Below are 253,934 nucleotides of genomic sequence, written 5' to 3'. Positions count from 1 at the left end.
GCTCAAGTTAAACAGATAAAGCATTGTTTTATTGACAACACATACTATGGCTTGGGCCACAGCTCATTTTCTGCTTCTCCTGCGCTTTTTCCCTCTGACCTGCCTGCCGACAGGAGCTCCAAGGTTGCAGCACAGCGTAGCCTCAGCTGCCACCCTCCCCGTGCCCGCTTCTCTCCCTGGGTGTTGTGGACCTGCGCTGTGCCTTTGGCTCGTACCTGATCCTGTCTGCAGTATCCAGCTGACACCATTTTTGGAAATTATTTTCTCTTTTTAGAGTCTGCTAGGATATGAAAGCTCGATCCACTAAATAAGTCTTTTACAACTCCTATTGGGAGCAGAATTTTTCTGCCATTTAAAGCTTTTGAGATAGGCGAGAAATCTAAAATCAGTGTTTCTAATTTGGTCTATTCATTGACAGTGAATGGAAATGCTTCTCACTCCAAATCGCCGGTAGAGGTGTGAAAGGCTTGTCTCACAATCATGTCCTTCTCATTTCGCTCCACTAGATACTGAAGTAGAGGGTTGTTTTTGATAGTGTTTTGATATTTGAACTCTAGGCCCATTGCATAGAGTTTTAATATTTTAATGTGTGTTTAATAAAGTCTCTTCTATGCATTTTGTTACCATATACAGATATAAATCAAACTAGGTAATTAAAAAATTCAGCTATTTTAATTCAGCTAAATTTTAAAATTTTAATTCAGCTAAAACATGGACATCTTGCTGTGTGGATTTTAAAGTTTGCTAAAACTCCTGCGTTTCAAGGAGTGAGTCTGAGATCAAAGTGTAAGGGATCAGCCTTTGTACTCCTCTTAGGAGGAGGAAAGTACTTTCTGTGAGAAAATACTTACAATGAGCAGAGCAAATGTAGCCACCTGAGTGTCTCTTGTTTGACTCACGCATTTCTTTATCTGTTTTCCCACTCTCTTTCCCCTTTGTGTTAATGTTTGTGTTGCATCAGCTTCTTTTGCTCCCCCAAATGACCAAAATCATATACATTCTCCACCCATGCATGTTTCCCAGAATTGGATTGCTTGCCCTTGTGCAGCAAGCCTGAAGAATCACAGCAATAAGCCTTTAAGGGAATAAACTCTGGTCCTCGAAAGGCAACTAAAATGTACTAACCAGATCTCGGTGAACGGCTCCCATCAGAGACCTGGGCAACACTCTCAACCTGAGTGATTAGAGTGCTGCTGGTGGGACTGAATTACAGCGGTCCCCAGGACTGCCCTCAAGTAGTCAGGCAGCTCCTTGCGTGGCTCTGATCCTGCTGCCCGTTTAGGGCATGGCCGATGCTCTGGCTCCTTGCTGATCCTTGCCAGCCCTGCTCTCACTGACAGCTCTCTGGCTGGCTCCTCAGCACTTCTCTGAAAGTCTGTCAGCTCCCTGGCGAGTTTGCAAAGGGCATTGTGCAGGGCTGGCTACTTCTCTGCCAGCCAGTGTAGGCTCCCCATGTAACAGGCAACTCAGGAGAGCAATTTATCTCAAATTAAAACAGATGCCTCGGGTAGGCCAGATGCCTGAAGTGATTTGAGACTACGCCCAGGGCTGTGTGTCTTTGGTATCTTCATCTCTTGCCCCATGGCTGAGGCTTAGACCATACGTGGATAGGAGCTGGATTCAGCCCTGACTCATACCAGTTCAGCGGCAGGGCTGGGTGAACATCTCATACACAACTGCTGTGAAACCTTCTGACGGCTTTTTTGCACGTTCCTCCTTCCCTTACAGGTTTTCTGGTTTTTTTTTTCCTCTCACCAGATCTGAACAAAATCAGGACACTAAGCAAACCCAGAACTTCCTTGGGAGTGGGAGTGAAAGTCTAAGCTGCAAAACCCCCTTCCCTCACTAACACCTATGCGTTTCTTTCACCTTTTCCTCTCGGGGAATCTGTAGAAAATGGGATAGTAATGATGTGCCAATTACCCACAAAGTCCAACAGGGAGAGGCTGACTTGGGAAGTGAACTGGAATGCTCAGCAGTTTTCTTCTTCATCAGCAAAAGTTTGCTTGATGATGAGTGAAACCCAGCCAGATTAATTACTTTTCTTACAATTAAGCCTCAGAGGCAAATTCATTAGCTTTGCAGCTTCCAGGTTTGTTATCTTGGGCAGTGGACTCCTTGCATAGGACATTGCAGGTTGATTGCCCATGGCCCAGGGTTCGTAGAGGCTAACGGGTGGTCAAGAAAGGTTTGTGCTTGGCTGTAACGCGTGGCAGAGCCACAATATGTACATTGCAATCTGGAGCAGTCAACACTGCTGACAATGGTAGCATGCAAGATTATATTTATTATGGAAACACAGATACACATGCATTTTCAGTCTACACACCACAGTAAAGAGAGCAATGCAAAAGTATTTTTTACAGGCTACAGCCACCTCTGGGAATGATTTATAACAAAATAATATTTCAGCATCAAATACTTGATGCTGTTTACATTGTCTGTAAACATTTACATTACAGAAACTGTCTACAGTTTCTAGAGGACCAGTGCAGTCTTGCAGTGCAGGGACAGAGAGAGGATGTTTTGTACAGGTGATGTTAAGCACAAGTATTGCTGGGGAGAAAAGAAGGCAGGGCGTGCTCTGGGGCTTCGCAGCTATATTCACTAGTGGATATTCTCCCAAGGAAAGGGAGAAAAAGAGTATTTGCAAATAATGAATGTGAAGGGGGACAGATGTTACATGAGGCAGTTAATAAAGTGTCCAGCACTTTTCAGTGTAAGGAGCATTGCATTGCACTTTCCATCAGAGCAACTGATTTTAAAGCAGATGTAGGGGAAGGTAGGGGGTGCCACCATACCCCTGTGATGGACGTGGCCATTCAATAGCACAGACAAAGCACTGAACTGATGATGACTTTTGGAGGAGAAGATGAAGATAATAAAGAGGTGTTACTCTGAAACCCAATGGCAAAGGCATGGCAGTCCTCCATTTCAGTCTCTGCTTCTGAGATAGATGGAGGCCTAACTTCAAACTGCTGTACGGAGCAGTCTTCTGTCATTTCGTAGCCTCTCAGGACCAGCTAAAACTGCTTACTCATCAGGATAAGGACAAAACCCTATAGGTTTAGTATCTGCCACAGAGAACAAGATTCAGTGGACTCCCTGAGCACTTTATTACAGAAGTAGGTCTAAATTCACAGTTAACTCAGAACAAAGTAACCAAAAATAGAAATGGTTTTTCAACATCATCCCACTTAAAGTTAATGAACTGCAGCTCAGGTCTGCCCTCACTGCTCTTGGACATTCATCATTGCTAAAAGTAATAAATCTTTCTGGCCAAATACAGGCTTTACAAGCAGGCAGATTGCATGCTCAATTAGTCCAAGGAAATTGGTCACTTTGCTTAACCCCTGCCGTTTGAAATATGGAGCCCCGCTGCCACACCATCCTGCTGGAGCAGTATCACGTTTCTTCTGCTGACGGAGGAGCCGGGGAGGGGAAATCCTCCGTCCGAGCCAGGGACACAGCCATTCCCCACCATGCTTCACCTTGTGTGGAGCAGAGGAGCTTCCCCGGCTCGCAGGCTGGCGCAGCAGGATTTGCCTGCTCTGGCTGGTGTAGCAATTAATTTCTGAGCCCTGAATGTTTCTGGTTATATTCACTGCTAAATAACAGCCTGTTTCTGAATTCTCAGATATCTTCCCCCCAGGAGCAGGAGCACAGGAACAGATGAGCACAAGCAGCTTTTCAACGCTTTGACAATGTGCTGTGTTTTCTAAGCATAGCCAGTAAAATACATCTTCTGGCTCCCCGAGCACGCTGCAGCAAGCCCAGCCTAGCCCACCGTCTGAACAACTCCTGTGCAGACTAGGGAAAAGTCTAGGCTTTTCCTTCAGTTGATGAAAAATGCCTCTTGAAAGTCATTGTTTTCTTGCCACTATAGGTTCACTTTTCTTTGTCTTCCTCATTAAGCTGAATTTCTTCACTTTGCTTGACCCCTACTTAATCTCTGCTTAACCATTTCTATTTTTGGTTACTTTGTTCTGAGTTAACTGTGAATTTAGACCAAATTCTTCACACGGTGTCTTCTCATTGCAGAGACATCCTGGCTCACGTAGTCCCAGTGGCTTCTGGGGGGTCCCACTCTTTATCCAAAGATAAATGGTGAATTATGTTCCTACTTAACCCCCTTCCTGCCAGGCTGCCTCCTTTGCCCCTGTCTTGGTCCCCTCCATGACTTAGCGAAGGTGTGACTTTGCCTGGGAGCTGCAGTGCAAGCTCAGGTACGGCCTTTCGGCCTCCCTCCTTCTCTGTGCTGCTTTTCCTGCCTTGGGATCGCCAGATGACAGCCCTGCAGAAGCTTGGTTATTGTTGTTATTTCATCTTATGGCAAGTCCCTCGTGTGCCAGATGTCAGCAAAACTGCTTTGGGCTGAACCTCTAAAGGTCACATAAGCTTTGAAGAGCATCTTGTGTTTTCACGTGACAGACTGTCACACAGAAGGAATAACTAAAATGAATTGCTGACCAGGAGGGGCTTAAACATGCTATAAATACCTGTTTATGCTCCAAACAATGCTGACTTTTTTTCTTGTCTGTTAAGCCCTTTTATCACATACTTCACGGCTTGTGGGCCTAGTATACTCAAAAACTTTCTGTTGCTTTAAGAGCTAGAAAAAAGGATGACTGATATTATCATAAAGTACCAGGCATGGCAAATATCAAATATCAAAGTACCAGGCATGGCAAATATAATGTGAATAGGATACTGACCTGGCATAGATAGGCGCTGCGGGTGCAGCCAGGACCCTGCATGCCGTGAAGCACTTGCTGTCATGAGGCTACATCGGCCCTACGCATGAGGGAGAAGGAGTCTGGGCTTCCCAGTAACTCACTGGTTGGAAAGCTTTTCCTTTTGAATGGGAATGGGATTTCATCTGTTGCAGGTGGAGGAAAAAGCTGTTGGATGAGGCCCAGTGGAAGTCAAAGCTGAAACGAAAAACTGAACCAAACCCAGTAACTGCTGTCAGAGTGAACTGGGGAGGAGGAGGGGAAATTGCTAAGGAACAATTCTTGGAAATACCCTCAGCTTTGGCCCTGAGTGCCCACATTTTAGCTTAAAGGCGGCTGCGGAGGGTGGTATATTCTACATTGCTCTGCTGGTAAATACCCATTTCTATCAGCACAGCCTGCTGGTTTTGAGTCAATTCCTATCATATAGAAAATATTATTTAGACTGACTTTCACACTTTGAAAAAATAAATCGTACACCTCCCTAGCTGCCTTTCCTCCATGCGAGAAGCTAGCCAACACTGATCTGGTGAATAATTTTGGTGGTGGCAGAAAGAGGGGAGCCTGCAGTGGTGCTTGGTTTCAGGATCTCTATCTCACTGTCTTGGTTTAACAAATGTCTATGTATGTTGAACAGCTCCAATTTTTAGCATGTCCATTTACTGTAAAGTCAGGTTGCAGGAGTTGTGGGAAGGAGGGGGAGGTTGTTCAGAAGAGAAAAAACAGTGGAAACACTTAAAAGTAGTGCAGGTCGACCTGAAGCAAAATGCAGGCAAAAAAGAGGGTGGGTGGAAGAGAGGAATGATTACCATTAACCTTCTTCAGTTTCCATCGCAGGCGTGTGCTATCTATTACTAATTTAGCTGCATGAGGGAGCCACAATTTCTTTAAAACATGCCAGGACTCCGGTCTGTCTCTCAGCCTGTAATATCCAAACAACAAATTGGGTCCCAGCTGGGCTGTGTTTATCAGCTTAAAAGGAACTGATTTTCTCTTCCACAGTCAGGCTGAAAGCGTTGTCTGACAAGAGGAACCGAGATCACACTCTCTCTCAAACTCCCTGCAAATGGTCAATTTCAGCCATTTGGTTGCCCAGGTACTGATTTTGGCTCTGCAGGCTTTAACTGTGCCCTGTAACTGGTGGCGGTGGCACATCCACATCCACATCCACATCCACATCCACATCCACATCCACATCCACATCCACATCCACATCCACATCCACATCCACATCCACATCCACATCCACATCCACATCCCATCATCCATCCTGCCAGCACTGCCCGTCATCACCTTTTATCCACCACCACCACCACCTTCTGCACAACTAATTAGTCTTTGGCCTCTCTGCCCAGATGCACTGGCTTAAGTGAAAATGACTCTAAGCTGATTTGAATCACACTTAAACAGGCAAGCAGGAAGCCTTGGTTCAAATAACTACGTTTAGCCTTTTTTTGTGCTTGTTCTTGCCTATTGTCTTTCAGGTCGATTTTCATGGACTGCTAACTATTAAAGCATGGTGATTTGTACAATACTTCCACTAGCCTTGCTATTATGTGTAGGTAAGAATGAGATACTGTATCTAATCACAAGTATTTATTTATCCAATTATATAACATATTTACTTGTGTGGCTATATAACAGATAACTTAATTTGTTCTATGAAAATAGTGAGCCTTCTTTACTAGATTTGTGTCAAACCATCTGAACATAAATTGGAATTCAAATAAAAAATCACATTACTTTATAGTATTCTTATTTAACTATTGATAAAATAGCTCAGATGGGCACAGTGTAAATGACAGTAAAATTGGCGTTTACAACAGAACTATTAGACAGAAGGGAATTGGACTGAGAAAAACAAATCGATTTTTTTCTACACCATGCTTGAAGTAAAAACTGTGCGTAGAGAAGGGATCTACTCATTTAAAGAGTCTTGGTCAGTTGACTGGGGGACAAATGTTTGCTTTCTCCCTGTGTCTCTCCCCCTGGGTCTGATCTCTGGGGGGGTAGGTGAGGGCTGCGGTGGGAAGTGTCCTCCAGCCCTCCCCAGGGCCCCTGTCTGACCTGGTGTCCCCCCCATTGGGACGATGGCCCTCAGTCCCACTGAAGTGACCCCCACATGCCACTGCTGGGAACATGCTCAGCAGCATTTTCAGTGTTGCCCGTGGGCTCCTGAGGCTGCAACGTGCCACCTGCCCTGTCGGCTGCTCCCAGTGAGCCCCAGTGAGCCGCTGCTGAGCGCCGGGGAAGCAGCCCCAGGACCATCTGCATGAAAATCTGCACGAGAAAGTACTGTCTGAAGAGCAGCTCCTCACCTGTGGCTTAAATACAAAGCATCCTTTTTTTTGGAAAGCCTCTGTTCTTACAGCTGTGGAAGTGCACGCTCCCCTGCCTGCTCGCTCTGCTGCTCGCCCTAACCCCGAGGGCTGCAAACGTTTCGTGTTTCCAACCCACAGCCACGACCAACAGCCCCGAGCTGCTCACGGTTCCCGGAGAGCCGCAAGGCAGCAGCTGACTGCAAAGCGCTCTGCAGGCGGCTGGCTGGCCCGCGCACCCACTCCGGGGATTTGTATCATCTCCTTCGGGTTGCAGAGCAGCGAGCTTCACGGCACGCTCACCACGGCCGGGCAGCAGGCAGCCTGCGCCCGCACGAGCTGTCACGCCGGCCCTGCCGCGGGAAAAGGGGAGGCTATTGACCTCAGGTCTCTTTGGCAAGATAACTATTGATTGCCCCCTTTTCCCCCCTTCCTTAACCGGTAAGATTTGATATAAATGAGTTGCCACGCAGAGCTGTGTACAAAAGGATATTATAGAATAGGGAAAAGCCAAAGCCAAGCAGTTGGCTGAGTTTAGGCTGTTCTGTGCCTTTCCAAGCACAATAAAATTAACAGTATTATCTCTGTGTGTGTGCTAGCACTTTCAGAAGGCTAATGGTGTCAAAACGGCAAAAGAAAATGAGAACAGGTTTGGGAAGACAGCAGAGTGTTATCCCTAGAAGAGAAGATTTGTGGTTTAATTTGAATAGCGTCATGTTGGAAAGACTCTGCCCTGGATGGAGAGTAAGTTATTCTGAGAGAGGAACTCTCTTGCCCATTTCTATCTGTAGGAAGAGATTAAAGAGGACAGTGGCAAGGATGCTGCCAGAGAGCAGCACGTGGGGACCTGAGGTTGCTTAGCGGAGAATATTTCTTCACTTTTATTTAACTCCGGGTCATGGGTGATCTCTAGCCCTCTGCCCACCACACCTCTCTCAATCTGCCAAATACATTTAGCTCTTCTGGGAGCATAAGCAAACAAAGAAAACAAGTAAAGATCCATGGCAACAGTTTGGTTTCATTCATGGATGCTTTTAGCAGAGAAGGAACAAACTGGACACTGTCTATCCAGGTTTCTCACTGAAATTTAGAGTTTCTGGTGAACAGCATATGGATGTATCTTGATTTCTGCAAAATGGAAAGGCAGTGGAAAGCTTGGGATTTGCAAAGCCATAGCCAGGTCTGACCTCCCTCCTGATGTCTCCCAGTGCAGATTCCCATGGCTGACGCAAGAAAGACCCCTCCGAGTTACAGCAGTTTTTGTGCTCCTGAGCACTGAATTTCATCCTCCTCTCATTCTCAGGGCTTGCCTTCACTGCCACTTCCATCAAGGCTACAACATCAACTACGACATGTCAAACAAGAAGGTGGGATAAATATCCCAAAGCTGCTCTTGGCTTCAAGGCTTGGCAGCCCTTACGATTACTGTGATTTGTGAGGAAGGGGAGGGATCATGAGCTATACAGTGAGAAAACAATGCAGCACGGTACCATTTCAGTGCCAAATTTTCATGGCTTGGCTGACACAAACATCTCAGCAAGACAGAAGCGTGAGAGCCACAGAAACCTGAAAATGCAAGGGAAAGCACAATGCTACAGCACTTACTCCTGGGAAATGCTGTTTCTGTAAGCACAGCACCGGAGCTCTATTAGGGCACGCTGACCCCAGTCCAAGAGGAATAACCTCGCGTTAAACAGCTATGAAGTCTAGGTAACCTGGGATTAGCTTTGTCTGCGGAGGGTGCTGGGCTGGGTGCTGGTTACTTAACCAAGTTAAAATCCAGGTGATGGTGTCTGCTCTGTTAGGCTAGCTCACATGAACTACCCCAGGTCAGCCGTCTTGGGGAGAAGCCTTTTTTTTCTCAGCACTGATTTCTTTGCGCTGGATCCATGCTTGCTAAGGACACTTCACCTCGCATGGGCTGCTACGCAGCCACGAGCCCGTTGGTGCTTCGGAGCAGTGACTGCCGTGCCTACATTTGGAATCATAGCTCAGCTGCCAAAAATCCTGATAATAACATTCTTTGATCATTTCTTTCCCCATCGTTCCTCTCATGTCATCTCTGTGGGGAGGTATCTCAAGTGATTAAAGGTTTGCAGGGAGAGGTGATATTTCTGATCTGAACAAAGGATGCAGTTGGGAAAACCAGGCGGACTTTGGGCCAAGCCCTTCTCCGTGCTGCCGTGCAGCGTGGGGCAGGGGCGGCTGCCAAGGGGCCTGCGGGAGGCCAGCAGTCCCAAAGCTCAACCATCTACTTTTACTGCAGCAGCAGGTCCAATGAAGAGTATCACCTTTCCCTGCAGACCTGGTCTTGCTTTTGGGAGGGCAGGAGTGGGGTCGAAAGACAGAGCCCAGGCAGAGGCAGGACCCGGCTTCCCCCACCCTTCCCGCAGCCACCCTCAGTGCCGGGGCTGGAGGAGCCTGGTCCTGCCGGGGCTCTGCACGGGGGCACGCCGCCCTGCTCCCCTTGCACCGCCTCGGAGAACAGCATGCCCAGCGCTGAGCGGGATGGGGCTGCTACCCTGCTGGGGCACCTGCACCATCTCCCTCCCCAGCACTGCGAGACAAAGATGGTTATTTTTTTTTTTTCTCCTTTTAAATCTTCCAAACGAGAACTTATGTGCAGCCTAAGCAAAAAGTCCTGAGGCTGCAACTAGCAGAGAAAAGAGCTATAATGACTGTATATGCTTAACGGCAGATCGTAAATGACTGGTGATGTGTCAGCTGGAGGTCTTCAGCAGAGCAAGACTTGATCTCGAAATGGTAGCTGCCGCCCGTTATCTGCAATGAAACAAATGGAAATACTTTTGTGTCTTTGCTTGATGCCTTTTTTATGTTCCAGGTTTGGAGATGTTCCTTGTTCCTGTGAAGCAGACTGTGCTGACAAAAAGGAAAAGCGCTTGCAGCTGGCTTCTCTGAGGTGACTCGTGCTGCAGCCTGAACGCTCCCAGGCTGCTTTCTAGGGCTTGCTCTCAGCTCAGCGTCTGCTGCCCTGCTTTCACGGCAGTCAGGAAAGGTGAGGGCCTAAAGACAGCGGCAAGCTCCTTCACCTCTTGCTCCTTGCTAACTCCTTGCGCGGACAGTACAGTCCCGAGGGGATAGCGCTGGCCGACAGTCTACTTCAACCAAACACGGGTACGGGCAGTGGCATCCGCTGTAACCTCGGTCAGACCAGGTTATCTCTGTTCCCTTTAGTTGCCTTCCTACCTTTGACCTTATCCACCTAGATTTGCGCTCATAAAGGAAAGAGTGATTTCTTACTGTGTGTTGTCTCATATGCAGTCTGTGGACTCATACAAACAGTGTATTTTCTGACCAAGTCAGGGAAAAAGATGTAGTTCAGATCAGTCCAGATTGTTTTGGCTGGGACAGCCCCTCGTGGCTTGGAGTTATTTCACCTTTTCTAAAAGAAATCCATCTATACCCAATGCAACAACAGCAACAGATTTGTTTTGAAGAAAAATCAAAATATTTTGATGCTTTCCCATTTGCTTTGTCACTCTGAATGCTCTATAAGAGTCAGAGAAACATCTTGGGGCTTTAGGCACTTATTTCTTGGGTGCTGATTTTGGGGTGGTGTCTGTCCGGCCCAGGTCCCTGGCTCGGCAGCCAGCGCCCGCTCCCGGCACAGCGTGGGGTGCAGCCAGGATGGGATCTGCCTGCGGGAGGCTGTGGGGGTGTGGGTTACCCCAGCACGGCTGGCCCCACGCAGCCCCACTGCACATGCATTATCGGGGCAGAGCTGAAGATGGCAGCAGGAATTTGGTTTCCCTTTCCGCATTTTGTCTCCTTGGGAAGCAGAGCTGTGCGAGGGGCTGCTGCGGAGTGCAAATGGGGCTGCGATATGGGTTTAATTACATCGCTCCTGGGGTCACTGCAGAGAAAGGTGAACTTTTCTCTCCTTGCCTTTAGCCCTATTTCATGCGCAAAGAACACTGAAGAAACCCAGAAATCTCCATGTGGGTCTTGAACTGAGGTGATAATCTTTTCTAGGGATCCCCCAGCTGGTGCGGGGACCACGGGCTGCACCCCCAGGCCCACGAGCTGCCTGCTCGCCCGCGCTCCCAGGCGGAGTGACATCTCCGTGCTACCTCCGATGGCTTTCAGGAACGGGCACCACATGGGTTTGCAGTGCGCAGCTAGAAAAAGAAAAAGAATTTCAAACTAAATATGCATTTTGCACGCCGGACGCCTTGCTCACAGGGGCTGATTGCCGAGGGGCTGGCTGTGGGTGGCTGTGGAGGGGACACTGCCAAGAGCCCTGGGTGCTGGCGTTTTGCTGCTTTACCGAAGGGGAATCGTGGCATGAGATCTGCCCATTTTATAGCAGTAGGCAAGGGAGGGATGCCTGGTGCTCTGCCAAGTACGCAGTCGTGAGTGCTTGACTCTTGAGCCAACGAGAGAGAGGCCAAGGAAGACAGCAGGAACTTTATTCTGCATCTTAATTTATAGATGTTTCCTTAATCCTCTCACGGACCTCATCTGTTTGAGAAATCAGGTTCATATGTCATCTGTAATGTCTCCTTCCAGACAAATAGCACCACAGCATCTGCAATTTCCATAAGTGTGTTGCACTTTGAAGACAGAGATACATGGGACACTTCAGCATAGCTTGCTTTTAAGTGCTGCAGGATTTGCCTCATCAACATGAAGGTTTATTCGCCGCACAGTGCATGCCAGTATTAGTTTCAAGTTGCTCAGATGCATCAAGAGCAGAAGAGCCTGTTGCTCCAGGAAGGCACTGTCAGCTGATGCATTGCCCAGATCCTCGTCTAAATGAGGCAGAAATTGAGAGGAGGCCTCAAAAAAGGAAAAAAAAAGGGGGGGGGGGGAAGCAACCCCATAAACTTTACATAATTTCCTGCGTTTCATTCATTTTGCTGTAATTTTACACATGTCTTCACATTAAGTGCTTATATTGTCAGAGGAGCACTCAGGATAAGTAATGTCACTCAGCAAGTCACAAATGGAAGCCATGTCGGCTGGCATTGCAAAATGGATCTATAACTGGCTTTTTGTCCCTCAATTTGAGATGATCTAATTCGATTTCTGTGATTTACGGCGAGGAGGAGGACGCTCATGGTCCTCCCACTCCCTCCGTGCTCCTGGGCTTGATGTCTTCCCCTCTGAATATCCCGGGTTTTGGAGGTAATTTGTCTCTGAAAGGGGAGTGCACAGATTTCCTGCCTAAACTGATTTGTATACCAGTGACCGGAAAAGGGAATTTTTTTACCTGTCCTTGCTGACAGCCCAGGATAGCACGTGTCACTCACGCCAGCCCTGAATTTGGAGATCATGGTGAAACTGTATGTGTAAGAAAAATGAGCGAGGCGTTTGGGCTGAGTTATGGAGACCTGCAAGAATTTACCGCCGCAACACGGAGCTGCCTGTGACGGCGGCAGTGCCCGGTGCCAGCCCAGGCTGCTGCTTGAGAGCCTCCTCTCCGAGTTTATTTACTCGCCGTAGCTCTGACACAAAACCTCCCGCGTCTGTGGGTTTCCGTGGGCTTCAGTGGGTTTTGGATCAAAGCTGTGACATATAAAAATAAACTGTCTGCAAAATCTCACAAGCTACTACTCGGGCAAAGAAAGAATCGGCGCTTAATGTACTATGTCTGATTTAGCAAAAGAGGTGTTGCATCTCAGTATCAAGTACGATTAATATTGAGATAACCATGCACGTATGGCAGAGGGCCAACACATTCATCTTTGTGGATGTAGCGTGTTAAGGTCCCCGCAGCCCAGCGAGGTGCTCCCGCTCTTGCTGGCGGTGGAGAGGTGGCAGCCGCTGATAAACCCTGCAGCCCTGAAAGCTGGGGCTCTTCCCAGCTCACCCCGACAAGAAGCCAGAGCATCAACGTGTGAAACTCATTTGCTTTAACAGCGCTTCCTCCCCGTGCCGGTCACTGCACCTTCCCATCCCCTGAGCGCGGCAGCGAGCCCCCAGCTTGCAGGCTGTGCGTGGGTCTGGTGTGCGGGGCCGGGGGTAGCGGGGGGCACGCAGGGGCTCTGCGCTCGCCTGGGTGCTGCTGTAAATCACGCATGCCTACACGTGTGCACGCTCGTGCATGCACTGCTCCGCCAGACTGACCCCCACTGATGGCACTGTGGGGGTAAATCCACTCTGCCAACCTAAAGCCTCTCTTAATATTTGCAGTATGCAGTGTTCTCCCTCTCTGGCGTTGATCTGCTACAGGGTGTGGGTACGAGCTGCTGACCAGCCACGGGGTCCCAGCGACGGTGGGTTCGGCATGCAAGGAGCTCCCAGAGCCTCCAGGGTGGAGGGTGCCCTATGAAAGGGGAGATGGTCACCCCTCATCTTGCTCATCCCACAGACACTCACATCGCTAGCTGCGTGAACAGCCCTAGATAAGCTCCGTCCTGACCTCGTGAGCCAGGATTTTGGAAAGAAAAGGCAGCAGAGCTGCCTTTGTGCACCCTGTGCCCTGGCCACTCACTAGGCCCCCATGCTACGCTCCCCTAAAATTTGGGTAAAATTTACTGCTGGCTATCGGCAGTGGCAGGACAGACAGAGTCCTGCCACGACCCTGGCAGGTCTCTCGTGGCGTCCTGGCACCCTCTTCCCTTGCTGCGTCGTGCTCAAGTCATGAATATATGTATTAACTACAGAATAGTCTTAAGCAAACATTTATCTTGCAGAGCAATGGCCGTTGTTAAAGACTCCGGGGACGGATGTTTAGGAAAACAAGCCTATTCGAGCGCAGCGCTGGAAATGAGGATGTTCTCACAATAATTTTTTCCTCGGGTTAACAGTTTCCAAATAAGCAGGTGAAATGGTCTGAAGTGATTAAAGCAATAGAGAAGATTAGTTTTGTTATATATAATCACCTTTGCTTCTCTTTTATGTGTGGAGTGATTTTCTCAGCAGGATGTGTTATCTATTTTAGGGAACGCTAGACTTTTTTTTTTTCCTTTTTTTTTAAAATGTAAATCAGGTTTTTAATCTTTTTGTGTCAATTTGATAGACTGTAATAGCAATTCTGTTTGGTAGTAGTTTCCCCCTTCCCCAAGCACTTCTTTGCCTTTAATTGCCTTAATTGTTCTAATTTGAATAAATCTGGGATCACACCTTGGCTTGTGGAAATTTGCTGAGGATCTGCGGTGTTCTGCGTGGAGCCGCTCCTTCAGACCTCTCTGTCAGCTCTCACGGGTGGGCTGTGGGGTGTGGGGGGCAGGTGGGAAACCCAGGCGGTGCCTGACCTCGGCAACAAGAGGGTACGCACGCTGGACCTCCTCTAGGATGGATTACGGCTTCATCTCAACTCTATTTCACTCCTGCTGCAACAGGGAGCGGACACCTCCTCCTCCCCCCCACCTTCTCAAAGACAGGAAGTTTTGGGTTAAATGAGGCAACTCTCAAAATACGCATGCGCTTTTTTTGACCATTGCAACTTTTTCTAGCAGTAGATGCAGTGCTGGGGCACTCGCTTCTGCAGGATTTCCTCTCCCTGTGCCTCAGATGAAGGCACTGATTTTAAATGCTGATTTTAAGTGGTGCAAAGCAGCAGCAGCCTTCTTCAACAGAGTTCGGCTCTGCTGCCCTCAGCCCTCTCCTCACTTTGCGGGGAGGACGCGGCTGCCTGTAAGGGGATGGATGTTCCCGTCTGAACCCCTGCGCTGCTTGCTGCTTGCTGCCTCGGGGAGCTGCAGACCCTCAGCTGCCGCTCCACTTTGGATTACAGCCAGAAAGAAGGGAAAGGTGTAATTTGGCATCCTCATGCATTTTATTGGTGAGCTGAGATAATTTCACCCTTGTAAAATAAATGTCTCCATCAATCCTGGGGCCTCGGTGGGGCATCCTCGCCGAAAGACGCAACGTGGAGAAATGCCTCCATCAATACAGGATGTGTTCATGATGGCGCATGAGCCGATACAGCCTGTCAGGTACACGACGGGGCGCAGAAGAGCCTGAGAAATGGTTTCATATAGACCACTTGGAAAACAGTCTCCAGAGCAGCCCGGATGAGAAGGGCTCCTTTGGGAGAGCTGGGGAATGAGCGTTCATCTGGCAGGAACATCTTCAGGAGAAGGTGGAGACGGCCGTGGGCTGCCTCCTGCGCTCCCCGGCCCTGACGGGGGGACCTGCGGACGGGGACAGGTCCCTGCATTTGGGATGCTGCCCACAACGGGAAGATCTGAAATCAAGGAGGAGGTAGAGAGGGGATTTATTTCCAAGGAAATTGTGTCCAGAAGGCACAGGGCAGCCTGCAGAGTCAGCCCTTCTCGCTCAGCCCCTCTCCCCAAGCCCCCCAACCCAAAAGCTGCCAAGATGGGGGGGGGGTTGCTCTTTTGATTAAGCTGCCACAGGGGCACTTGCCAGCTCTGGGGTCACTGCCTGCTTTTATAGAAAAGTTAAGCATTATTGGGAAGTAAAGAAGGAAAACACTAGATGATTATCATGGAGGAAAAAAGGTTACAGTAAAAAAAGGAATTAAGAGAAAAATAACAAGTTGACCATTATTAGGGAGGGAGATGCAAAGAGATAAGGGGCGGGGGGGGGGAACAAACATCTCGTACAGTATATTAGACTTCGGTGCGGATGTAAGTATAAAATGCTCCACAAGTCCTGTAATTGAGAAAATCCATCAAATGTCCTGACAGCTGTTCCAGCATTTCCAGAAGCGATAAAACGTGAATTTATTTCACTTCTGGAAAGGGGGCAGTATCACCTTCTGGCGGCTTTAATGAAATGCCATAAAATTTGAGGAAAAACTGTGCTGTGAAGTAATAAAAAAGGGCAGTCAGCAGCGGGTTGTTTGCTGAAACACTGTCGGAGGGGACGAGGTGGGGCGGACCCGCTCCCAATGGCCACGGCACCCAACCCACAGGCCCTGGGGGGATGCTCCGTGCCCTGGCCCCGCTCCCTGCAGCCAGCGTGCCTGCCAGTGGCCAGAGCGGAGGCGAGCACGGCTGGGTCTTGGCCCTGGCCGGGAGGCACGGGGGTCTCGGAATAACCAGCGTGTGCCAAGACTCGGGCAGGGCTGCAGAGGACCTGGGAGAGGTTTGTGTGGCTTCCACCTGCTGCTGGCTGGCCCCCGCACCTGGGCCAGCTCAGAGCAGAGGAGGGCTGCAAAGTGTGGCCACCGAGGAAATTGTTTTAATTTGGGTTTTTTTTTTAAATGTGTCATTTGGTGACGGGAGAAAAGGTCGTCGCTGCAAAATGCCTCCCCTCGTGCAGTAGCTGCTAGGCAGTGAGCTTGTTTTCCTATTTAATCTGTTAATTGAAACTAAATTTGTAATACAACATTTAACTTATTTGAAGACTCCCGGACTCCGTAATTTAGCCCTAATTTGTTGGCAGGAGAGCACACCTTTTGCATACATTTTTCTTTTTGGCTCACCATCATCTCTCATATAATTGCTGAGACAGTTTCCTTCCATTGCCTAATTTTGTGTAAATGCCGCAGGCACCTTGGGAGCCAGCATTACTACCCCCAGCTGGCAAATATTATGGATCTAGGTAATATGTTTAAACAAGAGTGGGAGGAGACATCTAAAATTAGAAGAGAGGGAAGGAGCGGTGCTGGCCGTGTGGAGGGAGCCCTCTCCTCCTCCCCACCGCTGCAGGGGTCGGGAGCAGGGGTTACCGGTCACACCGTGCCTTCCCCGGGTGACACCAGGGGAAAGTGGCCAGGAAAGCGAGCAAGAGCCACCGATTTGCTCCCAATTAGGGCTTAGTAATGTAAAATCCTCCATGCCAAACAAAAAGCTCGGGGTGAGGCCATAAGAGCGATCCGGCTAGCACACGCTCCAGTCGTTACGAGCGGTAAAACACCCTGTGTAATGCTGGTTTCTGCTCCGTGACCCCCCGTGCCACTGGCAGCGTGGCCACTGCTGTGCTTCTGCCAGCGTGTCTCGCTCTCGGACACCTCCTGTGGTTGATAAACCTCTGGGGAGTAACTGGGACACCTGCATGGGATGAGAAGTCTGCACGTTGGTCAGGCTGTGTTTCCAGTAGCTGGGACGGAGGATAAATTACAGGAGTCGCGTGGGAGCGGGACTCTGCTGGAGGGGGCTCAAATCGAGGGAAGCATCTCATTGCCCGCGTGCATGAGGTGGGGCTGCTCGTGCTCCGCAGCACGCCGAGTGCTTTCCACCACAAACCAGAAAATGAAGACAGACAAAAAAGGTGGTCTGTGAAAGGACTATGAAATTGCTAAGTGGGCTTGTCTTTTCACACGCACCGGTGTATATCGACCAAATCCGAGAGGCTGAGCCCTGCTGATAACCTGTGCTTTGTTCTGTGTTCCCAGCCCGAGTCCCTGCTGCTCCCAGAGGTGTTGAAACGAGCAAGGGAATGATCGCCTTCAACCCGCGATGAGAATTCAGAGCCCTTTTCCCCGGACAGGCGAAAGGCAGCTCATGGCCTCGGCTCCCTCGCTGCGTGCTGAAAGCCCGGCGGTGTGTGCAGGGGGAGCCAGGGCCGGCCCGTGGCCTCCGGCCGGGCGTCACAGCCGTTTCCTAGACTGCTCGTGGAAAAGAGCTTTTTCCACAGTAAGTACTCCAAGGCAGCCCACGACTTCCAGTAGGAATTATTTGAGTGTTAGGGAGGGGATTTCCCAAGACTTTGGTGACAGCGTGTTAGGGGCTGATACTAAAATACCCTGGGGCATGAGCGGGGCAGAGCTAACCCCTTCAGCAAGGGGCAGCGCTGTGCGGGCACCGCACAGGGGAAAAGCCAGCTCCTGCCCAGCCATGGGAAGGATCCTTCTGATTAACCCAAAGTCCAGATTTTCGCGTGAAGGTTCCCATGGCAACCGGGCTGCAAAGATTAAATATTTAAAAATATGGAAGCAATGCTGGCGTGCGAGGCGAATGCAAGAACTTTGGGGCAAGCGGTGTCTCCCTGCTCCATCCATGTGGTCGGGCCATGGTCAGCACTGGTGTCCTGCAGCCCTGCCGCTGCCACCTCCCCTGCAGAGCCTTCCTCAGGCTGGGAGCAGCCCCCTGCCCATCGCCCTGCCCATCACCCACCATCACTGCCCATCACCCTGCCCATCGCCCTGCCCATCGCCGTGCCCATCACCCTGCCCATCACCCTGCCCATCACCCTTGCACATCACCCTGCCCATCACCCTGCCCATCAGCATCACTCCCCATCGCCCTGCCCATCGCCCTGCCCATCAGCATCACTGCCCACAGCCTCGTGGGACATCTCCCCCTTCTCCACACAATTTTCCGCAACAGAAACTGCAGGGCACAAGGCTGGCCCCTTTTGGCAATTGCTCCAAGTGAGCAATTTTAAGTGAAGACCAAACCTTCCTCAGGCCTCTGCCCGGTGAAGCGGCATTTGTGGAGAACCTCAAAGTTGTTCCCAATAATTTGGGGTGGGGGGAGCAGACCAAAGAGCACTGCTGATTTGCCTTCATTTTACAGCGCTGCTGTTGGAAAGCGCTGTTTAGTGAAAAGCAAATGCTCTGTGGGAAGTGATCAGTTTAATGATATTTTGATGGAAAGTTTCTAATCCACTAGAAAGTAGTAATTTGTTTTGACCTCCTTGTTTTGTTTCTGACATACTGCTTTACCTGCAGTGCATCGCTCGGGTGGGACTGGCACTGCTCGCTGTGGTAAGATCATTCTTCCACCTTGAACGGTACCCATCCTACAGTAAACCAAAAAATACCACTTACAGCAATGCAGGATCTTCACTGGGAGTTGCATATTTCAAGCTTAAGGTAGTCACCTCTTTTCCCCCCAGTCAACATTAATTTATTGATACAGGAATTGAGTAATAGTGGTAATACTAAAGGAAGGCGGTCCCAGCATCTGGGCATCCGCAGAGAGGTACAGATGGCCTCTCCAGACACGGCGGAGCTTTAACAGCACCACAATTTCAGCTCCTGTCTCTGGGAAAGAAATACGTCATTTCTGAAATCACTGGAAAGTTAGGGAAGTTGAGTTTTTAATGGTACCCACCACACCTATATCCATGTTTAACATTTCAGCCTTGTCTCTAAGGTAAAGAAAAGTGAGGCTCATTAGAGCCCTTTTTCTAATTAGCTGCTACAAACAGATTTTCTTTTATAAATGCCTGAATGTAAAGTTATTTGTGTACCTAATTTCTTTTTTATGTTACATTTATTTTTAAGTGTAATTCACTAAGGCTTAACATTTGTAATTCTTGCAGGGGCATTACAACCAACGATGCACATTTATTACAACCCCTTAAATTGCCACATTTTATTTCCATATGCTTTTGAATTGCTATTGAGCTTGTTTTGTGCTCTTCCCATCGTTAAAGTGTATTTTTTTATTGTACATAAATGGTAAATAATTGATACCTGCCATCTGGTGCCAGCCCTATGTCTCCACCCTGTCCTTTTATTGCTTGCTAGCTCTCCCCCATCAGCTCTTCCCCTTTCTTCCCTAGTTTTCTCCGCGTCTTCACCCCTTGCTCCCTGGACGTGCTTGCAGCAATGTCGTGCTGAGAAATGCGCTGCCCTTCGCCTCTGCTTAGCCCAAAGCCTCCTCCTCCTCCCCGACACCCTTCAGGGGAGGTGACTCCCCTGGGGATGCTCATGCCACCCTCCCTGCCCAAGCTCCCCTCATCCCCACGGGCTGGCCGGTCCCATCATGCAGGGACCACTGGGGTCCCCCCGGCCAGGGCCGCTCTGCCCCGACGCAGCGAGGCTTTGCTGCGCCGCGCCTACGGCCCCCGTCTGCCTCGTTATTCTTACAGAGGCGGCATCCTTGCCAGCACTTTCTCTTGCGTTAGCAGCCGTGCGTACAGACCCATGTGAGATACCCACACCCAGCTGCAGCACTGGTTTTCTCTCAGTATAGATTGTGCTGGAAAAAAGCAGCCAGACATTACGGTAGTTAATGGCAGCAAACCTCAAGTGCTGGTGGCTTCAGAGAGAAGCAATGAGCCCGAAGCCACGGTGACATGATGCTGCGACTGCCTCCTGCCCCGTCAGGGAACAACAAGAAGCCCCTCCGACCCCTGAGGTTGCTCAGCAGTGAGTTACATGGGCTACAGACGCTAAAAAACACATTTGCAAAGCATCCAGTTGCCAAAGCCAAAGCAGGGAAAGCCCAGAGCTGCCTGCAACCAGAGTGCACTTTCCATGAGCAAAGCAATTTCTTTCTCTTAGCTTGAATTAAATCTTTCCAGGCATAAAAAACCCTGTTGGAGGCAGATGCTTGCGATGGAGAATTTCTGTCTAAATGGTTAGAAATTCGGCAACGCTGTGAGTGACCAAAAGCAAGGTTTTATAATGGGAAATGCTGGGGAAAATTAGTAGCCGATATTACCAGCCCAGCCGATAGTAACAGCTTGCACTGTGCAGAAATGTGACCATCCGTGCTGAGCTAATTGTTGATAAAATCCTGGGAGTTATAATTAGCCCCGGTGGGACTCCTCGTGATGCTAAACCGAAGCGCGTGCCTCCTCGTTTGTGGGGGGGCTGCAGGGCAGGGCCCTGGCCCAGCGCCCCGAGGGTGCAGGCTGCGACCCAGTGGTGCAGACCCCGCTGGGCAGCGCCGGCCCCGAGGAGGGGAGGACGGAGGCGCTTGGGGGGTTGGGATAAAAGAGCCAGTGCTTCACCCCGTCCCCTCTTTCCCACCTTTCTATGCGATGGTTGAATTGGGCTGATATACGACGATTTTGCCGTTCTGCCCTTGCCAGAGCACGAGCCCTCCCACTGCCTTTACTGCCTGTGGGACTAGGAGGTTTCAGGATGCTGTACCCGTCCATCCGTCCATCTGTCCATCCTGAGCTCTGTATGCCAGGCACAGATGCGCAACTGCTCTGGGCAGCATCGCGGGTGCAGGTGCGTAGCTGTCTGTACGTGGTGCCCGACCCCTCCGGCAGCCCCGGGACAGCCCTGGCAGTGTCCCCGGGGACGGGGCAGAGATGGCCCCGGTCCCCCCGGCAGGGCGGGTACCAATGGTGTCTCTGCAGGTGACGGGCTTTTTGCCTCTCCCGCAGCTCGTACGCGTGGGCGAGCCAGGCTGATCCCCCTGCGAAACCCCAGAGCCTCTGCGTGGCCACAGCGGGTGCCAGCCTGTGGGGACTGCCGGGGGACGGGCCTTCGTGGCGGCAAAGAGGGGCAGCAAAGGGGCCGAGGGTGGGAGGAAGGAGCTGTGCGGAGAGCGGCGGGAGGCGGCAGAAGAAGGGGAGAGAGGTGGGGACGTTCTGTGTGCCAGTGCCGGTGCTCTACGCGAGCCCTGCGAAGGGGAGATCGCTGCCGGCCGTGGGTCAGAGGCGGCAGTCTTTGCCTCTGAATATTGATGACCAGCGGTCCTAGGAGATGGGAAATGCGCTGAAGGCTAAAGGCATCCCTCCTGATGGACTGACGCCTGCAGTATGTTTAGTAATGAACCGAGGTCCTTTCCATACTGCCTGTATTTTAGTGCACAAGGAACAGCCCTACCGAATGTGCCTTGAGCAACTAACTCCTGGAGAGATGCAGATGGGCTTTACTCTGTCCTGAAACCCCCTTTTTGGCAATCTTGCTTCACTGGGGGACCAATCGATCAATAATTAAAACACAGGATAATGAAAATCCCATCAAAACCTTCTCGGAGTCCTCAAAGTGAAATATATCAGCTACTCCACTAGCTACATCGCTCGTCCCGATTTTGCGTCGTCCCCCAATTACAGTGATCCGACCACGGCGTCTTGCTGCTGCAGAGAGCTGGAGACGACAGCCTCTGGGAGCACCAGTCGCCAGCAGCTCCCTCCGGGACCCTGATGCATTTCCAGCATCGGTTGCATCATTTGCAGCACGGGTGCATGCGGGGATATGGGCACGTGTGTGCGTGCCGGCTTTTGTTTGGAAAACAGGGCAGTTTTATGTGCTTACAGCCACCAGAAACGGGAGGCCCCAGGTTCCCTCGTGGCTGAGCAAATGCACCCACCAGATATGAGCAAGAGTCACTGTGAGAGTCCAAAGCCCAGTGAAACCCCACCACGACGTGGGAAGACTAAAGGCATTTTACCTGTTTGCTGCCAGGTAAAAGGTGAGCATTGGAAGAGCTGAACCTGTAAGCTGGGCCCTTTTTTGTGTGTTCATAAATCTAGTGATGACAATAAAATGGCATTTTTCCTCCAGAAAACACAGACTTTTTCTGGGCATCTAAATGTTAAAACGTATCCAGCAGCCTTTGTAGCCAGAGTGTCCCCGCTCCCTCTGGCAGAGCAGAGCCCCTCTGCCCAGGGACGCTTTCCTGGGCACATTCAGGCCTTTGAAACACTCTAGTTAAACAGCATTAGTTCGGGGGAATTTCTTTAGAGAAAAAAAGCCCTGTACTGGAGCCAGGCACCACCAACGTGTGATTAATAGCAAGTGGTGGGGTCTGCACTCGCCAGCGGGGGAGCAGAAATGCTCTTTCACTCCCAAATGTCTTTGGCACAAGCCTCGGCAACTCTTTCTAAGCTTCTCCTGAAAACTAGCTGTCTTGCGGGATTAAAAAAATGCTACTGCGTCAACAGCTGTGTTTACGGCAGCAGGTGAAACGCAGCCCTGACACGTCCAGGTTGTCCAAGCAAGACAGTTCCTGACTGTAGCTTTGCTTGGATGCTAATTTTGGCTGCCGAACCACATCCTCCGCATCCCCCAGGCATGCAGGGGAGCAAGCTGCAGGGCGGGGGGCTGCCACCCGCCTCCAACTGCCCGGCCACAAGCCTGCCCCTGCGGGTCCCCCCCTCCGGAGCCCGGGTCCCCGGGGGCACATCTGCGCCGCCCTGCAGCCTCCGCATCCCTGCGGGCCACGAGCATCCGAAGAAACGGCTGCCGCTGCCAAGGCTGCTGGTGCCCAGAGCTGGCGCTGAGGCCGCGAGCGCGTCCAAATCCTCCCACGCCCTCGGCGAGGCTCCGAGTCTGGCAGCGGTACCCGCCGCCTTCGCAGCGTGCCACGGCGGTGCTCGCGTGGGGGGGCGGTGCGGCGGCTCCCAGGCCTGAATTTTCTCGCTCGTGTCTGACGGGCTAATTATTATTGATTGACATTTTTGGAGTTTTCGGGGCACTTTGAGGGAAGAGCAGAGTGTGGGAAGAGGAATATGTTGACAACTTTTTCACATAATCCTTTCCAGCCCCCTCATTTTTCAGTCAGCCATGGAACACATCCAAATATCTGGGATTTTAATGAAATTAAAAGCAAATGGACCCCAAACTCCTTGAAAAACACAAGGAAAGCCACAAATGGCTGTTTCCCTCCTCTCCAGCCCCGGTGCTGCATGGCTGGGATGGGTGTCCAGGGGGGTCTGGTGGTGATGCGGGGAGGCTGCTCTGGCCCTTATTCCTGGCCCCACAGCGGGGCAGCAGCCCCGGCCCCGTGGCACCACGTGGCCACCCTGCTTGGGTGCTTGGGTGGCGTTTGGCGTGAGCATCTTCCCTCCCTCCGCGGCCTGCCACCAGGTCCTGCGATAAGGGGTACGTATACGTCTGTCCTCTGCCCGCACCAAGAGCCGCATGGCATCCTCAGTTGTTTTACAAGGGAGGGAGCCGGTGGTTTTGGTCCAGCACCCCTGCGCGCTGAGCTGTCTTAAGCAACGTTTCGAGAGCCGTAGCTGCCGGTGTGTATTTATCCGAAGCCCCGAGTGAAACCCCACTGGGAGCTGCACCTCAGCACACGCTGTTCAGGATCCCCAAAGGGCTTCAAGCAGGTTTGTCTCAGGAAAAAAAAAGCTCTTTGTATTAATAAGTAACAATCTACTTTAGCTTAACTGAACTGAAGCAAACAATTTGTATTGCACGTGCTATAAAGATGCAGTTAAAGGTGGTTACAAGGGACAAACGATTGTGTACTGGATACACGAGCATCGACACATGCAACATCTACCTCAGCTGCTTTAAATGCATTTGCACGAGTTTAACCACCGCTGCTGGAGGTAACTCTTGTACGATGCAAACTGGTGTACAGTAAATACCTAACCAGCAAGCTGGATTTTAAACTGGCATCAAATTTTCCTTGCAAATGGCAGCCCGAACTGCCTGTGTGGCTGGGAGGCATCACTGCATCCCCACTGCCACAGCTGCTGGCGCCGGGCAGAGCCGGCACAGTGACATGTCCGAAAGAAGCTCCTGTTCCGTGCTAATACTGCAAAGGTACAATCCAGACACAGCTGGAGCTCTGGCTCCTACGAGATATCCAAATCTCAGCCTGCAAACACATACTCTTTGTATTTTCCCCGGGCAGCCTGCTTAGCCTTTAAGGCTTCCTGGGTTTTGAATTCACTCTGCCTTTTGAGTGGGAGTTTTAAGAAAAAACACCCAGCAGGTTGAAAGCAAAGGAGCTGGCTGTGCTGACTAACCATTTTGTTTTAAGGCAAATGTGGGAAATACCGAGGGGAGAAGGCAAAGCCTCTGCTTTGTGAGCAGCACATCGGCAATCAGCAGCAGCACGCGCTTAAAATGGATCCCGATACCTGCCACCCTCAGTTTAAGATTATGAACGTTACTTAGCCTAGACAAGACTGGACAGGAGGATTTTCCCCCAGCATAGATTAGTGAGTCAGGAGAAAACCGAAATTCAGCAGCAATCTTCTTAGTCATTTTTATTGGGATTCGATTTTCACATCTGAATCTCAGCTGCAAATTTGCATGGATAATCTCAGATTAGCTTTAGTCTGCGGTTTATTTTTTGTTTCCCCCCTCCTCAATAAGCGCACTTTTGCAGCGACAAAGGAGACGAACAATTCTTTAGGAGAATGGCTGTGACATCTAAATAACAATGATAAAAAGTCCATCTAAAAATGAGCAGCTCGGTGCTTTTGCCTCCCCCCCCTTCACTATGCATTATTCATAGTAGACAACAGGACCAAATGTGTACGCTCCCTGTGCAATTACCAGGAGAACATATTCAAAGACATATGCTAGTGCCTTTTAGTGAAAGGAGATGTGCAAGTACCCATTATTTACTAGGCACTGTTATAAAATCTGCAAGTTTGACTCCAAGGTTGCAGCTTAATTGACTCCCCCTGGTAGCTCTTGTCATCCATCTAATTCAAGCCATGCGAAAGCGTGGTTGTTGCTTTGTGTGCATACAATACACTGGCTGCTTTGGCACATGCTGGTGGAAAAAATGTGGTTTACATCGATTAGCCTTTTTTATGGCAAGAAGAGTGGCTGAATGACAGGGCATCTGAGAAGTATGTAAAACTTCAGCGCTTCACTCAAAGCAAATCATCACCGAGGTTGTCCGTGTTATCACGGCTGCCTTTGGCCCCGCTCCTCCCGAGCACACAAGCCTCGATAAGAATCATCTTCTCAGTTTATTGCCTTCTTGATCAAATAAATGTATATGCTGTGAGAAAACCCTTCTGAGGGATTTATTTAAATCAGCCTCCCCAAATTAATCCCTGCAAACTTCCTTCCTCTTCCTCCCACACTGGTTCTCTCTGCGTGCTGTAAGCTGCAAGGATCTCTGCACTGATTCCTTTCCATATCCCCTTCCCAGGCAGGCAGTAACCTCTCTGCACATGGAAATAATTCACCTCCAGTCACCTAGACCAGTCCAGCTATTTTTCTCCCCAAAGCACATCCCCTGGAGATGCATGCCCCTTTAGAAATGATGTACTGAGGGGTGGTGGCATAGAGGCACCACCAGAAGCACCAGAGCAGGGTGCTTTCCTCCATCCCCTTTCACAGTCGAGATGAAGAAATCTGCGGTTATTTATTTTCAATAGAGGCGTTTGACATGGGTGGTACAACCACCGCCAGAATAGAGCCATGCGAGGGACGGGGAGGCTGGTGGATAACTAACAGGGGTAAAAGCCACCACCTCTCCCAGTGCCGCAAAGCTTCAGTTCGCAGGCTCTGAACGTCCCCAGGAAGCTGCCCCACGTCCCAGGGCTGCCGCAGGCAGGGGGTAAGGGCTGCACCCCACAGGGCACCGAAACCCTCCCGCCCAGGCTGGCGACGGGGGCCATGGGTCAGTGATCCCCAGTGCAGGCGGGGAGCCTGCCCCGGCGAGCACTGCTTTGACGCTGACCCATCGGGTGGGCAGGAGGCGGATCTATCCCAGTGCGGAGCTGGGCAGGGGGGGTTGCTTGAAGTTGATAAATAGGGATGACAAAACTTCCCCGGGCAGGGGATTGATGCTGACAGGCATGACTGAAACGAAAGCAAGCAGCAAAGTCCTTGTTGCACCGCCTGCGCCGGGCACTGGCGTGCTGTAGGCAGCTGCCCCGGCCGGCAAAGGGCTCTGCAACTGCGCCAGGGTCAGACCTGAGCAGGAGGAGCCTTCCCATGTGCCGCTGAGGGATGTGCCGGGGCGGCTTCGAGGCCGGGAGCTGCAGCGGGGCCAGCAGCAATGCACACCCTGTGTCATTGCTGCACCTCGTCGTAATTTATCCGCGGCTCCTCTCCCCTTTGCCCTCCTGTTCAGTCTCGCACCAAAGGGTGTTTCCCCCAGGCTGCCGTCTGTCGGGGGAGCCGTCCTCTGGCCAGGCCGGCACGGCAGAGGCCAGGGAGCCCACAGCCCACGGGTGTGGAAATGTGGCACCTCTTTCCTCTTAAATGCCCTAAAAAAGGAAGGTCAACAGTTAAACCAAGTTTTGGGATGACAGTATCGTACTGTTCCTTAACCGGTCAAATAAACATAAGAATCTGTACAGAAGTGCTCATCCTAATTTTGAATAAGAACAAATTCAATTAAATAGGCACATTTTGGAGAATTTGTGTGAAATATGGACACTTTTTTTTAAGCAGCCCTGCTCTCTGCAGTGCTTTGGGAGGTAAAGCATCACTTCCAGCTTGCCTAGACTGGGAGGAGCGACAGAAGCGGCAATCTGGTGTGCTTTCCACGCGAATCCTTAATGTAGACATGCTGCAGCACCGCAAAAGGGAATTGACTTCCCTGCAAATGAAGCAAGGCCTTAAGTGCTTTGTTGAACAGCAGCCGAGCTCTTTGGTAATGAACAACAGTGACAAAACAAATAAAGAAGCAAGCCGCGATAGCCTGATGTGGTTGCAGTGGAGTAGCTGTTCCGATGGTTGCTGGTGTCTGAGATGACATGTGAACACAAGCTATCTCCGCACGTTGCTGCAGTCTTTCACCAGAGGCTAGTTTAAACACCTTGAAGACTTGGCAATTAAGAGGACCTCTAATTGAAACAGAACAACGGTAGCATTTTAATTGCCATGCAGCTCCCCTCTGGAGCATTGTGGTCTAGCAGAAATCCAAGGTTTCTACAAGCAGGTTTAAAAGCAGGTTTTTGAAATAATACAGAAACAATGTCATGCGTGTGCTTGACCCAAGAGCGGTTCGCATCAGTGGGGAAAGGATTAGTTACTCCACAACACCAGGGCCACACGTAGGGGTAGAAATACACAGTGCTTCAATGGGAGACACTTACCCTGGAAACCATCGTGTTGGAGGAGAGGGAAACCAGATTCTGTAAGCACCGGGCGGTTTAAAATGCATTAAACCATGCTCCGGAGCCCAGAGTTGAGCCTCCTTAAAACAAAGCATTGGCTGCTACTGATTAGCAGGTGGACAGAGACAAGGACAACCGGCTCTGCAGCCCCTGGGATGGTGTTGGTGTGATGTGTCCTGTGGCGGTGCTGCAGAAGTTCAAGTCGCATCAAAGAAACAGACAAACAAAACCGGAGGTCAGGATCTTCTTTCCTATTACTTGGGTTATCCTTCCGTTTGGCGGCACTGACACGGAGCTCTTCAAGGAAGGGGTGTTCCTTCCTCCTATAGCTGGGAAGAGAAACACTACAGGTAATGCTTACAGCGATAATAAATGGGATTAGAGCAGCAGTCTCACCCCAGCACAGAGTAACTGTAATGCTCGGTGGACATGGGCCCTTTGGGGAAGGAGGGAGATGCTGGAGGTGCTGGGAGCGGTGCCAGCATCCCCTGTGGTGGGTGCCAGGGCCCGCGCTGGGCAGGAGCCGCTGGCAAATATATGTTGTAATATATTAATACACTTTTTAATTCCTTTCATTTCCGAGAGCCCCAAGACATGCCGCAGCAGATAATCCTGCTGATTAGCCGAATCGAGGCTTTGCGAGCAAAACCTGCAGACTATTTAGGGAGCTGTGCAATGCGAAATCGATGTATCGAAAGCGCAGGCTCGACAGCGAGCGCTGCTGATCCACAGCCCCGTGGTGCCGGGAGGAGCAGCACCCCGCAGGACCCCCGACACAGCTCCCCCTTCGCAGCACCCACGGGGGCACCGGCAGCACCCTTGTCTTCATCCCCCCGGCCCAGCGGCACTGCGGCAGCCTGTCGCTCTGCCGCGGGAAGGACCTATTAGATAATGGACTGTATCCTCTGCCAAGGCAGGAGGTAGTCTCCTGACAGAGGCTGTAACAGATATTAAGCATACTGCTCTTGATCTCAGCAAAAAAAGGCCACTGGAGTAATTTTTTTTTTAACCCGCTAAGTAAAAGCTTTCTAGCTGATATTAATAGGTTTTATCTGATGAAAACGGTACATTCATCAGGGAAGGGCTTTTCTTTTTTTCTCCCCCATTAAACTTTCGAAGAAATGTTTTAATTTTTTTAAGCTGTCATTGATTTTTTTTGTAAGCAAAAATGGACATGTTCAAGCAGAAAAAAAATCCATTTCACTGTAAACCAATTTTCATTTAGGAAAACATTTCAACATACAATTTCCAGTTTGGTCTCGTCGCATCCTCCTTGTCCCACTGTTAACACGGGTCAAAACGTTACTGGGGATTGATAAAAGTGCAAAAAAGTGAGCTTGTTTAAGCAGTAATTGGAACTTTTATATTTGTTTCCAGACAGTTTTGTCTTGCTGCTTTCCTCTTTTTCCATCAGCCCAAGAGGCTAATGCCCTCCGGTAGCCGCACGTTGGTGCCAAGCCCATCACGGGGAGGTTTGCCGCTCTCCCTCTTCCCATTTCTAAACGACCGCCTCGACCAGACAGGGAGTAAGACCCACGCTCGGGTGAGCAGGCACCAGCACCACCACCGCGGGCGATGACCAGCGAGTAATTCCCCTGTCAAAACCAACCCCCTTGCTGAAACGCTGCCTGTCCCACGCTCCCAAAAGCCTTGGTGCCCTCAGCCTTGCCCTGCTCCCGCCTGCCCGGCCAGGGAGGTGCAGGATGAGGAGTGGGGCGGGGGGTGGCGGGGGGCAGACCCCCGGCAGGGTCCTGCTCCCTCCAGCTCGGAAACGCGGGGTCACCAGCACGGTAAGCTGCTCCGTTCGCCTGGATAACATCACCCGCCGGGCTTTCGGATATTGCAACGGCCCCTTGGTGCCGGTAAATACCGGCACTGCTGGCGGTGCCAGTGCTGCACGGCGCTGTGCCACCGCCTCCCTTTTGGCCCCGTGTGCCTTGTGGCCTCAGTAGCCCCAAATTATGTCCAGCCAGGGCCACATACGAGCCAGTCTCCAGCAGCCAGGGCTTCCCGCTGCCAGCTCGGTGCCTCTGCCTGCAGCCTCGGACCTGTTTTGCAGTTGTTTCCGTGTGGTACCAACAGAAGGAAAAGAGGGAAAAGGTGAAAAGCAAGGAAACGGGCTCCCGCATTGTTCGTCTCCAAAGGAGGGAGGGAAGCTGCTGCTACAGCCCGCAGGGGCACCGTCTGCCGTGAGTCAGCAACCAGCCAGATTTACTGCCGATTGATTAAATTAACATTTGTTATAAGCCACGGAAGGGAGGAAGGGGGGGAGAAATCCTCTTCACGGCTCTTGAATTATTTATGCCCTGGAAGCCTCCACGCCGTGCTCGGGGCAGGCGGCAGCGACGCAGGCTGCAAGGCCCTGCGCACGGGGACAGGCTGGGCTCCTGCAGGACCTCCTGTCCCCTGACAAACTATAGCAACACGGGGTGGTATGGGCTGGGCAAGATGTGCCGCTCCAGAGGGCATTTTGCTCCCGTTATTTTGGTTACGAGCTCTGTTCTCCCAATAACAGCATGACGGATGGAAGCAAAACGCCACTGTATTTTTAATGCCCTCCACTAAGTCTTCACTGACTGGCACAAAAGCCGAGGGCAGGTTTGTGTGGGCAGGGGCAGGCAGGGCTGGCTTCGCTCCGCTCCCCTGGCAGGGAGCCAGGAACAGGGAAAAAACCAAGCTGAATTCCCAACAATTTGATGTGATATTTTTTTCCTAGATGCCGATAATCAATCTGGATGGAGTCAGCTGGATGCTCTTAGATCTCAGCGAAACCTGCCTCCATGTGCAGCGTGTGCGACACAAAGCGCTGAATTCGGGACTGGGCTCGTGTCCTTCCGTGGGGGCTGTCTGGGCTCGGTGTGTGCCTGGCGGGGAGGGGGAGAAAATGTGGCGGCACTGCTGAGAGCCGTGTTACACGGGCAACACCTGAGCAGGCTGGACCTGCTGGGAGAAAACATCCGTGCAAATCTGGGTGCACAAGCCGCCGAACCAGCGGGCAGCGGGGACTGCGGGTCTTCTGTTCTCGTGGCTCATGTGGTTTCAGAGCCAGCCAGCTCCGACACAAGACCATAGCCCTGACCACAGTGGCCATCTATTTGCAGAGCTGGCAGCCAGTCTGAGTGAGAAATAAGGTAACTCTTCCCTTTCCCGTACAGACTAATGTCCTCCACACAAACGCCGTCAGGATGCGTTTCCTTTCCGCCGGCTGACCTGCTGTATGGGGACGATGCCCTGAGCCCCTCGTCCCCTCACAGGGTGACAGGCAAGGAGTGCACTCCCCGCAGGGATGGGGACACATCGGGGGACAAGAGAGCGGAGGAAGGAAAGGAAGAGCCACCGAGGTGCGCAGGCAGCAGCGGGGGTGACCCTGGGAGCAGTGCCACCTCCTGTCCCCACCAAGCCTTCCCGAAGCCCAGCCACCGGCTGCGCCTTTGCAGGGTCTCACCCCACAGCCCACGCGGGCACGTGGTGGTTCCCTGGCCCCTGTAGCCCCGCGCAGCCTCCCCAGCCCTCCCGAACCCGGGCTGCTGCACAGCTCCCCGGCATCAGCAGGGCAGCCACTGTGCCTGCACCAGAGAATAAATTTAGGTATTTAAACTCCTCATTACAGTCAACCATCAAATATTCATAGTAACAGATAAACGAGGAGAGGAGGGGCAAGCCTATTGCACAAGGGCTGAAAAGGGAAATAACTTTTTACAACCAGCCAATTAAGTTATAAATCTGGATAAGTCCAGGATTTATTTAACGTGCTCTCTGGATGTAAGCACGCCGCAGTCGCCCGGGGAAGCTGCAGCTGTGAGGGCAGGAGGCGTGCGGTTTGTCCAGCCCTGGGATGAGAGTTGGAGCGGGCGGTAAGAGGAGGGAGGGTGAAGAAGGAGAGGAGCCCGGTGTTGGGGCTACGGACAGAAGTCAGCGAGGAAATCGAGGAGAGGCCCCCCTGCACAGCCTGCAGGGGGATAGGGGAGTGCATGGTGGTGGGGCTGGCAGCAGGGCTGATGCCCAGTGAGCCAGGGCACCAGGCAGCTCTCTCCCCTCACTGCCCAGCTTCATCCAACCTGCAGGACGCTGTAATCCTACCTGCTGGGGTTTAAGCTGGGGGCTCTGGTTGCTACTGCAGCACAAGATGAAGAAGGTAGCAAAAGCTGAGAGGTGGGCTCAGGCCACCGAGCCCCTTCCCACAGGTGCCCAAAGGGCCATTGCCCAAGGATCGTTTCCCAGGACCCTCAGCTGGGAGGCAAAAGCCCTCTCTCCCCAACTCCTGCTGCAAGCAACAGCCCCGCTGTCCTGGTTTGCAATGCTGTGGCTTGAAATATTGCAGGGAAAAAGCCACGTCCTTGACGTGAAGGGATAAGACGTGGCACCAGGGGGGGACCGCATCTGCTGGCACCAGCCAGAAGATGCCCGGGCAGCCCCTCCGGCCCTGACTGCACTGTGAGGGTGGTTTGGGTTTCTCTTCCTCTCCGAGCGGCTGCTCAGCCTGAGCACAACCTCGGGCACATGGAGAGACACCGGCACGGAGCTGTTTCAGCAGATTCTCAGTTACCGGAGAGAGGCAGTGCACAGAAGGAGCTGCCTGCTGCCCTGCTCGCTGAACCGCTGGCAGGCAGAGCCGCCCGGCAGGCACACGGCAGCCCCAGACGTGGTCAGCAGATTTTCCCCCATCACTGATAGGAAAAGGTGTCGGTGGGGCGGGAAGGCTGTTCTCTCGCTGCACACCCCTTCCCCAGAGCCCTCTCCCCATCCCCGTTTCCCCCGGTGGCTGTGCCCGCTGCGGGGGCAGCACCCGGTGCAGGAGCCCTGCAGCGAGGGGGGGCCTGTGCAAAGCTTATTTCTGCGCAAGGATTTTCCCTCAGTCAGGCCAGGACTTTCCTAACCCCCAAGGCCCGGCATTGTAAAGGTCAGGGCGTATCTCAGCAGCACAGCGCATCCGGCACGACGAGCGGATGCCTGGACCCTCTCCCAGCGGCCGGCGCAGATTCCCGGACAATATTGTGTCGTGAATCTCCAGGTTTTCCGCGTCCCAGGGAGCAGAGCCGGCAGGGAGGGTCAGAGGCATGCCAAGGGGAGTTCAGTTGCTGATGAAGTTTCCAGTCATATTCTATTTTAATGTTGAGATCCTCCATTTGTTCAGTTCTTAAAGGTGACCCACAAAGGAAAGTACAATTTGGGCTCATGCCCAGTGTTCCCTTCCCTGTGCTGAATAAAAAGACCTGGAAGTAGGTATTTTTATAAAGCTACTTTTTGGCATTAGAAATGTGGGCCCTTGCTTTACCTCAGGACTCTGGGGAGGCAAAAGGACTCGCAAACGGTGTGGTTACAAAAATGATAACGATGTGAACTGAGCTGCTGAGAGGTGACTGGAGCAGGCTGTTTGCTGTTCGGTGTTTCTGTTTGTTTTGTTTTTAACATCACTTAATTTCAATGACCAACTGACATTTTGGATAAAAAGCCTTTGTTAAAGCCTCGGCATCCTTCCCCCTGCTACGGTACGCTTTCCATGGCCTCATCCTCCATCTGCTTCAGCAAAACATACCGACTATCACTTCCATCAGCTAAAACAGCAAACAGGAAAAATCTTTAATAGCTTTTCCCCTCCAGGACTTCCATCATACAGAAAAGATACCTACGAGACAGCAACCCAAATAAGAAAAACCCAGTCCCAGCCCCCAGGTGCCCCCAGGGCTGCCCCGGCTGCGCGGGGCTCTTTGCTCTTCCGTGAGCTGCGGGCGAAGGCGAGTGCTGTCGTCCCGTGAACACAGCCCTTCCCCAGCACAGCCCCCCCCGCATCCCGTTCCGGGGCAGGACTCATGGCTGACCTCCCGTTGGAGGCCACCGGTGTGAAGCCTGGACATCTTTGTGCAGGCTTTTGTCTTGGTCTGCGTGCACGTCCTTGGAGCCGTATCCCTGTCACCCCTGCACGGACACCCCCACCCCTCTCCTCTCACCCTTCTCTTATTTCCAGAGCCACTGTTAAGAGCTGGGGTAATTTCTGACCCCGGGTGTATGCCTGTACAGTTGACAGTAAAAACACTCAGGGAATTTAATTACTAATAGAAACCCACTCCCCATGGGGCTGACACTGCTCTTCGGTGCACTGAGGTTTTCCTTGTGATGCCCCCACCTCTTCCAGTCCTTGCTGTCGGGCCAAGGCTACTGCCAGCCCTGACGTGCTTGCCCCTGGGTGGAGCGTGCCAGGCGTGCTGGCAGGCAGGAGGAGGGCAGTGGCGCAGGGCTGGGGACGCTGCTGCAGCTCTGCCTGTGCTGAGTCACGCCCGACGGACGCTCCTGCAAATCCCTCTCTTTCCTACGCCGCTGGAAAGGCACCAAGAGCATTAGCATTGCGAGCCCAATCTCTGCAAAATAAGACAGCCTGATTCTTGCAGTAGCTCCTGTTACAGCCCACGGCTCCCTTCCCTGTGTCCTCCAGTCACCCGTCTCACCTGGGTCAGGCAGCCTCCCTTTGGTATGTGCTGCGTGCCCGATGTTCAAAGCAACATCCTTGGGCCTTCTCCAAAAAAAGCCTCCAGACCCGGTAAGCTGCTGCCATAGCTTGTTTACAGCCTGTTGTTCCCCCTCCCGTGCTCCTGTCCTCCAGCAAGTACAGTGATGGCTCCCGCCTGTTTGTCCCATCCCGTGGCACCGCCCGGCTGTGGGCATCACTACGTCCATGCAAGGACCAGACAGACGCCAAAGTGGCCTTCAGCAACACTCGGATGTTGGCCTTTTGTTGACGCTTGCAAGCATGGGGGAGGTGAAGGCTGGGAGGACTGGCCTGCCCTGCTCCCTGGGAGGCTCACATCCCACGAGCTCCCCTTCCCCGCAGCCGCAGGCAAGTGATTTATGGCCTCTGTGCCTCTGTTTCCCTGCCCGGGACCCAGACACGCATCCCTCCCTCTCCAGGCTGCTCTGAAGATGGCCGTGTTTAAAGCCTGAGGCTCCTGGACACTATGGCAACGGGGCCATACAAACACTTAGGGCTAAGCCACCCTTTGTCTGGGGTTTCTGGAGCTCTGTTGTGACTGATGAGCTCTCACCAGCCCAAAACCATCTCAAGCAGGCTCTGCTGGGGCCAGGCTCCTCTTGACGTCAGTAGGATTTGGACCACGGCCCATCTTTCAGAGGAGGCGAAGCCAAAGCTGCTTTTAAATCACGCTGCTTCTGCTGACGGCGGTAAGGACAGAGCGGGGTGCAGGTCCACAGTGGCCCCGGCGGGGTCCTCCAGGGATGGAGCTCGAACAAATCCACTCGCTTTAGCTGGCTGGCCCCGTCCAGCATGACGGGCGGCTGCTGGAGCCGCCACCTTGCCCCTGAGACCCCAGGGCTCCTGGTGTGGGCAGCGGACCCGGCACGCTCCCTGGCCTGAGAGACCCAACTGTTGCTTGGGAAGGCAGGGCTTCCTCTGCCCCGCTCCTCAAGCATCACCCATCATCCCTCCACATCCTCCTTTCCAGCAAGGCTTCCTGAGGGGACAAGGTCACTGCCACCAGGCTCTGCTGACATCTGGGGACTGAGGGGGACTGAGAGGCTACAGGACCAGCTCTCTGGTTGGCATTTGTGCTGTGGGAAACAGCCGAGAGACCACCCGCAAGACCCCATGATCCCGACGAGGTCTCTGAGGCAATACTGCAAATGCCAAATAACCAGCAGTTCAGGCGGTGCAGGGGCCTCCCCTTCCTGTTGGGCACCCAAGCGTCTCCCTCCCAGTCTCGGTCCTTAGTGCAGTGTCAGAGCCAAGGTGAAGGTCTGTGGGCAGAAAGCAATTCCTTCATCGCCCATCGTGTCTCCTCCCCAGCCCGCCCTCCCCGTGCCCCGGGGCTGAGCTGCTCCTGGCTCTGGCTCCTGCTCTCCAGTTTTCGGTTTATACGGGGGCCTCTCCGGGCTCTCCCTCACCCAGCGGCTCCTGGGGCCGCCGGGCCACCAGCCCGTTTGCCCGTTTGCCGGGCTGCCAGAGGGGCAGCGGATGTCCGGGAAGGGCCCTGACCTGCAGCGGGGAGCCCAGCATCAGTGCTCCAGGGGCAGGGAGCACTCCTCTCCCAGCAAGGCAGCGTCCCCCAAGAGGCACGTGTCCATATGCCTGGTGCTCGCTTTTGCTGTCCCCCAGCAGCTGGACCGCCTGTCACTCCATTCCTGGAGGCGCTGGGGGCCAGTGCACCCCGGCCCCCCACCGCCTGGGCACAGACCAAGCCAGCCGCGGAGTGCAGGGGCCCGTACCGTCCCTCTGCCCGGGCTGTCTTCCCTGGGAAGGAGGGCACAAAGGGAGGGGAAGGGGCCGGGGGGCACGAAACGCCCGTCCGGCAGTCAGGATGCAGCCAGGACAGGTGCTCAGAGCCAGGCCTCAGGCACACCCCTGTGCCCTGAGACGGGCAGAGCCTTTGCTGATGCTGCAGCCCTGCTGCTCCCACCGCTCTGCACGAGCCGGCGTGGCTCGTCCGGGCACGGCTTCCCAGCACCCACTGCCCAGGCTGCTGGCCTTGGCTCTGGGCTTGCCATGTGCCTGGGGTTCTGCTGCAGGCTGGAGGTTCCTGGGCAGGACGGCACCGTAATTAACTGCTCATCTTCCTCCTCCCTGGATTCGTTCAGCTCCACTAGGTCTCCCTGCCGCTGCTTCCGGGCATTTCATTGTCTCCTGGCTCCTTCCCGCTGACCCTCTTGTGTCCCAGGGCTGCTCTCCGTATCCACCAGGGCTGCTTCTTGGGCCTTACACTAATTTTAACAAAGGCTCTTCCTTACCCTGGGGATTTTGCTAGTGTCTGTCAAAGCTGCCTTTGAAAGCTTTGCTACTCATGCTCACTAATAATTTAGTGTTTGCCTTCTGCATGGCTTCCTACTGTTCTCCTGGCTCCACCAGTCTCCCTCCTGCTTCACTCGTCTTCTTCCTCACGCAGGTTGGGAGCAGCAACCAGTTAATATTTGATTTCCCCCTGACTGCTGTGTCTGGGAGGCATCGGGGCATCAGCCACAGCCGCCCAAGGAGGGAGCACAAGCCCCCCTAGAGCAATTCGCAGCCCTCCCAGATGTCTCACTTTGCCGCCTTTGTGCCTCGTGATGCCCCATCCCCTTGTCCCTCCCCACACCCACTCCCTGAAGGTCTGTTCTCCCTGTTGATAATCCATTATCTACATTTAATGCCTCGCTGACGTCCTCCCCTTTGTCTGACAGTGAAACCCCGACCAGATGTGACGCTTCTTCTGTTACTAATGGCAAATCCTTTTGCAATAGCTGGTTGGAAAATGGGGAAACTGTTTTCACAAAATAAAAATTGAAACACTGGACTCATTTTCATTCTGCGGGCCTCACAAAGGAACAGGTTTTGTTTGGCATTATTTCTGTCTTTTTACAGAAAATCACTCTTTGGAACTGTGGCTCAGAAGATGGGTTTGTGTTGTCAGTAGTCGTGCTGCTAAACGTTTCCTTTGCTGTCCCAGTCCAGTTACTATTGCTTTCATGGTCCACTTTGCCTCTGAAAAAAAAAAAGGGGAGCTAGAGAGGGAAGAAAAAAATGCAAATGCTCTGTTATGTGTTCAGACCTCAAGAAAACTGAGGTCACCGGTAACGTTGCCAGAATAAGTGGCAATGAGCACGTTGCTGAGCACGCCCAGGGTGGATGCATAGATGGGCTCCAGGAAGGGGGTGAAGTGCGGCTCAGAGCAAGGACTCCAGTTAACCCTCAAACTGTGTTTTTATGATTTGGCATCATTTCCAGAGTGCTTCTGCAAACTTCCTTGCTGCTACAATAAGGTGTTAGGTTGTCCCATAGTGCCACCCCTACTCAAAGTCGCCCTCAGCCAAATTATCATTAAAATACAGCAGCGCCGGCTGCTACTCAGCGGCAGAGCTTAACAGCAGCAGCAGAGCTGTGGTACCCAGGCAAAGCCCTCGAGAGCCTGCAGACAGAGCCGTGCCACACCGGGCCAGCATCTGAATGGAGACCCCCAAGCTGGAGGGATGCAGATAAGGCATCCGCACATGCCCCTTTCTGGTGAGCCAGCAATAGCACAGCACTTTGGTCTTGCATTTGGGCCGTGGGTGCTGGGATCTGCACCATCTTTTTTGCTGAGACAGGTGCTAAGAGGAGATCCTGGACTGCAGGAACCCTGAGCACTGCCAGCAAGCTGGGAGAGAACTGTCCTCCCCACCAAATGCTTATTCCCATCACTACAGATGTGCCTATCTATGTTTTACCTTCAGATGCAAGCATTCATTTTTGCAGCTAGTCAGAAATTCACTGACAAATGCCAGCCTGAAATGTTTCATCTCCTGTTCAATGAACTGTCACTGAACCAAAAAAAAAAGATCTGCAAGGACATGCCTGGGCTCCTGGTGGGTCTGCCCAGAGCCAGGATTTGAGGAGCCTCCCAGACTACTCGTGACATTCTGCCAGTTGAGGGGAAATCTAGCTCGTTTTTAAGTTTCAGTCTAATTCAGAAGGATTTTTGCTTTTAATTTCTGGATACGACAGCATATCCTGTGAACTGGAAAGCCTGTGCACTGGCAAAGGTGTGCGTTAGACCCGTGGAGGTTCTTCTGTCCTGTCACTTGGGATGAAGAAGTCGAGGAATTTATTTGATACCACAAAGAGTTGAAACAATAAACAGAATATGCAAACCGCAGCCACACAAGGCAGCATGGACACCTACGCTGCCCGAGAGATTCAATGGGCGCTGGTGCAGCAAAGGCGCTGGGTTACGACCATGAGATGGCCTGGGGTGGGAAGAGCAGGAGACAGAAAAGCTGCAAGGGACGGCTGCGGGGAAGTGCGAGAGCAAGCGGCTGACGGGGACTGAGGAAAAGAGAAGAGAGGGAGAGGTGCAGGACCACTCACCAGCAAAACCAGCCCTGGAGTCACGAGCAAAGACATTTTTCCCCACGCAATTTTTCCCAGGTGCAAGGAAACGTTTCTTTGTGAAGGCAGAGGTCGGCAGCAGAGGTGCTTCCCCTTGCCCTCGCTTTCTCTTTCCAAGGCCCGGAGCCTGCCGGGCACTGCCTTTTCTGCTCCCCACTGCCACCCAGGAGAGGCAGCCATACGAGGAGCGACTGACCTCGGTCCAATGAAGCCATGGTTCATTGGACCACCCAGCTCAAGACTTTTGACCTGGGAGAAAAAAAGCCCTGGAAAATGGTGACAGCATCTTTACCTAGCTTTTACTCTGAAGCTGAAGGCAACAGCAACGAACGCAGTGATGGGAACAACCAGGGCAGCCCCTCCTGGGCCTGTCATCCTTCAGTCCCCCCGCCTTGGTTCACAGCTGTATTTGGCCCTTAAGAGCAGGGCTGGTGGGTCTCGCAGGGTGAGACGGGCACTGCTGAGTGCACAGTGGCAGCAGGAGATGCTCTCTGCTCCCCTCTTTTTTTCCTTCCCATGTTTTCTTTTCCTGAAAGCTTTTGCTGCTGAGGTGCCATCCCAGTCGGCAGGGGCAGAGCTGTCCTGCGTGCAGAGGTGCCGCCGGCACAGGACGTGTGCCAGGCGTTGCTCCACCGCTGTGGGGTGAAATAAAAGCAGGTGAGGAAACCAGGTTCGGCAGAGCTGAGGACTGGACTGTCACCTCACTTGCCATCGGTGCGGGAACCACACGCTGCCAGCGCCAGCCAGCAAGCGGGCAGAGCGCCGGGCAGAGCGGACAGCCCCTGCCCTCCCGAAGCCACGGCACCGTACACGGCCCTGCTGCTGCACCCGCTTCCAGCAAAGGCTAAAGATCTCCACAGGGATGCTTCGGGTCTTGCAGGTTCCCCAGCCACCAGCTGCACTTGCCTGACTGGCAACTGAAGCAAACTCCCAAGCCCAGGGTGAAGGCACTAATTGCAAATACCCGCTGCCTCCTCCACGGGAGCGGCAGGACAGCGCTCCACCAGCCAGCACGATGCTCCTCCTCGCCGGAGGGCTCTGCCACTGCTCACGGATAGGGGAACAGAAATCACCGCGTGGGGCCCCCAAATACTTGACTTTGCCCCATTAGCGAGCCAGAAAATCACCTACGACGCTGTTGCCTCTGGCAGCAGAAGCAGTGCTCCTTTGTTGAAGACACTTTCTAGTGGATGCACTGCAGAGCCACCACGTGCGCTTCTGTGATGCCCACTCCAAAAGTCGCCTGAATATTTGGGGACCCCAGTATGCTGGGCTCTGGGATGGGACAAGGCTTTGTGGGTCCAGGCAGCAGAGAGGATTTCTAACTGCTGAGGATTTTCATCCGGGGTCTGCAGGCAGAAGGGCTGGTGTTGGCACACGGTGACTTTCTGGGAAGAGAAGTTACCTGTGATAAAGCCCATGTAACGGAGGGAAGATTCAGGCCTTGTGACCTGCAAAGCAACTCAACCCATGGAGACCATGGCTGTATTTTGGCAAGCAGGGCCCTTCTGTGTCAGGTGGGGGTGGCAGCGGCTGGGGCTGGGCGGGGAGGAGCAGGACAAAGCCCCCGCTCCCCGCAGCAGCTGGGGCAGGCAGCCAGAGAAACACGGACACTGTCGGTGCCTATTGAAACCCGTGTCCCCGGCTGCCCCCGCCCCGCGGCTCCCCCTGCGCAGCCACCCGTGCAACTTTTTGGGGGCTAAAACCGGTGCCGCTCCCTCCTCGCTCCCGGCTAATTGCTTTAATGCATCCTGAGGCACCCGCCCTGCCTCCCTCCCACCAGCGGCTCATCATTTATTCACAGGGCTGAAACCCCCTGAGCAGCATCCCGCTGGCCGTCACGCTGCGGGGGGCTGATGCGGGGCGGCTGGCCGGCCATGGAGAAGGATGACATCATTTTCGTGCCGGGAGCGAGGCGCGCGGGGCCGGGGGAAAGGCTTAGCCCACTTATCTTCCGATATACACCTACAATTTTCCCTTTCAATCTCCTTCCAATCTGGCTACTCCCACGTGAGTTACTAATATAGGACACGCAACGGGGCTTCTCCCCGCCTGGCCTATCCTCATCTATTCGACTAATTAGCTCAGTTTCGCTTGGGGGGGTGTGGGGGTAGAGAGGGGGAGAGGGGAAGAAAGGGGAGGGGGGGATCTTGTCCAAAATCCTCCCTTCTGCTCCATCTTCCCTAAGCCCGGGCTGGTCGAGCTGAGCACGGCTCTGCTGATGCCAGCCAGCAGGACCCGCTGTGGGGCTGGTGCTCAGTGGCTCTAATGCCATATCCAATGCCCTGCAAAACTGGGGGGCACATTGGCCCCTTCCCACCCGCCCTGCCAAAACACCTGCCCACAGCAGCAGCCCTGCAGGCGCTGGGGCAATATTGCCTCTCCCCTGGGGAAATTACAGACCCCGGCCAGCCAGCGAGGCAGGGCGGGAGGGGAGCAAACAGCAGAGGGGTACTAATTTGTTGTCCTCCTGCCCCCACCTGCAGCCTGTCCCCATGGTGGGTCAGGGACAGACAGGGGACTTGGGGGGATGGGGGATGTCCCCCCCCCGGGATGGAGTCCCTGACCTCCCGGCGCCGGGACCCACCAGCACCAAAACTACCTGCAGTCGGACCCGTGGCACGTGAGAAGCTTTACGAGTTGTTCGGCGGGGAACGAGTGGTTAATTACCATGTGCCACTGCTGTTAACCTCTGCAAATAAGTCTAATTATCACAGATTAATGAACAGAGCGCAGGCACATCCGAGGAGCCGTCGCTGAGGGTCTTTCCGGGGCCACATTTCATTATCTTTCCGAGCGCTGCCGTCCTGCCTCCCCCGCTGTCCCCCGCCCAGCCATGCGCCCTACTGATGCTCCAGCGGGTCCCTGAGAAATGTGGCCCCGTGGCCCCCGCGCTGCCGCAGCAGTGGAGAAACCTTGGGGGGTGCGCCGGGGAAGGCACGAAATCAGGGTCCCCGACGGCTCCCAGAGCTGGTCCCACAGGCATCAGTGTGGACCTACAAGGATGCTCGCCGATCGGGGCCATCTCCTCTCATGGTGTTAGGGGGAGCCCCGTGATGTTTGGGTTGTGCCTACCCCAGAGGCCCTAGCTCTTGCAGGTAAATAATCAGATGAGATCCTTCCGTCTCATCTGGGAAAGAAAAAAAAAAACCAAAAACCTGAAGCATGTCATTAGCTCTCATGGTCGCAGGGAAAACCTCAAGCGAATCTCACAGGCTGAGAAAGCAAACAAAGGAAAAAGAGACCATGGATATTGATTTTTTTTTTTTAAAGCCCACTCCTTCCCCAGCACCACCTTATGAGAGCCCGTGGCTGGGCAGGGGGAAGTCCTGGCACCCACCACGGGACGGGCAGCGGAGCGGGCAGCCACCTCGCAGGGCAAAGCGGCAGGACCGGGCTCGAGACAGCAGGAATGGCAAAAGGCTGGGGATGGTACGGGATGCAGCCTCAAAGCGAGGAGCATTAATAAATGATAAGATTTTACGATCATGTCAGGAAAGCTTACACTTGCAGCATTAAAATAAATAATGAAACATTTTTTTTTAGCTATTCTGGCTTATTTTCAGCACTTGCTGAATGGCTGATGCTTTGTTATGGTTGCTTACCCAGCACTCAAGAGCATCCTTTCAGATTTGAACCAATTAGCCCATGCTCACCTTGACGAGCACTGCTACAACACACGCACACGACTGCCGTACTGAGGCTCCTGTGCCAGCAAATCGATGAGGCCTTTTTTCATTACCCTGCCTGAATTTAAGAAGTTGCTAGCCCCATCTTCATGTGGTCTGACGCCGGGAGGGGTTTGCCAGCAGAGAAAGGAAATCTGCACGTGGGGACGTGCTGCCTTTGCAACCAGCGTCTTATGACCCCCACAGAAGAGCCCTGCCGGCCTCGGCCGCATCGGGATTGAACGTGCCCCGTTGCCTCCCTCGTGGTGGTTTTGCTGCCGAGCAGCACAAACGCGTCCCCGGCTTCAACACGCTGTCGCAGGGAGGAAACCAGCAGATGCAGAGGAAGCTGAATAGGCAAATGAATGTTAAAATAATTGGAGCCACCATTTCAGGCGATGAATATGTTGCTCAAATTACAGCTCTGCCTTGAAAACAAAACAAAACAAAAGCCCCAATGAATGTAACATTAATTTAATAATAGCAAAACTTGTAAATAATGTAACACTCATTTAAATGGTTGCTCATGCAAGATCTCTTGAGAGGAGAGTAAGGGACTTTATAATTTTGGGGCTGGGATGACACATGTTCTGTAAAACGTGATGCTTTATTCATCAGCTCTCCCAAGAGCTGGGGGGCCGGGGCCGGGGCCGAGGCGCTCGCAGGCAGCCCCCAGCCCTGCCACCGGCCGCACATGCCCCCTCCTCCTCAGCAGCCCCTTGGGTTTCCCCAGCACTGTCCCTCCTCGTGCCTGGGCGCTGGCGGCTCCTCTGGGGCTCCCCCAGCCCGGGGCCCGTCTCCCCCATCCCGCGGACATCCGCGACATCCACACATCTCAGACGTCTCTCCTCCCTTCGCTGCGGCATTTATTTAAATGTTTCTCTTATCCTTCACCCTCCACCACGAGGTGGAATTAAATTCACAGAAAAAGAAGAAATGCAGTCCAGGGCCAAGCTGGTAATTACCATAAAACCCAGAGAAAACCAGAGCAGAGATACGCAATTCGACTTTTTGTCCCTTCCATTTTTTTAAGTTGCCCTTTTTTTTCCCTCTTTTTACTGCTATAAGAGCTTATTACCAGCTTCTACAACTTCCTTTCACCAAGGACCTCTGGGTTTTTCCCTGCCTGCTTCCTCTGCTTTATTTATTGACATATTCAATAATTCAGAGAAATCTTATTTTAAATGCACAGGGCAGAACTTGCCCCCAGGTTTAAAAAACAAATCCTGTCACGTTTGGCAAACAGCTGCACACAGAAGGCAGACATCAAACATATATATCCAAATACGTAAATTCAAAGAATCAATAGATACGGCATATTCTTTATTTTCGTTTTTCATCTGGAAATAAAAGCTCGTGCGTAACATTATCATAATATTGCCGTATTGATTTCCTTGCGGTAAGGAGCATCCTACGAGACGTGCCCCAGGAATAAGCTTTCCTCCCGGAGCGAAGGTCAGCCCACTGCCACGGGGACTATTCTTAAATGACCAAAAATGCTTGATGGAGAGCTGATTTGCAGAGCTGGGCTCTAACCTAGTGTGACCGGTCTTCCTTCTCCGCCTCAACCCAGGAGGCACCTAAGTGCCAGCTAAGGGAAGCCCTTACCTTTCAGAGTGAGCCCCATGGCACCTAAGTGCTCCCCCAGAGAAGACCTGGGGTCTGAGCTGGTGACATGGGGGCTGAAGCCTGCAGATCGGCACCTGCCATTCATTTGCCCCCAGTCTATATTGATCCTGTGCACTGAGTTTATTCTGCTCCAAGATGCTATTCGGAAGGTTCTCTCTCCTCTTTTATAGCCCATAGTATACTTATTTTTCACTTCTCTGGTGCCCACCACGTTACACAACCTCACAGTTGACCAGCGCTCTCCAGCCATCACCTGCCATGTAACTGCCCAGGTTTGTTTGTAGATAATTGAAAATGAAATGTAAACATGCCAAGATGATTAAGATATACACAGCTGGTGTCACCAGAAATGGGGGAAAAGGAGCGAGCACTGAGTACGTATGAGAGAGCATCCCATGCTGTTTCATACTGTCTCACCCAGGACCGTTAGCCTCCAGATGATGCCAAAGGCAAAAAGGCTGCATTGCAAAACCGCCAGGCTGTGCCTCTGGGATTTCTTCATGCATTATCATTTTCATCTCGCTGCTGTCAGTTATAAAATAAATGTGTACATCGATACAGTAGTGGCAAGCAAGCGTCTGTTTTGAAGAGACGTTGGCATTGTCTTATAAATGTCAGCAGCTGAATAGCAGCGGGCTCCGTCACCTGCTACCATTTCTATCGCTTCCCTTTTATTAAAAACACATATTGACAATAAAAGCGCCAGCTAAAAAAAAAAAGCCCCTCCCTCCCCAGAAGAAAGACCTTGCTCTGCTCTTCTTGGAAAATCTTTAAACATGTGCCCTGCGAAATGACCTTACACATCTTCTCCCCTCCTGTGAATGCCATTGAAGTACTCTTTTAAAACCAGGCAGTAAAAAGTCAGGCTCCTGTAAGCGGTTTAATAGCGGTGCTTCTCGCAGCCGCTGCAGCAGGAAATGTTTGAGCTTTCTAAAATACCGCATTTAGTCCAACCGGTCCCGCTCCCGGCCAGGTGGTGCCGTGCCGAGCCACGCAGTGCTGTGCCGTGCATGTCCATGCAGTCGGTGCACGCAGCTGCATGGCACACGGCCCCCTGCCCCGTCCTGGCAAGTGCTGCAGTGGCACTGGGCACGCATGGGGCTTGTGCCACAGGCGGCAGGGATGGACGTGGCCCGACACCAACGCCTGATGCTTCTTGCCGAAATCCAGGGGCGCTGAGCGTGGAGGGCTTTGCTACCCCTGGCAGATGGGAGCCGGGCTGGAGCTGCTCCTGCAAGGCTCTCGCTCACTTCTCTGGGTGCGGGTGGTAAGGAGAGGTCGGAAGCTGGGCAGATCTGGAGGGGGTTTATCACAGCTGACCAAAGCACTGCAGACGGCACTGGTATAGTTCTACTATGATACCAGTTTAAATTATTTTTTCCTTTTTGGTAGGTGGATTAATTTTTAATTGAAAATTATTTTTAAAAGTGGGAACCCCTTTCCTTTCTAAGTAATACAGGAGAGAGAATTTAGAAAAGCATCCCATGAAAGCAAATCGGCTTTATTTCAACAGTCCCTGCCTAAAACCTCACTATTTGAGTTTCTGTCTCTTTTTCACTGCTTTCCTTCAGCAGGCGTCTTGAGGAAAGAAGGCCAGCGATGTTTTAGGAGGGCGGCTTAGTGTACACAGCCCACTGGGCGCTTCAGACTCTCACGCGTACCTCGGGTTTGCAGTGGAGATGCTGTTAAACAGACAATGGTCATGCCTGCAGTTTCCATCCCTTTACACCTCTGTACCAGGGAACCAGAAAGCTGCAAGTCCCGACACCTTCACAGAAACCCCAAAGAAAGTAAGTTGTTTAGGAACACAAGTACATGAACACTGCCACATTAAATGTCAATCACTGTGAATCCTAAACATCGGCCATTTGTAAACTATGCGACTGCAAGTCAAATTGTTTTACGGTTAGAGGAGCATTTAATATACTATGAACAGTTTAAAGTTAGCATTTCATATTCAGAGTGATTAATGGCACCATATTGTATTTCAATTACTATGAGATACTTCCCCGTAATAAACGATGGCAATAATATTCACATTACGTCAATAAAAAGCATCTTCAAAGTGTGATGTATAAGTGCCATTATCACAGCCTAATGTGAAAGCATCACACAACAAGTTAGCAACACTGATAACAGAAACCCCAGCACCCAAAGGTAGATGTTTGTGCGAGACAGAGGTATTGCCCTCTAGCTCGGGAAGCCATACCAGGTTCCGCGCTGCTTCTAGGTACAACTTCGTAAACTCCAGCCTGGGAGCTGATGAGATGGGGACTGTGAGCACAGACATCCTACAGTCATTTCCTAGGCACTACGGCTGATAAAAGCTACCCAACAGGTCACACCAAAGCCTTTCATCCTCTCTTTCTTCTTCCATGTGAAACCTCATTAACTGAAAAGGGAAATAATTCTTGCTCAGACTGTTTTAACCTGCTTGCTTGCTTTTTAATTGCTAGCACTGATTTAACTTGAGTGCCCAAGAGCATACCGACTGGAAACAGCTGCTTTCCACAGCCTCACACCTAGAATATAGTCGCATTCCCCATCAAGAAGTGGAAAACTGGAAAAAAAAATAATTCAAAACCAAGAAAACATTTAATTTCAATAAACAGTGATTGTTTTGTCTTGGCATCTTAATTTAATTTTGTTTCATTTGACTCAAATAAAAAGACACTTGGCTTAGATTTCGAAACACAACAGCATACATAAAAAATTAGATACAGTATTAAATATAATCTAGAAAAAGAAAATGATAAATTAATAACTGCTATGAACAGTGTATTTATAGCTAGCAGAAAATGTAGGAAAACGAGAAGGTGGAAGTAAAACATTTTTACATCATAGAAACGATAATTCTGTCTCTGTCAAAACAAGACATTTCACCATTATCAAAACAAAACAGAAAAGTCCAAATGATTCACTTTGACTTTCCTGCTGAAAATTATGTCCAGATTGGCACATTCTCACGAAATGCCTCAATTTCAAAAAAAGCTGCATGTTCTTTGGATGAAAATTCACTTCTGCTGGAGACCTTTGCAGCTGGTCCTGCTGAAGGGCTTGGGAGAGCAGATGCCTCTGGTCACGCCTGGCACCTCTGTCCCTCCAGTTAAGGATCCAGACACCCTGCCCGAGACCCACACACTCCCTCCGCTCAGTGGAGGCTGGACTCAACAGTCCCCCTGCTCCTAAGGTAAAAAATAAGCAAGTTTGTCTCCCCACTCCACAAAAAGCAAGGCTCACCCTTTGGGCTACCACTAAGAAGCAATGAGCAATGCACCAATAACAGTGGTATTTCATAAAACTCTACAAGGACTTTCTCTAAAAAAAAGGAAAGAAGAAGAGAGAGAGAAAAAATAAAACATTTTTCTTTGCAGGTCAGCTTTAACGCACCTTGTGTGGGGATTGCAGGAGAGCATGGAAATCTCGGAGGGAGCCATTATCTGTAGATCACTGCCCGGGCAGACCATAACGGCCTCTCCCGAGCTATTAGAGGCAATTGTTTCAATAAGCATTCATCCTGCAATCAATGGCAAGACAAATGGCGATGCCCCTCTGGACTCCACTGGCCTAGCAGGGAGGACACGGCCCTCGGGTGGCGGGTCCTGAGGGGACGGGAGCCCCTGGCCTCGCCGTGGGGGCCTGGCCGGTGAGGACCATGCCAGAGCTTGCCGCGCAGGCAGGGCTCGCCTAGCAGTGCTGCCCCACGCAGCTGGACCCGCGGGGGCTGGTGCTCTTCTGAGGCCGGGCGGCTGTAGCTGCCCGCCACGGCCATGGCGCATTGCTTCTGCAGTCCTGCATGGAGATGCCTCCACCAACATGCTCTGGAAAGCACTGCTGAGCTACCCGGTACCCCGCACCGCGACCACACAGCTGCAGCCCTGCACTACAGACTGCCTCTGCACTGTTTTATAAATCCACAACATTAGGACCAGTGGCTTTTATTAGAACACTTAGACAACTTAGACCTGGCTAGAGACCCCAGCACTGCCTCCTGGTGCAGCAGCAACCAAGGTCTGCGGTGGTCCTGCGCCGACACACGGGGTGACCACGTGGGCTAAGCTGAGTACCACGCTGTACCGAAACCCTCCCACGGTGCCTGCCCATTTGGGGGCTTGGGGGATCTCCACCCCGCTTCCTGCAGCCAGCAAGCACTGTGCGCGGGGACGTGCACCATGTCAGCCATAAGGATCAACCCACCGCGATAACATCAATGTAATTTTATTAACTGGCTACTCTGCTCTGAAGGAGAAAACACCAGCTTCTTCAACAAGCCTGTATTTAAGGTTTTCTTTCCAAAGACCGCTTCGTTTTGTGTTCCTAGACTTTTCTACCAGCTTGTCCAGAGCAGGAACAAAACATGCATGACAAATACAGGGGCTGTGTGCTCTGACACACAATCTGTCCAAGCCCAATTTAAAGTGGAAATTACCGGTAGAAAACAAAGAAACCTCCATAGTTTATCAGTCCTAATCCAATTAATGCTAATAATGTAGGTTACTAATAATAGTACGTGGCTTTCTTCAACACAAATCAAACTTGTACCGCTTACTCTATGGCTGAGAGATGGAGGCAGACATAGCAGTAAAACACAAGTTGAGTCTCCAGGTCAAACCAGGCCATGCCCTGACCATACTGCTCCTCACTTCTCAAGTTTCATATTATTCATTTCTTGAAACACATGTTCCTACTTAAGCCAATGGGAAATTTGCCATTGACTTCAAAGGGATCTGGAACGAGCTCCTGCAGCAGTCGCTCTCCTTAAGGAGAAGGACTGTGCATCCCCGGTTTTGGCACAGCAGGAGCAATCCTGCCGGCTTATAAAGTCACAGTCACACTTAACACCACAAGTGCTGGGTGAAAGTTTTTGCAGGAATACTCTGCTAACCTTCATCATGGCAACTTACCAAAAACACATCCAAATTTGTGCAGAATTCAGTGAACAGGTTCATGAAAATGATTAAAAATAAATGCATGCTGTAGTGGCTCTGCCCAGAATGGGATGAGTCATGGTTTCCCAGGGCACTCTCTGCAGCAGGACTACACACTTGAAAAATGCAAGAGGGCAGAGGTTCAGCCCCCACATGCAGTTTCCCCAGGCAGCCCCTACTGAACCCGGGTCTGCCCAGGGCGGAGGAGCTGAAGGGTGGGGAGTTTGGGGCTGGGGCTTTTCCTTCTCATCCGAACAGGGGAGGGCTCATTCCCCAGAAGAGCTGTACCAACAGCAAGGGCAAGGCAGCGTTGTACATCACCTGTCCAGACCACACAAGCCCTTGTGACTCCCCTGTCAAAAACCCAGTGATGTCTTTGTGCGTTGCCATGGAGAAAAAGTGATGTCAGAGTGAGGCGGCCGCTGAGCCGCTCGCCTGCTTCCAAGAATCTGCAAGAGTTTCTGGTGAGATATGCGTCTCCCTCTTCCTTTGCTCCTCCAAGGCTCTGCCTCTCTGTCTCTCAGCTCCTGGCTTCAGAAATCAGCATGGAACCACCAGGCACGGCGGGCACCTGCCTTCTGCTTGGCAAAGCTCTGGCAGGAATGATGACACCCGCATCTCTACCCTTGGCCACCCACAAACCAGGTCTCAAGGCCGGGGGTTCAGAACAAGACTCAGACCTCCTCACCTACCACTTACCACCTGTATGACCTCTTCATTTCTTTCCTTGGAAAGAACAACCTCCCAGCTTGCCTTCTGCAGGTGTGTACTTCCCGTTAAAGAGGAGAAGGGAGGCTGTGTTGGTGACCTCCACTTTATAAAATGATTTCCCCCACCCCTTATAAAATAATCTCGTAACATTCCCCATGGGTTTAATAGTAACAGCAAATTACTCACTGGGGGCAGGAATTGCTACGGGTAGAAAGGGCAGGGATGACAAACTGCTGGCTGCCCTGCCGAGCACTGTCCCAGAGGAAAGGACAGCTCAGCCGAGCTCCCTCAAGTCCCAAATTGAGGTGGGCAGCCAGGAGTCTTCTCCAGCCATGGAAGGCTCTGAGGGAGCAGGTAACGGGTTCAGGCCAGTCCCTGTGCATTAATTTGCAATTTGAGAGGATACGGGGTTTATTCTGGGTTCTGACTTGCTTTGTGACTTTGGGCTAAGCTTTGTCTCTCTCGCATTTAACCCGTGAGCTCTTGTGTTGTGCAACCAACACCCCCAGATGAATGGAGCGCTCTTGGTGCTACTGCCTTTCTACCAGCAGCCAGGTATCCATCTGACCCAGAGCTGCAGCGTGCAACACGGGCTGAACGGGTATGAGATGCTCCACCAAGTGCTGCTGACGCTATAGACAGAGCCATGTAGACCCTCAATGAAAATCAAAACCAAGGAACAAAGACTGTGGTGGGAGAGAGGCCCAAAGATCAACTCTCCTGCTCGAACAACATCCATTTTCCTTTCAGCAGTCCAGACTTGCCCAGCAGACGAGGGCTGAGCCCCCAGGAGAGCTCAGTTGTGAGCAATTTTTTTTTACAGACTATGTCTGCAGTGCCTTGTTCAAAGGTCTGTCTTCAAGCAGGGTGAAGGCTGAGAGAGGGAGAAACCCTGGAGGTGCAGCTGGTGTTGGGATGGGAAGGGGCTGCCCAAGGGAAAAGCTGTTTCCATCTTTTTTTGTACAACAGCAGTCTCCGAAGAGATGCTCTTTAGAGGGGGAAATGCTGTGGTACCCAGCTGATGCCCCTGTGTCACACCAGCAGAGCCCAACTGCTAAACTGGAGCAGGGACTCTGGCCTGGGGTTGAGCTTGGCTCCAGTCTCTTTGTATGAAGCCTGGCCACTGGTGTGGGGTATGCGTGTGCTTGTGCAAGCCAGGTTATTTTATTCTTCATGCACCTCTGTCTGGGAACATGAAAAGCAGCAGGCAAGCACCGTCGGGACACCCAGCACAAGTCACTCTGGCAGGCGAGCTCAGAGCCTCAGCTTGCCTCCCTGCACTCCAGCATTTCCTTATTAATTTGCACATCCGTGCTTGACTGCGAGAGCCACGTTTTCAGCAGCTTCTCATAAGGAACAGGACTAAGAGGGAAACCCCAAGAGGATGTGAAAACAGCACAGTCAGAATCTTGCAGCTTCCAGCTGAACACAGGCTTTGCTTTCAATGCACTGCATTTCCTTCATCTGCGAAAAGTCTAGGGAACAAAACCCAGCAATGCTGCTCTAACCCCTGCTTTCTGGAGAGCCCCCTCCTTCCTGCAGGCACCAAGCACTGCAGGTGCTTGCTGCGGTGCTGCAGAAGAGCTGTGCACAGCAAGCCCCCCTTGCTGCGTGTGCTACCTGTGCTGCGATGCCAGCTCTTCTTAAAATGGTTCTTGCCAGCTAAAGCCAAGACAAACCAACGCTTTGTCCAGACTCCTGTGTGTAATAACACAAGCCAGTCCCCAGTTACCATCTGCTGAACCATGCCAATATTCTCCTATTTTATTGCAAGTTTTCCTATAAATTACCCAAGTGCAAGCCAACTCAGTCATTAAAAGGCCACCAACCCAGAGACGCAGCACACAAGTGTGTATTTCTCATGTCTGCTGACAGCCACACAGCATCTCTCAAGGCTGCTTGGACCCCCTTCCCAGGCCACTCTCCAGCAGCATTGCTGCACTGCTAGCAACAGCAGCCCAGAAAAGTCTACAAAGCGGACACCTCGTGTGGAAGCCGTAAGAGTCCAGCCTGAGCCCGAGGCTCAGAGGTCTTCCTTGCAGCTCATTATTATTTATTATTTGTAGTGTAGAAGTACCTGAGAGCCTACTAATATGATCAGAGACTGTTTATATCAGATGCTGAACACCAACAGAATAGCAATGATAACTGCCCTTGCCAAGAGGTTCAGAAACATACAGATCACTTTGGGCAGAAGGGAGGACTCAAAGAACAGCAGAGGGAGCAGTTAGATCCAGATGGGTTCAGAGCTCTCGGTGGGACCCAAAGGAAATAGTGTTTCCCACTGGTAACACCAGGGTTGTACCTATCTGCCTCCGGAAGCTTTGACCCATCACCATACTGCTCTGAGCGTAACTGCAGTGCTCTCCTGGACGGCACTGCTTTGTGTTCTGGCTTTGAAAACTGGGAGACAGAGACCGATCCTAATGCGAACAGCCACAGCCGTAAAGAAAAAATGATTACAAGAAATACAAAAACCCTAGAGCACGTGAACAAATGACAGCAGATGAAGAGTCCTTCCCCAAAGTGGAAACTCAGTCCTGTTACATGCTGAGTGTGCTCAGTGCCTTTTCAGGATGGCAGGTCAAAAGCCTCCAGGCCAGAGCCAGATCAGGCCCATCCAGCTGAGATTTCTAACCTTCCCTTGAAGCATCGGGCTTTGTTTTTTGTCTCAGCCCAGAGAATTCAGCTGGATAATGTTTCCATTTCGGGATGGCACATCCTGCTTTCCCACCAAACATCTTCTGCGCCTGGCTGGTGATCAACTTGCACAGTCCACTGAGACTTTTGGATGCCTTAAGCTATGATTATGGGTTAAACCCATTCATCTTTAATCCTGGAGGGCGCTCGTTAGCTGCCCTGCAATTAAACCCATTGCAATGTCCGCAGGGCACTGATTTGAAAGGGAAGGAGAGCCAAATGGTGTCTGCTTTTAGGAAGGAGGGGAGGCACGGGAACCTGCTGTGCCACACTCTGGTGTCCTTTTCTGTCACTGCAGATCTGGGGAGCAGCTTATGGCTCACTGGAGGCCAGGAGGCACCTCCATCCACGCAGGCCCTGTATGGAGATGCCACCACCCTGCTTCACAGCATGTCACATCCAGGCAGAGCCAAGCACCAGTGAGGATGATGGCTGCGACCTACAGCCATGCTGCTCCCCAGGATGGAGACTGGAAGGGAAACCACCTCCGTCCCCTGTGCCCTTGGGATGCTGTTTCTGGGCTGCACCTGCCAGAAGGAAGTGTGAAATACTGAACTACCCTCCAGGTCACTGAAATGTTGCTGTGCAGGGATGGGAGAAGGACGTGGGGCGAACAGGAGAGGCCTTTCTCCAGGAAGCTGAGGTCTGAGGAGGAGGCGAGAGGTTGGGAGGGTGGGAGGTATCCAGCTGGAGGGGAAACAGGGGATGTCTGGGGCCTGCAGAGATGCTTCATGCTGGGAAAGGAAGTTGTCCTCCTTTTGGCTGCTTGATGTTTGTTGGGATTTTGGTTCTCATCAGATGTGGACATGGACACAGATGCACAGACACATTCGGGTATTGGGAAGTGGAAACTCTGGACAGCAGGGTGGCTTTTGAGCTCTCCTGCTGTGCCTCTGGCAGCCTTTTCCAGCCATGCCACCTGGCCGTAAACCACCACCACCACGAGACCTCCACTCTCTGGCAATAGCTTTCTGCATCCACTCCTGGAGAGGGTGCAGCTGCAAATCCAAGCACGCTCCAGCAAGCTTCTCAGTGCTCTTCCTCCCCTTTGCTCTTTGCAAGGCTTTACAACCAGTGGCAACCTCAACCCTACCAACCTGCAGGCACAGCCTCTTCCTCTCCAGGAGGGACACTGACTGAAGAACCAACACCTCCGAACGTTCCCTGTCACAGGTTGTAAGCACAGAAAAACTGTATTAACTCTCGATCTGAGATGGGGGAGAGGAAGAGATGCAGCTGGCAGCCTAACATGCAGACATGATGGTAGAAGAAACTGGTAGCCTGGACACCTGGACCAACTAGCCCCTGCAGGAGAAAGTACTTAGCAATTCTGTCAACTACAAAGACCATGGGGTTTAAAACTGCATCATGAGCTGTGTACAGGGGATCTCAGTGTAGCTGTTTCATTGGTACCAAAGGAGGTGTATCCAGTGAAATGCTTAAACTACAAATTGATACACTACCTGATGGCTTTATGGCACCTTGTCACTGCCCAAACCAGAGCAATGAAACACAAACCCAACACCCCAAAGTCCCCTGCAAATCAGCGTTCCCTGTTGGGTCCTCACTATGCACCCCTCGCCATTGCTCCTGGGGGCAGTGAGGCTGGAAATAACACAAAGGAAAGCAACTAGAGCAACCAAAATTGTGATTCTGTGCACACCAGTGGCTTGTAGGGACCCAGCCAAGTGCAGGGGGTAATACTGCACTCCCAACTTGGAGAAGGTAGAACAGATTGTTGCCAGAGGTCCTGTGGCAGGCAATGAGAAATTAAAGCGCTTCCCAGAAAACAGTGAAGTCACCTTTCCTCTTTCTCTGGAAGAGCAGAAGGAACAAAGAAATGTCTTCTTTCCTTTCACTAGGACTAACCACTCCCATTGCCCCTTGATGCCAAAAATACAACCCCTTCCCTTTTCCCAGGTGCCAAGACCCATCAGCGCTATTGCATAAACAGCTGTACCACCTCCCTGCATCTTCCCGACATTTCAGCAAGTCACAGAAATGATGAAGTTTGGGGCTGGCCTAAAAAATCTTCCCCTGCTCCAGGCTATTCTCTTTACCCATTACAGGACAAATCTGTGCTATGGCTGAAATGCCCGTCCTTACTCCCTGCAGGTCCAGCCTGCACCCTTTGCCTGCATTTTTGTGTAGTCCTCTGTGCCCTTGAGCCCAGCTGTGTAGCAGTGGGGAGGTATTGCTCCTCCTCCACGTCTGATTGCGTTTCTCTCCGTGATGGGTGGTGTGGTTGGGCCAGCGCAGGGAGAGTGGCTATCTGCCAAGAGTAAGGTCAGTACAGCCTGGGCAACAAAAGAGAGCTGGGTAGAAATTGCCTTCCATTACCTCTGGGTTAGCACAGGTAGATGCTACCTCAGGTGCTGGCCCAACAGCATTTTACCCAGGGTATTACCACGTTCATTTTTTGTCTCAACTTTTCTACTTCTGCCAAGTGACAACCCCATCCTGCTTTCTCGACTGACCTCCAAAGCAGAATATCCAAGACAATAAAAATGCAATGTCTGCCTGGAAACCACCCAGGCAAGCAGCCAGATCTGTAGCCCAGCTCTTCACCTCAAGGCTCACAGCCAAACTCCTGCCCTCAGACACAATTCCTCCTGAAGCCAGCCAGAGCAGCAGACCAGCATCTGCTCACTGGATCTGGCCATCAGTTACAGTGCAACCTGGGCACAGGCTGGGCTCTTCGCTGGTGTAAAGCAGCTGAGCTCCACAACTGAGAACAACCTTTCCACCCTGAGGAAAGTGGCTGTTCCTACAGGACATGTCCTGTAGCAGAAAGTTCAAGAGAGACAAGTAGAAAGATTTTAATTGATTCAAATGAGAGCTACTCAGTAGCAAGCAGAGGTGACTATCATGGCAGAGCGGACTCCTGGGCTGCCTGTATACACCAAGCTTTGCAATAAACCAAAGCACAAGCAACCCACAGCTTGCACAGGCCAGGTCTCCTCTCATGCCAGTGTTAAGAGGGGAGCTTGGACATCAGAGCACTAAACTTTCTACATATTAAAACGGTAGTTATGCAAAACAAGGCCAGAAGTATAGCACCAAAATGTTTTTCACACACAGGAGTTACAGAATTTGAAGACAAAAATGTATGTCTAAATCGCTCATACCATAAACCTTCGCTGCTTCTGTCCTCTATTTCCTTGCCTAGGTCAGAAAAAGCCTCTGCATATGCATACGGCCTTGTTCTGACAAGCTCTTAAGGATAAATGCTTATTGAAACCTTTTCTGAAACAGGTATTTTTTGCAAAACCCTTTCAATACGGGAGCTGTGTTACGATACCCAAGTGCTGCTTCTTTCCAGAGCTGACCACCTTAGTCCAGCTCTCTCCTCTCCTGTCTTTAAGTTTTCCCTTCCCAAGGTGCCCAGGAAAGGTGTCGCTTTGCCAGATTGAGGCATGCTTGGAATCGGTAACGACGGTCTGCAAGACCTCTACAGCAGTGCTTGCTGCGCTAACCTTCCCTCTCATCTTCCCGCTAATGCATACATTTACACATTTATAGGTATATTTATGAGAAAGAGCAGTTTATTATTCACATCCAGCCTCACACCTAGCTTTTCTGCTAAGCTAAAGGTGCCGGAAATGGTCCTGTTTGAGATAACCTACAGCTCCCTAGGTGAAGGCTGGGAAGCAGGCATTGTTTTCACAAGCAGCTCACAGGAGACAGCCATCTTTAAGTGAGCTGCCCCTGGACCATCCAGACCTGCAGCCTCAGGGTCAAAGCCTGAGCAACAGCTCCCACAAGCTACTCCGCTGCTTCTACAATGCAAGCACCCAAACACAAAGTGTTTTTGCAGAGGAGAGACCATTTATTTGAGAAAACTGCCTATGTCCAGTCTCTTCCGATACTGCAGTTCCTTCAGCAACAGCTTCATTTCCCCCCTTCCCTCTAGATTTTGACTCCTCAAACTAGAGTGCAGTGCTTACTCTGCTTTATTCTAAACTTACAGCAGTGATGCTTGCCAGCACCTACAAGAATTTGGGGTTGGTGCAGCCTTTATCTGGGCTTTCTTTAGAGGTTTATTCTGAGCAGCTTTCTTCAAACATGGCTTTCAAAATTGTTAACATGGACCCAGTTTTGGAAAAGACAATTTGTCTTCATCACCAAGAAAGAAAACATACCATGAACTAATTAGCACTGATGAGTTTTGCTGCCTCATCCTTTCACATCAATCTGAGTGGGACACCTGGGATGAGACATGTGTGTACTAGTGGCATTGCACCAATTTATACCAGCTGAGGCCTGGCCCAGGCACTCTCATCTGGTTGCAGAAGGAAGACAGTAGCAAGTAGAGACATCTTAGTCGCTTAAGGCAAGAAAAGCGTGATGCAACTACTCTTAAAACCAGATAGTTTTACAACCCCTGGCAGCATCTGCTTGCCCTGATACCCAGTCCAACTCACACAGCTGACAACCCACCATAAAATGGCACTGGGGGATGTTTGTCCAGCAGCCTGGTGGCTAGATATACGGCCCTGGCAATGCAACTGATGGGACTAGAGGGCCCTCTGAATTTAAGGGTAACAAAGAGAACATACTTCTTCTATTACTGTAACCCCCCCATCATCCTTAAATGAGCACACTCAGTTCTGCAACCCTTCCAAAAGCAGAAATACAACCATGCCCAGTGCCAGAGCAATTTTGGGGAAGCTCTGCATCACACTAACCATTTAAGGTCAAACAACTCATTAGCCAACCAAAACTAGTACTCAAAGACTGCTCAGCTCACAGCTAAGACTGGTTAAATGCCACAGTAGATGGCTTAATAAGCACACACACATTTCTGGAGATAGGCTGGCTGGATTAACACTCAGCACTGCCTGTGCCTCAGAAGCTAGGTTGCTGTGGCCTCCACACACTGGCACCAAGCACGTGCTCCTTACACTGGCTGCTCCTGCTCAGGGTATATTCCCACTCTATCTCCTCCCAGCACCCTCATCAGCTGCACATCTTTTCCCAGCCATCTGTGACTGAGGAAAAAGTGCTTTTCTCGGTCTGGCCACCCTCAGCCCCTGGGGACTCGAGCGCTAGCGGCTGGAGGGAAGTACACGGCTGCACACAGCAGAGGAAGGGCAGGCTGCTCGGTAGGCACCAAGTGCGCAGCCCCTGCCCCTTCCCCTCCAGCTCCCACGCCTCGGCGGGACAGCCCCGCGGCCGGGAGAAGTACAGCCGCCCCGCTCAGCGCCCCCAGCCTCTCAAGAGCAGCGGTTTTCCGCCGAAACCGGTAACTGCGGCTGGGCCAGAGCACGAAACCTCCGCACCGCCCCTCAGCGCACCGCACTCTGCCACTGTTGCGCACCCCGCCGCCCCCTTATATAGCGCCCTAAAAATAGCTCGCCGCGCACCGCCTCGCGGGCCGCGGGGAGGAGGCGGGAGCCGCGCTGCCGGCCAATCGGCGCCGCCGGCGGCGGCCCGGCACCGCCCCCCGCTCCCTGAGCGGCGTCGCCATTGGGCGGCAGTGACTTCAGGCGCGCCGCGGGCCCTCCCCTCCCGCCCCGCCGTTTACCCTACATGGTCACGGGCTGCCTGAGTGGGCCGCGCGGCTGCGCGCGGAGGGGGGGGCCGGGGGCGGGGCGGCCGTGAGGCGGCGGCGGTGGCGGCGGCGGCGGTGGCGGCGGGGGGGCCGGGCCGGGTTTGCCGAGGGAGGGTGAGAGGAAAACGGGGGGGGGTGGGGGATGTGGTTCCCGAAAATAAAGAGGGGAGGGGGCGGGAAGGGCGGGCACGAGCGCGCATGGCCGCGGCGCGGGGCTGCGCGGTGCGCGGCGGCGGCGGGGACGTGCCCCGGTGTGGCGGCCGCGGGGTGGTCGGTGCGCGCCGGCGCCTCTCGCCCTCCTCGGCCCGGCCCCCGGCCCTCGCCGTCCCTCCGCGCTGATTCTCTCTCTCTCTCTCTCTCTCTCTCTTTTTTTTTTGAAGTGTGACTGAAACAAAACAAAGCCAAAGGGACGCTGGATCTATCATTGGTTGATTTTCCTCCTTCTTTTTTTTTTTATGATCAAAAACAACCCCCCACCCGAGCAAACAAACACACACAAAAGCAGAAAGAAAGGGTCTTGCTCAGCAGCAGCATGGATGTCTTGGCTAGTTATAGTATATTCCAGGAACTCCAGCTTGTCCACGACACCGGCTACTTCTCAGCTTTGCCATCCTTGGAGGAAAACTGGCAGCAGGTGAATCATTTAAATTACTCCTGTAAATCTCTTAAGCGCAGACAGTCGATGCATTGGGGCTGCATTTCTGACTTTGTTTTATTTTTGTTCTTTAATTCAGGGTTGGTTTTTTTGGTGGTTCTTTTTTTTCCGCGTGGGTAGACCTTTAAATCTCTGTATTTTTTGCCATAACAAACTGAGCAGTCCATTCAAATCTGTCTGCCTTCAGTCCTTTCTGAGCACGCCTGGCAGCACCTGAGATCCGGTGGCATTCTTTAGGGTTTTGTTTTTATGATGACTACTATTTTTATTTTATTTTTGAGCTTAGATTTTTCTTTTTCTTTTTGTTCTTTTAAACAAGCCTGATCACTTCCAGCCAGTGCTGACAACTGGCAGCTGGTGGAAATGGAATAGATCGTTCTTATTTTCAGGTAATTAGTATATGTCAACAAAAATCGTAGCTTAAATCAGAGATGGGGGGGCAGGTGTGCGGAAGCACTAGCAAAAGCTTTTAGGCTAAATTCTGTAACTAGGGAGGTGACTTATTTTTCAGTCTTTTTTTTTCTTTTTTTTTTAGAAGGTGGGGAGAAACACACACTTCTTGCTGTATCTTAAAACAATGACGCCTTAGGCTGGTTCCAGTAAACCACTGTGTTTTGAGGCACCGTAGGGTTAATATGCAGACAGAATTAGGATACTTTAAAGATGGAAATCAAGTATTATGAATGCATTAAAATGATGACTGGTGGCATGAATAAATAAGACCAAGGAGAAGAGTAGGTTACAGAGAAAAGAGTTGTATAAAATGAACTATGAGCCCAAATGCGTAGATCTATAAATAGTTATCAGCTGGAATACAGAGGGAAAAGGAAAGACAGGATTCCTTGTTACAGCAGGACATTGTGAGACAATCCTGTTTCTTGATGTGGTTTTCTGGCAGGGGTGATACGCCAGGCAAAATTCTGGAAACTAGTGTCTCTTTAAAAGAAAAAAAAAATCGGCTGGTGGGTAGGAATAGTGGAGTGTGGCTGGGATGACATGTGGTGCTAATGCAGCGCACGGACCCGTGGCACTATAAGAATAACGAGCCACTGGATTTCATCTTGCCAGCATTCACTTTAGTCTTGGCTAGCGTAAGGGTAGCATGTGTTAGGTCTCCAATAAGTGATAGTTTGGGATGTTCATTTAATTTTTCCTTAGAAGTGTGTGTCGGGAGAAATGTGGACGGTAGGGCTTCAGGGGAGCACTCGGGCTGTAGCATTGTCATCCAGCTGGACCGGGGCTGGATCTTTAAAGGTTTACCCTAGTAAAATTGTTTTGGCTTCAGCTTTGTGTGCATATATGCACACACACGGGAGGTTTATTGACAGCTACAGTGCGAACACGTTCAGCATTTAATTTGCAAAATGACCGATCCAACTTTGCTTTATCCTCTGAGGGGGAGGGGATGCTTTTTGTTATTAATATTCAGCTCGCACATCCATGATGGTCACATCTGCTTTCCTTCTGTATTTTTAACATGCTAATTAAACTGAAGAGGTTAATATAACTTCATTAAAAAAATTAATTTCATAGCATCGTTGTTGTTGGATCAGTTGCATATTCAGTTGCATATTAGTAACAGTCCAGACAGTCCAAAGCGAGATAATCTGTTGACATAGCCAGCATGCTTTAGGCAGTACTGTGTGTGATACTCTGTCTCCTGCTGCCTTCTTTTATGCATGGAAGAGCAGCAGTTTGTTTTATACAGTACAATGTACCTACCCAAGCCCACTGTTACTATTGTGAAATTGAAACTCACACTCTCCTGGTTAAACCCCAATGATTCTCCACATATGTTTGAAAAGAGCAGTTGAAAATAATTTATTACATTTTCCCTTATTTCCCCTCAAATCCTCCAACCAGTGCCTGATGTTTCATAATACATCCTGTATCTACAGTTTGTTTTTATTCCCCTGTTGCTGCCTGGACTCTCCTTGCAAACAACAGGGAGCAAAACTGATGTATCAGTGGTGGGAGCAGCTGAAGCTGGCTGTACAGAGCATGCTGTCACGCAGGCTTGGCAGACCCACTGACACAGAGACCCCAATTTCATTCTTCTGAATCACTTGCAAATGTAGCCAGGTCTGGGGATTTATTTATTTTAAGCAAACCGTAGCAGCTTTGGGACAAGGGATGTGTGTGCACGTGTGTGTGTTTCTGAAGGTATCCCTTAAAACTGTCAGGCTGCAGTTGAGAGAGCTGACAGGGCAGTGACTGATCCCTGCGGGAAGCATCAGGATTGGGAAGCAGAAGCTTGAATTTTGAGTGAAAACACTTGAATGGGTCTTGCTTCTGCTCCCATGAAGAGCTCTGGTGCCATACCCGAGCTCCACAGAGGCTCCAGAGCAGTGCTTCTCCCAGCAGCAAAGCAGCACCCCGGGACATTACTTCAGTCTCTTAAAAAGGGGGAAGTAGTTGTGTGGGTCAAGAGCAGGCTTCCTTATCACATTGTGAGCTCCAGTTGTTTTTTGATTAGCAGCTACGAGTGCTTGATGTGGAGAGGTGGAGAGCTTAATCTGTGCCAGTTCCTGCTCCTAGAAATGGTGTCTACTGTGATACCATAAAAGATGCACTTGTCCTGCTGAAAATCAGAGCATGCCTTGGGATGAAAGTGTTGACACAGTCCTGTCTTCCTTTTCTCCTGAGTCTGGACCACACTTTTGTAGCTGCTGGCTGAGCACTACACAGCTGGGGCAGTTGCTCATATTTCCGATTGTGAAACACCCATCGCTCACGGAGGACACTGACAGCACAGGCAGGTTGCTAAATGCTTGCACACAGTCAGCTGATCTCCCCTTTTTTCCTTGCCAGTGCAAGAGAAATGTGAGCAAGTTTGGTATCTGCTTTTGACGATTAGCATTGGAATTGAATGAGAGCAACCCAGCAATATGTACAAAACAAACAGATTTTGTGTAGGAAGAGATTGTCATCTCTTGTGTAGGTTTCTTTTTTAGGAGGAAAAAATACAAACAAAAAACCTCACTCCGCCCTGGACATAGTTTACATTGTAAAAGTGGAAATACCTGAAGTGGAAGCCTTAACTGAATCCATGATGTGTTTCATGTTATTTTAAAATATGTTGGGAAGGGAAGCCTTGGTTTTTAGGCAGCAAAAGCTTAGCTTCGCTATGTCAGCTTTGGGTGTACTCCTTCAGGCAAAACACTTCTGAGATCAGGAGGGGTTTTTCTTGGAGTGGAGAGGTCAAGATCTAATGAGTAATTCATAGCACAACTTCATCAGGAGAGAGAGAACTTTGTTTAGTCTTTGTTTAGCTTTCCCAGCAGCGTTGCGCTGCCACGGCACTGAGAGAGATTAAAGGAAGAGGTGGGCTCTATGCGTTGGAAAATGAGGCGTTCGCTGTATGTCAGCTGGCTGGTATCTCAGCATCTGTGTGTTTCTGCCTGGCACTTCATCCTGGCTCTGATTGAACTGTCCTAGTTGCTCTCTGTCCCTGCGAGCTGACTCTGCAGTTCAGGACCAGGGCGGGGGGAGATTTCAGCACCTGCGTGGCTGCTGCGGTGCAGCGGGAGGACCTCTGGCCACATATGTTGTTGCTCGGGGGTAGCTGTCTGATGTGGCATCCCCGAGATTGGAACCAGACTGCTGGGAGAGACAGCACGAGGCTGAAGAGCGCCTCGTTACTCTGCAGAGGAAGGAAGTGGGTAGGAGCTGTTTTTGAGGGAGGCGACTGTGAGGAGTGTAGCCCGTGCAGCTGCACGTGGTCCCACTCTCAGTGTGCCAGGCTGCAAAGAGGGGGAGAGTAGTGCTGAGAATTGGGAAGGGCTGGACATGGGGCTTCAGTCTGTTCTTCCTGCTGGGCCTTCAGTCATTTGTCATTTGAGGGGTCATTAAAAGATCAGTGTGCAGAAGGCATCTTTTGTAGTCAGATATGTCTCTTTCTAGGGGTAACATTTCAAACCACCTCTATTATCCTTCTCCGTAGGCCCGTTGGAGGACTCTGGACTCACCATCCTTGTGTGGAGAAGGGGTCTGATCAGGAGACATTTTGGGACTCTTCATATTCTGTGTGGGCCACAGGGCAGCTTCTAGTATGGCAATTCCCATAATGTCAGAGCACGGGAGCACAAAGAGCAGGTAGATGCACAGGGTCACTGTGTGTGTAGCTGGTGCAGGTGTATAAAATCAGCAGGACTTAGGTGCCAAACCCTGGCTTATTCTAAAAGACCCAGCCTTTCCCACATGTGTCATCGGGCAGAACAGGTGTAATTGGCTGGCAGAAGTGGAAATAGCATTATATCGTTTGCCTGATAACCATTGCCCAACAACATTTCCTCTTGCCTTGGCTGACCCAGTTGCTCTCAGCTGCAATAAACAATGATCCTTCCAAGGGAGATGCACGTTTCCTGTAAAGCATAGGATCAAGGAAGCCTTTGTTTCACTCTTGACTCTGTCATAGAGCTGCCTTTGCATGTTTTTAATCAAGTCTTCAAGTCTCAGTTTCCCCCTTTCTGAAGTGACTGACAACAATGATGCTAAGGCATGGTCTTTGCGGGGCTGGGAGGCTGAGTTTTGACCTGTTCTGGCAAAGTGCTTTGAGATCCCTGTGCTGTGTGAGAGCAGAGTATCCCGAGGTGATTAATCTAACAGAACTCTTACATCTTAATGCTGACTTCTATTTGGCAGACAGGGTCATTTTCAGGCCTATAGGAAAAATTTCCACTGCTACTGGAAAGGAATAAATCACACTGGAGAACATTCCTGCCTCCCCATCATCTCCATTGTTCTAGTTTAATGGCATAGTTGGCCACTACATAAACTAAACCATCTCTTTTAATATTGCTATTTCATCTTGGTTCCAGTCACAGTGTAACACATTTCTTAAGTGCTTATAGTACATTGTGCCTCTTGAGAATAACTTGCAGAAATGGTTGACTTCCAAGAACAGCCACATGTGTAAGCAGTGTATTTCAGACTCTGAGTGCTGGTCCATTTATACATGCAGGCTCTCTGCTTGCTCCACTTGCTGAAAGCATGCTCCTATCACCTTACAGAAAGAGATGGAGAAAGAGAGGAAAGACAAACTTGAAACTGCTGTCTCTGTTGTTTCATGATTCCTTAATTACAGTATCTGTTGTTATAAGTGATTATTTCTTGGCATTATGAAAGCAGAGAGCCCCGCAATCCACGTTACAGGTCTTAAATAGCTGATTATGTGTGTGACTTGTGTCAAGTGATTTTGAAATGGGGTAAATACCTTTAAGCAATGCACAATCATGATGTGGGTTACTCAACTAGAAAATATTTAGTCTTATTTGTTTGGGATGCTTTAACCTCCCCTCCCCCAAGTCCACACTTTTCTGTATGTCCTGTTGAATAGGCAATGCACAGATTAGAGTAGGCTACATAAAAATAGTGATATATAGCTAGTCTGCATCGTGATACTTCCATGTGAAAATGGCAGAAGTTCTTCAGTTCCACACAGTAATTTCACACTTAAGCTCTCCAGGGCGGAGGCAAATGGTATCTTCTGGATATTGTTGTATTTTTTGAGGCCTTGTCAAATGACTCTCCACTGAGAAAGATCCAGGATGTTGCTTCTCCATTCTGCATTGGGGAACACATTATAGGGAAGTGAGAAGGAAGCTGCTTCTGTTTGACTCTGTAGCTGCATATGAACAACCTTGATTGCAATTGTCCTTATAAAACAAAGGGATTTTGCTCACTGGCTAAGCAGCATTGGTGTTCAGTACATTAAGCAATGGGGTAATAGTACACTTCATCTCCTATCAAATTTGTCACATTCTGCAGAGGGGGAGAAAAATTGTAGGCTTTTGATCACCACACTCAAAACCTCATAAAGAGTTATTCACAGGTAATGTAATTGGTGGCAGTTTTCCTTTTTGATGGTAAACTTGAATTCTGGAGAGTTAATAAAGATGTTTTCAAGAATGGTGCTGAGTCCCTCTTACTTTCCTTTCTGTTTCCCTGGACTCTCAAGTGCCTCCTGCCCAGTCCCTTACGTATTCATCTACAATGCCCCCACCACTTCCAAACTCACAGCAACACTCAGGAGCTGGGAGTGCCATTTTTGTGGTGTCTTTCAGGCTCAAGTTGCAGGAATCACCCACCCGAATTGCTGAATTTCTTCTCCCCACAGGTCCTCTTCGTACTATGGGTGCTTCTGCCTTGTTCCAAATGAATCTGGATTCACCTGAACTGCAGGGTTCAGCTGATTCTGTAGCAAACAAACAAAACCTGTCAGGGAAAGAGCCTCACCTCCTCACAAATTTTCCTGGGTAGAGAACAGGTTTGGAGTACAGATGTTACACAGGTACATTCTCCAGCTTGATGCTGTTGTATTTGAGACTGTCCCAGTTTTCTTCCATTGGCTTCAGTCTTGATAGGCACTACATGTTTTGAGTGTCTGAGTTTAGTACTCTCTTGGCTCTGTCTCCTTCCCAGCATTGCCACTTTGAGTTAAAACATCATGTGCCAGGTTCCCATGACACTGAGATTGTCTTTAAAGTCACAAACTTTTAATTTTTTAATTTGATGTTCTTTTTACTTTTCTTGCTTCTGAGCCACTGAAGATTTGTTTTATTGTCTTTTATTCTCAAAAATAAAAAAGCTGGGATTTCCAACAGTTACTGGATTCCAGCAGCATTAAGAAAATGCCACTATTGTGGCATTTTGAGAGCTGGCAGTACAGAGGTAGGTGCGTATGTCAGAAAAAGCTTGTGTATCGCTGTATTCACCAGGCTGTGTTTGCCATCCCTGCTCTGGCAGCAGTTGGTGAGGAAGGCTGTTCAGGTTGTTAGGCTGCCTGTGAGAGCAGGGTTCATGTCTCATTTCCCTTCTTAGAAGAAATCGTTTCAGCCTTTATGCTCAAAGATAGACATTTTGGATTTCATCAGGACACCAAACCTTTGCTTCTCAGTTCTTCAGTTGCAAGATTAGTTGGCAGTTCTTCCATTCTCATAGGGCTGCGCTGAGGATTAATATTATGGGTTTGCAGTGCTTGGGTGCAGCGGCTGGGGCAGGAGAGGGTTGCACTAGGCTACGGGGAGATGGGCAGCCAGCCCGTCTGAAACCGCCGGCCCAAATCCTGCCACGCCAGCCGGCAGGTGCTGAAAGTGCAGGACAGCTCCTGCACAGGGAGCCCTTGGCAGGGTGTGGCATTGCCTCTCCAAAAAAAAAGAAAATAAGGATCTGAAAGGGAAGCTTAAATCTTCCTTCCCAGACATCTGTGTTGTCTTTGAGACAACCTGTGCATAGCACTAATTTGACCCCTTCTCTAGGTTTTTAAAAGGTGTTGGAGTTGGATGTAGGAAGCTTGGGCAGGAAGGCATGGATTTCTTTTTGTTTAAAAGGTTTAATATATCAGCTCTGATATATTAAGCTGCTCTGATGCTCTTAATCCTTTTAAAGCAGGTACCCATCCTCTCTGTGTTCTTACACGTGAAGGATCCCTTCCAATCTAGAGCATTTCCGCTCAGTGCAACTGTCTATTCATTACATGTGTTATTGTTTGGAGAACTATTAAGATGCATGTGGTATATTTACATCGTACACTGAAGAGTCTGAGTCATTTATGCACAGACTGCGTGTTAATGCTTGCCGAAGGTCCAGCAGACATACTTATTTAAGTGTCGTAATGGTTCTGAACATGGTGCTTATAGACCATGTCTCACATGTCCTAATCCTCTTGGTTATTTCCCAGCGTTGTGAACCCAAGTGCAAAGCTGGGGTTTAAATCATACGTGGGGGTCAACAGCTCCTACTCTGCAAGTGATAGAGAAGTAGGCAGTGACACAGGCGAGACAGTGTGATTGATGGGGAGGGATGCAAAGGAGAAGGACACTGGCTTGTGAGAGGCTCTTCTGAGACATTCCAATTAGACTCCTGATTTACAAATCCTGCCCTTAAACCTGCAGCCTCCCAAGGTCAGTTTTAAAGGGACGCTGGCATAGTGTTGACATTTGACCATGATGGGCCTTTGTAAACCAACATGTTCTGACAGAAACTGCAATCAATGGAAGTATCTCCATCTATATAATTAAAAAAGCCCTGGAAGAGGGTTTGTGTTTTTTGGACGGGATCATCTTGCCCACCTGCTTGCTGCCTTTGCAGCTCTTCCCTGAACGCTGCAGCGTTCTTCCCATGCAACTGAAGTGAAGTGACTGGAAATCAAAGTGTGAACAACTGTTTGTTTGGATTGTGCGGTGAGGAAAAATGCATGCGACATGACAAGTAAATTAGATTTTAAAAATGCTTTCACTACTAATAGGCTACTATGCTGTTAGGCATTTGGTTTTAATCCTGACTCTCAAGTGGGCAAAGTTCATTTTCAAGCATAAGGAAAGTTCTTGGGTTTGTAAACATTTGCAATTTCTGCTGAGTTGTCTTCACTCCAGCCCAGGAGGGGAATCAGCATTGCACTCAATTGCTTTGTGCTGGTGGGGGTGAAGTAGGGGACTGCCTTTAATTGCCTGCCTTTATTCTCCACCAGGGCTGGAGGGAAAACAAAGGTTCCAGCGAGCAAAGGCCACGGTGAAAAATGTTCAGTGGGTGGGAGAGTAGAAGGGGTGAGAGGTGCTCTTGTCTGCTTGCTTTTTACACCCAAAATGGACATTGGCCACATCACAGCACTTAGGTGTGATGTTAGAGACCCAGAATCGCATCGCTGCTCTGCTTGATTCAGGTCTGCCCTTCCAGATTACATCTTGGATGTGTGAAATTTCAGTGCATGACGTGGTGGCTCCAAAACCAATATATTCCAATAAAACACTTCAGATTGAACAAAAATGTAAATTTTTTTGAGAATGTTTGGTAGAAATGTTTCAACCAGTTCTACTTTCTAGAAGTTTTCCTGAGGGCCTGGCCCTATTTTTGGTGTGAGAGACTTGGTTTGGCTAACATCTTTGGCTTTGTTGTCAATTTTAGCCTTCTGTTTCAGGGCTTGTGCCCCTAAAACTTAATTCATTTTTCCCCAGCTATTAGCAATTTTGCTAGTAAAAGGTATCCAGACTCTGTGTATCCTGTGATTCTCTTGCCTCTTTTGAGAACTGCAGCCACAACCCTATGTGATGCTGTAAGCAATGTCTGGTTACTTCTGGTCTCTAACCTGGGGGCCTGCTCTCCCTCCCTCTGGGTGAGATGAACAAGAGCGGTGCAGTCACACATTTTCCTTGGATCCTCGCAACTGCTGGTCACTCTTCTCTCTCCTCTGCTCAGCTGCTGCTGGTGAGGTGCTGTGCCCGTTTGTTGGCAAGGAATCAGTTCACTCACCCTCCCTTGGCACCTCTGGCTTACCTCTGGGTCTGAGGTGCCCCACATCCCAGGGTGCAGGGCGAGGTGAGCGGCTCAGGGGCTTTGTTGTTTTCCTGTGGCTGCACAGCAGTTTGAAGGGTGCCAGCCCTGCAGAGCTTGCTGACTGCTTCAAGCTGGTGAAAAGTACTAAATAATCCTGGTTTGGGGGTTGTTTTTTTCTTTTCTTTCTTTTGGCCTCTCCTGTCAGCCTAGAAAATTTATGCTGCTCCGAAGAAAACATTCCACTCATCTGCAAGCTACTACAGCTGCCGTGTGAGTAATAAAGTATGGAAAGGAGGAAGGGAGAAGGAAGAAGAAAGATGGGAGCTGGTGTTTCATATGGAAAGCATCAGCCCAGAAGTGGCTTTGTTTCTGACACGTGGACAGTGGAGAGGCTGCATTTGCTGCTCAATGGAAAATCTGTGCCAGTGAAAAGAAACCTCCCTCATTAGTGACTAGATCAGACAGGGAGGGACTTTGGTGTCTCTTGCTTTTATTTTTAAATTTGTCCGCGTTTTAAAATAATAAGGGAGAAGCAAAGGGCACTGGATGGACTTAATTTGAGAATACAGCCAGTTTGGGCAAAATAGCTCTTTTATGTCTCAATCTGACGCTGCTGTCCCAGTTCACTCTGGTGGTGTCACAGCCCTCCCCCAGCTGTTCATAAGCTGTGCCAGCACCTCAGAGTGGTTGTGAACATCTGAAGGTTGCTGTACATCAGGTTCTTAGCAAGGTGCATGTGCCTTCTGTTTGTTTTTGGTTTCTGATCTTTCGGGATAGTGTAAAGTCATGTTTGTAGGCTTTCCTGCACAACTGAGGAAACCAGGAGCTTGGTTTTGATGCTGAGAAAGGTGGTTCTGATGTAACCAGAAGCCTCTGAGAGCTGAGGCTTTAAGAAACATGTGGGGGTTGCAGTCAAATAGTGAGAATAAGGGGTGTTTCTGTCTGGTTGACCAGAGGAAGGAAGCACTTACACTTTCGGAGGTCTCCCATATCTTGGAAGAAGAGGCAGACTGCTGTAAGTGCCGATGTGACCCAGTGAAGGAGCTTGTAAGGTGCTTCTCTTGCAGGTTTGAGAATTTCAGGGTAAGTGGATGTCACCTGGGGTAGTTTCCTACTGTCTACCACAGGAAAACAACGTAGACTTCTTTTATTGGCACATCCCTTAGCTCTTCTGTGTTTTTAAAGTGAAAAGAAAGATTGTTGTATACAACGTTTGAAAACAGAAGGGCCTGGTTTCATCTGTGAGTTTTTTTCTAGAGGGAATGAGTCTTCTGGTGTTTGATTGTACAGTTAAGGTCAGGACGAGGTTTGCTGTTTCTTCCGTTGATTACAGGATGAAACCTTCCAGACACAGGCTGAAATCTCTGTCTCCAGTGCTTCCCTGGATGAAGATGTTTGCTTGAATCAGTGCCTCAGGAGCTAGGGTGATTTGGGGGTTAAAGAAGGTAATGTGGGGGCCTTGCTCTGCTCAGTTTGCTTGCCTCCAGGACAGCCTGGTCCCACGGCACCACGCTGTACTTCTGAGTTGGCTGCAAAGCTCATGCTCTCTCTTGCAGGCAGCCCTGATTTTCTGCTCACTCAAGACAGTTTTGTGTTTTCCGAGAGTGATTCCTTTATTAATCTTTCTTGGATGCTGGCAAATGAGTTTCATGGTACCCAGTTTAAAGACACTTTACTGAGTGTGCCTGGCTTGTCTTGGACTTTCTGAACTTTGGTGGTTTGTTTAAAACATGAATAAGCCCCAGTTGTTTGAGGGAGAACAGAAGGCGGCCAGTGCAGAGTTACTTTCTGGTGTGAAGGACTTGGTAAACAGGTGACTTCCCAGTATAGTTTCTCAGTGCTGAGAAGAATACCAGGAGGTGCAGAGACCTGCAAAGGCTGCACTGGGATTTCTTTTTCTGACATGATAAATTCATGTTACATTTCTTTGAAGAACACATTTGAGGGAGAGCAAGGGAAGCAAGGCATGGGTGGTTTCTTACTCCCAAATACCTCCAGTGCATGTGACTTTTAGAAAATGCTGAATACTTATCTTCCAAGTCTTGAGTGCCTGTTGAGCTGGACACTGAGTGGATGCCCTAGGTTGAAGACTCCTCCTCACTGGGACTGTCTTGCATGGATTATCTTTGTGCAGTGAGAGCTATACCAGCTGCAAGGCCTTGTAATTCAGTCAGTGTTTTGTTTGAGCAAGCTGCATCTCTGGTCAGATGTTGTTGCACTGTGGTATAAGATGGGAATTTCTGTCTCCTTTCCATTTCTTTATGTTTAAGTCAAAAAGGTCAAGGAAACCTTTGACATTCAGTTCTGAGTGCTTTTTCTCTTTGTAAATGGGAAGAATAGTACCCACATCACGTTGAGGATTTCAGATCAGTCAGTGAGTCAGATCCTGGGCTGATGCAAACTGATGCAGATCTGCCAAAGTCACAGTGGTGATACACAGATTTACACTGGCCCAGTGTCCACGAAGTCACTTGACACCTTGCAGGAGAATGGTCTATACAAACCCCAGGTCTTGTCAGGATGTGGAATAAATATCAGGATGTGGGCAGAAAACAGCACACCCATTTTAATGATTTGATTAAAACAATATTGCTACTCTATGGCTCTCATAAATGTATTTCCACTGGTGTCGGGGGGAGGAGATATTCTCAAGTGCCATAATGAGAGAGTACATTTTTTAAAATGTTGCACAATAGGCCACTAAGTTGTGCTCTAGCTATATTGGCTTATTTCTGTTTTATAGTGAGCGTGGCCTTAGGCATCCTATAAATACCATTTCTCCCCCCACCTCCAGCTAACAAATAATAGAAACTGTACTGAAAAGAAATTTTCTTTCCATGAAAGAGTGGGAGGTCCTGAGTTGCCCTCTATAAAACAAAGGATGTAGCATGATTTGTTTTCTTTGGTTTTTCAAGTGAAGAAAATGTGGGGGTGGGAAGGAAAGAGAAGGTGTTTCTAAGCACTAAATGTGCTCTCCCCAACACTGCAAGGTAGGATGATGTCTGGTGTGGGCATTGCTTCCCCCAGGACAGTAATACCCATTTGTGAAATGAAGACAGATGAGAGAGGTTTCTGAACAGTCAGTGCATGGGAAGAAGGAAGAATCCCATTCTGATTTACCCTCGGGCTTTCATATCCAGCAGTGGAAACCAACCTGAAAGTAGGTGTAAATGAGCATCTGAAGGAGCCCTTTGTGTAACTCAGCGGGCTGTGTTGTCCAGCAGTCAGACTACATTATCAGAATGGCCCTTTTTGACCTTAAAATCCGCTTCTGTAAGTAAGTCCACTTCACGACCTTTTTGCTCCGTTTTAATGATGTCAAAAAGCTGTAGTACAAATGTGAGTCGTGAAGGGTCCCTGTGTGTGCACATGGGAGGGCCAGACACGTTTCATTTCAAGAATCCATCACACTCATACTGTGTGTCATGTTGGAAATGTGTCTCAGAGGAGAGACAAGGTTTGTGGAGGTGAGGGCTTCCTCCTGCACCGATTAGAATCAAAAGCAAGTCCATGTCATGTCATGTCATGTCATGTCATGTCATGTCATGTCATGTCATGTCCCAGGGAGGGTGTGAGGCCACATTCTGACTGCAGCTTGGCCTCTAAGGTTAGAGAAGGGTCAGGGAAGACCTTGTGTTCAGCAAGGGGGTCTTACTTTGGCTAATTTTGAGGGCAAATGAGGTTGAAGAGCAGGGTGCACATGATGAAAAGGCATTTTTGGTCACTGCCTTCATCCAGCAACAATAAACTGTGTATATAAGCAGATCTGGTCCAGAAACAAATAAGCTCGGAAATTAGCACTGTTAGATCATGAAATTCTTCTGCCCAGGTACCATTTCTTATTGTATGCTTCGGTGGTGCTTTCCAGTCTCATTTGAAATCCACCTAGTGTGAGGCCCTGCCTTCCTTGGAAGCATGTGCTAAAACCTAATTTAGGGGAGGAATATCTAACAAGCTATTCTGTCTCCTGCCTGAGTCTAATTCCTCCCCCTTCCATATTCTCTCTCTTCTCCATGAGCAAGTCCATTGCTTTGTTTGGGTTCACCCTGTCCATAGCTGCACGGTCTGTGATGCTTTTTCCCATGTTTATCTATATTAACTCTTTCAAGGATTTTTATCTAAATGTGAAATGAGGCCCCTGCTCATTGACTGGAGATTATAATACTGACTGTGGAACAGACATGATAAATAGTAATAAATGTGCGTGTCCCTTTCAATTTTGTCATACTTTCCACCTCCTTGTGTCTTCCAATTTTCCTGTATATCAGATGCTAAGAATGTGTCCTCGAAGCTATATTGGTCTTCTCTGTGTCTTATCTGTTCTAGGTCTCTTTTCAGCCTTACTGGATCTCTGCTTTGTATTGAGCATGCATGTTGTTTTGCTGTTTCTTCCATAAATGCATTAATTTGTCTTTTTCCAAATTCAATCTCAAGGATTTATTTCCTGCCCCTGTGTGGTTTTCTTTATATACTGCCTCTCTCTGCTGGTATAAAAAAATTTAGCATTTCCTCCCTAAGCCCGTTTCCTTGCTTTTCTTCACAATGAAAGCTTTTTATCAGTTTCCTTAGTTTTCTGATTTGTTTTTATTAAGCATGTTTTTATAGTGAGGGCTGCGATCCATCAGAATAAACAGAAACAAAGAAATTGATGCCAAGTTTTTGTTTGTTTGCTTGATGAAACAGATCAGACTTTAAATGGGATGAAGTCAAATTGGTGCTGATGACTTGACTTGATGATAGCTGGTTCTGAGTGGTGGCTGTTGACAGCAAGTCATGGAAGATCTCAGCATTTTGAAGAGCCTAAAAACACAAATACAACCATGGGGCTGAAAATCACGTGGTGGTATTAGTATTGGGAACAGCAGGGTTGCTGTGAGTTGCTGCCCTTTGTTCGGGAAACAGTATCTGTCTGCTGGTTAGTTAGTTAGTTGAAGACCACTGGCTTTGTGGTTGATGGATGTGAGGTGGGTGTTTAAGCTGGATCATGGTTAAAGGGTAAAGGCCCCTTGAATTTTGGTGACCACCCAGCATACCTCTGCCCTTCTCTGCAGTAGAGGGAGCTGCTCTGACGCGGGCAGGGAGTAGGCCTGCCCAAAATGCTGCAGGGTCAGCGGCAGGGTCCCACCACCATCCCTCTGGAGTGTCACCCTCCGCTGCCACCACCCAGCAGGGTGGGTGGCTGTGGTGGCCTTGAGCAGGGTGGCTCCCTGCCACCCTGGCCCTGCCACCTTAAAGGAGGATTTGCCAAAGCCGCCAGCGTAAGGCAACGGAGCCTGCCTGAGCTGGGAGGAGCATTAGCTGCTCTGGACTGCAAGGAGCACTTAGTTCGCTTGACAGGTCACCCGGGGCTCTGGACCTTCCTGCTGTGTTTGTCTGCTGTGCTGCTTTTAACCGTCTCCGCTCCTTTGAGTCAGCTTGGGCTGCTCACATGGCAAAGAAATATTTTCCTGATGTTTCAGAAGATGGGTGATTCCCTTTCCTTCCTGTGCAGGAGGAAAGCTGCTTGCCCCATACAGAATCTGCCGGGGTTATAACAAAACAGTGGGGCCTCACCAAATAGCAATGAGGTGCACAGCTGGCTGTGGGCAGCAGGGCTCTGCTGGGTTTTGCTTGGTTCTGCCTCTGTGAAAAGTTCTCACAGGAACTGTCATCTTTCTCCCCTTTATTCAGCAAGCTCTTAAGCTGTGGGTGTCCATGAGGGGTTTTTATGTGGAATGCGAGGACTGTAAAGAAACAGGTCCTAAGCCATGTGCTGTTGCTAATGATCCTGCAGACCAGCATGTAAAAATGTTTTAACAGAAATTAAGGAGTGAAAACGAAGAAAGGGTCTGCTACAATGAGGCACCACGTGGCACCATCCTTATGACTTGATGGTGTGATTGCACTGGTCTACATCCTGGGTGTATTCTTCCATCTAATGACCTCCTGGAAGAGTTGAAAACAGAGGGGTATGCAGAAAATCCACTGCCCATCCAGATGTTAATCAGTACAAAAGTTCAAGTTCAGAAATAAAATATGAATGAGAAAATTGTGGGAAAGCAGTACTCTCTGTGCCTACCTCTATTTCAGTACCAGGGACTGTGCCGACAAATTTGTGCAGTCTGGAGCAGCAAAAACCCTCAGCAGTACCCTGATAAGTCAGAGGACTTGACACCTACAGTCTTGGAAGCAAAACTTGCAAGTTACCTTTTTGAGGCTCAAATTCTCCAAGAGCAATGACAGAGCTGTTTCAGCAGAGAAAAATACATACCCTTTCATCCAAGACCCAGAGGTTTAGAGCATTTGGATGTCTGTTTCATTTGATGGTTGGGCTTTGAACAGATAGGATGCTTCACAGCCACTGCCCTTACAGAGCAGGGAAGCTGTAGCATGCCCATTTTACAGGCTGGGAAATTGGGACACCCAAGCGCTAAGTTGGAGAGAGGAAGTCGAGAGCAGAGTTTGAAAAGGATACCAGCTCCCTGATCTCCATTTTAATTAAATTCTTTCTGCAGTTGTCTTCCCTGGCAGTTTAACTGGTGGAATGTGGTCTAGCAGAGGAATTTTTGGCTGCAGACTTGACAGGAATATTTTTCTGGCCCAGATCCTTGCTTAGTGTAAATTAAGATTACTCCACTAGCTACGATCACGGCACTAGCGATTTACTTCTCCCTCTGAGAAGCTGGCCCTGGTTTGCAGACAGTGGGCAGTGTCATATAATTTGTTCTTTTTAATTTTAGTCTGTCTAGACACTTTTGCAGTACCCCTTTCTGGGAGGACTTTGTGCCAGCAGCTCTGGAGCAGCACCACACTTCGCTGGTGAGAAATGCTGAGCAGACGCAGCATGGAGGTGGCCTGGTGTGCTCAAACTCAGCATTTCACCTCCCTGGTACAGGGTTTGGCTTTGAGTCTCGGTGTTTTTTGGTGGAGAGGTGGCAGAGGGGATTCATGGCGAGATTTCTTCCCTGTGAAGGGGGAGCGAGTCTGTCATTTTCCCTGTTTTTGACGATGTGTTGTCCCATCTGAGTGCTGGAGAAAGATGGCTGCTACCAAGGCAGTGTTTCTGTGGTAGTTTTTCTTTCCAGCAGTGGATGACACACCTCTCTTTGTGGGTAAGAAGGTCTTTCTCCTGGTTTTAAAGGCCATTTGCTGGTCTTGTGTTTATTATTAGTCAGTCCTTCCTCCCATGCCGTCAGTATTTACCACTCAGCCTTTAGCTTCTCTGCTATGTTTTCTCCCACACCAAGTCAGCTGAATAGGGGTGGTACCTCTCTAGCCTTCTTCAAACTCGTCACAAGGCACACACAGGACCTAGTTTTTACAAAATCCTCAGATTTGCTGGCCATGGTTAAGCAGGTGATTAGCTAGGACTGTTTTTCTTCCCCTTCCATTCTCTTGCCAATTCCCGAGTTATTCACCAGGATTGTCTGTGACTGTGTTTGTCAAGAGCCAAGCACAGAAAGACCATGACTCTGGCTGGGGCTCAGGAGTGGCAGTGATGTATACCCTTTTACTACCATTACTTCTGCCTGAATCCAAATGCACTGAACTCAACCCCTAATCCTCATAATCATTTTACAAAATTTGCTAATTATGAAGTCCTACGTTCTGTTGTTAACCACCTACAGTTATGTGTCTGTACCCAGCCCCCAAAAGGAAGGGTCTTCATGGCTGCAGAAAAAAAGCCTGAAGACAGGGTTCCTAAAGTCGTTAAAAACAAGATTTCTTTTTGAGAAAAACATAAAGCACACACTATTTCTGGGATTCCACCTGAGCTTGATCAATACTAATGAAGCAGAGCTCTCCCAAAAAAGCAGCTTGCATGGAAATGGGTAAGAGATTCTTTGTGCAATCTTAATGATTTTGAGAGAGATGTTTCCCCTGTGAATTGCTATAGGAGTTTGCCCCCCTTCCCCCATGCTCAGCAGGGGCAAGAACATATGACTATCCTCATGTAGGGTAGCGCAGTGTTAATAATGCTGCTGTATTGATCAAATTGGGCTGCTTTGTCATTAGGGACATCTGGGAGGATTTATTCTGACTCCTAAGGCTGTGCCTCCTAAAGTGCATTTTCCAGTCCTTTCACTAGGCAAAGGGTGTGTTGTGCTTTTTGTCTTAGCCTGCAGGAGCAACGCTTTCAAAAGATTTCATGGTGTCCCACCATCCGCTGCCTCTATCATTTCTGCTCTCAGGGCTCCCACCTCACTCCCACTCAGAGCTGGACGTGTCTCAAGTTCAAAAATGCGTTGCGGCAAGATCCAGTTGTTTGCCCTTGGAGAGTGCCTGGAGGAGCAGCCGCTGGCTGCTGGAATGTGGATAAACACAGGGTGACGGGAACAGGAGAGGCTTCCTCTTTGCTTAGAAAGTGAGCAAAACATTGGTAAGAAAGCAGCGTAGAAGGAAAAACATGTGCAGGGTGGTTTGGCCCCCCTCTCCCCCCCCGGCTGATATTCATGACCTTGTTAAAAAGACCAGTCTGCTTCAGAGACTGCACGTGGTCATTTTTAAGTGTAGGGAGAAACCAAATGTGGCTTTTATTTTTCCATCTGATAAATTGCCAATTGCAGGTTTTACTTACAGAACACTCTGAGTAGTCTGAGAAGAACACGATCACCTTGATATTATATTTATGAGTAAAAATGGTATGAGGCAAAGAAAGCTCTTAGCTCGCATGTAAAGAAGACTTTTAATGCAGTTTTTGCTTCCAGGAATGCACCATTACTCGTGGTGGGGAAGGGACACATTAGCAGGCTTGACAGGAGGACTGAAATGCCTCGGGGCATTCAGGGGCTTGCAGGGGCAATTTGACATCATGGATCTTTGACAGGTGTTGCGAGCTCAGTGCTGGGTAGTGATGGGACATCTGCAGAGTGGGGAACGGTTAGAGACATTTGAAATGGAGGAAAACCCCTGAACCTTGCTCTGGTGATGGTGGGAGCACCTCTGGGGCGCTCTGAGCAGAGCCCACGTGTTCAGAAGTGCTGCAGTGTATTCTGCAGGGGCTCAGGGTGGCAACTGAGTCACAAGTCATGCCTGGAAAATTGTGTCCTGAATGCGTAGGCTGCCAATAGTGCCGGCTGTAGCTAAAGAAGCGAGCTTTGAGTGCATTTCTCTCCCTTTCTGAGTCCCAGTTCCTGGACTGCTGGGTCTGAAGCAGATCCCTCCAGCAATCCCGGCCACCACAAGGCATTTTGGCTTTCACTTCAGCTCTGATATCATGCAACCGCTTGGGAAGCACAACTGCTTGGGAGGCGCAACCACTTGGAAAGCAGAGCCGGCTGGAGGCGAAGCAGCAAAGTGCTCCCAGGAATGTTCCTTGCAAAGCAGAACTCTTGCACGGCTCCTCCTCTCCCAGCATAAAGGTTACCTTTGTATGTTTATAACCAAAATAAAATTGCAGCTCCTGAAAGCTATAATTTGTACTTGGGGGAACATAATGTTTGCGTTTAGCTATTGCAGGGATTATACCAAAGCACAGTGACAGAGGTCTGGAAGTGTTTGGGATGACGATAGCTGGCAACAGACTCCGCCTTTGGGGGCTACTAAAAACAGCTTTAGTTAAGCCGTATCGATGATAAACAAAATGCCAGGGAGGATTGGTTGTACCATGAGGAAGAGGACCCCACTCCTGCAGCGGGAGAGGCTGTCCTTCCTCAGTTCCTGCTCTTTGCCTTCCCACAAACCGAGCCAAGAGAGCCTGGCTGCGGTCTTCCAAGCCGTGACATTGGAGACTTCCATCCCATCTCAGAAAGACAATAGAGGGAAGGAGTGGTATACAGCCAACCCACAAAGGCAGGCTTATCTCAGGAGATGCTATATAGGCTTAAATAGATATGGAAAAGGGAAATTGGGGGAAATAGGACACTTAAGGTAAACTAACTACATTTTTAAACATCTGACTTGGAAATATGCCAGATAACATGTCCACTGTTGGGATTATTACTACAATACGCTTCCTCTTTTCCTTGTTGGTAAGTGGGTTTTGTTTGTTTGCTTTCTGGGGAGTGGTGAGGGACCGCAGTTCCCTGCAGTGCATGTTCGGTAGTGAGCTGGAGCCGTCTATGCCGGTTTAATGGGTAAGGCTGCAGTGCTGTGAACGTGACATCGTCTGATTACTGGCATCATCATTTGGGCCTTTTCTTCTCAGGGAAAGATGCAGTATGGAGTTTAATTCAGTTTACTCAAAGAGGATACTTAGAGATGGGGCCGGAAAGCCGAAGCCCTCACAGAGAGCCTCTCAGCAACATGGGTGCGGGCAGACGGGATGCTAAAAGCCTTACTAGCAGAGAGATGCCTTTGTCTGGTATCCTCTCTGCAAGGTGGTGCAGAGTGTTGTATTCGGTGATGTACCTGGAATTAATTTGGGAACCCTCCCAATTAATTTTAGAGGGAAAGGTGCCAACATAAACTTGAGGCAGGGTCTGGCAATTTTGCACAGTATTCTCCAATACATTTCCAGGGATATTTTGCCAGGAGAAACAGAAGGTTTAAGAGAGAGCATGAAAAGGGACACTGACTTGCCTTGACTGCAAGGCTCCTGCCCAAGTAAAGAGTGTTGCTGAGGAGATGCAGCGTCAAGAAACAAGGGAAGGAGAGGGTGCTTGTAGGGAAGAGAGGCTGAAAAGAAGAGCCTCTCTGAGGTCCTGGAGTCAGACAAGTTTCTGAGCAGGGCTCAAACAGGTCCCATCCCTTCCTGCGTCTTCAGGAGAGTAGAGCGTCTCCTGGCCTCTGTTTCTGCTGATGCCCCATTACAGCACCCAGCCTCTGCTTTTCACCCGCCTGCTTAGAGTAATAAAATGCCACTCTTAGGGCCTTTCTGCATTGTAGTCTCTGCAGACTTGGGAGTCTGCAGGTACCCATACAGGGCATTTTTATGAAGGCATGTCATGATGGCTTATCATATCGTTAGCTCCTCTAACAAAAGACAGTCTTGTGCACAGAAACATCTTGAATTAACCATGGTGGCTGCTTGGATGCTGGGAAGTCGTCGTATCTTCCAGGAATACCAAGACATTGCATTCCTTCTAGGCTATTTTCTGGCTGCTCTGCTATTAATAACTTTGTCCTGAAATAGCACTTTCATATTGCAGCATATTAAAATCCATAACAACTGGGTGGGTGTCCACAGTCAACAGACCGAAGAAAGTGAGCCAGCACGAGAGCCGTGGTTGTGTAAATTGGCTCACAGAGGCGTGCTGACTCTGAGCAGCTGGTGATCTGACCTGCCGAGCTTTCTCAAGTCAATAAATGGCAGGGCTCTTAATGGGATCTCTCAGCTTCCCATGCCGTGCTGCAGCCGGTAGCCGTACAGCCTGCTGGAAACTGCACTGACACGAGACTGATCTCGTGATCCTTTCATGAGGAGTGAGCAGTGCCTCGTCCAGTTCTGACAGCACACCTGAAGTTACTAATGATATCCAGAAAAGGCCCTGCCAGGTCTCCTTTTTGTTTGATCGAATGCATTCTGGGGATACAGGTCTCCTCAGATGCCTGTGGGCAGCTGCCTGGGTTGCTGCTGAGTGGTTGGGCCAATACTGGCAGGTGCTTTACCAATGTGCTCTAGTAAATTGCTTTTAAAGAGGACCGTGCTGCTTTTATCAGGGTGCGTGGCAGCCCAGGTGCACTGCCTGTGAGATTTGAGGCTGATCAAAATCCCTGGTGGCCAGAGTTTTGGAACAAGCGCCTTGGCAGAGCAGTGTAGAAAAGAAAAGCAATGGAAAAACACCCTTGGCTGTAAGGGAGCATCCTTTGGAGGGCACCTGGCTTTTGAGTGAGAGGCAAGTTTACCTGCAGTGGGATGTTCAAGTGCGAAGGCTGTTGTTTCTGTGCATAGATGATGCAAACTCTGGCCTAGAAGTGGCAGAAACCAGTTTGTGAATACCTCCATATAGACTGCCCAAATTTAAAAAAAAAAAAAAGAAGAGGAAAAAGAAACAAATCCAAGTATCAGGATGTCTGAAGTTAGTGTTGTTTTTAAATTCTTCCCATTTTTCCATTTGGGATACATTGTTCCTAATAAAGTAGACAAGATGTGTAATATAAAATAACCATCTCCAGCTGTCAAAGAACATGTCAAATTCAGCTTCACGTAAGCCACAGAGTTAAATGGTGCTAATCAAGAGCAGAATTCCATGGCGTTTGAGTGTTGGCAAGGTCCTCAGCTGATATAAACAGGAACCATGAAATCAGGGCTGTTCTGTGCTGATTTACCCCAGCTGAGAATCCGTTGTGCTTCCCACCGCTTTGTTTCTAGTCAGAGTTGTTTTTCCTTGGTGCAACAGTGAAACTCAAGTCTGTTGTCTTCTCTTTTCCTTGCCCAGACTGGCATATATATCACAGTAGCACATGCATCTTCTTGCTCCTGTAAGATAACAAATTGCCCACATGATTAAAAAAAATAAAGAAAAAAGCAGCAAATGGCTTTTTGTAAATGTGTTTGGACAGTTGCTGTGCTCACGTTAAAGTTTAAAATTCAGCCAGAGAGCCCACCGCTCCCTGCGTGGCTGAAGGCAGGCTTTGGTCCTATATGTTTATTATCATTTAGAAATTGTATAAATGCTCTTTTATTCTTTTTTGTTCTGACCTTATTCTACAACACATTCCCCTCCTTCCTCCTGCTTCCTGTTTCCCAGACAGGTCCCCACCTCTTCCTCCCCACAGCCAAAAATAATACAAAAGGGAACGTACAAAAGGTTTTTTGAGCCATGAGATATGATAATGAATGGGCATCATGTACAGGGTAGATACAGTAGACCCAGTGCAAAAATGCTGAACACGCAAAGTCTGGATGAGGAATTGCACGTTTTTGGGTTAGGAATTCAGTGTTATGCATCCTCTTGTTTAACATGTTTTTAGGTCAGAGCAGAAGAGATGACTCGCAACCCAGGCGTCTTATGAAATGTAGCATATATTGAGTGTATTGATCAGATCTCCAGGTTTGATTTAATAAGCTAATTGTGAAGAATTGTGCTTACGAATATGCTGTTGCCTGAGAGTGGGAGAACACAACTGGTCTATATGTTTGTGTCAGCTGCTGAAGAAGAAATGTTAAGCTATCTCTGGATGTTAATGAAACATCTCTAAAGAGTACATTTTTTCATTCATGGTCCTATCCAGAGTCATTACAAGGAATCCAATTCTGCTGTGTAACCCCACTGCAATACTTTGTAAGGATGAATCTTAATTGAGGATCGAGACCTGAAATACTGCTCTGCTTTGTACATTCCGTAGCTGTCAGGATTTGCTCTTGCATATCCATTTCCTGTGAGAAGTTTACCTCACTCTGGGGCATGCTTTGAACCTGATCCTTTGATTTCAGGGAGCTAGGACTGGCAATTCAAGGAGCTAATTGTGCCTTTTTGCTATTTATAATGCTAAATTAAATCTCCTTCCAAACCGGATGGCAACGGGTTAAATACACACTTGAAGTTTGGGGAAAAGTTTGCGGTGAGGGCCACTAGCCAGCTCAAAGCCATCCAAGGTTGTTATATAAATAAATGATCTCTTCAGAAAGATTCTGAAACACACGTAAGTTACATATAGGTAATTTCTCAAATGGCCATTGTATGGCTACTTGCCGTCTGGATTGCATGGCAGCATGCAGGGCATGTACTGGTCTACAAGCACACATGGGTTTTATTATATTTTGATGCTAGCACAATGGGCTGCCTGCACTTTTGAATTCTTCATTTGACTATGCTTAAACCTTTGCTGACATTGATGCTGTTTTTTGTTGTTGTGACTGGTTGCAGATGTTTTTTCTATCTTTATTAAACAGGCAAAAAACAACAAAAGCCCTCCAAAGCCTTGGTTCAGTGTTTGCAGATTTCTTTAATCCTTTTTTTTTATCTAGATGCCTATCAAATTCAGCCACGCTTAGCTGCAGTCCTTTGTTCAATATCTCACAACAAGTGCACTGAAATTCTCTATGCTTAGAGCCCAAATACCACAGATTTTTAGTGAACAACTTGGCTTGCCCATGTAAAAGAATATTTGTTAGATCAGATACATTTCATTATCACCAAGTTTGGGAACAAATCTTGATTTTGACTCCTTGGTTAGAGTTATGGGTTCAGACTTTTCTTCTGTTTGAGACATTTGTTTTACCACCCATTTCTGCTGGCGAAAATTGCTAGTTTATGGCAAAATTGGTTTTGATCCTTTGAGCTTTAAAGGCTGATCAAAGTCTTTGATAACCCTGGTTACATCATGCTCCAGAGCAACAGGAAAATGGCTTGTATTTACATGAAGGTAGTGATTCTGTCCTTTAAGTAAATTCGCAGGACTTTTTACATTAAAATGTATCTTTGCTAAATGTGGCTGAGGCTTCTGATTTCGGCATCTTTTATGCTCTGAAGAAAAATGCTGTGGAGACCATCCAGGGAGAAAGCCGTCTGGGTTGTGGTAGGAGAGCATTCGTTTAGAGTGCTGTTGTGCATGAGTAACTGTGAATGGGCTGGTTTGGCTAAATACATTTCCTTAAAGGTTCATTCTTTGGGCTGAGACCAAGGGGGAAAATGGGCACAGGCCGTTATTATATTGAAGAAATTTGCAAACAGAGGCTTGAGTCCTGTGTAGCATAGTCAAGAGTTAATAGACTTGTCAATTGCAGACTCTGGTGGCTGGTGAGACCTATTCATCTGGTGTTAGAGAGGACTAGCCTGATGGCTCAGGCATATGGTGAAGTTACCACAGGGAAACCAGTCTTTGCATATCAAATGATCTTTGCTGACTACGTGTGTGCTTGCTTTTTGCTCTTGGCAAAAGCCTGTTTCTTGACCATACAGTTAACTGCATTTGCTTCATATATACAAGGGATTAAGAACATGCATGCAGATATTTACCACGAGTTAGCTGTCATTAAGTGTCTTATTGTTGTACCTGAAAAGTGGTTTTAGCTGTCTATTTTTTCAATGAACTATGTAATACGTAGGCAAGATGTGCTGGCACATGACTAGGAGTTTTGTCTTAAATCCTTTGCAGTAGAAATTATTTGCTACACCTGAAACTTTTTCTTACTACTAATTCATTTCAGGCTGCAGTTTTTCCATTTTCCCAAATGTATTTTGCAAAACTACTTATTTTAATACTAAAATTCTGTTTATTTTACGCTGTCCCAAATGTTAAGCTTCTGATGTGCTGCAGCTTTTTGACAACTAGCAACTGCCCAGTAGAGGTTGCCAAGAGGAAAAGCTGGAGGTTTTGGCAGCTGGGTGGGAACAGATGACCATCTTGGAATAGATGGGCAAGAGTATTGGGTTTTGTTGTCATTCAGGAAATAATGAAGGTTTTTGGCAGTAGGAAGAAGATGCATCTTTCAAACCTTGTTTTAGGGTTAAGAACAAAAATAGCATGGTGTTTCAGGGAAGGCAGGTGAGTTTTGAATCTCTTATTCCTCTTAACCTCAGGGCTGCCCCCACAACATCCAGTTCAATATCTGCCTCTGGCATCAGCAATGCAAGTGCCACCATAGCTCAAAGCTTTCGCTGTTCTGCTGAAGAATGAAATGCTGACACCAGGCACTGGACCTGGTGTGGATGTTTGCTCTGAGCTTGAGTGAACTGCGATGGCACTGACCTTAGAATTATTGTTTTGGGTTGCCTTCAAGTTGAGGATGCTTTCTCTTCCTTCGCAGTCTTGAGACTTTAACAATTATTTAAAGTTAGAGATGAGGCCCCTTTTTTACGTGCCGGTGGAAAAAAATGGGGCCATGATGGAGGTTGGAATTTGACCTTCAGTATTGCATGTATAATTCTGCTTTGCTCATATAAATTATGCTGCAAAGAGAATCCTTTCAAGTATTGTAAACAGAGCTGGTAGATCAGACCTGCTTGTCAACCGCATTTGATATTTTCATTCTCTGTCACAACCTGATCTAAGTATCCAACTTCTTAATTAGGTTTTGGATAGCTTCCAAGATCGGTGCTTGATGTCCAATTATATCTGCAGTAAAATGGCACTTAGAAGTAACCAGCACTTCCAGATAAGAACTTCCCATGATCTGCTAGAAAAATTCAAAATCAAGATGTTATAAAAGTACTTCAGCATCAATAAAAGAGGAACCCAGTGAACATGTTGATAACGTGTCTTCCCTGACTTTCTGTCCTCAAATCATTGTAAGTGTTTGGGCTTTGTTTTACCCTTGACAGAACTTTACCGTTGCCACATAGTTCTGTCTAGTTGTGCAAAATGCCCAGGAGTTTGAGTACTGTAAAGACTTCACAGCAATAGGCAGGTGCTTCTGAAGTGACCTGTGATTTTTCAAGAGCCTGTATGTATGGATCAAATTCTGATACACAACATGGCTGCCAATCGAGACCAGTTCTTTGCAATTCATTGGAGCAAGTTTAGATTTATACCCTGGGAACTGAGAGTTCATTTTGGGTCATCAGTTGGAATTAGGTTTTCCAGAGCTGTCTGGACCTGAACCCAGGTGCCAAACTTGTGTCCCTGCAGAGGCCCCTGGCCTACGGGCATGTCTTTCCCCCATCATTCTCTAAAGGGGAGACAGAGACATCGGGTACCTCCACTGCCTTGAGGCTTGGCACATTGATGATGGTGATGGTCCCAGCTCGAGCCTTCCTGCTGGTTGCTCTCTGGGGGAGAGTGATGAAGTCAAATGTGTGGTGACATGAGTGGTGACTCCAGCTCCTTCATATCTGGATTTTGAATGCTCTGGGTTTCCCTTTAACCTGGACAGCTGACAAGCACCCTAAAACTTAGGCTGTCTGAGCCAAACTGAGTACCTGCAAGTCTGGGAGGGATTGGAAAGTCCAGGGTTTGTCTTGTTGTTGTTGAAGTTAGTAGCAAAACTGTCTTGATTTCTGCTGGCTGCAGAATTCAGTGAGCTCTGCTGAAAATGGTACACATGTATCACATCTCTACTATAAGAGGCACACGGTGGGTTTCTCTTGCATTGTATTTCATAGTGGTGAGCATAGTCAATGTGTTTGATAAATAATCTTTACTTTCAGTAGATGAGCTTTACATGAACTCCAGAGGTAAGAATACTGGCAGATTAGAGGTCATACCTTTCTGAATTGACAGACGTACTGAACACTGAATTTCCTTGGATCAGTGCTACTGCAAACACTAAAAGGACTAGCAAGTAAGAAGTAGGTCCTTACCAGGCATAGGACAGCACTACAGTGGCTGTTTTGTACTGTCTGAAGGATCTGGTGGTGCATGTGGAAGTGTCATGGTGTGCACTTTACATGTATTCTGCTGCTATACGTGCCCCAGAGGACTGAGATGATAGTACAGTGTGGGGAGCAAAGAGATGTTACGAGTTACCGGTGTGTAGGCAGGAAACACACAGTGTTTCTTGCAGGTGATGGAAATGTGCCTCTGCTGGGAAAGTGAGCCTTTTTGCAATTGTATCCAAAATTGAAAAATCAGACTGAGGCCTTGTTGGGAATGTCCACATGCCAGGCTGCCATCCTTTGCTATCTGGCTTTCTGCAAGTACGTGGGGTCTTGCAAAGTCACAACCTATTACTTGTCAGCCATGAATCATAATTTCTTTTAACTGGCTAAATTGAGGAGCAAGGTGCAAGGAGAATGACCCTTGTTAATCAGGGCAGATGGGTTGAAGTAGTGGGTCACTTTTTATCCCTCGCCTGTGAAAACAGCTTGACAGCAATCAGCAATCTTATGGATCTTCTTCTTGTGTTCCTGAAGGGAGCCATCTTCCTCTTCCCATTGCAATTTTCAAAGTCTTTACTGCTGTAAATCCTACAGGCACTGGGTAAGAAAGTTTAATACCCACCAAGTTGCCTGCAACGTAGCAACCAAAGGATAGTCAGACTTAATGTCGCATGTGATGTGTATTACATCCATTACACAAAGCTCCCCCTCTCTTGCATGAGTGGTTAAGGAGAAGCTGGACATCCAACGGAACTATGACAAGAGCATGACAAGCGCAGCTCGCTCCTGTCTTAGGTGTCCTTGGACCATTTTCCTACCCGGTTGGTAGTGGAAATAGGAGATCTACAGGAGTTCACCAGCATCTGAATCCAGCAGTTTGAGTTCATATCTCTGTGGATAGTGGTCAATATCCTGCTGCTCCCACAAAAAATTGGTTGTTTTTGATGTGCTTGCTGGCAAATTACTTCATGGGAATGGAGACCAAAGAACTTCCCTGCCCCTCCTGATGGTCCACCGGGCAGGAGTGGGGACCTTGGTGCTGTCAGCCTGACTGGTTTCTCCAGGTCAGCGCTCAAGATGAGGGGGTGGGCTTAGTTGGCCTAGAAATTACAAGTCTTGCCAGGGCAGGAATGAAGAAAGCAGGCTGGTTTCAAAGCCCTGCCTCACCACTCCCTGGGTGATTTGGGCCAGGAGGAGGGAAGGTCGCATAAGGTACTTGGCAAAAGCTGGGAAGTGCATATGGGGAAAGATGCTTTGTTTCTGCCGGCAATTGCCTGCCCTGGCAATGCAGCAGCAGGTAGGGCCCTGGCGGGAGGGTAAAGGAAGGGCTGTGGCCGTAACCCCGCCAGGCTTTGTCTGCCATGCAGATGAGGTGGAGGGCTTTTCTGGCTCAGCGTTGCTAGGCTTTTCCCCCCTATTGACTTGGTGGAGAGGCTGAGGGGGGTGGGAGGGAGGGACTGCGTTATATTGTTTCTTTGAGTTGTTTTTTTCCCCCCTCTATGGGGAGATGGGCTTGATCCACTGGTTTTGGATTTCAGAGGCAGAAGGCAAGACATGACCAGCTGGTGTCTTGAAATGGCACAGGTGCAATGGCTGCGGGAGGGGGGAGCCAGGAATAATTACAGGTTTCTGAAGCATCAGGCTTTGCCTGAAAAGGGCTCATCGAGAAACTGCTCTTTATGGAAAATTAATGGTGAAGCTGGAAAAAACTGTCAGGCCCACTATTGTTGTCGTGGGGTAGCGATGCCTTAAAGGAGCAGCACCTCCCGCTTGCCTCCCCTCCACGGGCAGCCCGGAGCCGGCGCGCAGCTTTCTGATCCCGCAGCAATTGAAATTTCATGTCACTGTCATCAGATTTAATGGCCTTGAGTCCCTGTCTCTTTCTTTTTTTTTTCCCCTTTCCATCCCTAATTTGTGATTACACTTGCTCTTTCCCTTGGAAGCCTTTTATTTATTCAGCCCCTAAACCTGTTTCTGCCCCACTGGGTGAAGGCTAAGTGGGCCAGAAGGCCCCAATTACATGATGTGGGGAATTCAAAAGCATCACCTCTTTTGGTGAGGGGGGTTATTCCTGAAAGACTGCACAGCACATTTGGAAAGCAGCCCCCAAAACCTGTTAGGATTCATCTGGGGAGAGATCAGATCCTCAGCTAAAGCCATTCCTCACGGTCCCAGAAATGCACTTTAAAAAGCAAATGGAAAGGTTGCTTAAGGCAAGAGTACTAACTGGTAAGTGTCCCACCTCCAGGCCTGTGTGCAGACACATCGTATGTACAGAGTCATGCCTCTGAAAATAACCTACATGCTGAAGTATAGCATGTCTCTGTTGCCATTTTATTGCTTTTTGTCCCAAGTCCTTCTCTACAGCTCAGGTCTATAATCAGCTGTTATTTTAAAAAGAAACCACAGCTAACTGTCTGACAAATTCAGTTCTGACCTCTGAAAGTCATCCCAGCAAATCATATCTGCAACCAGCAGTGCTGCTTCCTGGGTACATTGAAAGTAATATCTTGAGTTACCTGATGGCTCCTAGAGAGCTGTGAGTGGGGCCTCTTTGCACTGCTGTTGGCGGGACCTTTGTTCCCAGGAGGCAGGAGTCTCTGTCTCTCCTCCGGCCATACGAATCTTTTGTTTCTTGATCAGATGCTGGACTCTCCAGGTTGAGACGTAGTTGGGTCTCCAGCTCCCAGAGGCTGAAAATTTTTGCCTAAAATCCCTTCCTTAATGTCTCTAGAAGTGTTGTCTGAGGAGTAGTTCTTAGAGGTTTCTAAAAAGTATTAGTTAGACTGTCTGTTTCTCCAAGTCCTGTAAAATCGCAGCAGCAGTGTTAAACCAGCTAGCCTTTCAGGCAGTGAGAAATGAAAAATAGCACTAATAAACTCCATTAAAAGCTCCTGAAACTACAGGAAACGGTTTTCTATAAACAATAAAAGTTTATAATGTTGGTTGTGGAGAACACTGGGCAGTGTGATGGTGCCTGGAGGCTTTATTGGGGCTAGCTCAGAGCACCTCATATAAGCACCCCATCCTCGTGCTGATGATCACTGCTGTGGAGATGCAGGAACAGGAACACATTTTTATGTGGCAGCCTCTTTGACTGCATCTTCACCTACTTTTTAATAAGGGGGCTGTGTGTGTTTGTGTGCAAGCCTGGTGTCCTGTACACAGGAAGCCCCATTTGACCAGATGTGTCTAAAACTGACAGGAGGTCCCTTTTTTCTGTCACATCTTTCCTTCTCTCGGGCCCTTTAAATAAGCTGTGGTGTCACTGGAAGTTTTTCCCTGTCTCCTATCTTAAAATGCTACGCTTCAGAATTGTGCTGTTTTAGGAACAGATTGGGCCCCAGCCAACTATGCCGAGTTAAATTTGGAGTGAAAGTTAATGTTTGTGAAGGAAGAGGAAGTTCTTTGGTGAGGTGACTTTTTGTTTGTACGTGGCCAGGCAATGGGGCCATCAGGATAGTTTCATATGGAGGTGACTGTTGGCCAGATTACACTTAAAATTGGGAAGGGCCTGGTATCCATGGGACAATGTACAGACTCATGAAAATGTAGCAGATGCTTTCTGGTTGTTGTAGCTTCACTTCTACCATTAATATCCACTACCATATGCGGATATTCCCACACTCTGTCTCAGAGCAGCCTCAAACAAGTGCCAAATCCTCATGTCTCCCCAAATGTGACCGTCTTGTGAGAAGGTGCTGGTGTGCATGAATGCTGTCTCTGAATGGCACTGGACCATGTTGTTCTCCTGCCCTAGGTGGGAGCTACACTGTAATCTCTCTCTAACAGTGGTTTCTCTCCCTCCCCTCTCCTTTCCCCTCTGCAGACATGCCTGGAGTTGGAGCGATACCTTCAGACTGAACCACGGAAGATCTCTGAGACCTTTAGTGAGGATTTGGACTGCTTCCTTCATGCCTCCTCAGCCCCAGATGCAGAGGACAATATCCGACGGCTGGACCCCATCCTTTTACCAGTGGAGACGAGTACGTGCGACAAAAGCGCCAACATGGACATTATCCTCTCACGGGACAAGCTGCTGTCTGAGACATGCCTCAGCTTGCAGTCCACCAGCTCTTCCACAGAAGGCTACACAGCCGTCAACCAGGCCCAACTCAATGCAGTAACCTCATTAACACCCCCTTCCTCTCCGGAGCTCAGCCGCCACCTTGTAAAAACCTCACAAACTCTCTCAGCGGTGGATGGTACGGTGACGTTGAAATTGGTAGCCAAGAAAACTTCACTCAGCTCCGTGAAAGTGGGTGTAGCAACGGCGACCGCGGGGACAATAAAAAGCGGGCAAAGTGACAGTGAACAAGGAGGTACGGGGGCAGAAGCATCCCCAGAAAACAAGAAGAGGGTTCATCGCTGTCAATTTAATGGGTGCCGGAAGGTTTATACAAAGAGCTCTCACTTAAAGGCTCACCAGAGGACTCATACAGGTACTTGTGTAGGATGCTTCTCTCATCTTGTCCTCCCGCCACCTAACCGTAACCATCTCCTTTTATTCTCATTTAGAAAATAAAAAAAAATCTCTTCTGAAAGTCCAAGCTTCTATCTGTGAAATAGGGCAGTGGAAAAATACGATAGGCCAGCAAAGGTACCCATTTTTCAATAGAACAGAGGAGTTCACCATCTACCATTAACCTGTTTCATATGTCTTATGGGGCTTGATGCAGAGTAATTTTAGAATACCTAAGGGATGTAGATGTATCATTCATGCTAAAACTGTGGGCATGCCAGTTTGGGTTTTCGGCAGTCACTTCCCCAAGACAACTTTAAAAATGTTAATTTTAGTCAAGTGTTAATTGCTTCAAATAGAAAATAGCGTGGGTAGGTTTTTGTTGCCTTTGGTATGGGGGAAAGAGAAAAATGTATTTCAGATCTGAGATACGTGGTTTAGGAATAATGTGTGCGTGAGAGAACATGTGTGTAGATGCAGATGTGTAGGTACGCAGATGCACGTACCGTTGAGATACTCATGATCTTGGACTTCTCTGGTGATAAAATACAGTGAGAACAAATGAAAGAATGACATGGAGTTTGAATGGAATACTTTAGGTAGAGAGGGAATAGGATGTATGGAAAGATGTCAGGCTGTTATTTTGGGTAATATTTACTAATGTTGCATATAAGCTCCACTGTGTAAGCTTCTTGAAGCATACCGAATTGACTTAGGTTTGGCTATTCAGGATGCCCACTCTCCTGTCATTTGTTCGTAGTCCCCAGTAGCTTTTTGGCTGGTATTCATTGGCAGTAATAGCTGTGCAGTTCGCGTGCGTTGCTGCTTTGTTCTAAGCTTCATATGTGATGAGAGATGATAAATTCCCATTAGCACTGTCTTATCATGTGATTATTCTTGTTTCCAGAGGGACTGCTGTAATCAGTTTTCTCAATTTTACTGTAAAATGTGTGGTCTCTTACGATAACTGCACATTTAATTCACGATCTTATCATGCAGGCAGGTTCCTAGAAGCGAAGTTGTTCTTGCAAGGTAGAAAATAACATGTTGGACCAGTGCAGTAAATCAAACAAATGTGTGGGTTGTTAAGAGAGCTGCATCCATCAAATACGAGGCAGCCCCGTAAAAGTTACATGGTCTGAAGTGTAAATCACATTAAGACATAAAAGGCATTGGTTTTGATCTTTTTATATGGGCTTTCTAGTGCTTTTACTGGGGATAGCCACCTTGCCAGGAGTGACCTCACTTGTGATGCAGTGATTTGAAAGCCAGTGAAAGTAGTGCAGTAATTTTAAAATCTGCATCAACGTGGTCAGGAGGCTCCTCGTAGCGCCAGTGCCGCTGTGAGGCTGGCCCCTGCCGGGGCTGTCTGGGGGGACGTCCCAGCCAAGGTCTTCCAGCAGGCAACGGAGCTCCTGTGAAGGCACAAATGCAGAGCATGAGAGCTGTTGATGTGGTGGTGTTGTCTGTTCAGATGTGACCCCTGCCTTCCTCCTCAAGCGGGAAGTGATGGGTCTTACACAGCTCTTTCTGAAGTTAGTCAGGGATGTGACACGATCACCTACAAAGGGTGAACTTGTGGAGTTTTTCTGGTTTTGTCACCTAGTAGGTGGGGATGTGGGCAAGGAGTCCTGAGAGAGCACTTGGAAGAACCACTACTCTTTCAACACCTCCACCCTTTGGAGTCAAAAATCTTGCAAGATTTGCATGTTTTTGAACCCGGCCTTAGGTCTGATTGAATTTTGTATCTGAGGTCAAAACCTTTCCCCTCAGTAACATCAGCATATGAAATCTTGTGTTTTACAATTAATTCATGACAAGAAACATTTCTCACTGGCCCTGTGATACTTCTGTTGAATAGCCATAGTGCCATTGACATGTATGTGTCTGCCCACCCACAGCAGTGCTCAACATGGTGAGAAAGGCAAGTCCACCTTTGCTCGCAGATGGGGAAGACCTGTATCAGATGATGAGACTGCAGCTGCCTGGGTGCGGTGCCCACAGCTCCCGCTCCCAGCACCTCACCTAGTGGGTTCAGCTGCCCCTCTGATCTTGCCAGTTAAACCATCAGTGGTTTAACCAGCCCCTAAACCATTTACTAGTTTATGGGAGTGTTCTTGTTTCCATCCACCAAGTCCTAAGCAGATAGCATAGGGAGTTAGGAAAGCAGGAAGGCAAAAGATAAGAGGGAATACAAACCTGGATGAGGAGCTCTCCTGTCTTTGCAGCCACATAACCACCCTGCACCTGACCACATCCTAGGTGTGCATAGCTGTGTAGAAAGCATGGTTTCATTTTGCAATGAGGACTGGATGCAGCCTTGTTGTTAAAATACATCTTTGATGCAGAACCTGGGAGCAGGTAGGCACCTGGCTCCCATTTTTCTCTGTGGAAAACAGATTGTCTAAATACCTTTGAACATTCACATCTTGGGAGCAATCTGAGTGAATCGAGGGGAGGGGTGTGATAGGCTTATCTAACTAGCTTATTTGAGTCCAAAGGACAAAGTCATTCAGACCCCTTCATCCTGCTTAAGTGCTCTGTTCCCTTAAAAAACACTGACTGTTGGATGCCTTAAATCAGAGCTGGTACAATCAAGACATTAAATCTGTTCGCGCTGACCTCTGCAGTGGGGTTTCCCTGCAGGGACCTCCTGCCTTCGGTAAAAGAGAGGGACAGAGAGGAATAGCTATGGAAATTTGGGACTGAATTATAAATGGCAGGGCTGCCTCCTTTCCCGTGCACGCCTTCAGGGCTAGGGACAAGGAGCCCTTTTCTCTGTCAGTGCTTTGTTTTTTTCACGCCGTGAACTGAGTGTGCTGTGGGTTGCAAATGCACCCAGCAGTGCCAATGGCTAGTAGCCACTTGGCTTAGTCAGTGGCTGAGCCAGAGGGTCTGAAATGATTGCGAGATATTTTCCTTTGGCTGGTATTTTGTTAGTATGTCATGCAAGAGCAGTCTGCCAGCTCGGGCTCTGTGTAAAAGGGTGTGAGTGCCCTGACAGACAAAGAGCTCTCAGTGTGGGGTTCACAGGCGGGGAGACAGATGCGGGCTGGTCACCCAACTTGCACGTGTGAAGTCCGCTTGCTGGATCAAAGGGATTTACTGCAGTGCATCAAAACAAGAAAACCACGGGCTGGGGAGCTGGGGGGGTGGAAGGCAGCGGAAGGAGGTTGCATTCCTTTCGTTCGTATGTAAGGCTGACCAGACAGACGCTGGCTGGCGTTCCTCACTGCTGCGTGATGAGCCAGGCTGAGCTGGAGGCAATACAGACTGATAGCAGCTTGCTAGATTGGAAGCGATCTTCTCTTAGGGCTTTACTTTGATGGGGAGCCCAGAGACAGTCAGACCCCACATTGCACTTGGTGCATCCCCCACATTACTCTCCCGCATCTCATCTGTAAGAGAATCAGGACAGTGCTGTAAGGCCCATCAATGGTTGAACTGGTTATGAAACCACCTTCTGGATGACCTTTGGAGAGGGAAAAACAATCATCTGTGTGGGAGAGAATTTAATCTAGAAGGGAAAGGGAAAAACATTGTCTGGATAGAAAGGGAAATGAAAATATTTGACTGAATTAAAAGTAAGCTGGGGCATCTAAAGCGAAGGGTGTGTAAAGGAGCTAAGAGCAGCGGTGGGACTATCAGAGGGCAGCAAAGAAGCCACTCCGGAGAAATAGTGGCTGGGCCTGTAAACAAGGGGAAAAGGTGAGCTGTAGGTTTGGAAAGACCATGCTGCCAATGTGAGGGTGAGGTAAAAACATCTAAAGAAGGAGCCACCAGGACTGGCACGGTAATCCAACCCTAGTATATTCTCTCACAGTTATTCATGGAGCAGACATCAGTGCAAACAATGACATTTTGTCTCTTTTGAGAGACAGAAATTTTCGTCCAGCCTTCACACATGCATGGAGATGAATTGCCAATGTAATGGAGAGTGCAGAGGGAACGAATTAGAATGAGCCAAAAACCACGTATAGTCATCAGTACTTCCTAAATTAGAAAACAGGATATTGCTGGTGAGTGTCTGCATGCAAATAAGTCTAAGGGTAAGCTGGCCTGTGACCTATGGAAAGATTAGTCATGGGACATTGCTGTGTCTCCCAGATCAAAGACCTCTGGAGGAGACTTCTATCTCCTGACAAAACCATTCATATCAGCCTTCCTTGCAGTAATGTACAGCAGAAGGTATGAGATGCTTTATGGCCAGAGATAAAGCATCACATATAAACTGACGAGGAAATCCTTAAGATTGGGATAGTGATAAAAAATGACACTTAGGGGGTTCTGCTGGGGTTTGCATTTTATGAGTATCAGAAGGCTTTGGGTTTTTTTCGTTATCCATCTAAAACCAGGATCTGATGCAACCTAAGCTTAAGTCTGAGAAACAGCAGTTGGGCACCTCACATCTGTATTTAAGTTTCTAAAGCCTAAAACAAGTGGGAAATACCCATGTAAATAGATGTTACGAGTCTACATGCAATCTTAAGATAGCACTTATTTAAGTGGAGTTTGTTTCACATTGTCAGGACGTCTTATTTTAAATTATATAGTTCTTTGATCCAAAGTGCTGGGTGAGAGTAACTAAAACAAACAAATCCACCCTGCAGGAAAACAAATTACTACATTTGCAAGAAAAAGATGAGAGACATAAGAGTATTAGAAAGAGCATTAACGAACAGGAAGGTTTTTGAGATGGGATTTAAAAAAACAGAGAATAGCTTTCCCAAAGTGTTGGAGATAGAAGAGGAAACATCCAGAATTTGGAAATTATCAGAAAAGACCAAATTGAGGAGAGTAAGCTGGATGATAGATGAAGAAGATTAATACAAAGTAAAGGAATAATAGAGAAAATAAGACTATCTGTGTCAGTGATACCACATGAACGGGAAGCTGCATTGCTGTATTGTGTTAGTGTGGTAGCACCCGTGAACAGAAAGCCAGTGAAGAGAAAGAAAAAGCAAATAGCCAAGCACACAGCACCAATTCTGCAGGATGCAAGATTTTGAATAATGACTGAGGGAAAAGCATTTGGGAGAACAGTATAGGTAGCATAGGAGAAATGAAAGCCAAAGCCCAAGATTTTTTGTTGTACAGAGACCCATGGCTTCGTAGCGAGTCCCCAGCTCTGTGTGCAGGGCTGCAACCCAACAAGGGGACACGGAAGATGCTGAAGCTCCCATGGCAGCAGCTGAAGCAACGGGTGAATTTGCCACGGGAAACAAGAGCAAGGGAATTGAGGGAGGAGGGGTATGTGAGGAAGAACTTCATTCAGGGCTGGATTTGTTTTGGGGTACAGTTGCATTGCCAAATTGGAAAGATGTGTTTTATTGTGAGGTTGGGTTTTTTTGAAGTTTTTTTGGTAAAAACATAACAAGAGTTTATCAAAGCTGATTAAAATAAGCCCAGCCTGGTCATGAGCTTTTTAAAACTTCATTATTTTGAAGCCTTTTAGCCATTTGGCAAGTTTGGAGGGGAGTGTTGTGATTTCACTGTGGAGGGCCAGAGCCTCACTGCATTATTACAGTGAGAGCTTAGGCTGAGGAAACGAGCTTTGTGAACCTCCCAGGCGGCAGGAGGATGGGCCCTGCCAAAAGCAGCCCTTGCCATTTAAAACACCAGTGGTGTTCATCCATTGCTTAGTTGCCAATACCTGAATTCTCAGTCCTGTGTTTCTGCTCCATCATTTGCCAAATCAATAGCACAGGACAGTCTTACTGTTTGGGTTTGAAAATGTAAATAGGTATTGTTGTTTGTTTATTTGCCATGTGAGATGATTTTTGGCGCAAGGGAGACCTAGAAAGTGATGTTTGCTGTCTGTTCAGCAGCTGCAGGAGGGAGAGTGCAGCCTCCAAGTGTTATGGCGGGCTGCCTCGGTAAGGCACAGAGGAGCCATCTCTAGTTTGTCATCTAGTGTTTTCTTTATACCCATCCACCCCTGAGCCCCTGTGAGGCACCCAGCAAGGGGGCAAATGATAGGGATCACAGAGAAGGACTGGAAGAAAACACCCTCAACTTGTCTTCTGCTGATTTCCCTTTGTGTTGCTGCTGTCCCGCACTGGATGCAAATGGCAGGTTAATGCCGAGAAGCTATGATTTTCTTGTCCGTTTGTCCAAAGCACTGACACTTCTGAAGTATTTGAGGTCACAGCAGGCCTGAATCAGAGAGATATGCTCAGAGAAGCTGTTTCAGGCTAAGGTGGGCTTGCTGGATGAGAAGGGCCTGAGCAGGCTGGGAGAGCTGAAGTGCTCTGGGCAGGAGAAGCCAAGTGCGCTACCTCTCATCTCAAAAGCAGGTTCCGGGTTAGGCTCTTCCTAAGCACAGTGTGGGCATTTGAGTCTGGGTCATATCTGGGCAAGCAGCCAGGAGCCTGGATGGACCGCTCCTAATCCAGAGCCTACCTTTCACACCGCATGCGGACACAGTCCTGCATACCTACATACTCGCAGCAGCAACTTGCAAGCAGGAGCAGATGAACTGCAAGGCTTCGTGGAAGCTGACCTAAATACAGTAGACCTAAATACAGCGTCCCCGCTTCTGCCAAGGGTGGTGTGGTCCCAAATAAAACCATGGGCACCATGGTGTAGGTGGTGCCCACCTTATAGCACAGACCAACTGCAGGTAGGGACACCAGCCAGGCCTGCATTAGCACTAGGAATAATGGCTGAAAAAACGTACTTACAGACAGCTGAAGGGCAAACTTATGATGCAGAGAATGCAGGGTGGATTTCATGAATAAAATCGCCTCTTTCTGTTTTGCTGGAGTTTAGGAGAACATGTATTTCTGTCTTCAGAAAACAACTGTCTAACACCACTCTCAAAAGCCAGTTGGTTACCACATGTCAAGCAGTGAATGGTAATGTGCTGCAGTAGGTTGAAATGAATGAGAGACAAGGACATCAAGTGAGGGCAGTTTAAAGACTAGTACAGCCATTTTGGGAAGGGGAGGACAAAATACTGCATGGGACCTGCTTTAACCACAGGTCTCTGAGAGCGTCCAAAACCTTTGTGTCATTGCAGAACCAAAATCTTTCCATACGTCAGCTTTATACATGATAAGAAGGCTTACTAAGAATTAAAAGCCTTTAAAACATTGCAGGCCAGTTCACAATTCCAGCAGGTCCCATTTGTGGATAGGCACCCAAACGTTGCATTGGGCAGATTTGCTCCTGAAGGTGTCTGGCCTTCAAAACCTGGCACTGAAAGCTGGGGCTGCAAAAACCGAATGCTGAAAAAACATTTGCAGGCACGCTAGCTAAGCTAATGATGACAAGCATGTGTTTCAAGACAAAAGCTGATCCCCAGCTGAGTTCTGAAAGAAAGGTGTCCTCACTGTATGGCAGTGCACGTTCAGAGGCTTAGTGGGATTTATTCCTTCCTCCTGTACGTCTGGACTCTTACCACCGACAGAGAGAACTTAATAGATTAGTTGGACAATTTTGCAATGTCATGCTAGCTTTTTATGATGACCATAAGTGATCATTAGTGCACTAGAAGCTTGTTTTAGTTCTTGGAAATGAATGTTATAAAAATACAGGCATGCACATCTGCACGTACTTTTGTTCAATATGTAACTGCATGGAAATGTATTATGGTTAATTTTGCATAAACTTCCATTTATGCAATGTCGTCTTGTTGGTCACCTGTAACTTTGCAAAGCTTTTCCTTCTTCAGAGTGAAATTTTCCACATTTGGTCTTTTTCCAGTGTGGTTACTGTTTGTTATTTTAGAAGTTGGAGGAAAAATACTTGGTTTTTTAGGAGAATGTGGCATGTGCGTTGAGGAGGGGCAGGGAGAAAAGAGCTGTCCTCAGTGTAACAAGTTCAGCTAAAAGCTTGGCCTATGTAATGGAAAACAGTCTTTGAGTAGAAGACATCTATCTGTGAATATCTGGGTAAAAATTAACTTGAATGGACTAAGCTATGATCTGTTGGAAATTCACCTTCATATGAGTGTGGTACATGTGATACAATTTTATCAGTAATTCTTTGCAAAACCCATAGAATCCTGAAGGTGATTCTTTTCCTGGTCTTTGTTTGGCTTTGAATGTGTGTTAGGAAATGTGTTTCATACAGAAAACGTCTTTATTTTTTAAAATTTTCTCCCTGAAGACACAGCGTCACCCAGCAATGGAATTTGTAGTACATTTGTGTCCTCCTGTAATTACACTCATCTGGCAGCATGAATGACCTGGGTGGTTTCCAGCTGGGTGCTTGTACCTCCCTTAGAGCTAAGGACAGGTAATCATCTGTGCCTTTTCCAAAATGCAGAGAAGGAAACTTCCTAGCCAGTAAAATTAATTATCTTTACTCACTGCCTTGTGCTCTTGAGACCAGGCTGCTTGGTTCACCAAGGTTTGCCCAGCAGCGTTGCCAAGACCTTTTTACCGAGCCCTGCTCAGCGTGAAGCAGCGAGGAGCTCCCGTGCCACCGGGCACAGCTTGCCACCTCCAGCCCCAGGAGAGGGAGAAAGCACCAGGGAGGACGGGATCTCGCTCAGAAACATCGTGCTCCTGCCACCGTGTAGGTAGCCCTGCCCGGACACCGGGGCAGCCTTCACTGGGAGAACTTGCCAGTGTATTTTTTAAGCCCAAGCACACAGTTTCCCTTCCACCTCCACCCCTAAATCAAATCCAATATCTGAATGAATGAAAGCATCCTGGGTATTCCGTTTTTCTTTTTGTTGTTGACAAAACTGGGAAACAGAAAGGAATGTATTTTATTTTCCTCTTGTGTTTATTCCTGTGCTGTCTCTGCCAGTATGCATCTTTTTTTTTTGTCATCTTTCTCCAATTTTTCAGTGGCAAAAGGGAGAAAACAAAGTAATGTAAATGACATGTAAATAGTGAAAAACATCATCACTGTAATAAGCAAAAAACCACATTCATTAGCAAAAACATGGAGCAAAACTATTTAAAATGTTAGCATTTGGAAAAGGGGGTGTCTGTTCCTCTTAATTTTTTTTCATCGGTTCTAGTCCCTGATACATGTTTCTTATATTTGCCTTTATATTTTGCCTGGAATTTCTCAGAAAGTCTTGGCCTAAAATGTGGGTGTCCAAAGAGCACGCCTTCGAGACACTGCTCTGGATTATGTAAATGTGCGCCACGTCCCATAAAGGGCTGTCTCCATTGTTCACCCTCTGGGATAACTTACAAAAAACAAAGGGAAAAAATATATTTCAGGGTCCTGGAAAAATCTGACCCAGTGAACTGCTGAATTTTTCTCCTTTTTCATCTGTTCCTTCTGCCGCTGCTACCTTGCCTTGCCTCTTTGAGCTCACAGAGCTCCACTGAATCTGAAACTAAAAGCCCTTATTAGAGGAGATTTTTTTTAAAGTTCTTGCCGCTCCTCTGGGGACCGAAGTAATGGCAGCTTGAAGCAGCGGAGAATGTGTAATTAGGGCAAACAGCGATGCCTCGCATGATGGGGAGAAACAGGAGGAGAGGAGGGGAAGCCGCAACAGCCAGGCGTGCGCAGGCTGTTACTAGGAGACCCCGGCACGAAATGCATGAGATGCAGGGTGCTAATGGGCCAGCCCGCCGCCTGGGTACCAGCCCGACCTGCTGCACAGCTGCTTCTGCCCTCCCGTTGCCAAGCAACTCTATCCTTATTTTTTCTTTTCTTCTTTTTTTTTTTTTTTTATTTTCCTCCCCCTCTCACTCACTTATTCTGGAAGCTTAATTGGGTAGTTTTGCTGCTGGTGTTGCTGCTGGGTGCCCGCCTGGGCCTGCCGCTCTCCTGCTGTCCCCAGGGCCTGGGCTTGCGGGAGGATGTGCCGGCAATTAATGGGGCAGAAGCGCGGGTTGTGTGCCCGGGCTGGCGCCGGCATCCGTCCCCTGGCCCCGCTCCCTGCCAGCCGGGAGCTTCCTTCGGAGAGGAGCTGCGGAGAAGGGGTTTGAAAGGGGAGCGGCGTTTCGACGGCTTTATCGCTCTCAATGGGAGCCTTGCATAGACCCAAGGAGATAAAGCACGGTGTTCCTCCCCGCCTTCAGTGCTCGGCATGTATGGCAACGGGCATTCGTTAAATGCGTCCTCTTAAATAGAGTAGAAAATGGAGAATTTCCATTTCTTTGAATGTTGCTACATGCTTTGCTTTTCTCTGCTTTTCAGCTAGGCAAGTGGGCTTTGTGGATGTGTGTTAGGTGATTGTGTGTATGTAAGACATAATGCTGCAAAAATTCATTTATTTTCGTGTCCTGAATGGCTACATGCCGAAGACTGCTGCTGGGTCGGTAGACAAGCTTTGGCAAGGCCCTTAGGGACTAAAATCCAGAGCTTTGAAGTTTGTAGAAAGACTGATTGGACATTGGGTCTGGTTCTTAACCTCTTTTCCCCCATCTCTAATATAGACATGATCAGAGCCATCTCTCTATAAGGGCACTGCTGACCTTTTTGGATGAAAGGAGCTGTACATTGTTCATGGAAATGTACTGCTTTTACACTTGATCATCCCTGCCCGTCTAAAAATAGGTACAACCTTCTCACATTGTGTATTTCACAGTCCTGTCACATTCCTCTTCTGCCCCGTACTGTCTCCTGCCAGCTTTTCTCTTGTGCTTTGTCACCCTTTCAAAGGCTTTTCCATCTTTCCAGCAGGTGGCAAAACTGTGAATAAAATGCCTTTTTTTTTCCTTTTTTCTCTTTTTGGGTAGAAAGCATTGGTAAGCCACTTAAGCACTGACCACTGCCCCCCCTTGCATTCCTTTGTAATAATAAAAATAATAATTAGGCTTTCTATTCTCCAACAAAAATCAATTAGGAGTATATTGAGGAATGAAAGGCTCAGAAAAGTATCTGAAATTGATTTTTGTAATTAGTTTTACTGGTTGATGGGTTGCACGCACATACGCTTAGATGTTAGCATTGATCTCCAGAGGATGTGTGTATTAAATAGCCTGCTCTTCCTTTTTGCTAAAGAAATGAACTTATTAATCTTAAAAAGAGGGTGATGTTGTGCGCTGAACTGCAGCTGCTCACTAGCTTTTCTGTAACCTCACCAGCAGAGCAGCTGCCTGAGCCATGTGATGGTAACTTGCTGAATCTAGTGTGAAAGTGGGGATATTTAACAAGCAGCAGGTCTTGGGCTACTCCTCTTCTGTGTCTCGTATTTGACAAAGTGTGCGTATGTAATGAGGGAGGACAGGCACGGGTGTTAAGGAGACCTGTCTGGTTAGATTTCATTTTTTCAGGAGTCCTTAAAACTGAATGTCCTTCTGCAACATGCCTCTGGTAAATATCGCGTAGCTCTTACCATAGGAAGAGAGGAGTGACCGGTAACATTGTTGTGCCATGTGATGTGTGCTGATGCTCAGCTAATTAGAAGAATTATGGCTCGACTTCATTGGTATGCCATGTATGTAGCTTGTAAAGCTCTCAGGGACCCTTGGAGATGAAGAGTGCTACATAAATATAAAATATTGTTAATGTGATGTTCCACATTAGGCGTCCCATTGTGCTGTGGCAGACTTTCGGAATAAACTGCAAAGCAAATACTAGTGCCTGCCTGGCGTTTCTCTGCAAGGCAATCTGGGGGGCTGCTTCTCACCGAAAACCGCACCGGCTTCTGGCATTTTTGAGCGACTTGTGTCTGCACCAACAACATCCCCATGGGCACTGGCCTCTGAAGGGTGCCTTGGGTCATCCCGCAGTGACACTGCTGCTCGCTGCAACGGCACGGTCCCGCTCACCAGCCCAGGAACAGCAGGTCCCAAAAGGATTTCTCAGAAAGGGTGGCAAAGGAAAGTTATTAAAACACTCTCTTAAAGAGCCAGTGGCACTACTTGATTCTTCACACATTTCTTTGCACGGCTCAGGCCCCCAGAGCTTCCTTATAGGAGAAATCCAGGCAAGAAATCTTGCATTTAATTCCTTTTTCAGTTGTAATTTGCAGTTTGTCTGATGCTCCAGGAACACCAGTCTTGGAGCAAGTGTAGCTAAAGCTGTCTTTCAATACATATTTTTAGACATTGAGGCTTTTAGAACTAGTTTCATTTTGAATAGTTTTTAAATCACAGATTTTAAAAAGGAAGGAAATGTTTTGTGTTTCTTTCATAAAACTTTTTTTTTGATCCTGAAACTATAAATAATTCATGGTGGATTGGAACACATGGTGATTTTTAAGGGGGTATTTCTGTTGTTTTCTTAAAGACACTTTTGCATGCTAGCTTTGTGTAGTTACACAACATGATATAAAGGAGCTCTTAAAACATAGTAAAACAAATGTCTTATTTGAATGGCCTTCAAAATGTGCATACAGACAGGATTTGGGTTTTTTCCCTCAGTTTCTCTAAGCATTTTTGGTTAAATCAGTCATACTGACAAAAGGAGTCCCGTGACTGTACCACGTTTTAGCACGGAGAGATACCGGCAAGGATTTTGACTGTGGTTCTCCTCTGAAGTTCATTGCAGGACTAGGGGCTTAAACGGCTTGATTATTTTACTAAGTGCACTGTAATCAACATATGTTTGGAGTGTGGTATTTAAGGTGGGGTGCAGGGGAGCAATAAGGAAATAGATACAGATGGATAATCATAATATCTTTGTTTACTTTTAACTCTGTAAAGATAAAGGGTGAAACTCAAGACTTAATGGGCATAATGGGCATTTTTCCAGTGACTTTGATGGAGCCAGGATTTCACCCCACAGCATTGCCAACTCTGTGATCTTACCGTGCACATTCCAAAATCTGGAGGGTTTTCTTCTTAAAGTCCCCGCTCTTGAAATCCAGGGAATAGAAAACAAACTCCTTTCTCTGTATTTTGTAATAAACGTTTCTAGCCTGCAGGGCTGCAAAGAGAAGTTTAAAATCGTGGCCCTAGGTTATCTACAAAGCAGAAGGCAAATGATCTCTAAATATTACTGTTTTCTTCTTTAATATCTCATTATTTCTATGGGAGACTGGACTCGTGACTTTTTAACCCTTGGGGTTGGCAATAAATGATGCAGATATAAGATGTATAATATGCCCAGCATCCATTGTGTGCTGTAGTTTTGTGATCGTGACAGTGTCCTCGGCTGATCTCGGTTATGTACCTCTGTGTCCTGTAACCTAATGTTTCTACTAATCACTGCCACTGTGAGATGTCTATAGCAAAACAGCCACTGTGAGATGTCTGTAGCAAATGCTGCCTTACTCCTTGTACAAAATAAATATCTCTGGGACCTAGAGGGTACCTGCAGGATGTAGGTGGCAAGGACAGGGGGTCTCTGGATTTTGAGAAGAGACAACATCCCCACTGCTGTGTTTTGTGAGGGAATATTTATTGTGAAGGCTTGTATAGGGTTTACAGTCTAAGTATGTGTTGGAGAGAAAACCTGATGTTCTTTGCCTTGTGCCTGGAGAGCAAAGATACAGCCGCCTGCAGCTGAGCTGCTTGCCTAGCCCCTGTACCATCGAAGGAGAAAAATTCACCTCCGATTCCAGTCTGACTGGGGTCTGATGTGTCACACTCTGCACATGCCTTTGCATCTCCATTAACTTGAAAAAGAGCTATAGGTGGCTATTTCAGATGATGGCTTTTGATATCTAAAGTTGAATGAGGTGAAACTCACCAAGACTGCCCGAGGCTGGAAAATGGAGGGAGAAGTCTCAAGGACCAGTGCAGTATCTCCATCACAGAACCAGCCCAGATCTATCAATCATGTTTTGCTGGGAACCTGGTGTGTGCTTACCACAGTAGTGTTGCTAGGATTGTGTGCTTGGCTCTTTCACATTTTCAAATGATAAATTTTTGGCTTTCAACAGAAAGCTATACCAATCATTTGTTTATTTTTATAACCAGGTGCCTAATATTTAGTCTTGCATTTGTCTTAGTCACCAAAGGAATACTGACCCGATTTCAGGGCTGTCAAAGTCCGATGGATTTTTGTTATGACTCATAAATTCTGGCTTCACTATTGCATGTTTCCCATAAATTTGCAAAGGTCTTTGTCCTCCACTTACCAGATTGGACCAGGCTGGATGAAATAAGGAGGACAGCAGGCCAGACTGTACTGAAGTGTGCTTTGGGAGGTACTTTTAGAAGAAGAGCTAAGTTGTGTGAGGTGCCATGAACAGAAGTGGAACAGAGAGCCTTTTCCCCAAGCATCCCAGTCTCAGGGTATGAAAATATGCTCCAGGAAGATAAAAAGATTAAAATGGGCTATGGACCGCAGGACAGAGCCACAATGAAGAGAGGCTGCTTCACAGAAGTATGCAGTCATGATGGACTGAAACCCTAAAGCATGTTTGAAGGGCTAATAGCGTTTCTGTACCACTAGCTTTTCGGATGATAAGGTCCTTCTAGATCAGTAGGCTTCAGCACAGTGCTCTGTGAGCTTGCAGGCGTGCACAGGCTGCTTCTCAGGGATCCTCAGCAGGCAACGGGCTGTGTCTATGAGTGTTTTCTGGTGATCAAGCGTCCCCTTTTGAGGTGAGTCTTCTGGTTGCCCCCATTCACTGTGCTTTGGTTCAGCCTGGCTGGAGCACACACGTGGTTTTGGATGGCCTGACCCGGGAGGTGCTCTGCAACTGCACAGCTGGCACACTTCACCTACAGATGGGTTCAGGCCACAGGACCAGGCTGCAGCTAGCCAGAAATAACACCCTTTACATGCACACGGTGTGGATGTTGGGTCCTGCATACCCACTGTTTCACTCAACAGCTCGCCTTTACTGCGCTGCACTGCTCTCTGATGCAGATGCTGCCCAAGGAAACTGGAGCGTGGTCAGTAAGCTTGAAATCACTAGGTAGCGGTCTCCAACTCCCAGGGAAAAAAATAGAAAAAGCTGAAAGCCACTATTCTGGGTCGGTTCTAGAAGATTTTCCATAAGCAAATGGTATATTGTGGTGTATTAACACTAGTGCTCATCTCACAAAATTGCGTAATTCACTGCTTGAACATACGTCTGCATTGCTGGCTGCCTGCCCTTCCCAGGTGTGTTTGTGGATGTGTGAAAGCTGAACCAGCCCCACAGTGTGGAGCACATTCTGAACTGAAACAGCTGAGTATTTAACAGCTGCATATCTGGGTATCGGCTTCTTTTCGGATGTGCATTGGCTCCTCCGTTGAGTGCACTTGTATAAATGTGGATTTATGGATTTGTTTAAGCCCTGCACAGATCCTTGTGTTGAGTAAAGGTGAGTTAAGGAGTAGAGCCTCCTTCCTGGGAGTGGCTCGCAGGCATGAGTTTTAAGTGCGGTTATTAATTTTGAGGAATTAGAGCCTGAAAAAAGTCAGTGTGGCACAGCTCCGTGATGTTCCTATTTTTAATTGGATTTTGAAGCTCATAATTAATTTGTTAAAAAGGAGGAGATCCTGGCCCTGTAGAAGTGAGTGGGAGTTTTGCCATTGCCTTCAGCAGAGGAGGATTTCACCATCTATCCTTTTATTCTTGCTAATCTTCTGCAACAACAGAAGAGCACCCTGGCATGTGGAAAGGATCCTTCCCATTTCTTCTCCCTGCCATTGCCAGTAGTGAGCTAGGAGGACCCTACCCCCTTCTCCATTCCCATGCTTCCTACAGAGGTACACCTCTGCAAGATACGCTTTCATTTCATCTTTGGGTAAGGTGAAAGCAGCCGTTAACAAAGCAGTTTCTTCTTAGTCTTCATGTGCAGAGACATGGAGGTGTCTCTCCTCCTGCCCACTCATGTTTTTGAGTAGCTGCAGGAGGGCGGGAAATCTAACCTCTTTGAGGTCTCTGGGTCAAGGAGCCGTCTGACATGGCTTTAAAGGTCACCGTGCTCCTTTGCATTTGTCTTGTGTCACGCGGAGCACTGTATGCCAGCCTGCTGTCTGGAGCACAAAGAGGTACTGTCTGACATTTTGTGGAACGGGGCTTGGGTTACAGAGGAAAAGCATCTGAAAACAAAACTCAGCTCAGGGCTGTGCAAGGCTGGACCAGGAAGACTTGAGAGAGGAGCCCCTGCAGCAAGTAACAGAGATATGTGGCATCCCATGGGTTTACCAGTAATCATGCTTGGCATTTCTGTCTCTTGTAACCTATATATAGCGCTGTACATTTTCAAAGCTCTTGACAAATGTTAACAAGCCAAACTCAGCTTCAGTCCTAATAGCCCTTGTTTCACAGAAAGCCCAGGATGTTTTTCCTTCACCCTTCTACTCTGTAGGCGACTGTATCCTTCAGACTGGCTGTACCTGCCAGATTTGGCTGAGCAGTTGTCTTCTGCGCTTGCTTTGCAGCGTGTAGCAAACATATGCTGCAAGGCAGTTTGTCTGCCTTGCTGTCTCCACTCTAAGGTAGGCACTAGAGAGCGTCAGAGAACCGAGGAAGCTGAATTATCATCGAGACTTGTTTACTGAGAGCTTTTAAAAATAATGCATGAACTGTTCAGACAAAACCGGTGCACCATCATAGACATGACCAGGGCTGGGGAAATCCCTTTTCTATGAGAAGGGGAGAGCAGATGCAGTATGCCAGGTAGGATGTCAAGGGCTGGGGGGGAGAGCGCTGCAACTGCAGCTCCAGTGTCTGGGGCCAGCACTGGTGGCAGTGGTTGAATTACAGTTGAGTAACCAGCCCAGGAACAAGACACCAGCACTTGGCTCACTAACAAGAAGTTTCTCGCTTTTTTTTTTCCTGAAGAAATCCTATTAAAAGAAAAAAAGAACAAAAAGCAAGTCTGCAGAGGTGACCAGGCAGGCACAATCTGAGTGGGGTGGTGTTATTGTTGGCTCAGTCCCTTGTCCTGTTGGGCATTTTCCCGTGGTGGACTGCGGCACACAACAGAGACATCCAGGCTGGCCTTTCTGCATTCTGCAGGGACTGAGGGACAAATGGATATTTTGGTGAAGTCTTGCTGGCTGCTGCCCCCTCTTCATTGCTTCACCTCAATGAATCCTTTAATTGAGCTACTGAGCCAAAGAAACTTCTCAGAGGCCAGTAAAATGGCTCAACTCCAGTTAACATCTCAGCCCACTCTGCTGTTCTCTCTGGGGCAGATGACCACTGTGCAGCAGAGCTGCCTGTGCAGTAAGAAGTCTGCAGAAACTCACTCACCAGAGAACAGCTTTTTTTTGATGTATTTTGATGCAATTCTCTTGCCCTCTTTACTTTTCTTGTTCTTTTGGCCTCTCCAATTTGTCACCTTGAAATACATAGGTCTCCCATAATCAGATCTCACTCGTTTACTTGCTGAATAGACATGCTAAATATAGAAATCAGTGTCTCTGCACTGAGAAATTTGTCTGCTGCAGCCAAATGATTGTTTCACGTGACTGGCATAGAGAGGTCATACAGACTGCAACTTCAGTTTGGTCAGTGGTGGGATTTTTAAGATCACTTTCTTAGCAATTTTAAGAACAAATAAATAAGTAATAATCCCTTCTCTGTTTATAATTCCCAGTTTAGAAGCTTGGTAGTGAAAGTGATTTCTTGTCTGCGTTTTATCTCAACTCCCTCCTCTTCTAATGCATCCATATGGTGCTGACTGCCTGGGGAATAGTGAAATGGAGTTTATATAGGAGGAGATGCACTGGAGCATTTTTTCTGGGGGGAGATGATAAATTTGCACGCACACGAATACACGTGCACTGCATAAGAAAGGGGGAGGCAGGAGACCTTGGAATTCTCCGTCAGAAGGTGTTAATGACTCCATGGATATTACCCCATGGCAGACTTTGATCCACAGAGACTGGTTTGCGTTAGAAGATAGGTAAACGTGAACACAGCAGACCAGAATCTGTCCTGTCTTATCACTGCACCGTTTCACTGCCTTCAGTGGTATGGTTAATATTTTGGGGCAGAATAACAGCTGATAAAGGTGTAGTGCAAAAAGCCCAAAGGACCAGCTGATTTAAAGAAGAAAACATTACTCCTTTCGCACTCACTGCCCGGACACATAATTTCTTGAACCAAGGAACAGTTTTTGTTGTCAGAAGCAACTAAAGAAGGTGCAGTCCCAGGGGGCAGCAGGCATGAAAGCTTGAGGGGAGCAGATATGAGTCTGGCCATGCGAGGGGTAAATGGCAGCCGGGGTAAAGCATGTGATGCACTGGTGGTGGTCGCTCTGGACTGGTGCACACCTGCAGTGTGTTCAGGTGTTAGTACAGCCACTCACAGGAACCACAGGAATTCATCTGGCAAGGGTAGAGTGAGCTGAAAAGCTGACTGAAAATCAGGCTCCACCCACACAGCAGGACAGGCATTTGGGGACGTTCTGAGGGCTTCTTTGAAGAGTAATTGACTGGTTTTGTGAGAAATGGGAAATAAGGTTGTGCAAGAATTTTAGCAGCGGTAAAATCTGGGCTGGATCCATCCTCAGTACAGTGCATCATAAGCCCTAAGTTGTTTCCGTGCCGTGCTGGCCATGAATTGTGTGATGGGCTAACCTGCCCGAGCGGGACAGAGGTGAGGTGGGAGGACACAGGGCTTGCAAGTTGAGTACTCAGTAATCCTGCTGCCACGCTGACTGTTCTCTCCTCCCCTCTGCAGGTGAGAAGCCTTACAAGTGCTCGTGGGAAGGGTGCGAGTGGCGTTTTGCACGGAGCGACGAGCTCACGAGGCATTACAGAAAGCACACGGGTGCAAAGCCCTTTAAATGCAACCATTGTGACAGGTAATGCAGCCTCCTAACATGGTGTTTAAGCAACATGTGGACTTTGTGAGTGGCGTGGAGCCACCAGCTCCCTGAGACAAGAGACCTGGCTCCCAGCAGAGAGGCCCCTTCTGGCCTCCTGTCCCACTGCCTCAATCCCCGAGCCAAGGAGGGACCCTCCACTCTGTCCCTGTACTCTCTGCCTCAGTGGCCAGGCAGGCTGGCAGAGGGGGAATACTTCCTAAGCAGCCTAAGCTGTTTCCATCCCACAGCACAGAGAAAGATGTGGGACCAGGTGTAGGTCTGACTGAAACCTGCCAGTGTCTGTTGTAGGCACAGGATTTGGTCCATAGGGCAGCTCTTCTTAATACTCTCGAAGCAGAGAAGAAGTCCGGAGCGCCCTAGACCACTTCAGTGATGGGCCTCTCAACAAAGCATCTCCACAGCTTTCCACCTCCTGGTTGTATGAGCCTGGTGCCCTCACAAAGGCAGAGCTCCCTCTACCTGCTCTGCTTCAAGGGCTACCCCAAGCACCACCGCTGGCTGCCTGCGTTTCGGCAGAGTGGTCAGCAGAAGCTGATGGGCCCCACAAATACATGAGTGTACGACTGGGGGGATGGGGAGCATGTGTGGCTATTGTGCCACAAATCTATAGGAAATGTCTAGGACAAAAGCACTTAATTTCTGTACGATCATTGTCTTCTCTTTCCACTGAGTCCAGGGCTCCATGCTTCCCTAGATGAAACAGGAGAGTCAATGAAAGACAGCAGACGGCTTCATTTTCAAAAGCACAGGAGTCATTTAGGCACATCTGACAATTCAAGTTCATGGGGTTGTCTTGTGTAGGATCAGTGATCTCTGCACATTCCTGCTAATTAGTGAATCTTTTCCTACAGTTTTAAATCTCACCCTTGACATCTATTTGATGTGGGAGATACTCTGTGCCTTCATTTTGCATGGGCCCAGATTCAAAAGCCTGACAGGTGCCCAGAGCCAGGGTTCCCGAAGAGCCTGTCATGCAACAGTCCTCCTCTGGGCACTCAGAAATGAGGGGCGAGTTTTGCCTGGCGAGCTGAGCGCCCAGCAGCTCCCAGTGAGAGCCGTGGTTGCTGCCGCTCACTGCCGATTCCTTTTTGCAGTCCTCACCGCTTTAGCTGCTTGAATGAATGATGAGCTCATCTGAAAAATCTGGTCATCCTTGCTTGGTGCTGAGCATTTTTGAAAGCTGGGTTCTTTGAATTTAGAAACAAAACCAAAAGAAAACCCTCCTCCCCATCTCCAATCCCAATTGATAAGAAATTAGGGTGGAGCAAAAGCAATTACCCCTGTAATGACTCTTGACAGCACTGACAGGATCGAACAATGAACACTTCTCCCCCTCGCACCCCCCCAGCTGGAGATTGGCAGTGCCCTGGGTGAAACCTGGATCCACTATTGAGTAATCAAATAATGTGCTTGCATCTGAACATGTTATCCAGCTAATCCTATTTATATATATTTTTAAAAGAGGCTTAAGAAAATTACCCATCTTTTTAATGCAGCACTAAGGTTCTCTGCTCTGATAAGGAAACATTTTGTAATACAATAAAGGCTCTAGGAAGCCTCTGGGTACACCAGACCAGCAGAGAACATGTGTGGAGAGAGGATGTGTGGGACATAAACAAGGGACCCCATCCTTTTATGGGAAGGAAATTCGATCATTTTCACATCCTGCCTTTCCAAGAGCTTCATCTCCTTGAGTGCTCTTCTCCCCTTGTCTCCCCTCTTCCGGTTCCCCTTCCCCCATGGAGAGCTTCCTCTTGGATTATCTTTTGTTTTATCCCTGGATTATCTTTTGTTTGCTCAGAATGAGGGACAGGATAAGCCAAGTAGGGACCTCTGGAGTGCTGCTTTTGTATAAGCATCTGTGTGAAGGAGAACAGTTATGTTCCCTGTTTTAAATGTAAGGCATTGCCTTTCTCTTTTCTTTCCTCTGAAGAACAAACTAACCATCCTGGCCCCACAAACACACGCACACATACACACAAAGCCCCAGGGTTTCTGTGTCAGGACAGAAAATATTTGTAGCAGAGATCTAAAGAAATACAGTCAGTATTTCCAACTCCTCAGTCTCTTTCAGCCCTTTGTGAAGTATTCATTCTTCTCCCTCTACGTATTATCCCTTCCTACCTAGGTTTTTTCTTCGGCAGCCAACTCAGTCACTGCAGTCAATAGATATATTCCTGCAATCATCTGATGCATTTTCTGCTCTTCAGCTGAATCTGTAGATGAAGGAAAAATATTTATTAATAAGTTAAGAGTGCTGGGGATTGTGCACTGTTAAACTCCACGCACATACCATCTGTGTGTGGTGGTAGGAGATGGATTTGTCTTTACTCTCCCAGTCAGTTGTTGCAAGCTCGTAGAGTGACGGTGCCTGTTCTTCTTTTGGCTCCCTCTGCCATAGCACTATTTTTCCTTCTTTTCTCATTCGCAGATCTCTCTACTACCACCTATTGCAGATGTCACCTCAAGCAAGCACTGAAACATGTGCCTAAATCTGTCCTTAGCTATTTAGGCAGACTTTTAATGTTAAAGACACTCCTTCCGGAGCCAGGGTTCCCAGCTGGAGAACAGTTTCTCCCTATTTGAACTGCTACCCTTTATTGCACCCACCATTATTGACAGGAATTGTAGGCACTCCCTCAGACATCCTGGCTTGCTAAACTTTAAGGAGCCTTTTGGAGCTGCTTTTAACAAACAACACTGACGTAGCACAAAACATATGCCTGTTGTTGTTCAGAGGTGAAGGCCATACCTTGGCAATCAGAGCATGAAAGCGGTGATTCAAATAGCAAAGAAGGGGAATGTTGTGCACACAGTCTGGATGCAGTTCCCTTCCAGGCAGTTTTCAGATGCGTTTGTGTCTCTGACCTTCTGACCAACATCAAAGGGCTATTAATGTCCTCTGTGTGCAGGTCAATTTTAAAACAAAAGAGATAAGAAGACGTGATTCCCTTCTCCTGCTGTCCCAACACCATGCAGCCCACAGATCACATTGTTAGTTATAGCTGGCAGACTACCACTGGTTTGAGTAGCACCATATGTACTGCAAATGGTGTGTGGTTTGGTGGCAGCAGGGGAGAAAGGAGAATCAGCTAAAGTGGTGTGGAAAGCAGTGTACAAGTCCCTAGTGCCTTCCAGACACCAGGGGTATGCTGGTTATTAGCATCCCCAGGAATTATGCTCTTCAGAAACACAGGCTAGGGTTCTGTCCCTCACACAGTGCAAGCCCTCAGCACTCCAAGGGGAAGAGAATGACAGGGTAGTGGCACTCACTTGTTCTGCATAAATATGTGTTTAGGAGATAGCAGCTTAGTGCCAGACTATTGGGGTATATATTCCTCTGTGTGTGTGTGTGTGTGTGTGTGTGTGTGTGTACGCGTGGTTTCCTTTTTGACAGTAAGCTAAGAGCACGCTTAGCTGGAATGAACACATCCCACAGTGGAGAATCCACAGCTGGTAAGAAAGATGGCTGAACAATATATTCTCTTCTCATCGTAGTTACCTTCCCTGTTTCTCCTGCAGAGGCTTCAGTGCTGTGTTGCTAAGGAGAGAGAGCAAAAAGAGAAAGGAAGGAATTGTGGTTGTAAGCAGGGAATTTATGTATCACACATCACTATATGACTTTCAGAATTAGGGTATCTTATTCTAGCATAAACTGTCCTTTCTAGGAAGAGCTGGACTGAGGGAGGGATGATAGGGAAGATTGTGATGGGCCCACGTACAATGTGCAGAGCTGGTCTGGAAGAGGTGTAGAGCCCGAGGTGTGGAGCAAGGTCTTGTCTCATGGGCAGGACTGGAGACCAGCAAGCTGCTGTTTCTTAATTTGTGAAGAAAGAAGTTTCTCTTGACAGCTTATCCTGTGGAGCCTCTTCCGCTGCTGCCTCTAGTTCCAGAAGGAAAAAAACCATGTCCACTGATCAATAGCTTTTTTTGACTGTGATTTAGCTGCAAAATTTTGTAGGGACTGTTTTACTGTTGAAAATAAAAGTCTGCATCCACTAGCCTTACCAAGAGGTAGAACTAACCAAATTAGTCAGCAGGAGAATGTGAAGAATTAGTATTGTACCATTTTATTAGCTATAAATTAGCAAATATGATACCATTTTATTATCTATAAAAATATTCTAGGTCTGAAGAATATACTAGATGCTAATACTGTGGTTATTGATGTGAAACAATGTATTGAATCCATATTTTTAACAGATCTTGCTGTGCTGTGACTCAGCATACATTTTCCTGGGTTGCATCTATAATAGAGGCAATTGGAGAGGAAAAGCCATGCTTGGGTGGTGGTCTTATGACTAGTCCTAGACTGAAGTGCCAGCTGGTGCATGTCTTTTTGGCAGCCACTCAAGCTGTTGTTTTGTTTTGGCAGTCCTTGTAGCCAGAGCATGCTGCTTTCTCAGTTTAGACTGACGAGAGAGATGTTGGTCCAAGGGTGTATTTTGGCACCATAGGGCTAGAAAATTCTAGCTGTGCTGAGCCTGCTGTGTTGAAAGCCAAGTGTCCATTGTCAGATTCGCGTCTGTCTCACTGTGCTTCATATAGGAGCTCAGAGGAATGCAGCCTCCATCCTATTTTTAAGTCTTTCTTCTTAATTTTTGCCACTCTGAAGGTATTAACCCCCTTGTAAGCTGCTACAGATCAGTAGAGAACAGCTGTCTTCAGCAGAGCTATGCTCATCCACAGAACATGAGTATGTAGCTTTTCTTGCGGAAGTCGCCTTCTTATGAAGTTTCTTTGTCTTAAAAATGCACCTCTCAGTCACTCATCTCTGCATGTAGGTGCAGATAGATTGCTCATGCAGGGGAATACTGCCAGTGGGACAGAAAAGATCCCCTAACTATTTAAAATCTCTTCACTTTTATAGTTCTTCTCTTTCTCAGCCTTTCTCTGCTTAGGGTGTTTATCCTCTGCGTGTTTGCCTTTAGACTGAGTGTTCTTTTTTTTTATCTTTGGTTTTGGCTTTTTTTACTGAGTAGTTCAATTCATTCTTTTACCTTCTTTCTGAAAAATACAAAATACTCAACTACTGCTTGTTTGGAAATACATTCAGTGCCCATGTATGAGCTATCCAGATTCTCACAATAAGACATTTGGATATTCTTCAGACCGATATTGGTGGCTCTTTTATACTCTGTCTGTAGGACAGTGAAAAGACATTCCAGGCAAGTCAGTTCTGGAAGTAGCTTTTTGTGATGCCCTCGGAGCCTACAAAAACAGTTTACTCAAAAGCCACAGATATGTGGGGTTTGTGAGATATTTATAATAGATGTTTTTTGCTATTAGTAAAAATAAATGAGCCAGTGTCTTATGGCTTAGGGTGGAAAGAAGGCAAGCCAAGATTTGCAGGGAACTTGGAAGCCTCCTGTTTTAGTGCTCAACTTGAAGCATCTAGTCGAAGTCTAATTTCTGAGAGTGTCTGAGTCCTGCCACTCTGACAGTCAGGCTCCATTTTAGGGCTTTGGGGTAGGCAGCCAGAACCACTGCCCACTTGTCCTGCGGTTTGCTCTCTGGTGCCATACATCTCTTTAATGACACTGTGATGGTGGGTGTGAAATGGGTTGGTGCTTTCAATCCCATTTCTAATGGGTATGAAGTCGAAAAAATATTCTTGCTTCCTGGCAGTCTTGATAAAATGGAGTATATATTGAATGACAGGGAAGAAAAGCACTTGTCCTCCTGAGAACTTACTCCCCTGATCACTCTGGCAATATCTTGGTGGTGTGAAGTGCCTGAATTTGGGCTGCTGTTCCTGCTGCTGAGTGCCCTGCAGCATGTCTACTACAAGGTAGCTGTTCTAGAATAGTAATTCCTGATTAACTCTTTGTGGGATTGCTTTTCTCCTGGACTAAGTGTGTTTTATTCTGAGTATCTTAACCCACTTCCCAAGTGGATTAAGTCATTTCGGAAGAAGGCAGTCATAAGCCTTTAGAGAGGGAGTTAATCAAGAATAGATGCTTCATTTCAAATTCATGCCCTACCTTATTCTCAATTAACTGCGTGTTTAGACCAGCCCTAAAACTCAACTAGTTCTCTAGGGTCGTCACTCTAAGTCCATCTCATCAGCATCCATCTACATGTTGAGAATGTCAAAACATTACATTTTCTTATGAGATGGAGAAAAATTGCTTTGTGGATAAAGAAGAGAAGTTGAAAGCTGAAGTCCTGGCAATTTTTTTCTGGTTTTACCACACTTCTTGTGTGATTTACAATTTCCTTGCCTTCTCTGTCTCTCAATTTTCACAAAATAGGCATAATACCTTATCTTCTGTCAACATCCTTCAGGGAGATAGCATTCATCAACATCCACATATTACCACCCAGATTCCCAGCAGAGAGAAAGGGAGAGATATGTAGCCTGACGGATTGTCAGCCTCCAAACTCTGAACCAGCTTTCCTTCCAGTTAGGAGTTAGAAATAAGAATTCAGCTTTCAAAACTGGTATTGTACTTTGGTGCTTGTTGCAGGTACTGGGCACTTGAGAAAGCTGGTGTTTTTTTAAACTGGTGTTGCTGAGTACTTGAGCAAAACTGACTTGTTTTATTTAATTTTTTTATATGCACACACCCCCTTATACTAAATATTTGATCTTATACTACAGGTGCATAGATGAGCACTCTTCCCTGATGTTTGACTCAGTGAAAGAAGGGGGAGGGAGAGGAACTGAGAAAGGAGAAGAGTACTCTTTAGCTGCCGAAGAGCCAGGATAGTTGGCCACCTGTGGTCACAGAGGTCAATCACACAGAGTTGGTGGCGATCCGTGGATAATCTAAGGAACGTCTCTAAACCTGGATATATATTTCCTCCTGTACCTAAGGAGGAAGGAGCAGGAACCCTGTTTTCCCAAATCCTGTATTTATTTCATTTCCCGCTTGCTTTATTTTGCAGGTGTTTTTCCAGGTCTGATCACCTCGCTCTCCACATGAAGAGACATATCTAAATATCAGTCAGCTTGGCATGGATGTCATCTAAGCTAAGTGTTGTGAGATGAAAGTGGAACTCAAGTTACAACGCGCTGCCTTGCAGGAGAAGAGAACTTGATCACGTGTAATCCTCTGTACAGAGACCACACACTCACACTGTCATGCACCCAGTTATACTTCAATACGTACATCGGTTCTTTATGCCTTGCCCCAGCTGGATGCGAGAAGATGCAGGCGAGGAAATGGTATAGAGGTGAAGTCAATGAGGAGGAACAATTGCTTACAGTTCTTCGCCCCTCTTGGATTTGTTTCCTGTTTTTGCCAGTGGAAATCAAAGCAAACGGAGGAGGCTTCCTTGCAGGTGGACGGCAGTAGGAGGGGCTTATTTAACTTGCTTCTCAGTGCAACTCAATAGGAGAATATGTTGTCTTGAAGTTGCATATTTGTAGCACTAACTTTCTTTTTAAATAGATGGGGGGAAAACAATGACCTAGAAAACCAAATCCCAGTTTGGTAGCCAAAATTAACCTCTTGGTTCATTTGTTCTTTGTCTGAGAATTCCTAATGTTCAGTGCGTCAGACTTCTCACAGACACTTTGACCTGTCTTGGTTTTGGTTCTTCTTCCTAGAACTGAGCTATTGAGATCCTTTTAAGTCAATACCAGTGGCCTTAATGGCAGTAGACTGTGGAGTGACACTTGTGACACAAATATCCTCTTTTTGGCCTGAGTTTATGTAGACTTCACGGAGGACTATATTTTTGTTGGTTGTTTTTATTTTAATTTTTGTTTTGGCTATTGCACAACATATGCACTAGGGACTCTGGAAGCTGCTGCCATGATGGCTAAGTGGCCAAGGGATAAACCCCTGAGAAACAGCACCTGATATCTCTGTAGGCCTCACCTTATTGCCATAGCTAGGACTTCTTGTTTATTTGTTGAACAAAAAACTTTAAAAGCTTATTTGGAAGCTTAAACATTTTTTTCTCTTTTCTCCACGAACAAGTGATCTTCAGAACTCCTTGTCTTCACCTGGATATCGGTCTGGGACTGGCCACACAGGCATGACTACAGGATTCCTTCCACATCATGTGAGCATGTTAGCCACAACCCACAGTGACTTAGTGATGAATTATGTTGCTTTTTCTTGCTGTTCTTCTATTAACCAATTTAAAACATTAGACTTTTGTTTGTGTAAAGAGCACCTGCAGACGTTTTAATTTAAAGCTAATGTTTGTTGAGCATCTTACACACAAAAAAAAAACCCAAGCCAAAAATCCTACTCCAGTCTCTGAGTGGGAAATCAAGAACCTCTTCCAAGTACAATGGCTTCATTCAGCATTAGCCTTTTAAAGAAATTATCAAAGTCCTCCTTTTCCATTCATCAAGTTGATGCTGTAGCCCACTCCTGTGTGAAAAAATGTAACTGTGAACGGTGAAGGAAGGGTTGGATTTTACGTACAGCAGTGAGGCTTTTCCAAATGATTGGTCTAAAGTATTACTAACCTAGAGGTCCATTTTGGCCTACTGTGTGAACCATCAAGAAGTGGAGGTCTCATGCTCACCCTTCAGCCCTATTGCTAATTTGATTTCGTTGGCTCAAAGTGGATTAAAGTCTTCATTACAAAAGAAAAACAAAAAAATGTATCTTACCATAACTTGCATTTGAAACTATTTGGCACTGGCCCTGACTCCAAAGACTGCATTTAGGACCATACAAGTGGCCTATGCAAGCAGGCAGGTGATCATTAGGTTGTATATTTTGTATATTCTGGGACCATCCCTACAAGATGTGTCTAGAAATGAAACAAAATGGGGCGTGGTCCACAAATGGTTGCTGCTGTTTTATACTGTATTAGCCAACTGCCCTTCTTTGACTGTTTTGACTCCTTGACTGTTAAATATTTCCCTTAATTTATGTTTTGGGAGGTAAAACTGTACTCTTAGGGGGAAAAAGAACGAACAAGAAACTCGATAGATGTTTTAAGAGCCGTCATCGGGATCCTTGGCACTTGAATTCTCAGCATTTTGCAACCTTTGGTTCCAGTGAGAGATTGAATTTAGTCGAAAGATGCTGTTTTTCCTCACAGTTTTCACAAAACACTGTGACTGTCAACTGAACACTTTGGGGACGGGGGGAAATACTATGTCTGGCCCATATGGCATGAAATATGGACCAAAATCTAACCATCTTTTAGGGACAATGATGTAACATTCGTGGTAAGAGCATGAGAGAGAGCAAGAGAGAGAGTGAAAGAAAGAAAAGAAAGACAGAGAGAAAGAGAGAGAGAACGAAAATTGAGTTTATTCCAAAGATTTAAAACTAACCGTACTCTATATGTGTATATATATATGCTTATATATATGTATACATTTAAAAATTGCGGAGCACTGCTTGCTGACAATCTCGTATTTCTCTACTTCTGTATTTGCATACTTTTTATGGCCATTCCACCCAGCTGTTCCGCTGGGACTGAGGGCCCTAGAATCCAATTTGTATTGGAATATATAGAGCATCCTGCCAGATGTCTAATGGGAACTGAAACCTCAGCTGTGTGAAACTGTAGAGCATCCAGTCAGTGCATTAGATTAAAAAAAGGATAAGAGAATCCTAGAATTTCATTACTGTAGTGTCCTAAAGTGTGTGCTCTCAAACCCACCACTATGATATTCATTGGCTGTGAACCTGCATAAGTATCCTCCTTTGACCTCTGAACACACCTGCCTTTAGACGTGCTATCAGTAGTCTACAAACCTTAATTATTAAGTGACAGTTTAAATACCAGACACTATTTAAAATGGAAAAAATCAAGCAAAACTGTTTATTTACTTCCAGTTGTCATTTATGGTCTTGTTGACATCTTATTTAAATATGGCAGAACAAGGGGCCTGGGGAAAAAAACATGCTGAAATGTCTGATGATTTTGTTCTAGAGGCAGGCCTACATCTAAATCCAAATAGCCTAAAAATATAGAGAAAAGGGGGATAAGAGACGTAATCAGATTTCAGATTTCTCAGGCTCTCTCTGTAGCAGGTCTTGAACTCTGAAGCCAAATTTTGGGCTTTGGGACCATCTCTTCTGTTTGTAAAGGGAGATATTTTTCACCTGTATACATGGTGCACTTAGTCAATCTCTGGACTTCAGTTTTTGGGTGCTCATATGCAAGCGTCTTAGTCATTACTAAAATTTTGAACCATAGCTGGTATTTTGGAAAGGCACAATTAGTGACACATTCCAGGATTCGTTTTTTACAAAGACAAGTTTTGTTTCTTTACAGATATTTTAAGTTGTGCACTTCAAACTTATGTAATCTGTTACAGCTAGATCTTTTTTAGGCCTGTGTCTCCTTGCTAAAGTTGTACAGGTGTCCTCTGTTTGTAAACTACAAGTAGAAACAGACTAATGAGGAAAGGCTAATCCTCTCTGTAAGGCTTCTTGGAAGCAAACCCATAAATAGATGATTTGGTGACAGTTGAGGACTGAGTCATCCAGCTGTAGAAAGGAGAAACTTAACCTTATTTCCTTCATGCTAGATTTATGCCTACTTGCAAAAGAGGAGCCATTATAAGAAAGTCAGATTGTGGTTTCCAAGGCCATGAAACTATAGGATGAGAACAAATTGAGACAAAAGTCTCACAAAATAGTGTATATAGAGGAAGCAACTAAAGCAAATATGAGGGTTTTTGAATAGCTAAATAATATTTTGGAGCAGAGCAGTCAATCACAGAATCATGCAGGTGGGAAGGGGCCTCCAGAGGCCTTTTTGGCCAACCTGCAACTAGAGCTGGTTGCTCAGGGCCATATCCAGCTAAGTTTTAAATATTGCCAAGGATGGAAATTCTACAACCCCTCTGTACAAGCTGGACCAATATTTGACCACCTTTATGGTAAAAAAAAAATTAAAAATCCATGTGTCAAGTAGGAATTTTCCATGTTACAACTTGTTTTCATTGCCTCTTCCACTGTGCACCTCCAAGAAGAGTCTGGCTTCTTCTGTACACCCTCTGTTAGGTATTTGTAGACAGCAATAAGATCTACCCTTACCCTTCTCTTCGTAAGGTTGAACCATGTCTCTCAGCCTCTCTTCATCCATCATGTGTTCCAGAACATGATCTCCATGGTGGCTCTCTGCTAGACTCACTCCAATATTTCAATAATTTTCTTGTAATAGGGAAACCAAAACCAGACAGAATATTCCAGATCAAGATGTACTTCATATGCTTCAGTGTTGATATAATTTATTTATTCTGGATTTTTCTATTATTGAATTGAGACAAGCTATACACTATGACGAGATTCTATTTTGAAAACTGACTTATGAAAAATCTTTTAGGAAGCACCAGTAGAAAGATTTTTCTAATCAGATTTGCTGAATCTATGTATAAAAATATGCTTATAGAAATATGCTTTCTATACTGCCAGCTTGAGGCCCAGCAAGCAAAATTATGTTTTTCCAACATAATAATTGCTGTTTTACCTTGAACTAAAAAAAGTATTATTTCACTCATACTATATCAAATATGAAGAAACATGATACTGTATTTTAGTCACTTTTTAGACCAAAACAACACTTCAGTGCATCTTTGTTCTGTTTGTTTTTCCCCTTAGGAGATAGAGAGCAACCTAAAATATCACATGTATTTTATAAAGATTGGTCTAACAGAAATAGGATTCCAGAGTCCAGAGTATTTTTCATTATCCCAGAGTTGTTCTTTTTCAATAGCCAGTACTCAGTCTAGAAAATTATATTACCTGGATAAATTGGCAAATGAAGAAAAGAAAGGATGGACTGAAATCCTAGATTCTTTCAATGTCTTGGACAAGGCCCTGAGCAGTCTGATCTAACTAAAGTGTTTTTTAAAAGAGGGTTGAATTAGGTGACCTCCAGAGGTACCTTCCAACACGAATTTTTCTGTGTTTCTATGATTCATTTCAGAGCTCTCACTGATTAGATGTGTACTAGTTCTAGTTCTTCCCAGTCTTGTGCTGGCAGAACAGACTGTAGGGCAGGCCTATAGGGTTTCTCTCAAACTCTGATAGTTTTGTCATTATTAAACTTTATCAGGCTTCTTCATGAGAGAGACCTAGAGAGGAGGAAATCTTAAAAAAATCCAAAACTCTTAGCAAACCAGTTTGAAGCAATATCATACTATGAGATGTGTCACAGCTGCAGGGACCAACCAGATAATATGGAAACAAGTTTGCTAGCCTGGAAGACCCATGTGATGTCTCAAAAATGGTTTCTAGGACCTGAAATCTAAGCCAACATATATTTCTACAAAGGTGAACATAATTTTTTTTTTTCCATTCATTCTTATTTTCCTCAGACTTTTTGGAATTGGGTTTACTGTTTTTTTAGGCTAGCATATTTTCACTTAATACATGGAAAGCACTGACCAAACACAGGTGGGGAAGAAGAACCTGAATGCAAGAGGAGCCCCCAGGTCCTTGCTTTTGGAACTGTTTTAACTTGAGGAATAAAAAGATAACTAATCACTAGGGTGTATGGCTAAAATGGAGTTGATCAATATGACAGCTGCAGTGATTGAATGTATCTTATCTGTGACCTTTCTGACATCTACAGAATCAGGCTTTCTCCCTCATTTTTACCAGATCCTAGACAATTTGGGCTTTTTAGCTGTCTCTAACACAAAGGATGCTCCTCCTATTTAACATAGTTTGTTTATCTGTGTACAAAAGAGGTCATAATTGGTGCTTTTGACAAAACTGATGAAAATCCAACTTCCTTAAGTGTTTCCTTTTCTCTGCCTGTTCCCTTAATATGTGTCAAAATCTTTAAATTTAAAAAATAAACAAAGAAGAAAATTTTGTAAATAATTCAATGTTACTAGGCCAGCACCCAGTGGATCAAGGGCTTTTATTCCTGATTTCATTCAGGACTTGGCACATCCTGTCATTCTATCCAGTAAGACTGTTTTTAAGCTTTCATATCCTGGGTGACGCCTCTAACCCAACATTGTTTTAAAGTACTTTTTGCTGATTTGAGATAGAGTTGCACTTGCAAAGATCCCCATATACCAAGAAAAAAAACAATGCTTGACAATAACTCTATTTACCTCTGTCTTGAAAAATGAAAATTATTTCCTCCCAAGATATTACACCTACTCATTGACAAGTCTTGCCTGTCTTTCATGAGCATTAAATCTACGCCTTCTTGAATGATCATTTCCAGATCAAGCTTGGATATTCTTCTTCCTTTTGTCACATTTGTGTCTCTTTTTATTAATAGTTTAGGGATGACTACTGCAGTCTTTCTCTTCCACAGATCTACACTGGCTTCCGTGGCAAGGTTTAGCATTGTAAGAACTGTAGGATCTGGCCCACCAGGTACTAAGATCTGTCTTGTAAAGCTGAGACTTTCCTCCTCCCTTAGAGGAAGAAGTCCAAGACATACTTGTGCTATATAAGTTATATATATAATGATATAGTTGTATATATAAATTATATACATAAAAATGTGGAGATGGTGGGGTAGGCTGCCTTTATCACCTCAAGAATGGGTTTCCCCACCTGAAAACTTTCAAATGCAGGTGTCATTTTTCAAACAGGGTTTTATAGTTTTCCTTAATGCTTGTTAATGGCATTTTTGGTGTAATAATTAAAGTTGGAACTCTTAGTGATTTTCGAAATGAAAGCTTTGATGATTTTTTTTAAGTGCTTTGGTCCTAACTTCTATATACTGCCAGAAAACAGGTTCTTCACCCTGTCTCTGTGTGGGTGTGGATGTACAACAGTATACCGTATATACCTACACAGAAGAGGAAACTGAGCTACTGACTTACAGTTTGTAGTAGCCAACCGTGCCTATTGCTTTGATTTAGGGAGGGCACTTGCTGTTGCCACTGCATTTTAGGAATCATGTCATCTTCTGTAGTAAAGTTTTCAACAATGCTGGGAAATACATGTTGCTGTGTACTGTGAATGAGTAGGCTGCAAATCTGGGGATTGGGAGGGGAGGTGGGAAGGGAGGGGGACGAGGGCTTAGCATGTACGCACTAAAAGTGTACTAGAATGGACAGAAAGGTGACAATTTTAGCCTTTATTGTTGGGCTCTTGGGGAAATGAAAAGCTAACACGCAGTCCCTGAAAGGCCTGATGGCTGAAGGGCTGATCCTTACTTTATATTTTGCAACGTACATTTTACCCGTGCTCTGCATTTAAACCCCAGGCCTGTCAGATTCTGGAAGTAGATCAGAACACTGGTTTAAACACTACTTTGTTACCAAGGCCATGTCTCTACCAGGGAAGTTGCCCTATGTTAAAATATCGGTCTAGTTTAAATCACTTTGTAGCTGCACCTATTACTCGATTGCCTGGATTGAGTTTGCATTGGCATCCTATGCAGTTAAGCTAAAGTGTAAGAAATGCTTCAGCCAATTAAGATACCTCTACAGGAAGGTTCTTGCACCAATTTAAGTACCTGGTTTTGAAATCACTGCATATAAACCATGACAGCTTTTCTCTTAGAAACAAGGCCTTAGTTTAGCATGTCTGCTCATCTAGTTGAAAAAATAATAATGCAGGCTGAGATTTTTTTTCTTGCTTTGCAAAGTGGCCTGTTTTCTTTCTTGTCCTTTGAAACCTTTCTTGCTCTCTACTACACATTAGATTTTTGTTTGGGGGATTTTTTTTAGCAACAACAAAAAAAGTATGAATGCTCCCTATTAAAAAAAAAAAACAAACAACACAACATTGCTTGAAGGACTTTCATTTTGCACTATAATTTTTCTTTTACCAGATGTGTCTGACAAGTGCATTTTGGAGATGCCCTCGGTCACGTTCTCTCAGGCCTACTCTGGTATTTCTAATATATCACAGAAGTACCCAGTCTTGTAGCCCTCAGTTCTGCCTTTTTTTGACATTTTATTTTTTTTAAGCTTTTTATATATATATATATATAAATATATTACTTTGTCAGTTTTTTTGCTGTACAAAAAGTCTTAAGATTTAAAAATATTATTTGTATTATATGATGGTGGTATGTTAATGTTACAAAATTATTAATGAAGAAAAAATTTATTTTTGTTACTGGTCTGTTTCATAATTCTTTTTTAAATTGGTATATTGTAAGATATCTATGCAAAAATGTTATGTGACGCATTTTTATTTAAGAATGTAATATGTGTAATAAACAGTAGAATGTGTTTGGCCCGACAGTGTTTAGTGTGCCTTGTATATTATTTCTTTATGAAAACTTCTGTGAACAGTGAAATGGCTTTTGAGTATCAGTTAAGGCTATGGTTCTGTAAACAGTTATTGACATAAAGAATGTAACTTCTAAGTATGCTTTAGCTTATCAGAATCACATTTTTGGATTTAAATAATTTCTTTTTATTTTAATGTATTTTACAACAGTTCAAGTCTTGCTTATATTCATGCTGTATCACATGTTGCTTTTGGAAAAGATGCTCAAGAAGGAAGTTCTTATTCTTAAAAGCTGACCAGATTTCCATCTGGCTTGTAATACTGCTTCTGTTGGAGTCAGTGACTTCTGTTATTTGACGGTTTACACTGGTTGAAGATTTCAGCCAGTATTATTTTTGTAAAAGACACAGAGAACACTTGCATTGCATTTTCCATGCCTAGCTTTAAAACATTTGTCAGTCACTGATCAAAATAGGACTAGACTTTGAGGCTCCTGAGCACTAGTGCTATGCTCTAGTCCGCGCATCAGGCTGTCTCGCAGGAGTGCAATATTGTTCTCTTTCCCCCGCCTCAGTCATTTAGTCTCCCTCTTTAATGTCTGCAAAATTGCAAGCACAATTGAATCCACCTGGATGCTCAAGTACTAAAAATGTATTTAGGCAGTAAAAACAGTCATTCTGAGCACAATTACTTTGCAGTGTCATGGCATAAAATGAAATTACTTTTTCAAGTCAGGACGGTATCCCTTTACGTTTTTGCTGTCTTGTGCTCACACGCGGCAGCAACCTCAGTGGGCACTGCATATGAACGTCCTGTAGGGCTCATCTGATGCAAACTTGCTAGCTTTTATTTCTGAGACAACATGCCTCACTTGCCCTGTTGGGAAACCTGCTAGGGCTGTTTATGTCAGACAGACAGAGGGAAGGACTCCCCTCCTGACATCTGCGTCTAGAAGCCAGATGACCATTCTAACCTACTCATTTATACTCCCTCTGTAGCTAATGAAGAGAGACATATCCAGAGGTGACTCACTCCAGGGGATGAGTTGAATGCAAAAGGAGCTGAGGTGATGTCAAGCATTTCTGGAAGGCCACATGGTAAGTTGAAAGACAAAAGTTCCAGTGATGCCCATGGCTGCTCTGGTCAGTCAGATCATACCAGATGTTTGATGATGGACATAATTTGTAGTGTTTGGGTGTATGTTAACGAACAGCTCTTGAGTGCTGGAAGAGGGCTCAGCACAGGTCAAAATTTTGGGCTTGTGTTCCAAATGGTCAAAACCGCTCAGTGCTCTGGCTGCTTCAGTGTGGCAGTGATACCTTGGTGTCTCTCTTACAGAGCATGAGTGAGCGAGGCAGTCAGTTGTCATAGAGTTTTTGGCATCCTACCGTGAAAATAGGTAGGATGAAAAGGCTGAAAAAAAATGGTCTTTTTGTTGTAGATCGAAGTATTTGTATGATGCAGGTATGAATGGAGTTATGTATGACACAGAATTCTTTCTGCAAATAGAATTTTTACTTTATAGCTTTTTTCTTGTAAAGACAAGGTCCAGGTTCCTTCACTTTCTCTCTTCCTTGAAAACCACTGAAAGCTTTTAGCATCTCACCTACCTTGAGCTTTCTGACAGTTATATGTCTATATGTCTAGACAAAGATACTTCTAGTGTAAATTAGTCCTCTGCTCTCCACCTATGAGAAGGACTTCCAAAGAGCTCTGGAACAACCTTTTTGAAGGAAACTTTGGGGCAGCACAGCTGGTTCTTTGGCCTGTGTTCAATTGGCATGAATTGGAGGGAGGATTATCAATTACAGGTAAATATACAACCTGTCTCTTTTCCAGGAACTTTCAGAAAATACAATGCTTTACTAGCATACACTTCCTCTTAGAAGCAGGTAGGTTTTTAGTCTGCAGGAGCAGCTGTCAGACACTTCCCCGGGCTGGAGGCCAGGGAAAAGAGATACTACGAAAGAACTCCTTCCCTCTGAAATTGTTCAGGTAGCACACAGTCACGCACCTTGGGCAACTCCCACTGTTGGGGTCCGGAGTTCTCTAAGGAAAGAAAAGAAAAATTTATTCACTTCTAGGGTTAGACTGCATATGACCATCCTATTGAGCTCGTCTGATGCAAACTCATCATGTGCAAACTTTGCATGACTTTTTGGATGTAGTTCCTCTCCTTCAAATGCATCTCAGCTGAAGCAGAGAAGGGCTGAGGAGCCCTTACCCCTTTCTCAGGCTGCAGGAGGCTGAGCGAGCTCAGCACTGTCTAGGCACGACTCTGCGACACGTGGCTATCTGGTGGGCAGCTTACTCTAACAGAGAAGGTTGCCAGGTGCGTTAGTTTCCTCAAGTGTCTTCTTTTCAAAGCTACTTGAGCTGAAAAAACAAAAATGCTTCCTATGAAACTTACAAATGTAGATTTTTCTCCCTTTTTTTTTTTATTTTTGGCTTTACCTTACCTTTTCCTAGGGAGAGTAAATAATGAGAGCAGAATTAAAAGTGAATGAAATGAGGGTTTGCCACCAGAATTATGCTATTTTAGTGCTTTTTACAAATATTTGTAATACTCTGGGTTTAATTATTTTTCTAAAGATCAGTCAATCAGTTTTGATATGAAATAAACAGTTATTCATGAACAATTTCTGACCACCTGGCTGGACTTCCTTCCAGAGGCCCAGTTGCAAGCCATGTCTGCTGACTGAGAGCTCGCGTGCTTCATCGTGTACCTCTGTCGTGCTGAGAGCTGATGAGGGTTATTGGAACTATTGCTTCTAGGGGCCTTCTGTGTCCATGGCTTGTCCATTGACTTCAGTTTTCTGGAGATCTTTTGTCTGAAACCATAAGGGACACATCCTGTTTTCAGAGACCCTTCCTCCTGTACCCCTGCACATGGTTTCACATTCATTGTCTGCTTATGTTCTGGCTGGTTGATGTTCAATGATGGAGAGGCAGTTAAACTGAGCAAGATGAAGCTGTGCTGTACCTACTTGGTCTTGAGTTTAAAATTCCTCAGTGCTTTGGAGGCTTTTCCAAACTCAGTCAAATTTACCTCTATCTGCTGGATTTCCCCTGGACTTTTCGAGCATGCAAAATTAACAAAAGCATCTCAAACAGGTGGAACAGGATAGTTGTATCTCAAATTCAGCTTGAGTTCCCCAAATGATACGGAGTGTGGACTAGAAACCAGAGTCCCAATCCAGGCAAACGCCTTCTGGTCCAAGGCTCCTATCTAATATTTCTAATTTACTGAGGTAATCAGAAGGCACTTTTCCTCTCAGGATCCAGTCTAGCTGGTATTAGCAAACCTAGGACCAGTACTAATCCCATAAGTAAAGAGAAGTATGCTTGAGCGATATAATTTAAAAAGTATTTTGGGATACTCAGGAAGGATCTTTGAGAAACAGGATCTTTCCTGCCCTTCAACAAAAACCTCTTACCCTTTCGACAGAAAGCTGCAAAACAAATACAAGTTCCTAAAATTCAGTGATGAGAACCTTGGCCTTCTGAGGTGAATATTTTGGTCCCTAAAATATAAGTTTCTTTCCCACTCTTTCCTGTGACCCTGAAATACTGTGGCTAGCTGATGGTGCAGAAAGAGCTGCTACAAGGAAGGTAATTTGGAAGAGGAAGGAGGGCACAGTCCTTGTAATCAGAACAATGCCTAAAGCTCTGGGAAACGGCAAGAGCTGACAGAGTATAACCTAAATACAGTTCATGAGCTGTGGCACAGGATGGAAGGTCTCAGCTACAGATCTGTATCTCCATGTAAACTCACGTGAGTAGCTCCAAGGCATCGCCACAAACACCCTGAAATCCCAAGTAACCGTTATTAATAAACCTTAACTGTTTCTCTTCTGCTTTTCTTTTCTGAAGCTTATCTTGCAAACATTTCCCTAAATCCTCTCAGCCCACTCTGAACCTCCTCATCTCTCTCCTTTTTCAGGTTTTTATGCTGCCAGATGACAGCTTCCCTTCTTAGCCCAAGACTGTCATCACCCCTTTACATTTAACTAATTAATTGATATTTAATGATTAAATTATTATTAAATGATAAATTAAATTTTCTTTATTGTGAAGGATGAGTTACAGGGAGCTAAAGTGATCACTGTTCAGAGACCCAAGAAGTAAAATTGTGGCTGGGTCACTGTGCACCTCAGAGAATATAACTACCTACCGGTGAGTCAACGGTACGACATTCAAGGAACGTATGTACTTGTCAAGTATAGTCCTCCCCTTGCTCAGAGACCCCATTCCTAAAAAGTTAGTTAGGCGCTGCCCCCGGGCCCCAGCACAGCACAGCCCGAGTTAGGGGGTGAAATGCTCTCCCCGGCCCCGTGGGGACAGTTGCTGCCCTTCGGAGGGGCAGGGACGGAGGCCGGGGCCTCTCGGCCGCTACACAGCTGAGGCCCTGAGGAGAGGCACGAGGCCCCTCAAAATGGCGCCTCTCTCCCCCCAGGCTCCTTTTGGCATCGACTGCAAGTGCCAGCCCTGCTCAGTGCACCCTATCCGGCCACAGAGGAGCAGGCCAAGGGAAGTTAGGCATCTCCCTGAGCAACTGGAAATGGTGGCAGTGACAGTAGGAGCTTTAAGGTTGAAGAGAAGTGCAGGAGGAAATGTTCTCCTGTCAGGTGGGTCCTTTCCTGGCACATGGAAGCCATGCCACCCTCTCCCCATACAATGGTTCTGTCACCCTTCTGTCCCCATCCCATACTTTACTGTTTTGGGGTCCCTCTTGCAAAGCTGGCCAGGCTTTCTCCTGAGCCATGACGGCTTTCTTTTCACAGTGCTGGTAACCAAAGAATTATAAAATGCTGCCATGTTCTTCATGGTGGGGATTGCTATTAACCCCTCATCTGCTTTTCTCTCAGCATTTCTGATGCTGGGTGCCTGCCCTCCCAAGCCATGGCATGGATAAAAATCAGCCACCTAGGCATCCCCAGGTCACATTTGCATTAGTAAACTCAACAGGGCCATAGCCCTGTTGTCCGTACTGTTAAATTGCTGGTATGGCCCCATCAGACACCCCCCACAACACCGCCTGAGTATGGCTCAGGGCTAGCAGGTGCCCAAAGGCAGCCCAGACATGGGCACTGTTTTGGGAGATCGTGTGGGGAAAGGTAAGAGATTTCAGTGGTGTGAGACATAAGTCATGCTGAGCCAGTCAGCCTCAGGGCCAGAGAAGGCCTCAGGTGCATTTACTTGTCCATATGAATGCCACCAGCACTCCCCCACAGTGCCATTCCCTCCAGCAGCTGCTGTTGGGCTCTTTCGATGACCACAGCTGTCTCTGAGGAGAGCACTACAGGCTCACGGGAGATGTGTCACTGTGATCAGGTGTTGCCCAAAATTAATTGATCTGTGGGGTGAGAAGGTAGCTGTGCTGCTCTCTGAACACAGCCCCTAGCAGCCAGGCTGCTCTGGCTTGGTGCCTCAGATGTCTGCCACAGCACAGAAGCTTCAAGATGGTGGCTGTGCCAGCAGTAGCCGGGATGGCCGCCAGGCTGGGCAGGTCTCCTCCTTCCCCTGCCGCTGCATGTGCTTGGTGGTACCAGGCAGCAGGAGGTAAGCATGTGCTCCAGAAGGAAGCTGGCCCATCATGGTGGGCAGGCAAAAAAAACATCCACAGTCTGAGCAATTTTGTTCAGCCCCTGGGTAGTTGCTGCCTGACAAACTTAAGGAGGGCAGTTTTCCCTTTGACGTTAGTGGGAATTACATTGTACACATACCAAGGGGAGAACGTGCCCCTAATTAATCGGAAATCACTGGCAGCAAGTCACTGTGTCAGAAAGGTTCTGGCCACTCGTCCCTCACTCTTCAGAAGGGCTGCATTTCCACACAGGGAAGGACTTGCTTGGAAGTGGCTTGAACAGATGAAAAATAGTCAACAACTCTGAGAAAATTGCCAATATGTTTGTGTCAATTTAATAGAGAAATATACACTCAGATTTAAATGTCTTCTTGATTTATTTTTTTCACAGAAGAGAAAAGGATGAAGAGGACACTGAACACAAAACATGCAAAGAAAACCTCAACTCAAGTTTGGTTTTAAATAGAGCAAGATGTTAGGGGAAATGTATGGTGAGGAACTGTACCAAGATTTGGAAGTGCCAGATGGTACCTATACCACAGCAGACATTTTAGGTAAATTTTAACTAAATATCATCATCTGGTATTGGCTCAGTTTTAGTGATGTGCACCCCTTTTTCCTCTGTATGCTCCCATGTAGCACAAGTGTAGTATACCCATGGAATTCACTTCCTCCATGGCTCTAGCAGACACACAAAATGTCTAGTAAGACATTTTGCCTGGGTGATTCTGCTGTGAAAGGCTCATGCTGGTTTCCTCTTTCCATGGGGAGAGTAGAGATGATTCCACTTAACAGAAGTTCAAAAATTAGCAATAAGCAGTGGGGAGAAGTTTGTGGTTTGTTTTTTGTTTTGTTTTTTTTTTTACTGACAGTAGCCAAGCCCAAGGAGGACAGTTTGAACTGTCATTTGTTATTACTGAATTCTGTGCTAAATCCAGATTCTAGGAATTTACAGCCTAGTCTGCAGAGGACTTGAGTTGACTTTGACACCAAGTTAGGAAAGGCATCTCTCCTTGACCAAAACCAAATCCATGTAACTGTACCCATTGGTTACAATACCCTTTGTTATAAGTACAGCAACCAATTTTCCCTAAGGCACAGAGTGACTTCATTACTCTGTGTGTTGATTTTTCTGAAAAGAATTTGTAAATAGTTTCAGAAAAATCCATTATTCCAGTAGAAGGATATAACTCTCTGAGAGCTCCATAATTTTCATTTGTCTGATTATGGTGCCAATTATCTTAACAGTGTGATGGGACTGAAAACAAGAGTCTGATGCCAAAATCACTTCCTGCTCATGATGTTTTTGGTTTTGCTTTGTTTGGGGAAAAATTATGGCTGGTGAAAATACTAGATAAATCAAGGAAGTTTATGATTCTTGCTTCACATGCCATGTGCCTCACACTTGACCCAGAAGAACTATTTGAAATGGAGGACTGAAACAGTCTCTGCACCACTTAAATTCAAGGCTTATTGATTCTAACTGCCTTTAGCTGTGCCAAGCATCGCCAGCTGTGGAGGTGGATACACATCTATTAAGAACCAGACTAACATCTATTTTTTGTGCTGGCAGCTGTCAGAGCGAACAGGTAATCACCATCAGTATGATTACTGCTTTTATGTGTTGTCCCCCACACATGTGTATGTATTTATGCATGTGTATACACGCACGTATTTAGGGATATTCAAGTTCTTGTGTTCCCTCCTGACCTTCTTGGTGGTACCATAATACAATCCTTAAGAACATTCTCCTACCCCCACCCCTATACTTAAGTGACGTGAGAGGAGGAGAGGGACAAAGCTCTTCTGAGGTAATACTAGTATGGTGTTAAGAGGCCTTGTCTGCCAAGACAGATACTCCTGTGACACTGTAAACCCATCACTTTGGTCCAAATTCACAGGTGGAATTCAATGCCTAAATATCTTTATTGGTATTGGGAGGCTTTAGCCTCCCAACAACTCCCTAAACCAGGAATGATAGCATTCCTCTACCAGACAGGGGTACCTGCATTAATGAGATTATCAGATTCCAAAGAGGCAGAGGCCCCAGACTGACTTCCCTGGTTTTACCTGTCTGCTAATCTGTTTATAACACCGTGTCATCCCTGGTTAATATCACCTTCAATCAAGTTATATCCTGTTAAACACCAGCTTCTCTTTAGTTGACTGCCAAACCATGAAGTGATAGCTTCAGTGGCAATACCATGATATTCAAATACAGTAGGTGAAAGTACTGTATTAACACTGTTCTTCTCCTTCCCTGCCTTGTGTTCTCTATTATATTCTTTATTGGATTTGTGTGATGCATCACACAGTGGCTGTGTGTATTCTGGGAAGGGCCAAGCATGTGTTTGTGAACTGGATGAGTTCTCCATCTCAGTAGGACTTGTTTCTTCTCACACACAGACATGTAAATTTAAGGGAGCATATGTATTTGAGTCTTGGCTGAGGCCATACTGATGTATGCTGTGTGATACTGATACATATTTTGTGATGCCAGTGCACCTTTACTCTCTCAGCTGGAAACTGGAAGCACTACTAAGAATTCCTTGTCAAGGCTGACTGTGAGGATCAAACGTTTTGAGGGGGGGAAGTAACTGTTAAGAATATTATTTGTTTGGTAGTAAGCAGGGTTTTTTTGCTGTATCCCTGAATTTCAATTGCCATAAAAGACAAAAATGTACCATGGTTTTGTAAGAAGCTTTGAGATCAGTGCTGTGACTCGCTTAGGAAACTCACACTGTGACCCGCTTAGAAAAAAAAATAAGATACGTGTGGAAGAGGTTGTATGCTATATATCCTTGGGAGTGCTTGAGAGCATCAGTGCATACTCCCGTCTCTTCCTTTCTTGGAGAACTCTAGGGTGCAGGTGTTAAAGTTCATGGTCCATAGATATATAGGGGAGGAAAAAGGGAATTAAGGTATTTAGGTAGCAGTTATTCAATCTGATGTTTTTGGAAAGAGAGATCATCTCCAAAGAGAGGAAGACGTTAAGTTCCAATATGTCTGAGCAGATAGATTTTTATGGATCACTCTTCAGGGCTGAATACAGAAAAAAATTCCTTTTTCTGAAAAGTTAACCCTACCTAGTGTCTGATCTAAAGACCATTAAAGCTACTAGGCAGGTTTTCAACTTAAATAGAGTTTAGACTGCAACCTTAATTCTCAGTCCTGAGTATGGAGATTTTTTGATTCATGCCAAACTTCTTTTATTTTGTCATACAATAAAACAGATTTTTTTAAAAAAACACCAACAAAAGTGCTACAAAGACAGCTGATCTAATGATAATATTTCTGTCAGCACCCATTCTTTTGGCCCCAAAAGGAGCAGACTCCTGCCATGGTTCTGCTCTTCCACATAGTTCTGATTTTAATAAGAACAGGAGGAGGCATATAGAGAGCATAACATTTTCTGCAGGGGACCAGTCCATGCCTCAGCATTAATAATGTCACAAATTAACAGTCTTCTCTAAGAACTGCTCCTTCCTATGTTGATAGCCCAGTGTGCCATATTTCCTACAAAACCATAGTTTCTGACTAATATGCTGGTCAGATGTTACATGTACATTCATGTAACAGACTACCAAATGGCAGTAACAATGGAGATATTTTCCAAGCTTTACACAGACTTTTTCTTTCTGTTTCTCTTAAAAAAAAAAAAAAAATTATCAGTCCACCTTGAGCACTTCTTTTTTCTCATCTAACAGCCCCCAGCCCACTCCCCACCCATCAAGCTGTGTGAAATCTTTCCAGCAAGACTTAAAAACATGTGATATCCTCTTGGATTCACGTTTCATGTGGAATCTCAAGCTGAGAGAGGCCTCAGGATAGAGCACTAACTGACAGGGGGACGGCAAGGCAGTCGGGATTGTGTAGGCGTGCAGAACTGAGGAACTGGGGCTGCTCAATATGTTTTTAATGAAACTAATAAATACAGCCATTGAATGAATAGAGCTGATTGACACGGGGAGTTCCTAGTTCCCCCCTTCCATCTGTAGCCTTTTCAGTAGCAGAACAGAATAAAAAAATTTAAAAGGAAACTGGGACGTGTATTTTCAAAGAAATGTTATACAAAATTGCAAGCAAAATGCTGGATAAAAGAAAAACTGTTCTTTTTCTACAAAAAGCCTAACAAGGTTTTCCCATGTTCTTTCCACAGAAAAGAATCAAACCCTCTCTCACAGTTTCCAGTGAGCCAATGGAAAGATCAGTAATGGAATAGCTGAAAAAAATTCAAAGTAGAAATTGTTTTTCATTATCATTTTCATGACAGGGAAAAATTGCTAGGAAAAATCAGCTGTCCCACTGCTTTAAAAAAAAGAAAAGAAAAAAAATAGAAGTGAGCTTTGAAATGTCTTGATGATAAAGAGGGAGCATTTCCAAGGGAAAATGCGGCCCTGATCTAATTACGGAAAGGGGTTTGCAGCCACACAGCTCTGACCTCATCGCACCATGCAGGATCAGGCAGCGCATTGTCTGCACTGGGTAGGGTGTGGGTAGTCAAGTCTTCGGGTAAAAGAGTGCCTGCATTTCCACATACCTGCTTTTTCTCCCATCGACATGTTGCCTGTGTATCCCGTTCTAAAAGATGGGAACAGGGATGACAGATGACCTTGACGATAACTAAACTGAAATCACAGTGGTATATTCTGAAGCAGGGCGTTAGGCAGAGGAGTTGTTTAAAAATAGGTAGATGGCCAAAAATAAATACTATCAATGTCTGCATACCACAAGCTTAAAAATAATAACAGGTGAAAGCAGAGTGTATGACAGTGGAAGGAGAACTTGACGTAATGGGTATTTCTGAAGAATGAGGGAGTGTCAAAAATCAATGGGATATTGTAATACTTGCTATAATCTCTAGAGCAAGGACAGGTTAGGTCACAGAGTGAGGGGGAAGAAGGGGATTTTGCAGCTGCAAGACACCATTGGATCTATATAGATAAGATTTTAGTAGGTGCAGAAAACCAGGTAGTAAAATATTTATCTATTAATGGCTGACAAGAAGCAACTATATAGTAGGAATAAATAAAAGGGACCACAGCATAACTCTGAGCAACCTCCTCTGGGTAAGAAGCATATGAAAGAGTAGCTTGCCAATACTAAAATTTAGAAAGGAGGAATTTTCTTACAAAAAATACAAAATCAAATAGAGAAGCTAGTGAACAAGCCATAGAACTGCGAGTAAGGATATTCAGAGCCTTAGGCTGAGCAAGGAGTTTTTTTCTGAGTAACTCACAGTGATCACAAACCTCATACAGTAGATTTTAAAGACTAGATTATCTAATGCCTGCTTCTCTACCTTCCCACCTCACACCCTAACATTACACTGAAATATTTTCCAAGATATTCTTCCTTCTGCTGTTCCCCTTTATATCTTCTTCCCACAAAACTGTTATAGCAGTAGTCCAGCTGTTTTCTTGCTGCTGTGGATATATGCAGAAGACTCCCACACCATTGTGCAGATGATAGACCAGAATGCTTCAAAGCATCCCTGAGCTGCTTAACCTTATACCTTGCACATGCTGAAAGCAAGGAATTAAAGGGGGAGGGTGGGGGGCGAGGGGTGGGAGGCTACTCCACAGAGGTTTAGGTCAAACATATCCACAAGTCTTTGTAGGGACAGAGCCTCCAAATGTCATGCAAAAGTAAAAAAAACCCTGTATATTCATAGTCACAACAAAGATTATTTGTATTTGAAAAATAATTTGGCCAGAGCCTGACTTGCAATGGCTAATATTCTTATTCCATAACTAGGTTAGTCTTGCTGGCTCTCTACCGAATCCCACAAATATCCAAATTAAACTGAAGTAGTTCAGAGCAGATTTTCTGTAACTCTTACTTCTCATTCTGGGTCCTACATAAATAGGTGCATGGTGTGCATCACGCCAAGTGGGCAGCAAAGCTGAGCTCTGACAAGTCAACTACAAATGCATATTCCAGGGTCAAACTCATTGGTATCAATGGAAGTTTTGTCTTAGTGCAAATGGATCAGAGTCCCCTCTGGGCTAATCTGTTGTGAATGCTTGTGCTATTGATAGACTGTTCTAGAAGGATGAATATTTTTTAAAAGTACAGAAAAAGGAGTGAGGAAGAAAAGAAATAGTAGTAGCATGAAAAAGTGTTTAATTAATTAAACCCTTTTCCCCAGTTCGTACTTCTTTTCTTTGTTCTAGGGAACCATCTATTTAATCAGGGAGTTTTAATCAGATGAGTGTTTTTTGCAGATACAGGCAATTTGTACACTGCTTGTCATAAGTTTGGCTATCAAGTGATACTCTTCAGGATTTATGCCCCCTATGGACTATCAAGCTGGAAACCTTGTGATAGAATGAACCTCTATGAGTAACTCTTATAAGCACGTGAGATTATCTTTAAGGAAGTGATTAGACTCCTTTCAAGTATTTCAAGTGAAATACACCCAACCTGAGATTGTCCAATTCATGAATCACATTTCTAGAATTTTGTTCCCTGGAGCTCAGATCCAAAATCACAACTTCTGCCAACCCTAGGGCTGGATCACGTTTCTGTGAAAATCAGAATCATTGCATTGGCTTTACAGGCAACACACGCAGGCTCTAAATGTGCTATTAAAACATGAGACTTACTTATTAAAATATTTTAAAAGTATTGGCAACCTTCTTCTACATTTGCAACATGTGGGAACATTTTTTTCCATGGTCACAAACACTTAAAATTTGTTGGGTATTCAAAAGATGTCCTGGAGACTTAAGAAGGATAAAGTTTTGCATGGCAGTTTTATTTCTTCCTCTTTTGTTTTGTTTTGGTTTACTTGCTATTTGTGCGGCTCCTTGGTGCTAATTTATGGTTTTCAAAAACATAGTTACATAGTTCATTTATAGAAGACAAACATCAATAAAAAAGCCAGGTTCAGTCTTATGTGTACTTAGTCCTCAGGCTTCCAGAGAAATTGAAATGGTTCAGAAGTACAAATTCCTGTTAAGAAGTTGGGAATGTGCTGCTATTTTTATAACTTAGTCCCCCACCTTATTATTTAAATGCCTCCTCACCCACTCACCATATTTAGGAAAGAGAAGAACTTTGCACAGATGCATTATATATGACAGGGAAAAAAAGAAAAGAGGAAGGTGGGGAAAAAAAGAGGAAATGGGAAAAGGAGGGAAAAAAGAAGAAAGAAAAAAAGGCGGTGCCCATCTATAGAGCTGCAGAAGAGAAGACATAGCCTCCAGTTCAGGAAAGACTTCCTGTTCCCAAAGAAGTGATTAATCACGTACTTGAAGTTAAGCACCCACTTATGTGCCTTGCAAAATTGGGATATAGGATGAAATTGTGTGCTGAGTAGAACATCCTGATTTTATTTCCTAAAACAACTTCTTGTCTTTAAGATCTTGTCTGTTCTGTCTGACTGGACAATTGATAATCACAGGACAAAATTGATCTAGGCTCTGGAGCAACTGATTGCCAGCAGGTCAGCTGAAGCATATCCTGCTCTGGGAGCGAATTGGTGGAGTTTTCCAGTTGTTAAGGAATCTGCTGGTGAAGTCTGTGAAACCCAGAATATGTATTTCTGATTTTATTAGTACAGGGAAAGAAATTGGGAACAGATCCTCATTCTTTGCATTCATGCTCACTTGCAAGTATCTGGGTGCTAGAAAAAAAATTGATGGACAGATTCTTTTTTATATTCTGGTACCTTTGTATAGCTGAGTAGAAGGGCCTTCATGTGAGAATGAAGAAAAAAAAGGCACTGAATTATAAAGTGGTATAAATAGCTTTTCTGTAAATGTGAATCTGACCTCAAGTATTAGGAGCTCCAGAGTGAAAGAATAGCATTGTTAAAAAATAAAGGGGCAGAGAGGCTTAAGTTCAGGCATGTAATTGCTTTGCAGACATTCATCATGCAAAAATGGAGGGCAAAAACTTGTTAGGAAAAGTAAGACAGTGTGATACATAAAGACATTTACCCCTAGGTAAATCAGGAGTAGTTCTCCTGAAATCAACAGACTGGTGTAAATTGAGCCTGGAGCAAGACAGGACTCAGAGATAACATTTGCTTAAGTTACCTCCCTTGTTGGAGGGAGAATTGGAAGGATTGTCAGCTGCAGCCACCTCTCTTTGGAGCTGCAGCACAAGAGGATAAAGGAGAATGCTTGAGAACTAATTAACAAGTTACCAGCTGAGTGAGTCTCATTATTTTGAAATGTAAATGATTTTGTTGATTAAATCTGGACTATTAGCTCTGCTCTGTGATAGAGGAAGTTTCATCAGAAGTGAAAAAAGAGGAAGCAAGGAGCTTTGTGGTGTTGTGATGGCCATTGAAATAGCTGATCCATCGGGGAATGTCCCAAGAATGTACAGAGAGCTGAAAACATGAGCTTTTATATTTGAACTTACCCTCTGCAACTGGAGCTGTGAGAGGCCCTTACTCTCTTCAGCTTATGCAGAAAGGAAACACATGACTTACACTGACCAGCAGTTACCAGTCAGTTTAATGACAAGACAAATTCCCATTCAGCAGGACATTGGTAATGTTTCATATAAATGTAAGTTCTAGTGCAGAACAGGCAAAAGTTTCTTCTCACATCCTTACCATAGATTTTTATCTACTCCAGATGCCTGGGGTTTCTATTCATGAAACCAAATTACTGCACACGTAGAAAGACATGTGGAGTGGATTTAGACACCTTCCCAACTGACTTGCACAAGAATAATCATCTAATTTAAACACCCACTGAAAGGCACATTTTTTTATATACAAGGTCAAATTCTATCCTGATTATAGACCAGGATGAAGGAAAAACAGTGAAGTTAGCAAAACAACCATGGGTAACAAAGCTGTCCTTTCAAAAGTTCTGGTCCTGTGGTGTGGATTTCTAGATCTGAAATATGCGGTCAACTTCCAAACAACATCTTCTTGACCTATGTCAGGGAGCCAAGACCATAGCATTTGGATTTTGCAATCCACTTTTCTTCTGTCTTCTTTCCAAGCGCAGCAGGGGACTCCCCAGGCATTTCATTACCAGAAATCATAGTGATCTTCTGTCTACCCTGGGAGAGTGTTACATGAAATGCAGTTACCTGTATATTGAATGACCAAAGGACCAATAGGATCATCTGAAGTATTACTCCATGGCTATGCAGCTCAGTCACTCTGTCAAAAGTACCATACTCTGTGTACTGCAACTTTCACATAAATAGTGAGCAATATTTTTCATAAAGTTTGTGGGGAAGGCTTTGGGTAAGCTGGCCAAACTTGCAATTAGGGGGTTATCTCCAGCTCCACGACACTGATTATTGCTCAAGTTCTTGGGCTACAGAGAAATTCTATGTGGTATTTGAAAAGATGAGCCCATGGATGAACTGGAAGGCCTCATTATATATTGGCTAGAGCAGAAAATAATTCCTCCTTCTTGTTTGACAAGAAACCACCATCTACTTTTCTTGTTCTGTCCACATACAGAGTCAGGCTTTATTTTACCCATTCAAGAGATAGAACCTTCACCTCTAACATGAAAATGTAGGTTTGTGTCATGGTAGCACCAAGAAGAACTAATTAGGGGCAGGGTACCCATTACACTAGGTGCTGCACAAACTTCTGAAGGAAACTGTCTGTGATAAAGATGCTGACTTCTAGTTTAAGACAAAACATCAGCACCCCAGGTAGAAGGAGGTAGGGAGTTAAGGGGAACGCATGGTTACAGAGACCAGCTTTGAGAATGTAAAATGGGTAAAGATTTTGAATTCTTGCCCTTTCTGAACCTGAGGCCCCAGTAATGGAATACCAATAGGAATAGGATATCCATGTTCCTTTGAAATACCTTGTCTTGTCTTCTGGCTTTATCAATTGACTAGCAGTTGTTTTCACTGCAAAGTAAAACAAAAAGTGAAAAAAACAGAGTTGAGCATACCAGATGCTTTTCACGTGTGTTTAATACAGCACTAGTAGAGCATTATCCCAAATGACTTATACCCTCTCAAACAATGATAGCTCTAGGAAAAAGCAAATATTGACACTCCAATAATGTTTGCCCAGCAATCAGTGAGTGGTATACAGCACGCAGGGTGTCTTTGTTACAGGAATCAATTAGGAAAATGGAGAACTGAGGTCCTCCAATTAGAAGTATATAATAAATGCTGACATTATTGAAAATGTCCACTCTGCAAATCTTTCTGAAGCTATGCATTTATGTGCTTCTCAGTCGGTACCACTTGAAACTCCCACTCCAGTTGACTACCTCCCAGTATCCATACCTTCCTTTTTAACGCTATCTCCCACACGTGAAAATGGATGTTTGTCACCCTAGATCCACACAGCATCCACCTGTTCTGCCTCCAAAAAATGATCAGTACTGGCTTTATCAGAGGACGTAATCCTGCAGCTGAGGAGATATTGAAAATATGCTCCCAGGGAATGTTTCCTCCTATTCCCATTAACTGCATGGGGCTGGAGCCTTGAGTAAGTTCTCCTTCGCCACTTTATACCACTAGCGAAGTAAGGGAGTCAGCAGTCCCTCTTCACACAGCGAGGACTGGAGTTCCAGCTCTTCTGTGTCACTTGGAGCACTCAAAGCAGTTAGAGGAGATTGGTGACTCGAACCCCAAACGTTCAGTGAATGAAAGCTGATTCCAGTTGTTTGTGTCTGCAATGCATGGGATAGAACTTCTTACAGGAGAGATTCAGCGACCACTCTAAGCATCTCCATCAGGGACAGATCGTTAGTCTGTTTCCTGTATGCTATTTTCTGATTCTGTTAGCATTCACAAATGTCTCAACATCTAGCATTTTTCCATTACAGCCTCTATAATTTGTCACTGCTTCTCTCAGGATAAATATTTGCTGTGGAAAGATGAATCTGATTGGCTTGTTTTTAAGACCATAGCTTTTTCTTTTCCTTCTTTTCTGATAGCTTCATTATTGGTTTTGGCAGCTGAGTCACAAGAAGATGTTACACAAAGGGTATTTACAGTATAATGAGGTTCAATGGAGTTGAAAGCTAAAGTTCATTAGCCTCACATTTAAGACTATTAGAGCAGAGAGGATGTAGTGAAGCATTGTGTTTGTCATTTGCACAGTGTTTCTGAAAAGCAAACAGCATAGATTGTCTGGACACTTACTGGCTTCCTTTCTAGCCTCCCAGCTGATTTTCATTTGCAACAGAGTCCGATATTGCAGAATGGAGATTGATGGAACCATTCAGCACAGTGTCAGCAAGTGTACGTAACCTCTGCTCTGACCATCACCAAAGTTACCAGGAGAATGAATCAGAAAGGATTTGAGCAAAAGATGGTGTCGGTACCATAGTAACCATGCAGTTGCTAAGGATGTGATTAGCACTCCGATTGCAGGAACAGGAGAGTTAATTGCTATGTCCTCATTCCTTTTCCCTAGGGGAATACCTGTTTGCCAATTCTGCAAGACACCCCCTCCCCCCTCCCCCCCCACCTCTTGATTTTACAGCATCTGAAGCCAGCACCTGTTTGACCCTGAACATCTCCATTATGAAACTATAATACATAACTTTTATCCACTAAGTGCAGCACATGCAATGCTAACAATTGCCTTTTTTTTTTTTTCTTTTTTGCTATATTTCCTCCTCCCATGCACAACATGCACTTGCTTGCTCACTTCCCTCTGGAAGTTTGAGAGCCTTTTTTTTTTTCTGTAAGTCTGAAATTCAGCTACTAAGCTGAAGAAGGCTCAGGGAAATGAACTGAAATGTCTAGTGAGAAGAAAAATGGCACTGTAAGGATGGGATAAAAAAAAAGCTCAGAGTAATAGAGATTGATCACTCAATCTGTCCGTGGCCTCAAATAAAACTGAGTGAATTTAACATGTTAGGTTACAGTTAAGAAGCTGAGTTGTTTCCGTGGATATAATATAGTTTCAGATTATCATGGGGAGCCATTTATTTATTTTTGCATTTGTGAATCATTTAGGCAGTCCCTTTATGTGAGTGAAAATATGTTTATTTTCCCACTCCCTGCTGTGGTGTGTTCTATTAATATCACACTAGTTGAAATAGATGGGCACCCTAGAAACTATTTGGTGTTCAATTTGTTTTTCAGATTTCTTTTTCCCTTCTTTTTCTTCTTCAGGCAGCTATTTTTATAAACCAGTTCAAAAGCCCCCAGGCACTTTTAATACAAGTTTTCCTCCATTTTTAAAACACAGAGCTTAACCCTGCAATAACAATCCCCAAGGTTGCAGGAGCCTATGTAAGGTCTGTGATGTCTTTTATCCCTTTCAGACAAGATGGAGGTGACACTGTATTTCCCTAGCTTTCCAAAACAAAGCATTGGGCACTCAGAAGTGGCCCCAGTTCTTACTGCTTCTATTTGATTAAAATAAAAGGAAAAAAGCTAGAAGATGTCAAAAGAGAAGCTAAAGTGAATAGGAAAGGAATATTGCTGTGAGATATACTTGTCCCTGCAGTTTACCAACAACCACAGTTACCATCTCCCTTCGCTCACCAAGGCCATTCCTGGTAGCTGCTGCCACAGATGCTGTTGCCCCTTTCCTCATGGCAGAAGCTAATGGGACACTGGTAAATTTGACCCTTTTTGTGCTCTCCATAACCTCTTGGTGTTGTTTCTCTTTGCTCTGCCCTTCCTATAGGCTCCATTTGGATTTTAGTAAAGTATGGACACTCCAAGCAGGGATGTTGCACCATGTCATGCTTGGTGCTGTACATACAGACTATAATGAGGATACTGAAGAGCTTATTATCTAAAGAGATGAGGCACAACAGGTTTACAAAGGAAATCAGTGGAGAAAATGAATGTGAAGTGTTCCCAGCGGAGCCAAGCAATTCCCAGCTGAGGGAGGTGACAGATGAGAGCTCAAAGTCCAGGAGCTGGAGCCAGAAGACCTGTCTTTCAAATCTGACTCAGCTGTTCTCACTCATGTTGAAATGAGGGGGGATTAAAGCACCTGTACTCGATGGAGATACCCTCCCCTTGATGGAGGCAAGGGGATTGTACTGGGGGCTCCAGGAAGTTATCTGTGAGCTCCTGAACTCACATAAGCTGAATTGTGCTATTACTGCTGTCTGTAGCAGAAGCAGCATGGCACTGAAAATGAGATCCTTCTTCACACCTTCAGCCAGCATGACCCAGTTAACTTGCAGCAGACATCAATCAGGATGTTTGCCTCTGCCTGTGACTGAGCAGCAAGCCTGCTCTAGTGCCCCTGGCTTGGCTCTTGCTCTGCCCCCCATTTGTCTCTCCGTTATGTGTCTCTCCCTGTGCTGTGTACTGTCTAGGTAGCAAGGTATGTGTACTGTGGAAGAGGACCTTTCTTTGTTTTAAATGTCACGATCGTACCTGGTCCAGCATGGCCCTGACCTCTTGGTATTGGTCTTAAGAGCTACAGAAATAGAAATTAATACATAAATCCTCCCACCGTAACAATAAAGGATGGGTGGGCTGGTCATGACCTCATGATGCATATTCCCACCCTCCCTAGGAGTCTTCAACCCTAGTTTGTCACTCCATGATGGAACACATATTACCATCTTTTGAATGTAACCTCACCAGCTTTCTTCTTGTGGGAGAGTGCCTCTGTCTCTTTGTTCTTTCTTGATCATACATTTTGGTTCACATACAACCCATCTTATGTCCTCTCCTCTGCCAGTGGGAGGGCAGTAATTCTGAAAGGGCATTAATGGTCTGTCATTTCGTTCGTGCTTCAGGTAGATAAATGAAAGTGCCAGCTCTTCCAAAGATACCACTGGACAGTAAGCAAATGTTATGTAAAGGTGGAGAGCTATATAGACTGCTCTGCTGGCTTAGGCAAACAGATAGGAAGACATGAACAAGCTTCCTGGAGAGGGAATCTAAAAAGGCCAGTCACAGGGAGCAAGAGACAGGAACAACAGATTGGAGGAGAAAACAGGAAATTAAAGACAGATATATTGGTGTCAGTCCTACTTTCCTAAAGTCCAAGGGAGATGTGTCAGCATTTACAAATAAGAGCAAGATAAAGACATGAGAACTTATCCCCTTGTTGCCTACCACTTGCATTGAATATGCTGGTATTATCTACCCTTCTCAGTCACTTTATTCAGCTGAGGAAATGAGCCTGCTAAAACGTGTCATATGTCTTCCCCAGGAACAAGTCCACAACATCTGAGTGTTTTCGATCTAGGACATAATTTTCCTCTGGTGTTACTAGCAAAATCGGTGGTATCACCTTATGAGTCATCTTGTACGGCAGCAATTTTTGAAGGTGTTCTGCTTTCTAATGCTGCATATCTTTTAATAAGTCTTTTTCCAAAGTCCTCAGGCCCTAGGAAGCCAATTTATAACACATCTCTTTTTAAATACATGTGCCAGAAACCCACACATTCAGCATGTCAAGCACAGGAGCTTGACATTAAGTTCTTAAACCTGTGGCTGAGATCCTAAAAATAAGCACCAGAATTTTCAAGAGGGATGAAATCTAAAGAGCTTCAACCCCACATCAAGAAATTATGTATCTGGTCCTTTTGAAAAGCCAGAAAATAACAAGAGATAGGGCTTGTAATGCAGGACTCATTTTCTAGCCTGTGTGAAGTGTTCTACAGCATTTTACACTAGTTTCTCTTTAGAGTGATATCCATCCATTAGAAGACCAGACCAGGGTCCAGGAATTTTCAGCACCTCTTATTGTTGACCTGTTCTCTTGGCTGCAGTTTCACCTTCTATAAAATGACAGGTGGGGAAGGAAGATAAAAATGTAAGGGGAAAAGAGGAAATTATGGTGACCAGATTTAGCAGCTTAAGATCTCCTGATGAAAACAGGACAGAAAAGCCAGCAGTTATTATGGGGCACCATATTAATACTGGACTAGAATGTGTACAAATAGGCTTGGCAGAGCCTCCCCAGGAAAAGGAGTGCCTGAATTTATTCCTATATTTACACAGGGATGTAAGTAAAATTATTATAGGACGGCACAGTCCTGATGTAATGACAGGGAAATTGCTGCTCTGTTCTATGACTCTGTCATATAACCAACCCTCTGCCCCATAAATCATTGCCCAGTTACATTGTTCTGCTGGAGAAACTTCTGTTGCTGCCCCGAAAACATAAAAAATAAATCTATACTACCTGGCTTTTGGAGAGCAAACAGTGGCTGTGCCTGGAAAATTACTTCCCTGGCAACTCTTTATACTAACAAAGCATGTTCCTTCTGTGCGGGCAGATCCCAGGAGGCAAGAGCATTCAGCATTCCATAACTTGGGATCACAGTGGCAGGACTGGGCCTTGGGGTTTTTTATTTTGTTTTGTTTATGGGGGTTATTTTCATGACTAGCAGTCTCCTAAGCAACAAAATGGGTAGGAGGAAAAATAGCAACTAGGCTAATAACAAAACTAGGGGAAATCCCAGCCTGAGTCATTGTAGGAAAGGGAATTAACAGTCCCCTTGAGCCTTGTGACACTTATTCAACAGAAAAAGTTGTTCAAGATTATCATCCTGTCACCTGATGAAGATGTGGGGTATGTGCTTAACGGGTCTTCCTAATTGTAGAGCAAAACTCCCTCCTTGCCTTGCCTTCTGCTTGCCTTTAAAAAAGCAGTATTTTAACAATTGAAGAGTGAGACAGTCCTCTTTTCAGCAGGAGCTAAATTCACATAGAAACCAGATTTTGTTCCCAGATCAGCTTTAAATGGGAAAAAAGCCTGGCATTTCTACAGGCTTGCTCTTGCTTTTCAAGCCACAAATGGGAGCAGAATCTGACTCTTTAGTCACTTCCATAAGGGCAGCTTATAGCTTCCTGATTTTTCTACACAGGCCTCATCTGAGATCTCTTCTCTCTGAAGGATGTGTTTTTTTAGGGCTGACACTTGCTTTATCTCTAAGCATATTTTATACTGATTATACTGATATTTATTTATATTGATGCTCTAAGCATATTCCTACAAAACAAAGTTGTTCAAGTGTGTTTCTAGAGAGTGCAATGGTCAGTTCTGAGTTAACACTTCCACAGGAAGCTGCAATGCAATAATAAGGTGTTTTGATTTGTCCAGCTTCCCAAAGGATCAAAGAACTCCCAGAACAACCTTTGGCTGAACTCAGGTATGTCCAAAAATACACACTGATTTATGTAGGTGCCGCCCTTGCTGTAAATGCCCTGCAGGTTCTTTCCTATTTTTGAGGGCTATCAGCACGTACATTACTTTAATTAACATGCAGTGTAGGTTATAAGTTGATATTGGCTCTTATTGTGTATGACTACATATTACATGGCTTCTCAGCATTCGAGCTTCTTTTCTCATCATCCTTTTGTGGTTTGGTTCAGGCCTTTTCATGTTGGCAATGCATTTGAGTCAGCTATGTCTAATAATCCTCATCATTTTCACAGAAAACAATACAACAACCAAGCAGCAGAATTAACAAAGTCTAGTTTCCTCTGAAATTGTGTCCCCACCCACACACAGTCTGTAACCAACCCACTTCTCCTCAATTTCCATCCTAAGTGTGCCAAAAAACACCCTCAATTTCCTCCACTCTCCTCTTGGAGTCTTGGAGAGCCACCCCCCCACCCCCCTCTGCTCTTTCAAACAAGACCTAATTACTGACCTCATCACACACCCCTTTCCCTCTTAAAGGCACTAATGTGGGGTCTGTACTCCACGCAGCCACCTTTTTTTACAGAGCTTGTAGGAACGTCTTGCTTTTGTGACCTCTTTCACATCGCCAGTTTGGCTGAAGGCAGCCAGCTGGTTCACGAGTTATTAAGGTGTGGCTGAGAGATAGACAATATGATCTCTCAGGCCTTATTTCTTCAGGAAAAGAGGATAAAACCACAAGGTGATTAGAGCCCAAGTCTTCATGTCTATGGACCTGGGTTTTTAGAGGTGTCTTTATCCCACAGAGCTGGTGATTTTGTTGAGGGGTTATTGTCTCCCGCATATTATCTAATCATCATCTTACCATCATCCACTGCAGACAATAGAAATGTTTTAGTATAATGGTTAATTTGTCTAGTTGGCTGTGAGAGACTGGGAACTGCGTTTAACCAAGGCAACAAGTCCCTTCTTTTTTAAACATCTTGGAAGTTTCCAGGGACCTTGTCTGACTCCTGATTCTCCTCCCTTACTGTTCCCTGTCTTCTAAATTGGCACGTGTTGCCAAAAGTGCCTGCTGCCCAAGGAGTAGATGGTATGGCTTCCTGTCAGGCTGTCAACATAGTTCTTTTAATCAGTCAGGGATTTGTTGCTGAATGAAAGAAATCTCCCCCAGACATCTTTCAAGTGAATGGTCTCCACAGAATTCCCAACCCAAGTTGCCGTGGGAAACTGGGTAAAAAGGTTTTAGAAATCAAGCTCTGGTCTCAAGCATGTTAGGATTTACAGGGTCAGACCCAGCATTGCTAAGGCGAGGAGAAGTTTGACTATGGACTCAGTGAGTGCAGGATTAAGCCCATTGCCACTAAGCTACCATGGTGACAGAAACCTTAGAAATTTCTGAGACATTGCTGGTGTGCTGGACTAATTTCCAGTTTAAATTTGGAATAGTCTGTACAGCAAGTTTAACATTGCCATTTAAATTATAGTCAACTCTCTTTTCTCCTAACATTTATTAAATAATATATATATTTACATCTAGGAGATACATTGTGGTTTTGCAAATTCTTTTTTTATCTAGAAAAAATGACTGCTCAACAGACAGGAAGATTTCCCTTTAAGCAGCTTCTGTTTCCACTCTCGTGTTTGGAAAACACTGCTGTTCTTTAGCAAAGAGCCCTCTGAGACACTCTGGCTTTCTGTGAGGTCAGAACTCCTCACCCCCTCGCTGCAGTCTGCTCCTGACACATCATCATATTAATGTTCCTGGTAGGTTTCTCTAAAGTGTCTGTGTGTTTTGAAGCTGAGGAAGAGGTGGAGTCAGGAATTTCAGAGTACTATAGCACCATGTCAACATTTGGGTTTAGTCCTCTAGGTAAAAGCTGCTGCGCTTCATATAGAAATCTAAGGTCTCTCTCAAAAAAATGTGACCTTTAAGCAGGGTGTATTTCACTAGAATACCTGTTAAATATACTATCAAATGCTTTTCATGTTTTTTCTGTAGAAAAGCAAAATGAGAAATTTGCAGTACATTACTAAAAATACTGTGTAAGAGAAATGTGATAGGCAAAAAATATTGATTAGCTCTAGGATGCTGTGTGTTTTTAAAGTAGACCTGTGCTTAGAAACAATTTCTTTTCCTTTGAAGCCATTTTAAATTTTAAAGCTCTGTGGCTCAGTTTGAATGCTACAGGGTCGTGAGTAGGTCACCGACTGAGACTCCAAAGATCCAGGCCCATTCTGTGTTCTGCAGTCCATCTTGCTAGGTACCCTTATGCAAGCTGGTTTTCTTTCCCCTCAGTTCACATGTGCTTTGTTGAGTAGTTTCTCTTGCTACTAAGAGTAAGACTTTCAATAGCCATGTGGGCCTCACTGTGTTGGCCTCACTGGAGGTACTGTAGTCACGTAAAAGGTAATATTTTTGCTGTTCAAAAACATAGAACTCCAAAATAGTTCTGCAGTAGGTGTCGTTGTATTTAATTCTATAGGGAGGTGAAATAGATGGTGTCTATCCCTGAAAGTTTACGTATGGGAAACTGCCATTTTAGCCTATTCAGAAAATAAATACCTTATTCTTTCCTGGTCACTTTTGCATCAACATAGCCCCTCTGAGAGGACCTTGACCTGGCAGAGGACTGAAGAATAACGTAGCTAGATCAGTGGGACTGACCAGACTGCCTAATTTGAGTGATCCTGACCATGGAGTAGGTGTAGGGTTAGAATGAGCTTTGTCTCAACGGCTATCTTAGGCTAGAAAATTTAGCTGGAGTTCCTGATTTTCCTTGGAAGATAGTCAAAGAGCTCAATCTTCTGCTGATATTATAAAGAAAGCAATCAATAGATACAACATCCGATTCCTGGTAACCTGAACGTTACAGCTGAAAAAAAGCTTCACAACCATCTTATCCATACAGTCTAAAGGAAGTGACAATTTCTGGAACTTACTCTTTTTCAGTCCCTGAGACACTGTGGGCCACAAGATAGATAATTAATGGGTGAAGCCAGTGGCTGTCTCTGAATCCTTGAGAGTCCATGAGATCCACAGAAGTAACTAAGACAAGTAAGACTTGCTAAACGAAACAAGTATATATATAAAAAATACACATATAGTTGAAATATACATTTCCTGTGCTGAACAGAGTCATACATATTGGAAAAGTTTGAAAACTGAAGGTAAAAGTACAACTCCACAGTCTGAAGGGGGACACAGAAGAGAAGAGCTTGAGACTTTAATGACTCAACTAGACAACCACCCCCAGAAATGTACCCCAGAGAGCAATCCTAGGAGATAGATAGTCTCTCATTGGCCTTTTTTGTCATTTCTAACTTCTATGATTCCGCACATTTCCATGTCCTTTAAATAGAACAGGGCTCCTATCAATCTCTTGATCTGTTCTCCTGGCACACACAATAACAGTCCTATGTGCAGATGGAGCCAGGGGAGTTTTACTGCCTTTTTTTCTAAAAAACATGTCCAAACTGCTTTTGGATTCACTGCTTCTCCACCCCCATTATTCTGCTACGTCTTCCCATTTCTTTGCTGCTTACATTGCATGACTTTTCTCCCACTTGTAAGATATATGCTTTATTTTATAACGTTTCTCATGCACTAAAAAAAGTGCTAAGTCAAGCAGTTACCAGAGCTGGAAGATCTAACCTTCCTCCAATTGGCACAGCCGTCATGTAATAGCCATCATGTTAACTTTAAGTATAGATTATTATTATTGAGCTTGTATTACCTTGGCGGTTTGCCCAGCATGTCCTTGATAACTCAGGGTCACAAAAAATGAGTAATACTCTGGTCCTACTCAATAAGACACAGGATCAGCATGATGAAAATGGCCTTAGCATTCAAGAATCCTTTAAATTTGGCACTCCAAATTAAATTAAAAAATGGTTTAGATTGCTTTCCATGAATAATTGCTATTAACCCTTATTCCCCTTCTTGCCCCTTCCCAAGACTATTACTGATTCCCAGTTGCTTGGATGCTAAGAATATCCTTGGATAATGTTTTGGGGATTTAAGGCACTAACAAGTTTATGAAATTAATGGGATTCTGTAGGTAGCAGACAAAAGACAACTGGATAGATTTCTCCATGCACAAGTAGCTTGATACCTGCCTCTGAGATGGGAGCAATGCCAAGTAGTGCATTTTGGCTGTGCAATCATTTCCCCAATAGAATTACATTCTCCTGGTGTGGGATGGTTTTTCACCCCTGAGCATGACCCTTTTATAATATTTCCTAGTCAACCATTTGACACAGAGCTGGCTTTCCCAGACTTCTACCTCTAGGTAATGATCCCTTTAAGTGTTTTCAAAATCACACCATAATTGGTTCAGGTCAATGTCACAGGTAACTGGTGAAGCAAACAACAGCGAATTCAGAGACAGTTCCAATATCAGAAGTGTTTGACCACCAGGGACATTGCTTATCCCAAGTAAGATTCATTTTTTCAAGTAGAAGCTAAAGCATAAGCCCCCCCCCAACCAAATACCCCCCTCCCCCTTCATTTGTTTCTAACTAGGCAGCTTGGGAAAAAAAAGTCACAACATGCGAATCTAAAGAATATGCAGAAACAGTGACTGAAGTGAGAAGAGAGAATCTGGAGTAAAGTGGCCTTTCTCATAGATTCACGTGTTCCTGTTTTGTGTTTAGAAACTAGGAACACAGACATTAAATACGAACTTACTTTTTGTGTGTTGGATGATGGCAGTGGATAGGGGATCCTTGCTACAAGCAGTTGATTGACCTGCCCTGGCACTACCAGTAAATTACATAAAAGCTTGTACTGCAATCTCGGGATGGAAACTTCTGTTATGTGACTCTGGCAAATAGACTTTTACACCTAATTATCACAGAGTGTGCTGCCTACTCGTGTGTTCCTTGCTGCCTGGTTATGCTTGTGCTCAGTATCTCCCTCATTAGTTTTAGTCCTTCTTCCGCCCTGTGCCTCACTAATCAGAGCTAAGTAACATTCATCAGTAATCCTTTTCCTCCTCAGCTCACTCTCAGGTGAAGCTGTATGGGTGTTTGAGAACAGGAGGAGTTTGTATTTTCAAATCAAGGGCTGTCTCTTCTAGACATTCATGCAGAAGAATCTAAAAGCGAGGAAAAATGGCATTATTACTCCCTCTGTGACCTACCCATTTCCTCTTTCCCACTGCTAAAGCCAGTGTTATACATCTTTGTCAGTACAATAAATTTCCATCACTTTCGCAAATGCTCTCCCTCTTCTAGGGATTTTTCATGGCAGTTGGTACTATGCAATCCTAACCACCAGCCCCTAAATTACATTGCCTTAATTTGAGGCATTCCCACATCACAGAGCATAGCTGTGATGGGAGGTACCTTGGGTCAGCATACTGAGGTGAATTAAAAGGTGTGAGCATGACACTGCATTTGCTCTTTCTGCTTGCTACTGGCTGCCTTGTGAATAGCACACTGATATTGTTTGCCAACTTGCAGAAGAGAAGCTGGTTTTATGAATGCCTACCATGCACATAAGCAGACACCGTAAGATTTGGCAGACAGGAGCAAGTGATGACAGGTTGTCATCAAATTATTCCTTTATATTTTATACCAACAAGGATCATCCAGATTTGTTGGAAGGAGGATGCAGGAAATATAAAATGCATTTTAGACAAGTTTTTAATTAAGAGTACCCAAGTTTGCTAATTCTAATGCCCAGTCATAACCTCTGTTTATTTTTTCTTATTATTGGTCCCCTCTCAGCTTAGTGGTACTGAAAACAAAGCAGCCTTGGCCAGCCATTTATGTGGAAGGAAATTGTGAGCACAGCATGTCTCATGAAAGCAATGGGTCCTGCTGTGTTTTTTGTGTGTGGTATAACTGGACATCCCATCTAGCCAAGAAAACCCAGCTCTGGATGAAGCCAAAAGAAAACACAGGGAATAAGACAAAGTTTATCAGGACCATGAATACCTACAGGTTGTAGGCTGAGGGAACCCAAGACCAGCTCGGGTTACTTTGATTTCCATTCAGAGCTTGACCCTTCTGTCTGAAGTAGGTCCCATGCTACTTTGGAAAAAGGGGATTTTTGGCTAGAGAGATTTGGGACACAAATGGCTAGGTCTTCAGCTGTCATAAATCAATAAATACATTTCCATCTACGGTAATGTCTGGAACACACAGAGAACATCTTTCTGTGTTTCTGAGCAGGTTTGTTCCAGTTAAGACTGCTTCCAATTTTCATACACAGTCTAAGATGTTCAAGTCTGAGAGTTTTTATCTTGGAATAGAATCTGCACAAAAGAATAATGTTTGAGTGGATTTCTGGAGCATAAGCAGTTTATCAGGAAGTAACAACTTGCATTGCAAGTGATTCCCCAGAAAGGTCACCTGACAGATATGTTTCCCACACTCCCCTCAAAACTGTAGGTTTTTGCTCTTCCATCATGTGATGCTCTAAGAAATGAGGCTACACACGTTCATTTAATATTATAGTTCCCTCGTGATATCTTCACTTTCCTTAATGAGGGCAGTGTTGCTAACTTGTTAGGAGCCTGAGGACTGTATCAAATTAACATAGCATGTAGAAGAAATTAACAGAGAGAGGAGCTGCTTGCATGAAATGGAATGAGATCACTGATGGCCCTTTCTTCAATCTTTATTTTTGTATTACAGAAAAAATGTTAACAAGGATAATGTAGAACACTGTTACTCAGAACTGGGATGCCCTTGTTTTTATTCAATAACCTGGATGACCAAAAGTAATTAATCCTTCGCAATACTAATTATATAATAAAGCAAGCATGATTTGGGTGTTTAACTGTGAGAAAGAAAGGGAAGGGGCATGGGTCTTAGTAAAATTATTGGGGAGAAACAATGAATAAAAGACGCTTTTAGTTCTGCATGATAACTTTTCATTTTGCATGTGTTTACACGTGAGTAAATCGAAAGTCACATTGTTGTCTCAGTAGGATAATGCTGTGCTTCTGCTAAGATGCAAGAAATCAGAATGCGGCTCTTTCCATACTTCATCATAAAGCAAAACCTGGCAAGGGTCAGAGAAAGCAACAAAGGAATCCAGGAGAGAGAAAGCCAGGCAATGGATTCATGAAGTAAGGGGAGTTTCAGTAGAGACATCCATACTATGTTTTTCTTTAAAATTTTCCTTTGCAAAACATGGTTGATAAAATACACCCTCTCTGCAGTGATTTTTGTCAGCCATACATATCGCTCTTCTACAAGCACAAACGGTACACAGAGAAGTCAGCAAACTGGGAGGGTGTGTGAAATACAGAGCTCATGATGTTTGTAAAGATCAATTTGCTGCAGCCTTGGCCTTTTAGTGGTTGTGGCTTGCTTGTGCAATGATACTCCCTAAAAGGGGCTGTAAGCACTCATTGCAGGACATCGGTTCTGCAATGGCAGTGGGGGCAAGGTGCTGCTTCCACACAAACTTCATTTGTGGTTTCACTGTGCAAAGTGGGTGGGTCATTGCTCACAGATCCAAGGAGCTGTAAGCCCAGGCATGATCAGTGTGCTGACAGCAGCAGACATTCTTCTAGATAATGATTATTGCAAAATATCTCATTTTTTTTCTGGCAAAGCCTTCCTCTCCACTTCTATGATTCTTGAATGCTGGGAATGCTGGAGGCAAAATCTCCCCTCATCCCCCTGCCTAGGTGCCATGTGCAGGGACATCTTCCCCTGCCTGATGGCGGTTATTACAACAAGAGGAGCTAACGAGGAACTGAGCCAGTCCACAGAAACCTGCTAATTAACTTTGGGACACACCTGGTTGTATCTTGTAGTGGTAAACAATTTTATCAAAAGATACCCAAGATCAGCAAAACCAGCTCCCTTCCTCTCTGCCTCTAGGCATACAGGCTGTGCAATGTCTCTGAGTCCAGTAAAGAAGCCCTGGCTGGCAGCATTTTTGTACCAGTGTAGTCATGGGTTAGTTTTGGAAAGCGCTTGGTGGCAGCCCAAGCTTGGGTTGGCTTTGACAAGGTGAGCGTGTGGGCATCGGTCCTCGGAGGGCGCTGCCATCTGCTGCTGGTGGCACTGGGGAGCTTCACTGCCATTTGCCAGCAAATGGCTACAAAACACTCGTGGTCGAACCCCACTTGCTTAAAGACAGCTCACAGTCATGGGCCAGATGGACTTGTCTTGTTTCTTACAGTTCCAAAGACACAATATACAAATACAAACATAAAGACTTACAAGTCACATCATAAACTAAACATAAGTATGGGGAGTAATGCTCCTGTGGGGAGAAGTGCTAATTAGTGACACCTTCTGCTACAGAGCCCAGCAACAGACGGGTCTTACTGTAAATGAGTGGTCTGGAAGGACTATGCTCTGGGGAACCTGCAGGAGTTAGACAGATTTAGCTACACCAATTGGTAATAATCTGTGGACAATGAACACAGGAGCTAAGATTTGTCAACTAACAGTACAGACAAAATGACAATAAAATGTGCTTTGGAAAAATGACTGCAAGGGTTTTTTTTGTTTGTTTTACCATGGTCAAGTTTTGTTTTTGTTTTGTTTTACCATGGTCAAGTGATATGCATCCTTCTCTTGGCAGCATTGGAAGAGAATTGGACAAAAGAATTTTCCAGGTTCTGCCACAGACCCTCTATGAGATCTTAGTCAAGTCACTGAGTCTCGCTGTACTTATATCTTGAGGACAGTAATATTTCAATCCTCTCAATGTCCTTTATCTGTGAGTTTTCTGGCAGAAGCTCTTGATCTGCATTTGCCATCACTAGCCTTCAAGCAGTCAGGGGGAAAAAAAAGCATTCTCTTCCCCAAAGTTGGAAACATTTTGTTGAAAATCTCTGGTTAGAACACTTCCAATTTTCAAGCAGAATCTTGAAATTTGCTAAGAAAATCAGACATTTCATACAAAATCTTTTTTTTTCTTTTTTTTTTTTCCTCCTGGACTCTTCATTTTCTATCAGGAAAAAAAAAAATCTATCCTATTATCTGTAATAGCCAAGCCTGGTGGAAATATTTCTGGGATACAGGACTCCTGGATTGAAAAGCAGACAGAGTACAGGTTAAAATAGGTCTTCTCTATTTCAGTGAATGCCCTGCACCCTCTGGTGTTGGCCGTAACAACACAGAAGCTCTTTCCTTTTCATTTCCTTTCAAGTGGCTCAGGCGGAGGGTGCCTGCTCAATGGGCTGAAATGTTTCCTTTTCTCTGGCACTCCACTGAGCTTCCAGCTTCACATGAGGATCCCAGACAGATCTCTGCAGGCTGCAGGCTCTCCCAAGTGATGGAGAGCCACGCAACCAGGCCCCAGTCCTTCTGCAGTCAGCCCCAAAGGATTAAGGTGGTTTCTAAGAAAGGCACCCCTCTGTAAACAGACTTTCTTTATGTACCATCTGTAATGAAATCCCTTAGGAGTCTGACTTTAGGAGAATATTTGTTGCCACCAGTCACACAGTTTTGGAAGTTGAGGATGCAAAGAAATCACTCTCTGGTCTGCTCTGTAGGAATAGCACCTCATCCTCATATCCTTTTCCCTTTCCCTTTCATATTTTTGAAGGATTTGGGCAGTTTCTATCTTCACTAATCTGACTGCATCTAAGTGACAGGGTCACACCTCTTGTCTGTCCCCACATGCTTGCACCAGCTCAACTCTTCAGCTTGTTTCAGGCTGCTGTTGATGGTTGCCTGATTATGACCTTTCACCAGCTTTCAAGGCCCTGTTTTTTCTGCTAAATCCCAATATGGCAGTTTAGAGAAGGAAGGTGGATGTCAAGGAAGCTGTCCAATTTTCTGTAGTGGGAATTGGGGACATTTAAGTCTCACAGGCGTCCTGCTAATGCCAGCAAGACCCAGGGGTCAGTGGGGTCAGGCAGTGGGGAGAATTGTGACAGAGCAGGACTGTGGCTGACAGAAGGGCTGCATAGGCCCAGGTGAGCCCCTGAAAACATGCTCAAGAACCACAGAGTAATAGTGCTCTGTCCTGGGAATGACTCCACTCAAGCTGGCTTCTTGCAGAGCCAGCAAGTGAAGCTTGGGAAATTGCCACAGCTCTTCATCCTTTCCTCCTTCCCTAAAACACAGCTATCAAAACCACAAATGGATGACGCTTGTATTTTGTGGGATGAGCCTTTATTGAAATACTTGACATTTAGTTCCTCTGCTCATGTAATTTTGTCTTTTCAAAGGGACATTATACTTTGCATGGGAGTCTCTTGCTGGGTTCTCTAAGCCGTTTTTAAGAAACGGTCCATGTAAGTACAACGATCAGGCAAAGGCTCAGGCCCAGGCTGCCGGAGGTCAGCATCACAGCCCCATCTGGGAAATACTTCTGATCAATATAGTCTATGATAGTTGTCACAGCCAACATAGTCTCCTCACATGTGGGTTGGATCTCGTCAGGGGGTAGAACAAATCCATGAGTACCCTTGTCTCGCAGTTCAAATGTGTAGGAGAAAGGAATGCCAATCATGTGAGCCCAGTCCCGGGAGGAGCCTGAGTTACTGTCTGTGAATTTAAAAATAGAGGGGAGGTATGTGTATTAAGCACGGTTCTTTGAAAATACTTCTTGCTATAGTTAATGCAAGATTATACCAGAATCCCTGAACTAAGCAGTAACCGTATATCACTGTGACATGGAGAGCAGAGTTTATAGGTGCTGCAATTCTTAATTATACTAAAAGTCTTCCATGGAGTTTCCTAAGTGAAACAATCCTCCATAATATGGTATTGTACAATAACAGGAGATGAGTTCCAGGGATTCTGTGTTTTTAGCATTTTACTGTGATAGTGTGGGGTACAAGATGGATTGGCCATTTGTCTGTTCTGGCACTTCACTTCTGACATTGACACTGCCTGGAATTTCTTTGTAAATTTTTTTTTAAGCATAATTTTGGTCAAGACTGACAAATTTCTGGCTACTCCCTGTATCACTGTTTATCTGCCTCGTGGATCTTTCTTTTTACCTATTCAGTATAAGTACAAACCCTGGCAAAATGCAGTCCTAGGCATGGACAAGTTACCTTATACTTAAACCACATTGCTCCTGCAGTAGGTGACTCGTGTGACGCAGGGACTGGCACAGACAGATGCTGTGAATATGCAAAACCGCATGGGTACTGGAGCCAGCTACTTACTGTTCTGAGTCACTAGCGTGACTTATTGCTTACTGGGAAAAGATTGGGTTTACCAGGCAGTCTCTAGGGCCCTCTAGTCCCATACGTAAAGGCTGTCAACTAATATCAGCCATGGTGGTGTGTTCGTGATGTGGCTATCTAGTCTATTAGGAGCAAGGCTGAAACCAACATATTTCACACAGAACTGCAAGCAGCTACCATGTGGTAATGTCTGATGGAGTAACTATAGACCTGATTGGGATTTTAATTTTTGCTTGACTCCAGTGAAGACAAATAGTTTTGCTGCTGACTTCAACAGGGTCAGGATGATCTATCACCAGTCTCCTTCTGTCCCCTGTGATGTATCTGTGAGGAATTCATGTAGGAACTAGCTTCTGATCAATGCTTCCTTCCTTTCCGCAGTCAGCTTTATAATGTACAGTGTTATCTTATATTCAAATGACTGCTGCTTAGATGTTCCACCAAACCAGCCCATTAAATATTACTCAAAGAGGAAACTCAGCAAAACAGTACTTACTGATGCCTGTGACACAAGAATGACTCTCTTCTTTGAAAAACAGAGCAATCAAAGGGAAACATAAAGAAACTTACATAAAATTAAAGAGGTTGATCCTACTTCGTAGCTGGTCCCGTACTTTCCCATCAGGGCAGCAGCTGCTTTCTCTGCAACATGCATCTGTAAGATCAAAATAGGAACGGCATTGTCATCAGTACATTGCCAGTACATTTGGCAATTATTTTGAGTGGACCAAAATTTTTGTCTCTTTCAGCTTTCCATTTACATATGATCAGGTTTAAGTTTTGATATTATTAGTTCAGGACTTTAGAGAAACCCATTACAAACATTTGGGCAAATTGTTCTTGATTTTTTAAATGCAAATTATGTTAAAATTTTAAAAATTACTCTGCAATTAGGTAGAGAAGATATCTGCTTTGTGGTAAGGCTAGAGGGCTGTATTTTGGAGAATTAGTCTATGCTGTATAGTGTACTGATACTGACTACAGCAGCGATTGATCTCTTACACTTGTTATATTGCCATAGACTCTGTATCCCACCATCTTTAGAAACTGAGCCATAGACAGACTAAATGACTTCTCCAGTGACGCATATGAAGTCCAAACCCAAGTCCCTCATGCTCTTGCCTAGTGCTCCAGCTACTGGAATGTTCATAAATACACATGTTAATGAACTCAAATTAGAACACTCAGAAACTGAGGGGAGAAGTAACCAAGAAGTAGGTGCCTACTTTCCTCCCATTCTCCTAGTGATCACATTTGGAATACCCTTTCTGGACACAATTGTGACAACCATATGTGTATAATGTGCTGGCATCCTAAAGTGCAAATGTGTTCTTGTATGCAGCAGGAACTTGGTGCTCTTCTCCACTTACCTTGCATTGCAGTAACCCTATCTGTAATAGTTCAATTTTCCTGATTTAAGGTGAAGGATTAGGATTAATTCTGAGGCAAATAAACCTTGCTGATACTGCACAGAGCGGCAGTAACTCTGGGAGCCAAGCCCCTGAATAAACCCGGCTCTTCTGAAGGAAAGGCAAGAGGGCAAATAGAGTTGTGTCACATGCTGCTGCCTGTACTTGTTCTCTACAAGTATGGAAGATGAATGTTTTGCCCTACCAGTTCTTCACTGTTACTTGGAGGTTTAGTTGTGGAACCATACGGAGTGAGGATGTACTGTCCGTAGGAGTGAATTGTTAAATAGCACAAAATGTCACTCTTCTTCCTTTCGATAAACTGAGCCACAGCTCTTGTTTCAGGCTCTGATTCTGGTCCAGATCCACAGAAGATTTCACTGCTGCAGTTATAAGAAACACCAATACCTGGAGAGGAATACAAAAAGTGAATCCAAGGAGAGACATACAAAAGCCCGTTCAGAGGGAACAAGGAAATTTACCTTGGAGTGTTAAGGCATGTGTTTATGTGGGCAGGGAGACTAGACAGCTCAGTGGGACTTTAACATTTTACTCTGTTGGTAGCAACTAAAATTTGCTACAAGACTGAAATATTTAATGCACATTTACAGGCTGGCTGCAATTAAAACACTCTGATACCACCACAGTGTACCACCTGCCCGGGAAGATTTGGAGGCTCCTTGAAATTCATGGCAAACACAAATACTGACTGTTAAGTGACTAACTCCTAACATTGCTGCCTAGAGCTGATGCTTGTTCCTGCAGTGATTTAGAGGTATAGTTATATAAGCAGCAATTTTCTCCTCACAAAAATAAATGCCAGTTGAAAGTCAATGACTTAATATTTTTACAAACCAGGTTTTTATTTTTACGTATGTCTTGATGACAACAAGATGAGTATTCCTTTCTTCTAGGACTTCATCTTATTTCAGAGACTAGTTATTACTCTCACTTTACATTTGTGTTGCTGATCTGCAATACTTGGAACTTACTGCCCCAGGAGGAATTGAAGTTTCGGTTCAGATCTGTCCCGTAGCAGGTGCCATTCATATGGGGAGAACGGTTTTTCCTCCACAAACGATCCTAAACAAAAGTAACTTCAGTTACATACTAACAACTCAATGATCCATAGGGCCTAGTGATAATATGGTGTAAAGACTCCTTTATTTTAGACCTCTGCATTCAGAGTAACTCTTGCAATGTAAGAGTGCAACTCTGTGTGCAAGGGTGATAAAGCTTAGTGATAGAAGATTTTATCTACTACAGCCAGGCTGTCATATTCCACAAGCCTGCATGCACCTTCAAATGAGCCTTCTGAACTTTAAAAAAAAAAGTATACTTTTTCTGGTGTACTCAACTGCTTCCATGCAGTGTTGCACTCCTAAAAAAGACTTGGCACTGTGAGGGGTACCTCTGTGTCCAAGAGACAATAGCTGAACTTATGTTTGTTTCAGATTCAAAAAGATGAATGCTTTTTGTCAGCTAATCTTGCTGCTGCTCCTTGGTTCCCTGCTATACTCACTGCTATAGTTGGTTCTCTGCAGACCTCACTGCACTCCCTGGACGAGCTTTCCAGCTGAATTATCTATGCATCCAAGTGCAATGTGTGGTATGTCCCAAACCTGCTGAGGAGCAAGCTGAGAGACAGCAGGATCCACATGGCAGTAGGCTGAGCCTGTTGGGCCATGCTGAGGTCCTGCATTAAAAAGTGTTTTGACTGGGCTCAGGAGCCTGGAAGCTTGATGAGAGTTGCGGAAGACCAACATTTTGCATTATCCTCCATATCAGAAAAGGAAGATTATGTGGGAGGGCACACCTATTTCAAAACCAAATAGCCCAATATTTGACTAGTTCTCCTCCTGTTCCATGCTGCAAAGGTGCTTAGACCCATCTGCTAGTTGACATCTCTTGTGAAGAATGACTGACTCCTCCAGACATGCTTAACTCCATCAACCAAGCCTTGAGCTGTTAGCAGGGAAGTAAGTCCATCCCCAGAAACCCAAAAGCAATTGATCCTGTGGTTTTGTCGTTCTCTCTTCCCAAGGCTCCTGACGTTTGCTAGGAATTTTTAGCCCTATAATCTCAAGTGACTGCTGATTTACCAGAAGAAACAAAACCTCTCTGCCATGAGAGGATTTATGTGAGTAATGATTCTGTCACTGTTCTCTGTTTAGATATGATTGCTATGATTGTATCTAAAATTAACAAAACATGCTGTGCACATCTAACTTTCAATCTAGTTCCTGGATTTTCACTACTTACTTTTTCCCAGGAATAGATGTAGCCATCAATATTGAGGACTGGCAAGACGTAGAGGTCCAAATTCTGCAGAAATCTGCTTATCTTTGGGTCAGATTTGTAATTTTGAAGAATCTGAAAAGAAAAAAATACAGAGGACTGAGCAGAGAATCTAGTGGTAATCCCTGGAAAGAGCTAGTTTAGAACTATCATCAGAACTATCATTTAGAACTATCATCAGAACTATCATCACATCAGGGAATCACTCTCTCCTGGATATGCCCATGGTATCCAAAATCTACTTGATCCCCAGATATGTTGAGATATCTACCTTTTGCCATTAAAAAAAGTGACAGTGTATCCAGTTATAGTGTACTTCATATGAATACAGTCTTGTAGGTATGAAAGCTGCATGATAGTGTACCTGTGCACCAGGTGCTTTCAGTACACATGGAACATTGCTATACCATATCTTAGGGTTGCTTTATTCCAGGGAGACTGTGGCTTTGTGATGCAAAGACGCTTGATCCAAAAGCCACTGTGGGAAATGGAGAGATTGCTATCAAGATCAGTGGCTTTGGAATCAGTTCAGGTGGAGGAAACAATGCGCTAACAAGTATTGTCCCCTATCTCATCTCAAACTGTGATTTGGACTTATGTCTCCACAGGTATCTGTACTATGTACTAATTTTGAAAATTATATTTTAACAGAAAAAGCATAATTCTTGGTACCACGACAGAGAAGAGAACTGAAGTATCCAAAGTGATATGGTTTTTTTATTATCTAAGTGGAAAAGTGAGGACTCACTTCTTTCACAAACCACTGGCAGAAGGCTGGAGAGATCCATTCTCTGGCATGAATCCCACAGTCCATCCAAATGATCTTTTTGGTTTTATCTGATGGTTGACTGATCTGAGAGAGTGTAAAAATGATCATTTGGAAAACTGTTACATTACAATAAAATAGCCTAGTGTAATGCAGAAAGAAAAGGATGTGCCTTGATATGCCGTTGGGCCACCTGAGATTATTATTATTACAGTAATCATTATGACAAGTTCTTCTTCCTAATAACCCCATCTCTGTAGTATCGCAGGACAAGAGTTTTAAAGTGTCTGTTGAGCAGGAGTGTCAATAAAACAGTTTCTTTTTAATTTATATTAGTCATTCACAGGACTGGTTGTTCTTACTTTGAGATTCTTTTTTTTTTAGAAGGGGAAGCACAAGAAGGCAGGGAATCTAATTTTACTCAGTGATACGGACAGATTAGACAATAACTAATCCAATTATTAAGACTGTGGTTTTTACTAGAGTGTCTGATAAAAAATGTTATGGAATACTCCTAGCAGAAAGGCTCTATGCTGTAAAAAATAATAAAACCAACAAAACAGAACACTTTATCCTCACACACAGCTGTTGCCAAGCTAGTTTCAGCTTGATTTGTATTTCTAAACAAGACTTCAGTTTAATTTGTTGTTTTCACTGCATAATAGCAATAGCAAGGTTATGGTGATAATGTATATGAAAGTTGGCAAATCTTACTGTACTGTAGAGGAGTAAAACCATCTCTTGTTATTTCAGTGAATTGGGATGAGCACTGTCTTAGGAAAGATCTGAATCCTGTCTTCTCCTGTGTACTTTTTTGTACATTTTTATTCATTTTAAGAAAGTTCCTCCCTTACCTGCAGATAATACATTGTTCGATTCTCGATTGTCTTCCCCAGGTAGTGCTGAGTCACCAGCTCACTGTTGCTTTTCTGGATCTGAGTCATCCATTGATAAATCTGAAATGGTCACAGAGAATTCTTGGTCCAAAGTGGGAGTTTACTTCTCTTTCCCACCTCCATTTCCAGATTAAAGCATTTTCTTTTGCTTAGACAAGCAATGTTTTCCTCAGAGCTTATTTCAATCTGTGGCATCACTTAACACTCATGGAAGGCCTTTCACTTGCCTCTGAGCAAAGGCATGGTCATATCTCACTGGGTGTTAAAAGATAACATCACTGCAATACAACACTGATACTCTATTCTGGATCTCATTCAACATGCCCATCCTATTGGGCATCTTTCTGTTGACTTCACCAGACATGGAGCCACACCATCAACTCTTCAAAACAGTATGACAGTCTCTTCTCTATCAGTACTGATTTTCCACATCTGAGTTCAGCAGCAGTCATCCCCAATGGGTAGCTCAAACAAAATATACATGAGGATTGACTCTGCTCTCTCACTCTTATCATGTGGTTAGGAGGAAGAATACCACCATGCTCTGCCTTTGTCCAGGCTTACCCACTCGTCTGTGAAACATAGCACCAAGAATTCTTCACTACCAACCCTCATGATGTTATTCTCTCCTGAAGTGTCAAAAACCTGTCCTTAAATTACTTCTTTCTACAGGTCTCCCACTGTTCACCTCTTCTTCCTCACTGGGATTCTAGAGACCACAATAGTCATTGCACTTCACATTTGACTCAGCATCAAACATACTGGGGCTTAAATGAATAAATACTAGAGATAATGATAAAGCATAATAGGGTAAAAAGGTAGCAAACCAATCAACTGAACCCCAGAATATTATTTGCAAAACAATATGGCTGCTTCATGCAGAGCATTTAGGTTTTGGTCAGGAAGGAATTGAGGATTTAATCAAAATCAATGGCAAATTCATGTTCAATTCAACCAGGCCGAGATTCTACTCAAAGAGTAAGGACTGATTCTGCAAAGAAGAAAGCCAGAAAGAGCTCCACTGACTTCAGCTGAGCTTTGTGCAAGCACAGAGTTTCTTGCTGTGGCATTTACAAAATAGCAGCAACAAAGAAAACAAGCAGACTTGGGTTGCTCTTTACCTCTTCCATTGGATGATATTGGGTGTAGACATAACCTTCTGGGACCTGCCTGTGGCTGCTCCTCTCCCTTGGCATGCTCTGATCCACAAGTTCCTGCACGTCAGGTATTAGGACTCTGAGGGAAGGAGGAAAGGGGAAGATAGAAAAGAAAACAACCCCTAACAATTACTGCAGAACTATCATGGTGGCTACATTGCTTACATCAACAAATGAAAGGATTTAGCCTCTTCTGTTGTCAACTGCCTGGCAAATTCATCACCATCAGCATAAAGTACTGAGATTTTCACTGGGTTTTAACAATAAAGTAATAATTTTACCAGATTTTTTTTTTAAGATTGACAATTTTCTAAAAAAAAAAAAGTTCAATATCTTTTTCTTCACCACTTCTACTTCCGGGCAAAACTCTAAAATACCACCTTTTGGGAAAAGGAAAGAAAAGTGAAAAATTTAAGATTAGTGTTTCATTGTATTTTATGGAGACATTTTCAATTTGCAAAGACTTCACGAAGCATTCATTGCAATTCACAAAGATCAGAACAAAACCCCTCTTTCCTTCAAAAAGCTCTTCTTGCTGTTTAGCTACAAATTAGTTCAGAAATGGGTATAGCACAGGCATGATTCCATGATCAAGGGAGTCAATAAAATCTTTTCCTTGGCTTCAGTGGACTTTGGATCATACACTGTGCTTTCTCACTGCAATCAGCCCCTTGTGACACTGTTACAAATCTGTGCTCATTGTAAACACTTGCAATAAGACAATTGCAAAGGTAGCTTAAACATTGTTGATTTCAAACACTGTAAGTGCTAACAGGCTATTCTGCTGACTGTAGCACTGATCGGCATTTCTGGAAACTGCAAAGAAAAAACTTTTAAGGGTAGTTACAGCTGACTTTCACTCTGAGCTTTGATGTTTATTCACATCTGAACTTCAAACTAAAATTCAGGCAGTGCAAATTCCCATGAACTGAAACCATACACGCAAAATGCCTTATCAGAGCTCTGGAGAATTGAAATCCCAGAGTCTGACACAGTCAGAATATTGATGTCCTGATTATAATTTGTCATTTATGTCTTTATCATTATATACCTAACTGTCATGTTACCTTCCTTGCATGTCAACTGCCTTCTAAAAGGTGGTTCCTGCTTTGAATCTGTTATAAGAACTTTAACTCTAACATTGCTGTACTCATCTTAACCCCTTTGTAATACAAAGCCAAAATTTCAGTTTGACTATTAAATTACCCACCTCTTTCTTTAGGACCCTACATAAGGTGGGTACAGTTCTGGCCCCAATCCAAGTAAAAAAAAAAAAAAAGATTAAGCTGCTAACTTCAGTTTAGTCTTTAAATTTCTACTAGAATCAGTTGAAATCATTGGAAGATGAAGAGCCTTGATACAAATAAGAGGTTAAATATCTTCTGGAACATTGTGTAAGTCCTGAATACCTAAACCTGATGCTAGATCGTTTGTACTGGTTCCCACCTCATCTCTCTCCATCTCTGGTTGTCAGGGCATCACACTTACTAAAAAGAATTTGTCAGGCAAGATGCAGGATGTCAAGATCAGCTTTAACTCTAAACAGCTTTGAAGTGGCACCAATCCTCCTTTAACTTATCTTTGAGTGGTAAATGTCAGTGTATGTCCACAGGCCATTTGTCACCAGCCCTGAATGACTACAGGACTGTTTATATGAAATATAGCTAGCTACTGGTTACCTGAAAAAGTCAGTTCCAAATGGCAATGGGACTGTGTGAGGAATAGATCTTATTTAATCCCATTTGGCTTTATAAACACTCTTTGTATCTGGATTAGATCTGATTGGAAGTAGAAGCATGGCAGTTAGTGAAGATGTGTGGCTGGGTAGGTGTGATAAAGCATCATGGGCCATTTGCAGCTCACGGCTCCTAATTGTGTGCACAGTGGGGACCTGCCACTGGGACCTTTGTCCCAGGCTGGGATGTCTCTGTTTGGCTGGATGGTGCCAGGAAATTCTCACCAGCCTGGCAGGGGGTATAGGGCTAGGAAACTGCAGCTTTGAAGAAACTAGCTGAATATTCACTTTGAAAGGGCTCTTCTCCAAAGCAGAGGAGCAACAAAAGAGAGGGAAGGGAAAAGGAGAGCTACAGAGACTGCTTCTCTGCAGTGACACCGATGAAACATTTGGGCTCTCCAAAATAGGTAGGACCCTGTGTTCAAGTATCCATGCTTTCCAAGAGTAAAGCATGCTCCTATAAGTAGTGGTTGTACCAAGTTTGGCTTCCTGACTTTAGACTAAAAAACTGAGTCATACATCTGAACGCCATCCTCTGCCACGGAGAAGGCAACAGCAGGAAACAAGACAGATTGGACTGTCTCAGATCCCAGCTCCAAATTCACAGTCCAGGCTAGTTGGAAGGTGAATAAACAGGGCATAGGGGAATGTGCTTTTAAAACTCAGAGGTATATATAGCATCTGTGCTTGGGCAGGTCAAGGTAAGTTGGAGGCACTTGGAACAAAGGTTGGGTCCTATCGTCAGTACTTGCTGACTGTTCATTGGAAAGGGCCAGGTCCTTTTGTGATAGCAAGGAAGATTGTTAGAGCCAGCCTTTCCCATCAAGAAATTAGAGATTGTACTTGTAAGAGATCATATGCTGATCTAAGCTGTCTTTCACCTCCTGCACCAGAGGGGCTGGGACCCTTATGTGCAGGTCTTCTCCAGCCCAGATGTCTTCAGGCAGCAGGGGCTTCCACAAATCCAGCTGTGCAGAGGAGAAGAAAGAAATGCACAAGTCAAGCTCTGTTTTCAGAACAAGAAAATATATTTAAGATAGAGTTGCTGCATCTCAATAAATGGAAGAAGTTTTCCTTCAAATTCTCCCCTTAACTATTCTCCAGCCATCTGTTCATAGAGCATGCAGCACAGGCTGAGTGTTTCCATTGACTCGGGCACCACTGATAAGGAGCAGCACCTTCACAGAGCCATGCAAGGAAACTAACTTCTTCCCATAAATTCCTTCAGGTAGTGGAAGGGCAATTCCACCCGACACTAAGAAAAAAAAGTTAGGTAAAGCTCTTTCAAGTTTACTTTAACCTTCATTCCTGTCCAAAATTACATGCAAATCTGTTTTACAGCCCAAGACCCCACTCTACTTTTTGGGCACACATGCTTATTCTTACTCACCAGTAAAGTGCTGCAAAGATGCTGAAGATGCTGGACTTGCTGAAATGTTTCTGGCACAATATGCAAAGCCTGATCCCTGGAAATTCAGCAGAGAAACAAGATCAGTTTTAACATCTGTTAAAGTATCCATGATTTCATAAGCCAAAAGGAGATATTTTGTTACGTAGAAGGAAGACAGAGCATCCAACTGAGTGCTGTTCCAACAAAAACATGTCCGAGTGATGAATTCCTGGAATGTTGTAGCTACAAATAGGACTAAGTGATGTGAGTTTTCTGTTGCTAGAGTGCTAGGTTAACTCTGCTTCCTTGCCAGTGGCAATTCTTTATTCACCATACTAGCTTCACTGAAGCCAACTGCTCGCATGAGCCCTGGTGTGTGTTTCTGCCTTTGCAGGATCAGGGCCAAAACAAGATCATTGGTAATATATAATAAACTATTTACTTGATAAGATGTCACTTTTTTTCCTCCTGTTCAGGAATTATTCAGTTATTCCAGATAGACTTGGTGCTTTGCTGATCTATCAGCATGCAAAAACATTAGATAGCCGTGATAAATGAACATTGCTAAGAGCTTGAGGTGTTCACAAACTACTTGTCATGAGAATAGCCAATTTATTCCACAAATAGTGAATAGTGTGGTCTCCAGAACTGCATATTCTTACTCAATTTGAAGGAAATAAAAATTTCTACTACAGAAATTTTCTATTTCTAGAAAAGACAAACAGACCTAGTGTCTGAGTATATATTTTCATGAGGCCCCATGAAAATTTCATTTACTATAGGCTTAATCTGAAAACAATATTGAGTGTTTACAAAGAACAAATTAAAATGGTTGGAAATGCAGAAAAAACAAATCTGTATGTTCTATTAAAAAACCCTTTTTAATTATTTTTCTAATTTTTTTTCAGTGTTTGTTCAGATCAGCTTTCCAGGACTGATAGCAAATGTGACATTTCTAATGAAAGGGTTTCATAATGAGGAGTGGATTTTTACGACTACATTACATTACTCAAAGGTGAGATAGCAGTTATACACTACTGATGTGATAGAATGGGAAACTCGAGAAATGTTCGTATTTGTTAGTAACTAGTAACTACTGCTTCACAGTCTCCTTCAGTGACTTCAACGGGCCTTGAAGCCTTTACAGGACAAGTATAGAAAAAGAACATTTTACATTTTAAAGCTTTTGTAACAGAAATTCGTCTTGCAAAAGCCTTGCATGGCTTTTTATTAAAGACATGGTCAATATGGTCATTAATATAATATGCTCTCTTCATCTGAACTGCAACTGCTATCATTTGTGCTTCCATACACAAATGTACAATTATCAGCTTAATATACATGCAAATAGGATTCACTGTTCATTCACATTATCCACTGAAAAACAGGGGGATTTGGGTTTTTTTACATCTCTCTTGAAAATATCACCTTTGCTGATAGAGAAACGCAGAACTTTATAGTTAAAATGGGCTGTTTACTACTGGTTCAGGAGATGCCGTTAGCATATAGGACCCTCATCTATGGGGCAAAATGATTACATTTGCATTGCTAACGATTTGATACAACAGCCATGATATCTTTGTAATAAACCTTGTAGATGCAGGATAAACATCTTTGCTAGGAGAATAAACATCTCAGCTGCAGTTCAGAGTTTATTCTCTCTAAATGCCTGGGCTGGCTTTGCTCTTTGTCTATCAGGAAGGGAAACAATATCCTGTAATATCTCTCTATCCTCATTGACATTATGTCTTAATTACACCAAATGAAAGAAATGCCAGACAGTCAGATTGCTGCCAGATGGCCAGCTCTTATTTACTGATAAACCTTTTACAATAGCCAGTGTGGAGACAAATCATTTTTAATAGTAAACTAAGATTAGAAAGCACACACTCGTTTATGATTATGGACTAGGATTCTCAGTGGAGAAGTGCAAAGTCAGCCCATGTGACCACGTGAGAACAACAGTTTTTTAAATGCTACAGTTAAGCTTTCTTACCAAATTAAAGGACAGTTCTCAGCACAAGCTGCGTTTCCTTGGATGCTCATAGATCGGATATTTCGTTTAAGTTGTTGAACAGAGCAAATGACAACAAAAATGGGCTTTACTAGTAATTTCATCTTTGTGCAGGTGCTGCCCACCCAAAGTCACACTAAGCATTCGATTAAATGTGTTTTTAAATCCCATGCAAGTACTCAACAGGTTCAGTCCTGGACAGCAATTAGAAACAAAAATGAACACTACATTACCAAGGGTCTGTTGAATTTTATTCAGTGAAATCGACAGGCTGACTGCATCCCTTATACAAATCTAAAGCCTAATATTATCCAAGGGAAATAACACATTTTAAAGAGAGAAGTAGTGACTCTCTATGCTCTGCCAAGAGCTTTGCCAGGAGAGTTGTTGAATGGGTATACTATGAAGGAGTTTGCAGTAGGTATTGCTTGGTTTTCTCTCCTTTTTAAAACTATATTCTGGGGATATAATTAGTCTAGAGGCATTCAGCACTGGGCTACTTTCTCTGTTTACTTTAGAAAATTCCATGTATAAAGTTATATGTGGATAGCTGGCCTCCACACTATTTGTGCCCCTCCTGCAAATCCCAGCTACTGTAAAGGCAGAGTGACCTATCATTCCTTGTAAAGTTGAGGGTGAATGAAACAAAATAGTTTAGACAGGCAAACAGCATAATTTTATATCACTCATTTTCTTATGAAGCAGAACCAAGAATGGAGAATACAGCAAAACTAGACTTTTCAAAAACATTAATCAGTAATAAAAAATGTGATAATCTCATTCTCTGAACACCTTGGGGTGAAGATTGTCTGGACCAATTCCATTAGCTTTTTTTGTTATTGTTACAGATTTCCAACAGGCGTTCAGTATCTGAGCTGCTTTTGAGACACCATCTTTTTCATATAACCTCAGCTGTCTTTTATTAATGGATATAATTTTGCTCAGTCATCTCCCCTGCTTTATACTCAGAAAAGGCATTTTATTCCTACAGCATCTGATTTCAAAGTTCATTATGAGAGAGGCTAAGCCAAATGAATTTCAGCTAATGGAAGCAGAGCATCCTGAGGTGCATTTGAGGGGCATTCTGTGTCTCCTACTGCTGCAGCCATATCTTTGTTGGCTTGGATTTGGTTCACTCTTTCTTCAGTTCCCATCTTTATGTTTTCTTTCCAATCTTACAAAGATTACAGCTTAGCAACCCTATCTCCAGGTTTTCAGTTCATAATTGTTATTATTATTATTCCACAGTTCCTGGGAATTTCACTGCATGCACAATTTTTCATGATATTTCATTCACACTCACCCGTCATATTGCAATTTCAAGCTGAGTTTTCCAGGAATTAGCATCCCCAGAGAAAAGGTGATCCCAAGAAAAAGCCACATCTTTGTGCAAAGAACCCAGCCCCAACAGTGCAGGACTAGAGAGGAGGAAGCTAGATCTGGACTGAACACTTTACTTGTACAATTATAATATATAACCAGACTTACCCTGGAAGGGAACCTGCCCTTGTTGAATCATTAACTTCACTTTTAAATAGTTCTACTTTTTCTTAATTCTCCAAGCTCTCTTCCACACCCCAAAACACAAACACATACAAATAGCAACATTCTCACTGAAGCGCTTCTAAGAAGTAAGAAGATTTTTCTCGATGTCACCTTCAAATCTTTGAAAATGTTATGTGACAAAGTTGGTAGTCATTGGAGAAAGTGTTACCTGCAAGGTCAGTCCATGGCAACTAGTGAAGATTAGCTTATAAAAATCATAGGGATGGGAAGAACAAGAGAACAGTGGTAACACAAGCTCCATCCTTGCTCTCTTCCTTCCTGTGTTTGTGTCTTTGTGGAGCACTTCTTTGACCTCTTAACTGCAATTCTGTCACTTGCCTAGCCAAAAAGAGGACATGAAAGAAACCACCAACATTCCTGTAAAAGGGAAAGATGGGGACATCAGAGTCTCATCTAAACCACTTTCAGTTGGACCAGATCAGTCTTTGGCCACAGAGTATCAGCTTTACACTGTTTTACATAAAGAGTGGTTTTGTTATATACTCAAAACAGTGGGCTAGTTACTATCTGAAATATTTAATTTCTTGCTTAATTCATATATCAAGAGTAAACAGTTGAATTCCTTCCTTAATAGACTACAGTTAGACACATAGCACAGTTCTTCAGAAAGAAATTGTTTCACTCAGCTTCTCTCTTGGATTAAAGTTATCCCATGGTGATTTAATGCAGAAAACTGCATGGATTTAGAGTGAAGAGAGTCCGGTAAGTCAGTTTGTTTGTGTACACATGCAATGGACATTAACTGTAATTATGGTATCTTTGTAAATCTTTCTCAGCAAAGTGTGAAGTCCTCTTACTTTACTACCAAGGCTGTCATCAAGGAAACAGGCAGCAGAACTGTCCCAGTATAAAAAAGGAGCTTAACTCAAAAGTGTGTTCTCACAAAACCAGGCTGCATGCAAGAGAAGAATATGTTCTTCTTCATAAATCGCACCAGACCCTTCCCATTTTATTGCCACGCACTATAACCTGCTCAACAGCCTGAACCTGAAAATGGTGAATATTTCCCTCCATGTAGATATCCAACCCACAGTGAATTCCAGAAGAGCTGAAGGAAGTCCAGTTTACAGGATTAAAGGCAGCTCCATTTGTGAGGAATCAGAAAAACAAACTCATGTTGGAAGACCATATTCCATATTGACACTCAGGACATCTGCTCAGATAACCTTTGCTTTTGCTTCCTTTGTCTCCGCCACTGCTATGAGATGGATTAATGTTTTAAAGCCTTCTGCAGTGCTGCCTGTGCCCTTTTACCGGAGCTGGCTTTGAACTGGGGTTCAATCCCTTGACAGGGACTCAGAATCTAGGAACAAGAAAAATGGAGGCATAAAGGAAAAATCCAAAAGGCTTCATCTTTTTTTTTCTCTTGCAAAAAAAATATGCAGAAATGGAGCAAATCATGATACATACTAAAATTCAACTCCAGCCCAAAGCTTACACCTCCACGCTGAAAGCAGAAGCTATTTATTCTGTGGGGAAAACATTACTCCTGTGATGCCAAATAGTTATGAAGATAGATAGGGTCATTTTACTTAACGGACATAGGATTCAGAAGAAATGACTGTTGCTCGCTAGGTCTTTGATTCAAATTCCTTTGAAGTCTAGTTGATTTTAATGGGCTTTAGATGAAAGTCCTGTGCAAATAATCATGGACATTTCTTACTGATTTAAAAAATGGACTTGTTTTGGGACTTCAGCAGAATATTTGTTCATAAAAGATAATACTTAAGTATGTACTTAACGTTCAGCTTGCAAGCAGCACTGCTGAATTCAGAATAAAAGCCATTAGAGACATTATTCTGCCACCAATGCAAAAATATCTTGGGATGAACAGTTAACTTCAACAAGCCTATTGCCCTCTTGGGCATAAATAACGTTTCTCTCAGTAATAAAGTCTGTTCTTTGGTCAAGTTCTTACTGGCAGCTGCTTATCTTTCTAGCAAATGTGGAAGGCAGCTTAATCCATTTATTCCCTCCTCGAAAACTGTGTGCAAAAAGGCATGGGACATTCTGGGGAGAGGAAAGGTCATAAACATATGGCACAAACATGCCATATGAAACCATGCAGTGTCCTTTCTTCCAAAGAAGTTTACTTTGCAGTTCTTCCATACGTTCTTCTTAGAGCTTCAGAGCATTTTTTCAGCATCAGTTTAGCCTCTCAAATGCCCTGTGAGACAAGCAAATATTATTTCCACTACTTAAAAGATTAAGAAAAATGGGGAAAAAAGTGACTCCCCGAGGTGACATAGGAACACTGCTGCAGAGCCAGGAATAGAATTCAGATCTCCTGACTCCCTGTCTGGTGCTTCCTTAAATATATGACCATCTGCTCTCCTGCTGGAAGTATAGATACTATATGCTGACTCCAACAAGCTGGCTGCTAAGCCTGTTAGCTTATCCTCTTTTTATCCCATACTGATATCATCTCAAGCTAAGCTTTTGGCCTGGAGTCAAAGTGATTTCCAGTGTTTGAATGATTCGACCTGCTTGTTATTGTTTTAACCTTGCACCACACATATGCTCAGCTATTTGTGACTTATCTGCCTACAGTCTGTGTAGCAACAGCCGCAAGCTAGAACTGTTTTGTTTAAAGATTCCATACTGAAGCATACCACATGTTTTAAACAACTATCATATAGTGATAAGTTTGATCCTGGTAGCTGCCTGCACCCAGATTTCCTACTGAGCTGCATGTAACATTCAAGGACAAAGAGCTTATAAAAAAGACAAAAAACTTACACACTTGTGTCTCCACAAACATCAGTTCATCATGTTAAGCTTTCCCGGTTCCACAGCTAAATCCTGCACTGACTCCATCTGAACTAAAAACCAAACTAGAACTAGATGAAATTCAACACGATCAACATTTTTTTAAATCATCACCTTGATTCTGAGAAAATAATCCTCCAGTAAATCTCCTTCTCTCATTGCTGCAGAAAACTCACAGTATGTGTCCAAGACAGAATCACCACTCAGTAGGGTCAATGGAATAGCATGCTAACTAATGTGCCTTAAATCCTACTCTTCTGCTCCCCTGAAGAAGTGGGGTGGAAAATTCAGCTGTTTTACTAAAATATCCTCTGGTTATCATTGTAGCTTTACTTGGAGGAAGCACACAATGAATTGACAGTTCTGTTTCCCATTGACTTGTCATAGGAGATAGCGTATTCTATAGGTATTGTCCTTTTCTATGAGTACTAAAATATATTTCTGTCTTTCTGAGCAATGTTCAAAGTATTCCAATTCATTCTACAATATTAAGTATATGGTCTTAATTCTATAGCATATGAATATTCAGCAATACGTTGTGTGGTCTGCAATGTGAATCATTGTTCCTCTCAGTATGCCAAGTCTTCAGCTTTCACAGCTTTGTTAGAGAAAGGTTTTTCTGAAATTCTCTGGACTCCATTGTGATTTGACAGTGCTAACTGTTCTCAAGCCTCATTTAGCTCCAGCAACAATCCTAGCGTAAGTGGAAGATACTGGAAGCTATGCTGAGTTACGGTAATTCTCTTCTAGAGTCATCTTGCTGAGTTTTCCTCTCTCTCTCTCTTCCTCTCAGATTACACTGAAAACACCCCATTAACTTTAAATTTGGGATTTTAAAATAATCTTAAACCAGAAAGAATTCCAGCTAACATACACTAGATTAGAATGACATTACTAGCAAATCTTAAAATTAGTTCCATTAAGCCAACCTTAAGTGTCCTGCAGATCATCAAGTGACATAAGATACTTAAGCTTTAGCTTAGTGGAACTAATTTGACGATTGGTACACAATCTAGTAATTTCAAGAAATACACATTTGCAGATACTTTCAAAGATTTCTCCATAGTTTTTACAGCATTTATACACATGCATACTCACATATTTTGAGCCAAAACTGGAAATATCAGTGTGTTGTGTCAGTGTGGGAAATAACACCTGCCTTTTCTCTACAAGTCCCATGATGCAGTTTTTAGACAGCTTTGTTATCAGAGAGGAGCTTCAAGTACGTGTTCAGTAAGCAGTTCCTTATGGAATCGGGCTGAAGCAGGCTGACAAAATCTGTATTGGTTTAATTAGGCTGGCAGAGCGGCCTCCTCAGACAGCATTTTCTTGAACCAGGAAAGGAGAATGTTATTAGTGAATTGTCTTTCCTTAATAACAGGTGGCCTGGGTGGTTATTTTTCCTTCATCCTTTAGACAGCAAAATGTCACTGCTAAGGAACATTAAGCTGGTCCTTTAACATACAATCTGAATTCAAGATTATATTTACCACCTGTTACTAAAAGGTAACAAACACTATTGGTTCAGTTCTGGGAGTTAAGTGTGATCACCTTTACGAGGAGTTGTGCACAAAATCCTACAGTCCTTATGTAAACACTATTCCTATGGGAAATTTGTCTGCATAAGGATTGTGCTTTAACTTAAAAAAAAATCTAGTAGTATATTTCAGGTGCAACGGTAAATTGCTGAACCCAAAGTGCACATATACAAGCTGGCTGCAAAATATTGCCCTTGTAGTTTGATCAAAGGAAAGATTCAATTTGCTGACAGTTTTTAATGTGCCTGAATCCACTGTCAGAAAGACCAGTTAGGTTTTCTCACTCACCTTCTCCAGTCCTGAAAACTTTCCCTCGTAAGAGTACCTTCTGATGACATGATTAGAACTTATGATTTCAAAGGTATTGCTCTGGGGGAAAAGGATTTTCAGAAGTGTTTCATCCTCTATTGATGTTCTGAGTGGGCAAGAATTAGGCAAGAATCCTTGATTTTGTGAAGAAACAAAAATTCTTGTAAGCCTTTAGCTGTCAAAGCAATATGTTGTTTGTTTTGATTAGGCCTTTTTAAAGAAGATATCACATAACATTAAAAGCCTATCTTGTATTTTTAAATAAAATAATTACCTTTGTAAGTAAATAAACTAGTATTACTTTATTGCTACTAGCAGAACTGTAAAGAACAGCGCATAAGTCTCTATTATTGCTTAATGGTTAAAAAACAAGCTTACTGCACTGCATTCTAGAATAACCAACATTATTTTTAATGAGTTCTATTACAAGCACTAAAATACTTTATGATTAGATGCAAATATGCTTGCATACGATTTCTTAGACCCAAACAATATACACTATATTCACTTTTACTTAAGTAATTAGCTTTTGCAGCTATAAAACATGTTCATATTAATCTTTGGCCTCTGTTCTGTCAACAATGATACACATACTTCGCTTTCTGTTTAATACCAGCACCACTGAGCATAACAGTATTGCTTGCATGCATGCAGTCATGTACGTACATCCATGCAAAGTGAGTAATTCTCCAAACCCCTCAACCAGCATGAGGATCTGTTAAAAATGGTTATGATGTCCCTGAGGAATCTCAGTGATTATTAATGAAACCAGTAGTACCTGACAAAAGATCTCAAAGCGGATCTCATCTGAGCCAAACAAGTCTGTTCTATGTAACTTAATATTCTGTAGAATTTCTGGTGTATTTTTGCAAATGAGCCTTAAAGAATTTGTAAGACGGGTTTGAAGTGTGCTGTGTATGTATGGGTGTGACATGCAGTAGAAACAGCTTGTATTTTGATGTCTGATTTTGTAAAAAATCATTGCTGCTAATAGTATCTGGGGAAGGGACTGGGTAGGGTAACTTTGAAGTGCTTATGGTGACAGGGCTGAGTAGGTTTGCAGTAAGGCTATTGACATGGCTTGCGTTGGTCACAAGTTTTGGGGTTCTTCAGCAAAGGGAGCTGTTTCTTTTACAATTAGCCAAGACTTTCCCCACTCTCGTCGCTGAACTATTACTACTCTTTCTACAAGGAGTGGATCTGAAACATCAGCCAGCTCTGCCTGGGAGTGCTTGCAAATCCAAGCAACTCAACATGGGGACATCCCCATTACATGGACAGGGAACACAGACACCTGGCTGCACTGGGACTGTGCCTCTGCTACCAAGCAGGGCATTCCTTTGAGTCACAGCACTACCGAGATGGGTGCAAACACCAGGACTCTGGGTGCGCCACGGGGACCTCCTGAGTGACTTGTCTGCCCGTGAGCAGACAGATAAGTGGTGGCAAGCAGGGAGCTGAACTCAGATTCCCCATGTCTCTGTCTAATGCCTCAGTGTCAGATCATCTTATCCTCTGTTGAGAGATAGTGGTTTTGATACCTTCATTGTTGTTCTCTTTTTTTCCCCTTCAAATAGTGAGTTATTAGATTCAGCAAATGAATATCAAACCTACCACCAGCAGTGGAAAGTTTGGAAAGTTCTCTTTTTATTCTGCATCAGCAGAAATCAAACCAACCTTCATCCTCCTCAGTACTACCTTTTGGGGGGAGTACTGCCTCCTGAGAAGGAAGTCTTCTTGCTGACATCAGTGAAGCATTCACCATTTTGTACTGTTCCTTGAGCATAGACTGATGCAGAGCAAATCTCCAAACACACGTGCACACACATGGTTTTTTTGCCTGCTTAACTTTTCAGATCCCCATCATTTTCCTTACACTTATGCAGAAGTGACCCAGGCTGAAGATTCATTTAGAAAATGGTGTGTCCCTGGGACAAACCATTCATTGGCAAAATGGAGCATATTCTAAAACAACAGAGACAAATGCATCAGCAACCTTTACCCTCTTCTTGGCTCATACACTGCAGTGTACAAGGGGTTTAGGTTGTGTTTGTATTTTCCAGAGAATTCCCTGTGTCAAGGAACTGTCTGTTGTTCTGCTAAAGCTGATATCTAACTGCTGAGCCAGCACAAAGGGCAAGTAACAACCCAGTATTGGTCTTCGATATGTATATTTAAAAATATGAAATAGTCTTTTATTATGTGACTGACATTTCAAATGTGGGCTCCATGCTTGGTCTCTCCTCCCCCACTAGCTATTGTGTGCAATAACATCTTAACATACAAATATATAATCTCCTCCACAACAAGCCACTGTATATTTCCTGAATCTCGTCTCATCTGCGTCAGTACACATCAAGACTTCAGTGACAATTCTCACCATTTACACCAGCCTCTGTGCAGTTAGACTCCAATTCACCAGCTGTTCCCTACTGCACAAGGAGAAAACTGGGCTCACAGAACAGTTCAAATTTTCTCCTTTGAAGTTTTAGAGCCACAGCCTCAGCTGGTGTATATTGCTGTAGTGCCCTGACTTCAATTTAAACCAGCTGATAAGCCACTTCCCCTTTCCCCACACTCCCCACATGCTTCCCCACCTTGCTAAAGGGTGGTCGAGTACAGGTGACATCTTATGTGCAGCGGAATCTGTACCATGAAAATCAAACAGGCAAATACAGAAAATTTAGCAAGTGCCCTTTGTGGATTGAACTGATGGCACAGTAAACTATGGCACATACTCAGGAATAACACAGGGTGTTTGGTAAATTGCCTCTGTCTGGAGGCATGGATAGAGTCCCTTACCTGTAGCAGTGAAAAGTGGAAATAAATTATCCTGTTTGTAAAAATTTGCATCTTGCTACATAAAGCAAGAGCGTATCTGGGTTTTGATGGGTGCCATGGCAACAATGTTGCTGGAGTATAGCATAGGAGCATTTTTGGAGAGAGGGAACAGGATGAATCAAAAAGCTCACTGGTTATCTGTGGACACAAGGACTTTTGCTGCAGACACAGAGACAGATTCTCCTTCTTGTTCCTGGGTGGCTATTTACAGTTGCCACCACATTCATACTTTCACTTTATACTGCGGTTGTCCAGAAAGAACGAAAAAAGGAAAAAACCTGCTACAACTTGAAGGACAGATCTTAAACATAGTTCAGAGTTCCATTATATTTGCATCACTTAAAAGAGGAGAACAGTGCAGAACTACTGAAAACCACTATGGTTACTAGCAAAGAACAAAACCACAGGATTACATGTTCAGTAAAACCTATGCTTAAGTACCATAATTGCTTTAAAAGTATGCATTTAGAGAACAACAGATAACCATGGCTCTGCTTTTGTTCTGAAATAACTAATTTCAGCACATTTTGCCTAGGAGTGAATGCTTCACCTTTTCTGAGATCTACAAAACACCTGCAATTCTTTTTTAATTCAGATATTCTAGTGCCAGTAAAGAGGTATTGAAACTGGCTCCTCATTCATGCAAGCTTACCTGCTCTGAGATTTGTGTGCAAAGAGAATAGCTTAACATTAACAAATGGCAGTATAAAATAATACCTACTGCAATGGCCAGGGGGGCAGAAAAAAGCATTAGAGGGAAGTCTTAGTATTTTCTTCACTTTACCAATTGACCAGAACCACATCTATAGGTCTCCGCATACAAAGCATTGTTCAACCTCTTGCCTATGCAGAAACAGTTGCAATACCTGAGAAACAGACTTCCATTCTCTAATTCCAAACTCCAGTTTATTTAGATTCTGATTTCTTAACAAAAATCAAACTGTTACAATGTACTTTTAGTCCCTCTTTCCCAGTCACTTTTTAACATCTTGGCCAATTTGAGAGCAAGGTGGAAGTTTTAAAGAGAGTTCCTGGATGTTTCTTGTGAAGGAGTGGCTGGAATATTTCATACCCTGAGAAGGCTGGAGTTAGGGCTCAAAAGTGTTTTTAGAGATAAGCAAATCTGAGCAGGAGAGAACTACAGGTCATCACAGTCTGCAAATCCAGCTGCTTATGGAAACAATTTGTTTTTCCAAACACTCACTGTTCTCATTCTGCATTACTTCAGAAACTTTGTTTCATTTTTGCTCAGATGGTACTAGTTTATTTTCTGTTCACGCAAGGGCCTTCTTGACCCTTGCAGCCCACATCTTCTGCCTTCCTGTGCCTTCCTCTCATTTTAGATCTGTTCATGCATCCTGCAATGCTTAACATCATCCGTGGGCCAGTGAAGTTTGCTATATAACTTACATTTGTAAATACTTCTCACAGTGTTTTCTTATTGATTGTGTGATACATGACAATGATCTGAGCTTGTCACCCTTTTTTATGTGGATATCCTTCAGATGACCTGGAGAATTCAAAAGATGAACAGTATATGCATTATTCTCAAGGACAAATTTACCAGATAAGCCAGCTTTATCATGGCATTTTACTGTTTTGTAATAAGATAAGATTTATGGATCAAAAAATGTTTAACAGCAAACAGCATGTAAAAACCAGGAATCATAAAAGGCAGTATGTTTCTTTGAGATTAGCAGGACAAATACTTAAGTCCAGTATTTCATAACTCAAAATGAAGGAAAGATTTGTATGGATCTACTTTTCAGACTTTGTGGCCCAGGAATAAAATATGCTGCCTTCATACAAGAATCTGCTCAAATATATGGTTGCTCTCTGCAGCTGAATCCACTGCCTTTAAGTCATAGCTACATAATTACTCTAAGCCCTATACTTGCTTTATCTTCTTTAACAAGCCTTCAATTCATGAAGATCCTCCCCTCCCTCAGCAATTTAGTTTACTTAATAAATTACCTATTTTCACTTTACATGGGGTTGAGAACCTTCACCTTGCTACAGATGGGATACACCCTTGAAATACCTTTAGCGAGTCAAACACCACAGCAAATGTCTGGGTTCCATCCGTTAATAAGATACACCCATGGACTGTATGAAATAAAGCCATATTCAGCTTTCTGGTTCCTCACCCCTTGTTCAGAAAAAAATTCCAGCCGCTGCACTTACAAAGTGTTCCAAGTGTGAATAAAGGTTAGAAACACATGTTTCTGAGTCTGCAGGCAGACTGTGAAAATGGTAGGGAAAAGTGCAGCTTGCATCTCCTGTTAGCCTCACTGGCAGGTCAGCTAAAAACATGTTTAGTATCTGTTTCACTTAAAAAAGGGGATTTTGCACCTTTCGCACTGAGCAATCCATGCAGTGACAAAACCCACAATTACAGGAGCAAAATAATTATTGTTGATCTTCATTGTGAGTCTCCCACTAATTTTAATAAGCGTGATTCAGGAGAGAGAGAACGGTATTCTAAATACAGATTGTAATGCACAAAACAGGGGATTAGATCTCCCTTACTGCATGAATTGGCCACCTGAGAAACCTGGGTTTATTTCAGACATTGCAGCAGAATAGCTTTTTAACAGATGTAAGGATGCAAGAAACCCACAGCTCTGAAGTCTCTCTGGCAGCAGCTACATACTGCTTGGAACTGTGAATCAGTGTAGGTGACATAGTGACAACTTAAATTATTGTGGTAGCATAAAGGAAGATATTTTAATAAGCAAGGTGGTCATTATGGCAGACCACTACACTTCCATACTGCTTGTATAAGTTTCCACCTACTCGTAAGGTGTTTAAAAAAAGAAAGAAAAGATGATGATCAGCTAATTTAATGTAACGTGCTATGCCATTCTGTGCCCACTGGTGGCTAATTCTGTCCAGGCTGCTGGCACCCAAGGGGACAGTATACTTCCCTGCCTGGTGTTTTGTCCCTGAAGAGATGGGAGCTACGTACCTGCTACTGAGGACCTGACTGAAAAGCTCAAAGCACAGGAAGCAGTTCCCCAGCACAGGCGAGAGCCACAGCTGACACTGCATTCGCTTGGTTTATAGGGCTTCAGCTTTGAAAAGCACCAAATGCTTTCTCAAACACAGCTCTGAGCACTACCCGGCTCTCCAGCGCAGAGTATTTCAGACCTCCTCCAGTGCAGGCCGGGACCATGAGTCAGTCAGCCAGCTCAGAACATCAGGATTGCCCTGACCAGTCTGCTTCACAGATGAATTTGTACAGACAATGCTTTCTTAAAGTAGCAGATCCAAAAACGGGGCACAACAAACTTCTCATCAAGTCAGGCAGATGAACTCTGCTCTGGTTGTTAAGTTTTACAATTGCATCAAATCTGTTTTTCTGCACGTGCTGCATTTCAGAAACTGAAATGCTGAACAGCTCTCTGCTTTTTATGCCAGGCTGCTGCGACAACGCTGCTTTGGTTGCATAGTTTCCACCATATTCTATCTCCATGTTCTGCAAGAAGTTGGGCAGTGAATTTTTTTAAGCACAGTGTTTCTTTTCACCTTATCTCATCACTGTAATACCTTTTTTATCTCATCATTGTAATACCTCAACCATGTGTCCACGCTACTTCAGAAAGACAAAGAACGTAGTGCTTGTAGCTTATCAAGTGAAGCAAGGGCACCACCATTAGGTAGCACACAGTCACTGTAGGAGGTATTGCTGTTTCCCTTCATGCCGATTGGGCTGCGGCCATGGTACAGCAAAATTGTGACTGAAGATCTGATTACACTGCAGAAACAAGCAAGCTGTTGTTGGCAAACGTATGTATTTTGAGCATTCCAATCCTCTTACTAAGTACTTCAGCAACTCCAGCACAACAAATGAATTTTACCAGTAAATGTTACCAAGAATGGAAAAGATGTACCAGTTCTCTCTGCTCCTTCAGCTCAAAGGCCCAAAGCTGCTTTGAACTTCTAGGACTGGCAACATAATCAATTCCACCACTATGTAACAGGCCAGAGGAGATGTACCACAGTATATAACGAACAAATCTGAGTATTGCAACACCTCGTTAAATAGTTACAGAGACACTAATACCAGAAACAGAGAGCAAGAGTCATTTTATAGACATGCCAGACCTGTGTTCTTATAGCACAGAGTCTCGAAATCTATTACAGTAGCAGTGAAGCAAAAGGTTCAAAAGAAAAAGCATACAGCTACAGAACCATTATTGGCCTGAACTTCTGAAAACTGGGTGAGATTGAGTTCTTCAGAAACTTATTTCACTAACTTTGGATTTTTTCATATACCCCTTAGGCTGAGTTATTTACTGCTTTACCATCCATAGCTCTGCATAAAGAACAGAGGGGGTGGCAGGGGTGAGATGTTGGGGGGAATCCTTCTAGCGCATATTTGTAGGCCAGGTTTCAACAGCACTTGAAATAGTCACTTCCTTTCCCTGACCCAGCTCGAGAGAAGAGAGAAATTCGACTTGGGGCATGGTGGAGTTCCCCTCCACCAAAGTGAAGATAAAATTAAGAAATTTCAACAGCAATAGATGTCAAGATGCTTATTGGATTAAGTGGTTCCTTCCACTAAAGAAAACCCCCACTATCAGAAGACATTGTTGACTTTACAAACTTTTCTCAATCTGTAATACTTTGGAGTAGGCAGTTATGTATAAAACTGCTTAACTCTTCCACTAAAACCTTACATTAATTACACAGGAAAAAGAGATCAGGAGGCCCAGAATTGCTAGTTTATTTTAATTATTATCCTGCACAGTCACTTCAGAAAAACGTAAAGCATTTTCTGAATAAATTTTTCCTTTAAAAAACTCAACTGCATCTTCATTTGTCATTTCCTGAAACTTCTTGTTCAGGACCTGGAAGAAAGGAAAAGGAAAGGGTACATTAGTTCTGTTGTCTTTAGGAAACTATTCTGTCCCACAAACCAAGCACTCAGTGATAGGAAGGCCATAGGGAATTGCTGTATTTTGAAGACAAGTTGACTTGAAGCATTCATTCTATTAAAATCAGGGAAATAAGCCAAAGTCACATAGGTTTTTTAGGTACAAGCAATTCAGTGGCTTCACTCCCCTCCCCCCCCCAAACTATGATTTTATTTATTTCGCTGATAATGATAAGTGGTAGCTTGTCTTTTTTAGTTCCTCTGTCCTTTCTCCCGAGTGACACCACCACTACCTTCTAAGCAGAGATGACATACAATTACCACTCTGGAGAAGGCTCATCATTCCCTACAAGGCCTGTTCTACCAAACAAACATACTCATCACTGTGCTGGTAACAGGACCGAAACAGAGAATAACAGGACTCATCTTACCAGAATCACATGATAGCCCAGTTTATTTAGATGCCGCTTCTTCATTGCCAGCTTCCCTTGGGGGTGCATTGTACCCACACAGAAGGCAGACAGAGGAACAAAGAGAAAAGCCAATCTACAACCAAGAAGAGTAGGGAAGAATCCATTGTACAAATGCAGAATAAGCATTTTTAGGACAATGATTCAATGATGTCCTTTAACACTGCAGAATATATAGCTGTCTTCCTGGTAGGCAAAAATATCAGGACTGCACAGATTTCATTATCCTTTTCCTTCTCCAGACTTAAGTAATTTAGAGCCTAAATTCACACAAGTACCTCACACAAGTACCAGCATTTACCCGAATACCTTCAGCAGAAATAAGTCCTTAGATCTCCACTTCTCCCACAATGAGAAGGAAATAGATCATTCAAAATTCTACATTATTCTGACAGCTTCTGCATTTACTTTGATCCTTTGCTAATATTCAGAATCAGCTACTTCCTGCCATAAAAACCTACTTGGAAGGGTGAGGAAAGCTGAATGCCTTGGAAGCCTGACAGTGAGTTTCTGTTACAAAACTGACTAGCTCTCCTCTTCCCAAAAAGCAAACTATACAAAATACATTGCTGTGCAGTGACCCAGCACACAAATGTTAAGTATTATCCAACTGTACTTAAGCATTACTTAAATGATGTATGTCCCAGTTCAGTTACTGAGAGGTCATTCTTCTACATAAGATTAAATTAATCACCTAAAATGTGGATATGATGATCCTTTTTATTCAAATTATATTTCAGCAGCTGAATTAATTGCCATAACATACCATTGAGATGCACATTTTAGAGACTCTAACAGAATAACTCAATGTTTAATTGGACACACAAATACTTGGAATTTTAAAATCATAACGTAGCAATTTTTTGGAAGAGATTTCAGTCATATTTCAAAACCTGTATCCGTTACAAGAGTATCAGATTACTGTGATGTTTCTTGCCTCTTTCTCTGAAATGTTAAGTTTTAGCCTCTGTTAGAAGAAGGTAGTGAGCTGGATGAGTTGTAGCTCTGAACTGGCATGGCAATTTTTGTATATTTCAGTGATCACAAATAACAAGTTAGTTTTCTACTTTGCTTCTGCAAATCAGTGAACCAAAGACGTAACTGGATGGAGCACATACAAATAAAACTAGCCTGCTAGGAAAAATATGCAGTCAAAAAAGACACCTTTGAGCACTTGAGTCAGCATGATCATCTGTTGCAGCTATTGGGAGCACTTTCTTTCTGTCTGAATCCATTCTGATTTCAAAATCTGAAAACAAAACAACAAAACATTTAACACTGCAAGAGGTTACAATTAATGTTCTCATTTGAGCATTAATTGTTCAAATTGTTTTCAAATGAACAGCTCATTTGAAAAAGTTAACAGACACCGTCACTGCTCTGTTTCTAATTGCTGTTCTCTAATAATTTACATATTACTGATGGCTTTTCACTCCCTGCGACCAATCTAAACAGCTATAGCTTGCACATCTACAGAAAAAAAGCCTTTATTTTTGGAAACTGTAGATATAACTTTATGGGAGTGAAAAAATAGTTTAAAGAAACTAGACTTGATCACAGTCTGTCATACCTACTCAGATTTTCCTGTAATCCGATTCCTCATTAGAAATATTTAGGAAGACAATTATTACAAATACAGAAAAGTTGGTAAGCTAGGTGGCTGGCAAAAAAAATAAGCAATATCCAAATAGAAAAGAAACCAAATGTTATGATCACCTGTCAAAGAAGGTCATATCCCATTTCATAAATGAAAGTAGAACCCAAACCTTAGCCAGAGCTTCAGAGAAGAAACAAGTCAGAGAACAAAAGAAGGCTGCTGTTTGGCTTTGTTTCTAACGTGATTTAGTACTAACATGTCAACTCTCTAAAACAGTTGGCCATATTGGATTTATGTATAATTAACATCTGCTCGCTGATGCTTAACAAAAAGTCCAAAGCAGTTTTGTAAATAAAAGCAATCATAAAGTTTTAGGAAATTGACTTAAATACTTTAACAGAAGCATCCTAGAAAGTAGATTCACCAATCAAGGACATCATTTGTTAAAGATTGTGTCCTCAAAGTGTTACACTTTTAATCACTTGCACCCTACACAAATTTGTTACCACCTTACTATTTTGAGGATTATAAATCCACATTAAAAAGAATATGACAGTAATCTGGCTTCATACCAATATGATATTTATATGGCAGCTGAACATTTTGCCGAAACATGTTCTCATCTCCCAGAAGTTCTATCAGTGCCTCCCGAGCCTTTCTGAGATTAACAGATACTAATGAGGGGAAACTCTCAGTCAGCACAAATGCAGGCTTCACGAAGGAAGGGCTATCAAGTTCCATACATGCTTTCACACAGCGAAGCATCATTTCCTTTTGTTCTTTGTAAAGATCATCTGAAAAAGGATACAAAAAATATTACATGCAATGTATCACCTCACAGAATTTTTCTTTTTATTATCATTTATAGTCTGTTCTGGCAGAGCAAATTAATTTCAATACAGGAATCAAAACCCAATTGTTTTTTTCACTAAATATTATGGAGTATCTTCAATACATTTTTAAATATACACCATCAATTCACTAATTATAATATTAAAGTCTACGGCAGGGACCTGCCCATTTATCCAGTCTTTCCCCTCTACTGTACACAGCTCTGTGCATGCTATCAGTTATTACAGGAGACTTAAGGAGAACATGGAATGAGAGAGCATGCATAGAAACCATTTATAAAATCCAGACAACTAGAAGGCTGTTTATAAAACAAAGAAGGCATATCAGACTTGGCCATAATTTTGAAACTGTACTTTAAGAGTACTAAGCTGCGCCAACTCTAAGCAGTTATAGCTTTACAGCTTTCAGGTTCAGTCACAGCAGGCTCAACAGCAAGACACAGCGTTTTACTCTACACTGAATTTCTGCCCACTGAACTACTCTACTGGCTGTAGAGAATTGTAATGTGGAAACCAAATTCTACTACAAAATATTCCAAGTTCCTCATTATAACTCAGGGCAGCCAAAAAAACCTTTTACTCATGATTCCAGATACTAAAGTCGGTTTACAAAGGTTAAGACTTCCTGTGTTTTTAAAAATGCCTGAACATCTGTCAAAGATTGAACCCCTGTCTCTTACACATTTCTACTGTCTCCACAAATCTCATATTCATCTCTCTCCATGTGCACACCTACTATTAAACTGTTGCCACAATGCGGCCCACGACAATAAGCCTGATGCCCTAGTGCAGAAACAGATCACTTAGATTACCATCACTACGTTAGCTTTGTCTTGAGCACTTCAAATTTAATCGTATTTGCATTCTTTAATTTCTAAACTTTTAACACAATTATAACAAATTATGTACGGAGGCAGACTATCCCTTTTAAAAGACCATGACGAAGTAAGGCCTGACCTGACAGCAGAAGTTCATCCCTGCTATCCTTTTGCAGCAGCTCTTCAAGTGCACAATGAGGAAGATATCCTAAGATGCAAAGTGAATACACTGCCTTCAGCAGTTCAGTGTTGGAAATCTGAGGGAGGTACTTATTCAAGCAGCTATGAAGAGTCTCAAAAAACCTTTTCCAAAAGCAAAAGAAAAGTATCTAAATACACAAATAAAGCTATATAAAATACAGATTTCAAACAAAAATACAAGTTAGAAATCTTTATTATCTTGTATAATCATATGTTGTGTAATCTAATATTAGCTTTTGATTCTTCTCTGAGGATACAGCTACCTATGAACAGATTTAGTAGCCTGGTCAGTCTAGAATAAATGTCTCCATTTTCAATTACAGAGAAAAATTCCTATGTAGAAAAGATGTGAAAAGACACAGCAACTTTACCTTACAGATTAATAAGACAGGATTATGAACTCTTTCACAACTGAAATCAAATACTATTTGCCATACATTACTCTATAATGACTACATAACGTATTATCAGGCATTCTAAATGAAAACGTACAGATGCTTTTGGCCTCTGGGAACATAGTTGAGTCGGGAATACACTCGGAGAACAATCAAAAGGTTTTTCAAGTTGAGGAATTCACGGTCTTCTGTCACCTTCTCAGCAAAAATATCCATCAGCTCACTAGGCTGAAAGCCAAGTGTCTCGAAGGCAGAAAGAAAAAGGATAATCTAAAAGAAAAGATAGTTTTATAACATCAAGAAAGCCAGTAAAGTGGGTCCTACCTGTTGATTTCATAAAAGGCATTTTTAATGAAAGCAAATTTTTCAAACTGTAACACCCCTTTTATTTCTTATTTCTTTATTCATCAATAAATAGAAGAGCATTTTAAAAATTTGACTGCATCAACTTCATCGGATTGGTATTACTAAAAAATCTGTTCTCCAAAGATCAAACACAAACATGAAGAAAGGTAAGATGGAAAGCACCAGATATTCTACTAGTACTGCTATAAATTATTTGGTCTCAATCTCACCTGTCTTTTGTCCCAAAGGCAGGCAGTAGAATTAACATAGTCTGCTAATGCTGAAAACAGCTTTACATTACGGTACTGGAGACTGTAACAAGCTTCCAGAATGAGAATTAACTGCCGAAATGGAGCATCGTGGACATTCTCTGTAACAGAAGAGCAAAAAAGGAAAAATTATAAAAAGCAAAGGGAGCTGTAGGTTAGAGATATTGTGGGAACAGTTTGGCTAAGGGATGGAGGTGGGTGGGTGGGGGGGAGGGGGCGGAATCAGATAAGGAACTATGGAACAGACTGAGACTAGCCAGGCAAAGTCAACTGAGCTAAAACACATGAAGAAACTGAGAGGCAGAAGAAACCAAACTGAGTCAGGATCAAGCTAGAAGGGATAAATCAGCAAAGGGGGACAAATTAACATAAGAAGCAAGAAGACTGTGTTCCCAGAACATCTTCTATTCCAGGATTCTTGATTTTCAGTACCTCCCTGCACTCAGCATGGAAACCCTCAGACTAGCCTCTGGGCTTCCAATACTGATTGAGCCTTTGGGCTGTCTACTTCACCATGTCAGCTGAGGGAGTAACAAAGAGGTGGATCTAAAGCTGCTAATGAATCAGATATTAACACATGATGAAATTTACATTTTTTCCCATTTGGTTTTACAAACCGGCAAGAAACCACAAATATGAATCTACGTCTAAAAAGCACTAAAGGCTGTCAAGCACTAAAGCATTAGTGTATGCCAAACTGGAAAACATGGAACCATAACATAACCTCCTGGCATATGAGCAAGATGACACAGATTGAGTGCCAGATGACAACAGACTTCTGCACAGGACTGCTGCTTCATTTGCCATACAAGATGGACCTACTCCTGAGATGAAAAAGATTAAGTACTGAAGAACAATGCTCTCTCTTGAACATCCTGCTTTGTTTGCTGCAATAAGGGGCATACACGTCATAAAAGACAGGGACTGCAAGAGAAAAGAGCACAGTTACAGTACTAGGATCAGCACCCATCAAAACTAGACTTTCTTTTCCTCTACCAGAGGACTCAAGAGGATAGCAGGAAAATAACTGAATTTAACTCCTCTGAGTTGTGCTCAGTGATTTTCCAGGCTCAGCATAAAACACTGTTACCTCATTTCTTGAAGTGCTGAGTGCTGACAACTGCGATTGAAGACAATGAGAGCTGTACATCAAATAAAGTGATTAGTAATGCTAGGTATTCTTAAAGAAAACAGGCTAATGGAATCTCATATTACTGGACACTTTGACCTTAATCTCTCTCTTCTGCATAATTAGAAAATGAGTATCACCACTGGCTCACTCCCTTGCTGCTGCAAAAATTAACTCAGTAAGTACCTATGAAGTACACAGTTACTACAATTCTGGCCAGGTCCCCAGATACGGGAGAGGGGGCTACGCAGCAGCACAGGACCTGGAAAACCTGCTGGAGAATTCCTTTGCCCCATGGGCCCCAAAGCATGCCCCTTCCTCCTCTTCCTATTCCATCTCCAGCCTCTGATAGGGGTCATTTCTGTCCAGAAATTAATCGTTCTCTCCCCAGAGCATCATTTGCACAATGTGCAGCACGTAAGTCCTGAGAACATGCACTAAAAAATCGGAGAAAAAAGTACTGAGTAGCTGTTTACTCTGTGTATGCCATCTAGCCTGTGTTCTGAGTGTGGTGAAAGTCCTATGGGAGAAGCCAATATGTGTAATTAAAGACCGTGTCCTAACACATATGAAGAACCAGGACAAATAAAGGCTGTACAAGCAGCCCAAACACTCCTGGCTCATTTATGGTAAGAATGCTATTTTGTTACCTTAATGTTTTTTAGACACAAATTCATATGTATTTTAAGTGCAAATCAATATATACTGACCACATATACTTAAGAAATGTATTGTAAAGGTATGGAGAGAGGTGAAAGCATTAGCTTTCATTTAATTTTTTTCTGGGCTGCAGCACGAGGTCAGTTATTAAGCAGCATTCAATAATTAAATCCAGTTAACCAGGGAAACACTATGTTCCCTTTAGTTTGTCAACTAATCACACTAAGCCACCAATCCATCCTGTAAGATGTCCACTTCCAACTCAGATTTGTTTTAAAAATTTATCTGAAATCTATTTTTTCTTGCTAGAATTCAATTCTTTTTCCTAAATTCTGCATACAGAAAAATGCAAAGAAAAATATGTAATTCAGGTAAATGTTAAGAAGGGCAGAGACGACAAGAGCTCTTTGCTTTCATTATCAGTCAGTAATTTTCTGTCTTGCTGCTTGTCAAATGACTCCACATTACTATAATATCCTGTAAAACAAAGATGTTTCCTGAGTTTTAAAGGAAATCAGAAAAGGGAGATGAGACAATAATTAGGAAGAATTTGGTATAAGGAACGGAAATTTAATAAAGATTTTTTTTCTTACCCTGGATCTTTTTACTGCAGGCATTCAGGATTGGAATGGAACAATAATTCATTGCAACAAGAGCCAAAAACACACGCAGAGCATTCGGGAAAGTCAGATGGTCTATCTCTTTCAACACTGCCATCTAAAGTGAATTAGATTTTATTAAATCCTTCGTTCTTCACATATATTATCACTGCTTTCTGGTGAAGGCATTTTCACCAAAACTTTCCCAAATTCCTTAGCCTGTTCAAACTTATATGAAAGAAAAAGGGAGCAACAAACAGCAAAAGCATGAAGTAACTACTCTCAGTTTCTTAATACACAATTATAGCAGATCAAGTGTTCTAGAGCCATGTCACTATGCAAGTTCCCAGCAATTTGCCTTTATATGGGTTTTTTAAAAGAAAGATGTCTCAGTAAAGCTCATTTCCAAATACTGTGAATATGTATCTTCTACCAACTGTTAAAAAAGTAACAGAAATATAATTGGCACAGTTGACATTAAATAGTACTCCAGTTACTGTTTTGGATGCACGTGAAAGTTGTAAGCCTTCAAAGTGATCCAACAGCACACCAAGTGGCATACCTTTAATACAAACACCCAGCTACAAATGTGAACTGAGGCACAGAAGGTCAGCTCTGATGCCACAAAACAGACTTCATTTATCAAAGCAGTAATTAGATTGATATAAATGACAGTAAAAATGAGCCTACAAAGTATATTGGCTATTAAAATACAATATTCTTACTGCATGCATACCAAAGGTTAAATACAAAATGCGTCTACAATAGAAATTACACAGTATTAAAAATAGCACCCTGTAGGCTCAGAAAATTAAGAGCTACCTTCAGTTAACAAGTGGAAATGTTACTTTCCTCTCAGTTCCATATTCCACCATATCTTCAGCCAGTTTCTCACCATCTTGTAAAAAGTGGTACCTTGTCCAAGGTTTTACAATTTACTTACAACTAACACATTGCATGAGCGCCTGCACTGCTCTATTCTTGCCCAGTTTCCCATCAGTGGTATCCTCCCTCACTTCCTCATGAATGCTATTTACAAACTCTGACCTCAGAGCCCTTCAGCTATGTGATGAAAACACTAGCAGGCCCTGTTTGAATGAAGGTTTCAAAAAGCATCTTTAAATCAGGGGACAAAACCCAGTACGCCCTGCCATAAAACCTACACCTCCTCGCAACCACTGTACTTCCCAGGGGACCTTTCAGATACACAGAAAGATAAGACCATGAGCTAGGTGAGTTCTCCTGGCATCTCACTCCCATTGGTCCTCTAGCTCCGTAACATTATTGGACACGGCCCCATCACAGACTAGTTTTCTGTCTTCTCGTCTTCCAGCCACCAGCTGGGTAAGGGAATCGGGGAACAGCCTGTAAGTGCTTCTATGAAATACCACGTGGCCAACCCAAACAAGAGGTGAGGGCACTGCCTCAATTCCTTTTGTACCATCTCCATTGCTTTCTGCCCCCTTTCATGGTGGGATATTCCCAGCCTGCAAATTTAAGTTCTTCCTGTAGATATAGCTGGACTATGATTCATACAGCAAATGCAGTTAACCTTTCTATTATATTTTTCTCTCTGAGTGTCTGGAAAGAACCATACACAATTTATAAACAATGCAAGAGCACAGGCTTTGTGGAAGTAAAAATGAGCCTCCAAGTAAATTTACCTCTAATTTCTTTTTCAGAAAGACTGGAGCATCTTTTCCCACACATTTCATCAGGTTTTGCAGTATAAAGATGTCTCTGATACTTGGAATGCGCTGCTCCACTAGTAATCTGATGAAGAAGCACACACAAGGCCTTGAGCTAGAGAGAGTAACTGTTTAATAGAGCTTTCCTCATTTGCAGAAACAGCTAGGTACTCCCATTCTCCCGCACTGATGTACTCCCAAGTTAAAGCTCCTCTCCCACCTCCTTTTTTTCAAGGCTGGCATGACTCTACATGATGTAGCTGCAGCACAGCTATTTTACACATGGAAATAATTATATGTGCTTTCTTAATGTTATCCTGATAGATGAGTGCTGTTGCTGATACATTAACAGCAGGGGCACCTGACCAGACTGCACGTGACTGTGCAGGCACGAGTGCTGTTAAGCCTCAAGGAATTAACGCTCTTCTGCAGAAAAAAAAAAAATTGCACATTTTTGTCATAGAATCATCCACGTGCAGGCAAGTTCTCAAACAGCTAGGAAACTTGGGGATGGACACTGACAACAACTTAGTGCAAGTGAGGAAAAAGCCCAGACAAGCAGTGCTGTGGGCTGCAGGAACAGGAGGGGATATCGTAACGCAGAGGGATCATAAGCACAAGATGAAGGAGTTCTGCATTCCCAGCACCTCCTTTTCTGGCTCAGAAGGTATTGTAACTGTTATGTCTGAATCACCCTTAAGTATACCTGCACAGCTACAAAAATATGAAGTGTCACTTTCCAAGGCAGTGCACTGCTCTGAAAGTCATGCCTGCAGATAGGCAAGAGCTCCAGACATCAAGACAGAGAAAGAGCTGTAGATGGATCTCCTGCTTTCCACCAACTTACAAGAACTGTGTACCTGAGCTTCCAGGAGAACCTGGTTTTAGCATATCACTAACACATCCACCTTCTCAAAGCAGGACCTGACACAGGACCAAAAGTACTAATCCATGGCAAGTTTTGTGACAGCCTCAGCAAAAACAATCTCATGGGAATGAGCAGATTGGTTATCCACATAAATCTCATTGGCCCAGAAAAAAATCACTGCAGGCAACGAAGTTATTCTGATAAAGCACTACACAGAAGGCCTTGCTGGATGTGCAGATAAAGTCTAAACTTGTCTTCATCTTAATTTTGACTTACTAAATTAAAAGAAAACATTCCCTAGCTGTTAAATAGCATTTTTCAGCATGACAAATCAAAATACTTCACAAAGTAAGCTAGTCTCATTACCTCCTTTCTACACATGGGTAAAACAGAGGCATAGATATGCGAAGTGACTTGATCACCATCACAAAAAAACCACAGTGGTGGAGCTGCAGTCAGAATATGAATCCCCTGCAGAGCAGTCTAGCACCCTATGCCATCGGAAGCCTTTCTGCTTGCAACTGCAAAGACAATGCCAAAAATCACTGTCTTGTATAGCTGTTATCTCACGTGATCATTTAAGTCCTAAAACCACAGTATGTCTTTTACGTGCAGACATTCCCTCCATGATTTCTAAAAGACACATATTCAAACAACATTTAAGTATGAAGAACATGTGAAAGATATATTTTTCTCACTGTAATCCAGCTTGAAGAGCGCTCACATTCTTGTCTTTATCCAGCCCTGCTAAAGTAGTTGCCAAAACTGAGATACATCGGTTATCAAGTTGATTGAGCTTCTCCTGTTAAAGAGTTTTCACAATGTCAAATAACTTCAGACCAGTAAGTTTCAGAAAAGAAAAACTGACCACTCTTAATCTGTACCTGCCGTCTTCTCTTTCCCCCCAGAAGTCAATTCATAAACTTTAATTCTGCAGTGACCTACAATGTCTCACATCAGTCAAATTAAGTTGATTTGAAAAGGGTAATGATTTTTGAGACTTCTCCTCTCTGCTAAATCTGTGTGAAATCAGGCAGTAGTTTCAAAAATGAAGGGAATTAGAAGTACACACAAATTAATTATGGGAGCCCTGTTTCCATGGAACATCAGACTAAACCAGGGACGTAACCCAGCCCTCTCTGATGTTGCAGACTCCCAGAATTAGCCCCAGGGTTTCGGCCTAAACTTAGGAGAAGAGGGATTTTGATACTTACTTGGCACACTCTCACCAAAGTCTGGACTAGGAGAGTGTTCTGAGGAACACCTAGGTTCACCACGGCATGCAGACTGAACACCAGGTCACCCCGCGTCATCCTTCTGGAGTCCCGCAGCAGCTGCTGGCAAAGCTTGACAAAAGCTGGGTGCTCAAAAATCAGCTGCTTCTCATAACGCTGCTGGTCTTCAGACAGGTTTTTGAAGAGCCTCCATACTGTAGTTAAACAGTTTGTGAAGTGCTTAATGGAAACAGCAGACTCTGACACTAAGTCCAGCACATCGGAAGGACAGGTACATTTCTGGAGACTATCATAGAATGCTTCACTGTGATCCATTGCATGCTTCACTTCGAAGCTCCCAGAATCATCCAACTTTTCAAGTTCCAAGGAGCTTTGGGGAGCCTGCTCACTCACCAAAGCCTCTGTACTCTTCTCTGGTTGTATTTTAGCACCTGTGCTAAACACATCTGTCTTTTGAGATAGAAATCGAAGAGATGATCCATGCAGAGAAGGACAACTATTTAAAAATAATTTCCTGAAGTTCACATTTTCCAGGGGATCCCTGTATCTGCCAATCCATAAAATGTGTTTTCTTGTTGTGACTGAAGATTTGGGACTGAGCACAGAACTGCACCTATGCATGCATCTAACAGTATTTAACAAATAACTTATTTTATTATTCATTTTTGCTAATCTCTCATGAACAGATTTGAAATGCCAACGCAAAGTAAGGGATGCAATGAAATTCTACCAGTGGAAACAGTCCTGGAGAAACTGCATAAGATCACTTATCTGTAAAAACAATTGAAAATTATGGATTAGTTACCAGACTTTAAATTCCTGAAGTTTAAATTGCCAAATGTATAAACATCTTCTACAGGAGAAAAAAAACCACAAAGATTTGGAAAAAGATCCCTGGAAAATGATTTGCAGAGGGCCTTCTATTGGGTCCCCTACATTTTAGTCGAACATGGCTAACTCATTCTAGGTGTCAACTCATTTTCCTCCTTGCTGTTTTAACCAAAAACTATGCCGGGAGGGAGAGGCTTTTCCTAACTGACGTTTCTCCAAGCAGACGCGTCTCCTGACGGAGCCCTGGTGGGTCACCGCCAACCTTCACCTCCGGTTAACAGAATCCTGCCCGGCTGCGGCCACAAACAGCCTGTCCCAGCCTCCCTGCCGCCATCCCACAGGCGAGCCGCCTGCCCGGCGGCCGCGGCACACCCGCGGGCACACTCCCAGGGCCAGGGGCACCCGGCGGGGGCAAAGCCTCTCGGTTTCGGGCTCGCTTTCTGCAGGCGCAGGGAACGCTGCCCGCAGGGGTACGGTACTAGTGGCGTAGGCCCGCGGCCCGGCGCCAAGGGAACAGAGGCCTTTCGGCGGCTCCGCGCACCGGCTCCCAACACCCGGGCGCAACGGCGGAGTATCGCGCCGTGCCGCGCCGCCGGCCTCAGCCGCGCCGGGAAGGGCCGGGCGGGTCTCGCCACCCGGTTGCTGTTACCTCGCACGCGGCGGCGCCATGACACCCGGGCCCCCCGCTCCGCGCGCGCTCTCGGCGGGCCTCGCGAGAGGGACGGCGCGGGCCGAGGGACAAACCGCCGTGGCGCGCGCGGCGCGTTGCTGCGCAACGCCGAAGCGACCGTTGGAGGGTGCCGCGCGCATGGCCAAGCTGGTGCTGGCAGGTGAGGCGGCGCGGCACAGTGGCGGGGGCCGGCCGCCTCGGCAGCCTGCCTGTGCCTGTGCCTGTGCCTGTGCCTGTGCCTCTGCCTCTGCCTCTGCCTCTGCCTCTGCCTGTGCCTCTGCCTGTGCCTCTGCCTCTGCCTCTGCCGGCTTCGTAGCTTTTCGCTCTCTTAGTCTCTCTTGAGAGCGGTCTGTGCGGCACGCTGCCTCGGCTGTGTCCGAGCCAGCCTGCTCCCCTTCCTATTCCGCCGGTGAGGCTTCTGTCTCTCTCTGCTGCTGCCCCTACCCGCCCCCCCCCCCCGGGGTGGCCTCCTCAGCCCATTAAACACTGGCTGAAGAGACTGTTTCACCTCCAAAATTATCCTTTCTTTGCTGTCTCCTATGCTTGTCCTGTTACTTTCTGGGAACCAGCATGGGATGCTGGTTACGGAAGGCTCTTTTTGAATTGGAACAATTAAAAAACGTTTGGCTTGTTAAGCCCTTATCAGTCAATGTCACAAAATCTTCCATTTGCGGTGTTGTCGCTGTGTTCACAGGTAAGGCAAACTGCCCTTACTATGCCAAAGCTGAAATCCTGGCTGACTATCTCCAGGCTAACTTGCCAGACTTCAGGGTTCACAAGATCACTCAGCACCCTGACAAATGGGAGGTAAGGGATTGTAAGTCAAGTCGTTGGTAGATGCCCCAGTGCTCTACAAAGCAAGGAACGTGCTTATCTGTAGTATGGCTCTTCTTGCCCTGTATTAGTGTTTTGATAGCGTGTGGGTAGAGGTGCTACAGAAGCAGCTTTGGCAATGAGAGCCAGCCAGAGGAAAGGTTTGAATGTTGTCAGAGACTGGCATTCTCGTCTTACCACAGAAGATGGGCATGAATGAGGGCCCGCCTAAAGCTGTGTTTTGTCAGTAAGAAGTTCAAGTTTATTGGTTTTTATTATGTATAAGTGGCTGCTCAGCCTGTAAATCTTTTGCAAACTGTGATTGCATATGCCTTCAGAGTTGTTACTTGTCAAGGACATTTCTGGCATTCAAGGGCTTTGAATTACAATGGAAGTATGAAATTAAATCTCACATACTGGTTTACAATGTGGATGGGCCTTTCTGAGTACTTTTGCTGTTGACATGTTGCCATGTCTACACTGTAGTTCCTATAAGGAACTGAAAAAATTGCAGTATTACTTCATGAGATAGACAGTACTATGATGTTTATTACCTCTTACCTTTTGCTTGACACCTCAGCCAAGTAACTCAAAGAGTTAAGTGAATAGCAATTAACCTCTGCAGCTTACTTACCTTCTGCAGCTAAATAGGGATCCTCAGATTACTCGCTGCTTCACAACATTGCTATCTTTAGTACCGCTAAGATAATTGAGCAAAATTACGGCAGTAAAATCAAGCAGAAGTAAGACCTGTTGCTCTTTTGCTGAGGTATCACAGTGTATCACCATGCCTTGCTTTGTGTTATTCCCCCATTTTTTGCACACTGGTACGTGAATAAGTTGTGAAGCACCTTGTAATTATGTATTGAGAGGAAATAATGTTTACAGCTGTAACATTAAGTGTTATCAAGTGTGAAAAAGTATTAAAACCTTTTGGCGGGGATGTTTACATTAGCAGTGGCTTCATGACATTTGTGAAATGAATGGATGGGAACACAGACAGTCTCCTATCGTTTGGAGAGAACTGTTGGACCGTGGAGGGAAGGGTCTGCTTCTGGGAGGAGTTAATGATTTTCTGGAATACGCTCAGGTAATGAGCTGCCTTTAATACCGTAAACCCATATTTTACATTTTCTTATAACATTGTTGTTCTTTATTCCTCCTACAAATGTAAAATAAAGCTATCCTTTCTAATGTTACCTTGCTGTGGTTGGGTTGTCATTTGGTTAGAGATCACCCTTTTTGTTCTTAGCACTATTATGGCATCACCTCAGAGATGCTGAGTGAGGAAATGTTAGACATTGCTGAGGAGAACCTGCAGGCGCATATTGAAATTGAAAAAGAGGAGGAAGAGAGTAAAAGTCTTATCAAGCCTTTGGAGATCTGGATCACCAGGTGAGAGTAAAAAGAGTATCTATGAAGTTTCACTCAGCATCAGAAGAATGCATTTTTTCCTATCGCATATAACAGGTGTAACCATCTGAAGTTATACATGAATCCCTGTGATTTGCTGCTTTGAATTAGGTTCTGCACCCCTCACTATGAGCATTCAGTGTATAATTTAGAAATTATTTCTACTTTTGTTACATTTTGCACCAGTTTAAGTGAGGGATGTGAACAGGCAACATTTAGACCCCAGACCACCTTAGGGAAAAGCAAGTATTTACAAAGTAAGCTAGGAATTTTGTAGTACAACTATCTTGCATTAAATGTTTTTGGAAATATTTAAACAAGTAAAGAGTCTCTTGCAGTTCTAGCTTTATAAATTTCTGTATTTCTTGTAGTCCTAACAGAGCACCTTAAAAAAATGGTGATTCTTTAAAGACACCAATTTTTAAGTGATGGTATCTCCTGAAATGTATAGGATGGAAAAACCTTCAAATGAAAGGAGGACCTAACTGTTTTAATTTTTAGCCTGTTAAAATGACAGAAAGAGCAATAAAGGATATAAGCTAATAGTCTATGTAAACATAATCAAATACAAAAGAAAGATCTTTGTGTTTATTTATGTAATGCTTCCAAACAAGCAGTGGTTAGTGGTTAACTATAATTTTTCTATATCCTTCTCTTATCAGTGCATCAGCTTCAATCGGTTATCAGCTGATCCCTCTGTTGGCCAATGGAGAAGTGTTTGGGATGACCACAGAAATCAGTATCCATTTGCTTGACACTGACCAGTTTAAGGACGTTCTTTGCGGTATTGTAATGGAAGCTGAAGACATGGCGTTCCCACTCCTCCACAGTATTTCAGAGCACACTGAAATAGATGAGGCTTTTATTCAAGCCGATATTATCATTGTTCTTGATGATGTCCTCTTAAACCATGAAGTCCAATCCCTTGAGAATTACATCAGAGAAGTGAGTGAGATCTGTCAAGTGTATGCTCCCCTGATTGAGAAGAATGCCAAGAGCGGGGTCAGAGTAATTTCATCAGGAAAAACCTTTGTAAACCTTAAGGCGATGATGATTATAACATATGGCCAGTCCATTAAGCCTGAAAATGTCATTGCCGTTGCAACATCCTGGGAAAGTGCAGCTAAAGCCATGCTGGCCAGGAAGCTGAATATGAGTGCAGCAGGTGATATTTATGTGTTCTGGTAGCATTTGGGGAGTTCAGTGGGTGGACACCTTCTAGAGTACATATTTCATTGTAGAACACTGTTGATGTGCGTGCAGAAATGCAAGCACAGCAGTGCACCCATTGAATTGCATGGCTGTACACAATGCCAGGGTGTGACTAGCAGGTGCTACCATTCTCTGTGCTTACCGCTATCTGGATCTGTGCCTGATCCCATGAATGTCAATTCTTTTGCTAACTCTTGGATGCAGCCCTGCCATTCTGGCGTGTATTTCATGCTGGAAATATACTAAGAAGGACTGAGCTGTGATGCAGATCAGGAACTAGGACTTCAAGATTGCATTTGCACTCTGCAGCGCATTGTTATTTTGGAGACACACAAACTAGCCGTGAATAAATATGACAACATACTGCTGTGCAGGTAATGAAAGCATAGTAGAACTGTGTTGTAGTGTTATTCCTGGGTTAATTAGCTTGCTTTCTCAGGTCAATTGTTATAGCTTGGTTATACTTGCATGGTTCTGCACTGCATAGCAAAGGTGTGCTCCAACAGCCTGCTCAGCATCAGGATTCTTTCAATGTTGCAGGGGTGGGAACTGGTGATCGATGACAAGTCTAGGTATTTTGAAGCCTAATGAAATAGAAAAGTAAGTTAATAGGCTGAATAACTTATCAGCAGGTTATTTGAGAAATTCCTTTTGCACCGAAGCAGGGAGGTTGTTTTTTTTTTTAATTATTTTTTACTGTTAGGCATTCTATATTTGCATGTACATGATTTTAAAAGGAACATTGCTATATGTTTGCAATATGGTTTGTTTTTGTTTTTAACAGCTAAGTATTTACTAGGTTTTGTCTATTATGTACAATAGCATGATATAAATTAAAGTTCCTTTTTCAGCTTGTGATGAGGTTTCATAAGTTATGGAAAACCTTGTTGTATTTTTCAGATCAAATAATTTCTGCTATCAAGGCAGGACACTGAATTGAAGAATAATTCATCTTGAAAGGGACTTCTGAAGGTCATCTAGTCCAGCCTACGTTGGGAAAGTATTTGTCTGTCTCTTCATTAATCTATGTATTTTCTTCTGTTACAGGAGTTAAAGACGTGATTGTTTGGGGCAATATTACTGGCTGTAACTACATCGATTTGTCACATGCAAAACTTCATGGATATGACTGTGCTATTTGGGGCCCAGCTAATTTTCGACGTCCTTTGTTGAATATGATTTATGATAGGTACAGTACAGATTTGGTTTTTTAAAGTAAAACTAAATAACTGCTTTTAATCCATGTTTATCTGAACTATGTAATAAACATCAAGAAAGGTTTTTGGTTTCAAGATTTGTCTTTACTGACTAGCACTGTACATGAAGGAAAACTCAAGTTGAATTACTCAGTCTGCAAAAGAAGTTGAGTAGTTCCTACTGCTATACATAGTTCTGACTTTCCTGCCAACTTTATTTATATTTTCCAACATATTAAGTGTGTTTCTTTTCTATCATATCATGAGCAGCCTATAAGAAGTAATGAAAGTCCAGATAGTGACTCAGATGTCTAGTATGCGTGAAGAAACTTTGAAATAATCTAATAAGTAATAATGAACATACAGCCTGATCGCACTAATGTTGTCAGTTTCCCAAAATAGACAATTTATTTGTTAACATATATAAAAAGGTTACCTGGCAGCTAGATAGCTTCTTGTGGAAAGAGAAGTAGCAGAGAAAGGATGGGTGGAGTGAGAGGGCAGCAGATGTGACATGCACTTAGGCCTGGCTATACGGAGCTCTCACTCTGGTCTAAACTTAGCATTTACTGGACAGCAGACATTTCTTTTGTTCTGTACTTGTACCATGCCTAGCACAGGGGGATTATGGTTCATGGCTGGGTTCTTACATAAGATGGTAGTACATATAAGTAATAATAATAGAGGTTATGACTTGAGCAAATGACCTAACTTTCATAGATAAGTAGTGCTGATTGTTACCTTTTGAGGCACTTTTTGTTAGACCCTATTTTTTCTGTCTTTAAGTGCCTTGCCTTCAGCAGGGAAGTTTGAATAAGTTTCAACTATTTTTTTCCCTCACGTTTAGTTCTTTTTTCCTCTAGAAAACTACTCTTCATGCAGTCATCTTAGTTTTTTCTTCCTTCTTTTTTTTTTTTCACCCTTTTTTGTTGGTAGTAAATGGATCCATTCAGAATTTCTGTCTGCACAGAGTTCACTGAGTTCCCGGGTCTGTCATTGTGTAGGAATGTTACCTGCTCATGCGGTAGCCACTGTACTGAGATACTGGTATCATGGCTCTCCTCCTGGGGAGATCGTTTCTGTGGGAGTACTTACTAAAGGTAAATTACTTTTGCTTCACATATTATCTTGTAGTTTTCCCCAGTATGTATAATGTTATTTTTTAATAAAGATTTTTAATTTAATAAAAACTTGTAAAACAAATCATGATATAATGGGAGGTTGAGAGTTTGTTTCAGCATAAGAACGTCCAGATCTAAGCAATTTTGCTCTCCAGAGCTTGTGATTTGATACTCACTTCTTACAAGCATCTCTCAGGTTAATATTGTCTTATTGCAGATTGTCTCTTAGTCTTTTGATTTAAATGCTTTTCTGGTGTATGTGTTTTGCACAAGGACTCTTTATAGTTCTTAGAGCCTAAGCTATAAAAGCATGTTCTTCATGTTCTTCTTGTGTAGTTATGTGGACCAATAAATGGAATGTTTCACAACAGCCATTTAACCCTTGTATGAAATAAAAAATTTAATTTTTCCTCCCTTTTTAAGATGTAAAATTGTTACATGTACATCTAACTAAAATACAAAGTTACAGTAAAAGGGGAACTCTTTAGTCTTTGACCTGCACACTGAAAAAGGCAGTCTCCATTTATACTGAGATCTTACAGTTGCAGACTTTTGCAAGCCTGTAGAACTTAATCTTGACACTGGTGAGGATGTGTTTTTTAATCAGAAATAATATGTTTGGGTCATTTTTTCCCTCTTCTTCAGGTCAGTTTTGCATTCCTGAAGGGATTGTCTTCTCTATGCCAGTGAGGTTCCAGAATGGTAACTGGGAAGTCATGACAGAATTAGAAATTAATGAAACGACCCAAGAAATTCTGGGACACTTAGCCCATGAGCTGATTCAGGTGAGTATGCCCATTCTGCCACCTATGGGTACGTTGCCATATAACTTTGAACACTGAGACCTTTACTCCAGATGTTAGACATACAAACTATACACACGCACTTATGCATGAAAAATACCAGGTATTTATAAGTGTAAGGTAGTATTTATATATTGAAATGAACAGACGACTGTTCTGTTGCCCAAAAAGGAGATGATAAAATAAGTTTACCTATGCAAGTGTAGAATTTGCACCCTGAAGTTCTGCAGGCTTTGTGCAAAACAGAAATATTAGCTTTAATTTAATGCTTCTACATTCTGTGCTGCTGATGTTGATTTTGCTTCTGTAGTATTCAGAGTAGTTCTATGCCAGGAAACATATCTTTTGGGATCCTTATGGCTGTGACTCTGCATGAATGAAGGCCAGATTTTACTATAATTAGGGATTTTTCAGAAAATACAAAATCAGTGAGCAGTAATTGCATCATGAACTTCTTGTCACTTAGTGAGACAAAAAGAATTTAATTTGACTAAATATTAAAATGATAAAAAGACTGGTCCCAAACTCTACATTCTAGCTTCAATCAGATTTTGTGATCTTCAGTCATACTCGTAACATGTAAGGATTATTTTAATTTAACATATTTTAAGTTTATGCTAGAAATTAGTGGATGAAAAGAATGGGTGATATTAAAACTGCTTTTTTTTTTTCCATTCAGGAAAAGCTCATTGCTCTAAAGGAAATAAAAGAAATGCATCCATATGGAGCTGATAAAAACACTACTAAAAAATATTTGCATCAAGGTGGGTTTTTCTCCCCATAAAAGATAATACAAAGTTTTAAGTGAGAATTTAAGTAATGGATTCTTTTTTAATGTCCCTTTTGTTTAAAATGGATATAAAATCCTTCAGAAAGGAACATAAATAACAAGTGCTTGTGCGATGTATCCTGACCATGCCTGGGGCATGGTGATAGGAAGGGCAAGCCTGCGTGGTAGCAACCTTGTTTTGGTAAGTTTCTATTGTGTCATTCACAGATCATGAATATAAAAGCTGAGCATAAATAACACATTTAGCATGACACATTTTATCTTAGGTTATTAGTAAATATAAAATCTTTTTAACCCAAGTAACTATTATTAGAAAAGCACTTTCACCATATGTCCTACTATATGTTTTTGAAGCTATTCTTTACTGTACTTTACTATTCTTTACTATCTAGAAAAAATGAGTTTAATTTCTAACAGAGAAAAAAATACTGTAAATTGGAACTCAAACTTCTCATTTTTCTGTTTTTTACAGTACCAAACAGTTAATTCAATATCTTTAGTCTATAAGCCAGTCAGAAGAAGAAAAGGTTGAGACACCCAAAGACAGTAGGCTAAAAAAAGAGATATTCCTAGTTACTATAGAGAAGGCAGTCTCAGTAAGTGGCAGCCACATCTGCCACTTCTTCCAATTACAGTAGATGAAAGATCTTTTAGAGATCCCTACATTATAAATTATTATTAAGTTTGTTGATGACACACCAAGTTTATAATGACTTAATTTTTTTAAATACACAGTGATATGAGAAATTTCAACTAAAAATCTATAACAACTCCCGTATCCCTTCTTAATATTTAGGAGCATGTGGGAAGGTTATAGGCTACATGATACTGCCATGCAAAACTCCCCCAAATCCACAATCTACTTTTCCCATGCAGAATAAAAACACCCACATCTTCTCCCAAGTCTTTCTGTACTGTTTTTCCTACATATTTTGCTTTTCAAGTTCTCTGTCCTCTTAAGATTATATAACGGAAAGAAGAATCATTCATCAAAATAAGAACAGATGAACTTTAAAGTGTGTTTTATTGTTGTTTTCTCACTTTTTCCCTATTCTCAGGTTCCCAAATCCCTGCACTTTCCCAATATTCTAGCCATTTCTTTCTACTTGTAGGTCCTACGGGCCTTTCCCTAGTTAGTTTTCTTTCTCCCTTCCTTCAAATTCTTTCCAGTGCTTTTATATCAGCACTTACCATACTGTGAGCTGTTCTTCTGCATTAAGGGCAGGCTGAAGAACAGGGAAACTATTTAGAGCTTGATGCCCAGGGCCTTTAGTGAGCACATAAGCCTTTTGGTTATCTATGCTTGTTTCTCAGGAAAGGACTACAGACACAATAAGATTTTCTTGATAAATGCAGAGTTTAATTATTCCACTAATCATGACCTTGATTAACACAGACAGGAGATTCCCAATTAGACAGGAATGTCCTTCCTTGTCTGCTCTCAACTTGTATGGCACTGCTTTTCTGTAGACCTGTCCCATTCTTCTTGTGGCTGCTTTAAACACTAAGCAGAGGGCTTTTCCACTGCTAGCAGCTAACTGCTTAGTTGTGGCCTACTCTTGTGACATTAGTATCAAGTGTTGTACTATTCAAGGATTACCTAAGTGCCCTGCTTATCTCCTTGCATGTGTAAGTATTTTAGGAGGTTAGCAAAAATATGTACTGTTTTTGCTTTTTTTACAGAGATGGAAACCTTGCCTACTGGCTCACTTTAGCTAGATTTGTCTGGAGGAGAAAATGCTGGAAATTCCCATACTAAAACAATGTTTCCATTGCTCAAAAGAGCAAACTACAAATAAAGGCTAAACATTGTCATAGCTTTTACAGTATCTTCCTCATCAAAAACCTGGAAATCTGTAGGCAGAAAAATATTTCAAAACCAGTATGAATATAACATTCTCAATCTGGAGACCGAAGCAAAGTTCCTATGGACTTTAATGAGTCTAGGAATTCATTTACATCCAACTACTTATTTCTTCAGACCAATAAACTCTTTCAAAACCATCTTTTAATGTCGAAAACGTTCATATTAAGACAATTTTGAGCAAGAATGTCACACATAGAGTAGCAGTTTTATAACTCCAAGTTCATGTTTCAGATGTAATGAAACACAGTACTTGTGTAAGAATGTATATTCTCAGGCAAAATTGATTTTTAACACAAAAATTTTACTGCATGCATCCCCTTAGTGACAAGATCATTTTTGTCTCCGTGTTTTTTATTTACTTAATGAGTTTCATAGGGACTACTCATATGTTTTATGTCAACATGCAATTAATTAAGTCCTTGTCTAAACAGGGTTGTTGAGGAACCACTTTCACTTGCATGTCTTCGGTGTCTTAAAAGGTGGAGACTGTGTTAAATGAAATATTATTGTACTTGCTAATTTTTTTATCAGATGTGTTAAAGCAAAATAAAAAGTTTCGTGTTCTTTGAATCAGATACATACAGTTGGAATAAATTCATTACTTCTGTTCAAGAGGAGGTTCAGACTCTGAACGGGGGTAGACTTCTTACATGAGGAAATCAAGAGGAGTTTATTTGTTATTTATCAGCTGATGTGGACAGAATGAGGAGGGGTGTCTTACTGGTATTAGAAAGAGGAGCTCAGAAAGCTGGGGTATCACAAGGGAGTTGGACGAGTGCAGTTTCTTACATGAAATGTATATGGGAGAAGCAACATTTACAGGAACTGAGATATCGTTACAAATATCTTAATGGAAGGGCTCACATGGGAGTTGTAGAGGTAGGTGTTATAAAAAGTCTTGAAGAAAGTGGTTAGGAATCATTCATTTCATGAGGAAGTGGTCTCCAGGGAATTAGTTTCTAGTAGTGTATGCACAGAAAATTGGCTGAGTCTCTGAGGAGCATCTGGAGGCAGATGTCTCAGGAGAGCATAGCAGGAAAGGATACTACCAGTACTCTTTACAAACTACCTGGTTTGCTCCATAGCTCCTTCTCCAAGACAGGAGAGGAAAACTTATGTCATGGTTTAATTTATTAAACACATACAGTTAGCTTCTCTAATATATATTTAATGTTTGTTTTTTTCTGTATGGAATATGATTTGGCAGTCTTTTACACTTTGAATTTTTTTATTCTACCTGTGGAGATAGTAGTTCCAACAGACTGCAATTCAAGCACCAACGCTTCACAGCTGTTAATGAGAAGGAAATTAACTGTTTCTGCAGGCTTACCAGACTTCTGAGTCACTACCTGAAAACCAGAGGCAAAGAATTTCTTCTCAGAGGTTGGGACGAGAAAGACAAAACGAATGCCTTGGATGTCTCTTGTATCCTAAATTATTCTAATTAGATTTGCCTAGTGGCCTGCAGGGAAATTCAGGTCTTTCCTCATGGAAGCATGATAGAATGGCAACTAAAGTTTCTTTTCCTAGCTTTTGCTTAGGAGAGAAAGAAAGAATAAAAATTATAGGAAAGCTAAAATATGATAACATATTCAAAGTTGGTTACAGTTGTAATACAGGGGTAGACTTAGTCATCACTAAGTTTGTGTTTTCTATAAGTAATAAGTAATTTCTGGTACACATTTTCTCACAAGTTACTGAGTAATGCTATGTATGCAGGACATTCATAGCACTGATGAATCCTGCTACCTGGGTGTTAGAGTAACTGTGGAAAAATTTATGAAAAAGGTCTTTAAGATAAATGTATGTGTCTTTCAAGTGTTATATATATTCTGCATAAACCCTAGCATTTGGGTGTACTGAAGAGTGTGTAAGCTTTCTGGTTGGTCTGGACAATCCTTATTCTAGGACGTTACCACTAGGACTTTACTATTTTTCCTCTTTGTGTAGTTGCACCAACTGTTGTTACAGCACACTGTGCTTTCTGCATTATTGTGCCAGCTTCCACCTTATTTTCAGTCTCTATAGCAACGCTGTTTCTCAGCAACTGGGAGATGCTTTGTAAAGGCCCCTCAATTTAGAAATATTGCACTCCAACCATAAGAAAAAATTGCTTTGAAACAAAGATCAAAGAAGTTTTATCTTTAATAATTCAGGATATTTATTACTAATTAATTAGTGTTCTCTGTTTTGACTGCTTAGACAATTACCTGATACTTTGATCTGGGCCTTTGCCAGGCATTTGTTGTGAACAGCATTAATTTAAAAGCAAAACCTTTAGAACTGTGTCTTGAAGTCAACTTTTAAGTGCTATAAAACTACTGGACTTCTCTGGCGGTGTCATCGTGACTTCTGGGCCTTTAGTAAGTAGCTGAGAGAAAGGTAAGCACCATTACTGTATTTAAGAGGAGACAATAATTTTGGCCTTTGAACACAACATAGAATGTTTTCACCCTTCACAGGAAACAAAAGTAATTGTAGTTTATTTTATGCATATTTAAAAAGTTGATCATATGTTGTCTGATTTCAAAAGAAGGAAGGCCTCTGTGATCAAGTCAATTAATCTATAGGGAGATTTCTGCCTTACTTGATCTGGTTTGTCTTTCTCTGTACTTGAACTTAATTATGTAACTAGTTTAAAAATTCATTTTATTTGCTAAAGTACATATTCTGAGAACCTGTATAGGCAAACGAAATACATATAAGTAATCAAATATGTTACTTTTCTTGCACATTCCAATAGGATTCAAGAATAAGGCTACTCTTGTTCTGCACATAACTGTATTTGTGTTAATGGGATCAGAGTTTATAATTGTAAAAATTTATTTCCTGTACATTTGTAATTCATTTTAAAATTCTTTTTTGTTTTGTGGAAGTGTTTTTAATTATTAATAAAGGGCACATGTAGCTGAAATACAACACACTGACTGAAATAGTGTATCAATTAGCAGAGTTAGTTCAAATTTGATGTTTTGGCAGGCAGATGTTGCTTCTACTTTCATATGATGTGCATTATAAAGTAGATGTGCTAACACTGAAGGTAGGTCCTGTTCATTTCACCCAAGCCCTCCTACTGCAGTCAAGATCTGGACTCTCCAGAGTTTTGTGTATAAAAATGTAGACTGTACATATGTTAATAATGCCTTTCATAACTTTTTGGAGAGAGGGTTCATGGGTACGATGTTATGATCTTGCACAATGACAGCCAGTTTGGTAAAACACATAAACACATACTTAAATTTGGGACCATGAATACCCTAGTACAAGAGTATAGTGTGCTTATCCATATGGGTAATTTAAAGGTTAGACATTGCACTGTACTGGATAGAGAGCTTGTCATCTTACAGTAAGTATCAAGTGCTAATAGATTATGCATGCTGTATAACTCAGTGACGTCGGTGGATCTGTTCTTATTTGAGTGAGCAAATTCTCACAAATGAGTGAGTTCTAATTTGAGTTTAACTTTTGTATTTTTACATTTGTCCTCTTGCTTTATTTTATGTACCTTTGGCAGAGAGAAAAAAAGGAGGAAAACATGAGGCAAGCTGTGTGTTTGTAAGTGTATCTTTTAGATTGCTACATGTAGCTTTCACTAAACACTTATGTTTAATTCATTGCTTAGAATCTTCTGATTTCATTGATTTCCTTACATTGACTTTTCTGTCAAGCTATGCAGAGGCATATACTGCTGCACCCATTTTAGGAGTAATTGTATAAGCAAATTTACATGCCTATGTAAATGTTGGGCAGAACTGCAGTCTTGCAGAACCCAGGGTTGAGTCCAAGCTCTAAACCTTAGTAAGGAAGAAAATCGAACAATAGTGAAAAAGAAACATAGTGGTATTTCCTTCAAAGAAGGACTTCAATAAAAAACTGTGGCATTGTAGTCTTTAATGAAGAAGTTATTAAAGCAAATCTGTATCCCATAATTTTAAATATTTATAGGTTATTTAAAGACTGAAACACAAAGTTGCAGCTTTCACCAGTTAAAATGGTGAGCAGCACATTTATGGTAGACTTAATAATTATAGATCATTGAATATTTATGCTTCATAATTGGCCAGTATTCTGTCATGTTTATGACAAATGATCCATGACTTTCATTGGAAAAACGTAATAGAGTGAAAGTTTGGGTAAGTTCAGATTTAATACCAAATTTACTGTTTAACTTTTAGATAGTTTCCAATTACTTAATTTTTATTTATTCTAGCAAATTTCCTTTTTTCCCCACTAAAAGCCATGTATGTGGCCTTTGGAGTCTTGTGTAACTTAGATCTGTTATACCTAGTGTTTTTCAACTGTAATACTAACTGAAAGATAGTTACTATACTGAATTCATATTTATATTTTTATGTTTAAAAATAGAATGTAGTTTAGAGCATTAATGAAACAAATCCTGAGGGGAGACATTCAGTTTCTATTGTTATCAGGGACATAATTACTTTTGCTTTCAGGGTTGTGTAAAGAAGTAGATTCATGTTTATGCTTCCTTTTTCCCTTCCTTCTCAGCTCAAAAAGAAATAATGTCAGCTCAGCTGAAAAGTTTAGTTCAGTATGAAAATGTTATAAAATAGACTTGTGAGCAATTGCAATCAACGAATCTTGGGAAGAGTCTGGTGTAAAGGTATGTCCTCTGTGACATGAAATTATACACTATGGACTGTGTAGTAATCCTGTATGTAAACACTGGACTCTTCAATAGTGAAAGATCCTATTTCCTGTACTTGAAACTGTTTTGGGGACTGTTTTCGCCCAAATACAATTTTGCATTTACTAGACTTAATCCTACTTTATACTTAGCAGAGAGCATGTAGAGCATGCAATTTTCTGGAGTTTCTCTGCACGTGACACCAAAACTATTATGTTGTTTTATGTAATTCTGTTTTATTTCGTCTCTGAAATGCATCCATTAAATTGTTCAGATTAAAAGGTTTGATTTGAATGGTTTGATATGTCTCTGTTTAGGAAATGTGGTTTTACACTTTCGTTTGTTTCATTCTAGAATGCCTAATGCCATCTGTTCATTTCAAATGGATCCAGACTTGCAGGGTAAGGATTTTTCTCATTTTTTTCCAGCTTTTCTCAAGAGACATTTCTGTGTCTGTTTGGACAGAAACTAATGAATTGTAGTGAAGTCATGCCACTTTCAGAATCTCTGTGCTGTAACACATAAATGACAAATTACACAGCTGTGCTGTCCTACCTTTATTTTTGGATCTGTCCTGGCACCTTCCCTGCCATTATCACCTTGGGTCATGGAATGGTCAGGTGCACAGGGGCCATGTTCCCTAATGTATAATATAGGATGAGGTTTTTTCACATATTCTAGAATAGGCATGAAGGATGGACATACATGCCATTTTTGAGTGCAAAATCTTAGCAGATGCTTCATCTGCTACAGAACAAGTAGCGCAAAATGCAGAACTAGCAAGTAACCAGCTGGAGATGTCAGGAAACAATGCACTCTTTTCTATATGTGTAGGAATTCCTTTGTCAGCTTCTCAACAAAGGGCATTTATGAGTCTTGAGGTGAAATTTGACCCACTACAGAATGATTACATGCTGGTTTTCCATCCAAAGGGGAAACTCCATTCCTACGAGAAATGGAAGAGTTTAGTGCCCTTAAATAGCCTCTCATAAATAATAATCCTAAAATATTTTGTATTTTATTTGGGCTTTTTTTCTTTGCCTGCTGTTTTACTTGTGTGCTCTTGCAAGTTAATTCTGGAACTACTGCTTGAGAGGCACAGAATGCCCTACTTCGAGGCCACATTTTGTCTGTAAGGATGGACTTGAAGTGAATAGCAGATGGCTACTAAAACAGATTCCCTCCACTTAGAAAGTCATCTTGCGCATGGAAGGTGTTTGAGTTGGATCATGTGTATGTTTCTAGCATTTGTATTTGAAAATAGGCATTTGGAATTTAATCTATAGCCTACTGAAAACTGTGGGAGTCTGTGACTTTCAAAAGAGCTTTGGATCAGTTTACTGAAGAAAGAGAACTGATGATGCATGGAAGTCAAAACTAATTTTTCACATTGTATGACATGCTACACTACATCTCCAAATAATATCACAAAACAAAATGACAAGAGCAGGACTAAACAGATGGTATAGCAGATATTGGCTTATTTCTATATCTTATGCAGCATCTGGGAACCAGCAGAGCCCCTAATTTGCTGATTTTTGCTGACTGTTAACGTTAGTCTGGTACATTTGTGGGCAACTATTGCACACAGATTGTCTTATTTCCAGATTAAACAAGTAGAGAGTTTTGTGAGTTATTTCTACTCAGTTATGCATATTTGTTGCTTATCTTTGACCTTAATCAACTGTGAGTAACTCTTCTTCTCTGAAGGGAGAAAGAGCCTCTGAGGACAGGAGGATAACTGATAAATCCCTTTCTAGTTTCTAAAGCTATTGTGAACAAGCCTTTTTTTTTTGTCTTGAAGTTCTAGGTATGTGCGTAAAGTACCAGGTATAGGTCATGTTTGGAAGCCCTTACTTCCCACTCAGGAAAACATCCTTTAGTCATGTGAAAGGAATGAGCTGAAATCTTGTAAAGGTATGGGATTTAGTCGAGCAGCTTGAATGGGATTACCAAGCAGAAATGTCAAAAGCCAGTTGCTCTGGTAAATTGCTTATCTTCTTCTGAGGGAGTCCCAGATGTTGATCTTGACAGAAAATTTGTTTAATGCTTGAAACAATATGCATCCAAAACAATAACCCTGCTGTGCAGACTGACAAACTGTTCCTTGTAGAAGAGCATCTCTCATCAAGAAACTGTTTTGTTTGAAGAAATATTATTTCATTAGGATCTTGGCTAAAAGTATGCACAGTGAATATCCTTTTTTCTGGTCCATGAATAGACTCGATTCCCAAAGAAGCAGGTGTGCTCTCTATGTTAAATACTATTTTTATGACTCGTCATGTCACTGGTCATAAGAACATCATCTTCCCCACAAAGCTATTGGAAAAAAAGAAAATGTTTTAATTTTTTAAATTTTTTTCAAAATTTCCTTCAAAATATTGTGAGTTTTGATCAAGTCCAAATTTGGTTATTTCGATTTTTAGTTAAACAACTTGTTTTTCTTTCTTTCCTTTTTTTTTTTTTTTAATTAACCCCTCTATTGTAATGTGTGTTTGGTTTTTTTTCACAGAGGCTTTCAATGATGTTCAGAGCTCCGTCTACAGGACAGCCCTAAAACTACGCTCAATACAAAGTCTGTGCCAGTGTTAGTAGATGAAGAGAATCCTGTGCTTTGACAGAGAGAAGAATCTGTAAAAATTTTGTGTTGCTGTCACCATGAGTTATTATGCTACTTTGCTCTCTCATTTTCCACCTAAGAATCTCAGAATGCATTATGAACACTTAAGAGCTAGACAGTACTTCATATACAAATTTATTTTTTTCCCCTTTTGAATGTCAGTGGAAATATATTACTAAAATTCTGAAGGCATGGGAGAATCAAATTATTATTACAGTCTGCAACACTGCTATGTAGACATCACTGGCAGTTGTGAATCTTTATCTGTATATTATTATTCTCATTAAATGTCAAATTCTCATGTGTTTCTTAGGAGTTGATTTATTGGAAATAATCATGGATCATTGAAAATGCATTGACAGGCATTATTATTAATACTATAAGTATTAATGAGAACAAAATAAAATACGATCTACCAGAAAACTCCTGGCTAGCACTCATTCTCCCTCTCTTTGAAGTGAGTGAGAATTCTGTGCAAGCAAAGAATTATGGAACAAAGCCCTGGTCACCTAGCTCGCTTTTGAAATTACTGGATGTAAATTCCATATTGAGCTAAAATGCATGGATATCTTGAATTTTCCACCTGAAATAGTCTGTTGCTGAAAATGCACAACATTGCAAGTGAGGTCTTCAGGGTAGCACAGAAAAGATGACTAGTTTGTTGGCCTTGGCCATATTTTTTCATTTGGGCATGCTCTTCTATGAATGTATTTAGTCTGATCTCAGCCTTGGTATGGTAAATCTGCCTGGTGCTATGTGCCACAGCATGGAAGTACCAACTCCCGCAGGTACTGGTTTTCATTAGCTCTGTTGCCTAGTCCTCCATGTCTCCTCTAGGCACTCATAGCATCTATCCCAGTTACTCTACCCCTCTTGGAACACTGGTGACCAGAATTGCACATGGGTTTCTGGATTGAGATTCACCAGTGTCTCACACTGATATTTTCCCATCTGGGCTGGAAAGACCATAGGTGACATATTCTAGGTTCTCTGCTTCTTCAGCAATCTACAACCTTCAATCTACTACAGTCTTTCTCTTCTGATGTTAATTCTAATTGCTGCGGCACTGAATGTGACCTTTAAGAAGCCATAGCGCTCTCTTCCCACTGGATATTAGTTATTCCATGGCACATTCATAACAGCCTGTTTGCCCCTTTCTTGGCCATAGCACCCCCTTCTCTTTGTGTTTGTGCATGAGGAGAAAGCCTACATCAAAGCACAAATTGTTTCCACAGTCCCAGCTGAGCTTTATTTTGAAGTACCGAATGGCACGTAGTTTTATACTATCTATATATAGAATGAAAATTAGGTCTATAATTTGGATGCAGTTAATCATGCTATTTTCCTTCCCTTCCTATCTATCCCAAAATCACATCCAGGGAATTTCAGTTGAGCTGTTCTATCTTTGTAGCCTCACAAGTTGTGCTACATCCATAAACCCAGCAAGACCTTTCCCAGATTATTTCCTTTTTATGTTGCATACTGTTTTAGACTTCACTTTACAGACTTCTCTTAGCTAGGGACTTCTAATAAATGTCGAGCTTCCATTCAGGAAAAGGCAGGGATCCTCATTCATTTCTCCCTTAATTTTCCCACAGTGGATTTGATTGATGTTTCTCTGATTCAGCACATCCTATCAAGTGAACAGAGCCAGAGGGAAAAGCAGATTTCTCTGAAAGTGCAGCAGATCTCTGGAATGCTGACAGAACTGTTCCAAAGGGCAAGATTAGAAAAACCAGGCCAGGTAGATCCAAGAGCTGCTGAATTCACATTGAGCCTGCTAGCTGCCATGTATGACAGGTGAGAGGAAGAACAAATGTAAATCCATCACGAAGTGTTGCTAGACCAAGTCTGTTTCTACCACTCCTACACCATTTCTGTATGAAACTCTCCCATTTTGATGGTATTTTGCTTGGTATACACAATGGGAGTAGTTCAGCTATAGGAATATGAGGCACAAAGCCTTATCAGAGAAACAGTGGTCAAATGTTTCCAAAATTATCTGGAAGTCCAAATGTCTGCCAGTCCATGCTAACTTTTTCTGTGAAGAGCTGTACAGAGAGTAGCTCTTCTTTTGACTGCCAAGATATTTTGATACACTCCTGAAAAAGAATCCATATTTGCCTTTGAATGACAGTATCCATGCACAGGTCAAGAATTTGCCAGTCACTTTTCATTATTCATTTTTCTCCAGCTTAAAAATTTCATCAACCAATTATGAAACAAAACCACTGTCTCATAACTAAGCTGATCAGCTAGCTCCTGTGAACAGCAAATAGTTTCTGGGAATAATAAGGAAGCAGCTCGCAGAGTGTACTTTTCTCATGTACTGTTTGTGAATAATGAATTAATTCACTAAAGGCAAGATTGGTTTGTGATTGTATCAGATTTAAAAGGCAAAGACTAAGTTCATTGTAGAATTTATTCACTACAGGTTGAAATTTATTCCCTTCTACATCAGAGCAAAGTTTTTTACTGAAAGTGAGATGTAAGTGGTCTGCAGGACTTTTTCTTGAATCACTATTAATTAATAGTATGATCACTACTGCTTAAGGTCCCATGTTATGAATTTTTTTGTACTTAAAAAGATCAGTTAAGGCTAAGAATAAACTGGTGTGTTACGAAACAAAGCTAGAAACATCAAGAGTATTTTGTAATTTGTGTGCACTGTAGGGAAATAATTTAGAAGCATCTTCTTAACAGGACTATCTTGGTCTTTTTTTCTGTTTTCTTAGGCCAGTGTGTCATTTTCTTTTTGTTGTAATTTCTTTAAAAAAAAAAAATCCACAAGTTTCTTGCCATGTATATAGGATAGCAAAAGCTTCTTATAATTTTCTTCTAGTCATGTTTTCTCTGTAGAGTGCTGTTGTCCAGTATTAACACTGGAAGCTATTTCATGGCAAGAGCACATAAGGGCTTTTCCATGTTTATGTGGTAGCTTACTTAATAAGCTCATATAAACCATCATAAGGGGTTTTGATTGTATGCTTTAGCTTTAATCTTGGACTTTTTTCTATCAAAGTTCTGGAAATAAATTCAAATAAATAAATTCAAAATCTAGGAACTTTTGATCAACAATTTCCCATGCAGCTCATACTATCGAGACTATATTACAGCTTTATGCAGTATGCTCTGTAAAAATGCAGTTTATCTAAAGACTCTTGAAGACAATTTTATGTAATGATATTCTGAAGTGCAATACTGCTTTACAAAAGTAATATCTTAAATATAGAATTCCAGGATTTCCTGATTTATGGTTTCCAATTCACGTCTGCTTTGTCTTCACATAAAGAAACATTTTTTCATTAGGTGCCTTTGTTGCAAACTTGGGTTCTAAATTAAGCTACATTCTTTATGATCTAACGGTCAAAGCTGAAGTCCTGCTTCTGCATATATACTTTTGATTAAATTGAGTTGCAGTGAAATTAAAGGGAATTAGCCCAAGAGGAGCTCAGGACAGATCTGGGGCCCCAGTGAAGCTGCCTGATCATACAATACAAAATCCAGATTATAATCCTGCTTTCTCTTCCATATTTGGGAAGGCTTTCCACAAATGAAGAGCAGAATTTTTTCAGGATGTGTATTGTAAATGTAAAATTATATTTTACTTGGAATGTGAGGTCTTTGAAGGAGATGCTGGCTTTTTGTTTTATGATTGCATGGTATCTTGAACAGTTAACTCTGTAGTTATGTTGAGTGACAAAGGGTCCTAGACATAAAATATCACTAAAATGCAACATCAGTTATATACATATAAAAGGATATGAGTTTTGACATTGTCTTCCAACATAGCAATATTTTTTTCTTTAGAGGTTTCAGTTTTTACATTCTCAGTGAACGTAGTGTAACTTATTTTCTTTTCCTAGATCTGGAACAGGTTATATAAAAATGAGATCTGCTGCAGCTGCCCTAATTGCCCTTTCAGGAGACACTCTACTGGCAAAATACAGAGGTGGGAAATGTATTATATTATACACTGCCTAAAATACTGAACATTGAGAAAAATCTCCATTGTAATTTTTTTTTACTTTAAAAGAGAATACAGTTCTGCCATGCAAAAAGTAAATTATGCTGACTGCTTCCTTGTAGAGAAAGGCTGATGTAGAAGAATACTTTTCCATCAATGTCCATAGCCATCTTTGCATAAAGAGTCTCAGAACAAGTCATAGTAAAGTTTAAGATAAATAGAGCTTAAAAATGAAGGCCAAGTTCTATTTGCCTAGCAGAAAAGAACAGAAAACCCCTAGTTTTAAATTTCAGTAGATTAGAAAACAATTTTATATATTTGGTTCAGGAAGCTTTTGGAGCCCTTTTAACATTAGACAAAAATGCTTAAAGAACTAAGTATAACAGATAAAGGTAGCCCAGTGCAATGTGCAGCATAAAGATTTCTGCCTGAAATAAATGCTCAGAATGGAGAACAAATGGACCACAAGTGGCATATTGTCCTCATACTCTCCCATTGCATAATGTGTATTTCCTTCCAAATTACAATTTGGAGTTAACAATTCACAATTTAAATAGGGCATATCTTGTATAAACATATTTAAATATTTTTCTTACAGCTATGAAAATGAGCTCGTTGTTTCATTCATCCTTACCTGTCTTAACTGCCAGGAATAAGGAATTGCCATAGAATCATAGAATCATTAAGGTTGGAAAAGACCTCTAAGATCATCTAGTCCAACCATCAACCCAACACCTCCATACTTACTAAACCATGTCCCGAAGTGCTACGTCTACATGTTTTTTGAACTCCTCCAGGGATGGTGACTCCACCACCTCTCTGGGCAGCCTGTTCCAATGCTTGACCACCCTTTCAGTAAAGAAATTTTTCCTAGTATCCAATCTAAACCTCTCCTGATGCAACTTGAGGCCATAATTTCCTTGCTTTTCTTCTCTTTCCCCTGCCTGTAGGAAGAAAGTATTGTCACAGCAGTCACTGAGTGCCTGTTAGATAGACAATAAAGGGGAACTTTCTTGAGGTGTTTATTTGGTAGGCCAAAGCCATCATGTACATAGTTTGAGAATAAGTAGCTAGAAGACACTTCAGGCTCTGCCAAGATTCCAATTTCTTTCCTCTGGTTGTTTTCAGCTTTCTTCCAGTTTTATGCTGTCCCTGATGGAAAGGTGGCCTTGATTACCCGTAGTGCCCTGAGAAGCCTACTAACAGACTTAAATCAGGTAATGCCACTGCAGTGCTGTTACACAACAGATCTTGTAGGAGTATCCTAATCTAGGAGGAAAAAAATACATGGTTGATATGTTTTACGTTTGATTACATTATGGGACTGAAGTCAGTGGGGCACTCTGTGGGCATAGGGAGCTACCGTGCAAAATAGGTAAAAGAATCAAATTCTGTAGCTTTTCTCAGTCAGAGTAACCACTTGCATCAGTGCCTCTATGCATTCATTTTGCCTGAGCTTACAGGTCCTGGGAACACCTGCATACAGCTTTTGCTAAAGTGACTCCAAACTTCAGATGTCTGTACTCACTAGAATAGCTTGCAGTTGCAGAAAAATGCTTTGGCATACAGGTATTTCCTGCTGAACTGGCGCTGAAAATGGGATCTGAAAATGACCCCTGAGGTTCAAAGCCAGTGTCCTTCAGTATTCTAGTATGGCAACATAGTATGTTGATCCATTTCAGTAAGTGAGCTGGAAGCAAATCATTCCGACACATACTGCACTATGAAATTGCATACTGATGGTGTGAATATGAACAGGTTTTCTTCAGAACAGTATGTAAAATGGCATTTCTATAGATGCTTCACCATCTGTGTGCTGTCACAATCTCAGCAGAGCATGATGGGAACATCTGTTTTTTACTGAGGTGTTTCTGAGCCTTTCTTCTTAATGCAGATCCCAGCCATTGTGGGAGAAAGCTGCACTCTGTCTTGTGTGGAAATTGCGACTCACAGCTGTTTCCATGGGGTAAGTGAAATTCTGATGTCCTGGGAAATGATTTTGAATGTTGCTGGTTGATAAAATTGGAAGTGTATCACCATATAACATCTACCAGTATCTACTTTTAAGGGGCAGGACTGTTTGTCAGCCTCACAGTATAGGAGGATTTATATTTATAGAAAAGGTGCTCAGTAAGATACTACTGAAGACTCTTGCATTTATTCCAAAACCTTTGGAACCCAGTAACATCTTAAATGAATGGAAAATCTATGCTAGCATAGACCAATATTAGAGCTTTTATTAGGAATTGTAGATGAGACAGCAGTTCTTTTCAAGTAAATGGCTGAACTTGAGACATGTATTTTTTCCAGGTTCTGAATTCAGCAATTGTTGAAGAAAAATTCCTGTCTTGGCTGAGATCGGAGCCTGCTGTTCTCCTGTGGCTCCCTACATGTTACAGATTATCAGCCACAGAAATGGTTTCTCACCAAGCTAGATGTAGAGTCTGCAAAATTTTCCCAATTACAGGCCTCAGGTGCGTCAGTAATTGCTGTAGTCTATAGCATCCACGTAAATAGTTCTTACCATTGTTTGCATACCCTACAGGCTCTAACTGCTGTATTAAGCAATAAACTTCAGACATAATCTAATTTAACAAGTAAGATAGGGAAAGAAAGAACCATCACAGGCTAGTGCTCAAGCCTGCATCCTGTTTCTCTTTAGTTTGCTAGCACAGACATGATTATGGAGTCTTACTGAAAGTAAACTGGCAGTTCAGTGGTAAAGCTAATTAAACCTGTGTATCTCATTTCTTAGTTCTTTGTCCCATAATTAGGTGTATTAACTGGCTAGTTAAGTCGTCCATCTTAGCATCTTATTCATGTAAGTAATGGTATAAAATGGCCTAATGGTATAAAAAGAACACTAGCCGTTACCTACTGACCAGAACGCTCAGGAAAGTATTTTACTGTTACTCTCTTCTCACTAATAGTAAGCTTGCAGGTTTAGTTTTTTGCATTTTTAGTTTTTTGCAAAGTTGCAAATCCTACAACAATAGTGTAGTGATATTACAGTTCCATGAGAGCAGCAAATAGAGATAAGCTGGTGCATAAGAAGCATATGAAGATGTAACTGCATTCTCAAAAATGGTACTAGAACAACTGATTCTTGGACTGAATCTCTATGCAGCAAATAAATAATGTCAAAATCATTAGTGGGTTCTGGAGAATAGCCCACTGTCATTTGGACAAAATAACTCTTGCATTCAGAGAATGCTGAGGAAAGTCATTATTCTAACGCAGGTGCTTCTCTGCATTTCAGATCCCAGGGATCTGGATTTCTCAGTAATCAAGCTCACTTACACCATGTTCTTACTTGTGGGGAAGTAACTTAATCCTTCTGTTTTCCCTCACAGGTATCGCTGTCTGAAGTGCCTCAATTTTGACCTTTGCCAAGTCTGCTTTTTCACTGGCCGTCTCAGCAAACCACATAAGAGGTCACATCCTGTTATGGAACACTGTGTGCAGGTAGAGTCCCATTGTACTGATTCATTTCCCTGTTCAGGTTCTTCATGTAGGCAAGTAGGCAGTAGACTCTTGAACTACATTGATTATGAAATTATGTGTGTATTAGCCATAATGGCCATGACATATTAGCATTATTAATCTGGGAACAGTGAGTCAGGGGAAGGAAAAGGGGGCTTCTAACTTTAGAAGGAGTGTTTTGTTCTGAAATAACTGAATAGGTCCGTGAAATGTCATGGTGCAAGTCCTCTTCCCAAGGAGTTTTATGGCAAGTTTGCCATTTGCAGATCATTCTTAAACCTGTGGAAAGGGCCCTCAGTGTGTCCTGGTGCTCCTTCTTCCCAATCCTAATGGGGACTCATTCAGAAATTAATTCATCCAAAAGTTGTACAAACTCCTGCGTGAAATTTCATTTATGCCACAGATTTTCCACTTTATTGTAAACCTCTTGGACTCATTTGTCTCTGTCAGTTAGGGATGCAGCACAAAGAGGCAGCATGGGCCCAACTAAGCTCACCTACTTGTGCTCCATTACAGGGGCAACTTGTGCTTTCATCACACTAGTGGTGAAGTTCAACACTGGGAATTTGTGTTTGGAAGATCAGCTTCTCCTTTGAGCAGGAGATTCCAGATCTTGCCCACAGCAGCAGACAGGTTTTTTTGTGGATCTATGTAACAGTATCTTCTTCTGTTCCAGTAAATGAGCTGAAAAGCACCCATGAACGTTTCCCTAGTAAGCTGTACTTCATGGTCTCCTTTCTGAAACCCTGCACTTAACACTAAAGATATCTGGGTAGCCAGTGTCTGCACCAAAACTAAAGAATGTTAGTTAGACTGCTCTTGCAGTCACCCTTTGTCTGGGGGAACATCAAACTGTAGCCACTTCATTGCTTTCCTTCTGAAAACCTCTTGCTAACACTGCGAGAAACTATATCTGGATGCTTAGTATCTGCATTAAAAATAACAGATAGATGTTCATTCCTCCAAATATTCTTCCTCATCCTCCATCTGTGAGAAAGTAGGAGAATCAAATGGCAACTGATCTCCTCATGTAGAGATTTCTAATAGAGACATTAAAATCAGTGTGAATGGAGAGTGAACGGGAGTGTGTGGATATGGAAGCACCAGGACGGATATAACAAGGCAGGAGAGGATGCAACCTAGATTAGGTGGTCAGCAAGATCACAGCACTTCCACACACAGCTTCTCAGGACAACCAAATCAGGAAAACAAAAGGTAGCCTGAAACAAAGGACAAACTGCCATTTGAAGATGCCTTTACAAGAGATGATGTGAAGGTAAAGAACAAGACCTATACCTATGAGACACCCAAATAAGGAGACAAAAGATCACAATCAGTGTCAGCTCCTAAAGAAGCTAAAGGCACATCCAAAAACCAGCACATGGTCACACTAAGAGGAACCCAGGAGGCTTAATGAGAACTGGCATCTCTTGTCCTCCATGTCACTGTAAGTCATCATGACCATACCATGTGTATACATACACCTTGGTGTGTGAATGCTGGAAAAACTACTTGGATACATGTATATTAGTGCTGTGAGTGAGTATGAGTGAGTGAAATGAGTGTTGTTCTAAAATGAAGTCCCCTTCCGCTCCTATACTGTCTGACATTGAGCTTTCCCACATTGTTGCTGCAATATTGCAACTGGATCACTGAACTTATGTTTCCTTTATAAAGCCCTACTCTAACACTAACCCTGTAAGTATTACTTTCATGGCCAAAATCTATACCAAACTTAAAAAGATAAGCTACTCATTATGACAGATACCATTTTTATATCCTTTGTGTGGGACATAAAAGAATCAGTAGTAAGCCACTTCTCCCATACCTTCCACTCTTAGCAGATGCTGTCCTTGGCTGGTAAGTTTTCACATTGTCTTTATCAGGTAGTGGGCTGCTGAGTGGGGATTTGAAATATAAACACTGTTTTTCCTTACCGTTCTGACACCTTGTGGTAATGTTATTACCATGTTGAGAAATTACTAGGAGGCATGCTGTATCAGGTATATCATGCTGTAATTGGGTATATCAACCAGAAAAGGAAAGCTAAAGAAAGCGTACCTCCACTATTGAACAAGAATGGTGACCTACTATCAACAGACAAGGAGAAGGCTGAGGTACTCAACAACTTTTTTGCTTCAGTCTTCTCTGGCAACCACTCTCCTCACCCCTCCCGAGTCAACAGACAACATGTTGGGGACCAGGGTGGTAAAGCCCCTCCCACTGTAAGGGAAGATCAGGTTTGTGACCACCTGAGGAACCTGAACATATATAAGTCGTCTATGGGACCTGATGAGATACATCCCAGAGTCCTGAGGGAATTGGGTGAAGCTGCCAAGCCACTCTCCATGATATTTGAAAAGTCATGGCAGTCAGGTGAAGTCCCTGGTGACTGGAAGAAGGGAAACATTGTGCCCATTTTTAAAAAGGGTAGAAAGGATGACCCTGGGAGCTACCGACCTGTCAGCCTCACCTCTGTGCCTGGGAAGATCATGGAACAGATCCTCCTAGAAGCTACACTAGAGCACATGGAGGACAGGGAGGTGATTTGAGACAGCCAACATGGTTTTACCAAGGGCAAGTCCTGCCTGACCAACCTAGTGGCTTTCTACGATGGAGTTACCACATCAGTGGACAAGGGAAAAGCAATGGATGTCATCTATCTGGACTTCCGTAAAGCCTTTGACACGGTCCCCCACAACATCCTTCCCTCTAAATTGGAGAGATATGGATTTGATGGGTGGACTGTTCAGTGGATAAGGAATTGGTTGGATGGCCACATCCAGAGGGTAGCGGTCAACGGCTCAATGTCCAGATGGAGATCAGTGATGAGTGGTGTCCCTCAGGGGTCCGTACTGGGACCAGTGCTGTTCAGTATTTTCATCAATGACATTGACAGTGAGATCGAGTGCACCCTCAGCAAGTTTGCAGATGACACCAAGCTGAGTGGTGCAGTCGACATGCCCGAAGGATGGGATGTCATCCAGAGGGACCTGGACAAGCTGGAGAAGTGGGCTTGTGTGAACCTCATGAAGTTCAACAAGGCCAAGTGCAGGGTCCTACACCTGGGTCGGGGCAATCCTCGGTTCCAATACAGTTTGGGGGATGGTGTGATTGAGAGTAGCCCTGCGGAAAAGGACTTGGGGTACTGACGGGTGAAAAGCTGGACATGAGCCAACAATGTGCGCTCGCAGCCCAGGAGGCCAACTGTATCTTTGGCTGCATCAAAAGAAGCATGGCCAGCAGGTTGAGAGAGGTCATTCTGCCCCTCTACTCTGCTCTGGTGAGACCTCGCCTGGAGTACTGCATCCAGCTCTGGAGCCCTCAGCACAAGAAGGACGTGGAGCTGTTGGAGCGGGTCCAGAGGAGGGCCACGAAAATGATCCGAGGGCTGGAGCACCTCTCCTACGGGGACAGGCTGAGAGAGTTGGGGTTGTTCAGCCTGGAGAAGAGAAGGCTCTGGGGAGACCTTATAGCAGCCTTCGAGTACTTAAAGGGGGCCTATAGGAAAGATGGGGACAGACTTTTTAGCAAGGCCTGTTGTGACAGGACAAGGAGCAATGGTTTTAAACTAAGGGAGGGCAGATTTAGACTGGATTTAAGAAAGGAATTTTTTAGAATGAGGGTGGTGAGGCACTGGAACAGGTTGCCCAGAGAGGTAGTGGAGGCCCCATCCCTGGAAACATTCCAGGTCAGGTTGGATGGGGCTCTGAGCAACCTGATCTAGTTACAGATGTCCCTGCTCTTGCAGGGGGGTTGGACTAGATGACCTGTAAAGGTCCCTTCCAATCCAAAGCATTCTATTATTCTGTGTGTGTTTTCTTTCTGTTTTCCTGTTCAGTCTGTCAGGGCTTACCCCATGTTCTGCAGCAGTGACTTCCTGAGGCAGAATTGGTTTGTGTCCTGCTGTAATACAGCTACTGAGCTTAGTTGTTGTACCTGAGCCTGACACTGCTGTGACAAATGGAAGTGTGGTTTTTACGAGAGGCACAGAAGGCACAGTAATGGCACAGAAGGCTGTATCTATTAAAACTTCATACAAGTATAAAAGTACTTCTTCCCATTGATCAAGAGGTAACTTAGATACTAGTTGGGCAGAATTATCATTGTGACTGTAAGCTTAATCATTGTAACTGCCAAAATCCTGTGTTAGGCGTTTCCAGGCTGCCTGAATTTGGCCCAGGCAGAGTGTTTTGCTTACCTAACAGAACTGGAGCCGCTCTTGCCTGTGGTCCTGCATCATCATGCACCTCAGCTCCCCTTCTAGGGCTCAAACAGCAGCCATGAGCCTCTTCAATTGTTGAACAGGTGGACCTTTACTTTCTTATGTCTTGCCTTTGCCTTGGATTGTGTCTACTTCTGGGCAGCACCTGTTTGAAAATTCACTCCCTTCTTTATATCCCTCATTCCAATAGATTTCAGCAAAGGCAAATGCAAAGCACTTTCTCCGCACCATCAGGAACAACCTGTTTCAAGAGCGCTGCAGAAGAAAGGAGGCTCAGAGAAGGAGGGCTCTGGAGATAGTGGAGGAGAGGCACTTCCCTACTCACAAAAAGACTTTGTGAGTTTCTGTTTCCAATTAGTTTATAAATTAGTTATAGTTGAATTTCCCAATATATTTAGCTCTTGGCTAAAGGAAGCAAAAAAGAGAAGCAGCAAATTGCATTGATACTAAATGGATGGAAAGAAGAACCTGTTGTTGAGATTCTGTTGAAAGAGTGGAATTTGTTTTCAGGAATTTAATTCTTTCAGCCAAAATATGCCAGCAGGCATAGCTAAACCATACATCTTGCTTAGTCAATAGCACAGCTGTCTGTCTACTTACAGTGCATTCGTTTTATTTTGATCTTTCTGGATACCAAAACCATATAAGGCTTGATCCTTTCTCTACTCATTATTTCTCTGTTGTTATACAGTCCCCCTGCAGAACTCAGTGCTTCACCACTACCTGGCCCTGAAAACCTGTCTTTCCCAGTGGACAGACCTGTCCTGGAGTCACCCAAGTTTGTATCTGAAAACAGAACTGTAATGCAGAAGAATGAGAATAACAGCAAGACACCAGAGCAAGGCAAGACAAAAGCTCAGGTGAGCAAAACATGAAGCTGTAATAGTGCTAAAGCTGTGAAGAAGACCTACCAAGTTAACTATCTAACTGCCTTCTAATTACCAATGAAAAAGAAATGTAATGGGCAGCTTCACCTTTCTGTTCATTTCTCACATGGAAAAAAATGTGGAATGTGAAAACTTAACAAAGCTTGAATTTGATACTCTCCCAAGATTAGTGACTAACTCCTTGATGTCTATGACCTTCAGAAGCATTTGTAAGAATATTTGCTTTGTTACTTTTTTTTTTTCCCCGAGTTGTCTTAGAGTAGCACATTAAAGGCTAGCTAAGACTGGAGTCCTCTCTATTCTGACAGTAAAAAATGCCATCATGTCCTCCTACTGCAAGCAAATGTCAGGGAAGGATGCCTTAATTCTTATTAGGCTCAGGCCATTTTTGTCACCATGGCAATAGCAAGAGGACAGAATGGGCCCTTCTTAAGCATAAACCCAGAGTAGTGTCCACTCCAACTAAAATAGCTCATGCATAAAAAGCTCTCCGCTAATCCATTTCCAGGTTCCCTGCATAGAAACAATGCTAGAGGAGTGGGTAGGACAGTGTAGATAAAAATAAGTACATAGCAGATTTTTGTTTCTATATTTATTTGAGAGTTTGGTAGCTCTGCACATACTCAGAATATAAGGAACACTGGGTTGTGTTCAAACCAGTTTGTGTCATCCACTCATCTTGTTCTTCCCAGAAGCCAAGGTGCAGTAACTGAGAAGTAGCCTGTGAATGTCAGGTCACTCCTTTGGCTGCTACTCCTGTGCTGCCCTTTGGAAGACCTGTCTTTTAGGACTCTGCTGCCCAGCTCGAGGTATAGTGCCAGCCAGCACATATCTGCAGAAGCTGTGGGCAGACATTGGTTAAGCATATAATTTTGATGGCTGGCATTTGTTGTTTTAGAAGACAGTGAAAAGGGACTTGCATCCCTGTAGTGGGATTCTGTCATGTGCATTGCTCTCTTGTTAATTTTCTCTCTGGGATGAGAATTCTTTTTCAGCAGATTTATACTGATTTCCAACATCTTACAGTGCAGATTATTTCAATGTTGCTTAAAAAGATGCAGACCATAAATCCAATGATAGCTTTTAATAGAATCCATGAGCTTGGAGGTCCTGGGCACCCAGCTCTAGTTTCATAATTACCTGGCAGCCCTGATTCCAGCCCAGCTTATACCATGCCTCTAAAGCAGCTTACCTGGAAAGTGTTTGTCTCCCTGACTTCTGGGCTACTGTCCCCTGCATGGCCCAGAGACTGCTACTTCCATCCAAAGACCAGGAGTTTCTCTTCTCTCTTCTACATCCAGTCTGTCTCCCTCCATCTCTTTGTGCCGAAGCAGTTGTGTGACTTTGGAGAGACTGTTCCCAAATCAGAATATTCCATTTTGCAGAAATTCCAGGGAATGAGGTTTTTGTTCTAATTTAAAACAAAACAAATTATCATACACTTAGAATTTGTCATAGGACAAAGAATTTGTTCTATAGAGTAAATTTTCCAGTCCGTTCTAATAGCCATTAGAAATACTTTAATGCATCAGTTGATTGCAATCAATTAAATAAAAAAAGTTAACTAGTAAATCTGTAAAACAGAAGAAATCCCAAATTTGCCATGCCCTCTTATAGCAAAATTTGCATAGAAAATGAAACGTTATTGCTGATAAAGTTATGAACGGATACTTTTCTCTTTTTCGTTATAGGCAATAGCCTCTTTTGAAGCAGATGTGTTTAAAATGCACAAATCCATCAAAAGCATTCACGATGAGAGCAGGTAGGTAAATGCAGTAGTACAATGACTGAAGACTGGTGGGCAATGCTTCTCCAGTGAAGAGCTAGTAGACAAATGATTTTTCCATACTTTAAAGATTTTGAGATTTAAAGAAAAACTCATATCAAATGGGGATGAATGATAAAAACTCAGCAACAAAAATTGTAAATGGAGATCACTGGAAAAACAATTTCTGGCAAAGCAAAATATTTTGGTTTGCTTTCATCAGCATTTCTGCAATTGTTAGTTTACATTTCTAAAAGTTATTTTTAAGGTAAAAAATGTTCATTTGCTTAAAAATATCAGAATAGCATACTTTTCCAAATTTTTCTCTGAATAAGGCTTAATCAAAACAAATTGCATAATTCATATGAAGTTTTTAAATCAAGGTAGGATATCTTTCTAAAAAAATATGCTGTGAGTCAAATAGAGACTACAGGTTTAATACAGTAACTATTGGTAAAAATTACATCACTTAGATTATCACAGAAGTCCCTTCTGATATTCAAACCTCTGACACAATAAAATTTTAATTCCTAAACTACAAATTTCTTGGTTTTTTTTTTTGTTTGGGGTGGGGGGGTGTTGGTGTATAGGCAACCATGCTTACCTTTTTCTTTCACTTTTGCTTTCCCTGCCTTCATTTTTGTAGTTATATATGAATGTGCTGTAGATATAATCATGTCTGTGACCACTGAAACCAATGGAATTACAGCAAAGTGTAGAATTTGATCCTGCATCTGCTCTCTTTATCTCCTTCAGTATGTTCAGTTCCCTCTGTTCCTGTTTTGTTTCATTCTAGCAAGTCAATGTACAACTGCTGCTCCAAATTCACACAAGGGCACTCCAAGACTAGAGCAAAGCAATTGCAGTTTCATTGTAAGTCTGTGTCCTTATCTCACTCTCTGTTCTCACATGGGAGAATAAAGAGATATGGCAAAGATCTTCAGCTTTCATTTAGATTAGCAATAGTTGAGAGGATATCTGGGAAGCCTGCTCCTGAAATACTGCATCACCCTCTGACCCAGAGCTTATCATATAACTGGGTGAATGAATCACATCATTACTCATGGGAAGCTCTTTGTTCTTATTTGTGGACCAACTTCCAGCATTTATGTGCTTGTTCACAGAACCGGGCTCTGAGTTAGTTGAAGGTAGTCAGCATTTTACAGTAAAGACTGATTAAATGCTGTTATAAGGGACCACTGTAATTTTAATTTTAAATGGTCTGACTTGCTGTCCCATTCAGACAAATCTTGCATAATTCCAGTGAAACTGATGGTGCTCTTGTCTGTGAGCCAATGCATACCCAAAAGAAAGTGAATCAGATGAACTTCTGGATGTAACTAAGCAAAGGAGATAACTATTTCAGTGGCATGATATGAAGCAGTTGGCTTATTACTGTAGTGTTAACAAGCTTTTCTGTCTGTCTCCACCTCAGTGATGGGGAAGACAGAACTGTATTTCTACCCTCACTTCTTAGAGAAATCCCGACTTTAGAACAGAGATGGGTGGTATCTTTGTCATACTGTGCTCTGAGTAGGTAACTTCTAAATCTTCTCTGGTGTGTGTGGGAGGGTGGCACTTCTCATTGCAAAAATCACAGTATCTTTTCAAGGACAAGCCTCCTGTGCAGAAACTATTGGTATCATCAAACAAGCTGCATAGAATACCAGGAGCAAGAAGGAACTCAATCAAAGGGGTAGAGGCTGCTTTTACTCCTTTGTTGCCCCAGGGGAAATGATGGGAATCTTTTGCAGGTCAGGGAGTTGCCATAAGTAGTTTGCTTCTCAACAGAGGGATTGCTATAATGTCTCTCCTGTTGCAGCCACCTTTGTGGAAAAGGTAAAACCCCAAGATGCAAGGCTCAGCCCTGGCCACAGTTCCACTCAGCTCACATCTTTCCTCATCTAGAACACTCCTGTTCTTGCTAATTCCATGGATACAGCCCAGTTCCTGGAATACTAGCCTCTAACCCCAAAGCTGACAAAAATTTCCTGAACTGACAAAGAGGAGAAAGTTTGTGCTACAGTGCTTGCTCTTTTCCATGACTGCATATATTTGTGTGTGTGTGATCTAGCAAAATTCCCCCCGTCCTGTGTCCCTGGCAGGTACATGAAGAAGCAGTTCAACAAATGGAAGGACAAAATGCAATTTCTTCACTACTGCCAGGAAGACAAAAGCTGCAAAATAGAGGCAAAGCTCCAAAGCCTGAGTGCAAACCATGAAAACCTGCAAATGAAGCTGCAGCAAATGAAGCAAGAAGTAAAGGTGTAGTGATAAATATACCAAGAATCTTCACAGCTATGGGCAATTACTGAACACGAACTACTCCTTTTCCTGCAGACCAGCACTCTTGATACTGTTTCGTGCACCTTCCACCTGTCTGCTCAGTCATCTTAGGTTCTTGTCTTCAGAGAAAGCAAATAGGGTCTTTGCAGCAGGAAATTTTTTTTTTCATTCTGTATATATTTAGCATCTAGCACAGATATCCATGTCTGGGGTGTTTAGATACTACTGCAATTAAAATAATGAGAGGGTATTCCAATAAGAGTGAGAAAAGTGCTTTCCAACAGAAGTGTTAGATTCTTCATTGCAGCCTTTTCTTTAGAGAAGAATCCTGTGTTGGCATTGAATAAATGAAATACTCTTTTGTCATTCCTAATTGCTGTCTTGTACTGGGATGTAATACAGACCTCTTACAGAAAATATTTTATTTCTTTTCAATTGTATTGACTCTTGTTCATTTAAAGTATCTGAGGTTCTAAAAAGGCCCTTATTTCACAGAGAATGCATACATATTTGCCACCTACAGCATTTTTGTAGCATTTTCTGCAATGCTGTTTTTAGACTGTTTTTCAGGGATTGTCAAACATAGAGAAAAGCCAGACACATCTGCAGTGCATGCTCAGTCAGTTTTGTATCACTTGCACATGGAGTCCCATATGACCTGGCATGTCATACCATCCTGTGTGTATGCTGTGACACTGGCCTGCCCACAACATGCAGGACTGGCTGCACACATGCAGTTAAGTGTCCAGTGCATGCACAGGCAGCTCAGGGTATCCCAGTTACATCAGACTCGGCGTTCATCCAGTGGATGGTATTTGCCATCATAGTTCTGTCTAGAAAATTCCAAGTACAATTGTGGCACTGACAACCGACCTAGTTTTGGAATTTCAAATGTTAACAGGTGTGAGGTGTTTGATATATGTTTAATATACACATATATTTTTCCCTTAGTTTAATTCTTTTAGAACAATTTTCCTGCAAATTTAATCTTGGAACATTATTCTTCCCGCTTTTCAATGGCATTAAAGCATATAATGTCTTCAGATTGGAATTGTGGAAAAAATGGCCACATGGATTTTCCCAAACTCAAACACAAAGTTTTATTTTATTGCAGGAAAATATTTTATTTGTTAAAAGAATTGGTTTAGTTCACCAGAAATTTAAAAAAAAAAATAAATTATTCTGACACAAAATTATTTTCCTACCTATTTTAGTACTACCAGCAAACCAAATATCAAAACAAAAACCAAAATATCAATTATTTTCACAATGTAGTTTCTGTGTTTTGTCTATCATAGACAATGTTACAGTCATCAGAACATCCTTTTGCACAGCGTCAGAATATGATGCCAAGAAATCCACATGTCCTGCTGGACAGGAGAATGCAGGGTGGATTAAATCCTGCCCAAATAAGGCCTACTTCCAGAACACGTGCAGACTGGAAAGCTTTGAATCCCTCCAACTCTGCAAACAGAATGCAGCTTTTACAGACGCCTGAGGTTCCCACTGCAGTAGACTTTGTGTTTTCAGAAGACCCACTGGAGTCAGTGTCCCTGCAGAGCGACAGACCTTTTATGGGACAGTATAAAAAGGCAAAAGAGAATCAAACATATCTGCCTGAATTGACAGAAAACTCCCTCAGTTGCATCATGAGGAATACAGTTCTGACTCCCACTGCAGTGCAGGTACCACCTGATGAGAAGGAAGTCAGTGAGGAAGTGGAACTGCAACAGCTAGTGATGAAACTGAAGGATGCATTGTCTCTCCAAGCCCAACCAGGTATAAGTTCTCCCAGTTATCTTAACACTGTCTTCTCACCTTCATCCAGTTTACTCTATAATATTGTTCATGATCATTTAACCCTCAGAGGAAACTCAGAATCTTGCCTTTGCCATTGTAGAAGTACTCCAGCTCTACACTGTAAGGTAAAACATATTCCTGTAAGGTGGAATATAGCCCCTAATGTTGGACTAATTTGAAACAGGATGAGCCAAAGCGTATAAGAGGAAATCATCTCAGCAGTCAATTAAGGAGCAAACTTATACTGGTGAGGGCACTGGAGGTCTTTTCTGTTGCCACTTCTGTGGCACTGTAACTATGACTCTAGTCCCAGGCAGACCTCCAGCAGTACAAAATCCCTTTGTAATCAATGGTCTTACGCAGCAGAGCTTTGTTCAACACTCAGGATGCCTCACTTTGGATAATGAGGATGTAATAAGGAGAATGATGGGAAAAGCTGATGTTTCTACAGAGTTGTCTTAAATTAGAGCTTTATAAAGAGTTTTTCAGGGCTCTGGCAGCATCCAAATGCTCTCAAAGACTTAAAATCTGTTCTACTTTTCAGCTCAACAGTCTGCTTTGCAGCAGGAGTTCTTCTCTACAGCTGAAGATGTTTGCAGATCCTTTTCTGACCTCATCAACCAAGTAACTTCACCAGCTTGTAAATGATGGAAACTACCATTCACCTTATAGCTTCACTGAACTATTGAAGGTAATTGATGTCATGTCAGACTCTTTAAAGTGTCTCACATATTGCATTGTAATAACCCAGAATAACAGATTTCTGCATTTACTGACTTCACCAGGAACCATAGTGTTAGAGAACAATGTTCATTTTCTGTTGGTGGTTTCCAGCTCCTGTGCAGTAGATGTTGGCCCAGCTGACAAAAATCAGCATGTCTTCATCAATGTTACACTGCCTTTCACAACTGTCCTGCCCTGTCTTCTCTTCTTACTGCAATATAATCAGTAATGGCTTGTGTTTCAGGAACATTTATTTTTTATATGCGTGTTGGCTTGAGTCAACTGGTTTCAGTGATGTATCACATCATTGTTTCTTAGACTAAAAAAAGGAATAAGTTCTTAACTGTCAGACTTCTCAATACTTGATAGTTACATATTAATATTTTTCCAAACTACTGAATTCATATTTAAAGGAAAAGATACTTTGAACATTCAAAGGAATTTGATTGCTTTAGAAGAGCCTTTCCGTTATCAATTAACTTATATATTAGTATAGAACGGATAATAAGAATGTAATGCTTAGTATAGAAAGGTTAATACGAATGTAATGTTTAGTATAGAATGGTTAATAAGAATGTAATTTTACCTGCAGCATCTAAAATGTGAGAAAAGTAATTTTCCTTGGTTGCTAATACTTTGTATTTGATGGAACATATCTAAGACTGCCAGAGTATAAAAATACTTATCGAGCCGGTACACACACATACAGGCATATATATGCATGTCAGTAAACCTATGAGCTGCACAGAAGTTTGTAAACAGATAGGTGATTGGTTGTAGGTAGCAGGTTATACTTGCTGAGGTTGATTACGAAGTATCTATTAGGCATCAGCAGGGAAGCAGGCTGGGATTTAAGAGAAAGGAAGATATCACACAAAAGAAACATTGCATACTGCTTTGATCCATTCATACTACAGTCTAGCTTAATTTCTTATAAGGATGGGTGAGTGAAGGCCTTAGAAGAAAAATAATAGATGCTCACTGCTTTCTTTTCATTGCTTCTTGATTGCTACATGTTTCTTACAGCAACTCAGTGAGATACATTGGTATAGTCTGTGATGATAGTGTCATCAAATGCATATTGTTTTAGTGACAGCAGTTCTGAAGATTGAGATAATGGGTTAAGATACGTCAGGTTGATGATTTGCATGTTATTATCAGATGTTGTACTTCTTTGGATTGTTAACTATTTGTTAAGTGACAATGTGAACCAATGGCAAATTTACCAAGTGTGATTCCTCAGCAGCGCAAACGATTGCCCATTTCTCTCTCTTTAGCTGTTGATATGCCATGGTCGAGCTACTTTGTTGGAATTGTGCTGTATCTCTTGTTGATGACAGCAACAAAGAAAACATTTTTTTCTGATAACGCACAGAAGTATTTTAAAGATCTGAGAAATGGAAATGATTCAGTACTACTTCAGAGAGAAAAATTATAGATTCAGCCACTTACTATCACTGTTCTGCAGGACATGCATAAAAAATAGTGAATGAGTATGTGCATGTGGACTCAAAACCAGTTATGGTTCAAGAAAATTTGCATACTTTTAAGGATTTTGGTTGAATCATTGGAACTATACCAGCTTTCCAAGAGAGAAAATACTCCTGGTTTTTACAAGACTTTTCCTGTGATTACTAAGAAAATAAATTTGGTTTGGGTGAAAGCAAAATATTTTTGGAAGCTTTGGGAGAAAAGACAGGTAAATTACATATTCTGAAGCTTTGTTTCATGTATAATCAAACAGGGTTTAGGCTGATGTTGTTGAAAAGGCCAATGAAAAGTGTAGCAGTTAAGAAAAGCTGCTCAGCAGAATGCTTAATTTTCCACAGAGATTTTCCTGGTCTTGTATTTTTCAGAATGAATTATAATCAGTAAGATAAAGGGACTGTATGACTCATTAAAATGGCTAGAAATCTTTTTTTCTGTTGGTAGCACCTCAGCCACCTTCTTGAAAGACCTTACACTGTGGTTGTGATAGTAATGAACACTCCTGGTTCTTTCTGCTAGTTTTGGTCAAACCAGGCCTTATTTACACATACTGCAAACATGCAAGAATTACAGCAACAAATAATGGTATGCAACTGGAAGCCAACAAGCAGTTTGTCTCTAGCAAAGGAAGGGTGAAGAGGGTGAAAAGTAAAGAAACTAATTGAGGGAGGAGGATGCCAGAAAACAAATAGTGATGAGGTCACTAGGAAGTGGATGCACTCATATTATCACATAAACAGAATACACTGTGAGATAGAAGCTTAGTAGCTTTTGCAACATGCCAGTGCCAAGAGATACAAACAACAATCCAAGGGACTTAACTGTTGATTGTGGGAAGATATCCATCAGCTTCTGATGAGGCTTTAAATCTCCTTCAGAGTGAGTGCATTTGAATTAAAATTGGTTGGAAACAGTGACAGCCAACAAATACCGGTTTGGTCCAATGCAACATAGAACAGGTCTGGAGCACAAATTCTTACAGATATTCCTGAACCACCATGAAGTCTTACTTCATAGCAGAGTGTAAAGACTCAAGGAAGTGTTTTCCCATGCTAATAAGCAGTTGTTTAGCTGCCAGGTCCCTATAAGGTGAAAATCCCAAGGCCTTTATTTTGTTGTTACTCAGTTCAGCTGACAATGAAGCAACCTCAGTCAGACTTGTTCATCCTATCCTTCTTCTGACACAGTCAGACTGAGAAACAGTAAGCCAGGAACAGTATCTCCAAAAACAATCCTAGCTCACCCCAAGATCTGCCATGAAGTTTACAGGGGAGAGTGGTAGGAGGCAATATCCTGTCTTTAACCACAGGGACACTTTTAATTATTCCTGTACAGCAAATCTGCTTGTATCTCATACTCACACCACTTGCTCTTTCTTAACACAGCCACCCTAGAAGGCCCAAATTTATAGTGAGTGAATCAATAGCAAACATCAGCATCATCTGATTGTGTTTTCATGCCAAATTGTTGAGACCAGGATAAAAGCAAGCAAGAACTAAGTTATAGAATAGAATTGAGCTCCGAGGCCTTCAGAGAGAAGAAATTGCCTGAGGTAGGAGTTCTGTTAGGAACTTTATCACTTGCAGGTTTACATGTAATTAATTGCATCCCCTTTTTTATTTCAGCACAATTAATAACACAGATTGTCTCCTTTAAATCAGCAATTTCCAAATGTTCTCCATAGTGTGACCTATGCTAGAGATTCATCTGTTTCCTCAGTCTTTCCTCCACATAATAATCCTTTCCTGCCCATTTCCTGAAAGGCCAAGTGATGCTACAGCCTGTTAATTAAGAAGCCTGCTGAAGTGGAGAAGTATTGTGAATTTGTTTAAGCTGAACATCAGCTTGGCCCATAGTGGTATTTCACCATTTCTGTTGCTGTCTGAAGGGGGGAAGAAAGCTGCCAGCAGCCCTTTCCTAGGGGATCCTGTTGTTACAGGCAGGATGTACCTAAAGTGGAAAAACTAGCCTCTTCCCAAAGGGCCCGCTGGAAGAGCATCTAAGATAAACAGTACCTGTTCAGACAATCTGTCTGGTTTTACATTTTCTAGAGCTTGAGAGCATATGGGAACAGGTAACATCTGGTCTACTATGATACCAATCCTACTTGGCTGAGGCATCCAGCCCTTAACACGCTCTTTGCCAGTTGCTGGTCTTAATAGCTGTAGGGACCATGGGTAAAGACTGTGTCTCTTACATTAATACAAAGCTATGCGCAATGGGGCTTTTTGACATATTCATATAATTTAGATAATTAACAACAGTAGTACAGGAGTGAGCAGATCTGTTGTAACAATGCTCGTCTCCCCCCACACAGTAGCAGAGGGCTCTCGTAGGCTGTGGCTGCAGGCAGAGGCAGCTGGGGGGATGTTGCTGAGTACGGTAACTGTGTATTCCTGTGCTCATCCTGCTCTAGTGTTCCCTTCTTCTGGAACATTTAAACAGTTTGTTGCATGCTTAACTTTAAGCACAAATTCAGTGCCACTGAAGCTGATAGCCCTCTTACAGTTTTTTGTCTGCTTCCATAAGATCAGGATTTCACCCAATGGGACTATGTTTAAGCTTTATTTTGTTCAGGCCCAGTAACCATATTAAGATTTCCTTTACACATTTTGCTACTTGAACATATTTCTGCAAGCTGATGAACACCCAGCAAATGAGTTTTTCTTTGGGCAGCTGAAAAAAAAAGCAACCAAATATTGCCACATGCTCCAGGAAGGTAACTTTGAATGAGCAACTAAATGTAGTTGCCTTGGAAAGCTGAATTTTGTAGTTATATTCAGCCAGCCAGGCAATGGAAAGATTTCATTTCATCAAAGCATCAAATGTTACCTGGCCAAAGTTATGTTGCATTAGTTTAATATCAAATTGCCCATTAGAGTTATCAATAACAGTCAAAGGAAACTGATTTGTCTACAAAGAACTTGCAAACTAAAAAAGCAGCAAATTCAAGTTATGTGTGGGAATTCTTTTGATTAAACACTTTAAGTGAAAATGTGTAACATTTGAAATGGCATTTTTTTACAACTAAAAATTTAGGGAAAATACCGTAAAAATATAATGTGAAAGCAAACAGAGGAGCTGGTAAAACCTGTTAAGCAGGTTTTACCCTTTTACTTTTGCTGTAAAACTGAAAACATTTTTTGAAGGTATTTTTAATATAAAAATATGTGCTGCTTTTCTTTAGTAGGATGATGTCTTTCAGCAGTGGTTGCTTTGTACAAGTGTACAGCTATGCATACAATTAAACATCACCATCTCGACCCTAATCCTGTCTTGGAGCCAGTGGAGGGTTTTGGCAACTTCCTGCTCTGCTTGTCTATGTTTTATTGAAGGATCAGTTGTTTCCTGTTTTGGCACCCAAAAGACAATAGTTTGAATAGGTCACATACATTATAAAAAGCCTGACGTACACACAGATTAGAGCAGACAACTGCTTATAAATCATGCAGTTTATTAAGGAGACTGAATTCATAGGTAATTAAAAAACCCACAAGTCCAAGTTAACCAGAGATACAGTGCTCGTAGCTATAGGCCTTCTTCCACCGTGTAAATTAACATCAATGAGGATTAAAATGCAAAAATTAAAGAGAAGTAGTTAAAAAATATCTACAAATCAAGATCTTGGACTAAATGTGTCATTTCCTCTTTTTCCCTAGCTCTCCAATGATTCTTCCAAGTAATGTAGAGCTACTCTTATGCATGTGGATATTTGTTAAATCTTCAAACGAGTCTTTCTTCTTCAGAACTGGCGACCTCTGAATATGAGAAAATATGCCTGAAAAGTGACATGAAAATGCATATAAGTAATCAATTTCCAAACAGCGAAGAGCAGCTGAATACTCAATTTCCTACATCCATGTTTCCTGCATCTTTAGCTGCTACTGGTCCCCAGTTTATCAGCATTGCCCCCACACCTCTTGTTTTGGCGATAGCCATATCCCTCCATTTGCAAGTTGCCTTTCAGTGACAAATTACTTTGATCTTTTCCCCCAGCATGGACCTTTTCCTTCAGTCTTCCTATAAAACTCTTCCACTTGTAATTAGCAGAGTCAAAGCACTTGAGTTTGCTCACAGTCTTACTGACTCACCGTCTTGCCATCAACCTTCTTGCACAGTGGATGAGATCTCTCACACCATTTAGGAGCACATTTGTTATTTCCTTGAGGAACTATGGGGCATTTTCTTTGCAATGATCTCTAAAAGCCAGCAGATTGGCTTTATGTCTTTTAGACATGTTTGTCTTCTGAAAAAGTAACTGGTTTACACAGTATCTGTTTATTTACTAGACCTCAAACGCATAATACAGCAGCCTTTGCCCCGCTACCCTCCCTGGCACCCTGCAGCCCAGCAGAGTTGGGACAGCAAGCTGTGGCTGTCCCTGGCAGTTGGGCCAGGTGCAAGGGCTGCTCTGAGCCCAGCTACCTGCACCTGGGAGGGAGGTGTGCACAGCTGTGAGTGGCCACTCTGAGTGGCGAGGTAGCAGGGGGCCTGCTGGGTGAGGGGAAAAGAGGCAGAAAAGAGGTAGAGAGGGTTTTGTGTTTGTATTCTTCCAGTGTTTGTACTGGGGATGTGCTGTGTGGCTTCTTGAGGAGGGTCTTCTTGTACAGCTGCTCTTCAGGAAGCTCTGCCGTGAGTACGGAAGCTATGTTTTCTTGTGGTTCTCAAGTCTTATTTTGGCTCATTAAGAGTTATTACAACTATAATGTATCTAACTCTAGTGTTGTAATATATTGGAAATGTTTTTATGAAACCTGCTTTTTCATAGTGTTTGGCTTTTGTTAGGGGAAAGGGATGAGCTACTAAAGATACCTTGGCCAGGTAACCCTAAAGGACTGTCCCTACTTGTCTCAGTTTAAAGCTGACTAACACTTCCCTGCAGGATATCAAGGGAAGTTGCAATGCTGCTGGGTTAAGTGGGACGTTAGCTGGATGGAGGTAGTTTGTCACATAACTCATATATAGCTGTTCTGATTTTGTTGTGTTTTTCATGGATTGTGTAGAGTTTGAAGAGTATCTTCAGACCTGTTAGCAACTACAATCACGAGCCTGGCAGGACTAGATCAGTTCAGAAAACAGTGTTTGAACCCATAAGTCTGGACCTGGGCTACTTCTACCACTGTCTTGGTGTACGCTCAAACAGACTTGTTTCCCAGGAGGGCAAAGTATGGGGAACTGTGGAAGTGCTTCTTAGGCGTGACAGAGTAGTTCTGTTCAGTACTACTGAGAAGCTTTACCAAGGATTTCACCAGGTTTTTTGGCTTGGACTTTTCTGGTTTTTCTTAGAAAAGCTCAATGCTGATACTCAGTTTTCACAATGACCTCGTGGGATTTATCCTTTAGTTCTGAAATCTGACACTAGAATAATAATACCTTAACATCAGCATGTCTGTACTAAGTTCAGATCTCTGTCTTGCTTTTACAATTCAATATGTTTAAGGAACTACAGTGTGAATGCAGCTTACAGATTGCTCCTGATTTATGATCCTGTTTGCAATTAAAAAAACAAAAATTGAAATTATGAATAAGAGGAATAAGATGGAAAAACTTAAGTATGGAGCAATGAAAGTGTTATCAACAGTTGCAAAAGTAGCGGTATAAAGCAAAAAATCTTGCTTTATTGTTTGACTTCTAAAACAAGCCTACTGAAAGCTATTCATACCTGTCCATGTAGACGTGTAGTGAAGTACACAAGGTCATTCAAATGCTGTTAGTGCTGCTCTTTGGGCTAAGAACAACAGGCTTGTACATCTCTTTATGCATAAGAAGTGGTAATTCTATTCCTCATCATTTGCTAGGACGCGATTTCTATCTGCAGTTATTAATGATTGATTTCTGCTTTCACTGTCGAAACAAGGCAGTAGGGTCAGAGGTTATAAAGATTAAAACAGTTGGCTTTGTTAAGAAACTGGGAGACTTGGATGAGAGGTTAGATAGCTCCTCCAAAAAATAAAATGTAGGCTGTCACAGCTATAAGCTGCCTGCTACTGACTGATGTTAATCAATTGTACAGAGAAACCAGATTAACTGTTTACAATTCTCAAAAAAAAGAGCTAAAAGAATAGAGAAGGGGAGGAATCCTTGTTTGTCTTAAAGTGTGAATACTTAGTAGTGTCTTAATCTCTCTGTATAAGAGTAAACAAAAGTCAGTATTAACCACAAACCCCATAATTTGATTCTTCAAAATATATCAGACTGTTACTCTTAATCTTGACAGGAACAAAAACTCTTTGTTTAGGAAAATCACGGTGTGATATAGACATGAAGACCCAGATGTAAACAAAAGGCTAAGGGGGAATTTAGACAGTGACATTCAAAGCTGCGATCCTGAAAACAAAAATTAATCTGGTGCTTTAGCCTGTTGGGCATCTCAGTTTTTGATAGTACTACTGCCTCATGTGTCTAAAAGCTGCATTCCGTTTGCACCCAAAAGTGCATCAGTCTGGTCGGGACTGAGCAACTTGTTGCCTTTGTGATGTCTAAGGCCACTTGGGAACCAGAAGGGTGTTCTGTGCTGCCTGCCATCAGTGTATCTCAACACAGCAAAGATCTTCTCAGAGCTACGTGATAGATCAGATTCTTTGCAGAGGAGGATAGGATCCACTCCTTGCTTTTAAAATGCAGATGGTGATTGTTTGGCTCAGAGTTTAGAAACTGGCCCTGCATATGTGAGGAGTTCTTCGGTCTGAGGGGATTGGTTCAAACACAATTTCTGTCTCCTAGCTTAATGGCTAGGATACTCTCTGTAGGTAATGGGGGTAAGGACCTCTTGATCCTTCCTATCTCAAATCCTGTCGTTTGATACACAAAACATTTTAAGGGTTGTGGGCAAGAGCTGGACTGTCCAGTGGTATAGTGTTCCTGGGGTGGAAGAATCCTGAGTTCACGTCCCTTTTTTAGAGAGACTCTAATGGGTAACTGCCCAGAGAGGTTCTTCATTATTCCAGGGACATTCCTCCCAAACATCTGAATAACTAAGACACTGACCTAGGAAGTGGAGATAAGGGTCTGAATCCATTCAAGAGGAAAGGCAGTCCTGCCTTCTCCCTGTGGGCTCTGTGCGCTACACTGGTGGTGGTGGCAGCAGCACTTCTACCCCTCCATCAAATTATAGCACCTGCTCCTTTCTGAAAGTAGACGTTCTCAAGGGAAGGATGCATCTGTTGGTACCAGGGTCAGAAGTGAAGCCTTGTAAAGGACTGAGATTTAGGAAAAGCTATGCTGTACATTCCTGAGGGGAACGAGGAGGCTAAGAGGCATGCTACCTTTTGCAGATCCTGCTGTGAGGTGCCAGCTCTCACCTTACCATATATGGAGACACTTATTTTAAGTCTGGGGATTCTGTTCTGGGGCTGGGAACCTGAAGATTAAGAATTGCAGCACTTGGTGTCATAGGTAGCGTTCTTCCTCCTGAAGCTGTAGCTGAAAGCCTGCATGCATCTGAGTCCTAGGTCTGTTTCTGTTGTGTGTTGGGCAAAGTTACCAGTATGGAAATAGGAAATATCTAGTGGCTGACTACTAGATGGCAAGTAAACATATCCTTACTCTCCTGCTGAAAGACTGCCACTCTCCCCAGCAGCAGCAGTGCAATGCACTCCTGGGGTGATGCACCTCTTGGAATGAGGAATTCAGAACTAGCCTGTCCATGGCACAACTGTGGTAAAAATGCTGGTGTGAAAGAATACCTTTGCATGTTCAGTTGCTGAGCTGCCTTCTTTGTTTGAATCCTCCTATGTTTCACTTTCTGCTGCCCCTCCTCCCTCACCAAACTGAAACTTAAAAGCTGTCATTAGAGTTCAGGTTATTTGGAGGTCAAATTTTTACTGAGATCACTTTGAACACAAACATAGCTCTGTACTGGATTCGGGGGAGTGGGGGGCGGTTGTGCAGCACTGTCCTCTGTTTCTGTACTATTACCACATAACACAATAAGCCTGTATCTCTCTTCTTTCCTACTAGACTCTAGTTATTGCCCACGAGACATGTATTAAAGGAGTAGTAACCTTGGTTTCTCCCTGTGAACCGAGAACGTAGAGTAGCGATCTTCTGCTCGGCTTCTGCTAGCTGCCTTCTTCCTAGGCCATGGGTTCTGGAGAGCACGCAGTCCACATAGATATCCCAGAAGAGCTGAGCCAGGTCCCAGAACAGAGCCCCATGTTTCAAGTTCTCTGATGATTTCAGGAAGATCATGAAGTCCCAAAAGCCACTGACGGAGTCAGAAATGCGAGGCTTCCTCATCTCCAGTAAGACAGCTGAGGAGGATTCCCAACACTGGGGGTCTGCTCGCCCAAGAGCTAGCGGATCAATTTGGCTATGGCAAAGGAAAGGTGTCATGCAGAACGCTCCCATGATTAGCAGGGAGCAGGTGAGTCTCATGTTGCAGTGCATTCTTCCTCTGCTCCCAAGGTCCATTGTGTCACTGAAATGTAACAAAACCAAAAGAAGCTGAAAAACTTCTCACTGTTAGATGCAGGAACAAAGCCGTGGTACCTTACATTATATAGAAGGCACTTCAAATGTTGATAATTGTTTCGCTGCTCTTTAAAAATCTGTGTATGCTTTTTTACATGTACGAATATAAATACTAGTGGAGTTGCATTACTCTATGCAGCAGAAGCGTGTGTTAAAATTTCTTAATTATCCTCAAATCCATATGATGAGTTCTCTTATGTGGAAATTCTTAATATTGGAGGTTTTTGGCCTTTCTTGATTTACTAACCCTTTTCAGTAAAAATCCATTCCTTTTTACAGAGAATTTAAGCTTTTAGGCAGTCTTGCTTTCCTCAGAATTTTATGAGCTCTTTAAAATAGTCTGCAGACTCACAGGGATCTATGGACAGCAGGTGCAAAACTATTTGTTGAAAGTGTGTTCTAATGAATTAATGGTAGGTTGCAAAATCATCCATTGAACAGGGCTGTTTTACCTGCTAAAATGCAGAACAGTTCTGAAAAGAGGGTATGGGAAGGCCACAGCATAGCAGCTGTATTGTACAGCATGTATACATGCCTATAGAATCCTAGAATGGTTTGGGTTGGAAGGGACCTTTACAGGTCATCTCGTCTGAGCCCCCTGCAATGAGCCAGGCCATCTTCCACTAGATCAGGTTGCTCAGAGCCCCGTCCAACCTGATCTTGAATTTTTCCAGGGATGGGGCATCTACCACCTCTCTGGGAAACTGTTCCAGTGTTTCACCACCCTCATTGTGAAAAATTTCTTCCTTATATCTAGTCTGAATCTGCCCTCCCTTAGTTTAAAACCATTACACCTTGTCCTATCGCAACAGGCCCTGCTAAAAAGTCTGTCCCCATCTCTCTTATAGTCCCCCTTTAAGTATTGAAAGGCTGCTATAAGGTCTCCCCAGAGCCTTCTCTTCTCCAGACTGAACAACCCCAACTCTCTCAGCCTTTCTTCATAGGAGAGGTGTTCCATCCCTCTAATAATTTTTGTGGCCCTTCTCTGGACCCCCTCCAACAGGCCCATGTTTTTCCTGTACTGAGATATATATATATAAAAATATATATTAAAAAGTACAGATGCTTATTGCAGATCACTAACAACTGTTACAATAAAATTGTGAAACTCGATAAGTAGCAGCTATAGTGGGAGAAATCCTGAGAAAGATAACCTTTTGGGGACAGAAAGGCCCAGCTGTCTCCATCAGATTTCATTTCTAGTACGTGCTCTATTGTGCATTTTTCTAACATTTCTAGTATTACATTCCTGATACACAATTCTAATGTGTAACAGGTTTGGGGGTTGTTTTTAGCGTAGCTCATGGCACATGTAGAACCTCCCATTTGTGGAAATCAGCAACATCTGAGCTCAGCTTTTAGGACAAACAGTTCTGTTTAATGTGTGTGCTGATCTGTTGAGTATTCATGCTTTTATGTTTTCGGTTTGATTGTTGGAGGGTGTTGCAGGGGGAGAAGCTGCCTCTCTTCATGAGCTTAACTTAATAATCAGCTGGCTTGTTGTGTAGAAAGCCTCTTCCATGAGTGATCATCAAGAGCACAAGCAATGTTTCTCTGCTATGTGAAGAAAAATGTCGAAGGCAGGATAGGTGTGTGCAGACGGATTGTGTGTGACAGGTAGCCCAGCCACAGCCAGTGTGCAAGATCAGGGAGGGTAGGCTGCTTTGTGGAACACAGTTCATTGTAGAGCTAAAGGACTCTTCAGATATTTCAGTCCTGGCAGTGATATTCTTACCTAGCCCCCTATCCGGCTACCTGGTCAGGTTCTCGGAACATTTTGGAGGTATGCAGACTTTACTGTCCAACTGCTTACAGTCACTTCTTAATTTGAGTTGGGATCTCATGAGGAGAATTGGCTTTGACAGCCTTGGATCTGAACTTTGCATTTAATGAATAGAAGAGGGACAGCACACTCTTCCCACACTGCTCTGCTTAGTGGGATGTCACTTATGACAGTGGTGTAGTAGTGGGGTTGTCCTCATGCTGCTTCCAAGACCTCCAGAGCATTGTTCTTCTGTACCCTACTGCACAAGGCAGGTCTTGATTGCTTTCTCAGAAGCAAAACTGAAGACATCCTGTGAGTCACTATTCCATTCTTACTGTTTGTGCATCAGAGCCTTTCCACTGGGCAGCAGACACCTGTGCATCTATGCTATGCAATATGCACATATCTCTCTGTTTACTGAGACTTTTTCAAGGGACATAATTAACTTTATCAAGCTTCTAGTTTTCAAAACAACCTAGCAATCTCAGATATGACCATGGGGAGGAAAAAAACCCTCTACCAACAACAGATAGTTCAAACAAAGGAGTAATGCTAAAACTGGCTTTTAAGGATGGTTCTGTCACTTGGACAGGGGCCATCTGATTTGCACTGGGTAACAGCTGAACTGGTCGCCTTGCTTTCTCTACTCCCCAGCCCCTTTGGAAACTTTCTAAGTTACAAAGCTGGGTAAGACAAGGACAAGGGTTCTGGATTTGTCAGAGGCGTGAGCAAAGGGGCTGCCCTGGGCAGGGAGCTGGCAGGGCATTAATATGAGGGTGGGTGCCATTTCAGGTGTGGTGTGAATGGCATTGGTCAGGGCCAGCGTCCAAGACCACTAGTCCTTGTGGTCTGGTCAAACTCGGGCAGCATTTTGCTGTTAGTCTTCTACAAGGTTCAGGATTTTTTTTAGATGGCTGAGAGCTGAGGGGGCGCTGAGGAAATGTCAGTTTTCATCAGTCTTACCTGTGCTTGTGGTGAATGCTTCCATGTAATTTCCCCCTCGCTCCTCCAATCTTCAGGTCTTTCTGTCCATAAACTGAAGTTCGTGTGTGTGTGCTATTTACACCTTCTGGCTCCGACTTTTTCTTCTTCCCCCCCGCCCCTCCCTTCTCGCAGTTTAACCCCCCCATTCCACTCCCCGCCATGAATAGTGCCTTACGGTAACAATAACAAAAAAGTTAATGAGCTCATTCGTTATCTCCACTTGACTCGGCTGGAGCTATCGGTTACGACTAGGCACTGGATCCTAGACCTTACAGATGCCCAAGCCGGTCCCACGGAGCAGCGGCGGGTGCCCGCCTCGGCGGCAGCGGTACTTGCGAAGCGCCTGCCGCGGAGCGTCCGCGGGGGGCTCCGCCCGGCTTCACCCGGGGAGCCGGGCAGCGCTGCCGCTCTGCCGCGGGCGCCCCGCCCCGCTCCCGCCCGCTCCGCTCCGCTCCGCGCCCCCGGCCCCGCAGCCCGCAGCCCTTACCTCGGCGCTCCGGCGTGCAGGGCGGGCCGGGCCGGGCAGGGCTCTCCGCGCCCGCCGCCGCCGCCGCGCTCCTTAAGAAGCCGGAGCGGGCAGCCCCGCTTAGTTTTTACGTCAGGGCTCGGGGAGAAGCCCCCACCCCCGGGGCCCCAGCCGCTGCTCCCGGGCACCCGGCGCTCCCTCCTTCCCTTTGCGGAGCTGCCCCTGCCGCAAGGCGTGCTCCGCTCCGCCTGTCCTCCTCTCCCTACGGACCCCGGCCGTCCTGGGGGCCCGCCTGGCAGCGGCGTTGCCCCCGGCCGAGGGGAAGCTGTGCGCAGGGCCGCTGGAAGGGTAACAGAGCCGGGCGCTTGGCAAAGCTGCAGCCCTCCCCTTGCCCCTCTCCTAGCAGTGCTGCATCGGCAGGGCTGAGGATAAAAAGCGAGTCCCCACAGTGGAGCTCGAGTTGTCCTGATCCGGCTCAGCCTCCAGGCACCTTGCTTGCTGTGCTTGGCTGCTGGAGGCCCCTCCACCCCAGAGCAGGAGTCTGTGTGGCGCAACTAGAGCTATTTGCTGGCTCAGACTCAGCCCGAACAGCAGCAGGTCCAGCTCTCCTGGGAACTGAAGCAGAGACCCAGAGAGGAGCAGAGTTCCGGAAGAAAACCAGTAAAGGCATTAACTGCAGCAGCAGGGCTGAGCTACTCGCTGCAGCTCAATTCACACAACTTTAGGTAAAGGGGAGCTGCCTTGGAGGGCTGCACACCCTCTAAAAGGAGAGGGCAATGGCTACATTTTCCCTCAGGAAAAACAAATAATCATGTTGTCTATTATTGTTGCATTTCCTCTCTGTGAGGTTCTCAGCTGCAACCCCTCTCCACTGCACCCCCTTGAACAGCTGCAAAACCTCTGTACACATTAGGGAAACAGGCCGAGCTAGTAGGGAAGTGGAAGGAAGCCATTGGTGAAAGGGCCATCTCCTGGTACGCGCAGTGCGGAAAGGAAAGCCTGAGCTCAACTCTGCAAGTGACAACTCTGCCTATGTTCACTGTGCCTGCTGTAGGCACCCCCCTCGCATGCATAAAACATACAACCCAAAGAGCTGGGGCTCTGGGAACAGGCTACTAACCAGTGTGGGGCATAACTTTTTTAACACTAGCTATTTGAAGCAATAGGGAGGGCGAGACCATTTTTTTTTCATTACACTGTGTAGTCTATAGGCCAAAACATGTAGCACTCTGCTGACTGTCTGAAGTCAGTGCAGCTGCACCAGTTCATGCCAACTGGGCAGCAGCCCATTATTTTTTTTTCAAGGCTTTCACTGGCAGCTCCTTCTGTCTTTGCACTTTGAACCATAATCCTTTTCTCCATGAAGCAACTGTGCTTCAGTAGCACCAGGCTTATCTTTGTTGAAGTCAGTGGGGCCACACTGGTTTATACCAGCTGGAAAGTTGGCTTGAAACACTGATTTTTCTGTTAGTTATCTATATCCTTATAGTTTACATCTTTCTGTGCATCCAGTCCATGTAAATGGAGAAGCATGTTCCTTTCCTAACCCATGATCTTACGATGCATCTATGACAGTAAACACTCTTGGGTTTTTTTTCTCCTCATACTTTATTTCCTCTTCTCAATGAGCAATACATGTGCAAGTGTATTTTGTGTAACTAATGTTACTTTTTAATGAAAGTGAAAGGAACTTTTTGGGGGTGAGAGAGCATCTGGCTAGAACAAATATAGATAACTATATTGTAGGACTTTGGCAAATTTGCAAATATTCCATTTATTTCTCAAGAAGCGCGGGGTTGGGAATGGGGGAATAGTGAGCACCAACTGCTGAAACAGACTTCAGGAGGAACTGAAGAGTGCAATGCCTTGCAAGGAGCCCTTGAAACATGGCAGGGGGAAGCCTCTCATTGCATGCAGGGTCTCCAACGTTTCTTCTCTGTGCTATCAAATCCAGGCTATTCCAGTAGACTTCCTTCTCCCTGGTTCTAGGGCTAAAATGATCCTCAACCTTTTTTTTTCTTTTTAAGTCTGGTCTGTAGGAGCTGATTCTGGGCCTGTGTGCTATCTGGAGCCCCCTTGGCAAGTGAGTAACCAGTGTGCTTCTAGCTTCTGTGTTTGGGGGTTGCACTGGGTGAGGGAGAGAAGGAAAGTGCGCCTGTAAGACGTGGGTGTTGTGATATAACCCAAAGGCAGCTCCTGGGTAGAAAAGGCTCTGAGGCTGCTTGTGCTTATGGGTGGCCTGGATGCAGGAGGCCAGACCAGAGCAGGACTAAGATGCCACAGAAGCGTGTTTTGCTGACATTGCTGGGTCTGTGGTGCATTGCTCTAAGGACTCTGCCCCATGCTGTTAAGGGTAGAGCAAAAGGCTGCAAGTGGAAAGGAAAAGGCAAAATGTTTCTTGTGAGTTGATACATTTCTGCCAACCTGGAACCTTTCTGGATTTATTGTTAAGAAGTGAGTTTACTTAATTGAGTCCCCTTCTGGGGAGCATTTTATCCGGTTTTGGATCAAGAATGACATTGGTTTCATTCCACTCAGAATCCGTCTGGTAGGCCCAAGGGTGCTGAACCAGGGGTTCTCGGAGAAATGAGAGTCGCTGCTCAAGGGAAATAGTGCTACAGATAAAATACTCAGCTCCACAGATACTTCCTGAGCCTACTATGCTCTGTTCCCTCTGAACCAGAGCACTCATATTCTATTTCTGGGAAAGAGGTTTTTGATAATTGGATTCTTCAGCTCAATCTCCTAGTGGAGAAGAAACGTAGAAGGATTGGCCATCTCGCTCACTTCCACGTACGCTCCCTCAGTAAAGCTTTCTGTGCCCTTTTTAGGCTATCAATAATCTCTCTTTCATTGCACTGCATGATGTATTCCCCTGACAGCCAATGTTCACATCTTCAGTGAGTCTCCATATCTTATGAGTGAATTTAATTCAGATGGGCTGTAGGTCATATCCAGAGCCATTTGCAAAAGGATATTTTTGTCAAGAAAAGTTGATTCTTTAACTCATAGATAAGAGAGAGATTTCAGATCATGTAACGCTACAGAAATGATGTTATTTCTACCAGAAAAATATCAAAATAAAATATAAGCAAATGTTAAAAGGATCAGGCTATAGGAGTAGGGGATGGGAAGAGAGAAAAGTAGGAGGTCATCTCATTGGTATCTGTATTTTGAACAGAGTAAGGGCATAAACAACTATGTGCAGAGTTGCTTCCTTCTTGCATTTGCTCCCTGCAAACCCTCCGTTGTGGTTTAACATTAACAGTTAATAGACAATGGCTTATGGTTGCTTGACCTAAGTAAGCATTTACAAATTAAAAAAAAAAAAATTAAATTCAGCACTGAGACTGAGAGACAGCAATGTGTGATGGTACATACAGCTTGCCTGTTACTTCCATAAGCAGCCACACCTGGACCCAGTATTAAGCTTTGTAAAATGATCTGCATCATGAAAGACACCTGCTTAAGCCTTAATCCAAAAAATGCTTTAAAGACATATTCTTAGCTGAAAGTTCGTGTTTTGCTGAATTGGGTTCCAAATTATCCCAGCTTTGTGTGAAACCTGGCTAAGTGACAGCAAAGGCAAAACTTGTGATTCTCAGAGGGGGGAAAACCCAAAGGTCTGTTAGTTTTTAAATTCATAGTACATGGCAGAGACTTGATTTTTCTTCAGAATCCACAGAGGCAAAGTGGGGAATCTAACTCCCATTTATACCTTTTCAAATTCTCTTTTAAGTAGGAAATTAAACAGTGCTTAAAATTGGCTCCCTGACAAATATACTGAAGAGCTTCTTGGAAATGAAATACTTATGCTTGATCCAAAGTCTGTTTGTGGATATTTTTTACTAATTTTTAAAATGATATTTAGAGGGCTTTGAGTCAGGACTCTGAGTGGACTGCGAGTTGCACTACTGCCTAGTAAAGAACAGTGAAAGCCTCTGAATGCAGAACTTGTTTGAAAAGTAGAGTGTCTGTTTCAGAAAAATTAATTTTAGCTAGGAAATCACATAGGATAGTGAGCAGTCTGTATCCTATTAGCAGGACTGATGTTTTGCAAGTGGAAAGAGGGGCAAAATTGAACAAATTCTTGACCAAATGATTTGATCAAACCCATACCCCCCCATCCAGGATGGCTTGTGTAACTCTTGATAAGTAGTCTATATCAAAGTACTGGTATCAAAACACAGGTTTTTACACTTTTGATATTAAGTCTTCCAATTTTTTGTTTCTGGGGGATTGAACCTGCAGTCACAAAGTGTTTGATGACCCCACACTGCTCTAAACAATCCTCTGGATCTATATTCTGTTGAAATGGCCAGTAGGAAAGTCAGTGGATGTGACGTGACACTTAACTAGTTCTAACTGGTGGAAAGATGTACTTAAACATAGAGGTCTTCAGTGCTGCACACTGTTGGTGATGACCTGAAACACCTCCATGGAGCTAGCAGACATGACGTGGGACAGGCAGGAGACTAGTATATTTCTGGGCTAGGAGCTGGAGCCCTGTGGGACACCCTGGGATGTCTCTGGACTGCGCCTGAGAAGTGGACTCAAGCCCCTGATGACTTACGCAAGCTTTGTGGTGCTCTGCTTCTGCTATTTTCCTCTGCCAGGACATACCTCTGCGGTCTGTTGGGCTTCATGTAGTTCGAGGAGTGTTGGTGAAAACAATCCTCTGGAGGTCTGCAGTTCAAACTTCTGCTTGAAGCAACACTAGATGAAGTCAGCTGGGGCTGGACTCCTGGTGGAAATTTTTTTTCCTACTATCTAGCTTGCATTTCCTAATTTGTGGCTATTGCTCCCATGGGAGCAATGGGAAGGGAAGTTACAGATGTGCTTTAGATCATCCCTTAGCTGCCTCTTTACCAGGTCCAGCAAGACGAGTTACCTCAGCCTGTCTTCATGAGGTAGCAGGAGCCCATTTTGGTTGCCGTCTGTTGTTTGGCCCTGTTAGAACATATAACGCCACCATTGTTGAAGGGTTTCAGTATCTCACTTAACAGAGCTTGTTAGTGCCTTTGGCTTGTCACCTTCTTTGGCTAAACCTTACCCAGTTATAAGTTGCAATATTCTGGTATTTCTTTCCTGATGCATGCTATATCTAGCTATTCTTGCCTATAACTTTAAAAGGCAATGTCTTCATTGCTGTTAAGTCCTACCTTTAAATCTGCCTAGAATGTAAAGTCTAATCTAATCATCTCATTTATAGATTATTTGAATGCATAGGTCTTTGTGCCACTTGAGTTTAGAACACAGCTTGAGTTCTGAGCAAGCGTTTGTGGTATTTGTCTGGAATACCATTGGGTTTTGCCAGTTGCTACTAACAGGTAATTGCTTGCGTACTCCGAGAGATGTGTGTACAGATCTTCACTGTGAGCTGGTGCTGCAGTTAGTATTTCATATAAGAAAACCAGGCCAAAGCCCATCTAATTTTTTATGGGATTTCTAGTTCTTAATCTCTTCCTGATAAATCTGATGTTAGGCGATTATTTGTCTGGCATGCAAGCCATGCAGTGTGTTTTGTTTGTTTCCCCACTTGTTGTCAAATGGGTCATATTCCTGTTCTGGTTTTCCTACTGTGTGGCAGATCTCTAGATCCTAGAACTTAGAGGTTTCATTCTTATTGCTAGATCTTCTCACCCTGTTTCAGCAGTGTGTAGGGACCTTGTTTAATAAGGCCTTTTGAATGACTGGTATATTTTGGCCTTAGTGTAAATGGGTCGAGTGTGAGTTCTTTTATCTCCACGGGTTTCTGCTTCCACTAGAAGGTGTGAGGAACTGCAGTTCCTTATTAGAAGAGATCTGTCTTTCCTTAATAAAGAAGCTTTCCTATCTCTCCTTGTCTACTAGCTGTGATATGTGAGCAATTCTGTCACCAGGGGCATATTTGGAGTGTTTAACCAAGAGTAAATTTAGGTGCCATTAGTCAGAAGTTTGAAGTGGCTGCATCATTGACATTGATTTAAATTAATTTGTGAAAGAGGTAACATTTCTTGTGGCAAATGTATTTAACACAACCTTTGAAAAGGCATTGGGAGCAGGTATTTTAAAAGTGCGAACTAAGCAGTGTTGGTTAGAAAATTAATATATTCTTTTTGAAATTGTAATTTGGTGACATGTGACACTATAAATGCAAATTACCTCTGTAAAGAATGTGACTATGAACGTCCCATATTTCTATCCAGACTGAAACATTCCAAGAAAATAATAAAAAACCCCAGACTGATTGATATAGTACATTAAAAGTTAACTGTTCATGTCCTGTGGGCAGGTTGTCTCACTTTAACCGTTCAGTGCAGTTTTTAGAGAGCTTTTGATTAATTTTAATGGCATCCAGGATATTTATATCCAGCCAACTATTGTTTTTTGAATGAAGGGATTCATTGCCGTTTGGGTGCTGCACTGATATGTCTGTGCTCGAGAATAAAGTCACTGGTTCTTCCCGATTCCCTAACCCCCCTCTCCTTCCTCAAGTGCTCACAGGCAATAAAGAAACCCTTCTCACCTTCAGGCACTCTGGGCAGAAGTGGGAGTCACCCTGGGTATGTCACAGTTAAAAGAGCAGTTCAGTGAAACGTGCTTTCATAAAACTGCCATTAACATCTAAGAAAGCAAGCCTATTATGGGATCGATTTCTCCTAGTGTGTTACAGCCAAATCTTCTGGGGAAGGAAAACACGTTCACAGTGTGTTCTTTCTTGAAGGTGAGTGGCCTTGTAATGTGGTCTCTCCTACCTTCTCTTGCTCTAAGGGTGTTTCTTTCCTGCAGCTCTTGGGAGAAAAGGGTGTTTGAGCCTACTTGCGTCAGGGCAGCTTCTGTGCCATGCCAGTGGGCCAGCCCTGCCACTGTCACGCTCACCCCGCGGCACGGGCACTACCCCGGCAGCCAGGACCCTATGCCAGGAGCCTGCACGTTCAGATCTGAAGCTGTTTGGGAAAACTAGTCTGCAGGAAGAAATTGGAGGGGGGCAGCAAATGATTTAGGGCCAAGAAATGGGTCACAGGAGGCTCTGAAGAGTAACGAGGATATCCTGTCTCCTGTGAAAGGGACAGACTTGTGGGATCTTCAGCTTTTGTTAGTTCCCTGCTGATTCTCAGACAGTCCAGCAACCAATCTGCTTTATTGTATGTTCTGCTGCTAGTTCTGGCCTAGGGTTCCTTGGCACTCATAGTGTACTTCCATCTTGCTAAATCAGAGATGTGATGCCTTATACGTATGCTAATGCTGCTGCTGTTGTCAGAAGAAAATGGTTGTTTCCATGTAAAATCTGATTAGAAGTATTGCTGTGTTGTCATGCATAACTTACTGGTCATTGCCTTGAATGATTTTTCCAAGTTTAGTACAAGCTCTGTTATATAGTATACTTAGACCAGACAAAACCCATACATTTTCAGTAAGGAACAGTGTGATAGAGGCAGATAGAGCATTGACTTTTTTTAAATTTATTTTTATTATTTTTTTTTTTAATAGCTCAGAATACTCAGCCTTTGAAACCCCCGTTTTTATTTCACAAATGTACCCTTTGAAACCTACTCTCAAAGGAGATGCTACAAAAGTGATACTAGAGTGGAAATTCTATGTAGTAAGTTTATCTTTAAATCGCAGGTTCTGGAGAGACTGTAGTTTGATTTAACAAGGTCCTTTCTCTCCTGTTCCATTCTTAATTAGGCATGCCTAAAGAGCAGCAGATTTCGTGAAGAATTCTAACTTTTTTGAATGCTTGTGTGCAGGGTTGTCATAAACGTATCGGCCAACCAGCTGCCTAAAATCAGAGCTCCCTGGGCTAGGTGCTGAAGGTCACCTTTGAGGAAGACAATTCCTGTCCTAGAGATCTTACAAAAACTACCCAGCCAAATCAGAGGAAGGAAAACTGAAGCAAAATATAATGGGACCTGAATCTTTTACCTACCTGTCCAGCCCTCTGATCCAACAGCATGCAGCCGGGATCCTGCTATGTAAGGGAATTGTTTCTTTCTTCCTGCAAATGAGGCAGTTTTGAGTCTTGAGTTCAGGGCTTCCTCATTAAACAAAGGAGAACTTAAAATCTTTAATTTCCTGAGGCTTTTCAGTGAATGCTGGAGGGCACTGTAATAGTTCCAGTTTCGTGGAACTGCTTTCTCATTACACAGAAATCCTAGTCAAGCATGCATTGTCTGTAAACTATGTTATTGTTAACAGTATCTGTAAGAGTAACTTCATAATGGAGCAAGTCTTGCAATAGCCATATAGAGTTCAGACATGCCTGAAAGGAAATAAGGGAGAAATGACTGACTCCAAAGCAAACAGGCTTGCTTGTGCACTTTGCATCCATCCGATTTCATTGTTGTGCTACCCTTGCTTAGAGCGGGGCATGTTGGCAAGGGAATAGGTCTGGGGAGGAAATGGATGGTCAGAACATGTCAAATGCCTACATAAATATATGAATGCAGTACGGAGACTTAGACTGTGGTCCTTGTATTATAAAAGTAACTTGGGCTTTCTCTTTGAAAGCGCTGATTGAGACTGCTTAACACGACCACGAGCACTGCAACAGCAAGTTCTGCATAGTCATTCTCTAATCATATAGTTAATTGGTGTGTGTGTTGGAGCAAACTAGACTGCTATACATCATGTTTTGGAAAGAGGTCCTTGTTAGGAAGGTAAACATCTCTGTTTACATAAGCTGAAGAGATGAGTGGAAGCATACTTCGTGTGACTGCACTAAGGCTGATATTCAGGCCTTGCCAAACGTAAGTGCTATAGACAGTTGGAGCTTTAAGCGTCCGTAATACTGCTGCCACCCAGCTCAGCACACTGACCGGTGGAAAGCAGAGGGTGGGTGTTGTGCCAGCACGATCTGGGCTCTTCCTTCGGCTTGACAGCAAAAGGTGCATTCGGCACAGCTCCCATCACCTTTGTGCAAGGGTCATTAGGACGTTGTCCGTGGTGAGTCAAAGCTGCAGGGTCACAGGAAAAACAGTTGCTGCTGCTAGTGCCATTTTCTTCTGTTAACGCCCTGGGTGAGGGGACTTCCACTTGAGCAGGTCTGTAGCTCGGTAGCCCCAAGGAACGGGCTGACCTGGCAGGCCAGGAAGGAGAGCATTGGTCACTCCAGAGAGCACCACAGGTTTCCTGTCTGAGCTCCTCTGTGGTAGCTGGGAGACAGGGAGGGCTCTGGCAGAGAGTAGCGGGGTCCTGCACTCCCCCCTGCCTCAGGGGAGGCACTGGCACTTTGTCAGCAGTGAAGGAAGGTGGGGCTGCACCCAGCAGCCTTCTTGCAGCACTTGTTGCTGGTCTCTAGGGGTGACTCGAGCACCTTAGGGGACTTGGGCCCAGGTGCATGCTCATGCAAAGCAGCCGGGAGGGGAAGAGGGGGTTGTTTCTCAGGCACGAAAATGCCTTCGCTGTTACAAGTACTGCGAGTTACTTGGTTGCGCTGCAGCTCCCCAAGGCATCCAGGTGCCCTGTCGCCTGGATTAGACACTAGGGGTCGAGCTGCTCGGTTTTCTGGAATACTAAATGCTCCTTTCTGGGAACAGTACAGCTTTCCTGTACTTAGTAGGAGTGTTTTGCTGTTCTGTCAATCCATAGCATCCTAAGTAATATGGGTAGTGAAGAGCCTGCTCTAAAGAGCGGATATGTAGTAGATATTTAAAACCTCAACCTTGATAGTCCAAAGACCCAAACTATGGAAAACTGTCCTGAATTAACAGGGTCAGTGCTTACTCTGTTCCAAGGCAAATTGTCAAATTTATATCTTGGATCTAATGTGTGAGGGCAACATGCATAAGGATATCGATTCTTGTTTCCATGTAACCATGAATATGCACAAAATACTTTCAAATGGGAAAACTCAAGAGCTGTCAGTAGTTAGCCCAAGTGCTTCTTGCCATTGATACGGAAGCAAGTTTAGTGCAGCTGCCATGAAGTTACCATTTTTTAATTTCTCCTACTTTCTCTTAAATTAGAGCTTATGCAAATAGCACTAGGTTTGAGGTAGCTAGACACTTCTCATTCTTCAGAAAAAAACCTGGTCATCGTCTTAGCTGGAGATAGGAAACCAGTCAAAAGTACCACGTGCTTGTGTCACTGTTTAGCTGGACACTGCCCAGGTTAGACTGAGGAGAAGCAGCGCATGTTTATGTGTGGGAACACCTCCTTGCTGCAGAAGAGGGGACACTGATGTTACGGAACCACAGCATGTTACCAGCCTCTAATGTAGTAAGTGTGTCATACGCACACCCCTTGGTCTTCAGTTAAAAGCACAGTTTTAATAACCCGTGCTTCTCTCTGAACTTCTCCGTGTATCTGCAGGACTTCAAGCAATAGACAAAGCCATAGGTAGTGCAGATGAGAACCTATTGCTTCACAGGGCCAAAAGCAAATTCAAAGCTTCTAATATTTGGTCTGACAGCTGAGGAAATCTGTCAATGTACGATGCATGAACAGCTAGAGGCATTTTTGAAGTGGTGCAGTGTTGTGCTTATGAAGTCCGAGACCTGGACTTGGACCAGATTTGTTCCGGTTTCTGCCTCTCCACATTTGTGTCACGTAGCAGTGTGTACCCTGAAGAGGACCAATTCCTGGGTCAGCGCTTCAGGCTAAACCCAGCCTTTGGGGGCGGGGGACGCTACTGGGAGACTGAGGCATTGGGTAAGTCACTGCTGAGAGCAGTGACTTTCCCCCGGGTTGTACGATGGATGCTGGGCACAGCTGCGTCCTGCGTGCAAGAGCAGGTAAAAAACATTGTTAGTTCCTTCATGCTTTGAGTTACCAGCTTTGGTGGGGAAATTCTTGTACTGGCTTAGAAAGGGCCACACTAAAGCACAGCCTGTTACACTATTAGTGGTAAAGATGAGGAGCGTCCTGTGACTTAGGACAAAACCAAGCTCTTTTAAAAGAAAATTTTAACCAGAACAAATAGACTGCCACTCGATGGCTGGGCTTCTACAAGCTAGAGCATTCTGAATTACACTACCTTCAGCAGCTTGTAGTTGCTCGGAACTAATACATGTTAAGTGGATGTCCGTGCTGGTCTGACGTGGAGACCTTGTGCTTACCTAGAGGCCATATGTCCTCTTGCATTACACGCTTCCATTAAATAACTTACTCAACAAACCTACAAAAATGTTAAGATGTGCTGCTGTGCTTGCCAAGTTCTGAACAACAAATCTCTGAACTGAATTATAGTATGTGCAGCTTTAAGATAATGTTTTTGTGACCTTTTGTTTTCAATAGTATTGGTTTGAGCATCGCCACTACTAAAATTCCTAGTTGCCTATTTAATTCTTTTCCTCAAGCTTTCTGAGGGCACTTAAACAGTCTCTGTTGTATTTCTGATTGGATGATTCATGTTAAGTTAATTTTTCAGCTCTTGTGGGTAGGACTCTGTAGTAAGTGCATTTGGAACAAAAGAGGGTTTTTTGGGTTTGTACAACACGACTTGCTCTTGTGTTGTGTTGGTTTTGCTCTTACTATTAAGTGCCCCAGCAAGATCACCCTTCAGTATTTCGTGCTGTAATTGTGACAGTTTTCAAAAACAATTTTAAGAATTCTTCTTGTAAAATCAAAAGCAGATGTGCATCTATATAGCTTTCGTA

General features: G+C 44.2%; 6 protein-coding genes across 14 annotated transcripts; 3 read left to right on the top strand and 3 right to left on the bottom strand.

The window, feature by feature from the left end:
- Window positions 1–57,524: 57,524 nt before the first annotated feature.
- On the top strand, window positions 57,525–173,832 carry KLF7 (KLF transcription factor 7). 9 transcript variants are annotated; one of them, XM_072875377.1, is made up of 11 exons: window positions 57,525–57,544; window positions 57,811–58,064; window positions 88,311–88,923; window positions 107,383–107,506; window positions 114,422–114,817; window positions 115,462–115,546; window positions 123,621–123,719; window positions 124,270–127,250; window positions 128,601–128,763; window positions 165,925–166,031; window positions 169,373–173,832. In XM_072875377.1, exons 2-5 carry the CDS (start codon window positions 57,963–57,965, stop codon window positions 114,471–114,473), a joined length of 891 nt encoding a protein of 296 aa, XP_072731478.1. In that variant the 5' UTR covers window positions 57,525–57,544; window positions 57,811–57,962; the 3' UTR covers window positions 114,474–114,817; window positions 115,462–115,546; window positions 123,621–123,719; window positions 124,270–127,250; window positions 128,601–128,763; window positions 165,925–166,031; window positions 169,373–173,832. The 9 variants fall into 9 exon arrangements, with proteins under 9 accessions (XP_072731478.1, XP_072731483.1, XP_072731481.1 ...); XM_072875382.1 differs by lacking the exon at window positions 57,525–57,544 and having other exon boundaries at window positions 57,626–58,064; window positions 124,270–126,397; window positions 126,700–126,798; XM_072875380.1 differs by lacking the exon at window positions 57,525–57,544 and having other exon boundaries at window positions 57,626–58,064; window positions 124,270–126,798; window positions 127,079–127,250.
- Window positions 154,447–168,413, bottom strand: CPO (carboxypeptidase O). Its single transcript, XM_072875374.1, has 11 exons — window positions 168,334–168,413; window positions 165,017–165,092; window positions 164,470–164,594; window positions 161,856–161,970; window positions 160,693–160,794; window positions 159,821–159,925; window positions 159,037–159,147; window positions 157,767–157,857; window positions 156,980–157,182; window positions 155,936–156,020; window positions 154,447–154,715 (listed from the first exon to the last, which is right to left on the bottom strand). The coding sequence occupies exons 1-11, from the start codon at window positions 168,411–168,413 to the stop codon at window positions 154,447–154,449; spliced, it is 1,362 nt and encodes a 453-aa protein (XP_072731475.1).
- Window positions 173,833–180,758: 6,926 nt separating the features above from the next.
- On the bottom strand, window positions 180,759–193,675 carry FASTKD2 (FAST kinase domains 2). The gene is made up of 12 exons (XM_072875372.1): window positions 193,538–193,675; window positions 192,037–192,828; window positions 191,521–191,624; window positions 189,931–190,039; window positions 188,261–188,384; window positions 185,840–185,979; window positions 185,362–185,534; window positions 184,808–184,971; window positions 183,572–183,793; window positions 182,567–182,651; window positions 181,364–181,478; window positions 180,759–180,906 (listed from the first exon to the last, which is right to left on the bottom strand). Exons 2-12 carry the CDS (start codon window positions 192,718–192,720, stop codon window positions 180,787–180,789), a joined length of 2,040 nt encoding a protein of 679 aa, XP_072731473.1. The 5' UTR covers window positions 192,721–192,828; window positions 193,538–193,675; the 3' UTR covers window positions 180,759–180,786.
- MDH1B (malate dehydrogenase 1B) lies at window positions 193,175–204,253 on the top strand. The gene is made up of 10 exons (XM_072875373.1): window positions 193,175–193,718; window positions 194,253–194,365; window positions 195,327–195,461; window positions 195,624–195,766; window positions 196,447–196,949; window positions 198,044–198,185; window positions 199,129–199,292; window positions 199,959–200,098; window positions 200,796–200,880; window positions 204,098–204,253. Exons 1-10 carry the CDS (start codon window positions 193,556–193,558, stop codon window positions 204,112–204,114), a joined length of 1,605 nt encoding a protein of 534 aa, XP_072731474.1. The 5' UTR covers window positions 193,175–193,555; the 3' UTR covers window positions 204,115–204,253.
- Window positions 204,254–206,302: 2,049 nt separating this feature from the next.
- Window positions 206,303–229,102, top strand: DYTN (dystrotelin). The gene is made up of 15 exons (XM_072874876.1): window positions 206,303–206,328; window positions 207,776–207,822; window positions 209,934–210,008; window positions 211,640–211,841; window positions 213,908–213,993; window positions 215,137–215,225; window positions 215,903–215,974; window positions 216,319–216,482; window positions 217,362–217,473; window positions 221,907–222,052; window positions 222,408–222,576; window positions 224,295–224,365; window positions 226,474–226,633; window positions 227,953–228,433; window positions 228,999–229,102. Exons 1-15 carry the CDS (start codon window positions 206,309–206,311, stop codon window positions 229,100–229,102), a joined length of 1,998 nt encoding a protein of 665 aa, XP_072730977.1. The 5' UTR covers window positions 206,303–206,308.
- Window positions 229,103–234,303: 5,201 nt separating this feature from the next.
- FAM237A (family with sequence similarity 237 member A) lies at window positions 234,304–250,302 on the bottom strand. The gene is made up of 3 exons (XM_072875066.1): window positions 250,265–250,302; window positions 238,669–239,084; window positions 234,304–234,443 (listed from the first exon to the last, which is right to left on the bottom strand). The coding sequence occupies exons 2-3, from the start codon at window positions 239,075–239,077 to the stop codon at window positions 234,304–234,306; spliced, it is 549 nt and encodes a 182-aa protein (XP_072731167.1). The 5' UTR covers window positions 239,078–239,084; window positions 250,265–250,302.
- Between the last annotated feature and the right edge of the window lie 3,632 nt (window positions 250,303–253,934).

This window comes from Ciconia boyciana, chromosome 10 (assembly GCF_034638445.1).
Source record: "Ciconia boyciana chromosome 10, ASM3463844v1, whole genome shotgun sequence".
Taxonomy (NCBI): domain Eukaryota; kingdom Metazoa; phylum Chordata; class Aves; order Ciconiiformes; family Ciconiidae; genus Ciconia; species Ciconia boyciana.
This window is presented reverse-complemented; position numbering and strand designations above follow the sequence as displayed.

What these genes read in the sequence shown, in the direction of transcription:
- KLF7 (XM_072875377.1), top strand. Translation starts at nt 57,963, where the DNA reads ATGGATGTCTTGGCTAGTTATAGTATATTCCAGGAACTCCAGCTTGTC. An exon ending in TGGAGGAAAACTGGCAGCAG is followed by an intron (nt 58,065 to 88,310) that starts GTGAATCATTTA and finishes TCCCCTCTGCAG; the next exon opens with ACATGCCTGGAGTTGGAGCG. An exon ending in TCACCAGAGGACTCATACAG is followed by an intron (nt 88,924 to 107,382) that starts GTACTTGTGTAG and finishes TCCCCTCTGCAG; the next exon opens with GTGAGAAGCCTTACAAGTGC.
- MDH1B (XM_072875373.1), top strand. Translation starts at nt 193,556, where the DNA reads ATGACACCCGGGCCCCCCGCTCCGCGCGCGCTCTCGGCGGGCCTCGCG. An exon ending in AGCACCCTGACAAATGGGAG is followed by an intron (nt 194,366 to 195,326) that starts GTAAGGGATTGT and finishes TGTTTACATTAG; the next exon opens with CAGTGGCTTCATGACATTTG. An exon ending in ATTTTCTGGAATACGCTCAG is followed by an intron (nt 195,462 to 195,623) that starts GTAATGAGCTGC and finishes TTTTGTTCTTAG; the next exon opens with CACTATTATGGCATCACCTC.
- DYTN (XM_072874876.1), top strand. Translation starts at nt 206,309, where the DNA reads ATGAGGCAAGCTGTGTGTTT. An exon ending in TCTACTGGCAAAATACAGAG is followed by an intron (nt 213,994 to 215,136) that starts GTGGGAAATGTA and finishes GGTTGTTTTCAG; the next exon opens with CTTTCTTCCAGTTTTATGCT. An exon ending in AAATGAAGCAAGAAGTAAAG is followed by an intron (nt 226,634 to 227,952) that starts GTGTAGTGATAA and finishes TGTCTATCATAG; the next exon opens with ACAATGTTACAGTCATCAGA.
- FAM237A (XM_072875066.1), bottom strand. Translation starts at nt 239,077, where the DNA reads ATGGACCTTGGGAGCAGAGGAAGAATGCACTGCAACATGAGACTCACC. An exon ending in GTTCACAGGGAGAAACCAAG is followed by an intron (nt 234,444 to 238,668) that starts GTTACTACTCCT and finishes GTCACTTTTCAG; the next exon opens with GCATATTTTCTCATATTCAG.
- FASTKD2 (XM_072875372.1), bottom strand. Translation starts at nt 192,720, where the DNA reads ATGAATAATAAAATAAGTTATTTGTTAAATACTGTTAGATGCATGCAT. An exon ending in TTCTGAAAAAGAAATTAGAG is followed by an intron (nt 188,385 to 189,930) that starts GTAAATTTACTT and finishes AATTCACTTTAG; the next exon opens with ATGGCAGTGTTGAAAGAGAT. An exon ending in CTGCAGTAAAAAGATCCAGG is followed by an intron (nt 185,980 to 188,260) that starts GTAAGAAAAAAA and finishes CTTCTGTTACAG; the next exon opens with AGAATGTCCACGATGCTCCA.
- CPO (XM_072875374.1), bottom strand. Translation starts at nt 168,413, where the DNA reads ATGTGGCTTTTTCTTGGGATCACCTTTTCTCTGGGGATGCTAATTCCT. An exon ending in GAACAATGTATTATCTGCAG is followed by an intron (nt 159,926 to 160,692) that starts GTAAGGGAGGAA and finishes ACACTCTCTCAG; the next exon opens with ATCAGTCAACCATCAGATAA. An exon ending in ACATCTATTCCTGGGAAAAA is followed by an intron (nt 157,858 to 159,036) that starts GTAAGTAGTGAA and finishes ACTTTTGTTTAG; the next exon opens with GATCGTTTGTGGAGGAAAAA.